Source organism: Watersipora subatra, chromosome 3 (assembly GCF_963576615.1).
Source record: "Watersipora subatra chromosome 3, tzWatSuba1.1, whole genome shotgun sequence".
Taxonomy (NCBI): Eukaryota; Metazoa; Bryozoa; class Gymnolaemata; order Cheilostomatida; family Watersiporidae; genus Watersipora; species Watersipora subatra.
The window spans coordinates 33,557,534-33,845,891 of record NC_088710.1 but is presented as its reverse complement, the minus strand read 5'-3'; the positions used below and the strand labels follow the sequence as shown (position 1 = coordinate 33,845,891).

General features: G+C 34.0%; 5 protein-coding genes and 2 long non-coding RNA genes across 8 annotated transcripts; 3 read left to right on the top strand and 4 right to left on the bottom strand.

Moving 5' to 3' along the window:
• The first annotated feature begins 139,070 nt into the window (after positions 1 to 139,070).
• On the top strand, positions 139,071 to 161,918 carry LOC137389964 (sodium- and chloride-dependent glycine transporter 1-like). The gene is made up of 14 exons (XM_068076165.1): positions 139,071 to 139,140; positions 139,246 to 139,361; positions 141,277 to 141,338; positions 143,405 to 143,536; positions 144,329 to 144,511; positions 145,120 to 145,192; positions 145,812 to 145,944; positions 147,331 to 147,465; positions 148,239 to 148,342; positions 154,432 to 154,556; positions 155,447 to 155,559; positions 157,096 to 157,437; positions 159,459 to 159,620; positions 161,356 to 161,918. The coding sequence occupies exons 1-14, from the start codon at positions 139,138 to 139,140 to the stop codon at positions 161,539 to 161,541; spliced, it is 1,869 nt and encodes a 622-aa protein (XP_067932266.1). The 5' UTR covers positions 139,071 to 139,137; the 3' UTR covers positions 161,542 to 161,918.
• Positions 161,919 to 162,000: 82 nt separating this feature from the next.
• Positions 162,001 to 212,048, bottom strand: LOC137389962 (laminin subunit beta-1-like). Its single transcript, XM_068076163.1, has 31 exons — positions 211,980 to 212,048; positions 210,421 to 210,551; positions 210,116 to 210,214; positions 208,836 to 209,398; positions 208,056 to 208,173; positions 203,344 to 203,492; positions 199,051 to 199,171; positions 197,307 to 197,495; positions 195,194 to 195,364; positions 191,866 to 191,975; positions 188,797 to 189,012; positions 187,299 to 187,457; positions 186,709 to 186,829; positions 184,238 to 184,365; positions 183,929 to 184,109; positions 183,495 to 183,638; positions 179,928 to 180,170; positions 178,852 to 179,004; positions 177,331 to 177,561; positions 176,476 to 176,775; positions 174,364 to 174,555; positions 172,851 to 173,031; positions 171,981 to 172,199; positions 170,975 to 171,179; positions 170,573 to 170,773; positions 167,874 to 168,050; positions 167,169 to 167,347; positions 166,913 to 167,054; positions 166,622 to 166,798; positions 165,347 to 165,503; positions 162,001 to 162,722 (listed from the first exon to the last, which is right to left on the bottom strand). The coding sequence occupies exons 3-31, from the start codon at positions 210,165 to 210,167 to the stop codon at positions 162,565 to 162,567; spliced, it is 5,337 nt and encodes a 1,778-aa protein (XP_067932264.1). The 5' UTR covers positions 210,168 to 210,214; positions 210,421 to 210,551; positions 211,980 to 212,048; the 3' UTR covers positions 162,001 to 162,564.
• Positions 212,049 to 217,084: 5,036 nt separating this feature from the next.
• LOC137389965 (ubiquitin carboxyl-terminal hydrolase 19-like) lies at positions 217,085 to 248,743 on the bottom strand. Its single transcript, XM_068076166.1, has 10 exons — positions 248,663 to 248,743; positions 247,539 to 247,618; positions 236,582 to 236,761; positions 235,086 to 235,261; positions 234,751 to 234,876; positions 233,715 to 233,803; positions 232,130 to 232,245; positions 231,750 to 231,902; positions 227,997 to 228,157; positions 217,085 to 218,175 (listed from the first exon to the last, which is right to left on the bottom strand). Exons 1-10 carry the CDS (start codon positions 248,741 to 248,743, stop codon positions 217,580 to 217,582), a joined length of 1,758 nt encoding a protein of 585 aa, XP_067932267.1. The 3' UTR covers positions 217,085 to 217,579.
• LOC137392159 (uncharacterized) lies at positions 243,831 to 246,114 on the top strand. The gene is made up of 2 exons (XM_068078789.1): positions 243,831 to 243,847; positions 244,059 to 246,114. The coding sequence occupies exons 1-2, from the start codon at positions 243,831 to 243,833 to the stop codon at positions 246,112 to 246,114; spliced, it is 2,073 nt and encodes a 690-aa protein (XP_067934890.1).
• A 2,826-nt stretch (positions 248,744 to 251,569) lies between the features above and the next one.
• Positions 251,570 to 256,304, bottom strand: LOC137390530 (ubiquitin carboxyl-terminal hydrolase 19-like). The gene is made up of 5 exons (XM_068076859.1): positions 256,275 to 256,304; positions 255,011 to 255,134; positions 254,316 to 254,449; positions 252,101 to 252,247; positions 251,570 to 251,806 (listed from the first exon to the last, which is right to left on the bottom strand). The coding sequence occupies exons 1-5, from the start codon at positions 256,275 to 256,277 to the stop codon at positions 251,570 to 251,572; spliced, it is 645 nt and encodes a 214-aa protein (XP_067932960.1). The 5' UTR covers positions 256,278 to 256,304.
• Positions 256,305 to 258,237: 1,933 nt separating this feature from the next.
• Positions 258,238 to 260,369, bottom strand: LOC137391726 (uncharacterized). Of its 2 annotated transcripts, XR_010978160.1 has the most exons (4): positions 260,156 to 260,369; positions 259,545 to 259,703; positions 258,661 to 258,755; positions 258,238 to 258,558 (listed from the first exon to the last, which is right to left on the bottom strand). It is a non-coding gene; the product is annotated as an uncharacterized lncRNA (long non-coding RNA). The 2 variants fall into 2 exon arrangements; XR_010978159.1 differs by lacking the exon at positions 258,661 to 258,755.
• Positions 260,370 to 262,290: 1,921 nt separating this feature from the next.
• LOC137391516 (uncharacterized) lies at positions 262,291 to 272,253 on the top strand. Its single transcript, XR_010978128.1, has 4 exons — positions 262,291 to 263,078; positions 263,165 to 264,388; positions 268,706 to 268,785; positions 271,890 to 272,253. It is a non-coding gene; the product is annotated as an uncharacterized lncRNA (long non-coding RNA).
• The last annotated feature ends 16,105 nt before the right edge of the window (positions 272,254 to 288,358 follow it).

The following is a 288,358-nucleotide window of genomic DNA, read 5'->3' as shown; positions in this document are numbered from 1 at the left end:
ATATCAATATCCCAATCCATTGAATTTGGGTCTTTGTATGTTATTGATATGAAGGTTATATAGAAAAACCATAATACATTTTCATTTCCACTATACACAACTTGCTAGATGTAATCAATTTGTTTGCCCATTTATGGTTATGCTTGATCAGCATTCATGTATTGCAATTGTGTTTTGGTTGTGCAAAAATCAACTGGATACTTTATTCTTGAGGAGTTTTCACAAAAATGTGTGTGCATGTACATTGCCTATAATAGAAGAGTTCTTACTGCATATAGAGTTGAGAAATGAGCAATAGCAACACCTCCACTGCATCTAGAGCAGCATAGTCTGTAGTAGGCAACACGACCACTGCACCAATACTGCTTACTGCTTATTGTACTGCATGTATACTGCACAGTAGTTAAAGTATGTAATGCAATTACACTTCTTAATGCATGGATGTTTTATGCGAACAACTGCTACAGCACTATGAATGCAGCTATAAAAACATTCAGACAAAGATTTACTGCAATGCACCTTATATCTAGGCATCAGTGAGTACTTATCAATCCTCAGTTTTGATTTTCCATTTTTGATTTATGTCATGCAATGATTTCTACAAACATTTTTATAATGTAGTATTATTTTTACTGGCCAAATAGGTTAAAATGAATTTGGTGTACATAAAAAGAGCTAACCCAGATTTCTCCGTTTGCAGAACTATACGCTTATCACTGCAAGAGAGACATGATGAAGCATGAAATCGCTCAGGTGTGACTTTAATAACAAAGCAGGTACACCTCAAGACTGAAACAACAAGTTGGCCTATAGAAGCGCTGCCAACACAGAGATTTCACTTTTAAAATACACTTAAAAATTATTTCAAAAAACATGCTATCAGGGTTTACTGCAGTAAAACAAAGCGATTTCTACAAGCATAGACAGTTTACAACAAGCAAAGCAAATTGCATTTCCAAAGCAGACTAATAGAGTAGGGAATGGTAGGATATCTCTTATTTCTGAGTTTGATAATTTAATATCTCATTATTGTGTGTTGCAGATAACAGGGTGTAAAAAACCCAATCTGCTGAACACAGTAAAAAAAGGACTGACATAACCCATTTTGCTCTACTGAAACTAACATAGTGCACTATACCCAATGCTACATGAAAAACAATCTGCCGGAGCCTATGGGCAGGTCACTAAACACTCTATTAGAATAATGCCTATATTCCAACCAATTAGTCTCTGTTATGATATACTAAAGCACTATAATTCCTTTGGCAATGGTTCAAGAAAGGCACAAGTTTTTAGTTAATAAAATAATTTATGTAAGCTTTTTGAGTCAAATTTCTTTGCTGAGAGTAAAGCAATAACTGAATCTGCATAACAATTTTGCCAGATTCCATCAAATAAACTTTTTATTCATAACACTCAATGAAATACTTTTGTAAAAAAAATTTATTGCAAGCATAAAAAAACTAATAAATAATCAAACAATTTTATCTTAAAAATTTGTTTGGCGCATGTACTCTAACTGGAGTGGTTAGTTATAAATATGAAAGTTAAGTTAATTACAAAGTTAAGAATGAACAATCACAAATAAATGCCACACCCATAAATTTTCTATTAGTTATTAACTATTAGATTATTTCAATATAACTATTAATGTTGTTTAAATATTTTGGTAAACATAATGCATCAATTGAGCGTTAGGAACACCATAAATCTGGGAGATAATTTATAAACTGTCAGACATGTGTTTATTATTAAAGGGTTATCCCACTAACATCACACTTAACGAGTACGTATAAAAGTGTGAGAACACAATATCTTAGTAATGAAGAAAAGTGGTTACAAATAAGAACTTTGTTTAGACGTGTTTATGTTTGTTGTTGTCTCTAACTTTATCTGCATGTGTTAAATACTTTTCCAGATCTCAAGTTTCTTAGTGTGTGAGGGCAAAAAAACTAAAGAAAATGATATGTTCTTATGTATTTTGTATAGGTGTTTGCTCTTTGAAGAGTATTATAACCCATGCTATCACGCGGGAATGGTGGCTCAATACCTTCAACCACACACCCAAGAAACAGTCAATGCTTTCCTTGCTTTCTCCTCTCTCACAAAGACTCAATGTCAGTACCTTTTCCCAGTTTTGTAATGCGGAACTGTTCTTTGATTTTGAAAAAAGTGCAATGCTTTACTTTGTAGCTTTTTAAGCTGTTTAACCGTTGTAAATGTTGTAGACCTAAATCAACAGATTTTTTCTTTCTAGGGACATTCTGAATATCAGAGTCTCAATAGGTATAATAGCTATTACAAATTCTTGCTGGGCCTGCTTGACATGAAGTTTTAAGTGATGTGGCCTTGCAAGACAGTTTTAGGACTGTATGTAACAGAGAGTGGTCACTAAGTATTGGTGGAGCTAGGGTCACATCATTTACATGTAGGCCTACTGTGAGTTTACTACTATAGGTTAGCTGCTAATATGTTACCCTGTATATGCATTGGGTAAATATAAGTTGAGCTAACCAAAGATCAGCAATAACAGACATAAATAACTCATATAATACTATTTTACTGTGATGTGGTTTTTCATCTCAATCAAAATGTGCTAAATTAAAATCAATACATATCAGTCAGTGATGGGGCGCAAATACTGGATGACTTTTTTACCATTTCTTTAAACAGTGTATGTAGTGAATAGTCCATCATTATCACTGGGTGACCAATACACACAAAGCAATACTAATGAAGTTTTTTCCGATTTCAGCTCAACACAGACCGCTTTCACACATAAAACAATACCTATAACTGAGACATCAAAACTCTCGTGATTATAAACGGCTATACTTGACCCCAAACTGATTACAGTCATTTTGAAAAATGCTAAAATGAGAGCTTTTACCTCCACATTCAGCACGGCAGTCTCTAACGTGGTTTCAGTTATGCAAATTACTTTAATATTAAGATTAAGAAGACAATCACGCAACTCAACTGCTATACAATGAGGAGAACAAACAAATGATAACTGCGAGCAATACATTTATGAATAGTAATAAACAACAGATAGACAATGTGTCACTTAATAACAAGGTAGGAATAGGCTAATAAGTTACAAGTAGTCGCAATCGATAGTCTAAAGAACACGTTCGCATGTAACGAGATCCAGGGTTCAAACAGCTTGTGGTTAGTGTGCACTAACACATAAAAGGTTGTTACCTTAGCTATACTTAACAACTGAGCGTAAAGTCGCAATTCAGAACAAGGTAAAACATCATCATCACATTAGACTAGTTACCTCGAAAGTAAAGGCTTTTCAAATGTTTTATGTATTTGTTTGGTCTATTAGCTAATAACTATCTTTTGTTTATACCATCTGACCAGAGCACTAAAGTAGATATGACCAGCCTCCAAAGTCTACCCATTCAGGTTAATAGAATAACGTAACTTATTTATTATTTATTTACTCTGTAACTTATTTATAATTAATATACTTTGACTATCTGATATATACAGATTTATCATTTGTGTGTCTGAATATTTATAGTTCAACATGATATCGGCAGGCAGCAAAAATACATATTTTGCTTTTCCACAATCAGTTGAAAACCGTTGACTGAGGTTTTGATTTTGCTGCCCTTCAAACAGGCCTTTTTGCCTCCCAATTTTACAAACATTCATGTTGCATAGATGAATAACAGTGAATGTGATGTAGTCATTTTCACCGTTTTTTTTATGACAGGATATATTTATAAAACTTGGCAAACAGAATGTTTCATTTGAACTCACAAAGAATGCAACCGAAGGTTAGTAATCTAGTGGTCTATCCATGAGCTCATGAAGGCTCTTACGATTCATAGCTCTTACTATATACTGTATACAACATTCTCTCAATTGCATGCGCTGGTTGAGGTATTAATTGAAACTCTATTTACTCTATAAAATGCGATGCTTTTTTATGTTTTCTTTTATATGAACTTCTATTTTTAGCACCTATGCTATTCTTCATAGCATAGGTGCACACAAATCGGGGGTAATATGTACAAGGGTATATGTTAGGCACAAGTATGTATATTACACAAAGTATGTACATGGTTATACAATATGGACAACAGTTTCAAAATGTAAAAGTATGCAGATGTAAATTAGATGAAAGCTTGAGCAAAATCAATCAACATGCTCAGTATGACATACTGAGCATGTTGATTGATTTTGTACCTATACTTGTACTTATAAGGTGTATATGAATACATTGTATTCATATACACCTTATAAGTACAAGCTTATGAGTTATCTATAGTAGGTATGATTGTGTAAATTTTGTATGCTTGTACAGTATATACAATGATGTATGTTATGTATGAGTATGTACATATTGGGTACATATGCACAACAATAACAAGTACATGCACCTTACATTAGTTTGTAGATCATGAATGTGTAGTTATCTTTATAGTACAGTTCCGTATAATAAACAGCAATGAGTAGATAGCCCCACCAACAGCCTTAACTGAGAGGAAGTCATTCCTCATCATTACAAATAGCTTAATGAGGTTCAGGCATCACAGATTATTACATTAGCAGCAGGTCAGCACACAATTTAGCTAAACCTTTAACTGCATATTTTGCATCATTTCATTTGCTCCAACAAAGTGTTTGGCGTTTTTCATAGATGTTCAAAACTCTAGCTTGCCAGTTTTGAAATTAGAGAGCTCAGCTAATATCTGAAGACAAAAATGTGCTTCTTCTTTACAAAAAATTATAACAGTTCTATTCAATTGTGATAACCACCATAATCGCTACTATTATAATATATTCTGTCATGCCTACTGGTCTAGAACGCCCCACCTACAAACAACAGGTTGGGGTTCAATTAGCGAAAATGCCACTGATGGTGAAAGGAATAGCATCCAACCTTCAAAAGTGCGCTTTGCAACTGGACATGTCTCCAGTTGTGAACGTTTCTTTGCCACTAGAATCAGACATGTCTAGACAACAGACAACAGATCCATTGTATGTACAACAATGCACTAAAACACCACAACCTCTGCTTGCAGTAAGCTAAGCAGACATCATAATCAGTCTTTGAGGGATTCCTCATACAATCACTAGTAAAGTTTGTCTTAACAAACTTCTTAATTGCTTTTTCATGTTTTATGGGCTGTAAAAAATAGTTACATTATTCAAGTAAATAGTGAATTGCTATTCCAATCTATTAGTTGGGGAATATGCACAAAAAACACTTTTAGAAAAATGTTGTAGACGCACCTTTGTAACTGCTTGTTGCATCTAATAGAAAATATCAAGCTAACATCAAACCATAGACATACAGAATTTTCCAATTGTCTTAATTATTTTACCGGTAAAGAGCTTATCTAACCGTAAGATCTTATTTCACGACATAAAAAACGACCCTAAAACTTTATGAATGTTATTTAATCAAGGCTTAAAATGCTTTTCAACATTTTTTTTGAGTTTTTGATTTACAATGTGAAAGTAAAACATCAAAACTAGGATTTTTCATTCACTGGAACTTGAAGAAAAAGTCAATTAAAAATATTTCCTACGATAAGAGCCGTGCTCATTCGATAACACAGTAAAAGTTTTAAAAAAGAGATCCAAGCACTGTAATCATTCTCAAATATTCAGAATAACCGGCAAGCCCACTACTGTATGCAAAATAATACGACATGAAAAAGATGAAAATGAAGTGGTAGCATTGTGTACATAGTTGTTACATATTACAATCTCTCATGTTGCACAGGAGTGTCAGCATACTAGTGAACATAAAAGCTAAACGTGTTTATACTGTGATTTAACGTAAATAAAATTCTAAAAATTTAATTTCGTTATGTAAATTCAACATGATGGTCTATAAAAAACGTTGAGCAAACAAAAAATTAGAGCAAAACCTCACAATGAACTAAAATAATTGATGAACGTAAAATGTCTAATCAGACCCAAGAAATATTTTTAAAACAACAATTCCAACAAAGATAATGAAACCAGTAATTATTGTATCATCTAAGTGACTGTATGAAAGTTATTATGTAAAGCAATAGGAACAAATTTGTATATGAATTTTACGTCTTTCTTAAGCAAAAATGGCAGGAGTATTTTAAATCTGAAGATATCTATAAACTGAGAATCAAAATTGAAGTAAGTGGAAATTCATTTTCTGCCATAATACCCTTTCAAAACTCTCCCAATTATGAAAAATTCAGACACTTCCCATCGCTTGGTTTTTTGTGAGCAGGAACTTATTACTTTTATTCTGAACTCAACATACAGCTTCTCAACTGATTTAAGCAGCTGTTTGTATTTTAATTAAAAATAGCAATGAATCAGACAATTTGTCCTTTATGAAATTAAAAACATTTACTTAAATTGCAACCACAGAATCTGCAAGTTGTACATATATAATAGTTAAGTTCCTTTTAAGAAGTTCCTTCATTATAACCGCTTCTAAAATATTTCAAGGAAAAGCGAAAGCTAATATGTTCAAATTCCTAACATTGCTCCTGTTAGCTGAAATTATTTTTGACATGCATAATTAGAATTAAACTAAAGCAAGCATTTCTTATTGTTCATAAAGCACTGCATATGTTAGGGTGCTAGCTTGTTAGAGGCATGCATGTGTTTGTATTTATTTACATTTAAGTACTGAAAATTCTAATTATATTGTTAGTACAAAATGTTAAAATATATTTCAAAATTTTTACCTATGCGCGATCATTGCCTTTACTGAAAGTGTTTTGGTGTTTGCAAGTTAAGCACTCACTAAAGCATATGTGTGATAGCACTTAACATATGCCGCATTCATCATTCATGCTTGAGACACTTGACACGCCAGGCAGGTGCTAGTTACCAGGGTCGATTGGCAACTAAAGCTTACAAAAGAAACAAAACACACATAGCTCCACTCAGATTTGCTTTTGATTAGATATATCAAGATCTCCCAAAAACTGATTGGTGCAACCAATATGTTAGCTCCTTCTTTTATCGACCATGTTGATTTATTCATGATAGTAACCAATTCATAATTATTCTGAATAGGTTTAAAATGACACTGTGCCCAAATGAACAAAGAAGCATTCAGGGCTCGAATTTGTGAGCGCTTAGCGTCTATACCTGCTTTCCTAAAGCCTACATGTTATGATTATCACATAAGAGTGTAGAGTAGAGCTTCGAGTAAATATTTCAGTCTGAGAACTTGGAATATGCACGCATAACCTCGAAGAAATTGTCAGGTGGTAGTTGGTTTTTTAAAACTAGGTCTGTTCTTTGTATAGGATTTTCAAGTCTGCTATCATTACAGGAAGATTTTTTTTCCTTGGTCATCAGAATATGTTCACTTATTGCGTAAAACAATTATCAATATTGTGAAGTTTTGAAACACTGAAATTGTGCGTAGCATTCTTAAAACAGTTCTGTTAACTGCTACCACCAGCTTTTTATGTAGAGTGAATGGATAATGAACTAACTTGATTGTTAATATGAAAACATTATTGTTGGTAAGAAAAGTTCAAACTTGGATAATTTAACAGAAAAGATTTGAGATCTCATGACTATGAAGTGAATGACTCCTCATGGCTTTTGCGTATTGTATTCATAGTTATTACTAATAATATCTACTTTAGTAACAATTAATCTAATAAGTCAAGCAACACACTTTGCAGATAATAACATTAGCTGATAATCCTAATAATAAATATTAACTTAGCATAATATGAATACTATTGCATCACCTTTTAGTATTGAGCTTTTATTAAAGATGTGGTTGCTTCAAAAAGGTTGATTTAATGAAATTAAGACCAATAAAAGGCAACACATCAGCTACAATTTGATGTTACTTTTGTCTTGGTAGACTAACCCTCTCCAGAGATATACGCGTTTGAATGAGGCTATCTTTTAAAAAGCTCAGATTCCAGCGGGTGCTTCATTCGTGACGTAACGAGTGATACACCTGAAAAGAGTCCACAAGAGATAAATTAAGATTGCTTCATGAGCCAATCATCAGCATGAAATTATTATATAGGTCATGATAACTGTTATCGCTCGTAAAACGCGTTGTCTGTGATCTCAGATTTAGGGATTTTACTCTATATTATTAGATTGCATCGACATCGATATTTACTAAATTAATTAACATCGTTACTTTAATGAGTTACTCGATCGACACGTTTTATTGGCAAACAACAAAATTGTAAAAATGCTTCCAGTTTTTGCAAAGGTGACTCTGAGTTTTCTGAGCATCAGGTGGTTAAAGTTTGGGACAGACAGCTTATAGTTAGAGCGGACAGGCATCAGCAGCGTTATGCTACAGAGGAAGATAGGAGAATGGAGGTAAATTTATTTTTTACTTTGAGTCTTCTATTATAGATATACTGTTGAGTTTACATTCAGATTATATTTCCCTGTTTGAGGCTATAATGTAATTTCCTGTGCGCGGGCGCGAGATATAGATACACAGTGAGTTATTGACGGCTTCTTTTTAATCTAAAGCATCTAGCAATACATTGGCTTAAATTGATGAATATACTAAAGGTAATAATTTTAGTACTCATGAATACATTTACTAATTAATAGAATTATAACTTTTTGCTATCACCAATCATCGTTTTATAATTTTTTATTGTTTCACCAAGCTATATTTGCTTCAAATTTTCTTTCGCAGTTTTTAGCTAATAAATTAGATTTATGATTAGACTTTAGATGTTCACTTCTCACTTGTAGAAAGTGCGGAAAATCAATCGATCAATGCGCATATTTAACTTCTAGAACCAAAGCTTCGAATTGTTGGCTTGGCGTAATTTTGCTTCTGTTAAAAATTTATTTATTTTTAAAATTACACTCGCAATCTATCTAACTCCCAATTTGAAAGCTTTCAGTAGACATGCGTTAGAATGACATATTTATGAATGACACATATTTATTGCACTTGTTTTATTTATTATAGGATGTTTATGTAATCCCACCAGCAAAGCGGCTTTGTCAGTATGGAAACTGCCATAAATAGGAAAGAGAGACTTGAATGTGGGCTGCATAAACCATGATGTTTTGTTTGAGTTTGCTGCAGTGGATGAATTTGTCTTATTGTATCAGCTGAAACTATGTGAGTGGCCGTGGCTTAGATGGATATTTTTAATAAAATCTTCATGCCGAGATAAAAAAAAATTTTGCTTGTAAAAATTATATAATAAAATAATATCATTGAAGATGATGCAAAACATGATTTGCAGAACATTGAATATATCATAGCCCCGTTGACACCTGTACTGAAATCTTGTCTGATAGATGGATTTATGAAGTGTAATCAGAGCTGTATCACAAATACTTTTGCATAGCTCGACCATTTGTTTAGTACTTGAATCAACTAATCAAATGTGACCAGTGAATTTTTTTCTACAAATTGATACTAATAATGACTCGATAACGTTGACTATACAATTTACATGACTTTTAGGGATGCAGTTGGTTTTGCCACATATTCTTTTCAAAGACACAGCTAGCTTACTTTTAGGGAGCCTTATAGTCCCCCGTGTTCCATGTTCTCAACTCGAGTTGTTGAACACGTTGAAGTTTTACAGTACATACATAGTTTAATTTCTATTAGCTAACACGTGCCTGTCAGTGTACCATTGTTAATATAACCAGATCTACGGTTATGCTACTGTAATACCAATATATGTCACTTTATCTTTACAAACTCAAGTTTGTAAATATAACTCCGTTCATCAACTCGGGTTGCAATTTTGGGGCACTCTAATCCGACATATATTTCACTTAGTAATTAGTTTACGGTGTGGTAGCGACGGAACTGCGCCGATACAAAGACCTTATTCTACTTAGTTTGATTGACATAATTACCGTAGACCGATAGAATTGGTAGTCGGTACTAAGATGTTTACACAGCATTTAGAGGAAACAAATATGACAAATTTTTAATTTCTTTTATTTGAGGCGTTTAAGACATTGATAATAATGTATCTGTAACTGAATTTAAAATTTTATTCTAGCCAACATGAGCAAATACAAGATAAAATATATGCCAATAGAGTAGGACTAGACTTTTATCGCAATAGCCAATGTGAATGCGAAAGATAGAGACAGGTTGTATCACACGTTACATCATTTTGGGCAAGCCTGGGCATGTTTTTTTGGCCTGAGCGTTTTACCGCAATCAATTTTTTCGATTTTAATCTTCAAATATTTTGACAATGAGGTTGCCTAACACAACAAACAACATACCGGTATCAACTCATAGACAAAAAACTTTCTTTTAAAATCAACTCAAATCTAATGCAACCACATCTTTAAGGAATATCTGTAATGGATTCAGAGACTAGTTATGTAAGTTAATATCAGTGTGTTGTTTTATTCAGAATAACTAACAATTGAAGTCATATAAATGCAGTAGCTCAGTGATGTCATCAATACTGGCAGTTGATAGATGCTAGTTTTCACAAACTACTCACTATGTGGCAAGATGGTCTGACCTTACTGGATGCCAAAGCATCCTTAGTAGCCAACTCGTTCAACAAAAACTTACGTTTCTAACTGGCATTGCTTGAGCAGATACATACGGATCAGAAAAATCAGTTCAAAAGCTAGTTAATAGCCAAAATCTGCCAGCTGAAGCAAATCGAACAAACACACACCAATTGTATTATGCCTATAAGCCAATGATATGGTAGAAACAGAAACTAGGAGACTCAGAGCATTGCTGCTAACAAGGGACAAAGATGAGTGCAACCTGCCTTACCCTCAGCATAAACGTAAAGGGCATATTGTGGGCAGTATGTACAAGGGTATGCATTATACACGAGCAAATATACTACACACAGTATGTACAATTACCGTAAGTCCTCATGCTCAAGCCGCACGGCTTTTGCTCGCAAACAGATGACTCACGAAGGAAAAATTAATCCTCCAACAAGCCGCCCATGGTATCTAGCCACCCTTACCAACAAGCCGCATATGCACACAGACAGCGGCTAATGACTGATGTTTTGTCATCCTTGACCTCTTTGGGAGCAAGAATGTTGAGACGGGTTTTGCTATATCACGCCCTCTTGAATAAGAAAACAGGCTACATCAGTAGATGTGAAAAAAAATTTTTATTTCCAAGTTCGAATTAAAATTCCTGAACCCTTGCATCAAAAACTTACCTGCCATGTCTCAGCTAGATTTTTATTGCGCTGTTAAAGGGCTTATAGGCTACACTGTAGGTTTTTCGTGAAGGTTTAGCAATAGTGGACATGGTTGTCAGGCTTGCCAACCCAAAAGTGGGGCAATGCTTGAGATTTGGTTTTGGGGCTATTGATCTATCAATGATAGTATATATAAAATTGTGGAAATTGGGGCAAAAATCTCACGCATTTCTCATGCATGTTCATTTTTTCTTTGGGGTGATTGCGTGAGTCTCATTTGCGTGAGAGTTGGCAGGTACGATGGTTATATCAAGTTAATGAGTTCAGTCTTGCTGCTGCTAACGCTGTGAAATAACTGAACGCCTGTGGCTTGCTGGAATTTGTTTGATGTGGTGAGTTTTGCACTCAATTTGGTCCATAGTTTCTGCTTCGATGTCAGCAGGGATTAACACACTCCCAACCACTTGTCTCTCACTCGTGTGTCACGAATTCATCTCGACTTAGAGCGATAAATTCTTTAGTCTAAAGTATTCCATAAACATGCCCTTGAAAAAAAAAATGAGTAGGTTGCCAAAACTCCCGTACATAAAAGTGTATCATGAATGCAATTCTATGGTTATAGCGTGGGAGCTGAGCAGAGAACGCATTTATCGAGAAGCCGCCTTGAGTCCCACGTAAGTTTTAAATGTTTGGCTTTTAGCCGCGGTCTAAAACCTTGAACCAGAAGCCGAGCCCAACGACCAGCCACGTGGCTTGAGCATGAGGACTTATGGTATGCAACACTATTGTACAGTATGTGCTAAATGTATAATTATACACAGTATGTTAAGTAGATGCAACCTTAAACAAAACAACTGGTTATTTACAATAATTATGTATTTATCTACCTCGCAGGTATCAGTTTTTTAAGTGTTCATAGTAGGTATGAGTGTGTACAGTTTCAAATAATACTCACTATATAGCATTGGTGTAATAGCGCTTAGCCTATGCCTCATTCATCAACCATACATGAGGCATTTGACATGCCAGGCAGGTGCTGGTTGCCAAAGTCGATTGGTGACTAACGCTTGCCAAAGAGACAAAACCAGCCTAGCTTCGCACAAACTGGCTTGTGATTACATAAAACATAATCACCCAGATACTGATTCGTACAATCGATATATTAGCTCCATTTTTTATGAGAGAACATAATCGATGTATTCATGATTGCAACCTTTTTCACAATCTGAATAGGTTTAAAATAACACTGCGCCCAAACTAACAAAGAAGCACTCAAGGCTCTGATTTGTGAGAACTTAGCGCCTTTACCTGTTTTTTTAAGCCTGCATGTTATTGTTAGCACAATTGAGTGTAGAGCTTCAAGTAAATATTTCTGTCTGAAAATTTGCAATATATAAACGAATAAACTCAATGAATTTTTTATGTGACAGTTTCACACACAAATTGGTCTGACCTTTGTATAGGATTCCTAAATCTAACATCATTACAAGCAGAATTTTTTATGCACATCCTGATATTTCTATTCATTACGTAATGGTGTGGTTGAGTTTTGTTACAGGATAATTATGTATAGCTCTTCTAAACTAGTTCTGTTAACAGCTCTTAAACAAATATTAGACTGTGAGCAACAGCTAGTAATGGTTGCTCATAATAGCGACTACAATTTATGATCACTTTATTTTTGCTGTAGGCCTGCTTTCAAAGTAAAATTAAACTAAGGGCTATTTCATTTCAATAAAAGAGGAAGTTAATTGTAGCTTATGCATCTTACCAAGTTTAGAGCGATCAAAAGAACTTTTTTATGTTTTACATACATATATGCTAGTGTCCTTGCTTGTTAGAGGCATGTGCATGTTTGCATTTATTTACATATATGTAGTGAACATTCTAGTTAATTTTAAATACTAACTATTAAAAAATATTTAGGAAGTTGTACATATGTTCGGCCATTGCATTTACCGCAAAAGATTTTGGTGTTTATGAATAATACTCACTATATAGCATTAGTGTGATAGCGCATAGCATTTGCTACAGTCATCATGCATGCATGAGACATGTGACACGCCAGGCAGGTGTTGGTTGCCAGAGTCAATTGGTGACCAATGCTTATAAAAGAAACAAAACCAGCCAAGCTCCCCTCAAACTGGCTTTTGATTACATAAAGCAAGAGCACGTAGATACTGATTAGTGCAACTGATATATTAGCTCAGTCTTTTGTGAAAGACAATATTGATGAATCCTTGATCACAATATCAAGGCACAGTATCATTTTAAACCTATTCACATTCTGAATAGGTTTAAAATGATACTGTGCCAAACAAACAAAGAAGCATCCAGGGCTTGAAATTGTGTGCGTTTAGCTTTTTTACCTGCTGTGGTAGAACCTACATATTATTGTTAGCATTATTGAGTGTAGAGCTACGAGTAAATATTTCTGTCTGAGAATTCGCAATATACACTCACAAGCTCAAAAATTTGTAATGTGACAGTTTAACACAAATTGATCTGATATTTGTAAAGGATTTTTAAATCTGCCAACAATACAAGCGGAATCTTTTTTTTGTCGTCCTGATATCTCTACTGATTGCATAAAAATTTAACAGTATCATTAATTTTTGATACGGCAAAATTGTGTTTAGCTCTCTTAATATACATAGTTTTGTTAGCTCCTACAAAGCTATCAACAGTCAGTGAACAACAATAAGTAATGGTTGCTCATGATAACAACTAAAATTATCATGTTATTATTACTGGGAAGCTACTTTTAAATTATAATTAATGCAAGGACCATTTCATTCAAAAATTAAGTTCAATATTGTAGTGAAATTACAGGGTCAGGCTATGCACTAGCGTGTCATTAATATAACACTGTTTGTCAAACGCAGGTCTTTGCCTTTTCTGAGAGTTATCTCTCCTGAAATTTTGCAAAGCTACTGATAGCCTGTGTTAATCTACTGATAGCCTGTGCCACTTGTTTGTCAACTGTAAGCAATGAAGTTACCGTTATTCTCTACGAATACCGGCTTATAAAAAGCTAAGGTTAAGGTAACTAGAAGTGTTAGCTTTTTCTCTCTCTTTGGAAAAAACCGAGGTGTACAGAGGAGAGGCAGAGTTTATGAGAAGCACTCGTCATTCAACTGTTCTACACGAAACATGATACTTGTTACCTTATTATCTTTGTGGTTGAGATTAAATTTTACATTAAGTTGAACAAGCAAGCGTTTTTCTTTTGTTTGACCACATAAGTTTATCCCAACATATTTTGTTGACAATACATCATTTTTGTACTGGTTCTTGTACTTTTTGCACACAGACTTCTGTTTGTGTACCGCTTGGGCTACTTTGGCACTCACAACTCACCACAGGTATTGCCGAGTCATTGACTAAAGCAGGTAGTACACTAATACAGCCATATCTATTTAATCACACTTGGTAAGATCAGCCAACTTGTACTAGATCCCACATAGTAGTGATTGCAAGTGTCATAAGTCGCCATATTAGCGAGAGGCAAGCACAAAACTTCACTACAACATATCTTATTCACTTACCAAGTTTAGAATGACCAAAAGCATTTTGAAGAAAGTACCACTCTTTTTCTCACTAGCATACAACATTGTCCATAGATAGATAATTATATAAAATTTTACTGGCTTGTAAGGTAGCCTGAATTCATGATAAACTAATTTAATTGTTGATATAAAAATATTATTGCTTATAGAAACTATTTAAGCATAGATAATTTAACAGTGAAGATTTGAGAACTCATGACTTTGAAGTGAATAGAGTTTCATATCTTTTGCGTATTTTAAAGTTATTCATAGTTCTTACTAGGGGTATTTAATTTAGTGACAAATAATCTAATAATTAAAACAACAAACTTAGTAGATAATGATATTAAATAATAATCCTAATAGTCCATATTACCTTAGCAAAATATAAAAACTATTGCATCACCTTTCAGTGTTGAGCTTTTAGTAAGTAGAGTCTGTAGTAAAATATTCCAGTGTTTACCCTTTAGTAAGGAGTGCCTGTAATAGATTCAGATTTTAATTATGTAAGTTTAGATCAGTGAGTTGTTTTATTAAGATTAACTAACAGTTGTGACATAAATGTGGCAGCTCAGTTATGTAACTGATACTGGCAGCTGATAGATGTTGTTTCTCACAAACCACTCACCATGTGGCAAGATGGTCTGCCCTTACTGGATGCCACAGTTTCCTTAGTAACCAAAGTGCTCAACTACATACATGTCATGTTATGCTGCCTGACTACATAAATGTTACGCTTCTTCCTGGCATTGCCTTAGCAGATACATACGAACCAAAAAGCTCTGCTCAAAAGCCAGTTAATGGCCAAAGCTTGCCGTTTGAGGGAAATCGAACCAAACACACACCAGACAGCATTATGCCTAAACTAATGATATGGTAGAAAGTAACTATCGCTAGCTTAGGGGCTCAGGGCATTACTCATAAAATGGGCAAAGACGAGTGCAATCAGCTTTTTTCTCAGCAAAAAAGTAAAGAGCATTTTTGGGCCTTAGTTCAGGCCTTTAATAATCCTTGAGAGCTCTTGTACTTTTTCAAATATTCTCACATATGCATCCTTCTTTACTTACTAGCTTTTATTTTTAGTATGGTTGTAGTTTATACGCAATTAAAAAAATTTGCGCTTTATTATTCAAAAGATTTGTTTAAATTCATTGCGTACATTTCTTACATAAGTTATAGCTGCATAAAATTTCAGGTTAATTTCACATAGTCTTAAGCATAAGATCTCTGTACATGTACTTTATTGACTTCCAATCTTGATCCATTGGTTGTCTTTGCAAGAACTTTACTACATCATCCTTCCTTGATATGTTTAGACCGAATAAAATATTAAAATAAAACATGTAGCCTCCAATGCTTTCTCTAACTCGTTTACATTTTTCCTATATCTATGAATAATAATGGTCAAATATCTGATTTAAAATATATTTTAAAAGTTAACTTGAATGTCTGATAATTTTGGTTCAAAACATTTAAAACAAACATTATTAAACCAATTTCAAGTGTCTCTGCATATTTCTAATCTGAGATCTGTATATTGTTAGAATTCAATCAAATCTTCTGTCTTTTCTTTCTCAGACCAATTGTCCATCATTGAACTTTTTTACAATTAGTATTCTTTCATAAGCTTCACTAAAAAAACTTTCGTTACTACTAAAAGATCAAAGTCAATGACAAAGATTGGCAAGGTAGTATATCTTTAGAGAATGAAATAGCTAGATGGAAAATTCTGCCATACATTTATTGCTCCTCATTGAAAATACTTATAGTTGTTTTAGAAAATATATATATTTCATCAAGTTTATATTGAGTATATTGACAATACCAATCTTTTTATCTAAAGCTTGATTGTAATTTAACTCCTATGTTCCTATGCTTGCTTTTCATGTATGGCTTGAAAACAATGGAATTATACAAGTTTCAAGTTCAATCAATTGCGGTTATCAATGTGTAAAACTAAGCAGCAGTGTCAACATTTAATGAATATATTTAATTCTTTTTGGCTTTTGGATTTTTGAAAAGTGCTTGTCATCACCTCACTTGTTCTTTTTACTTTTGTTAACTCATGCTGACGCAATGTAAATATGTTGATGACTGGCATTGCTAGCAGTATAAAATGAGATACGGCAACAAAATTAATTCAGTAATGTAATTAAATTTTTTGTCTGTTTATGTAAAAAATCCTTGCATTCAGCTGTCTTCTCGATTCTGCAAAGTGGAAGGACTTGAGAGTTAATAGAAAACTCTGTTGAAATCTTTGCCTTGATAAAAGCATTAATAATTGTAAAATAAAAACGTAGATAAGACATCAGTTTGGTACTCCTGCTGTTTACTACTTAAAAATTAAACTTGCAAAGATCAGCATTGATCCTGTGAAGCAATTGGTTCTATTGAATTTATATCCGAATAGAATGGCCTTACGCTGAGTTATCCTTTGTACATCATACATGTCTAGAATTAATAGTTCCTGGAAGTAAATTAAAAAAGTGTCATAATATGTATATTTATTACTCAACAAAGATTTCATAGACAACTATGGAACTTTTGAATTGAGTTTGAAGTAGAAATGAAGTCATGCATAACTTTTACTAGCATAATTATGAAAGTGTGCACATGAGATTGCACATGAAACTGTCCACCGAGCACATGAAATTGGCAAAAAATTAAGTATACAAAAAAACAAGGTGTTTTTGCAAACTTGCAAACAATAAAAAAAATTTTTGGGGTGTAAAATGGGTGTGAAATACTGAACGTAAATAATCGTTAACATGAATGATTTTTTTAAGATTTATTATTACTTGGTTCATGGGAATGCAATCGATATAAAAAATTTAATTTTATTGTAGTATTCATCATATATAATTTTAGCTGGATTTCAGTAGTGTATATATGTAGGAGCCTAATACGGTCCAATGAATGCATGAAACTTTGTTTGTTATACAATACAAAGCCAAATGCGCTTAGCTAACGTCTCAGCAAATAAGCAATGCATACTGAAAATCTATATGTATATAAATATCAGTGTCTTTTTGTCTTCTATTGTATGATCATTTATAACAAGAATGCATTGTTTTAACATAACAGCGCATAACTTACATGACTCTCGCATAAGCTTGATTGATATGCTAAGCAAGAATATTGCAATCAGTAGATAGCTGTAGTAGGAATGAAACAGCCACAGTATAAATTACACAAATATATAAACAGTACACAGAAATAAATGCAGTACGCAGAAATAAAAATAACACCTTCATTTAAAACCGTCATTTTTATTACCCGTGCAAAATCGGGCAATCTGCTTGTTTTATATACAGCAAGAGAGGCTGCTACCTATTTGTAAAAATTCACATCAATAAAAAATCTAAAGAACTTAGACCAATGTAAAAAAAAACATTTTTTATAATTAAAACACAAAATAAAACCAAAACTTTTGTTCATCACCAAAAAATACCAAATAGTAGATCCCTGGTCAAAGATTTTCAAAATCACACTGGCAAAACTGCTAGCAATTATTTCTTGTTAACTGTTTTTTTATTTATTCTTGACAAAGTTATTACTTGCGCTGTTTTAATTAAAAAAGTCCACAGGTAAACGTTTTTTTTTTGTTATTTTTAATTTTGTTCAAAAAACTTTGCAATTATTTTTTATAGATTGCATTGTAACAAACTTATTTTAGATATCAAAAACGATAGTGCAATAATTTAATTATGGTGCTATTGTTATTGTGATTCTTAATTTGAAGTAAACAGTTTTATGAGAATTATTCTATAGCTGGCCTTTGACTACTTCTGTTGGAAAGCTTACCTACAGTTTTAATGTTTGGAAAACCGACTCATTTTACTTTTTGTTGCTCATAGTTGCTTGTGTTTTTTAATAGTTACTTTAAAAAACTCTCACAGCATTGGTAAAATTTTCGTGCTATCTGAGATTTGTTTGAGCCAACATGTTATCGCTTCTCAACCTTTGCCTGTCATACATTTAGCCTGTAGTGTCTTGCATATGATTATGTAACATCGCAGAACCACAAGCTAAATATAGAGAACAAAGAAACTTATTCAGTACTGCTGGTCATCTGTAATAACAAGATTATAACATTGGATGCTTTATACACCAAATCAAAGACAAATAAGATGTTTACTTCCATAAAATTTGTGCTCAATAGCATATACAATTTACAAATATTCAATGAGTTTAGTATTTTCCATTTACTCCATTCTATAATATTCTATTGGCACAAGGCTTTATTGTTAACTAAAAACCAAGCAGATGCAGTGAGTGAGACATGTTTTTAATAAAATAGTAGCTTTTAAATTTCACAGACACTGCAAATAATTTGTCAATAATTTACCTAGGCGCGAGATTTTGAACTTCATTTGCAATATCACCCAGTTAGCCTCAAACAGAAAAAATTGTATTTGTTTTGTATTAATGATACTCATGCTCACGGTCATTTTAAATCACATTGTTTTTACTATGCCAATCTTTTTAAGAAAATGCGTACTTATTTGCCAATCTAAATAGCTTTCAAAATGCACCAAATTACTGCTCAGGCGCCAAAGAGTAATGTCATATGTTTTAAATGGAGAAAATAAAGTGAACCACCTGTAATATTCAAGCCGGATCATATTTTCAAAATATTACATCTGAATTGACGTTGCACACAAAGATCACTGTTATCATAAACTATACAGACGTAGATCAATGTTGTCAAATATTTCACATGGAAACATCCTATTTGACATTCGCAAGTATTTTTTATAGATTGCATTGTAGCAAACTAATTTTAGATATCAATAGCGATAGTGCAATAATTTACTTATTGTTATATTGTTATTGTGATTGCTAATTTGAACTAATCAGTTTTATGAGAATTAATTTATAACTGGCCATTGACAACTTCTGTTGTAAATTTTATCTACAGTTTCAATGTTTGGAAAACCCATCTAATTATACTTTGTGTTACTGATAGTTGCTCTTTTTTGTCAATAATTACTTTGAAAAGTCTCACGGCATTGGTGAAATTTTGATGCTGTTTGCGATTTATCTGAGCCAACATGTTATCGCTTCTCAATCTTTGCCTGTCATACCTTGAGCCTGTAGTGTCTTGCTTATGATTATGTAATATCGAAGAAGTAGGAGTTAAATCTGGAGAACAAAGAAACTTATTCAGTACTGCTGGTCATATACAATAACAAGATTATAACATTTGATGCTTTATACACCAAATCAAAGACAAATCAAATGTTTACTCTCATAAAGTTTGCCCTTGGTAGCATATACAATTTACAAATATTCAATAAATTTAGTATTTTCTGTCTACTTTGCTCTACAGTATTCTATTCTGCGCAAAGCTTTATGGTTAGCTAAAATGCAAGCAGACTCAGCAAGTGAGACATGTTGTAAATACTATGGTGGCTTCAAAATCCCCAGTCACTGCAAATAGTTTTTTTTAGAATCTACCCAGGTGCCAGGTTTTAAACTTTATTTGCAACATCACCTAGCTAGCCTCAAACAGGGAATATTACATTTGTTTTGGATTAATGATAGTCATGCTCACGTTCATTTCAGATCACATGATTTTCACTAAGCCCATTTTTTTAAGGAAATGCATACATATTTGCCTATCTAAACAGCTTTTGCAGTGCATCAAATCACTGCACAGTTTCCAAAGAGTTAACACATGCATCTTAAATAGAAAAAATAAAATGAACAAAAGCTAACGATCAAGGCAAATCATATATTTAAAATATTTCATCTAAATTGATGTTGTTCCCATAGATTACTATTATCATACGCTATACTGACATAGGGCAATATTGTCAAATAATTTATTTGATAACATTATGAAAAACAACACGTAATATGGAAAACAAATTAATTCTTTAATCAGACTATCGAATTTACATGGAGTTGAACAGTTATATTTTAAAACAAATATGAAGGGTCTTTCTTATGAAACCTTTTTCAATTTCTCAAGAGAAATTTAGTATTTTGACAATTTATATGCAATTTAACCATGAGCAACTTATACCAGAAGAAAATTATGATAGACAATAGAATTATATCACCCCCAACTATGGAAGGTTTGAAGTCATGTATTTACTGATTTGCTTTAGTTTTTAATTTAAATTGCAATTGGAAAAATCTTTTAAACCCAAAATGCATGATTCTCAAAGTTGATTGTTGGAATATCACACTCACAAAGTTTTTTTCTTTTGCATCACATTAGATAATTCGGTTGATGTACCGGCTTACACAGCAAGAACTCTAATAGTGAGAGATTATTGCAAAGTTGTTTTCTAGTGCCATTGTTTTTCTAATAATTTTTGTTTAATATCCGTCGTTTTGGTAAACTTTCAGTTTTGTTAGAGAATCTCCTGAACCAAGTAAATATTATTACTTTCCACTGATTTTCTGCTAAACATTAAACAGCAAGGGTCCAGGTAATCATGAAGCAACATCAAACAGCCACAAGATCTATTAATAGAACAAAGCAAATTATGCAATACGGTTACTTGCAGGCAATAATAAGATTATATGGTTTGCGACTTTTACACAGTCTCTCATCCAAAGAAGAAACTTTTTCTCTTAAGATATACTCTCCATAAAATACTACACTGAAAAATATTTAACGGTTTTAATTACAATGCTAATTTTATATGAAGCAAGAGAGGCTGATAATTGCTTATAAAATTCACAATAATAAAAAGTCTGCAAGAATGATACCAATTTGCAAAAATATTTCTGATAATTTAGACACAAAATTAAACAAAAACTTGTGTTGAGCACCAATAATTACCAACTGGTAGATGCCTTGTTGAAAATTCGCAAAAGCACACTTGCAAAATTGCCTGAAGATCCTTGTCAACTGTTTTATATTACTGCTGACAAAGTTATTACTTTTGGTCTTTTACTCAAGGAAGGTCACAAGCCAAAATTCCTGTTTTCTCAATTTGTAATTTTGTTTAAAAAACTACACAAGTCTTTTTAGAAATTGCATTGTAACAAAATAATTTTGGATATCAATAGCAATAGTGCAATAACCTACTTATTGTTCTATTGTGATCGCTAATTTAAACTAAACATTTTTTTTAGAATTATTCTATAGCTGGCCGTTGACTACTTTTGTTGGAAAGCTTACCTATAGTTTAAAAGATTGGAAAACTCATCTCACTTTACTTTGCGTAGCTCATACATGTATATAGCCACCCCTTTTTTATTAATAATTTCTTTGAAAAAGTCTCACAGCATTGATAAACTTTCTGTGCTGTTTGAGATTTTTCTGAGCCAACATGTTTATCACTGTTGAAACTTTGTCTGTCATACATTGAACGTGTCGTGTTCTGCCTATGATTATGTAATATTGAAGTAGCACCAATTAAACTTAGAGAACAAAGAAACTTATTCAATACTGCAATCAGTAAAATTCAGTACTGCTCATGCACAATAACAAGATTATAACATTTTATGCTTGTACACAAATAAGATCCTAAACTCTCATAAAGTTTGTGCTCAATAGCGTATACACTTTACAAATATTCAATAAATTTATTATTTTCTGTCTACTCCGTTCTATAATATCCTATTCTGTGCAAGGATTTATGGTTAGCTAAAAACAAAGCAGATTCAGTGAGTAAGACATGTTGTTAATAAAATGGTTGCTTGTAAATCTCACATACACTGCAAATAATTTGTCAAGATTCTATCTAGGCACAAGATTTTTTAACTTTATTTGCAACATCAGATAGTCATGCTCACTTTTATTTTATATCACATGGTTTCCACTATGCCTATTTTTTAAAGACATGCATACATATTTGCCAATCTAAACAGCTTTCACAATCCAACAACTTACTGCACAGTTGCCAAAGAGTTATGCCATGCGTCTTGAATCGAAAAAATAAAGTGAACAACAGTTAACGGTAAAGACGAATCACCTTTTCAAAATATTTCATATTATTGGATGTTGCTCACATAGGTGATTATTATCATCAACAATACTGACTTAGTAAAATATTGCCGAAGGTTTCACATTGAAATGTTTTACTTAAAATTTTATTAAATACTTAAAGAATTTGATAGTTCCTGTCTATTTCTATTTTTAAAAATTTCAATATGAATTAAAAGCCAAACAGGCATAGCAAGTGAAATGTGTTTGAAAGGTTGTATTCTGTTTCACAGATTCTGAAGATAATCTGGCAAATACCAACATTGCGGACAGCAAATCACCTTTAGTTGCAATATTGTCTTTTAGCTGTACACAAATTATATTATATTTGTATTGCATTAGTGTTGTCGTCTTGTGTATGTGTGCCAATTATAGGCTCAATAGTTTCTATCATGCTAATATTTGAAAGAAAATAAATATATTTTAATACACCTAATAATTTTCGTACAAGAATTGGTAAAAATCCCAAACTAATAGGTTAAATGTCATACACGCCCATGATAATAATTCCAAAACCGAAATGAAGATTTATTATCACAATGCTATTTCTATTATTTGGTTAAACTAATGTTTGCAAAATTAATCGTTGAAATAACAAACACATCTCCGATTTCTCAATGTTCAATGAATTTTTTATGGATGAAATTATACTTAATTAATTCATTAATATTCTAAAAGTAATGGTTGTATTTTAATGAACGGTTTTGATAATATTCGTAGTTATTGAAATAGCATTGAGAAATTTTATGACTGTATGTACAGTTATGATATTTGCTTTATGTTTTCAAACCAATGGCCATGCAAGCAAATGTTCATGCACTGATATTTTTACCATCAATTTAGGAACATCTTATTACAAGTGTTTTGAGATTGGTGGCGACTAATTGTGCTCTTATAATCATTGTGTAATGTTCCAAACTAATGGTTGTAATATAATAAGTATTTGTTGGGGTATTCGTCTTTCCAAATTAGAGATATTTTATTCTTTGTCATCAAATGTAACAACAAACTGAAGGAAACTTTTTTTAACATCCTTGATATGAACTAATACTATGTATGCACCAGTAAATTTTGACAATTATTTCAAACCAATGGTTAAAAGATCATGCAAACTCGTGGTTATATTTGAACCCTCAAATTAGCAACAACATTTCACAATGGCGTTGAGATGCTATATCACTCAAACTGCTTTTGTAATAATTGCTCAATATCCCCGAGCAAATGGTTAAAAAATCATACACGCTTTGTGGACATAATGGAGCTAGCATTAGGGACATTTTATTACAGATACTTTGAGCTGCTGTATGACTGTGAGTGTGCACTTACGATTATAGATCAATTTTTTCAAGCTAATGGTTCAAATATAACAAAAACTTGCTGTGATATTTGTGCCATTAAATTAGAGAGATTTTACCACAGCCCAGATGCTTTGAAATGATTAGTGACTGTAAGTGAACTTACAAAAATTTGTAAAGTCATATGCACATGTGATAATAGTTCTGTGATCAAATTGAGACATCTTGGCATGATGAATTTAACTGGCTTAAAACTGCACATTCTTTAATCATAATTGGTTAATGCGACCATACAAATGTTTAAAATAGCGTAAACATGTCTGAGATATTTGGCTGTCAAATAACGGCCATCTTACAGCAACGGTTTTTAGATTGTTCATGACTGTGAGTTCACACATAATAATTGTTCTATGTCCCCGAATTAATGATTAAAATATCATACACACCTGTGAGAATAATTTTACCATCAAATTGGGGACATATTGTTGCAATGGTGTTGACATTGTCTATGACTGACTGTGTTCTTTTGTTCTAATTGGTCAATGTGCTCAGAAAACTGCTTAAAAAGCATATTCATTGGAGTTGATATTTTGGCATTAAAATTGGAACATCGAGCAGCAATGGTATTAGGAATGATGATGACTGTGATTTCAAATAAAATAATCAGTCAATGCCCCCAAATCAATGGTTAAAATATCATACACACCTGTGAGAATAATTATACCATCAAATTGGGGACATATTGTTGCAATGGTGTTGGCATATTCTATGACTGACAGTTATTTTGTTATAATTGGTCAATGTGCTAAGGAAACTGTTTAAAAAACATATTTATTGGGGTTGATATGTTGGCATTAAAGTTGGAACATCGAGCAGCAATGGTATTAGGAATGATGATGACTGTGATTTAAAATAAAATAATCAGTCAATGTCCCCAAATCAATGGTTAAAATATCATACACACCTGTGAGAATAATTTTACCATCAAATTGGGGACATATTGTTGCAATGGTGTTGACATTGTCTATGACTGACTGTGTTCCTTTGTTATAATTGGTCAATGTGCTCAGGAAACTGCTTAAGAAGTATATTCATTAGGGATGGTATTTTGGCATTAAATTTGGAACATCTTGCAGCAATGGTATTAGGAATAATCATGACTGTGATCTCAAATAAGATAATCAGTCAATGTCCCCAAATCAATGGTTAAAACATCATACACACCTGTGAGAATAATTTTACCATCAAATTGGGGACATATCGTTGCAATGGTGCTGACATATTCTATGACTGACTGTGTTCTTTTGTTATAATTGGTCAATGTGCTCAGGAAACTGCTTAAGAAGTATATTCATTAGGGTTGGTATTTTGGCATTAAATTTGGAACATCTTGCAGCAATGGTATTAGGAATAATCATGACTGTGATCTCAAATAAGATAATCAGTCAATGTCCCCAAATCAATGGTTAAAACATCATACACACCTGTGAGAATAATTTTACCATCAAATTGGCGACATATTGTTGCAATGGTGTTGGCATTGTCTATGACTGACTGTGTTCTTTTGTTATAATTGGTCAATGTGCTCAGGAAACTCCTTAAGAAGCATATTCATTGAGGTTGATATTTTGTCATTAAATTTGGAACATCTTGCAGCAATGGTATTAGGAATGATCATGACTGTGATATAGAATAAGATAATCAGTCAATGTCCCCAAATCAATGGTTAAAATATCATACACACCTGTGAGAATAATTTTATCATCAAATTGGGGACATATTGTTGCAATGGGGTTGACATCTTCTATGACTGACTGAGTTATTTTGTTATAATTGTTCAATGTGCTCAGGAAACTGCTTAAGAAGCATATTTATCGAGGTTGATATTTTGGCATTAAATTTGGAACATCTTGCAGCAATGGTATTAGGAATAATCATGACTGTGATCTCAAATAAGATAATCAGTCAATGTCCCCAAATCAATGGTTAAAACATCATACACACCTGTGAGAATAATTTTACCATCAAATTGGCGACATATTGTTGCAATGGTGTTGGCATTGTCTATGACTGACTGTGTTCCATTGTTATAATTGGTCAATGTGCTCAGGAAACTCCTTAAGAAGCATATTCATTGAGGTTGATATTTTGTCATTAAATTTGGAACATCTTGCAGCAATGGTATTAGGAATGATCATGACTGTGATATAGAAGAAGATAATCAGTCAATGTCCCCAAATCAATGGTTAAAATATCATACACACCTGTGAGAATAATTATACCATCAAATTGGGGACATATTGTTGCAATGGTGTTGGCATATTCTATGACTGACTGAGTTATTTTGTTATAATTGGTCAATGTGCTAAGGAAACTGTTTAAAAAACATATTTATTGGGGTTGATATGTTGGCATTAAAGTTGGAACATCGAGCAGCAATGGTATTAGGAATGATGATGACTGTGATTTAAAATAAAATAATCAGTCAATGTCCCCAAATCAATGGTTAAAATATCATACACACCTGTGAGAATAATTTTACCATCAAATTGGGGACATATTGTTGCAATGGTGTTGACATTGTCTATGACTGACTGTGTTCCTTTGTTATAATTGGTCAATGTGCTCAGGAAACTGCTTAAGAAGTATATTCATTAGGGATGGTATTTTGGCATTAAATTTGGAACATCTTGCAGCAATGGTATTAGGAATAATCATGACTGTGATCTCAAATAAGATAATCAGTCAATGTCCCCAAATCAATGGTTAAAACATCATACACACCTGTGAGAATAATTTTACCATCAAATTGGGGACATATCGTTGCAATGGTGCTGACATATTCTATTACTGACTGTGTTCTTTTGTTATAATTGGTCAATGTGCTCAGGAAACTGCTTAAGAAGTATATTCATTAGGGTTGGTATTTTGGCATTAAATTTGGAACATCTTGCAGCAATGGTATTAGGAATAATCATGACTGTGATCTCAAATAAGATAATCAGTCAATGTCCCCAAATCAATGGTTAAAACATCATACACACCTGTGAGAATAATTTTACCATCAAATTGGGGACATATCGTTGCAATGGTGCTGACATATTCTATGACTGACTGTGTTCTTTTGTTATAATTGGTCAATGTGCTCAGGAAACTGCTTAAGAAGTATATTCATTAGGGTTGGTATTTTGGCATTAAATTTGGAACATCTTGCAGCAATGGTATTAGGAATAATCATGACTGTGATCTCAAATAAGATAATCAGTCAATGTCCCCAAATCAATGGTTAAAACATCATACACACCTGTGAGAATAATTTTACCATCAAATTGGCGACATATTGTTGCAATGGTGTTGGCATTGTCTATGACTGACTGTGTTCTTTTGTTATAATTGGTCAATGTGCTCAGGAAACTCCTTAAGAAGCATATTCATTGAGGTTGATATTTTGTCATTAAATTTGGAACATCTTGCAGCAATGGTATTAGGAATGATCATGACTGTGATATAGAATAAGATAATCAGTCAATGTCCCCAAATCAATGGTTAAAATATCATACACACCTGTGAGAATAATTTTATCATCAAATTGGGGACATATTGTTGCAATGGTGTTGACATCTTCTATGACTGACTGAGTTATTTTGTTATAATTGTTCAATGTGCTCAGGAAACTGCTTAAGAAGCATATTTATCGAGGTTGATATTTTGGCATTAAATTTGGAACATCTTGCAGCAATGGTATTAGGAATAATCATGACTGTGATCTCAAATAAGATAATCAGTCAATGTCCCCAAATCAATGGTTAAAACATCATACACACCTGTGAGAATAATTTTACCATCAAATTGGCGACATATTGTTGCAATGGTGTTGGCATTGTCTATGACTGACTGTGTTCCATTGTTATAATTGGTCAATGTGCTCAGGAAACTCCTTAAGAAGCATATTCATTGAGGTTGATATTTTGTCATTAAATTTGGAACATCTTGCAGCAATGGTATTAGGAATGATCATGACTGTGATATAGAAGAAGATAATCAGTCAATGTCCCCAAATCAATGGTTAAAATATCATACACACCTGTGAGAATAATTTTACCATCAAATTGGGGACATATTGTTGCAATGGTGTTGACATATTCTATGACTGACTGTGTTCTTTTGTTATAATTGATCAATGTGCTCTGTAATATGTAATGAAAAAATGAAAATATAAGGACAAATATGAAAATGTAATAGAAGGCCAATTTTTTGGTACGGTTAGCACATTTTATTAAACATAATGATATTTTTATAAGGTAAATGTTTTTCAGGCTTTCATCAGGCATATTGGAGATACAAATGTTTCATTTCCAACGCTTGGTTCTAATATGTCTGCGCCTATGCTTGGCTTTTCATGCATGACTTACAAACAAAGGAATTGCGCAAAAATTTAAATCAAAAGCTGTAATCATTGTGTGCAACCAAAATGAAAGGTACAACTAAAATTAACTAGATTCAAATTTATTTTGCTGCCTGATTTTAAAAAATCTACTCATAATTGCTGGGCTAGTTCATTTTACTTTTGTTTGCAAAAGTTAATTCATGATTACGCAATGTAAATCTTCTGATGGCTGCCCTTGGTAGTAATAAAAATGAGATATTGCAAAATACCTAATCGATTATAGTAATTAAATTTGTTGCCTATTCAGGATTTAAGAGTTCTAAGAAAACTATGTTAAAATTTTTACCTTGAAGATAATCGCGTTAGTGTAGAAAAGTTGTAAATTTAGATAAGACATCAGTCTACAACCCTGGCCTGGCTGTTTGCAATTCAAAACCTTAACTTTAACAGATTACCGTAAATTCTGTGAAGCTATTGGTTACACTGAAATTATTACCAAACACAAAAGTCTAATGTCGATTTAACCTTTACGCGTCATACATGTGTGGAATTAGTACTCTACAGAGATTTAATAAAATACTATTAAACTTCTAAGTTGATATTTTAGGAAAAATGAAGTCATGGATAACTTTTACAAGCAAATTTATGAAAGTGTGAGAAAAGTATCACATACCGACAACTCCAAAATAGTTGAAAAGAACGAAAATTAGCCTGAGTTATCTTCTCCATGCAAAAGTCCTCGTTTATTAGATAAAAAATTCATACATGTGTGTGAGGTGAAGTCCCCAAAGTTAGTATTAAATTCTCACGGGCTATAACTGAAAAACGGATAAAGTGACAGCTCCCAAAATCAGTGCATTCGTAAACCCAACAAAAAATATTGCAACATGTTCTTTTTTAAAGCTCTTAATGACAGATGAAAATTGTCCTCAAAGTGATGGTAAAAATATCGCGTCCCCAATTGCATGCGTTTACAAGACTGCGTGTGCATTTGCGCATGTGGTGTGGTGTGGTTTGGTGTGGTGTGGTGTGGTGTGGTGTGTGTGTGTGTCCGCCATATAGAGTACCGTACTTTTCGGATTATTAGCCGCTACTAGGTATCTAGGGCGCATTAACAGGAATCTCCAGTTAGTACACGCCTCTATACATACCTAACCTATTCATCGTTTTTACACAAAAATCACGTGATCTCTGGTTAGCGCCCCTCTTTACGGTGCCCAACGACACTGGTGCGTTTGAAACAGCAGTTGTAAACCATGCAACAGTTTATAACCAAATTTTAAATGGGCTCAGCCTTGCCAGATCTTCAGTGCTGTCTTTTATAGGCAGTAAGCTTTGCCTTTTTCTGCAGGCCTGCACCGAGCAAGCTCGTCCAGAGCTGGACCAAGTCAGATCGGCACTCTTTGGTATGAGTTTGTTTCTGCTCCTCACATATGGCTATCCCAAGCTATCTTAGCATGTCTGGTGGATACCTTATCACTGGCAGCGCATAAGTATATGTTGCAACAACTTGGTTCCTGGCCTGGAGGTCAGAAAATGTATCTGATTCATTAAAAATAACAAAAATATATTTAATATTAAATGGAAAACTCTAGAAAAAGCCTGGTCTTACTATAACATCAGTAAAAGGCCAACTTTGCACTAGTGAGAAGTAGTAAATTTTGTGTAAGCCAGCTGTATCTACCATAAACTGCCAGAATGCAGTTGCATGCATACTCAGAAAACCATAATATCTCAGATTAATGTTTTCCATTTGTAGTCCGACATCAGATACGAACCGCTAGGATTGTGAACATTCTTCAGTGGCTCATGTTTTTTCATTGTATCATTATATTTTGAACGACTATATTTGCCAACACCGCATAAAACAATTTGTTATAAAGTATGTTTAGTGGTCACTTTTTACATAGCTTTTATAGACTGCTTGCAATCACTGTTTTGTCTCTTTTTATATATACATTGAGGCCTTGCCATTCAATTTTAATGTGTTCCAAAGTTGGCATTGTATAGTAAAAGTCTTGTATAGAGGGGTATAAAAATCTATAGTAATTATATAATGCAAACATCTTCTGATAAAAATCACCAAAATTTTATATAAGTAATGTACATCATAAAAATTAGTAACAAAATGGTATGTCAACCTTAGTGACTGTGTATAGTTACCTACTGAACTATAGTGTACATAGTAAAAATAAGTACAATTTGCAATAAAATGTGACATTGCAATGTACTATTTGCCGTGCATACCATAAGGAGTTATTACTTTTAATCCTTTTGTAAGCGGAGCGACACTAACGTCGCCGGTAGTTTTGAGCATAACGACATTTATGTCGTTTGGGAAATCCCAATAACAGTTTTTTGTCTGACGCTCTGTTATTGCCTGTTTCCTGTTTACTTCATCAAATTATCTTTCTTACCTTTATTTTATTCAACATAATGTTATTGGGTTAGCTTTAATAGTCAGCTATACCTAACAAAATGACATAGTTTTAAGGATTACTACTACATAGATTAACTACCGCAAATCTGAGACTAACAAAATGTTTCGCAACAAAAAATGAATAGTCAAACGCAAAAACCTCGTCGAAGAATTGCTACTAGAACTAACTATGAGGAAGATATTGCTGAATATGTGGTTGAAAGTGAGGAATCTGGTTCTAGTGGAAGCAATATTGATGCCAATGATTTCCATCTAGAGTCAGAAACAGGCAGTGATAGTGATGAATCTGAACGCGACGATTGTCATGATCTAACTACTACTAGTGATACACCATGGATGAGGATAAATGATCTCGCTGCTGATGCAGTCACTCTGAGTAATTTTACTGGAACAAGTGGGCTTGTTTTTAATCCTGATGAAGACACTGAACCTGTACATTATTTTGACAAGTTTCTTGCCCTTTTACTAAAGCTGGCCAGTCTTTGTGGGAGCTCATAGTACGTAAAATACGTAAAACAAATCAATAATACCAATATTATTTGTCAGAAAACCGGGCAATCAAAGCAAATAGTGAAGTCAAATTATGGAAAGACATTAATGTAAAAATTATGCGGGCTTTTATTGGCATACTTTTGAACATGAGCCTTGTACTAAGCATAAGCATTCATTCTACTCGTACTGGGATACCACTTATTCTCATAGGACACTCCAGTGTTTCAAAAAACATTCAAACTGGAAACGTTCAAATTCATTCTACATTTCTTTTATGTCTCCGACCGTAACAAAAAATCAAAGCACAGTTATCCATAGTATGACCAAATATACAAATTTCGCCCAGTGTTTGGCCATCTGAATGCTACATGGTCACAGCAGTACAAAATGTCATGTACATATTGGTTGATGAATCTGTTGCTGGATTCAAGGGTCACCATAACCTTGTCAAGTACATTCAAAGAAGGAAACACCATCAATGGAGTCTAAAAGAATATAAACATTTGCAATGCAAAAACAGGCTACTGTTTCCGAACCCTCTATCACACGAGTGGAATGCCCACACCAGTTCACGGTCACCCTGATAAGGTGTGAAACGTTGATTTCCGGTCTCTTTAATAGAAATCATCATCTGGTTGTAAACAATTATTACACTAGTGTTGCTCTCTGTGAAGAAATGTTGAAAAAAAGGAGTGTATGTCGAGACTGGCACCGTTCAGGCCAGTTGTGAAGGACTTTCACTGGAAATGAAACACAAACTGAAACAAAAAGGAGTCATCATTGCATGCAAAAAAGTAAGCATGCTAGCAATACACTAGATGGATCGCAAATGGTATGATCAATAACAGCCCATGCACCTGCTAAACAAGTGGAAGTGGTGTGACGATGATTCGGTGACACCCGAAAAATTCCCAAATGGTGCAGGAATACAACGCAGGAGTTGAATGGGTGGCATTGATTTGAGTGATCAGATGACAGATGTCTATGTGGGAAAATTTTGAACAGTAAATACTGGAAAAATGTAGTGTTTCACTTGATTGACCAAACTCTCACAAATGCATACATATGTTCAAAGAAAGTTCAAATAGGACTGGCAAACCACTGAATTATCATCAATTTTTATTATCGGCAGTATAGAAAGCTTGATAGGCGACTACAAAAAGCCTCGTAGTCAAGTCGAAAGATCTAGTGTTGGCACACATGCTAGCAAAAAGACTGAAAAACATTTTCTGGAAATCATTCTAAACAAAAAGTGAAAGAAATGTGCGCTATGTGCTAGTAACCAAGGTGATGGCACTAGAAAGGCATTAGAATTACTACCTGGTGCAGGGACTGTAGGGTGGGGTTGTGCGAAAGTGACTGCTTTAAAACATATCACATGTAGAGACGTTTACGTGTGTAAACGTCAAGTTAAGTTAAGTAAGTAAACGTTAAGTTTTAGTACATGTGCATGTATGTATGTTTAACTATTTTACTGAACTTCAACTTTTTCATCACTAAAATTTTATCACCTGTTGCTTTTTAGCTTATTTTTACTATAACTTTTAGCAGACTTTATTAAAACCTTTTTCAACTTAATTCTACAACAAAGCTCGAGCGATGTTGACCTCATAATGAAAAGGATTTTTGTTAGCAGATTAAGGGAAGTCTTTCATCCCTGACCTTCCATTCGGAGGGGTTGCAATTTCAACTTTGTTACTGGCTTCTTTTACTGACAGGAAAATATTATGTACCACTTATCACACGAGGATTGCCAAACAGAGAACTTAGTCAGCATATCTCTTTCAAGCATTGTAGGAAGATTTTCGGCAAACAGCATATTCACATCTTTGTTGCTTTCGCGTAAAAAGCAAACTGACAGCCAACTTTGAACTTTGAGTAAATTTTTGTTGAATTCGTATGGCAAACTAGGATTTGTATGGCGAGGACAACAAACCATTATATCACAAAGACATCGTAATTCGAAGGCGCATTGTCTATTATTTGCTCCTAGAAAGAAAATTTTCTTTGTTTGTAGAGTAGTATTTTATAACATCTGCTTTGGCACTATTGCTGCTTTTTTATGTCCTGGCCTGCTTCTGAGTTGCATTATCTGTAAGCATTTCAGTACGTTAGCCTTGTGTAATAGTTGGGTGTGGGGTAGTTAAACAACCCCACATCTTTGAATCAATTAAGAGTAGAGCTCCCGATTTTCTAAACTTCATTGTACAATACTCTCCATGACTTGTTAACTTGCTTCCTAATCTTACACACTAATAACTCTAAAATGCAATCTTCTAAGCCCTTCATAAAACCTTTTAAATACCAGAAAAGTGTTGCTATGATTACAATTAGTTCAGTAGAAAAACAATAGTTTTTTCAGGATGCAAGGCACACAGACATTTAATGAATCAAAAGGATTTTAATGGGAAACCAAAATCAACAGTTCAAGATAACAGACTCGATTGTAACAATATGAAGAGGAAAATATTTTTGACTTCTTTCGATGGATTCATAAGTATTGCCTTACATTTTGATTATTGTCCTACTAGCAAGAATATCTTTATTGTATCAATTAGGGAGTGACAATCTAACCAAATAATTCCAATATATAAGTTGTGTAGTGACAGCCAACTAGATCTCAAAAATTATTCCAAGCTTTTATATAAACAGTATGATTGCCATAAGATTAAGAAAATAAATTGTTATGAGATTGTATTTGACCTCTTCCTTATTAACGTAAATCACGGGACTGCAAATATCTCTCGTAATGATTGAAATGACTTAATAAGGAAGTGAGGTGGCTGGCGCTGATGAAGTTGATCTTTGGAAATGTTGTATAAATTAATGCTTTGTCATGTTTGGGCAGTTGTGTATCGGTAGTTCATGCTTTTGTGTCTCACTTTGCGTAATGTCCAAACTAGGGTATTATTTTATATTTTCTACCATGTATAAGCTAGCTTCTGCAATTTGTAAAATAACATTTAGGTTTATAATTGAGAGGCTTATAATTTGAAATCAAAATAATTATGCTCTGTAAGCTGATACAGTAGGAAAGAAATGATCCACAAAATGAAAGAAAAAAAGATGAAAGAAAGCCAAAAAAGGGAAGAAAGCCGAAAGCCATTACTACTGACTTGGCCTCAAACTAATTACATAAAGTTGAAAAAACTGCAAAATTCAAACCCTACACTATTGCTTATTGCTGTCACATGCCTCTCCCCATAAAAGCAAAGTTTGTAAAACCATGAGACTAATACAAGATCAGTTTATTGCTGTCCAAGTAGTGATAGGTTGTCGAGATCAATCAATTAAGGTTGCATATGTGTTACAAAAAAGAAAAGACAATTTTTGTAGAACAGAACTGTTTAAGGAAAAATGATTAAAAAAAGATAACTTAAGTAGAATGATGTACAGGTGGAAGACTTCTTGATCAGTGCTTTCTCGTATTATACATGCAGAGGGAATTCTTGGCTTTGTGTGACACGGCATTTAGTCATTTGCCATAGGGACATTCCAAAATGTAATTTTTGATGAGCTACAAGAAAATTTACAGCGACGAGAATTGATTGTCTTTTCATCTGTAGACACATTACTAACTCACAGCCAACTATTATATGAGTTTAAACATATTTTTATCTCTTTTTGTAGTTATTGTAATAGCCCTCTGTTTTGGGGATTATCAACTTTAAGTGCTGGATTGGTGGTTCAAGTACTTGGTTTATGATTTGCGAATTTAGAGGACAGTATTTTAGGTGTAGATTTAATGCTGAGAATTAGACTGGTTTGTTTTAGCTGAAAACTTAAAAACAGATTATATTTATTAAAAATTCAAACTTTCAATAGCAAAAACATAAAATATATAAAGGCTAATCAAATCAATGGCTGATGCTAATTGCGAAAGTCTAAAAATATTAAGAGTGATACAAGAGCAGAGTAATACTTAAAGTGCGAGTAAGATATAGAATTCGACTTGTTTCTGATTTTCGCATGCTTATATATGTTTGCCTAATCAGTCAGCCAGTGATATCTGTAGATCACAGACGATTGGGCACTGCAAAACTTCCTAGGCAGTAAGCGAGTAAGTACAAAGAAGCAGATAACATTTATGCTATGCAGTAAAATAGCAGGTGCTAGGAAGTTGGAATAACAAATCGGCGTGTCAGGCTACCAAGAGTCCAGAAATCTGTTTCCTAATTATATCAAAATAGTTAAATAAAAGGGGATGAGTGATTCCGTAAGATGTGTATAATACTCTTACGACAGGATGCATAAATATTAATATAGAAGTGGAATAACATGGTGAGTTCTTTTGTCTTATAATGACAGGGTATTGATGGACTGTGTAACTAAAGATTACAAATGCTGGGGGCTTCACATTATGACAAAAATAACTGTTGAAATAGAATGATGATGTAGCAATATGTGTTCTGGGATACTCCAAAAGGGTTTTTTAGCAGAAGCACTTTATTGTTTAACCTATCTTATTACATCGATATTATTGACTATGGCCTGTATCTTAGCCTTTTGTTTGTGTTCACCTATAATTTTTAAGATTGATTGACATAACAAAAATTTAACTGCTGTTGTTGACTTTGATTTATTGAACATCTCTTTATAAAATTATAAAACAGTCAGTATCCATAATAGTTTTTTTCCGTCAACGTTACAAGTTTGCGCACTAACAGAACTCAAAGTATTCATAAAAACAAATGTCTAAATCGGTACGTAGTTGTGTTCCCCTTTACTCAAATAATTATCTAATAATATCAAAAAGGGCATACCAATTTTTTTAGACCATTTCCATAACACATAGGCTCTAACTTGACCAGCTAATAAAAAAGGAAACATTCTAAAAACAAGTTACTGTCATTAAAATAGTCAACTATATTCAAATCTTAACTTTCCTTCTTTAAACTGGTTTCTATGGCTACTCCAACCAAAATATGTTTTACGTAAGTACGCTATCAAGGATGTAACTACTACTTGTTTCAGAACACTACAATTACCAGAATCAACAACCAATCATCTCAGCACTCCACTTTACATCAACACATCTAGAAATTCAGCCTTGATTAACAACTCTAATGCTACAACAGCTGCTTTTCCAATTAACACAAAAAGTTTTTCTTACTGGACATTGCTTGCCATACCAATTTCTTTATTGTTTGTTTCACTATTCTTTTTGTTTTCTTACAAATTTTATTACAGTTTTATATAAAAGCCTTTGCCAGTACCTGATGGAGTTGGGCCGGCTCAGTGCTTGTGCTCAGATTAGCTCAGTAACACTACCGCTAAGTCAAAAAGGCCCATTTTCTTTAGGCGCTCCTGAGGCCATCAGTGTGGCGTTCTGGGGTACCTCCAAGGCTCAACCAGTCCGTGTACCGTGTGTCGGTTTCACCGCCTTTAAGGTGGCGTTCTGACGGCATACCAGACTGTCGTTTTTTTTCTTCTACCTCTGAGACAAGGCCTGGGCACTAACTCTCCCAGAGTGAGTTTCTGAAGTGCAGAATCAGTAGAGAAAGCAATGGGAAACACATCAGTCTGGCCTTATAGGCGAGTTTCCGATGTTTTACTGGCCGGTTTTCTCTTACTGGTTGTTGAGTGTGCTTTTGGCTGGGTAGCCTAGCGCAGCCCATTTTAGAAACGCCAACATGTTGAACCCGTCCTTAGGGCATCCGGGCTACAGATCCCCCAGGGCCTGATAGTAGTTCTGGCGAGCCAGAACAAGGATCTTTTCTACGGCCAACCTGGCAGAGCAGACCTCCTTTTCTTTAGTTCCTTGTCTTGGCGCCAGTGCTTTTGGGCTGGAGCTCTTCTTGGCCTAAACTTCTCAGCAATAGCCAGGTTATGATGAGCCTCTGACACCAAATTGGCTGCTTTTTTTTGCCAGGAGAATACAAGTTTGGGGCCTTAGCGCCACAAGACTGTAGCTCATACTCCTGTTGCAGCCCGCTGCCGTTTCTTCTGTGTACTGGCTTTTTGAAATAGTGCCGGCACACATGCCTGGTGCACATATAACTCAGCTGTAGCAATTGTTTCTTGCTTCTTTTATATCTTGGGTCCTTTTTAGGCTACGCCCATCTTTCTTTGTTCTGCATTCAGTTTTCTATTGCGGCCTACTCAATCATCCAGGTGCTGTCAATGGTGACCAAGCGGTCTCCTGTGACGGGAAGGCTCGACCTTGTGACTGGGATTGCCAGGAAGTCAATCTCGAAGGCTAAGGCTTTTCATATATTTTACGAACATGTATTTGTTTGGTTTATTAGCTAATAACTATCTCTTTTGTCATGCCATCTGGTCAAAGCACTAAAGTAGATATGACCAGCCTCTAAAGTTTTACTCACTCAAATTAGTAGAACAATTGTAAAGGAATTTGCCAGCCTTTACTTGGCTCGATCTAGACTATTTCATACAGAAATAAATTGCGCATGATTTCTTTCAATGTTTTATTAGAGAAGGAAATTCACTAGCCAAGGAGCGTACGGCCATTTGCTCTGCTTTACTAAGTGAGCGTTGCTCAATTACAAACAATAAAATTGCCCGTTCCGGCTAACGGGACTGAGTAAGAACACCGGCTAACAATGTAAATAATTAGGCCCGCTAGCGCGTTGATATGACAACATAAACGACGACAATTGATAGCATAACGAGTAACAAGGCTATAATAAAAAGAACAACACATAATAAAATATTTACAGACATATGAAATATATACAAACATATAATAAAATATTTGCAAGAAGTGTAAAGTCTTGGCCCGGCGTCTACCACACAATGTAACAAATTATGAACGGTTAGGCGACAGTCAATAGGGCGACAGACACTTAGGCGACACTTTCGGTTCGAAAGGCAGTAACTTCAGACGAAAGGGTGACACAGCAGACAAACAGGCAACAATTCTGGATTTTGAGGCGACAATTCTGAGGGCCGGATTAATTCAAAATATTATGTCCTGTTATGTTGTTGTGAATTAGTAGTGAACACTAACAAGACACCAACTTTATTGATGCCTAGATTAGAAATCTTGCATTAGTATATTTTTCAGGCATTGCTCCACCTTATTTCCTTGGCATCTATTACCTGCTTATATCCTCATTAACCTGATTACATTATTCTTTTACACACGGTAGAATTTCATATTGTGAATAATGAATGTACCAAATATTCATTTAATTGAGATGGTTATAATTAAAAAAACTGCTGAGACTAATCTGTCTTTAATCGCCAAACTACTCTTCTGTTCATCCTTTTCCACAAATTTAATTCTAGAGTCTGTCAACTCCACGCGCTCAGAAGTCATTTAGACAGTCACTATTTTCTTTTTCACTTCCTTCCCTGAATGCTTGGGAAAACTGGCAAGTTGCTTATCAGTGTGGCAAGACTCCAAGATTCCTTACTGCCTAATATATGACATCATAGAGGTACCAACTTTTTTAACCCCTTTGAAGCGATGCATTCTTGAGTCACTAGCATACCGCTGTTGATGAGTCATTAAACTATCTCTGGCTCATGTATCATGTATTAGGACCCTCAGTAGTAGCTCTCTAACTAATGTATATTCTTGTTCTAATTGAAGAATAAAAATAAATACATACATATGAGTTTAGCTTGATACATTTTAATTAATTTGCTTTTTGGTATGTTTATACAAATAGTATAGCTGATTTTTATCATATATAACTTTTAAAAGTACGTATATCAATAGTTTGTAGCATTAATTTTTATGCAATAACTTTATTCTGATCGAAATTATGTAGATAAACCCATCTAGCGATAGAACTTCTCTTTCCTATTTAGAATGACGCAATCAGGTTCACGGTTATAAATTGGCAACTGAATATTACTTTCTACTAACTCTAAAGCTTACATGAAATAATAATTTGAATTACAGGAGTATAATTATACACAGTGACTCGCAGAAACTCGAATGCACTGGCACTTCCAATCATACACAAAAATAATAGTAGGAAATTCCCTACAACACTATTTAATAAAGTTGTCATTAAAGTTCAAGCCGATGGCTGTCTATGTAATATCTTCCCATTTTTTCTGAAGTCTATCCTTTGTTAAAATAATCGTGTATAAAAAAGATTCATACTGTGTGTTGAAATGCAAAATATAGTATATGATGTGGCACCTGGCAGCATTAACCTGCAGCTGAGTATATATCACAAAGGTCTTTGAGGTGTTGATCACTCCTCATTGTCTCAAACTACAGGTTGTGTGTGCCATCGGGATCTGTGACAAGGGTGATTCAGTCAAATATCTCAAGTGACTCTAAGGGTAACATGGCATCAGGACCGGTTGATTTTTATGCTTTGGAATAGATCATTGCTCCATAAGCTTTCTGTGATGCTGTTTAGTCTTCTTGCAACAAGCTGCAGAAGTTGGTAAAATATGGATATATCTTAGACACCTATGTCAGAAAAAGCCTTCATTCTTCATACTCAAATAAAATCTCAACAAACATAGATCAGTGTGAACCGCAATTTAGCTTATTGAGTCTGCATTATAATGACATCGGATCATTATCACAATTGTAAAGAAACAAAGATAAGGAAATCATTCTTTCCACACGTAAATGAGAAATCACAATAATAGGGAGTTATCTTTTCATCTCACACAAAGAGCAAACTCTTCTCCCAGCTATGTATTGTGAATTTCGACGATCGAAACCATAAAACTATTTCTTTTCGAGGTAAGATAACTCCAAAGTTTCAACAATCAGAGACAAGATTGTTGACAATTCAGGCGAGAACGTGACTTTTCAAACTGTTTTGAACAAACATGCTGATACAAAAACAAGTTTTGTGTTTTAATTGAATAAGCTAGATGCATTTTAATAAAAATAGCCTTAATATTTTGTTAATTGTCTGGGCTAGCATAATCAGAGAAATCCACCAATGGCGTTTAAAAATACATGTTACTATTTCGATTTATAAAAAAGGCTGTAAAAAGAAAACAATAACACTGCCAAGGCTACGTTTCTAAAATATAGGTAAGCATTGCACACGACGACAGAATCTCATAGTTTGTCAGTACATTACCTTGCCTTCAACCAAACAGCAAACCAATTTGTTGTCTTTCAGTCTGGAATTGTTGCCGGTTTTTCTGCCGTGTCGCCTTTTCGTATGAAGTTGTCGCCTTTTGCACCGAAAGTGTCGCCTTAGTGTCTGTCGCCCTAGTGACTGTCACCCAAAAGTCCAGTTACCAATGTAACTTATTTATTATTTATTTACTCTGACTGGTACTTGCTAATTCACATACTTGATATTTACCAGTAAATTATATTTGTATTTTCTATAAGTCAAACTATTAAATACACAACCAACCATGCCCGTATTCCCTGGGGCGGCTGGCCGGCTGAGCCGCCCCAACCTTTTTGGAATTTTTGGCGGCTAAGTACAGTCAAACTCAGATAACTCGCCCTCGGATAACATGTAAAATTTTATCACAAAAACTTGGTTAACTCGAACAAATGTGTTTGGTCTGTTCCCACGCATTGATAAATTGCTTTAGATAACTTGACCTCAACATCATTAACTCGAACAGTTATTTGCCCAACGGCTATGGGAACGGTTTTTATCGCTGTAGAATATCACTTTATTCCAAGCCATATAGATAAACGTCAACTTTTAATAGTTCTTGGGCATCATTATTATTATCATGATCGGCAAAATATTCTTGTTAACAAATTTTATAAAGGTTTGCAAAAGGTCAAGTTTTAACAAACGTCTGCTTGGCAATGGCCCCCACGAAAGCGTAGAAACCTTCGGATGAACTTAAAATAAAATCGGCAAAATTGATCTTTGTTGAAACGCGCAAAAGAAAAAGATGTCTTTTTTCTGAGCCTTTCAACTGCGGTCAAGTTTAGCCTATTTTAATCTGAAAACGTTCTGGCAGTCACATCACCTAAAATAAACAAATCTCAAATAATAGAAAAAATGTTTATACTTTCCGATAAAAATTTTTAAAGGTTGACTTGCAATAAAATTCACATTACAGTTACTTGGTATCAAAAGATTCACCATGTCTTACTCTGTTGTGTTGTAGGTGCCAAATATGTAAAAAGGTGATTACAAGCCCTTAAAAGCTCAAAAACGAACAGTTAATCGCAGCCACACGAGACCGCCATAGTTTGGATTCTCTTTCCAAAACGGCTCAAATGTGACGTAGTTGTGAGAGATGGTTTCTGTTTACATTTTCATGCAACCTTATTCGTAGAAATATTTTCACAAATATACTTCACGCATTCAATAAAACCATGTCTATTGTTTTTACGCGTCTGTTTTATCGGCATCGTAATGCTGCCACTTTTAGCATTGATATCTTAAAACTTACCGTAAAAATTTGTTAAACTTTTTAACCTTAGCTCGAAGGAGTACATATCATTGTCTGATAATCATGACGACCCTGTTGGTCACCTGTGATAATCGAAAAGTGCTGCAAAATTATTTGCAAAGTATTGAGTCACATGATCAGATTACGACTTGACAATTAGATAATGCCGAAACAAAACTGTAAAGTAGCGAGCATCTATATTTGATACGGGGTCTTCGGTAAAACCTGAAGTGTTTGTCATAAACTAGTGCCACGATAAGTTTTATATTGAGCTTTCTATTGGCCTTTCAATTCACGTGAGAACATCACGTGACAAAACAATAACCAAATTTCATGGCTACATCATCGAAATAAAGAGATTCCAATCTACGGCAACTTTTCGTTTTTGAGCTTTTAAACGCTTGTAATCACATTTCCACATATTTGGCACCTACAACACAACAGAGTAAGACATGGTGAATCTTTTGATACCAAATAATTGTAATGTGAATTTTATTGCAAGTCAACCTTTAAAACTTTACATGAGATGCCCGGTTGAGGCCCTACATAAAAGAAACTGTTTGGGGGCTGACACCACCCCTCCCAACCCCCAGATGCTCCAGAGCCATTGAGTGTAGCCATTACACTCAATGGCTCTGAGATGCTCATAACTAGTCGCCTAACATTAGCCGCCCCAACTTGCAACCAGGGAATACAGGCCTGTGTAAGACTTGAAAATGTTATGCACATTTTCTAACTCCAAAACTTTGTGGTTTCCTTTAAAACTTTAAAAGCGATACCATCGAAATAATTAATAAGGGTATCACGGTAATAATTTATAATCAAAGTATCTCTTTTTTTAATTCCGTCTGAGATTTTGATTTACATAAAAAGCAGTTTGGCAAAAATTCTGAGACCTTCAGCATTAATACTGATCAGCCATAAAGAGAGTGCAAAATATAGACAACATAAGCATTATTTTGCCAGTAAAGGGGTTAGATTTATCTTTCAAAGTTTCTGACGGGTTCATCGAAAAGTACTGAACCACCCTCTATTTAAACGCCATTATAGATGAAAAGTTACAAAACAGTGTGTCATGGTGTTAAATAGAAGCTTTACGGTATGTATACATAAATTGAAAAATGGTTTCCTACCCTAGTTTTTTCCATGTGGGTGGTAATGGCTACTCAACCGTGCCGTGAGCGCTGAGGCACGAAGCAGACCTGTAATGACAGAGTTTTACCCTGAATTGTATTCACTTAAGGTGTGTGATTGAGTTTAACCTCTCATGATAGAAGAGATTGTTGAACAACTTGGCAAGTTCCTCTGTTACCAATAATATACTTCCTGCTAACAGTTTGACCAAACAACTGACTAGAAAAGCTTATGTTACCTAAAACTAGGCACGTGTGTAGTCACTCATGTTTATTTTCTGACCCTTTTTTATCCTTGAAACTTTTTAAATATAGTTTTAAACCACTGCCAACAATTTAACAACAATGAAAAACAGATGCACTGATCAACTCGATAGATGCACACAACTGATGTTGATTTAAAACTAGAGAGTGCCCAACATGGCAGAAGCAATAAAAAAATTGTTTGCACGGAAAATTTATTTTTTATCAACATATGCAGCATATACTCTAATTTTTAAATAAGGTGTTTGTTTATTTCTGTTAGTGTTATAAGTTTAATTTAATGCTATATAAACATCTGTTAGAATCTTTTGAGTTGGAGATGCTATATATACATTTACATCTTTGTAGCACCTTGGAAAAGCATTGGCTCATGTTTTTCATCTAGCAGGTCAAGATGAAGCATGCATATTCTAACCAATCATCATTGAATATTGGGAGAAGTAAGAAGTATGTGCACAATTATTTCATAGTATGACACATAGGCTGTATCGCATAGTTGTTAGCGGCCTTGTCTGCCGAACTGAGGTTCAGAGTTCAATACCAGTGCAAAACGGTTTTTTTCATTCCTAAAACTTTATGGCTATAACTGGACATTTGAATGACAAGCAACAACTGATATATATAGATATATAAAAGTAATAACAATACAAACACAAACAAGAAAGGTGAGTAATAACACATGTGGATGCATAGGGTCAGCTCACATGTAAGTTGATGCCAACATACAGTATTGGATTTGGAAGATAATCATGTAGTACAGGTTAGGGTACGGATTCATCAGAGAAGGTTATTTTATAATCTATTAATTACTAAAAGATGAACACAATAGGATAATCAGTGGTAATAATAATCCATAGAAAGTGTCTGTTCCAATATATCAATCAGCTCTTAGCAAATATTAAATACATGATAATCATTAATGGCAGAATATCTCACCAATCTCGTGAAGTTTAGTCTGCCTAAACTATCTTGGTAAGCAACTCAGCTTGACAGATCATATTAGACTCAAGTCAACAAAACAAATATTAATGTTTTAGGAATATCCAATAGAGGTGGCTTCGCAACACCTACAAAACCTTCCAAAGGTAGCGATTTGGAAAACCCGGAAACAGATACAGCTTCCTCCTACAAGTGAATGTGCATATTGCCGATGGAACATTTCCACCCTGTGTGTAGTTTGCCTGGCTAAGACTGAGTTTCCGTACCCTTTCCTGTATCTATAAACAGCATTAGGAACCTTTCAATTAGAGAACTTGTCATATAAAGATGATATGTTGTCGATGTTTCACAAATCTAGACATACTCTAACCATTTAAACACTATACATGCTGTTTAGCAATACAGATTCTTACGTAATCTTCACATTGTAATAATTCACTTCAACCGCAGTTAGAATAATTTATGTATCTTAGCAAAGGGAGGCTCGGTGTCTTGTAAAGCCTTCAATCATAGTCAGCAGTCATCTGCTGACTACCATTATAAAATAGTCAATGTAACCTCAGTAAGTGTCACCTCTACCTTGTATCATTTACTGATATACTAGTCACTACTTAATACAAAGGAGTAAGATATACTTACTATCCTGAATAGACTCTCTAAATCTCTGTGACACGGGTGTTTGTAAAAAGTGGCTACTAAAACTCTGCTGAACCAGGATCCATGATTCTTGGATCTAATTGATGTGTATGTTGTAATATAAATGTGAAATGAGCAATCTCAGCACCCTACACAGACATAATTTCAAGTGGAATACTAAATGTGCGTTCAGAAAAACAAATTAAAAAATTTATTGTATGATAGAGTGTTGTTGTTCTACCGGAAACAGCACTCTTTGAGCTAGTAATCTACAAAAATACTGAAATAGTTGAGAACTCCTTGTTAAAAACTGAATATAGATTAGAAGCCTACATAGAGTACTTGATCAGCTACTAGTTTTTGACCATGACAATAGTCCAGCAAGAAATGTAGTCTGATGAAGTAGATTGAAAGATCAAATTATTTATAAATTGAGTCCCACTAACGCATCTTTGATGAGCTGATGATCTCAGCTGTAGTCACTGTAGTATAATTGACAGGTGATGTACATGATGTCTGGGTACTAACCTTCACAGTTAGACTTCATGATAAAGAAGTCATCCACATTGAGTACAATAGGACGATCTGAAGGAGTTCCATGATCATCTGGCTTGGGGAAAAAAGGAAGTCTTGTAGATTCCTCAGCAGCAGGCACTGATGGAGTGGAGGAAGAGGCCACCTGCTGACTATGTAACTCTGCAGCATTTGAAATGAACTGATCTCTGAATTAGAAAGTAATTTCAAGTTACCACAGTCAGTCCGTCCTAAAATAAATATGAGAGGAACAGATGAATACAAGCATTCTAGCCAATATAACCTATTATGCTCAGTCTAACTTAGATATAACTTGGATTTTCTATAATGCATCTGTGGATATTATAAAAAATCAGAACAAACCGCAAATAAAACAGTTAAAAACAATTAAGTTTTTTTACTGGATGACTTTTATACAGTTGACTGAATCAACACTTAGACTGTTGTATGTACCAAATGACAGTTAGGATAGTAAGTACTCACCCTGCAAGGTTAGTAGGGAAGTGCTAGTAGTCAGATGAACAAGCAAATAGTTATAATAAACTAGTGAATCTTATGACTGTTAAGTGTAAATTGTATGTGAATAGAGGATAGACACTGCAAAAATGTGGTAAAGTGGTACAAGATGTCAGCAAGTGCCAACTCTGGGTGAAGTCTGTTGAAGTTTGTTGAATAACATTGAAAACAAATTATATTTGTAGAGTATATTTTAAGATGCTGTAGTTAACCAAAGTCTGAATGTATACTATCCCATGAGCTGTATTAAAATCAGTTAGAGTACATAGTAATATATGAAATGCTTTATTTAATAAGAAGAATATTTATCATGAGATGATAAATTAATATGCAAATTTATATCGAAGGAGGTCTGGAACTCTAGAGTTCCGAAAAAAGCAGTTCGCTTAGAATACCAGCAAAGTTTACATAAAATAATTTTTTTAAAGTTTCGCAGTTGTCTCAAGTTTCAAGGCGTTCTAATTAAATGATACTTCAATGGCAAAGGCCTCACCTAAAGTATTCTTGTTATTGATACACATTTACATTTATATTTTCACAATGACAGTAAAGGTGGTACAATGGAAACAAATGGTGTTTTAGAGAAACAGTCACATATATTGAGCATTATCTTCTTATTAGGATACCCTACAGGATGAATTTATTCGAGGAGTTAAATTTCACGAAAATTGCTATTTCATGCATATTCGCGGATTAATTTATTCGCAGCTGAAAACTGTCACTCTCTATGAAGAGAGTCACTCTCTGTCACTCTCTATTAATTCTATTACGTCTAGCAATAGAGTTAACCCTACGCATGCGCGCATTGCGTGTTTCGTTTTCTATTTAGCATACAACTACGTGTCGATCGTGCTAAGCTACAATTTTTTTGCTGCGTTCAGAGGTTTTCACGAATATTCATAGATTTGGAGGCCTTTGATGAACCAACAATTTGTGGTAAGTAATGAGTTTTTTCAAAACCATTTACTAAATTAGTTGAATGGTTCTTTCTTAGAAAGAACTTTGGTTCTTCGGTAAAACGCAATATTTATTTTTTCCATCCCAATGATATAACTCAAATGTTCAGTTCCTATTTAGCTAATAGTCATACCTCTTGTATTATGTGTAGAGCACGACCCAAAGATATCCTTTGTCCTTGCCGTGAATATAGTTTGACGAATCTATGTCTCTCTCTGTAGCGAGTGTCTGTGTGGCTTGGAGGACCACTACTGCATATAGTTAATGTCCTTTTCTATAATAGTAGTGATTTCATGTGGCCAAGTGTCTGTCTTTCTTGGAAGCTGCTTTCTCCTAGCTCACCACTAGCTATCTCATTCTCCACTCCTTAACACTTCCCTCTATATAACTAGGGTAAGTGCTAATATTAGATTAGTATACTATAGAAGGTTGTCGTTAACAGTAAGTAAAGGTATAATGTTATCTGAGGTGTAGTCTGTTGAGTATCTCGGTATAGACTGCCCAAGGAAAAGAAATGCACTTGCTATTATACTGTCTTGTCAAGTGGGAGTTGTCTGTCACTAGGCCAACAATATAATCATGAAGCGGCAACTCCGAGTCTCAATAATTATGTGACAAGCAACCCGGCACCGCTGGAAATAGTAATGGCCAAATGAATATGAATTATTCTACTCATATCACCTACCGCTTCATTATTTGTTTTACTGTGAGAGAGAGAGATTTTTCATCATACACGCAAGCACAATGACTGCAAGGGTGGTATATGTCATTCTTAGAAGATCACCAATCATTCAGGGAGGTCTGGAAATTGAGGTAGAAGTGACCGCAGCTACTTACGAGGAGAATATATCTGTTTTAAAAAAAGGAACAAAAACGCCTTTACAAGCACAAATCTTTGGCCAACCGGCAGAACATTGCAATAGGAAGCCACGAGGAGAGTTCTGATGATAACCTCTTTACTAGCCATGTAGTAGCGAGAGAATTGCCTTTAACATTTACCCAAGACAGTGACAGCGATATAAAGCTGCTATTACCAAAATAACTAGTCAGAGAGCACCATTACATGCTAGTATTCACTTATCAAGAGTATCAGTTTAATTTTATTGCTCTAGACAACCGCCATATAGACTAAACTGTTTATATTTACTCCATTCATCGTTTGTAAAATTTTATTTGTACACTCAAGTTTGTAATAAATTATAATATATCTATACATGAAATAAAATATATAATTTAATCATGTTTGCTGCAGCGATATCAAGGAGTTGTTGTTGATGAAGGGGTCTAGGTTGACTGGTTGCTTCTCTGCCAATATTTCTGCCTTGATGAATATTGCTACTTGTCTCTAATTTTCGTAATAGGAGTAGGTTGTTTCATTCTCAATCTGCAGTAAACACAAAAAAGAAAAAATATTAATAATTGTTAAGGAAGTACAAAAACAATAGCTGAAGTATTTAATGAAAGCGATCAGTTTTTAAACAAAAGAATTAACTAATGCAGTTAATTATGAAAAAACGTGTCTGCGCTGCAAATCAAATACATACCATAATGTCCAGATCAGAATCATGATTGTCCTTAACTTCGGTATTAGAGATTGATGGAGTTGATTTCAATGTAAAAAGACTAGGAGAGATTTTTTTGCGATGACGAAGTCATGCCGAATAACTTGTGAAAACCTTGAATAATTTTGTAAAGTTTGATGCAATGGCAATAAAATTCGAAGCCCGGCGATGATTTTAAGGAAGTTTTGGAACACGGCTATGTTTAGTACTTCTGCCTAGCGGCTATTTTTGCGATGACGCCATTCTGCATATCTTGTGACAACCTTAAATAATTTTGTAAAAAAATGTGATGCATTGGCAATGGTGTTAGCTCAAAGCCCAGGCAATGACTTTAAAAATGTTTTGGAACTCAACTACGTTTAGTATTTATATTAAAAACTAGCCTAGCGGCTAGTTTTTAATTTGATGCAGTAGTTATTCTCCCTTGTGATTAAAAATAGAACTAATTATTCACGGAATTTCATAATTCGCGGAATTTACTGTTCACGAAATCGCAAATTTTTATAACCAACGAATATTTTCATCCTGTAGGGTAAGTCAGTGACTGACTCATAATACTTGATAGAATAATCACTCATTTACAAACATAGCAAATATATCATTTTATGTAAATTTGAATAACTGTTTGTATAGATGCATAATCAACATGAATATTACAAACATGATAAAAAGTTTATAAACACATACTAGGAAAAACTGCCAGTTCTGTACGCATGGAAATGTGCAGACAGATCTACATGTTTATCAGCAAATTCTTTCTGAACTAAGGTATACATGTAAGTTGGTGTATGTACTTGATCAATTATATTAAAAGTATTTGATGAAGTACATACACCAACTTATAACTTTGGTTCAAAAAGAATGTTCGAGATTTGTGATTTTTAACCACTTTGCGGCGGCACAATAGTGAGCTGTGAGAGATCATTAGGTTTGCAGTGAGAAATTATTTAATGTCACTATTTTTAAATTTAAATTTTTATAAAACATTTATTTATCATTTTTTGTAAATATTATGTCATTGTCTAATGTCTGTGCTGTAAAGACTGAGAGGGTAATTTAATATTCGTAAGTGTGGCAACACGCAGCTGATTGCCTCGTTCCTCCAAGAGACCTAATGATGCACATGAAAGGTCGTGGTGACAGTCATGGAAAAGGTTTTAAAGAGGACAACGGCAAACTCCAAATAGGGCTCTGTACAATATTCTGACTCGAATTAAAGCCCTAGTATGAGTGGTGGGAGAAAGAAAGCAAAGACGGTGAGCTCAAAGCGAGATAGTGAAAGCTCTCTTTTGTATAGATTTACTTCCACTGGGGATGAGATGACACCTACTCCATTATGCCTGGTGTTTGGTGAAAAGCTATCCAACAGCGCTTCTGTGCCGAGCAAGCTTAAATGCCATCTCCAAACAAAACACCCGTCGCTTCAAAACAAGCTGTCAGACTACTTTGTTTGCCTGGGTGTGAATACAAAAAAACTGGCAACCTTTATTAGAAAAATTACAAAAGTAAATGAGAAAGCGCTAAAAGCTAGTTACTTAGTAGCCGAACTCGTTGCTACTGTAGATCAAAAAAGCCGCCCACTATGGCAGAGACATTAATACTGCTTGCCTGTAGAGCCATTGTCATTGAAATGCTCGGCCCCGACGCAGTTAAAGACATAGCTAAAGTTTCGCTCTCTGATAACATAATTGTCAGACGTATTGATCACATGTCTACAGACATCGAAAGCCATGTTTTCGAACAGATACGAGTCAGTATAAAATTAGCATTGCAAGTTGATGAGTCTATGGATATTTGTAAACATTCTCAGCTCATGGCTAATGTGCGTTTTGTCGATGTAGATGCCATTAGAGAAAACTTCCTATTTTGCTAAGCACTACCAGGAAAAAAACAACTAGAGAACAAATTCTTCGGGTCACATCGCAATATCTGGACCATGGATGAATTACGTGCGAAAACTGCACAAGTGTTTGGACAGATGGAGCTGCAGCCATGATCAGGCACTCCAAAGGCTTTGTGAGCAGAGTAAAGGAAAGAAACCCAGACCTGATTGTTTCGCACTGTTTTTTGCTTCGTGAGGCCCTCATTGCTAAAACTTTACCAGAGGAACTGGTTCCTGTGTTGGACGATGTAGTGCACATAGTGAACTTTGTAAAAACATGTCCTCTGAAAAGGGGCATATTCGCATCTGTGTGAGGAAATGGGAGCAGAGCATACGGCCTTATTGCTCCATACAGAGGTCCAATAGTTCTTACGAGGTAAGGTGCTGGCCGTGTATGAGCTGCGAGAGAAAATCAAAATGCTTCTGACAAATGAGAGGTCTTATTACTCAAATCTTTTTTCAAGTGAGGAGTGGTGCGCAAAGCTGGAGTATCTGGCTGATATATTTCATCATCTGAATGAACTGAACACAAAGATGCAGGGTCGAAATGAAAACCTGCTTACAAGCACTGATAAAGTAAATGGAACCCATTTAAATGTTTACCTCTGACAACAACATGTGCTACGTGCCAACCTGGAGATGTTCCAACTCACAGAGAAACGGCATAGACTCACTGCTGCACTGTTTGAGGTAATATGTAAACATTTAAAAAGTTTTAAGCAGAAGTTGTCATTTTATTTCTTTTCAGCCTCTACTGAATGCTTTGACTGGGTTAGGGACCCATACAGCTCAGCATCAGTTGTTGGAAAGGACATGACTTTACAAAAGCAAGTGGAACTAACTGAACTAAAACAGAATCGGGGTTTAAAACCCCGATTTGCTGATCTCCCTTTGGACAGTTTTTGGTTGGTTGCTGCCAAGGAGTTCCCCATTCTGGCCAATAAAGCTGTTCTGACATCGCTCCAATTTTTCACAACATATCTGTGTGAGCTGAGCTTTGCATGCCTAACTTCTATAAAAACTAAAAACAGAGAGAGACTGAGAGCTGTTGAAGAAGAGTTTCATGTGTGTCTTTCTTTTATTCTTGCCTGAATATCAGCTTTGTGTTCATCTAAACCGGCCCAGGTTTTACACTGACTGAGTATAAACAAATTGAGAAATATATTGTAATTAAATACACTGTTAGATTATCATTTTATAACATTTTTGGTTAGACATAACATTTTTTCAATGTAAAACATATGACCGGCTCCGAAAAACGTTGAAAAACACCGTTCTAGACAAACGAGGCAAGGTGTGCGTGTAAACACTGAATTATACTACCACTGGAATGGCATTGGCCTATCTAAACCAATGATCTTCCGTGCGACATTTTGAGCGCCATCTTGAACAATGCAACATGGCGTTCCGGCTTTAGTTAGTGAAATGGCGGATCATAGTTATCCCAAGAGAAAAACTCATTTATCTGCCGGAAATCATTCTTTTGCCATTAATTGCTACCACTACGACAACCCTGAAACACGGAGGGTTAATGATATATCATATCACAAGTAAGTTTAGCGTTTTATTCCTGCATTAGTAGCACTAGTACAGCAGTAGCTGTTTAGAAGAAGCTTGCTAGCAGTTGGTTGGAAGCTTGCTAACAGCTGGTTAGTAGAAGCTTTCTAGCAGCTGGTTAGTATTAGCTTGCTAGTAGTTGGATAGTGGTAGCTTGCTACGGCTGGTTAGCCAATTAGCTTAGCTAGTGTGCTTATCTGTATGCTTATAACTTTTACAGGTTGCTCTTGCTACCCAGGTGTTATCTGCATCAGTAGCTGATTCTCTAATTGCCCTGAAAAATTGAGTTAAATTTGCTACAGTTTCAAGACTGTGATGCCGAAGTTGAGTTCATTCAGGTTAGTGTGTGTGAGTCTATTTTCCCATGTGTAACTGCAATTTGATACTGCAAAGATTTTTTATTGGAAATCTTGATGTCCTGCATGGCAGTGTGATCACAGTTGGAATAATATAGGTTAACTTATATAAGTTGTAGATATTAAAATTCAGCCAATGTTAGTAAATTGCCTAACAATTTTTTTAAATCATTATTACTCAGTCCATATTTTAGCACCATCTCCATTTTATTTCCAATTGCAACAAAGGATAACTGTTATTATTTCAGGAGCCTGAAACCAATGATATACAGCCCCCATTTGGGCTGTATATCATTGCTGAAACAACAATCCATCAGTAGAGCAGTTCCAGCATATCTTTAGACGCTTGGTTGCAAAATGTGGTGTTTCATCAGGAGCTACTGGTAATGTCAGATCTATGGATGAAACTGCATTGTTACAAGCTTCTACTACCTATGTGCCACCAACTGCTGGTAGTGAAGATTATGTTGAAGATGTTATTGACAGACAAACTATGCTTCCCGAAGCAATGCTAAACATTACATCACATCCTGTTTTTGGTAAGATTGTTGTATATTTATCTGGTTGGCTTGTCAGAAAACTGCTTAAAAAGTTACGTTGTGAGCCAGGTAGACTCTCCCTAATTCAGTCTAAGGAAGTTAGCAAGTATGATGATATTCATGTTCTGTTAAGAGTTAAGAACAATGGTGGCTTGCTTTCTCCTTCTGATGGTGTTGTAACAACTGTTCTTTGCACCAAAAAGTAACTGAAGGCGGCTACATCAGCAAATCAATGGTTGAAATATCCCAAGATTCTGAAGTGTGTAAAAGCAGAGATTGCACGCTATGATATATTTGAACTAAAGAAACATTATACTGACACTTCTGTAAAAATTGATAATCATCACTTCTCACTACTAGCTTTAATGGTTGAAACATACTATGACTTAAACAGCACCACTTTGCTAACTTAAGAAACCTAGATTTACATAAAGTGAACATTAGATATAATGCTGCAAAAAACTTATTATTTAGAGGCCAGTAAACTGTTATGTCGCTGTGACATAAATTTTCTATAATTGGTTTAAGTTAGTATTTATTTTTGAGACTTCTCTTTACATATGCATACAAATTGTACAGTTCGTAGGCATTTAGTTGTTTAATTTATTATATACCTTTTTATTTATAATGCTATTAGACATTGTATTAGCATCCGAGCATCTGGCTCATTTTCTAGGCATAGATCATCTATTTTCTAAATCAAAAATAAATTTTGTGGTCAAGCATACTGTAGTTAAGATTAATAGTTAGCTTTTGGTCTATATCAACGAATAACACATAAATATAACACAAATCAAGATATATTGAGTGTTGGGACCTGCTGGTGCAATAGCTAAAACTAATCTAGGCTCGAGGCCAATCGCACCACTTTTCAAACAAAGCAATGTAGGTTGCAAGATTTTAGTCAAATGTATGCAACAGATTGGGCCAGTTTTCTGCTCTTGGTGATGTAAACAACTATTGTAATCTCTTATTAGATAGTCAATAAGTTTTAAAGCTAGAATTCATTGGGCTGGTAAGGCGAGCAATGCCATTGATAACTTTAAATCCAGTGGAAACATCTGTTGATAAGAAATGAAAATTATATAGAGCCCATATAGAGTTGTCTGCCTTTTGTTGAAACCATGCCAATAGCCATCTACAACAAAAACTTATAGCCTATGAATCTGTAGATCTTTAGCTAGCTTGACTTTGATATATAGGTTGAATGAATATGTAGATCTTTATCTTGGCTTTGATATATAGGTTGATTAAGATTGGGGATGGATAAAAGTACCCACAAGCTCATTGAGATTAAATACAGTGCAATGTTGCTAGGTTACTATAAAAGGGGGCGTGACCATGTAGCATGGTTCAAGATGACGCTCAAATTGTTACGCTGATAAATGACCTTGGCCATTCCAGGGTACTCCAGGGTATTCCACTACTAGCAAGCTTCTAACCTGCTGCTAGCAAGCTACTAACCAGCTACTAGCAAGCTACTAACCAGTTACTAGCAAGCTTCTAACCAGCTACTAGCAAGCTTCTTCTAAACAGCTACTGCTGTACTAGTGCTACTAATGCAGGAATAAAACGCTAAACTCACCTGCTAAATGATATATTTTTAACCATCCGTATTTCAGGGTTGTTTTAGTTGTAGCAAATAATGGCAAAACATTGATTTCCAGCAGACAATTGAGTTTTTTCTTGTGATAACTATGATCTGCCATTTCTCTAATTACAGCCGGAAGCCCATGTAGCATTGCTTAAGATGGCTCTCAAATCGTCACACGCAGGTTTGTTGGTTTCGATAGGCCAATGGCATTTCAGGGGTAGTATAATTCAGTGGCAGAAAACGTCTCATTGTTACAGCAGCGGAACAAAACTTTTCACATAGTAAAAATAGCACAAGCACAGACCATCACTCAACAGGGTAGGTGTTGTCTTTTCTCTGAAAAAGTGTCAACAACTCCAACCCTCTATAAGAAGCGCAGCACTTTGCCTATGCATTAGAGACTTTATTGTAAAGGCAGTTCAATTAGCGCATCGTAGACTACGCACCAGAAAAATAACAATTCAGATGAGTAGATTAGAAGCTAAAACTATCCCACTAAATCAGCCGTACCCTGAACTTAAACACTCTTACAGTGGTGATGACTAGGGTGGTCAATTTATCAAGATTTTCTGATTCCATTCTATTAACTTTTTGCTATCTTAGTTTATAAAATGATTGGGCCAAACGAAGAATTATGTTATCTGATGACACACACTTATGTAATTCCACTGACTATTTGATTGGCTAAAGCCTTTACATACTGTAATTTCTGGCTTGAAAGTTGACTTGCAACAAATTTCACATTACAGGTATTTGGTATCAAAAGGTTCACCATGCCTTACTCTGTTGTGTTGTAGGTGCAAGATATGCGAAAATGTGTTTAAAAGCTCTTAAAAGCTCAAAAACGAACAGTTAATCGCAGCCATCGTTTGAAAATTGAAAATCCATAGTTTGGAATCTCTTTATGTGGCTGACGTACTCCAACAGTTTGGTTACTGTTTTGACACGTGATGTTATCACATGAAATTAAAGGCCAATAAAAGGCTCAATATAAAACATCTCATAGCAATAGTTTATGACAAATACTTCGGGTTCAACCGGAAAGCCGTATCAAACATAAATGCTCGCTACTTCACGGTATCGTTTCAGCCTGGTCTAATGTGACCCATACTTCCTGCCAAATGCCGCGAACAGTTTCTGCAGCTTTTTTCGACTATCGCAAGTGACCAACAGGGTCCTCATGTTTATCAGAGGATGATATTGTGGTGGATGGCGTCCCTTTACATTCAGCTAAGCCAGAGCCGTGTCAAGTCAAGACCGAGCTGAGCCGACTCATGCCGGGTCCAGCCAAGTAGAACGGAGGCAGAGCTTACTAGCTATATAAGCTCGAACATATGTGTAGAAGAGCAGAGCTGTTTTGGGCCTGTTCATTGCTTGTTACTTGAGCATTCTTGTACAACTTATGAACTAAGCAGAAAATATATGTATAAACTCATGCACCGAGTCTTGTATTAGTGGAGGAAAGTGAAGGTCGCGCAAAACCTTTACAATATGCACTCCTTTGAGCTAAGTTTAAAAAATTTAACAAACTTTTACTGTAGGTTTTGAGATTTCAGTGCTCAAAGTGACAGCATTACAATGATGACAAATAGACGTGTAAGGACAATAGACATGGTTTTATTAAAGGCGTGAAATATATTTGTGAAAATATTTTGACGAATAAGGTTGCGTGAAAGTGTAAACAGAAGCCATCTTGTACAACTACGTTCCATTTAAGCCGTTTTGGAAATGAATTTCAATCTACGACGTTTTCGTGATGGCCGCGATTAACTGTTCATTTTTTAGCTTTTAAGAGCTTGTAATCACATTTCCACATATTTTACACATACAACACAACAGAGTAAGACATGATGAATCTGTTGATACCAAATAACTGTAATGTGAATTTTGTTGCAAGTCAACCTTTAAAGCAGAAGCAGGTTGTGTCTTTTGTATTTTGTATGTAGGTTTGTATTTTTATGAGCACAATGATGCCTATCACTCACAACACTATGTATATCTGATTAAGCTGTAATTGTGAGTAGAATCTTTCATATATGGAACTGTATTTTTGAAGTAACCTTCAATTTCCATATCACTTTTTTTGCTAACATACATTTCTCATATCTATTTTAACGTATAACCGTCTTTGCAAATACTGTTACATTCGCATCGACTGCCAGTTGCTACTCAAACTAACAAAACTGGATCAAAAACCAAAATTTTATAATTTAAACGCAAAGAAAATGCATGCTATATTGAATGCAAGTTTGTAGATATTTTTTGTGACGCATTTTAATAAGCCAAAGTAATTCATTATCAAACTATAAGCGTTCAGATTTTATAAATTTGTGCAATAATAATTGGGTATTTTGAGTCATTATAAATTTTTTTAACCCATTCTTCTGTTCATACTCAGATTATTTAACGCAAAAATGTATTCACGACAATAATAATAACTAGAAATTCCCCTGTCATACAGCCCATGACCAAAGTGATAATGGAAAAAAGAAAGGGTACTGATGGTTGAGAAATGCAATATTAGCAGTCAAATGGCGCAGCAGTGCAATAGGATAACTGCAATGGTAGCTGTAATGTACTGGGTGTGGGTGTTATTATATACAACAAACAGCAATAATGAATGGAAAAGATTATATGTTTATATCTCTCCCCTGCAATAGGAGAAATGCAATATTAGAAGTAAAATGCACTGATATTATTAAAATAACCAATATTAATAATATAGTAATACAGTAATAATAGAAAACCAATGCACAATTTTGTTTACATTTCAAAACGTCATAGCTAACAATATCAAGAAGTTGTAATATTTATATAGATTTTTAGAGAATCTATTTAACAATTCTATTTAGAAAAAATAATAACAGTAACATATTGCCCATCATCGATGTTGCTAGTGTGACTATAACACTTCAATAGTCATCCAAACTTATAATTAAATATTGTAATAATCTCATGAGAATCGTTAGAAAAAAATATCATCGTCATTTATGTTACTTTCACTGCTTTGGACATCAGTTAGGATACTAAGGTACTCTGTCAGTTACTTTGAACTCGGCAAAAGAGAAACGATTATATTTCCGTACTTCTACGTTAATTACAGAAACCTTCGGCAATTTGACAATGCTATAGACTGATAAAATGTGCACGTTTTTTTTGTGAAATGCGCACGACTTAATGGTTCTATTCTCTGTCGCTCAGCGTTTCGTTTGCCAGTCTTAATTTTGATAAAAGTAAGGCTTGGCAAGTTTTAACAACGATTTTCAGCCAAATTATTCTGTCTATTTGTGTATAATCCAATCAGATGGGTAAGTTTTAAGATACTGTCGACAAATTACAAAGACTTGGTAACATATTTAAATAGGCTTATATGTGTTTTGTATCGTTATTATAGTTAAACGACTCTACACAAAAATGGTTAAATTTGTTGATGAGATTTCGATACAAGGGTTTGTGACGTTGTTGATGAATAATTTTCAGGAGTTGTGTGCACATGCATTTATCATAAAACTCTCAAACATTCGCTCCGCTCATTTGTTCGTGGGATAATGATAGTAATAATAATAATAATAATGATAACAATAATAATAATAACAATAAGACCCAGACTCAATATGGACTACAACCAGTCACCTACCATCACACGACTGCGAAGAAAAACTTTTATAACAATAATTAATAATTAATAATAACAATAGCGCCAGTAGTGGATTGACCTTGGTAAAGATCCACTAATATCGGCTTGGTGCCCGACGCTTAACTGGACCCGCTACTGTGAGAAGGCTTTTATAGAAACTCATAGTAGTGCCTGCTGCCTTGTGGGTTAGGTTGATGCTTCAACCAAAGGCTAATGGAGTTAACCTTACACAAAACCTACTGCCTTGTAGCATTGGAAAATTATTAAGGCTATGGGAGAAAACCTTATACAAATCACCACTCATACCCATGATGAATACACAAACAGAAAGAAACCCCTACGATGCTGAGCGGACAGGAACAGCCTGTCAACTCTTGCCCGGCAGCTCACCTGTGCCACCCCAGGCAGAGAGCAGTCGTCAACCTGTTACTGGGACAACTAATCACAATGAGAAGAGGAGAGGATGGACATGAATAAACAACATCAATGCAATGGAATGCTACTACCAAAGTCAACCAGAGAAGAGAGGATACATGAAAAGGATGCATCAGATATGGAAAGATCGAGGGTTGTTTAGCACAACAGATCAAAGGATAGCAGATCAAGTCAGAGTCATCAAAAGAAACGGACTGATGTCCGACTTGGAGATAGAAGAGGTAAGACAGAGAGTAACAACGACACCAACAAATGCTCTGATTCAGAACAATGTAAATGAACATATTGATGCAGTTGAAGAAATAATGGAGAGCGAAATTACTGTGGAGATAATAGAGACGCCAATCGAGAGACCAACAGCAAGTGAGGAACAGAGAGAGATAATCAATCGCCTCAAAGACATCATTGAGGGACTGGAGCAAAAGCAAAATATGCCAAATTTAAAGGAGATACCGAAAGATAAGATCAGGAAGGAAACAGGAATGATCAAGCAGGAGATCGGGTTTATTGACACCACTGATATTGGAGGTACAAACGACTTGATATATGCAGGAGCATGGCTGGTAATGGAAAGATTACAAAAAGGACAGAAAACCGGTGGCAGGAGAACTCAAATACCGGCATGGAAAATGAGACTAGAAAGAAAACTTGAGGAAACACGAAGAGATCTAGCAAAGATGAATAACATCAAAGAAGGTAGGCAATTCATCACAAGAGAATTAGAGCAAGGTTATTGGCTGAAGAAAAAAGGAATAGATCGAGTGATTGAGGAACTTAAACAGAGAGTGACATCCACAGTAGCAAAGATTAAGAGATATTCTGACAGAGTGAATCAGTTTCATACAAACCATCTATTTGAAACAGACCAGAAACGATTTTACCAAAGCCTAGAAGGTAATCAACAGAAACATATACCACCGCCTGAGCCCAATGCTGCTCTGGAGTTCTGGAGTAACATATGGGCACAGCCGCACACTCATAAAGAAGATGATAAATGGATCAAAGAGGCTGAACATGACTACAAAGATTTAGAGAAACAAGCTGAGATGGAGATCAATGTTGTGGGATTAAAAAGAACCCTTGTAAGATGGTCACCATGGAGAGCCGCTGGACCGGATGGAGTACAGGGCTACTGGGTCAAAAACTTCACAGCTCTTCACACAAGAATTGTGAATCAGATGAATGAGATTATCAAGAGAGGCACTCTGACATCATGGATGACAACAGGAAGAACGGCGCTAATACCTAAGGATGCAAGCAAAGGCAACATACCATCAAACTATAGACCGATTACCTGCCTGCCAATAATGTACAAAGTACTGACTGCAATGATCTCAGACAGCATTCATGAACACCTGGAGAGAAATGAACTACTACCATGGGAACAAAAGGGCTGTGGTAAAAAAAGTCGAGGAACTAAAGATCAATTGATAATAGACAAGTGTGTTATGAAAGACAGTAAAGCAAGAAAAACCAACTTGGTGATGGGATGGATTGACTACAGAAAACCGTATGATATGGTTCCTCACTCATGGATAATCAAAGTAATGGATATGTTAGGGATCTCAGAAAACATCAAAAGGTTTATGACAGCAGGTGTGAAACAATGGAAAACAGAGCTGGAAAGTGGAGGAAAAGAACTAGAAAAAGTATCGATCAGCCGAGGTATCTTTCAGGGGAACAGTCTTTCTCCTTTGATGTTTGTGATGTCAATGATACCCCTCACAACTGTACTGCGCAAAGTTAAACCAGCGTACCATCTCAAAAACAAATGTGCAGTTAACCATCTACTGTATATGGACGACCTGAAACTGTATGGGAAGAACAAAAATGAGATTGAGACATTGATACACACAGTGAGAATTCTCAGTGATGACGTCGGTACGAAGTTTGGATTAGATAAGTGCGCTACCATCACCATGATAAGAGGGAAATTAACTGGCAGAGGAAATATCATGCTACTAAATGAAACAGAAACCCATGAACTAGAACATAATGAAAGCTACAAATATTTAGGAGTTATGGAGGCAGATGACATAAAACAATCTGAAATGAAAGCTAAGATCAAGAAGGAATACATTCACAGGCTTATGAAAGTGCTGAAATCAAAGCTGACTGCTGGAAATCTCATTACCGCTATCAATACATGGGCTGTGTCCTTGTACAGATACGGAGCAGGAATTATTCAGTAGACGAAGGCTGAGTGACAGCAACTGGACAGAAGGACGCGGAAACTGATGACAATGTATAAAGGTCTTCATCCAAGATCTGATGTAGATAGAGTATATGTTGAAAGAGACCAAGGAGGAAGAGGATTAATGAGTGTTGAGGAAACTGTGAATTATGAAAGTCACAGTCTGAAAAAGTACACGGAGGGCAGCCCAGTTGAATTTATAAGAACAGCGGGTAAGATCATAAATACCAACAGTGAAGATGGAAGACAAGAGTATAGAAACTATCAGAAAACTGAACGAAAGCAAAACTGGCATGATAAGCCAATGAACGGACAACATCTAAGACAGACAGAGGATCAAGCAGCAAAGGAGACATGGCAATGGATGAAGAGGGGATGTCTCAAACAAGAGACTGAAAGCCTGATCATTGCTGCCCAGGATCAAGCATTAAGAACCAACTATAGGAAGGCTAAGATAGAAAAGTCAACAAACGATCCGAAATGCAGATTGTGCAAGCAGAAAGATGAAACAGTGTCCTACATAGTTAGCGAATGCAGTAAGATCGCACAGACAGAATATATATACAGACAGAACAGACAGGGCGGCATGACAAAGTGGCAAGTGCAGTTCACTGGAGCATATGCAAGAAACATGAGTTGCCCCACACAGAAAAATGGTACGACCACCGTGCAGAAGCTGTATTGGAGAATGAGAAAGTGAAGCTGCTATGGGACTTCAATGTGCAGACAGACAAAGTTATTGAAGCTAGAAGACCAGACCTGATACTAATGAATAAAGAAACCAAACAGTGTCAGGTCATAGACATAGCAATACCTGGAGACACAAGGGTAGTACAGAAGGAAGATGAGAAGATTGGTAAATACAAAGAGCTTGGGTTCGAGATAAACAGACTGTAGAAGGTGAAGACCGAAGTGATACCAATAGTAATTGGTGCACTCAGAACAATATCAATGAAGCATATAGCATACTTGGCGGAGGTGGGAGTGAACATGTCTTTTGAGACTATACAGAAGACGGCCATCTTAGGAACAGCTCACATTTTGAGGAAGGTCCTCTCTTAGTGGAATTAAGGAAGATGTTGGATCCTTTGGCCTTTTGCTAAGACCCGGACTCAACATGGACTACAACCAGTCACCTACCACCACACCGCTGTGAAGAAGAACTTTTATAACAATAATAGTAATAATAACAATAATAGGAGCAGCAATATAAAGTCGCGGCTACTAAGTATATTGCTACTGCTTAGAAAAAGCTTAAAGACAATATAGGTACATGTTGCGTACTACAACATATCATATGCATCACAAACACATCTAAGATACACAAATACAAAACATACTGCAAAATGTCAGTTATACAACTACGGTGGGACATCATCACACACAAATCTGATACATGACTAAGTTGTGTCAAACATATAAGACAACATCTAAAATATATAGATACAACGTACAAAATACTTAACTAAAATATGTAAAAACATAACTTCAATTTTAAATATAGGTTGCCACATTGCATAAGATGCTGAACCAAAACGAGTTAGACACAGACCTACAGTATGCAAGACCATTGGGACAGTGCAAGATAAAAGAAGATACTTGACTCGCTACATTCTTTGAGTTTTTTTGCCGTTACTCTTTAGATCTAAAGTCAGTCAAAGCAATAAATATCTTACTGGCTGTTTATTAGGTACTCAGGCTATGTACAAGTAAAAAACTTTTGTTAGGGACATAGTCCACTCATAAGCATGACATTTAATTGGTACACAGTCCAGGCAGATGTGTAGTGCATTAAAGAAAATAATACCTCCAGTCATAGGCATTTGTTTTTATTAGCAGAAAACTAACTACAAGATGTTTATTTTAGTATTCAGTATGGCCATATGATCACATCAAGATGTGACTTTAGGGATATGTGATCGTATCAAAGTGTGACTAAAGAACCATGTGATCATAATAAGGTGTTAATAGAGAGCCATGTGATTATATCAAGGTGTCACTGTAGGGTGGGACTATCATATCATATCCGGGTGAGACTAGAACCAAGTGATCATATTAAGGTGTGATTGTTGAACCATATGGTCATATCAAGGCTTGAGTGTATGGCTATATGATCATATTAAGTTGTGGCTGTAGGACCAAAAAGTAGGTCAGATCTAGGTGTGACTGTAGAACCATGGGATCATATCAAGGTGTGAGTGTATGGCTTTATGATAATATCAAGGTGTGACTGTATGTGTAGATGAATTTAGTAGCAACGACTAGAGCTGCCAGAGCTAAAAGAATTGTAGAACACAAAAATGTTTGACTCATCAAGTAGCCTCACTACGCAATCTATTTCACAGTTACCTAGGTGTGCCCTGACCAATTTGTGACCATATTTGTCAGCAATAAGCAACAGGACACTATAATTTGTCAACAGTATCAGAAAAGAACAATTAGTAACAATATACATGAAGTAATCGGGAAATATAGATGAGAGAGAGCACAGGTCAGTTCTATATTATATACTTTTGAGATATTGTTGTTTAATTATTATCTTTTACTTGAACAATTCCTCTTTGTTTACAGTATGCTATTTACATTGTATGTTTGAAGTTTCGAACACTCATAAGGGTTTCTACCTCATATATAGTATTATACCAGCAAGTAATGTTTGTATCACTGTGAATGCAATTTCTTTTTCAAGTTAGATTTTAAAATTATTTAGCCTATTTCTAGGCTTTACGGTGTGAATATTGCAATAAAGAAAGGAATAAACCAGGCAAGAAAGCACATCAGTAAAGTTATCCTCCCTCTTTATCTATTTTCTCAATAACAGAAGTTGTAGAGTTTTTTATAAAACTCTACAGTATGACCATAGGGTCATATCAAAGTGTGACTGTAGAACCCTGTGATCAGATCAACGTGTGAATGTAGGACCATATGAACATTTGAAAGAGTGACTATAAGACCATCCAATTATATCAAGGTGTGACAGCAAAACCAAGTGATCATGTCAAGGTGTAATGATAGAACCAAATGGTCATATCATGGTGTGAATGTATGGCGATATGATCATATTAAGTTGTGGCTGTAGGACCATGCAATCTCATCAAGGCGTGACTGTAGGATCATGTAATCATACAAAGGTGTGACTGTGTTCCATATGATCATACCACTGTGTGACTGTATGACCAGACATTCATAACAATGTTTGACTGTATGATCACATGACCATATCAAGGTGTGACTGTAAGACCATGTGGTCATTTCAAGCTGTGATGACTGAACCAAATGGTCATATCATGGTATGATTGTGGAACAAAGTGGTCATATCAAGGTTTGACCATGTGACCATGTGACTATGTGTCTATGTAGCCTAAGATAAAAGCAAGTTAAAAAATATTGCAAAAATATATGTACCAAAGAAAAGTGTGTTGCTAATGCACAGCCTGATACCAGCATGTTATTACAGCTCTGATATACATCATGTTATTACAGCTCTTATATACATCATGTTATTACAGCTCTGATATACATCATGTTATTACAGCTCTTTTATACATCATGTTATTACAGCTCTTATATACATCATGTTATTACAGCTCTTATATACATCATGTTATTACAGCTCTTATATACATCATTTTATTACAGCTCTTATATACAACATGTTATTACAGTTCTTATATACATCATGTTATTACAGCTCTTATATACATAATGTTATTACAGCTTTTATATACAGCATGTTATTACAGCTCCCATATACATCGTGTTATTACAGCTCTTATATACATCATGTTATTACAGCTCCCATATACATCGTGTTATTACAGCTCTTATATACATCATATTATTACAGCTCTTTTATACATCGTGTTATTACAGCTCTTATATACATCATGTTATTACAGCTCTTATATACATCATGTTATTACAGCTCTTATATACATCATGTTATTACAGCTCTTATATACATCATGTTATTACAGCTTTTATATACATCATGTTATTACAGCTCCCATATACATCGTGTTATTACAGCTTTTATATACATCATGTTATTACAGCTCCCATATACATCGTGTTATTACAGCTCTTATATACATCATATTATTACAGCTCTTTTATACATCGTGTTATTACAGCTCTTATATACATCATATTATTACAGCTCTTTTATACATCGTGTTATTACAGCTCTTATATACATCATGTTATTACAGCTCTTATATACATCATGTTATTACAGCTCTTATATACATCATGTTATTACAGCTCATATATACATAATGTTATTACAGCTTTTATATACATCATGTTATTACAGCTCCCATATACATCGTGTTATTACAGCTCTTATATACATCATGTTATTACAGCTCCCATATACATCGTGTTATTACAGCTCTTATATACATCATATTATTACAGCTCTTTTATACATCGTGTTATTACAGCTCTTATATACATCATGTTATTACAGCTCTTATATACATCATGTTATTACAGCTCTTATATACATCATGTTATTACAGCTCTTATATACATAATGTTATTACAGCTTTTATATACATCATGTTATTACAGCTCCCATATACATCGTGTTATTACAGCTTTTATATACATCATGTTATTACAGCTCCCATATACATCGTGTTATTACAGCTCTTATATACATCATATTATTACAGCTCTTTTATACATCGTGTTATTACAGCTCTTATATACATCATATTATTACAGCTCTTTTATACATCGTGTTATTACAGCTCTTATATACATCATGTTATTACAGCTCTTATATACATCATGTTATTACAGCTCTTATATACATCATGTTATTACAGCTCTTATATACATAATGTTATTACAGCTTTTATATACATCATGTTATTACAGCTCTTATATACATCATGTTATTACAGCTCTTATATACATCATGTTATTACAGCTCTTATATACATCATGTTATTACAGCTCTTACATACATCATGTTATTACAGCTCTTATATACATCATGTTATTACAGCTCCTATATGCATCATGTTATTACAGCTCTTATATACATCATGTAATTACAGCTCTTATATACATCATGTTATTACAGCTCCTAAATACATCATATTATTACAGCTCTTATATACATCATGTTATTACAGTTCCTATATGCATCATGTTATTACAGCTCTTATATACATCATGTAATTACAGCTCTTATATACATCATGTTATTACAGCTCCTATATACATCATATTATTACAGCTCTTATATACATCATATTATTGCAGCTCTTATATACATCATATTATTACAGCTCTTATATACATCATGTTATTACAGCTCTTATAAACATCATATTATTACAGCTCTTATATACATCATGTTATTACAGCTCTTATATACATCATGTTATTACAGCTATTATATACATCATGTTATTACAGCTCCTATATACATCATATTATTACAGCTCTTATATACATCATGTTATTACAGCTCTTATATACATCATGTTATTACAGCTCTTATATACATCATGTTATTACAGCTCTTATAGACATCATATTATTACAGCTCTTTTATACGTCATGTTATTACAGCTCTTATATACATCATGTTATTACAGCTCTTATATACATCATGTTATTACAGCTCTTATAGACATCATATTATTACAGCTCTTTTATACAACATGTTATTACAGCTCTTATATACATCATGTTATTACAGCTCTTATATACATCATATGATTACAGCTCTTATATACATCATGTTATTACAGCTCTTATATACATCTTGTTATTACAGCTCTTTTATACATCATGTTATTACAGCTCTTACATACATCATGTTATTACAGATCTTATATACATCATATTATTACAGCTCTTATATACATCATGTTATTACAGCTCTTATATGCATCATGTTGTTACAGCTCTTATATACATCACATTATTACAGCTCTTATATACATCATGTTATTACAGCTCTTATAGACATCATGTTATTACAGCTCTTATATACATCATGTTATTACAGCTCTTATATACATCATGTTATTACAGCTCTTATATACATCATGTTATTACAGCTCTTACATACATCATATTATTACAGCTCTTATATACATCATGTTATTACAGCTCTTATATACATCATATTATTACAGCTCTTACATACATCATGTTATTACAGTTCTTATATACATCATGTTATTACAGCTCTTATATACATCATGTTATTACAGCTCTTATATACATCATGTTATTACAGCTCTTATATACATCATGTTATTACAGATTTTATATACATCATGTTATTACAGCTCCTATTTACATCATGTTATTACAGCTCTTATATACATCATATTATTACAGCTCTTATATACATCATGTTATTACAGCTCCCATATACATCATTTTATAACAGCTCTTACATACATCATGTTATTACAGCTCTTATATATATCATATTATTACAGCTCCTATATACATCATATTATTACAGCTCTTTTATACATCATGTTATTACAGCTCTTATAGACATCATATTATTACAGCTCTTTTATACATCATGTTATTACAGTTCGTATATACATCGTGTTATTACAGCTCTTATATACATCATGTTATTACAGCTCTTATATACATCGTGTTATTACAGCTCTTATATACATCATGTTATTACAGCTCTTATATACATCATGTTATTACAGCTCGTATATACATCATGTTATTACAGCTCTTATATGCATCATGTTATTACAGCTCTTTTATACATCATGTTATTACAGCTCTTATATACATCATGTTATTACAGGTTTTATATACATCATGTTATTACAGCTCTTATAGACATCATGTTATTACAGCTCTTATATACATCATATTATTACAGCTTTTATATATATCGTGTTATTACAGCTCTTATATACATCATGTTATTACAGCTCTTATATACATCATGTTATTACAGCTCTTATATACATCATGTTATTACAGCTCTTATATACATGATGTTATTACAGCTCTTACATACATCATGTTATTACAGCTCTTATATACATCATGTTAATACAGCTCTGATATACATCATGTTATTACAGCTCTTATATACATCATGTTATTACAGCTCTTATATACATCATGTTATTACAGCTCTTATATACATCATGTTATTACAGCTCTTACATACATCATGTTATTACAGCTCTTATATACATCATGTTAATACAGCTCTGATATACATCATATTATTACAGCTCTGATATACATCATGTTATTACAGCTCCTATATACATCATATTATTACAGCTCTTATATACATCAAGTTATTACAGTTCTTACATACATCACGTTATTACAGCTCTTATATACATCATATTATTACAGTTCTTATATACATCATATTATTACAGCTCTTACATACATCATGTTATTACAGTTCTTATATACATCATGTTATTACAGCTCTTATATACATCATGTTATTACAGCTCTTATATACATCATGTTATTACAGCTCTTATATACATCATGTTATTACAGCTCTTATATACATCATATTATTACAGCTCTTATATACATCATGTTATTACAGCTCCCATATACATCATGTTATAACAGCTCTTACATACATCATGTTATTACAGCTCTTATATACATCATATTACTACAGCTCCTATATACATCATATTATTACAGCTCTTTTATACATCATGTTATTACAGCTCTTATAGACATCATATTATTACAGCTCTTTTATACATCATGTTATTACAGTTCGTATATACATCGTGTTATTACAGCTCTTATATACATCATGTTATTACAGCTCTTATATACATCGTGTTATTACAGCTCTTATATACATCATGTTATTACAGCTCTTATATACATCATGTTATTACAGCTCGTATATACATCATGTTATTACAGCTCTTATATGCATCATGTTATTACAGCTCTTTTATACATCATGTTATTACAGCTCTTATATACATCATGTTATTACAGGTTTTAGATACATCATGTTATTACAGCTCTTATAGACATCATGTTATTACAGCTTTTATATACATCATATTATTACAGCTTTTATATATATCGTGTTATTACAGCTCTTATATACATCATGTTATTACAGCTCTTATATACATCATGTTATTACAGCTCTTATATACATCATGTTATTACAGCTCTTATATACATGATGTTATTACAGCTCTTACATACATCATGTTATTACAGCTCTTATATACATCATGTTATTACAGCTCTGATATACATCATGTTATTACAGCTCTTATATACATCATGTTATTACAGCTCTTATATACATCATGTTATTACAGTTCTTATATACATCACGTTATTACAGCTCTTATATACATCATGTTATTACAGCTCTTATATACATCATGTTATTACAGCTCTGATATACATCATGTTATTACAGCTCTTATATACATCATGTTATTACAGCTCTTATATACATCATGTTATTACAGCTCTTATATACATCGTATTATTACAGCTCTTATATACATCATGTTATTACAGCTCTTATATACATCATGTTATTACAGCTCTTATATACATCATGTTATTACAGCTCTTATATACATCATGTTATTACAGCTCTTATATACATCATGTTATTACAGATCCTATATACATCATGTTATTACAGCTCTTATATACATCATATTATTACAGCTCTTACATACATCATGTTATTACAGCTTTTATATACATCATGTTATTACAGCTCTTATATACATCATGTTATTACAGCTCTTATGAACATCATATTATTACAGCTCTTATATACATCATGTTATTACAGTTCCTATATGCATCATGTTATTACAGCTCTTATATACATCATGTAATTACAGCTCTTATATACATCATGTTATTACAGCTCCTATATACATCATATTATTACAGCTCTTATATACATCATATTATTACAGCTCTTATATACATCATGTTATTACAGCTCTTATATACATCATGTTATTACAGCTCTTATAGACATCATGTTATTACAGCTCTTATATACATCATATTATTGCAGCTTTTATATATATCGTGTTATTACAGCTCTTATACACATCATGTTATTACAGCTCTTATATACATCATGTTATTACAGCTCTTATATACATCATGTTATTACAGCTCTTTTATACATCATGTTATTACAGCTCTTATAGACATCATATTATTACAGCTATTTTATACGTCATGTTATTACAGCTCTTATATACATCATGTTATTACAGCTCTTATATACATCATGTTATTACAGCTCTTATAGACATCATATTATTACAGCTCTTTTATACATCATGTTATTACAGCTCTTATTTACATCATGTTATTACAGCTCTTATATACATCATGTTATTACAGCTCTTATATACATCATGTTATTACAGCTCTTATATACATCATGTTATTACAGCTCTTATATACATCATGTTATTACAGCTCTTATATACATCATGTTATTACAGCTCTTATATACATCATGTTATTACAGCTCTTATATACATCATGTTATTACAGCTCTTATGTACATCATGTTATTACAGCTCTTTTATACATCATGTTATTACAGCTCTTTTATACATCATGTTATTACAGCTCTTATAGACATCATATTATTACAGCTATTTTATACGTCATGTTATTACAGCTCTTATATACATCATGTTATTACAGCTCTTATATACATCATGTTATTACAGCTCTTATATACATCATGTTATTACAGCTCTTATATACATCATGTTATTACAGCTCTTATATACATCATGTTATTACAGCTCTTATAGACATCATATTATTACAGCTCTTTTATACATCATATTATTACAGCTCTTATATGCATCATATTATTACAGCTCTTACATACATCATGTTATTACAGCTCTTACATACATCATGTTATTACAGCTCTTATATACATCATGTTATTACAGCTCTTATATACATCATGTTATTACAGCTCTTATATACATCATGTTATTACAGCTCTTATATACATCATATTATTACAGCTCTTATATACATCATGTTATTACAGCTCTTATATACATCATATTATTACAGCTCTTACATACATCATGTTATTACAGCTCTTATATACATCATGTTATTACAGCTCTTATATACATCATGTTATTACAGCTCTTATATACATCATGTTATTACAGCTCTTATATACATCATGTTATTACAGATCTTATATACATCATGTTATTACAGCTCCTATTTACATCATGTTATTACAGCTCTTATATCCATCATGTTATTACAGCTCTTATATACATCATGTTATTACAGCTCTTATATACATCATGTTATTACAGCTCTTATATACATCATGTTATTACAGCTCATATATACATCATGTTATTACAGCTCTTGTATACACCATGTTATTACAGCTCTTATATACATCATGTTATTACAGCTGTTATATACATCATGTTATTACAGCTCTTATATACATCATGTTATTACAGCTCTTATATACATCATGTTATTACAGCTCTTATATGCATCATGTTATTACAGCTCTTATATACATCATGTTATTACAGCTCTTATATACATCATGTTATTACAGCTCTTATATACATCATTTTATTACAGCTCTTATATACACCATGTTATTACAGCTCTTATATACATCATGTTATTACAACTCTTACATACATCATGTTATTACAGCTCTTATATACATCATATTATTACAGTTCTTATATACATCATGTTATTACAGTTCTTATATACATCACGTTATTACAGCTCTTACATACATCATGTTATTACAGCTCTTATATACATCATGTTATTACAGCTCTGATATACATCATGTTATTACAGCTCTTATATACATCATGTTATTACAGCTCTTATATACATCATGTTATTACAGCTCTTATATACATCATGTTATTACAGCTCTTATATACATCATGTTATTACAGCTCTTATATACATCATATTATTACAGCTCTTATATACATCATGTTATTACAGCTCCCATATACATCATGTTATAACAGCTCTTACATACATCATGTTATTACAGCTCTTATATACATCATATTACTACAGCTCCTATATACATCATATTATTACAGCTCTTTTATACATCATGTTATTACAGCTCTTATAGACATCATATTATTACAGCTCTTTTATACATCATGTTATTACAGTTCGTATATACATCGTGTTATTACAGCTCTTATATACATCATGTTATTACAGCTCTTATATACATCGTGTTATTACAGCTCTTATATACATCATGTTATTACAGCTCTTATATACATCATGTTATTACAGCTCGTATATACATCATGTTATTACAGCTCTTATATGCATCATGTTATTACAGCTCTTTTATACATCATGTTATTACAGCTCTTATATACATCATGTTATTACAGGTTTTAGATACATCATGTTATTACAGCTCTTATAGACATCATGTTATTACAGCTTTTATATACATCATATTATTACAGCTTTTATATATATCGTGTTATTACAGCTCTTATATACATCATGTTATTACAGCTCTTATATACATCATGTTATTACAGCTCTTAGATACATCATGTTATTACAGCTCTTATATACATGATGTTATTACAGCTCTTACATACATCATGTTATTACAGCTCTTATATACATCATGTTATTACAGCTCTGATATACATCATGTTATTACAGCTCTTATATACATCATGTTATTACAGCTCTTATATACATCATGTTATTACAGTTCTTATATACATCACGTTATTACAGCTCTTATATACATCATGTTATTACAGCTCTTATATACATCATGTTATTACAGCTCTGATATACATCATGTTATTACAGCTCTTATATACATCATGTTATTACAGCTCTTATATACATCATGTTATTACAGCTCTTATATACATCGTATTATTACAGCTCTTATATACATCATGTTATTACAGCTCTTATATACATCATGTTATTACAGCTCTTATATACATCATGTTATTACAGCTCTTATATACATCATGTTATTACAGCTCTTATATACATCATGTTATTACAGTTCCTATATACATCATGTTATTACAGCTCTTATATACATCATATTATTACAGCTCTTACATACATCATGTTATTACAGCTTTTATATACATCATGTTATTACAGCTCTTATATACATCATGTTATTACAGCTCTTATGAACATCATATTATTACAGCTCTTATATACATCATGTTATTACAGTTCCTATATGCATCATGTTATTACAGCTCTTATATACATCATGTAATTACAGCTCTTATATACATCATGTTATTACAGCTCCTATATACATCATATTATTACAGCTCTTATATACATCATATTATTACAGCTCTTATATACATCATGTTATTACAGCTCTTATATACATCATGTTATTACAGCTCTTATAGACATCATGTTATTACAGCTCTTATATACATCATATTATTGCAGCTTTTATATATATCGTGTTATTACAGCTCTTATACACATCATGTTATTACAGCTCTTATATACATCATGTTATTACAGCTCTTATATACATCATGTTATTACAGCTCTTTTATACATCATGTTATTACAGCTCGTATAGACATCATATTATTACAGCTATTTTATACGTCATGTTATTACAGCTCTTATATACATCATGTTATTACAGCTCTTATATACATCATGTTATTACAGCTCTTATAGACATCATATTATTACAGCTCTTTTATACATCATGTTATTACAGCTCTTATTTACATCATGTTATTACAGCTCTTATATACATCATGTTATTACAGCTCTTATATACATCATGTTATTACAGCTCTTATATACATCATGTTATTACAGCTCTTATATACATCATGTTATTACAGCTCTTATATACATCATGTTATTACAGCTCTTATATACATCATGTTATTACAGCTCTTATATACATCATGTTATTACAGCTCTTATGTACATCATGTTATTACAGCTCTTTTATACATCATGTTATTACAGCTCTTTTATACATCATGTTATTACAGCTCTTATAGACATCATATTATTACAGCTATTTTATACGTCATGTTATTACAGCTCTTATATACATCATGTTATTACAGCTCTTATATACATCATGTTATTACAGCTCTTATATACATCATGTTATTACAGCTCTTATATACATCATGTTATTACAGCTCTTATATTCATCATGTTATTACAGCTCTTATAGACATCATGTTATTACAGCTCCTATATACATCATATTATTACAGCTCTTATATGCATCATATTATTACAGCTCTTACATACATCATGTTATTACAGCTCTTACATACATCATGTTATTACAGCTCTTATATACATCATGTTATTACAGCTCTTATATACATCATGTTATTACAGCTCTTATATACATCATGTTATTACAGCTCTTATATACATCATATTATTACAGCTCTTATATACATCATGTTATTACAGCTCTTATATACATCATATTATTACAGCTCTTACATACATCATGTTATTACAGCTCTTATATACATCATGTTATTACAGCTCTTATATACATCATGTTATTACAGCTCTTATATACATCATGTTATTACAGCTCTTATATACATCATGTTATTACAGATCTTATATACATCATGTTATTACAGCTCCTATTTACATCATGTTATTACAGCTCTTATATCCATCATGTTATTACAGCTCTTATATACATCATGTTATTACAGCTCTTTTATACATCATGTTATTACAGCTCTTATATACATCATGTTATAATAGCTCTTATATACATCATGTTATTACAGCTCTTATATACATCATATTATTACAGCTCTTATATACATCATGTTATTACAGCTCTTATATACATCATGTTATTACAGCTCATATATACATCATGTTATTACAGCTCTTGTATACACCATGTTATTACAGCTCTTATATACATCATGTTATTACAGCTCTTATATACATCATGTTATTACAGCTCTTATATACATCATGTTATTACAGCTCTTATATACATCATGTTATTACAGCTCTTATATGCATCATGTTATTACAGCTCTTATATACATCATGTTATTACAGCTCTTATATACATCATGTTATTACAGCTCTTATATACATCATTTTATTACAGCTCTTATATACACCATGTTATTACAGCTCTTATATACATCATGTTATTACAACTCTTATATACATCATGTTATTACAGCTCTTATATACATCATATTATTACAGTTCTTATATACATCATGTTATTACAGTTCTTATATACATCACGTTATTACAGCTCTTACATACATCATGTTATTACAGCTCTTATATACATCATGTTATTACAGCTCTGATATACATCATGTTATTACAGCTCTTATATACATCATGTTATTACAGCTCTTATATACATCATGTTATTACAGCTCTTATATACATCATGTTATTACAGCTCTTATATACATCATGTTATTACAGCTCTTATATACATCATGTTATTACAGCTCTTATATACATCATGTTATTACAGCACTTATATACATCATGTTATTACAGCTCTTATATACATCATGTTATTACAGCTTTTATATACATCATGTTATTACAGTTCTTATATACATCATGTTATTACAGTTCTGATATACATCACGTTATTACAGCTCTTATATACATCATGTTATTACAGCTCTTATATACATCATGTTATTACAGCTCTGATATACATCATGTTATTACAGCTCTTATATACATCATGTTATTACAGCTCTTATATACATCATGTTATTACAGCTCTTATATACATCGTATTATTACAGCTCTTATATACATCATGTTATTACAGCTCTTATATACATCATGTTATTACAGCTCTTATATACATCATGTTATTACAGCTCTTATATACATCATTTTATTACAGCTCTTATATGCATCATATTATTACAGCTCCTATATACATCATATTATTACAGCTCTTTTATACATCATGTTATTACGGCTCTTATAGACATCATATTATTACAGCTCTTTTATACATCATGTTATTACAGTTCGTATATACATCGTGTTATTACAGCTCTTATATACATCATGTTATTACAGCTCTTATATACATCATGTTATTACAGCTCTTATATACATCATGTTATTACAGCTCTTACATACATCATTTTATTACAGCTCTTATATGCATCATATTATTACAGCTCCTATATACATCATATTATTACAGCTCTTTTATACATCATGTTATTACGGCTCTTATAGACATCATATTATTACAGCTCTTTTATACATCATGTTATTACAGTTCGTATATACATCGTGTTATTACAGCTCTTATATACATCATGTTATTACAGCTCTTATATACATCATGTTATTACAGCTCTTATATACATCATGTTATTACAGTTCCTATATACATCATGTTATTACAGCTCTTATATACATCATATTATTACAGCTCTTACATACATCATGTTATTACAGCTTTTATATACATCATGTTATTACAGCTCTTATATACATCATGTTATTACAGCTCTTATGAACATCATATTATTACAGCTCTTATATACATCATGTTATTACAGTTCCTATATGCATCATGTTATTACAGCTCTTATATACATCATGTAATTACAGCTCTTATATACATCATGTTATTACAGCTCCTATATACATCATATTATTACAGCTCTTATATACATCATATTATTACAGCTCTTATATACATCATATTATTACAGCTCTTATATACATCATGTTATTACAGTTCCTATATACATCATGTTATTACAGCTCTTATATACATCATGTTATTACAGCTCTTACATACATCATGTTATTACAGCTCTTATATACATCATGTTATTACAGCTCCTATATGCATCATGTTATTACAGCTCTTATATACATCATGTAATTACAGCTCTTATATACATCATGTTATTACAGCTCCTATATACATCATATTATTACAGCTCTTATATACATCATGTTATTACAGTTCCTATATGCATCATGTTATTACAGCTCTTATATACATCATATTATTACAGCTCTTACATACATCATGTTATTACAGTTCTTATATACATCATGTTATTACAGCTCTTATATACATCATGTTATTACAGCTCTTATATACATCATGTTATTACAGCTCTTATATACATCATGTTATTACAGCTCTTATATACATCATATTATTACAGCTCTTATATACATCATGTTATTACAGCTCCCATATACATCATGTTATAACAGCTCTTACATACATCATGTTATTACAGCTCTTATATACATCATATTACTACAGCTCCTATATACATCATATTATTACAGCTCTTTTATACATCATGTTATTACAGCTCTTATAGACATCATATTATTACAGCTCTTTTATACATCATGTTATTACAGTTCGTATATACATCGTGTTATTACAGCTCTTATATACATCATGTTATTACAGCTCTTATATACATCGTGTTATTACAGCTCTTATATACATCATGTTATTACAGCTCTTATATACATCATGTTATTACAGCTCGTATATACATCATGTTATTACAGCTCTTATATGCATCATGTTATTACAGCTCTTTTATACATCATGTTATTACAGCTCTTATATACATCATGTTATTACAGGTTTTAGATACATCATGTTATTACAGCTCTTATAGACATCATGTTATTACAGCTTTTATATACATCATATTATTACAGCTTTTATATATATCGTGTTATTACAGCTCTTATATACATCATGTTATTACAGCTCTTATATACATCATGTTATTACAGCTCTTATATACATCATGTTATTACAGCTCTTATATACATGATGTTATTACAGCTCTTACATACATCATGTTATTACAGCTCTTATATACATCATGTTATTACAGCTCTGATATACATCATGTTATTACAGCTCTTATATACATCATGTTATCACAGCTCTTATATACATCATGTTATTACAGTTCTTATATACATCACGTTATTACAGCTCTTATATACATCATGTTATTACAGCTCTTATATACATCATGTTATTACAGCTCTGATATACATCATGTTATTACAGCTCTTATATACATCATGTTATTACAGCTCTTATATACATCATGTTATTACAGCTCTTATATACATCGTATTATTACAGCTCTTATATACATCATGTTATTACAGCTCTTATATACATCATGTTATTACAGCTCTTATATACATCATGTTATTACAGCTCTTATATACATCATGTTATTACAGCTCTTATATACATCATGTTATTACAGTTCCTATATACATCATGTTATTACAGCTCTTATATACATCATATTATTACAGCTCTTACATACATCATGTTATTACAGCTTTTATATACATCATGTTATTACAGCTCTTATATACATCATGTTATTACAGCTCTTATGAACATCATATTATTACAGCTCTTATATACATCATGTTATTACAGTTCCTATATGCATCATGTTATTACAGCTCTTATATACATCATGTAATTACAGCTCTTATATACATCATGTTATTACAGCTCTTATATACATCATATTATTACAGCTCTTATATACATCATATTATTACAGCTCTTATATACATCATATTATTACAGCTCTTATATACATCATGTTATTACAGTTCCTATATACATCATGTTATTACAGCTCTTATATACATCATGTTATTACAGCTCTTACATACATCATGTTATTACAGATCTTATATACATCATATTATTACAGCTCTTATATACATCATATTATTACAGCTCTTATATACATCATATTATTACAGCTCTTATATACATCATGTTATTACAGCTCCTATATGCATCATGTTATTACAGCTCTTATATACATCATGTAATTACAGCTCTTATATACATCATGTTATTACAGCTCCTATATACATCATATTATTACAGCTCTTATATACATCATGTTATTACAGTTCCTATATGCATCATGTTATTACAGCTCTTATATACATCATGTAATTACAGCTCTTATATACATCATGTTATTACAGCTCCTATATACATCATATTATTACAGCTCTTATATACATCATATTATTACAGCTCTTATATACATCATATTATTACAGCTCTTATATACATCATGTTATTACAGCTCTTATGAACATCATATTATTACAGCTCTTATATACATCATGTTATTACAGCTCTTATATACATCATATTATTACAGCTCTTACATACATCATGTTATTACAGTTCTTATATACATCATGTTATTACAGCTCTTATATACATCATGTTATTACAGCTCTTATATACATCATGTTATTACAGCTCTTATATACATCATGTTATTACAGCTCTTATATACATCATATTATTACAGCTCTTATATACATCATGTTATTACAGCTCCCATATACATCATGTTATAACAGCTCTTACATACATCATGTTATTACAGCTCTTATATACATCATATTACTACAGCTCCTATATACATCATATTATTACAGCTCTTTTATACATCATGTTATTACAGCTCTTATAGACATCATATTATTACAGCTCTTTTATACATCATGTTATTACAGTTCGTATATACATCGTGTTATTACAGCTCTTATATACATCATGTTATTACAGCTCTTATATACATCGTGTTATTACAGCTCTTATATACATCATGTTATTACAGCTCTTATATACATCATGTTATTACAGCTCGTATATACATCATGTTATTACAGCTCTTATATGCATCATGTTATTACAGCTCTTTTATACATCATGTTATTACAGCTCTTATATACATCATGTTATTACAGGTTTTAGATACATCATGTTATTACAGCTCTTATAGACATCATGTTATTACAGCTTTTATATACATCATATTATTACAGCTTTTATATATATCGTGTTATTACAGCTCTTATATACATCATGTTATTACAGCTCTTATATACATCATGTTATTACAGCTCTTATATACATCATGTTATTACAGCTCTTATATACATGATGTTATTACAGCTCTTACATACATCATGTTATTACAGCTCTTATATACATCATGTTATTACAGCTCTGATATACATCATGTTATTACAGCTCTTATATACATCATGTTATCACAGCTCTTATATACATCATGTTATTACAGTTCTTATATACATCACGTTATTACAGCTCTTATATACATCATGTTATTACAGCTCTTATATACATCATGTTATTACAGCTCTGATATACATCATGTTATTACAGCTCTTATACACATCATGTTATTACAGCTCTTATATACATCATGTTATTACAGCTCTTATATACATCGTATTATTACAGCTCTTATATACATCATGTTATTACAGCTCTTATATACATCATGTTATTACAGCTCTTATATACATCATGTTATTACAGCTCTTATATACATCATGTTATTACAGCTCTTATATACATCATGTTATTACAGTTCCTATATACATCATGTTATTACAGCTCTTATATACATCATATTATTACAGCTCTTACATACATCATGTTATTACAGCTTTTATATACATCATGTTATTACAGCTCTTATATACATCATGTTATTACAGCTCTTATGAACATCATATTATTACAGCTCTTATATACATCATGTTATTACAGTTCCTATATGCATCATGTTATTACAGCTCTTATATACATCATGTAATTACAGCTCTTATATACATCATGTTATTACAGCTCTTATATACATCATATTATTACAGCTCTTATATACATCATATTATTACAGCTCTTATATACATCATATTATTACAGCTCTTATATACATCATGTTATTACAGTTCCTATATACATCATGTTATTACAGCTCTTATATACATCATGTTATTACAGCTCTTACATACATCATGTTATTACAGATCTTATATACATCATATTATTACAGCTCTTATATACATCATATTATTACAGCTCTTATATACATCATATTATTACAGCTCTTATATACATCATGTTATTACAGCTCCTATATGCATCATGTTATTACAGCTCTTATATACATCATGTAATTACAGCTCTTATATACATCATGTTATTACAGCTCCTATATACATCATATTATTACAGCTCTTATATACATCATGTTATTACAGTTCCTATATGCATCATGTTATTACAGCTCTTATATACATCATGTAATTACAGCTCTTATATACATCATGTTATTACAGCTCCTATATACATCATATTATTACAGCTCTTATATACATCATATTATTACAGCTCTTATATACATCATATTATTACAGCTCTTATATACATCATGTTATTACAGCTCTTATGAACATCATATTATTACAGCTCTTATATACATCATGTTATTACAGCTCTTATATACATCATATTATTACAGCTCTTACATACATCATGTTATTACAGTTCTTATATACATCATGTTATTACAGCTCTTATATACATCATGTTATTACAGCTCTTATATACATCATGTTATTACAGCTCTTATATACATCATGTTATTACAGCTCTTATATACATCATATTATTACAGCTCTTATATACATCATGTTATTACAGCTCCCATATACATCATGTTATAACAGCTCTTACATACATCATGTTATTACAGCTCTTATATACATCATATTACTACAGCTCCTATATACATCATATTATTACAGCTCTTTTATACATCATGTTATTACAGCTCTTATAGACATCATATTATTACAGCTCTTTTATACATCATGTTATTACAGTTCGTATATACATCGTGTTATTACAGCTCTTATATACATCATGTTATTACAGCTCTTATATACATCGTGTTATTACAGCTCTTATATACATCATGTTATTACAGCTCTTATATACATCATGTTATTACAGCTCGTATATACATCATGTTATTACAGCTCTTATATGCATCATGTTATTACAGCTCTTTTATACATCATGTTATTACAGCTCTTATATACATCATGTTATTACAGGTTTTAGATACATCATGTTATTACAGCTCTTATAGACATCATGTTATTACAGCTTTTATATACATCATATTATTACAGCTTTTATATATATCGTGTTATTACAGCTCTTATATACATCATGTTATTACAGCTCTTATATACATCATGTTATTACAGCTCTTATATACATCATGTTATTACAGCTCTTATATACATGATGTTATTACAGCTCTTACATACATCATGTTATTACAGCTCTTATATACATCATGTTATTACAGCTCTGATATACATCATGTTATTACAGCTCTTATATACATCATGTTATCACAGCTCTTATATACATCATGTTATTACAGTTCTTATATACATCACGTTATTACAGCTCTTATATACATCATGTTATTACAGCTCTTATATACATCATGTTATTACAGCTCTGATATACATCATGTTATTACAGCTCTTATATACATCATGTTATTACAGCTCTTATATACATCATGTTATTACAGCTCTTATATACATCGTATTATTACAGCTCTTATATACATCATGTTATTACAGCTCTTATATACATCATGTTATTACAGCTCTTATATACATCATGTTATTACAGCTCTTATATACATCATGTTATTACAGCTCTTATATACATCATGTTATTACAGTTCCTATATACATCATGTTATTACAGCTCTTATATACATCATATTATTACAGCTCTTACATACATCATGTTATTACAGCTTTTATATACATCATGTTATTACAGCTCTTATATACATCATGTTATTACAGCTCTTATGAACATCATATTATTACAGCTCTTATATACATCATGTTATTACAGTTCCTATATGCATCATGTTATTACAGCTCTTATATACATCATGTAATTACAGCTCTTATATACATCATGTTATTACAGCTCTTATATACATCATATTATTACAGCTCTTATATACATCATATTATTACAGCTCTTATATACATCATATTATTACAGCTCTTATATACATCATGTTATTACAGTTCCTATATACATCATGTTATTACAGCTCTTATATACATCATGTTATTACAGCTCTTACATACATCATGTTATTACAGATCTTATATACATCATATTATTACAGCTCTTATATACATCATATTATTACAGCTCTTATATACATCATATTATTACAGCTCTTATATACATCATGTTATTACAGCTCCTATATGCATCATGTTATTACAGCTCTTATATACATCATGTAATTACAGCTCTTATATACATCATGTTATTACAGCTCCTATATACATCATATTATTACAGCTCTTATATACATCATGTTATTACAGTTCCTATATGCATCATGTTATTACAGCTCTTATATACATCATGTAATTACAGCTCTTATATACATCATGTTATTACAGCTCCTATATACATCATATTATTACAGCTCTTATATACATCATATTATTACAGCTCTTATATACATCATATTATTACAGCTCTTATATACATCATGTTATTACAGCTCTTATGAACATCATATTATTACAGCTCTTATATACATCATGTTATTACAGCTCTTATATACATCATGTTATTACAGCTATTATATACATCATGTTACTACAGCTCCTATATACATCATATTATTACAGCTCTTATATACATCATATTATTACAGCTCTTATATAAATCATGTTATTACAGCTCTTATATACATCTTGTTATTACAGCTCTTTTATACATCATGTTATTACAGCTCTTACATACATCATGTTATTACAGATCTTATATACATCATATTATTACAGCTCTTATATACATCATGTTATTACAGCTCTTATATGCATCATGTTGTTACAGCTCTTATATACATCACATTATTACAGCTCTTATATACATCATGTTATTACAGCTCTTATAGACATCATGTTATTACAGCTCTTATATACATCATGTTAATACAGCTCTTATATACATCATGTTATTACAGCTCTTATATACATCATGTTATTACAGCTCTTACATACATCATATTATTACAGCTCTTATATACATCATGTTATTACAGCTCTTATATACATCATATTATTACAGCTCTTACATACATCATGTTATTACAGTTCTTATATACATCATGTTATTACAGCTCTTATATACATCATGTTATTCCAGCTCTTATATACATCATGTTATTACGGCTCTTATATACATCATGTTATTACAGATCTTATTGACATCATGTTATTACAGCTCCTATTTACATCATGTTATTACAGCTCTTATATACATCATATTATTACAGCTCTTATATACATCATGTTATTACAGCTCCCATATACATCATGTTATAACAGCTCTTAGATACATCATTTTATTACAGCTCTTACATACATCATATTATTACAGCTCCTATATACATCATATTATTACAGCTCTTTTATACATCATGTTATTACAGCTCTTATAGACATCATATTATTACAGCTCTTTTATACATCATGTTATTACAGTTCGTATATACATCGTGTTAGTACAGCTCTTATATACATCATGTTATTACAGCTCTTATATACATCGTGTTATTACAGCTCTTATATACATCATGATATTACAGCTCTTATATACATCATGTTATTACAGCTCGTATATACATCATGTTATTACAGCTCTTATATGCATCATGTTATTACAGCTCTTTTATACATCATGTTATTACAGCTCTTATATACATCATGTTATTACAGCTCGTATATACAGTGCACCCCCGAGATACGATGTTAATTCGTTCCAGGGTTGGCATCGTATGGTGAAAAATTCGTATATCGGGGTATATAGACCATTGTAATTAAACAATGCAAACACTCCCTGGTGAAAATCGTCAAATTTTTTTCATAAAAATGTGTACATATTGACAATTAGCAACAAAATAGTATGTTAACTTTAGTAATTATAGTTACCTACAGTAACTGTATTGTATTTAGTGTATTTTAATGGTTATGATCTGCAATAAAACGCAAAATTATAATGTGTGTACCAAATGCATAACGTACGGTAAGGAGTTCTTGCCTTCAAAAGGTACGCATAACATAAACTTTGAATCCACTTCAAGTAAGTTTAGCTTGCTAAACCTACACTTGAAACTAAGTTTTAGTATGTATCAACTTTTTATCACGAAATTTTATCCTTCAGCAATTCATATCTTCACTTTCACTATAAACTTTAGCCTATCTGTTTGAAACCTTTTTCAACCTAAATCAATAAGGCCGAGCGATGCAGTTATAGAAAGCGGCCCCTCGCACACTTGACCATTTAATGGCTACCGAAAAGAAAAATAAAATTTTATTTTCTATACAGGACGTACATACCTTTGGAGTAACGTGGCTTTAGCTGGTACATGTAGCGAGTAAAGCAGAGATGAGGCAAAAGCGTATCAATGCTAATTATGGTGCTGTGCACTTGAAAATAAATTTAAAACGTAATGAATTGGAATTTTTTAGTAGGCTAAAAGAAGTTGTCCATTCCTGTCCAATTCTACCTTTTCTACGAAAAAAATTGATGGTGCAATGCAGAAAATTTCTAGCTAGCGCTTGTAAAAGGATCCAGAGAATGTGGTACAGTAGTTTGTCTTGTATGAAATGTGCAAAAGAATCAATGTAACTATACATACAAAGTTTGTACGTATTTATACCCTAGGGGGGACAGGGCTTTAGCAAGTTTCAGAAAGTAATGTGGATGCTTCAACTATCCTGAGTAGCTAGTTATATGAGTTACATACATACATACGATGAATTGTATTCACGTAGAAGATAACAAGCCCATATGCAAAGACATGGTTAAACAAGAGAATAAAACATAAAACCAAAAGGAAACAAATAAAATGACTAAAATATGAAAAACATGCCACACAAGAGATAAATAATATATATTATACATGCATTGTTTTAATGTACCAGTCCACATCAGTAAATTAAACACTTAAAATATTTCTGCGAATGTGGGGTTTTCCGTATCTTCTACATCCTTGCCTTTACTAAATGGTTGCTCCTTTTGAATGCTGATCGCGTGCATGACCTAGCTCATTCAAATCTTCTGTCGGAAGCTCTTTCTTGTGCTTGCTTTAATGGAGTTCTTGTTTTAATAATAATTGCATAATAATTGCAAATGCTGATTGGTTGCGATCATATTCCTTGACAATGTTAATAATACGGGTCCCTTCTTATTTACGACATCCAACTTCGTTGACATAGAAATCAATTTTTCTTCGTTTTGTAACGTTTGGATCGGTCTCAGATTCCATAGATAACGAATTAAATGTAGATACTTGTAGTTATATACGTATGCTGACTTGAAAGTTTATAGCAAAAGCTATAATAACGCTACAAATGAATATTTGCTCTCGCTTGTGCATTTTACACGAAATTTTCCACGCGGATATGAGAGAAGTCGATCATCGTGTCTCTTCTAAACGTTCTAAGAATGTTTTCGGCAAACTATATTTCGGTGTCTTTTTTATTTCGACGTGTGTTATGAGCACACCGACGGCCAAATTTTAACTCGGGCGAAACTTTTCTCAAATTCGTATGGTGAAATAAAATTCGTATAGCGAGGTGAAGATATCACGATGTTTGACTTCGTAAGGTGAAAAAATCGTATATCAGGGTAATCGTATCTCGAGGGTGCACTGTACATCATGTTATTACAGCTCTTATATGCATCATGTTATTACAACTCTTTTATACATCATGTTATTACAGCTCTTATATACATCATGTTATTACAGGTTTTATATACATCATGTTATTACAGCTCTTATAGACATCATGTTATTACAGCTCTTATATACATCATATTATTACAGCTTTTATATATATCGTGTTATTACAGCTCTTATATACATCATGTTATTACAGCTCTTATATACATCATGTTATTACAGCTCTTATATACATCATGTTATTACAGCTCTTATAGACATCATATTATTACAGCTATTTTATACGTCATGTTATTACAGCTCTTATATACATCATGTTATTACAGCTCTTATAGACATCATGTTATTACAGCTCTTATATACATCATATTATTACAGCTTTTATATATATCGTGTTATTACAGCTCTTATACACATCATGTTATTACAGCTCTTATATACATCATGTTATTACAGCTCTTATATACATCATGTTATTACAGCTCTTTTATACATCATGTTATTACAGCTCTTATAGACATCATATTATTACAGCTATTTTATACGTCATGTTATTACAGCTCTTATATACATCATGTTATTACAGCTCTTATATACATCATGTTATTACAGCTCTAATAGACATCATATTATTACAGCTCTTTTATACATCATGTTATTACAGCTCTTATTTACATCATGTTATTACAGCTCTTATATACATCATGTTATTACTGCTCTTATATACATCATGTTATTACAGCTCTTATATACATCATGTTATTACAGCTCTTATGTACATCATGTTATTACAGCTCTTTTATACATCATGTTATTACAGCTCTTTTATACATCATGTTATTACAGCTCTTATAGACATCATATTATTACAGCTATTTTATACGTCATGTTATTACAGCTCTTATATACATCATGTTATTACAGCTCTTATATACATCATGTTATTACAGCTCTAATAGACATCATATTATTACAGCTCTTTTATACATCATGTTATTACAGCTCTTATTTACATCATGTTATTACAGCTCTTATATACATCATGTTATTACAGCTCTTATATACATCATGTTATTACAGCTCTTTTATACATCATGTTATTACAGCTCTTATAGACATCATATTATTACAGCTATTTTATACGTCATGTTATTACAGCTCTTATATACATCATGTTATTACAGCTCTTATATACATCATGTTATTACAGCTCTAATAGACATCATATTATTACAGCTCTTTTATACATCATGTTATTACAGCTCTTATTTACATCATGTTATTACAGCTCTTATATACATCATGTTATTACTGCTCTTATATACATCATGTTATTACAGCTCTTATATACATCATGTTATTACAGCTCTTATGTACATCATGTTATTACAGCTCTTTTATACATCATGTTATTACAGCTCTTTTATACATCATGTTATTACAGCTCTTATAGACATCATATTATTACAGCTATTTTATATGTCATGTTATTACAGCTCTTATATACATCATGTTATTACAGCTCTTATATACATCACGTTATTACAGCTCTTATATACATCATGTTATTACAGCTCTTATATACATCATGTTATTACAGCTCTTATATACATCATGTTATTACAGCTCTTATAGACATCATATTATTACAGCTCTTTTATACATCATATTATTACAGCTCTTATATGCATCATATTATTGCAGCTCTTACATACATCATGTTATTACAGCTCTTACATACATTATGTTATTACAGCTCTTATATACATCATGTTATTACAGCTCTTATATACATCATGTTATTACAGCTCTTATATACATCATGTTATTACAGCTCTTATATACATCATATTATTACAGCTCTTATATACATCATGTTATTACAGCTCTTATATACATCATATTATTACAGCTCTTACATACATCATGTTATTACAGCTCTTATATACATCATGTTATTACAGCTCTTATATACATCATGTTATTACAGCTCTTATATACATCATGTTATTACAGCTCTTATATACATCATGTTATTACAGATCTTATATACATCATGTTATTACAGCTCCTATTTACATCATGTTATTACAGCTCTTATATCCATCATGTTATTACAGCTCTTATATACATCATGTTATTACAGCTCTTTTATACATCATGTTATTACAGCTCTTATATACATCATGTTATAATAGCTCTTATATACATCATGTTATTACAGCTCTTATATACATCATATTATTACAGCTCTTATATACATCATGTTATTACAGCTCTTATATACATCATGTTATTACAGCTCATATATACATCATGTTATTACAGCTCTTGTATACACCATGTTATTACAGCTCTTATATACATCATGTTATTACAGCTCTTATATACATCATGTTATTACAGCTCTTATATACATCATGTTATTACAGCTCTTATATACATCATGTTATTACAGCTCTTATATGCATCATGTTATTACAGCTCTTATATACATCATGTTATTACAGCTCTTATATACATCATGTTATTACAGCTCTTATATACATCATTTTATTACAGCTCTTATATACACCATGTTATTACAGCTCTTATATACATCATGTTATTACAGCTCTTATATACATCATGTTATTACAGCTCTTATATACATCATATTATTACAGTTCTTATATACATCATGTTATTACAGTTCTTATATACATCACGTTATTACAGCTCTTACATACATCATGTTATTACAGCTCTTATATACATCATGTTATTACAGCTCTGATATACATCATGTTATTACAGCTCTTATATACATCATGTTATTACAGCTCTTATATACATCATGTTATTACAGCTCTTATATACATCATGTTATTACAGCTCTTATATACATCATGTTATTACAGCTCTTATATACATCATGTTATTACAGCTCTTATATACATCATGTTATTACAGCACTTATATACATCATGTTATTACAGCTCTTATATACATCATGTTATTACAGCTTTTATATACATCATGTTATTACAGTTCTTATATACATCATGTTATTACAGTTCTGATATACATCACGTTATTACAGCTCTTATATACATCATGTTATAACAGCTCTTATATACATCATGTTATTACAGCTCTGATATACATCATGTTATTACAGCTCTTATATACATCATGTTATTACAGCTCTTATATACATCATGTTATTACAGCTCTTATATACATCGTATTATTACAGCTCTTATATACATCATGTTATTACAGCTCTTATATACATCATGTTATTACAGCTCTTATATACATCATGTTATTACAGCTCTTATATACATCATGTTATTACAGCTCTTATATACATCATGTTATTACAGTTCTTATATACATCATGTTATTACAGCTCTTATATACATCATATTATTACAGCTCTTACATACATCATGTTATTACAGCTTTTATATACATCATGTTATTACAGCTCTTATATACATCATGTTATTACAGCTCTTATGAACATCATATTATTACAGCTCTTATATACATCATGTTATTACAGTTCCTATATGCATCATGTTATTACAGCTCTTATATACATCATGTAATTACAGCTCTTATATACATCATGTTATTACAGCTCCTATATACATCATATTATTACAGCTCTTATATACATCATATTATTACAGCTCTTATATACATCATATTATTACAGCTCTTATATACATCATGTTATTACAGTTCCTATATACATCATGTTATTACAGCTCTTATATACATCATTTTATTACAGCTCTTACATACATCATGTTATTACAGCTCTTATATACATCATGTTATTACAGCTCCTATATGCATCATGTTATTACAGCTCTTATATACATCATGTAATTACAGCTCTTATATACATCATGTTATTACAGCTCCTATATACATCATATTATTACAGCTCTTATATACCTCATGTTATTACAGTTCCTATATGCATCATGTTATTACAGCTCTTATATACATCATGTAATTACAGCTCTTATATACATCATGTTATTACAGCTCCTATATACATCATATTATTACAGCTCTTATATACATCATATTATTACAGCTCTTATATACATCATATTATTACAGCTCTTATATACATCATGTTATTACAGCTCTTATAAACATCATATTATTACAGCTCTTATATACATCATGTTATTACAGCTCTTATATACATCATGTTATTACAGCTATTATATACATCATATTATTACAGCTCCTATATACATCATATTATTACAGCTTTTATATACATCATGTTATTACAGCTCTTATATACATCATGTTATTACAGCTCTTATATACATCATGTTATTACAGCTCTTATAGACATCATATTATTACAGCTCTTTTATACGTCATGTTATTACAGCTCTTATATACATCATGTTATTACAGCTCTTATATACATCATGTTATTACAGCTCTTATAGACATCATATTATTACAGCTCTTTTATACAACATGTTATTACAGCTCTTATATACATCATGTTATTACAGCTCTTATATACATCCTATGATTACAGCTCTTATATACATCATGTTATTACAGCTCTTATATACATCTTGTTATTACAGCTCTTTTATACATCATGTTATTACAGCTCTTACATACATCATGTTATTACAGATCTTATATACATCATATTATTACAGCTCTTATATACATCATGTTATTACAGCTCTTATATGCATCATGTTGTTACAGCTCTTATATACATCACATTATTACAGCTCTTATATACATCATGTTATTACAGCTCTTATAGACATCATGTTATTACAGCTCTTATATACATCATGTTATTACAGCTCTTATATACATCATGTTATTACAGCTCTTATATACATCATGTTATTACAGCTCTTATATACATCATGTTATTACAGCTCTTTTATACATCATGTTATTACAGCTCTTATATACATCATGTTATAATAGCTCTTATATACATCATGTTATTACAGCTCTTATATACATCATATTATTACAGCTCTTATATACATCATGTTATTACAGCTCTTATATACATCATGTTATTACAGCTCATATATACATCATGTTATTACAGCTCTTGTATACACCATGTTATTACAGCTCTTATATACATCATGTTATTACAGCTCTTATATACATCATGTTATTACAGCTCTTATATACATCATGTTATTACAGCTCTTATATACATCATGTTATTACAGCTCTTATATGCATCATGTTATTACAGCTCTTATATACATCATGTTATTACAGCTCTTATATACATCATGTTATTACAGCTCTTATATACATCATTTTATTACAGCTCTTATATACACCATGTTATTACAGCTCTTATATACATCATGTTATTACAGCTCTTATATACATCATGTTATTACAGCTCTTATATACATCATATTATTACAGTTCTTATATACATCATGTTATTACAGTTCTTATATACATCACGTTATTACAGCTCTTACATACATCATGTTATTACAGCTCTTATATACATCATGTTATTACAGCTCTGATATACATCATGTTATTACAGCTCTTATATACATCATGTTATTACAGCTCTTATATACATCATGTTATTACAGCTCTTATATACATCATGTTATTACAGCTCTTATATACATCATGTTATTACAGCTCTTATATACATCATGTTGTTACAGCTCTTATATACATCATGTTATTACAGCACTTATATACATCATGTTATTACAGCTCTTATATACATCATGTTATTACAGCTTTTATATACATCGTGTTATTACAGTTCTTATATACATCATGTTATTACAGTTCTGATATACATCACGTTATTACAGCTCTTATATACATCATGTTATTACAGCTCTTATATACATCATGTTATTACAGCTCTGATATACATCATGTTATTACAGCTCTTATATACATCATGTTATTACAGCTCTTATATACATCATGTTATTACAGCTCTTATATACATCGTATTATTACAGCTCTTATATACATCATGTTATTACAGCTCTTATATACATCATGTTATTACAGCTCTTATATACATCATGTTATTACAGCTCTTATATACATCATGTTATTACAGCTCTTATATACATCATGTTATTACAGTTCTTATATACATCATGTTATTACAGCTCTTATATACATCATATTATTACAGCTCTTACATACATCATGTTATTACAGCTTTCGTATACATCATGTTATTACAGCTCTTATATACATCATGTTATTACAGCTCTTATGAACATCATATTATTACAGCTCTTATATACATCATGTTATTACAGTTCCTATATGCATCATGTTATTACAGCTCTTATATACATCATGTAATTACAGCTCTTATATACATCATGTTATTACAGCTCCTATATACATCATATTATTACAGCTCTTATATACATCATATTATTACAGCTCTTATATACATCATATTATTACAGCTCTTATATACATCATGTTATTACAGTTCCTATATACATCATGTTATTACAGCTCTTATATACATCATGTTATTACAGCTCTTACATACATCATGTTATTACAGCTCTTATATACATCATGTTATTACAGCTCCTATATGCATCATGTTATTACAGCTCTTATATACATCATGTAATTACAGCTCTTATATACATCATGTTATTACAGCTCCTATATACATCATATTATTACAGCTCTTATATACATCATGTTATTACAGTTCCTATATGCATCATGTTATTACAGCTCTTATATACATCATGTAATTACAGCTCTTATATACATCATGTTATTACAGCTCCTATATACATCATATTATTGCAGCTCTTATATACATCATATTATTACAGCTCTTATATACATCATATTATTACAGCTCTTATATACATCATGTTATTACAGCTCTTATAAACATCATATTATTACAGCTCTTATATACATCATGTTATTACAGCTCTTATATACATCATGTTATTACAGCTATTATATACATCATGTTATTACAGCTCCTATATACATCATATTATTACAGCTTTTATATACATCATGTTATTACAGCTCTTATATACATCATGTTATTACAGCTCTTATATACATCATGTTATTACAGCTCTTATAGACATCATATTATTACAGCTCTTTTATACGTCATGTTATTACAGCTCTTATATACATCATGTTATTACAGCTCTTATATACATCATGTTATTACAGCTCTTATATACATCATGTTATTACAGCTCTTATATACATCATGTTATTACAGCTCTTATATACATCATGTTATTACAGTTCCTATATACATCATGTTATTACAGCTCTTATATACATCATATTATTACAGCTCTTACATACATCATGTTATTACAGCTTTTATATACATCATGTTATTACAGCTCTTATATACATCATGTTATTACAGCTCTTATGAACATCATATTATTACAGCTCTTATATACATCATGTTGTTACAGTTCCTATATGCATCATGTTATTACAGCTCTTATATACATCATGTAATTACAGCTCTTATATACATCATGTTATTACAGCTCTTATGAACATCATATTATTACAGCTCTTATATACATCATGTTATTACAGTTCCTATATGCATCATGTTATTACAGCTCTTATATACATCATGTAATTACAGCTCTTATATACATCATGTTATTACAGCTCTTATATACATCATGTTATTACAGCTCTTACATACATCATGTTATTACAGATCTTATATACATCATATTATTACAGCTCTTATATACATCATGTTATTACAGCTCTTATATGCATCATGTTGTTACAGCTCTTATATACATCGTATTATTACACCTCTTATATACATCATGTTATTACAGCTCTTATAGACATCATGTTATTACAGCTCTTATATACATCATGTTAATACAGCTCTTATATACATCATGTTATTACAGCTCTTATATACATCATGTTATTACAGCTCTTACATACATCATATTATTACAGCTCTTATATACATCATGTTATTACAGCTCTTATATACATCATGTTATTACAGCTCTTATATACATCATGTTATTACAGCTCTTTTATACATCATGTTATTACAGCTCTTATATACATCATGTTATTACAGATCTTATATACATCATATTATTACAGCTCTTATATACATCATGTTATTACAGCTCTTATATGCATCATGATGTTACAGCTCTTATATACATCACATTATTACAGCTCTTATATACATCATGTTATTACAGCTCTTATAGACATCATGTTATTACAGCTCTTATATACATCATGTTATTACAGATCTTATATACATCATATTATTACAGCTCTTATATACATCATGTTATTACAGCTCTTATATGCATCATGTTGTTACAGCTTTTATATACATCACATTATTACAGCTCTTATATACATCATGTTATTACAGCTCTTATAGACATCATGTTATTACAGCTCTTATATACATCATGTTAATACAGCTCTTATATACATCATGTTATTACAGTTCTTATATACATCATGTTATTACAGCTCTTATATACATCATATTATTACAGCTCTTATATACATCATGTTATTACAGCTCTTATATACATCATGTTATTACAGCTCTTATATACATCATGTTATTACAGCTCTTTTATACATCATGTTATTACAGCTCTTATATACATCATGTTATAATAGCTCTTATATACATCATGTTATTACAGCTCTTGTATACATCATGTGTTTACAGCTCTTATATACATCATGTTATTACAGCTCTTATATACATCATGTTATTGCAACTCTTATATACATCATGTTATTACAGCTCTTATAGACATCATATTATTACAGCTCTTATATACATCATGTTATTACAGCTCTTATATACATCATATTATTACAGTACTTATATACATCATGTTATTACAGCTCTTTTATACATCATGTTATTACAGCTTTTATATACACCATGTTATTACAGCTCTTATATACATCATGTTATTACAGCTCTTATATACATCATGTTATTACAGCTCTTATAGACATCATATTATTATAGCTCTTATATACATCATGTTATTACAGCTGTTATATACATCATATTATTACAGTACTTATATACATCTTGTTATTACAGCTCTTATATACATCATGTTATTACAGCTCTTATATACATCATGTTATTACAGCTCCCATATACATCATGTTATTACAGCTCTTATATACATCATGTTATTACAACTCTTATATACATCATGTTATTACAGCTCTTATAGACATCATATTATTACAGCTCTTATATACATCATGTTATTACAGCTCTTATATGCATCATGTTATAACAGCTCTTATATACATCATGTTATTACAGCTCGTATATACATCATGTTCTTACAGCTCTTATATACATCATATTATTACAGCTCTTACATACATCATGTTATAATAGCTCTTATATACATCATGTTATTACAGCTCTTATATACATCATGTTATTACAGCTCTTATATACATCATGTTATTACAGCTCTTATATACATCATGTTATTAAAGATCTTATATACATCATGTTATTACAGCTCCTATTTACATCATGTTATTACAGCTCTTATATACATCATATTATTACAGCTCTTATATACATCATGTTATTACAGCTCCCATATACATCATGTTATAACAGCTCTTACATACATCATGTTATTACAGCTCTTATATGCATCATGTTATCACAGCTCTTATATACATCACATTATTACAGCTCTTATATACATCATGTTATTACAGCTCTTATATACATCATATTATTACAGCTCTTACATACATCATGTTATTACAGCTCTTATGTACATCATGTTATTACAGCTCTTATATACATCATGTTATTACAGCTCTTATATACATCATGTTATTACAGATCTTATATACATCATGTTATTACAGCTCCTATTTACATCATGTTATTACAGCTCTTATATACATCATATTATTACAGCTCTTATATACATCATGTTATTACAGCTCCCATATACATCATGTTATAACAGCTCTTACATACATCATGTTATTACAGCTCTTATATGCATCATGTTATCACAGCTCTTATATACATCACATTATTACAGCTCTTATATACATCATGTTATTACAGCTCTTATATACATCATATTATTACAGCTCTTACATACATCATGTTATTACAGCTCTTATGTACATCATGTTATTACAGCTCTTATATACATCATGTTATTACAGCTCTTATATACATCATGTTATTACAGCTCTTATATACATCATGTTATTACAGATCTTATATACATCATGTTATTACAGCTCCTATTTACATCATGTTATTACAGCTCTTATATACATCATATTATTACAGCTCTTATATACATCATGTTATTACAGCTCCCATATACATCATGTTATAACAGCTCTTACATACATCATGTTATTACAGCTCTTATATGCATCATGTTATTACAGCTCTTATATACATCATGTTATTACAGCTCCCATATACATCATGTTATAACAGCTCTTACATACATCATGTTATTACAGCTCTTATAGACATCATATTATTCCAGCTCTTTTATACATCATGTTATTACAGCTCTTATTTACATCATGTTATTACAGCTCTTATATACATCATGTTATTACAGCTCTTATATACATCATGTTATTACAGCTCTTATATACATCATGTTATTACAGCTCTTATATACATCATGTTATTACAGCTCTTATATACATCATGTTATTACAGCTTTTATATACATCATGTTATTACAGCTCTTATATACATCATGTTATTACAGCTCTTATGTACATCATGTTATTACAGCTCTTTTATACATCATGTTATTACAGCTCTTTTATACATCATGTTATTACAGCTCTTATAGACATCATATTATTATAGCTCTTATATACATCATGTTATTACAGCTGTTATATACATCATATTATTACAGTACTTATATACATCTTGTTATTACAGCTCTTATATACATCATGTTATTACAGCTCTTATATACATCATGTTATTACAGCTCCCATATACATCATGTTATTACAGCTCTTATATACATCATGTTATTACAGATCTTATATACATCATGTTATTACAGCTCCTATTTACATCATGTTATTACAGCTCTTATATATATCATATTATTACAGCTCCTATATACATCATATTATTACAGCTCTTTTATACATCATGTTATTACAGCTCTTATAGACATCATATTATTACAGCTCTTTTATACATCATGTTATTACAGTTCGTATATACATCGTGTTATTACAGCTCTTATATACATCATGTTATTACAGCTCTTATATACATCGTGTTATTACAGCTCTTATATACATCATGTTATTACAGCTCTTATATACATCATGTTATTACAGCTCGTATATACATCATGTTATTACAGCTCTTATATGCATCATGTTATTACAGCTCTTTTATACATCATGTTATTACAGCTCTTATATACATCATGTTATTACAGGTTTTATATACATCATGTTATTACAGCTCTTATAGACATCATGTTATTACAGCTCTTATATACATCATATTATTACAGCTTTTATATATATCGTGTTATTACAGCTCTTCTATACATCATGTTATTACAGCTCTTATATACATCATGTTATTACAGCTCTTATATACATCATGTTATTACAGCTCTTATATACATGATGTTATTACAGCTCTTACATACATCATGTTATTACAGCTCTTATATACATCATGTTAATACAGCTCTGATATACATCATGTTATTACAGCTCTTATATACATCATGTTATTACAGCTCTTATTTACATCATGTTATTACAGCTCTTATATACATCATGTTATTACAGCTCTTACATACATCATGTTATTACAGCTCTTATATACATCATGTTAATACAGCTCTGATATACATCATATTATTACAGCTCTGATATACATCATGTTATTACAGCTCCTATATACATCATATTATTACAGCTCTTATATACATCAAGTTATTACAGTTCTTATATACATCACGTTATTACAGCTCTTATATACATCATATTATTACAGTTCTTATATACATCATATTATTACAGCTCTTACATACATCATGTTATTACAGTTCTTATATACATCATGTTATTACAGCTCTTATATACATCATGTTATTACAGCTCTTATATACATCATGTTATTACAGCTCTTATATACATCATGTTATTACAGCTCTTATATACATCATATTATTACAGCTCTTATATACATCATGTTATTACAGCTCCCATATACATCATGTTATAACAGCTCTTACATACATCATGTTATTACAGCTCTTATATACATCATATTACTACAGCTCCTATATACATCATATTATTACAGCTCTTTTATACATCATGTTATTACAGCTCTTATAGACATCATATTATTACAGCTCTTTTATACATCATGTTATTACAGTTCGTATATACATCGTGTTATTACAGCTCTTATATACATCATGTTATTACAGCTCTTATATACATCGTGTTATTACAGCTCTTATATACATCATGTTATTACAGCTCTTATATACATCATGTTATTACAGCTCGTATATACATCATGTTATTACAGCTCTTATATGCATCATGTTATTACAGCTCTTTTATACATCATGTTATTACAGCTCTTATATACATCATGTTATTACAGGTTTTAGATACATCATGTTATTACAGCTCTTATAGACATCATGTTATTACAGCTTTTATATACATCATATTATTACAGCTTTTATATATATCGTGTTATTACAGCTCTTATATACATCATGTTATTACAGCTCTTATATACATCATGTTATTACAGCTCTTATATACATCATGTTATTACAGCTCTTATATACATGATGTTATTACAGCTCTTACATACATCATGTTATTACAGCTCTTATATACATCATGTTATTACAGCTCTGATATACATCATGTTATTACAGCTCTTATATACATCATGTTATTACAGCTCTTATATACATCATGTTATTACAGTTTTTATATACATCACGTTATTACAGCTCTTATATACATCATGTTATTACAGCTCTTATATACATCATGTTATTACAGCTCTGATATACATCATGTTATTACAGCTCTTATATACATCATGTTATTACAGCTCTTATATACATCATGTTATTACAGCTCTTATATACATCGTATTATTACAGCTCTTATATACATCATGTTATTACAGCTCTTATATACATCATGTTATTACAGCTCTTATATACATCATGTTATTACAGCTCTTATATACATCATGTTATTACAGCTCTTATATACATCATGTTATTACAGATCCTATATACATCATGTTATTACAGCTCTTATATACATCATATTATTACAGCTCTTACATACATCATGTTATTACAGCTTTTATATACATCATGTTATTACAGCTCTTATATACATCATGTTATTACAGCTCTTATGAACATCATATTATTACAGCTCTTATATACATCATGTTATTACAGTTCCTATATGCATCATGTTATTACAGCTCTTATATACATCATGTAATTACAGCTCTTATATACATCATGTTATTACAGCTCCTATATACATCATATCATTACAGCTCTTATATACATCATATTATTACAGCTCTTATATACATCATGTTATTACAGCTCTTATATACATCATGTTATTACAGCTCTTATAGACATCATGTTATTACAGCTCTTATATACATCATATTATTGCAGCTTTTATATATATCGTGTTATTACAGCTCTTATACACATCATGTTATTACAGCTCTTATATACATCATGTTATTACAGCTCTTATATACATCATGTTATTACAGCTCTTTTATACATCATGTTATTACAGCTCTTATAGACATCATATTATTACAGCTATTTTATACGTCATGTTATTACAGCTCTTATATACATCATGTTATTACAGCTCTTATATACATCATGTTATTACAGCTCTTATAGACATCATATTATTACAGCTCTTTTATACATCATGTTATTACAGCTCTTATTTACATCATGTTATTACAGCTCTTATATACATCATGTTATTACAGCTCTTATATACATCATGTTATTACAGCTCTTATATACATCATGTTATTACAGCTCTTATATACATCATGTTATTACAGCTCTTATATACATCATGTTATTACAGCTCTTATATACATCATGTTATTACAGCTCTTATATACATCATGTTATTACAGCTCTTATGTACATCATGTTATTACAGCTCTTTTATACATCATGTTATTACAGCTCTTTTATACATCATGTTATTACAGCTCTTATAGACATCATATTATTACAGCTATTTTATACGTCATGTTATTACAGCTCTTATATACATCATGTTATTACAGCTCTTATATACATCATGTTATTACAGCTCTTATATACATCATGTTATTACAGCTCTTATATACATCATGTTATTACAGCTCTTATATACATCATGTTATTACAGCTCTTATAGACATCATATTATTACAGCTCTTTTATACATCATATTATTACAGCTCTTATATGCATCATATTATTACAGCTCTTACATACATCATGTTATTACAGCTCTTACATACATCATGTTATTACAGCTCTTATATACATCATGTTATTACAGCTCTTATATACATCATGTAATTACAGCTCTTATATACATCATGTTATTACAGCTCTTATGAACATCATATTATTACAGCTCTTATATACATCATGTTATTACAGCTCTTATATACATCATATTATTACAGCTCTTACATACATCATGTTATTACAGCTCTTATATACATCATGTTATTACAGCTCTTATATACATCATGTTATTACAGCTCTTATATACATCATGTTATTACAGCTCTTATATACATCATGTTATTACAGATCTTATATACATCATGTTATTACAGCTCCTATTTACATCATGTTATTACAGCTCTTATATCCATCATGTTATTACAGCTCTTATATACATCATGTTATTACAGCTCTTTTATACATCATGTTATTACAGCTCTTATATACATCATGTTATAATAGCTCTTATATACATCATGTTATTACAGCTCTTATATACATCATATTATTACAGCTCTTATATACATCATGTTATTACAGCTCTTATATACATCATGTTATTACAGCTCATATATACATCATGTTATTACAGCTCTTGTATACACCATGTTATTACAGCTCTTATATACATCATGTTATTACAGCTCTTATATACATCATGTTATTACAGCTCTTATATACATCATGTTATTACAGCTCTTATATACATCATGTTATTACAGCTCTTATATGCATCATGTTATTACAGCTCTTATATACATCATGTTATTACAGCTCTTATATACATCATGTTATTACAGCTCTTATATACATCATTTTATTACAGCTCTTATATACACCATGTTATTACAGCTCTTATATACATCATGTTATTACAACTCTTACATACATCATGTTATTACAGCTCTTATATACATCATATTATTACAGTTCTTATATACATCATGTTATTACAGTTCTTATATACATCACGTTATTACAGCTCTTACATACATCATGTTATTACAGCTCTTATATACATCATGTTATTACAGCTCTGATATACATCATGTTATTACAGCTCTTATATACATCATGTTATTACAGCTCTTATATACATCATGTTATTACAGCTCTTATATACATCATGTTATTACAGCTCTTATATACATCATGTTATTACAGCTCTTATATACATCATATTATTACAGCTCTTATATACATCATGTTATTACAGCTCCCATATACATCATGTTATAACAGCTCTTACATACATCATGTTATTACAGCTCTTATATACATCATATTACTACAGCTCCTATATACATCATATTATTACAGCTCTTTTATACATCATGTTATTACAGCTCTTATAGACATCATATTATTACAGCTCTTTTATACATCATGTTATTACAGTTCGTATATACATCGTGTTATTACAGCTCTTATATACATCATGTTATTACAGCTCTTATATACATCGTGTTATTACAGCTCTTATATACATCATGTTATTACAGCTCTTATATACATCATGTTATTACAGCTCGTATATACATCATGTTATTACAGCTCTTATATGCATCATGTTATTACAGCTCTTTTATACATCATGTTATTACAGCTCTTATATACATCATGTTATTACAGGTTTTAGATACATCATGTTATTACAGCTCTTATAGACATCATGTTATTACAGCTTTTATATACATCATATTATTACAGCTTTTATATATATCGTGTTATTACAGCTCTTATATACATCATGTTATTACAGCTCTTATATACATCATGTTATTACAGCTCTTAGATACATCATGTTATTACAGCTCTTATATACATGATGTTATTACAGCTCTTACATACATCATGTTATTACAGCTCTTATATACATCATGTTATTACAGCTCTGATATACATCATGTTATTACAGCTCTTATATACATCATGTTATTACAGCTCTTATATACATCATGTTATTACAGTTCTTATATACATCACGTTATTACAGCTCTTATATACATCATGTTATTACAGCTCTTATATACATCATGTTATTACAGCTCTGATATACATCATGTTATTACAGCTCTTATATACATCATGTTATTACAGCTCTTATATACATCATGTTATTACAGCTCTTATATACATCGTATTATTACAGCTCTTATATACATCATGTTATTACAGCTCTTATATACATCATGTTATTACAGCTCTTATATACATCATGTTATTACAGCTCTTATATACATCATGTTATTACAGCTCTTATATACATCATGTTATTACAGTTCCTATATACATCATGTTATTACAGCTCTTATATACATCATATTATTACAGCTCTTACATACATCATGTTATTACAGCTTTTATATACATCATGTTATTACAGCTCTTATATACATCATGTTATTACAGCTCTTATGAACATCATATTATTACAGCTCTTATATACATCATGTTATTACAGTTCCTATATGCATCATGTTATTACAGCTCTTATATACATCATGTAATTACAGCTCTTATATACATCATGTTATTACAGCTCCTATATACATCATATTATTACAGCTCTTATATACATCATATTATTACAGCTCTTATATACATCATGTTATTACAGCTCTTATATACATCATGTTATTACAGCTCTTATAGACATCATGTTATTACAGCTCTTATATACATCATATTATTGCAGCTTTTATATATATCGTGTTATTACAGCTCTTATACACATCATGTTATTACAGCTCTTATATACATCATGTTATTACAGCTCTTATATACATCATGTTATTACAGCTCTTTTATACATCATGTTATTACAGCTCTTATAGACATCATATTATTACAGCTATTTTATACGTCATGTTATTACAGCTCTTATATACATCATGTTATTACAGCTCTTATATACATCATGTTATTACAGCTCTTATAGACATCATATTATTACAGCTCTTTTATACATCATGTTATTACAGCTCTTATTTGCATCATGTTATTACAGCTCTTATATACATCATGTTATTACAGCTCTTATATACATCATGTTATTACAGCTCTTATATACATCATGTTATTACAGCTCTTATATACATCATGTTATTACAGCTCTTATATACATCATGTTATTACAGCTCTTATATACATCATGTTATTACAGCTCTTATATACATCATGTTATTACAGCTCTTATGTACATCATGTTATTACAGCTCTTTTATACATCATGTTATTACAGCTCTTTTATACATCATGGTATTACAGCTCTTATAGACATCATATTATTACAGCTATTTTATACGTCATGTTATTACAGCTCTTATATACATCATGTTATTACAGCTCTTATATACATCATGTTATTACAGCTCTTATATACATCATGTTATTACAGCTCTTATATACATCATGTTATTACAGCTCTTATATTCATCATGTTATTACAGCTCTTATAGACATCATATTATTACAGCTCTTTTATACATCATATTATTACAGCTCTTATATGCATCATATTATTACAGCTCTTACATACATCATGTTATTACAGCTCTTACATACATCATGTTATTACAGCTCTTATATACATCATGTTATTACAGCTCTTATATACATCATGTTATTACAGCTCTTATATACATCATGTTATTACAGCTCTTATATACATCATATTATTACAGCTCTTATATACATCATGTTATTACAGCTCTTATATACATCATATTATTACAGCTCTTACATACATCATGTTATTACAGCTCTTATATACATCATGTTATTACAGCTCTTATATACATCATGTTATTACAGCTCTTATATACATCATGTTATTACAGCTCTTATATACATCATGTTATTACAGATCTTATATACATCATGTTATTACAGCTCCTATTTACATCATGTTATTACAGCTCTTATATCCATCATGTTATTACAGCTCTTATATACATCATGTTATTACAGCTCTTTTATACATCATGTTATTACAGCTCTTATATACATCATGTTATAATAGCTCTTATATACATCATGTTATTACAGCTCTTATATACATCATGTAATTACAGCTCTTATATACATCATGTTATTACAGCTCTTATATACATCATATTATTACAGCTCTTATATACATCATATTATTACAGCTCTTATATACATCATATTATTACAGCTCTTATATACATCATGTTATTACAGTTCCTATATACATCATGTTATTACAGCTCTTATATACATCATGTTATTACAGCTCTTACATACATCATGTTATTACAGATCTTATATACATCATATTATTACAGCTCTTATATACATCATATTATTACAGCTCTTATATACATCATATTATTACAGCTCTTATATACATCATGTTATTACAGCTCCTATATGCATCATGTTATTACAGCTCTTATATACATCATGTAATTACAGCTCTTATATACATCATGTTATTACAGCTCCTATATACATCATATTATTACAGCTCTTATATACATCATGTTATTACAGTTCCTATATGCATCATGTTATTACAGCTCTTATATACATCATGTAATTACAGCTCTTATATACATCATGTTATTACAGCTCCTATATACATCATATTATTACAGCTCTTATATACATCATATTATTACAGCTCTTATATACATCATATTATTACAGCTCTTATATACATCATGTTATTACAGCTCTTATGAACATCATATTATTACAGCTCTTATATACATCATGTTATTACAGCTCTTATATACATCATGTTATTACAGCTATTATATACATCATGTTACTACAGCTCCTATATACATCATATTATTACAGCTCTTATATACATCATATTATTACAGCTCTTATATAAATCATGTTATTACAGCTCTTATATACATCTTGTTATTACAGCTCTTTTATACATCATGTTATTACAGCTCTTACATACATCATGTTATTACAGATCTTATATACATCATATTATTACAGCTCTTATATACATCATGTTATTACAGCTCTTATATGCATCATGTTGTTACAGCTCTTATATACATCACATTATTACAGCTCTTATATACATCATGTTATTACAGCTCTTATAGACATCATGTTATTACAGCTCTTATATACATCATGTTAATACAGCTCTTATATACATCATGTTATTACAGCTCTTATATACATCATGTTATTACAGCTCCTATATACATCATATTATTACAGCTCTTATATACATCATATTATTACAGCTCTTATATACATCATATTATTACAGCTCTTATATACATCATGTTATTACAGCTCTTATGAACATCATATTATTACAGCTCTTATATACATCATGTTATTACAGCTCTTATATACATCATGTTATTACAGCTATTATATACATCATGTTACTACAGCTCCTATATACATCATATTATTACAGCTCTTATATACATCATATTATTACAGCTCTTATATAAATCATGTTATTACAGCTCTTATATACATCTTGTTATTACAGCTCTTTTATACATCATGTTATTACAGCTCTTACATACATCATGTTATTACAGATCTTATATACATCATATTATTACAGCTCTTATATACATCATGTTATTACAGCTCTTATATGCATCATGTTGTTACAGCTCTTATATACATCACATTATTACAGCTCTTATATACATCATGTTATTACAGCTCTTATAGACATCATGTTATTACAGCTCTTATATACATCATGTTAATACAGCTCTTATATACATCATGTTATTACAGCTCTTATATACATCATGTTATTACAGCTCTTACATACATCATATTATTACAGCTCTTATATACATCATGTTATTACAGCTCTTATATACATCATATTATTACAGCTCTTACATACATCATGTTATTACAGTTCTTATATACATCATGTTATTACAGCTCTTATATACATCATGTTATTCCAGCTCTTATATACATCATGTTATTACGGCTCTTATATACATCATGTTATTACAGATCTTATTGACATCATGTTATTACAGCTCCTATTTACATCATGTTATTACAGCTCTTATATACATCATATTATTACAGCTCTTATATACATCATGTTATTACAGCTCCCATATACATCATGTTATAACAGCTCTTAGATACATCATTTTATTACAGCTCTTACATACATCATATTATTACAGCTCCTATATACATCATATTATTACAGCTCTTTTATACATCATGTTATTACAGCTCTTATAGACATCATATTATTACAGCTCTTTTATACATCATGTTATTACAGTTCGTATATACATCGTGTTAGTACAGCTCTTATATACATCATGTTATTACAGCTCTTATATACATCGTGTTATTACAGCTCTTATATACATCATGATATTACAGCTCTTATATACATCATGTTATTACAGCTCGTATATACATCATGTTATTACAGCTCTTATATGCATCATGTTATTACAGCTCTTTTATACATCATGTTATTACAGCTCTTATATACATCATGTTATTACAGCTCGTATATACAGTGCACCCCCGAGATACGATGTTAATTCGTTCCAGGGTTGGCATCGTATGGTGAAAAATTCGTATATCGGGGTATATAGACCATTGTAATTAAACAATGCAAACACTCCCTGGTGAAAATCGTCAAATTTTTTTCATAAAAATGTGTACATATTGACAATTAGCAACAAAATAGTATGTTAACTTTAGTAATTATAGTTACCTACAGTAACTGTATTGTATTTAGTGTATTTTAATGGTTATGATCTGCAATAAAACGCAAAATTATAATGTGTGTACCAAATGCATAACGTACGGTAAGGAGTTCTTGCCTTCAAAAGGTACGCATAACATAAACTTTGAATCCACTTCAAGTAAGTTTAGCTTGCTAAACCTACACTTGAAACTAAGTTTTAGTATGTATCAACTTTTTATCACGAAATTTTATCCTTCAGCAATTCATATCTTCACTTTCACTATAAACTTTAGCCTATCTGTTTGAAACCTTTTTCAACCTAAATCAATAAGGCCGAGCGATGCAGTTATAGAAAGCGGCCCCTCGCACACTTGACCATTTAATGGCTACCGAAAAGAAAAATAAAATTTTATTTTCTATACAGGACGTACATACCTTTGGAGTAACGTGGCTTTAGCTGGTACATGTAGCGAGTAAAGCAGAGATGAGGCAAAAGCGTATCAATGCTAATTATGGTGCTGTGCACTTGAAAATAAATTTAAAACGTAATGAATTGGAATTTTTTAGTAGGCTAAAAGAAGTTGTCCATTCCTGTCCAATTCTACCTTTTCTACGAAAAAAATTGATGGTGCAATGCAGAAAATTTCTAGCTAGCGCTTGTAAAAGGATCCAGAGAATGTGGTACAGTAGTTTGTCTTGTATGAAATGTGCAAAAGAATCAATGTAACTATACATACAAAGTTTGTACGTATTTATACCCTAGGGGGGACAGGGCTTTAGCAAGTTTCAGAAAGTAATGTGGATGCTTCAACTATCCTGAGTAGCTAGTTATATGAGTTACATACATACATACGATGAATTGTATTCACGTAGAAGATAACAAGCCCATATGCAAAGACATGGTTAAACAAGAGAATAAAACATAAAACCAAAAGGAAACAAATAAAATGACTAAAATATGAAAAACATGCCACACAAGAGATAAATAATATATATTATACATGCATTGTTTTAATGTACCAGTCCACATCAGTAAATTAAACACTTAAAATATTTCTGCGAATGTGGGGTTTTCCGTATCTTCTACATCCTTGCCTTTACTAAATGGTTGCTCCTTTTGAATGCTGATCGCGTGCATGACCTAGCTCATTCAAATCTTCTGTCGGAAGCTCTTTCTTGTGCTTGCTTTAATGGAGTTCTTGTTTTAATAATAATTGCATAATAATTGCAAATGCTGATTGGTTGCGATCATATTCCTTGACAATGTTAATAATACGGGTCCCTTCTTATTTACGACATCCAACTTCGTTGACATAGAAATCAATTTTTCTTCGTTTTGTAACGTTTGGATCGGTCTCAGATTCCATAGATAACGAATTAAATGTAGATACTTGTAGTTATATACGTATGCTGACTTGAAAGTTTATAGCAAAAGCTATAATAACGCTACAAATGAATATTTGCTCTCGCTTGTGCATTTTACACGAAATTTTCCACGCGGATATGAGAGAAGTCGATCATCGTGTCTCTTCTAAACGTTCTAAGAATGTTTTCGGCAAACTATATTTCGGTGTCTTTTTTATTTCGACGTGTGTTATGAGCACACCGACGGCCAAATTTTAACTCGGGCGAAACTTTTCTCAAATTCGTATGGTGAAATAAAATTCGTATAGCGAGGTGAAGATATCACGATGTTTGACTTCGTAAGGTGAAAAAATCGTATATCAGGGTAATCGTATCTCGAGGGTGCACTGTACATCATGTTATTACAGCTCTTATATGCATCATGTTATTACAACTCTTTTATACATCATGTTATTACAGCTCTTATATACATCATGTTATTACAGGTTTTATATACATCATGTTATTACAGCTCTTATAGACATCATGTTATTACAGCTCTTATATACATCATATTATTACAGCTTTTATATATATCGTGTTATTACAGCTCTTATATACATCATGTTATTACAGCTCTTATATACATCATGTTATTACAGCTCTTATATACATCATGTTATTACAGCTCTTATAGACATCATATTATTACAGCTATTTTATACGTCATGTTATTACAGCTCTTATATACATCATGTTATTACAGCTCTTATAGACATCATGTTATTACAGCTCTTATATACATCATATTATTACAGCTTTTATATATATCGTGTTATTACAGCTCTTATACACATCATGTTATTACAGCTCTTATATACATCATGTTATTACAGCTCTTATATACATCATGTTATTACAGCTCTTATAGACATCATATTATTACAGCTATTTTATACGTCATGTTATTACAGCTCTTATATACATCATGTTATTACAGCTCTTATATACATCATGTTATTACAGCTCTAATAGACATCATATTATTACAGCTCTTTTATACATCATGTTATTACAGCTCTTATTTACATCATGTTATTACAGCTCTTATATACATCATGTTATTACTGCTCTTATATACATCATGTTATTACAGCTCTTATATACATCATGTTATTACAGCTCTTATGTACATCATGTTATTACAGCTCTTTTATACATCATGTTATTACAGCTCTTTTATACATCATGTTATTACAGCTCTTATAGACATCATATTATTACAGCTATTTTATACATCATGTTATTACAGCTCTTATTTACATCATGTTATTACAGCTCTTATATACATCATGTTATTACAGCTCTTATATACATCATGTTATTACAGCTCTTTTATACATCATGTTATTACAGCTCTTATAGACATCATATTATTACAGCTATTTTATACGTCATGTTATTACAGCTCTTATATACATCATGTTATTACAGCTCTTATATACATCATGTTATTACAGCTCTAATAGACATCATATTATTACAGCTCTTTTATACATCATGTTATTACAGCTCTTATTTACATCATGTTATTACAGCTCTTATATACATCATGTTATTACTGCTCTTATATACATCATGTTATTACAGCTCTTATATACATCATGTTATTACAGCTCTTATGTACATCATGTTATTACAGCTCTTTTATACATCATGTTATTACAGCTCTTTTATACATCATGTTATTACAGCTCTTATAGACATCATATTATTACAGCTATTTTATATGTCATGTTATTACAGCTCTTATATACATCATGTTATTACAGCTCTTATATACATCACGTTATTACAGCTCTTATATACATCATGTTATTACAGCTCTTATATACATCATGTTATTACAGCTCTTATATACATCATGTTATTACAGCTCTTATAGACATCATATTATTACAGCTCTTTTATACATCATATTATTACAGCTCTTATATGCATCATATTATTACAGCTCTTACATACATCATGTTATTACAGCTCTTACATACATCATGTTATTACAGCTCTTATATACATCATGTTATTACAGCTCTTATATACATCATGTTATTACAGCTCTTATATACATCATGTTATTACAGCTCTTATATACATCATATTATTACAGCTCTTATATACATCATGTTATTACAGCTCTTATATACATCATATTATTACAGCTCTTACATACATCATGTTATTACAGCTCTTATATACATCATGTAATTACAGCTCTTATATACATCATGTTATTACAGCTCCTATATACATCATATTATTACAGCTCTTATATACCTCATGTTATTACAGTTCCTATATGCATCATGTTATTACAGCTCTTATATACATCATGTAATTACAGCTCTTATATACATCATGTTATTACAGCTCCTATATACATCATATTATTACAGCTCTTATATACATCATATTATTACAGCTCTTATATACATCATATTATTACAGCTCTTATATACATCATGTTATTACAGCTCTTATAAACATCATATTATTACAGCTCTTATATACATCATGTTATTACAGCTCTTATATACATCATGTTATTACAGCTATTATATACATCATATTATTACAGCTCCTATAAACATCATATTATTACAGCTTTTATATACATCATGTTATTACAGCTCTTATATACATCATGTTATTACAGCTCTTATATACATCATGTTATTACAGCTCTTATAGACATCATATTATTACAGCTCTTTTATACGTCATGTTATTACAGCTCTTATATACATCATGTTATTACAGCTCTTATATACATCATGTTATTACAGCTCTTATAGACATCATATTATTACAGCTCTTTTATACAACATGTTATTACAGCTCTTATATACATCATGTTATTACAGCTCTTATATACATCATATGATTACAGCTCTTATATACATCATGTTATTACAGCTCTTATATACATCTTGTTATTACAGCTCTTTTATACATCATGTTATTACAGCTCTTACATACATCATGTTATTACAGATCTTATATACATCATATTATTACAGCTCTTATATACATCATGTTATTACAGCTCTTATATGCATCATGTTGTTACAGCTCTTATATACATCACATTATTACAGCTCTTATATACATCATGTTATTACAGCTCTTATAGACATCATGTTATTACAGCTCTTATATACATCATGTTATTACAGCTCTTATATACATCATGTTATTACAGCTCTTATATACATCATGTTATTACAGCTCTTATATACATCATGTTATTACAGCTCTTTTATACATCATGTTATTACAGCTCTTATATACATCATGTTATAATAGCTCTTATATACATCATGTTATTACAGCTCTTATATACATCATATTATTACAGCTCTTATATACATCATGTTATTACAGCTCTTATATACATCATGTTATTACAGCTCATATATACATCATGTTATTACAGCTCTTGTATACACCATGTTATTACAGCTCTTATATACATCATGTTATTACAGCTCTTATATACATCATGTTATTACAGCTCTTATATACATCATGTTATTACAGCTCTTATATACATCATGTTATTACAGCTCTTATATGCATCATGTTATTACAGCTCTTATATACATCATGTTATTACAGCTCTTATATACATCATGTTATTACAGCTCTTATATACATCATTTTATTACAGCTCTTATATACACCATGTTATTACAGCTCTTATATACATCATGTTATTACAGCTCTTATATACATCATGTTATTACAGCTCTTATATACATCATATTATTACAGTTCTTATATACATCATGTTATTACAGTTCTTATATACATCACGTTATTACAGCTCTTACATACATCATGTTATTACAGCTCTTATATACATCATGTTATTACAGCTCTGATATACATCATGTTATTACAGCTCTTATATACATCATGTTATTACAGCTCTTATATACATCATGTTATTACAGCTCTTATATACATCATGTTATTACAGCTCTTATATACATCATGTTATTACAGCTCTTATATACATCATGTTGTTACAGCTCTTATATACATCATGTTATTACAGCACTTATATACATCATGTTATTACAGCTCTTATATACATCATGTTATTACAGCTTTTATATACATCATGTTATTACAGTTCTTATATACATCATGTTATTACAGTTCTGATATACATCACGTTATTACAGCTCTTATATACATCATGTTATTACAGCTCTTATATACATCATGTTATTACAGCTCTGATATACATCATGTTATTACAGCTCTTATATACATCATGTTATTACAGCTCTTATATACATCATGTTATTACAGCTCTTATATACATCGTATTATTACAGCTCTTATATACATCATGTTATTACAGCTCTTATATACATCATGTTATTACAGCTCTTATATACATCATGTTATTACAGCTCTTATATACATCATGTTATTACAGCTCTTATATACATCATGTTATTACAGTTCTTATATACATCATGTTATTACAGCTCTTATATACATCATATTATTACAGCTCTTACATACATCATGTTATTACAGCTTTTATATACATCATGTTATTACAGCTCTTATATACATCATGTTATTACAGCTCTTATGAACATCATATTATTACAGCTCTTATATACATCATGTTATTACAGTTCCTATATGCATCATGTTATTACAGCTCTTATATACATCATGTAATTACAGCTCTTATATACATCATGTTATTACAGCTCCTATATACATCATATTATTACAGCTCTTATATACATCATATTATTACAGCTCTTATATACATCATATTATTACAGCTCTTATATACATCATGTTATTACAGTTCCTATATACATCATGTTATTACAGCTCTTATATACATCATGTTATTACAGCTCTTACATACATCATGTTATTACAGCTCTTATATACATCATGTTATTACAGCTCCTATATGCATCATGTTATTACAGCTCTTATATACATCATGTAATTACAGCTCTTATATACATCATGTTATTACAGCTCCTATATACATCATATTATTACAGCTCTTATATACATCATGTTATTACAGTTCCTATATGCATCATGTTATTACAGCTCTTATATACATCATGTAATTACAGCTCTTATATACATCATGTTATTACAGCTCCTATATACATCATATTATTGCAGCTCTTATATACATCATATTATTACAGCTCTTATATACATCATATTATTACAGCTCTTATATACATCATGTTATTACAGCTCTTATAAACATCATATTATTACAGCTCTTATATACATCATGTTATTACAGCTCTTATATACATCATGTTATTACAGCTATTATATACATCATGTTATTACAGCTCCTATATACATCATATTATTACAGCTTTTATATACATCATGTTATTACAGCTCTTATATACATCATGTTATTACAGCTCTTATATACATCATGTTATTACAGCTCTTATAGACATCATATTATTACAGCTCTTTTATACGTCATGTTATTACAGCTCTTATATACATCATGTTATTACAGCTCTTATATACATCATGTTATTACAGCTCTTATATACATCATGTTATTACAGCTCTTATATACATCATGTTATTACAGCTCTTATATACATCATGTTATTACAGTTCCTATATACATCATGTTATTACAGCTCTTATATACATCATATTATTACAGCTCTTACATACATCATGTTATTACAGCTTTTATATACATCATGTTATTACAGCTCTTATATACATCATGTTATTACAGCTCTTATGAACATCATATTATTACAGCTCTTATATACATCATGTTATTACAGTTCCTATATGCATCATGTTATTACAGCTCTTATATACATCATGTAATTACAGCTCTTATATACATCATGTTATTACAGCTCTTATGAACATCATATTATTACAGCTCTTATATACATCATGTTATTACAGTTCCTATATGCATCATGTTATTACAGCTCTTATATACATCATGTAATTACAGCTCTTATATACATCATGTTATTACAGCTCTTATATACATCATGTTATTACAGCTCTTACATACATCATGTTATTACAGATCTTATATACATCATATTATTACAGCTCTTATATACATCATGTTATTACAGCTCTTATATGCATCATGTTGTTACAGCTCTTATATACATCACATTATTACACCTCTTATATACATCATGTTATTACAGCTCTTATAGACATCATGTTATTACAGCTCTTATATACATCATGTTAATACAGCTCTTATATACATCATGTTATTACAGCTCTTATATACATCATGTTATTACAGCTCTTACATACATCATATTATTACAGCTCTTATATACATCATGTTATTACAGCTCTTATATACATCATGTTATTACAGCTCTTATATACATCATGTTATTACAGCTCTTTTATACATCATGTTATTACAGCTCTTATATACATCATGTTATTACAGATCTTATATACATCATATTATTACAGCTCTTATATACATCATGTTATTACAGCTCTTATATGCATCATGTTGTTACAGCTCTTATATACATCACATTATTACAGCTCTTATATACATCATGTTATTACAGCTCTTATAGACATCATGTTATTACAGCTCTTATATACATCATGTTATTACAGATCTTATATACATCATATTATTACAGCTCTTATATACATCATGTTATTACAGCTCTTATATGCATCATGTTGTTACAGCTCTTATATACATCACATTATTACAGCTCTTATATACATCATGTTATTACAGCTCTTATAGACATCATGTTATTACAGCTCTTATATACATCATGTTAATACAGCTCTTATATACATCATGTTATTACAGTTCTTATATACATCATGTTATTACAGCTCTTATATACATCATATTATTACAGCTCTTATATACATCATGTTATTACAGCTCTTATATACATCATGTTATTACAGCTCTTATATACATCATGTTATTACAGCTCTTTTATACATCATGTTATTACAGCTCTTATATACATCATGTTATAATAGCTCTTATATACATCATGTTATTACAGCTCTTATATACATCATGTGTTTACAGCTCTTATATACATCATGTTATTACAGCTCTTATATACATCATGTTATTGCAACTCTTATATACATCATGTTATTACAGCTCTTATAGACATCATATTATTACAGCTCTTATATACATCATGTTATTACAGCTCTTATATACATCATATTATTACAGTACTTATATACATCATGTTATTACAGCTCTTTTATACATCATGTTATTACAGCTTTTATATACACCATGTTATTACAGCTCTTATATACATCATGTTATTACAGCTCTTATATACATCATGTTATTACAGCTCTTATAGACATCATATTATTATAGCTCTTATATACATCATGTTATTACAGCTGTTATATACATCATATTATTACAGTACTTATATACATCTTGTTATTACAGCTCTTATATACATCATGTTATTACAGCTCTTATATACATCATGTTATTACAGCTCCCATATACATCATGTTATTACAGCTCTTATATACATCATGTTATTACAACTCTTATATACATCATGTTATTACAGCTCTTATAGACATCATATTATTACAGCTCTTATATACATCATGTTATTACAGCTCTTATATGCATCATGTTATAACAGCTCTTATATACATCATGTTATTACAGCTCGTATATACATCATGTTCTTACAGCTCTTATATACATCATATTATTACAGCTCTTACATACATCATGTTATAATAGCTCTTATATACATCATGTTATTACAGCTCTTATATACATCATGTTATTACAGCTCTTATATACATCATGTTATTACAGCTCTTATATACATCATGTTATTACAGATCTTATATACATCATGTTATTACAGCTCCTATTTACATCATGTTATTACAGCTCTTATATACATCATATTATTACAGCTCTTATATACATCATGTTATTACAGCTCCCATATACATCATGTTATAACAGCTCTTACATACATCATGTTATTACAGCTCTTATATGCATCATGTTATCACAGCTCTTATATACATCACATTATTACAGCTCTTATATACATCATGTTATTACAGCTCTTATATACATCATATTATTACAGCTCTTACATACATCATGTTATTACAGCTCTTATGTACATCATGTTATTACAGCTCTTATATACATCATGTTATTACAGCTCTTATATACATCATGTTATTACAGATCTTATATACATCATGTTATTACAGCTCCTATTTACATCATGTTATTACAGCTCTTATATACATCATATTATTACAGCTCTTATATACATCATGTTATTACAGCTCCCATATACATCATGTTATAACAGCTCTTACATACATCATGTTATTACAGCTCTTATATGCATCATGTTATCACAGCTCTTATATACATCACATTATTACAGCTCTTATATACATCATGTTATTACAGCTCTTATATACATCATATTATTACAGCTCTTACATACATCATGTTATTACAGCTCTTATGTACATCATGTTATTACAGCTCTTATATACATCATGTTATTACAGCTCTTATATACATCATGTTATTACAGCTCTTATATACATCATGTTATTACAGATCTTATATACATCATGTTATTACAGCTCCTATTTACATCATGTTATTACAGCTCTTATATACATCATATTATTACAGCTCTTATATACATCATGTTATTACAGCTCCCATATACATCATGTTATAACAGCTCTTACATACATCATGTTATTACAGCTCTTATATGCATCATGTTATTACAGCTCTTATATACATCATGTTATTACAGCTCTTATAGACATCATGTTATTACAGCTCTTATATACATCATGTTATTACAGCTCTTATATACATCATGTTATTACAGCTCTTATATACATCATGTTATTACAGCTCTTATATACATCATATTATTACAGCTCTTATATACATCATGTTATTACAGCTCTTATATACATCATATTATTACAGCTCTTATATACATCATGTTATTACAGCTCTTATATACATCATGTTATTACAGCTCTTATACACATCATGTTATTACAGCTCTTATATACATCATGTTATTACAGCTCTTATATACATCATGTTATTACAGATCTTATATCATCATGTTATTACAGCTCCTATTTACATCATGTTATTACAGCTCTTATATACATCATATTATTACAGCCCTTATATACATCATGTTATTACAGCTCTTATATACATCATGTTATAACAGCTCTTACATACATCATGTTATTACAGCTCTTATATACATCATGTTATTAAAGCTCTTATATACATCATGTTATTACAGCTCTTTTATACATCATGTTATTACAGCTCTTATATACATCATGTTATAATAGCTCTTATATACATCATGTTATTACAGCTCTTATATACATCATGTTATTACAGCTCTTATATATATCATGTTATTACAGCTCTTATATACATCATGTTATTACAGCTCTTATATATATCATGTTATTACAGCTCTTATATACATCATGTTATTACAGCTCTTATATACATCATGTTATTACAGCTCTTATAGACATCATATTATTCCAGCTCTTTTATACATCATGTTATTACAGCTCTTATTTACATCATGTTATTACAGCTCTTATATACATCATGTTATTACAGCTCTTATATACATCATGTTATTACAGCTCTTATATACATCATGTTATTACAGCTCTTATATACATCATGTTATTACAGCTCTTATATACATCATGTTATTACAGCTCTTATATACATCATGTTATTACAGCTCTTATATACATCATGTTATTACAGCACTTATATACATCATGTTATTACAGCTCTTATATACATCATGTTATTACAGCTCTTTTATACATCATGTTATTACAGCTCTTATATACATCATGTTATAATAGCTCTTATATACATCATGTTATTACAGCTCTTATATACATCATGTTATTACAGCTCTTATATATATCATGTTATTACAGCTCTTATATACATCATGTTATTACAGCTCTTATATATATCATGTTATTACAGCTCTTATATACATCATGTTATTACAGCTCTTATATACATCATGTTATTACAGCTCTTATATACATCATATTATTACAGTTCTTATATACATCATGTTATTACAGTTCTTATATACATCACGTTATTACAGCTCTTACATACATCGTGTTATTACAGCTCTTATATACATCATGTTATTACAGCTCTGATATACATCATGTTATTACAGCTCTTATATACATCATGTTATTACAGCTCTTATATACATCATGTTATTACAACTCTTATATACATCATGTTATTACAGCTCTTATAGACATCATATTATTACAGCTCTTATATACATCATGTTATTACAGCTCTTATATACATCATATTATTGCAGTACTTATATACATCATGTTATTACAGCTCTTTCATACATCATGTTATTACAGCTTTTATATACACCATGTTATTACAGCTCTTATATACATCATGTTATTACAGCTCTTATATACATCATGTTATTACAGCTCTTATAGACATCATATTATTATAGCTCTTATATACATCATGTTATTACAGCTGTTATATACATCATATTATTACAGTACTTATATACATCTTGTTATTACAGCTCTTATATACATCATGTTATTACAGCTCTTATATACATCATGTTATTACAGCTCCCATATACATCATGTTATTACAGCTCTTATATACATCATGTTAATACAGCTCTTATATACATCATGTTATTACAGCTCTTATATACATCATGTTATTACAGCTCTTACATACATCATATTATTACAGCTCTTATATACATCATGTTATTACAGCTCTTATATACATCATGTTATTACAGCTCTTATATACATCATGTTATTACAGCTCTTACATACATCATATTATTACAGCTCTTATATACATCATGTTATTACAGCTCTTATATACATCATGTTATTACAGCTCTTATATACATCATGTTATTACAGCTCTTTTATACATCATGTTATTACAGCTCTTATATACATCATGTTATTACAGATCTTATATACATCATATTATTACAGCTCTTATATACATCATGTTATTACAGCTCTTATATGCATCATGTTGTTACAGCTCTTATATACATCACATTATTACAGCTCTTATATACATCATGTTATTACAGCTCTTATAGACATCATGTTATTACAGCTCTTATATACATCATGTTATTACAGATCTTATATACATCATATTATTACAGCTCTTATATACATCATGTTATTACAGCTCTTATATGCATCATGTTGTTACAGCTCTTATATACATCACATTATTACAGCTCTTATATACATCATGTTATTACAGCTCTTATAGACATCATGTTATTACAGCTCTTATATACATCATGTTAATACAGCTCTTATATACATCATGTTATTACAGTTCTTATATACATCATGTTATTACAGCTCTTATATACATCATATTATTACAGCTCTTATATACATCATGTTATTCCAGCTCTTATATACATCATGTTATTACAGCTCTTATATACATCATGTTATTACAGCTCTTTTATACATCATGTTATTACAGCTCTTATATACATCATGTTATAATAGCTCTTATATACATCATGTTATTACAGCTCTTATATACATCATGTGTTTACAGCTCTTATATACATCATGTTATTACAGCTCTTATATACATCATGTTATTACAACTCTTATATACATCATGTTATTACAGCTCTTATAGACATCATATTATTACAGCTCTTATATACATCATGTTATTACAGCTCTTATATACATCATATTATTACAGTACTTATATACATCATGTTATTACAGCTCTTTTATACATCATGTTATTACAGCTTTTATATACACCATGTTATTACAGCTCTTATATACATCATGTTATTACAGCTCTTATATACATCATGTTATTACAGCTCTTATAGACATCATATTATTATAGCTCTTATATACATCATGTTATTACAGCTGTTATATACATCATATTGTTACAGTACTTATATACATCTTGTTATTACAGCTCTTATATACATCATGTTATTACAGCTCTTATATACATCATGTTATTACAGCTCCCATATACATCATGTTATTACAGCTTTTATATACATCATGTTATTACAACTCTTATATACATCATGTTATTACAGCTCTTATAGACATCATATTATTACAGCTCTTATATACATCATGTTATTACAGCTCTTATATGCATCATGTTATAACAGCTCTTATATACATCATGTTATTACAGCTCGTATATACATCATGTTCTTACAGCTCTTATATACATCATATTATTACAGCTCTTACATACATCATGTTATAATAGCTCTTATATACATCATGTTATTACAGCTCTTATATACATCATGTTATTACAGCTCTTATATACATCATGTTATTACAGCTCTTATATACATCATGTTATTACAGATCTTATATACATCATGTTATTACAGCTCCTATTTACATCATGTTATTACAGCTCTTATATACATCATATTATTACAGCTCTTATATACATCATGTTATTACAGCTTCCATATACATCATGTTATAACAGCTCTTACATACATCATGTTATTACAGCTCTTATATGCATCATGTTATCACAGCTCTTATATACATCACATTATTACAGCTCTTATATACATCATGTTATTACAGCTCTTATATACATCATATTATTACAGCTCTTACATACATCATGTTATTACAGCTCTTATGTACATCATGTTATTACAGCTCTTATATACATCATGTTATTACAGCTCTTATATACATCATGTTATTACAGATCTTATATACATCATGTTATTACAGCTCCTATTTACATCATGTTATTACAGCTCTTATATACATCATATTATTACAGCTCTTATATACATCATGTTATTACAGCTCCCATATACATCATGTTATAACAGCTCTTACATACATCATGTTATTACAGCTCTTATATGCATCATGTTATCACAGCTCTTATATACATCACATTATTACAGCTCTTATATACATCATGTTATTACAGCTCTTATATACATCATATTATTACAGCTCTTACATACATCATGTTATTACAGCTCTTATGTACATCATGTTATTACAGCTCTTATATACATCATGTTATTACAGCTCTTATATACATCATGTTATTACAGCTCTTATATACATCATGTTATTACAGATCTTATATACATCATGTTATTACAGCTCCTATTTACATCATGTTATTGCAGCTCTTATATACATCATATTATTACAGCTCTTATATACATCATGTTATTACAGCTCCCATATACATCATGTTATAACAGCTCTTACATACATCATGTTATTACAGCTCTTATATGCATCATGTTATTACAGCTCTTATATACATCATGTTATTACAGCTCTTATAGACATCATGTTATTACAGCTCTTATATACATCATGTTATTACAGCTCTTATATACATCATGTTATTACAGCTCTTATATACATCATGTTATTACAGCTCTTATATACATCATATTATTACAGCTCTTATATACATCATGTTATTACAGCTCTTATATACATCATATTATTACAGCTCTTATATACATCATGTTATTACAGCTCTTATATACATCATGTTATTACAGCTCTTATACACATCATGTTATTACAGCTCTTATATACATCATGTTATTACAGCTCTTATATACATCATGTTATTACAGATCTTATATACATCATGTTATTACAGCTCCTATTTACATCATGTTATTACAGCTCTTATATACATCATATTATTACAGCTCTTATATACATCATGTTATTACAGCTCTTATATACATCATGTTATAACAGCTCTTACATACATCATGTTATTACAGCTCTTATATACATCATGTTATTACAGCTCTTATATACATCATGTTATTACAGCTCTTTTATACATCATGTTATTACAGCTCTTATATACATCATGTTATAATAGCTCTTATATACATCATGTTATTACAGCTCTTATATACATCATGTTATTACAGCTCTTATATATATCATGTTATTACAGCTCTTATATACATCATGTTATTACAGCTCTTATATATATCATGTTATTACAGCTCTTATATACATGATGTTATTACAGCTCTTATATACATCATGTTATTACAGCTCTTATATACACCATGTTATTACAGCTCTTATATACATCATGTTATTACAGCTCTTATATACATCATGTTATTACAGCTCTTATAGACATCATATTATTACAGCTTTTATATACATCATGTTATTACAGCTCTTATATACATCATATTATTACAGCTCTTATATACATCATGTTATTACAGCTCTTATATACATCATGTTATTACAGCTCTTATATACATCATGTTATTACAGCTCCCATATACATCATGTTATTACAGCTCTTATATACATCATGTTATTACAGCTCTTATATACATCATGTTATTGCAGCTCTTATAGACATCATCTTATTCCAGCTCTTATATACATCATGTTATTACAGCTCTTATATACATCATGTTATTACAGCTCTTATATACATCATATTATTACAGCTCTTGTATACATCATGTTATTACAGCTCTTATATACATCATGTTATAACAGCTCTTATATACATCATGTTATTACAGCTCTTATATACATCATGTTATTACAGCTCTTATAGACATCATATTATTACAGCTCTTATATACATCATGTTATTACAGCTCTTTTATACCTCATGTTATTACAGCTCTTATATACATCATGTTATTACAGCTCTTATATACATCATGTTATTACAGCTCTTATATACACCATGTGATTACAGCTCTTATATACATCATGTTATTACAGCTCTTATATACATCATGTTATTACAGCTCTTATATACATCGTATTATTACAGCTCTTATATACATCATGTTATCACAGCTCTTATATACATCGTATTATTACAGCTCTTATATACATCATGTTATAACAGCTCTTATATACATCATGTTATTACAGCTCTTATATACATCATGTTATTACAGCTCTTATAGACATCATATTATTACAGCTCTTATATACATCATGTTATTACAGCTCTTTTATACCTCATGTTATTACAGCTCTTATATACATCATGTTATTACAGCTCTTATATACATCATGTTATTACAGCTCTTATATACACCATGTGATTACAGCTCTTATATACATCATGTTATTACAGCTCTTATATACACCATGTTATTACAGCTCTTATACACATCATGTTATTACAGCTCTTATATACATCATGTTATTACAGCTCTTATATACATCATGTTATTACAGATCTTATATACATCATGTTATTACAGCTCCTATTTACATCATGTTATTACAGCTCTTATATACATCATATTATTACAGCTCTTATATACATCATGTTATTACAGCTCTTATATACATCATGTTATAACAGCTCTTACATACATCATGTTATTACAGCTCTTATATACATCATGTTATTACAGCTCTTATATACATCATGTTATTACAGCTCTTTTATACATCATGTTATTACAGCTCTTATATACATCATGTTATAATAGCTCTTATATACATCATGTTATTACAGCTCTTATATACATCATGTTATTACAGCTCTTATATATATCATGTTATTACAGCTCTTATATACATCATGTTATTACAGCTCTTATATATATCATGTTATTACAGCTCTTATATACATGATGTTATTACAGCTCTTATATACATCATGTTATTACAGCTCTTATATACATCATGTTATTACAGCTCTTATAGACATCATATTATTCCAGCTCTTTTATACATCATGTTATTACAGCTCTTATTTACATCATGTTATTACAGCTCTTATATACATCATGTTATTACAGCTCTTATATACATCATGTTATTACAGCTCTTATATACATCATGTTATTACAGCTCTTATATACATCATGTTATTACAGCTCTTATATACATCATGTTATTACAGCTCTTATATACATCATGTTATTACAGCTCTTATATACATCATGTTATTACAGCACTTATATACATCATGTTATTACAGCTCTTATATACATCATGTTATTACAGCTCTTTTATACATCATGTTATTACAGCTCTTATATACATCATGTTATAATAGCTCTTATATACATCATGTTATTACAGCTCTTATATACATCATGTTATTACAGCTCTTATATATATCATGTTATTACAGCTCTTATATACATCATGTTATTACAGCTCTTATATATATCATGTTATTACAGCTCTTATATACATCATGTTATTACAGCTCTTATATACATCATGTTATTACAGCTCTTATATACATCATATTATTACAGTTCTTATATACATCATGTTATTACAGTTCTTATATACATCACGTTATTACAGCTCTTACATACATCGTGTTATTACAGCTCTTATATACATCATGTTATTACAGCTCTGATATACATCATGTTATTACAGCTCTTATATACATCATGTTATTACAGCTCTTATATACATCATGTTATTACAACTCTTATATACATCATGTTATTACAGCTCTTATAGACATCATATTATTACAGCTCTTATATACATCATGTTATTACAGCTCTTATATACATCATATTATTGCAGTACTTATATACATCATGTTATTACAGCTCTTTTATACATCATGTTATTACAGCTTTTATATACACCATGTTATTACAGCTCTTATATACATCATGTTATTACAGCTCTTATATACATCATGTTATTACAGCTCTTATAGACATCATATTATTATAGCTCTTATATACATCATGTTATTACAGCTGTTATATACATCATATTATTACAGTACTTATATACATCTTGTTATTACAGCTCTTATATACATCATGTTATTACAGCTCTTATATACATCATGTTATTACAGCTCCCATATACATCATGTTATTACAGCTCTTATATACATCATGTTAATACAGCTCTTATATACATCATGTTATTACAGCTCTTATATACATCATGTTATTACAGCTCTTACATACATCATATTATTACAGCTCTTATATACATCATGTTATTACAGCTCTTATATACATCATGTTATTACAGCTCTTATATACATCATGTTATTACAGCTCTTATATACATCATGTTATTACAGCTCTTATATACATCATGTTATTACAGCTCTTATATACATCATATTATTACAGTACTTATATACATCTTGTTATTACAGCTCTTATATACATCATGTTATTACAGCTCTTATATACATCATGTTATTACAGCTCCCATATACATCATGTTAAAACAGCTCTTATATACATCATGTTAATACAGCTCTTATATACATCATATTATTATAGCTCTTATATACATCATGTTATTACAGCTGTTATATACATCATATTATTACAGTACTTATATACATCATGTTATTACAGCTCTTATATATATCATGTTATTACAGCTCTTATATACATCATGTTATTACAGCTCTTATATACATCATGTTATTACAGCTCTTATAGACATCATATTATTCCAGCTCTTTTATACATCATGTTATTACAGCTCTTATTTACATCATGTTATTACAGCTCTTATATACATCATGTTATTACAGCTCTTATATACATCATGTTATTACAGCTCTTATATACATCATGTTATTACAGCTCTTATATACATCATGTTATTACAGCTCTTATATACATCATGTTATTACAGCTCTTATATACATCATGTTATTACAGCTCTTATATACATCATGTTATTACAGCACTTATATACATCATGTTATTACAGCTCTTATATACATCATGTTATTACAGCTCTTTTATACATCATGTTATTACAGCTCTTATATACATCATGTTATAATAGCTCTTATATACATCATGTTATTACAGCTCTTATATACATCATGTTATTACAGCTCTTATATATATCATGTTATTACAGCTCTTATATACATCATGTTATTACAGCTCTTATATATATCATGTTATTACAGCTCTTATATACATCATGTTATTACAGCTCTTATATACATCATGTTATTACAGCTCTTATATACATCATATTATTACAGTTCTTATATACATCATGTTATTACAGTTCTTATATACATCACGTTATTACAGCTCTTACATACATCGTGTTATTACAGCTCTTATATACATCATGTTATTACAGCTCTGATATACATCATGTTATTACAGCTCTTATATACATCATGTTATTACAGCTCTTATATACATCATGTTATTACAACTCTTATATACATCATGTTATTACAGCTCTTATAGACATCATATTATTACAGCTCTTATATACATCATGTTATTACAGCTCTTATATACATCATATTATTGCAGTACTTATATACATCATGTTATTACAGCTCTTTTATACATCATGTTATTACAGCTTTTATATACACCATGTTATTACAGCTCTTATATACATCATGTTATTACAGCTCTTATATACATCATGTTATTACAGCTCTTATAGACATCATATTATTATAGCTCTTATATACATCATGTTATTACAGCTGTTATATACATCATATTATTACAGTACTTATATACATCTTGTTATTACAGCTCTTATATACATCATGTTATTACAGCTCTTATATACATCATGTTATTACAGCTCCCATATACATCATGTTATTACAGCTCTTATATACATCATGTTAATACAGCTCTTATATACATCATGTTATTACAGCTCTTATATACATCATGTTATTACAGCTCTTACATACATCATATTATTACAGCTCTTATATACATCATGTTATTACAGCTCTTATATACATCATGTTATTACAGCTCTTATATACATCATGTTATTACAGCTCTTACATACATCATATTATTACAGCTCTTATATACATCATGTTATTACAGCTCTTATATACATCATGTTATTACAGCTCTTATATACATCATGTTATTACAGCTCTTTTATACATCATGTTATTACAGCTCTTATATACATCATGTTATTACAGATCTTATATACATCATATTATTACAGCTCTTATATACATCATGTTATTACAGCTCTTATATGCATCATGTTGTTACAGCTCTTATATACATCACATTATTACAGCTCTTATATACATCATGTTATTACAGCTCTTATAGACATCATGTTATTACAGCTCTTATATACATCATGTTATTACAGATCTTATATACATCATATTATTACAGCTCTTATATACATCATGTTATTACAGCTCTTATATGCATCATGTTGTTACAGCTCTTATATACATCACATTATTACAGCTCTTATATACATCATGTTATTACAGCTCTTATAGACATCATGTTATTACAGCTCTTATATACATCATGTTAATACAGCTCTTATATACATCATGTTATTACAGTTCTTATATACATCATGTTATTACAGCTCTTATATACATCATATTATTACAGCTCTTATATACATCATGTTATTACAGCTCTTATATACATCATGTTATTACAGCTCTTATATACATCATGTTATTACAGCTCTTTTATACATCATGTTATTACAGCTCTTATATACATCATGTTATAATAGCTCTTATATACATCATGTTCTTACAGCTCTTATATACATCATGTGTTTACAGCTCTTATATACATCATGTTATTACAGCTCTTATATACATCATGTTATTACAACTCTTATATACATCATGTTATTACAGCTCTTATAGACATCATATTATTACAGCTCTTATATACATCATGTTATTACAGCTCTTATATACATCATATTATTACAGTACTTATATACATCATGTTATTACAGCTCTTTTATACATCATGTTATTACAGCTTTTATATACACCATGTTATTACAGCTCTTATATACATCATGTTATTACAGCTCTTATATACATCATGTTATTACAGCTCTTATAGACATCATATTATTATAGCTCTTATATACATCATGTTATTACAGCTGTTATATACATCATATTGTTACAGTACTTATATACATCTTGTTATTACAGCTCTTATATACATCATGTTATTACAGCTCTTATATACATCATGTTATTACAGCTCCCATATACATCATGTTATTACAGCTTTTATATACATCATGTTATTACAACTCTTATATACATCATGTTATTACAGCTCTTATAGACATCATATTATTACAGCTCTTATATACATCATGTTATTACAGCTCTTATATGCATCATGTTATAACAGCTCTTATATACATCATGTTATTACAGCTCGTATATACATCATGTTCTTACAGCTCTTATATACATCATATTATTACAGCTCTTACATACATCATGTTATAATAGCTCTTATATACATCATGTTATTACAGCTCTTATATACATCATGTTATTACAGCTCTTATATACATCATGTTATTACAGCTCTTATATACATCATGTTATTACAGATCTTATATACATCATGTTATTACAGCTCCTATTTACATCATGTTATTACAGCTCTTATATACATCATATTATTACAGCTCTTATATACATCATGTTATTACAGCTTCCATATACATCATGTTATAACAGCTCTTACATACATCATGTTATTACAGCTCTTATATGCATCATGTTATCACAGCTCTTATATACATCACATTATTACAGCTCTTATATACATCATGTTATTACAGCTCTTATATACATCATATTATTACAGCTCTTACATACATCATGTTATTACAGCTCTTATGTACATCATGTTATTACAGCTCTTATATACATCATGTTATTACAGCTCTTATATACATCATGTTATTACAGATCTTATATACATCATGTTATTACAGCTCCTATTTACATCATGTTATTACAGCTCTTATATACATCATATTATTACAGCTCTTATATACATCATGTTATTACAGCTCCCATATACATCATGTTATAACAGCTCTTACATACATCATGTTATTACAGCTCTTATATGCATCATGTTATCACAGCTCTTATATACATCACATTATTACAGCTCTTATATACATCATGTTATTACAGCTCTTATATACATCATATTATTACAGCTCTTACATACATCATGTTATTACAGCTCTTATGTACATCATGTTATTACAGCTCTTATATACATCATGTTATTACAGCTCTTATATACATCATGTTATTACAGCTCTTATATACATCATGTTATTACAGATCTTATATACATCATGTTATTACAGCTCCTATTTACATCATGTTATTGCAGCTCTTATATACATCATATTATTACAGCTCTTATATACATCATGTTATTACAGCTCCCATATACATCATGTTATAACAGCTCTTACATACATCATGTTATTACAGCTCTTATATGCATCATGTTATTACAGCTCTTATATACATCATGTTATTACAGCTCTTATAGACATCATGTTATTACAGCTCTTATATACATCATGTTATTACAGCTCTTATATACATCATGTTATTACAGCTCTTATATACATCATGTTATTACAGCTCTTATATACATCATATTATTACAGCTCTTATATACATCATGTTATTACAGCTCTTATATACATCATATTATTACAGCTCTTATATACATCATGTTATTACAGCTCTTATATACATCATGTTATTACAGCTCTTATACACATCATGTTATTACAGCTCTTATATACATCATGTTATTACAGCTCTTATATACATCATGTTATTACAGATCTTATATACATCATGTTATTACAGCTCCTATTTACATCATGTTATTACAGCTCTTATATACATCATATTATTACAGCTCTTATATACATCATGTTATTACAGCTCTTATATACATCATGTTATAACAGCTCTTACATACATCATGTTATTACAGCTCTTATATACATCATGTTATTACAGCTCTTATATACATCATGTTATTACAGCTCTTTTATACATCATGTTATTACAGCTCTTATATACATCATGTTATAATAGCTCTTATATACATCATGTTATTACAGCTCTTATATACATCATGTTATTACAGCTCTTATATATATCATGTTATTACAGCTCTTATATACATCATGTTATTACAGCTCTTATATATATCATGTTATTACAGCTCTTATATACATCATGTTATTACAGCTCTTATATACATCATGTTATTACAGCTCTTATATACACCATGTTATTACAGCTCTTATATACATCATGTTATTACAGCTCTTATATACATCATGTTATTACAGCTCTTATAGACATCATATTATTACAGCTTTTATATACATCATGTTATTACAGCTCTTATATACATCATATTATTACAGCTCTTATATACATCATGTTATTACAGCTCTTATATACATCATGTTATTACAGCTCTTATATACATCATGTTATTACAGCTCCCATATACATCATGTTATTACAGCTCTTATATACATCATGTTATTACAGCTCTTATATACATCATGTTATTGCAGCTCTTATAGACATCATCTTATTCCAGCTCTTATATACATCATGTTATTACAGCTCTTATATACATCATGTTATTACAGCTCTTATATACATCATATTATTACAGCTCTTGTATACATCATGTTATTACAGCTCTTATATACATCATGTTATAACAGCTCTTATATACATCATGTTATTACAGCTCTTATATACATCATGTTATTACAGCTCTTATAGACATCATATTATTACAGCTCTTATATACATCATGTTATTACAGCTCTTTTATACCTCATGTTATTACAGCTCTTATATACATCATGTTATTACAGCTCTTATATACATCATGTTATTACAGCTCTTATATACACCATGTGATTACAGCTCTTATATACATCATGTTATTACAGCTCTTATATACATCATGTTATTACAGCTCTTATATACATCGTATTATTACAGCTCTTATATACATCATGTTATCACAGCTCTTATATACATCGTATTATTACAGCTCTTATATACATCATGTTATAACAGCTCTTATATACATCATGTTATTACAGCTCTTATATACATCATGTTATTACAGCTCTTATAGACATCATATTATTACAGCTCTTATATACATCATGTTATTACAGCTCTTTTATACCTCATGTTATTACAGCTCTTATATACATCATGTTATTACAGCTCTTATATACATCATGTTATTACAGCTCTTATATACACCATGTGATTACAGCTCTTATATACATCATGTTATTACAGCTCTTATATACACCATGTTATTACAGCTCTTATATACATCATGTTATTACAGCTCTTATATACACCATGTTATTACAGCTCTTATATACATCATGTTATTCCAGCTTTTATATACATCATGTTATTACAGCTCAGATAATCGTTATGTCACACAAGTCTCTGAATGTTATTTAATAAACACTAAAGTTCAGTTGTAAATCGTTGAGTGTAAATAAATATTATTCTTTGCGCTATCAGTTGTACTTCAAATGTTATCCACTCTTATCAACGTTAATAAATGTCTCTTTCAATCTGACATTACTATTACTGAAAAGGTTTATTGACACCAAATATTACTTTTCTCATGTTTCCGCGTGAGTTGTAACGTTATTCGTTATCGATGTTTAGGTGTAAGTAAACAGCAAAGATTCAACCACCCTTAGCAAATCCTTTGTCAACATTTCAAGCACCTATTATAACTAAATAGAACTTTTCATTTCGCTCTGCTATCTTTACAGCTGCTGAAAATTGAAAATATATTCGATACCATTGATCTTATTGTTAAGGAATGCAAAGCAGAGGTACTGTTTTTTTAGACCATTCGTTAGTATCAAAAAACAGCCTAGACCATTACAAGGAAAACAAATTATCTTTTGTACAATACAAGCGGAATGTGTGGCGTGTTACGGATATTAAAAAACAGCTTATAAGTGGTGGCAGGTAATGTAGTTGACTGCCATCCTCCATTAGTTTGGCACATTGCCAATCGCAAATTTGAGTAAGCTAGTATTTCTACGCTTACTAATAAGAGCCATGAGTGCAAGCATAAAGTGAGATTGCGTCGTAAGGCGGAGTGGTATGTGTTCATTTCACTTACATAGCGACATTTATCACCCACTGAATCCATCAATATTGCATAGTTCAATGGTTTAGCATATAGTCTGAAGAACAGGAAACAAGAGCTTTCGAGATCAAATCTTTCGTGATAAGGGTTCTTCATTCCACGATTTTAATAGCTACAGCTGGACAGGCAGACATCCGAACAGATGACAAACTTTCAGGTTTATATAAATAGATTTGTTTGAAGTTAAATACAAATAGCAAAAGTAAATTGGTGTCTTTTACACAGATATCAAGAATATTCACTTAGGGCATAAGGATAAATGTTGAAGTTCAAAAAGTAATAATTTGGATGAAGGAGACAGATAATGGTATATCATTTCATGATTAATAAAATATCATATTAAATGAAAATTACAAACTTAAAGCCAGTCGATATTCCAAAAAATTGAAAGACGCACCAGAGATCACTTTAACAGAAGTTCAAAACTAGTACTTAAATTAAAACTCAATGACAAAAGTGTTCTAAAAGCGCTCATCACCAAATTATTATACATTAGTAGAAAGACACTTTTTACCATCGCCAGAACCATGTGCCCAGAACCATGTTCCCAGAACCATGTGCCCAGAACCATGTGCCCAGAACCATGTGTCCAGAACCATGTGCCCAGAACCATGTGCCCAGAACCATGTGCCCAGAACCATGTGCCCAGAACCATGTGCCCAGAACCATGTGACCAGAACCATGTGCCCAAAACCATGTGCCCAGAACCATGTGCCCAGAACCATGTGCCCAGAACCATGTGCCCAGAACCATGTGACCACAACCATGTGACCAGAACCATGTGGCCAAAACCATGTGACCAGAACCATGTGACCAAAACTATGTTACCAGAACCATGTGACCAGGAACAAATGTGGCAAAATTGTAGTTATTCAGGAATAAGAAAAAATGGGCTATCAACAGAAGAATCAAAAGGAACTGGAGATCATGTATTGTCAGGCTCTGCACAATGGGAAGAAGAAAAATCCAACCTAATATTGAAAATATACAAATTATAGGAAAATTATTATGAAGATGGTAAGATACTGATGAGAGAAAATATGGGCAGTATACAAAATTGCATAGAAAACAAATGAAAACCTAAAAATGGATGCAACGGCACATAAAAGATTTTTACAACGGCTCATCACTGCAAGACTAAATCAGGTACTTTTTGCACAATAAAAAACATTTGGAGGCAAACAGCAAGCCACTTATTAATAATTTGTAATAAACTATATGAAACAGTTTTCTGCAACTTATTTGAATGCTAGATGCTTGTTCAATCTATGTATTGGGAATGACTTGTACTGCGGCCCAGCCAACTGGAACCTGTGCATGAACTTCACCTTGGAACATGCGAAGGGTTTATGCAAGCTAAATAATAAGGCAAAATCGTATACAGACAGATCATGTCATGGAAGCCCACACACCAATATAGTTATGAGAGACGTGGAGAATATGCCATGTTTTGATTGTGAGCATAGCAGCAACTAGAACTGCCTGAGTAGAAGGTAAAAAGAATAAAAATATCACTAGTATCAAGATCTAGCAATAGAATTCTAAAGATCAAGGTCAAGGGTCTCAAGGTCAACTCCAGCTAATGCTATGCACGTTGTTAAGGGTGGTAAAAAAACTGTGGCAAAATTTCAAAAATACATGAGAATCTTGAGTACAGTAACGATAGAAGTAGACAGAATACCAATCTTTGCTCTACTAGGGTCGATGAGTTTCCTGAAAAATGTATTAAATGTCTTTAGAGAATCAACAAGAGACCTACTAACATTCATAATTGAGCAGAGTGAGATTCCAAGTGATCTGTACATGCGAAAGCAATGAATTAAAGGTTGAGGAGGAAGTCTGCTTAGTTTAATGCAAACAGAGGCTGTGCGTCGTTTCTAAGAACTATTGCTGTATAAGCAATAGTTGTGTGATCTTGGCTGGACATGTCTGAGTCCAGTGGCGAGGGACATGTCTGAGTCCAGTGGCGAGGGACATGTCTGAGTCCAGTGGCGAGGGACTTTTTACAACTTGAGACATGCCCAATTGCAGAAAGCATTTGAAGTGTTGTGTCATTTTTGTCATTACCAGTGGCCTTTTTTGCAAATTGAACCCATATTTGAATTGTTTGCAGGTTGTTTGTTTGAGAACACTAGGCCTTGGCTGTTCCTTGGACAAGAACTTTAATAAAAGATAAAATAAAATCACGATCAGAAGGAATTCGGTCCCATGGTCAATGTGCAAGAGCAGATGGGTGACAAAACCCTGGAAGGAGAATAATGGCATGTACATGTACATGTACATGTACATGTACATGTACATGTACATTGAAAGTGACTATGCTGTGGACAGTTTTCAGAAGATGTGAGGCATCTTACGTAGCTGTTGGGTGTCAAGGACTTACAAAAAATAATTGCCTGGGCAGATTCAACAGCCTGTATTACAGAGAAATGAGAGCAAAGCATGGTTTTGAAAAATGATATGGTTAGGATGTGTTTAGCTTCGAATATTACATGAGAACAGAACGGCGTCTGCAGCTAAGAAACAGATGTCATAATGGAATCGGCCAATCATGGTCCAACTTCCAAATAATGTTCCTTTATAGTCATTCAACTGTAGTTATACAGTTATTTAACAGTAGCTGTACAGCCATTCAACAGTGGCTGCACAGTCATTAAGCAGTAGTTGTGCAGTCATTCAACAGTGGCTGCACAGTCATTAGGCAGTAGTTGCAGTCGTTCATCAGTAGCTCTACAGTCATTCATCAATAGCTGCACATTCACTAAGCAGTAGTTCTACAGTCGTTCAATAGTAGCTGCAGAGTCATTTAGTCATTGCAGTCATGCAGTCTGTAGAGCTACTGCAGTCGTTCAACAGTAGCTCTACAGTCATTTAGCAGTAGCTGCAGTCGTTCAGAAGTAACTCTACAGTCATTCAGCAGTAGCTATCCAGCCATTCAACGTCAGCTATGCAGATGTACAAAAGCCATTATATTTTTCATATATTTTTTTATATATAATTCTTCATATTCGAATTTTGTAATTAAGATTCTTCCAAAGCAATCGTTGAGTGAAATGGGTCAACAAGCTATTATTACTTTAAAAACACTCTGCCGTCAGTCACCTCTACTCATATTTTTAGTAAAGCTGATCACATTGGCCAACACCAGATGATGACACTATTTGTAAACTTTCGAAAGTTATTTTATACCAAAACTACAGGTAGTTGTCTGCACAATGTTTTTAGCTCACAAAACGCAGGGCGAATTAGTTGACAGTTTGTCTGACCTAGTTCAAAACTACATGACCAACATGTAATTTAATGTTTATTTGCCAAAAAAATTCATCCAACTACTGAGCACATTTGTGGCTGAACTGTACTCCATATCCTGTAGAATATTCTCTCCTGACTATCATTTGTATTTCCTTTTTTAATAAAATAAATCATTTTTCAGTATAATTCCTTAACAGTTCTGACTTCTAAGCAGGCAATTCTTTAGCTCGATATTTCCATGCTTGTATATGCTTGTATTGCCAGCCTTTCGAGTTTTTATAAAATCATTGGCTATTTCCTGACTGCTTTTCTAAAGATGGCCTGACACATTCATGGAATTTCCTATTCATAAAAAGAACTTAGTCTGTGTTTGTAGCTTGTGTTTAAAAACAACCTTTAGCTGGAACTTAATTCAATTAATACTGGAGATGAGCCTATTGAATAAAACAACACTTTGTAACGCAGCCAGAAAGCTGATACGTAAAACCGCTAGAAATGTGCAATTTTGCACCCAAGCTGACCACATGTGGATAACCTAATACTTGATAAACCACTCCGCTCTGCATGTTTCTGAATGCTGTCATTCGGGTTTGTCTCCGAGGAAGACCAAACTGCAGACAAAACAAATCAACTAGTCGGGCGGTGTCAATAAATGAAAACATAGCAGCCCTGTTTGTGAATTTGTATTAGAAAGCTGGCTTTCAGCAAACATGCTGCTTTCAAATAAAACATAAGCTATTTGATTTAGGGTCTATGCAGTACACAATATATATTGTATCTCTTTGGCATCGGTTCTTTATGTGCGATGCTTAGCTTTCTAAAAGTTGACTTTGAAATTGCTAAAATCATTACGTAGCAAATAGATATTCTGACCTGAAAGTATGGCAAGCATGAAGGGTCTATAAGTTATAAAGAAATAGTGATAACAGTGATGATAATGTTAATGATAATAGTGATAACAGTATGAACTAGTTTTGTTTCTGAGAGTCGGCGCTAACAAGCGGGGTTAACATAAAGCCATTCTCTCATAACCCTTTTCTAATTTCTATCATACTAAGAAAAACCATAGAGTCATCATTTCCTAATACCTTATAGTATATTTTTATTCCCAACTCAGCCTTAGATATATACTCACTTACTACGTTCTTCTTTGGACATATGTGTGCGTTCTGGATAACTATAGAGTTATAATTCCCTTCTATAGTTCCCCTTCTCCATAACTTTTGTATTGAGCATGGCTATAAAGTTTTCATCATCCAAGGTGAGTTTTTTACATACTGGAATGCTGGGTAACTCGATGAGTCTTCTTTGGCTGCAGAAAAGCTCTGTGATGTCTATTAATAACTTTAATCATAGAGTCAAAAATGCAAGATGAAAGTCTAGGTTTTAACCAGAGTAAGAATGAGACGCTGATAAAAGTAATGAAATAAACATTTCCAATGCTGATGATCAGCTTTGACAAACAACAGATCTTGCATGATCGGGACAGTTCGTGGCAGTTTATGTGAATATTAATATAGAAATAGTTTATTCATGACGTGGATGTCTCTTCATTGAGGTTTGGTTTCAGTTTAATGATGCGTCTGGAGCCAATGTGTGGCTGTAAAGCAATGAAGGTCACACTTCACAGCTTACAGCCACACAGCCGGGTATGGTTTCTTACCACCCACCTATCTGTAATTAAGATGGCATGTTTCATGAATGAATAAAACGGTTTAATTAGTTGTACCAGCATAAAATATTTCACCATCTAACAGATAGACTTCAATGAGCTACAGGCATTAATCAAATTATTGCTACAAGATGAGAGATTTCTGCCATGAACCATCGGTGAATGAAACTTGATTGAATATTCTTCTAACACTTTTTATCAATCTGTCGCTTAGTTTGGTGAGCAGTTAGTGAATCCGTAACATTCACTAGTTACGAATTTCGCAATATAGACTTGTCTTTCCTTTTGTTCTAAACTTCCCTGTAAAGACGGTGGACATCTCACTATGTTCAGACCAATATTGTAATAATAGCTTAGTTCAAGTTTTTATCTAAGAGGTTGCGAGTTTGAAAATCTCAGAATCTTTTCAAATAAATTATATATTAACAGTAATTAACAGTACAGCAGTTGTTAACATCTGCTGTACTGTTAACAGTTGTTAACAACTGCTGTACTGTTAACAGTTGTTAACAACTGGTTCAACCACTTCGTTTCATAAAGGCTGCGCATGTTTGTAGGATAATTTGCTGGAATGAGATTAATTTGACAGAGAAGTATGCAATACAAACCTTTACTGGGACATTTGTTACGCACCAAGATCTACCTACTGCTGCCTATTATAATCTGTTTACGCATATGGAGCCGTTTTTTATGCCTCTATTTTGCTTTATCAAATTTATGACACCAATGTTTGAAGCCATCACAAATAGCACTGTTACTTAGAATATCAAAGTAATCTTGCGTTAGATACATAATAACTGAGAAAACACAGATGCAAACAGCAATCACAGCGCTGACGTTAACTGCTCGGTATTTCACCTACAATGACAGATAAGGGAGGTTACTGCTCTCGGGATCAGCTCGCACGCTGCTTGTTTATCGCTCTTTATCTTTAACAGGTTTGAGTGGCTCTGTTATTGCCCGTAACATTATATCACTTGAATGACGACCGTCTAGCGATACAGCAGCACATCAACTCACTGTGTAGTGGTCGTCTGTTATCATGGTAAATGAATGCTTGTGCATCTGTCACTTATTTCTGTACCGCTTTTGACTTGTTTAACTATATTTATATTTATTTATTATATTTAATTATTTTGTTTTATTTTAGTCAGAAAAGAAGGTACCTGAAGGTGATTCCGGAGAACTGTCAACAGACAGCACCGAAGAAGGGCAAGACCGGGCAGCCTGGGGAGGTCAAATAGAATTTATTCTCACATGTGTCGGGTGAGCCTCTGTCTATTCTATCAGAATATCTAGTAGATAACCGAGTTTGACTCATTGAATACTAATACTAATGCTTGCGGCAAATGAAAATACATATTATATAGTAATCTCAAAATTAATTCCCATTAACAGACACTGAATTGTTGTTCGACTATTTCTCTCATTATTAAAGTTATAAATATATATAAGATTCTGAAAACTTGTGTTTTGCAAAATACATTTTGACACACATAATGTATTTTAGATTAATTAAATATATTCAAACGCCATACGTCTTATGCTAAGCCCATTCACAGTTTTGCCAATTTTGACTTATATATTAAATCCAAAGTTTTATCAGGTTCTGTCATAACCATCTTGAAATGTTTTTCTCAGGCCAAATATGATTTCCGAATGCTAAAAAATGAATAGAGTGCAGTAATTATAGTATAATATATTATAGTAAAATTAGTAATTATAAGATTACTTTCATCTGCCTAATTTTTGTAGTTTTTGCTGTTAAGTCAAGATGCATGTGGTATCAGAGTAAATAATGGCGCGATAATGGAGCCAACAGTCAAGTAGATAAGAAGAAGGTGTTTGCCTATAGCATAAACTCTTATCTGAGTGTATGGTAGAGCAGAGGGGGACAGTCTAACCCTCCTACATTACAATGGTTCATACAGCTATCACGACTGTTCTCTTCTCCTTCTTATCATGAGTCAAATAACTCCGCGCTGGTTTACGAAGCTCCGAATCTATTTTTATCATAAGATATGAAACCAAATTTTGGCTTACGTACGTACGTACTTAGTTGTGACAAACAAATGCAAGTGCCTTGTAAACTCAGTCAAGTTTGCTGGATGAGTTACTCTCACATATTTACATATACACTGATGTAGATATACATATTTATATATATATATATCCATTATTAATAGATATTGTACATATGCCGTATATATACATTTATATATATACGTAATTTTATGTGTGCTCTCATGCCTTTTACTAGTAAGCTTACTCAGATTGGCCATTGGCAATGTGCCAGACTAATGGCAAGTGGTAGGCAACTACATTACCTATCATTGTTTATAAGCTGAATTTTAATACCTGTGCAACATCGTATATTTCGCTATTTTATATATACAAATATGTATACTAGCTTTGCCTCCCGGCATTGCCCAGGTATTAAAAATCAACTTATAAACAATGAGAAGTGATGAGATGCTTACTACTTGCTATTAGCCTAGCACATTGCTAATGGAAAATGGTATTAAAAATCAACATATAAACAATGAGGAGTAATGAGAGTTGCCTGCCACCTGCTGGCTTGCCACTTGCTGGCTTGCTGGCCTGCCACTTGCTGGCATCACCTGCCACTTGCTCCAGCAAGTGGCAGGCCATTGCCAAGTGGCCTGGCACATTGCCAATGGAAAATTTTTTAATAGGAATTCTTTATCTAGCAGTCAGCAGTCTGTAGCAATGGTATGAGAGCTCAACGTATTTAACTTATTACTCACCTTTGTAGTAGGAATCCTCATCGGCTTACCGAAAAAGACATCAACTCCTACTATATATATGTTATAGACTACTATAGACAACTCTTTGATATACACTGTCTATAAAATATATTTATATGTTTTAGACAGTGTATGATATACTTGTATGACTACATGACTACTCTATAGACTACATGACTACACTATAGTTATATATTTATACCATATTATAATTATAGGGTTTCCCAGGATGTGACAATATATTTATACCTTTGTACAACTATGTATTCATGTCACTACGTCATTATACTTTTATACCATTATATTGTTATATATTTAGTCCAAGGTATACTTATAGATTTATGCGGATATACAATTATATATTTATATCATTGTATAATGATTGCCTATATACCTTGTGCTTATAATTGCAGATATGCTGTCGGGTTAGGCAATGTTTGGAGGTTTCCCTACCTCTGCTACAAGAATGGTGGAGGTGAGTTTTAAATATTCTAAAAGGTTCTAGAATCAGTCTTTTGTAGATAGCAATTTATAGAATACAAGTGTTATGCAATACTCTCTTAGTGTGGCGGTCAGCAAAGTGATGTTGTGATTTTAGTGGTTTATTCTTGATAACGTTGATAACCGTAAAACTACAATTCAAACAATTTGATGCAGCAGCATTTCCAATGACATTTAATTATATCCAAAATTATTTGCCAACAGCAACCCATACAAAACACTAGTTTCAAATTTTAAACAATAGTACAAAAATGTTGTTGCACATACCGGTTTTCAGGCCTTCGCTGAATGCGCAGGTAGAATGTTTAAGTAGTATGTTGTCTAATCTTATATCAAAAGGTTGATCTGTTAGCCACTATTTCCGACCACTATTTCAGACCGTGCTCTATAATATACCCGTAGCCCCGTCTACTAATGACTGACCTCTATCCAATTTGTTGTAACTTATATACTATTTCAAAATAATAAGTAAAAGGATTAGCTGTTTGCTTGTTGAAAAATACGCTGCCTGATCATAGCTTTCTAATTATAAATGAAAAGCAAAGGGATTACTTTAAAAAATTTAATCTCTTTAAAAAGAGTTTAAAGGGATTAAAACTTTAAACTCCCGCTGCTGAACTTAAGATTTGCTAACAATGAAACTTAAAAAAGTGACAGAGTGTAGAAGCAAACGTATTATTTTATAGTTATATAATATGATATTTTATTACCTATATTCAATTTTTTACGTATCCATATGTTACAAAGAAGTTTGTCAGAAATCTCAAAGGTTCACGCAAAGGTATTTGAAGAGGTGTCAACCAATAAGATGACTGAGTCAGCCTAAACACAGCTCTGACACTTCGGTGGTGCATCAATATTCTTCAGTATCTTCTTTAGAAAAATTTTAATAAAATTTTTAGCAGCACTTTTGTTGATTCACCTTTATCCGACTGTAGCTAGTGTTAGTTACTGTTACATTCTCTGGAGTTTGAAAGTCTAGACATAAGATATTGAGAATTGAACTGAAAGGTTTTATATGCTATCATGATTGATGATGAGCTTACGCAGAACTTTTGGAGAATTTATCAGAAAGTGTCAGTATTTTTATTCTCTGCGCTTGTTTCTGATGTGTGAGCTGCTCTGACTTTTAAAATGTTTTAAGGTACAAGTCAACTAAAATTGATCTGCGGTTAAAATACTCGGAAGAAAAATATGTGTAAAATGACTTCACTAGTTGTTATTGCTAGTGCGTACAAGTTGCAACGTTACAGATCTATTCTGTTGATCTCTTTACAGCTATAAACGTCATAATCCACATTCGCTTCATCTGAGCATTTTAGCCGCGATCAAGTTTTATCAATTTCAATCTTGTAGCATTTTAAAAACAATCGCATGTGATACAAATTTCTGATAGTTTCCAATACTTTCTGATAAAATCTACTACAATTTTCTGTGAGTCCATCTTTAATTCAAGACATCCAGCGCATTTATTAATCTCATAAAACTAATATGACTAATTTATTCTGTGTGACTCGCATCCCCAGACCTTTGACCTTTGACCTTTGACATATTTTACTCAGTATGTACATGGTAAATGAGCTCGATTGCGCAATTTTATTTTTCCTCCATTTAATTCAAATAAGAATATTACTAGCTGCTTTTACGCATGAACACCTCTAATAGCAAGTGTCTAAAGGCAAAAATGTTTTTAGATCAGATATGATTTCAGTTGAAATCCTATCAGCACTTTCTATAAATACATGTGCAGCATGGTGACCATAACGTACTCCACGTCCTACTATAACTCTTTGGGCGATTAGCGATCGCTTGTAGTGTAACCCTATTCAACGATGTACTGTATATATTTAATGTACTGTATATATTTGATGTACTGTATATATTTGATGTACTGTATATATTTGATGTACTGTATATATTTGATGTACTGTATATATTTGAGAGGTTTACTTAGAAGTTCCGAAAGTGCCTTTAATCAGTTGACAAGCTTTGGCAGAAGACATAGCCATGTTGTATACATATAGCTGTTACAATTTACAGGGGCGTTCCTCATACCCTACGTATGCATGCTCGCATTAGTTGGTCTGCCACTCTTCTACATGGAGTTGAGTCTGGGCCAGTTCGCTAGTCTCGGACCTGTGGCTGTCTGGAAGTTCTCTCCTATATGGAAAGGTACGCCTACAGAGGCATTGCTTGCAGAGCAATTGAGATTAGATTTTTTATCTCCGCCGAGTATACTTGAAGTTCCCTTATCAGAATTATCACCATTACTCTGGCTCTAATAAGCAATAAAATAGATAAAAGCTTGAATTTCAACTTTACCTACAGCTTAAATAGTTGGGGGAAGTGTCAACAATAGTATCTCATTGCCTTCTGATTGGGTCACACACCATTAACCCGTCTGAACTGTCAACCGTGTGTCAGGGAAGACACCATTAACCTGCCTGAACTGTCAACCATGTGTCAGGGCAGACACCATTAACCTGCCTGAACTGTCAACCATGTGTCAGGGGAGACAACATCGACCTGCTCAAACGGTCAGCTATGCGTCAGAGAAATTGTGGTTTCATAAGATTTATTGCACAAAAGGGGTTGGTATCAAGTGGCTCTCACTACGTAAATAAACAGGTCATGTGATTCCAGACAGTTCGAAGGAGTCAAAAACTAGCATCACTTCTCCATCAAGATTTGCTTTGTTCCACTGTTTTTATTGTAATACCTGTTTGCTGCTGACCTACATTTTAGGGCGGGAAAACTGGTGACCTACATTTTAGGGTCAACAAGTTGGTGCCTTACATGCTATGGAAAAATAGCTGGTGACCTACAAGCATGCTAGGACTTACTAACAGTGACCTACATTTTTATGCTAAGCTTATGACCAACAATCTACATATAGGATGTATTTGCTCATAATTTTGCCTGAATATGAGTTGTATACCTACTCAAACATAACGACTTTTGTAGGCCTGGGATTTGCATCTGTCATGGTATCTCTGCTGATCAGCATATACTACAACGTCATCATCGCAATCTGCTTATTCTTCTTTTTTAAATCTATGACTAGCAAACTTCCGTGGACCGACTGTAACAATGCATGGAACAATATCACCACCTGCAGGACTCTTCAAGATCTACAAGATGCAAAGAGTAGGTCTTTCAACTTAAATGTTGGCATCTTTCTGCGAGTAACAAGATCTGGCTCTACGCGGTGTTGACCAAAATGTTTGAACAATAAAACATTCAGCAAATAAACACTGGTGTGGCTACTAAAGGAAAAAAAACTTTTGCGATCAAAAATTTCTGACACCAAGAGACGAGTTTAGTTTTGACTTTTTTAGCGAGGTACTTTTAGGGTGGTTAAACAGCTAGTTTGCCATTTTCAGGTTCAAGGTCAGCGGTCGAAACTTCATCATCCGCAGATGGTTAGCCATTCTGCGCAAGTTGATGATGTTGCTTGTCTTTCGTTTATCTTTGTTGTTTGATTTGATCTAAACTATCTTTCATTCTTTTGACATAAGGATGTTCTAGATATAGGGCAGGCAAGACCTTCATGTTTGGTGTGTTCAGTGGATTTGTTTGTGGGTTGTAGCTATGAAGTGGATGTTTCTTAGAATAGTATGTTAGAGCGCTTTAGACAGCATAGATTCAGAAATACCAGAAGCTCTCTGAGCCCATATGTTATGATTGTATTATTTAAATTGCTTTATGTTTGGCATAACTGTATATGTTTGTTATTTATGATTATTCTTTTTAAGATCTATCCCTGATAAACCCCAATGAGACAATCTACGAAGGCACCATAACAACTCCCTCTGAGGATTTCTTTTAGTAAGCCTATTTTACTGACCCTATTAGATATTTATCTTATTAGAGGTGTTAGCAGAATCCAGAAAGGTTTTAAGTTTTATGTTATACAGTAATATTAACTCTTCAATTTCTAAAATTTGTTACATATAAATTTAATGTAGTACTTGGCAAGTAGAGACTTTGGTGACAGTGGTCAATCGTTAGATAGCTAACATACGTGTACCAAAGCTTCTGGCATTCTGAAGTTATCTCATCTTTACATAATCCTTTGTAAGCATTCACAACCTAAATCTAGTGAACTGGTGCTTTAGCAAAGTGCAAATCTAATACATTAAATACATAATATACAAAAATGTATTGCTTTAAATTTAGTATATTGAAAACAAAAATGATAAGTATCATTATTTATTAATATATATTGTAAGAAGTACTATTTATCAGTTAAATTTCAACATTAAATAAAGTATTTGTATCATTTTATTTTCAAACTATTAAATGATGAAGTACGCTTCAAACAGCCAAATATGTAATAATCAATATAATTTTAACTGATTTTAAATCAAAGACGAATCTTAATGCCTGTTGAAGAGAATATCATGAAAACCAGAGGAGATACTTATAAGTCTTGGTTTATGTTCAGTAATGAGGTACTGAAGCTAACCTCTGGAATGGATGTGCCGGGTGGCATGCGCTGGGAGCTTGTCGGGTGTCTCGCACTAGCCTGGGTCATCGTCGCGGTAGTTCTTATCAAGGGCATTTCCTCACTTGGCAAGGTAAGTAGTAGTTCTTATCAAGGGCATTTCCTCACTTGGCAAGGTAAGTAAGTCACTTGGCAAGGTAAGTAAGTCACTTGGCAAGGTAAGTTACACTTACACATATTTTTAGTAGATTTTATCAAAAAGTATATTTTTATCATTTGCGACTGTTTTCGGTGTTTGAGTAAATCTGACTATTAACATCGTATTAAACGTATTAACATCGACAAAACTTGATCGTAGTTCAAACTCTCAGATTCAAGAAAGTGCCTATAGTAATGCAGGGACCAACGGAATAGAAATGTGTAACGCTTCCACTTCAACACTTGATTGCAATCGCCAATATCAATAATCAGAGAGACAGGCAGCTGATCAGTAGTGATGGCATTTCAGCATGTATTTTCTTCTGAGCATTTTAACCGTGATCCATTTGCGTCATTTTTAATCTAGAAAGGTTTTGGCAGTCAGATCACCTCTATATGCTGTATATATAAATATAGTTATATCTATATATAGAATGATATATATAATTATTTACATATAAATATATATATATGTATATATATCGTTTCCTCACCCTGGTTTACCCATATGAGTGGCAATTTCTGCTTATAATTATAAATATATTTATATATTATATATATATAACTATATATATAATTATATAAAGCGAGCATTTATATATAAATATTTATATATTCATATATATATAAATATACATACACATCTATATTTATATTTTTTATATATACAATATATATACATGTATCTACATCGATCAATATATCGATCGATCTATATCGGTATATATAATGATATACACAGCGATATATACGTGTATATCGTTATATATATTATTATATATATACTTCAGAATTCTCTAGGAGAAGACGAAGTTTTCTTTTGACCCTGTGAGGCTGATGCTGTGTTGGATAAAGTTAGTTTATATTAGTGCTGGGCATGAGTACCTCTTAGCCAATGGATTTTTTGGGTATCGTGTTTGTTGATACGGGTTTCATGTCTAAAATATCCAAACATCGGATATATCTTAAAATTTACAATGCAATTATAATTATATTCAATTTATTTTTTTTAATTATTTTCTATTGACCCATATTCCTGCTCCCAGCGTAAACAAGTGGGTTGTTAAACAGGGTTCATAGCGCAGGAAGCAATAGACCAACTTTTTGTCAATTCTACTCGACGTCTCGGATGGACCAAAATCTGAACTCGCAAGTCAAAACCCAAACTCGCAAGATCGAAATACTGTACTCAGAATTTCTATTACCCTAGATTCGAGAGAAGATAAACCCGCGAGTTCAACGAGTTTTATTATCCGTGCCCAGCACTAGTTTATACGTATTTAGTAAAGATATGAATTGTGCCTTTCACCTGCTGTTTTAGGTTGTGTATTTTACCGCTCTCTTTCCATATGTACTCTTAACCATACTGTTGGTGCGTGGCGCTTTGTTACCAGGCAGCCTCGGCGGCATTATCTACTACCTCAGACCTCAATGGCACTTGCTCGCTGATGCCAAGGTAGGAAATCATTACTCATAGTCACAAGCGCTACACCGCTTGAAATCGTTGAGCTAAAAGTTCCCACCAATCTTTAAGCACAAACTCAAATTTTCATATCAGTGTAAGCCCACTTATATCTTCTTCTCATACCTGATGTATTTATTAATCACTCACCTCTCTAGGAAAATATGTCGGTAGTCTTATCAGTTGTACCCTCATGTACTTGATTACTACTTCTGTTGAATAGTCAGAGCTTTTGTTGATTCTCTGTTTTACTTGAACTTTGAACTTCAAATGTATTTATCTTTGCTATTACTCAGTAAAAATAAGTGGTATGCTAACACTGGACCACAAGTCGACACACTTTATCCATGCTGTAACGTGGTAATGTTTTAGCCATTGAAACAACTCTATCAACAAGATCTCGCAATAGATCTATAATGCTATTAGGCTTTGCAAAGTGTCACAATTTGGTGACATGCTTGCTATTAATTGTGGACCATTTTAAACAAAGTTGTCTTCTGTAATTACACCGTACAACAATAAAAAAGAAATCTGACATATTTCTTACATCGTTTGAACTTACTGTGTTGAGTGTGAAACCGCGGAGATATTACTTACCTCTCTTGTACTTGCCATGCTAAGTGTTAGAGCAGAGGAACATATCTACTTCTCCTGTACTTACCATGTTTGATGTTAAACCAATGGCACCATTTAATAGTTACCTTTGTTGCACTTGCCATATTGTTTGTTAAAACACTGGGCATATTGGGAGTTTCTTATTTGTTTAGGTTTGGTCTGACGCTGCGGTTCAGATCTTCTACTCCCTGGGGGTAGCCTCCGGAGGCCTCATTGCTATGGCAAGCTATAACAAGTTTAACAATAACGTGCTCCGGTGTGTATTTGTTTACTATAAATATTACTACTGAATGGTGTTGCATGGGTAATAAAATAATTATGCAATCAATTTGAGTAACTTAAGCTAGTAACTTATGCTAGCTAAATATTTACTATAATAAGAGCTGTGTCCATCCTTCTGAAGCTAGCTAATGCTTATAAGTGTAATTATACCTGTGTAATTATAATTATAGGTGTAATTATTACCTGTCATGATCTTTCACGCAAGCATGATTTTCAAGCATGATAGTAGTAACCAATAGTACGTTTGTATGCGCCTTAAGAGGTGTAATATTTTAACCAGTTATTTTAACCAATGTAATAAGTATGTGCATTTTACTAATCATTCATTAGTATGGCCAGTTGGAAGCAAAGTTTAATGGCTAGTAGGCCTGTGTGCAAAACTTGAAGTTGCAAGCACAAATCCAGTTTGAAGCAGATTTTTTGTTCCTAAAACTTAATCGCTATAACAGGACATACTAACGAAAAATGACAAACACTGACAATTATATACACATGTATATATCGATATAATATACTGACATACAAGGTTTGTTACTCTAGTTTACTATAGATACTATATACTGTCATACAAGGTATACTACTCTAGTTTACTATAGATACTATATACTGTCATACAAGGTATACCACTCTAGTTTACTATAGATACTATATACTGCCATACAAGGTATACTACTCTAGTTTACTATAGATACTATATACTGCCATACAAGGTATACTACTCTAGTTTACTATAGATACTATATACTGCCATACAAGGTATACTACTCTAGTTTACTACAGATACTATATACTGCCATACAAGGTATACCACTCTAGTTTACTATAGATACTATATACTGTCATACAAGGTATACTACTCTAGTTTACTATAGATACTATATACTGTCATACAACGTATACTACTCTAGTTTACTATAGATACTATATACTGTCATACAAGGTATACTACTCTAGTTTACTATAGATACTATATACTGTCATACAAGGTATACCACTCTAGTTTACTATAGATACTATATACTGCCATACAAGGTATACTACTCTAGTTTACTATAGATACTATATACTGCCATACAAGGTATACTACTCTAGTTTACTACAGATACTATATACTGTCATACAACGTATACTACTCTAGTCTGCTATAGATACTATATACTGCCATACAAGGTATACTACTCTAGTTTACTATAGATACTATATACTGTCATACAAGGTATACTACTCTAGTTTACTATAGATACTATATACTGTCATACAAGGTATACTACTCGAGTTTACTATAGATACTATATACTGCCATACAAGGTATACTACTCTAGTTTACTACAGATACTATATACTGTCATACAAGGTATACTACTCTAGTCTGCTATAGATACTATATACTGTCATATAAGGTATACTACTCTAGTTTACTATAGATACTATATACTGCCATACAAGGTATACTACTCTAGTTTACTACAGATACTATATACTGTCATACAAGGTATACTACTCTAGTTTACTATAGATACTATATACTGTCATACAAGGTATACTACTCTAGTCTGCTATAGATACTATATACTGTCATATAAGGTATACTACTCTAGTTTACTATAGATACTATATACTGCCATACAAGGTATACTACTCTAGTTTACTACAGATACTATATACTGACATACAAGGTATACTACTCTAGTTTACTATAGATACTATATACTGTCATACAAGGTATACTACTCTAGTCTGCTATAGATACTATATACTGCCATACAAGGTATACTACTCTAGTTTACTATAGATACTATATACTGCCATACAAGGTATACTACTCTAGTTTACTATAGATACTATATACTGCCATACAAGGTATACCACTCTAGTTTACTATAGATACTATATACTGCCATACAAGGTATACTACTCTAGTTTACTATAGATACTATATACTGCCATACAAGGTATACTACTCTAGTTTACTATAGATACTATATACTGCCATACAAGGTATACTACTCTAGTTTACTATAGATACTATATACTGCCATACAAGGTATACTACTCTAGTTTACTATAGATACTATATACTGCCATACAAGGTATACTACTCTAGTTTACTATAGATACTATATACTGTCATATAAGGTATACTACTCTAGTTTACTATAGATACTATATACTGCCATACAAGGTATACTACTCTAGTTTACTACAGATACTATATACTGACATACAAGGTATACTACTCTAGTTTACTATAGATACTATATACTGTCATACAAGGTATACTACTCTAGTCTGCTATAGATACTATATACTGCCATACAAGGTATACTACTCTAGTTTACTATAGATACTATATACTGTCATACAAGGTATACTACTCTAGTTTACTATAGATACTATATACTGTCATACAAGGTATACTACTCGAGTTTACTATAGATACTATATACTGCCATACAAGGTATACTACTCTAGTTTACTACAGATACTATATACTGTCATACAAGGTATACTACTCTAGTCTGCTATAGATACTATATACTGTCATATAAGGTATACTACTCTAGTTTACTATAGATACTATATACTGCCATACAAGGTATACTACTCTAGTTTACTACAGATACTATATACTGTCATACAAGGTATACTACTCTAGTCTGCTATAGATACTATATACTGTCATATAAGGTATACTACTCTAGTTTACTACAGATACTATATACTGTCATACAAGGTATACTACTCTAGTTTACTATAGATACCTTATACTGCCATACAAGGTATACTACTCTAGTTTACTACAGATACTATATACTGTCATACAAGGTATACTACTCTAGTCTGCTATAGATACTATATACTGTCATATAAGGTATACTACTCTAGTTTACTACAGATACTATATACTGTCATACAAGGTATACTACTCTAGTTTACTATAGATACCTTATACTGCCATACAAGGTATACTACTCTAGTTTACTATAGATACTATATACTGTCATACAAGGTATACTACTCTAGTTTACTACAGATACTATATACTGCCATACAAGGTATACTACTCTAGTTTACTATAGATACTATATACTGTCATACAAGGTGTACTACTCTAGTTTACTATAGATACTATACACTGTCATACAGGGTATACTACTCTAGTTTACTACAGATACTATATACTGTCATACAAGGTATACTACTCTAGTTTACTATAGATACTATACACTGTCATACAAGGTATACTACTCTAGTTTACTACAGATACTATATACTGTCATACAAGGTATACGACTCTAGTTTACTATAGATACTATATACTGCCATACAAGGTATACTACTCTAGTTTACTATAGATACTATATACTGTCATACAAGGTATACTACTCTAGTTTACTACAGATACTATATACTGTCATACAACGTATACTACTCTAGTTTACTATAGATACTATATACTGTCATACAAGGTATACTACTCTAGTTTACTACAGATACTATATACTGTCATACAAGGTATACCACTCTAGTTTACTATAGATACTATATACTGTCATATAAGGTATACTACTCTAGTTTACTATAGATACTATATACTGCCATACAAGGTATACTACTCTAGTCTGCTATAGATACTATATACTGTCATACAACGTATACTACTCTAGTTTACTATAGATACTATATACTGTCATACAAGGTATACTACTCTAGTTTACTACTGATACTATATACTGTCATATAAGGTATACTACTCTAGTTTACTATAGATACTATATACTGCCATACAAGGTATACTACTCTAGTTTACTACAGATACTATATACTGCCATACAAGGTATACTACTCTAGTTTACTATAGATACTATATACTGTCATACAACGTATACTACTCTAGTTTACTATAGATACTATATACTGTCATACAAGGTATACTACTCTAGTTTACTACAGATACTATATACTGTCATACAAGGTATACTACTCTAGTTTACTACAGATACTATATACTGCCATACAAGGTATACTACTCTAGTTTACTATAGATACTATATACTGTCATACAACGTATACTACTCTAGTTTACTACAGATACTATATACTGCCATACAAGGTATACTACTCTAGTTTACTATAGATACTATATACTGTCATACAAGGTATACTACTCTAGTTTACTATAGATACTATATACTGTCATACAACGTATACTACTCTAGTTTACTATAGATACTATATACTGCCATACAAGGTATACTACTCTAGTTTACTACAGATACTATATACTGTCATACAACGTATACTACTCTAGTTTACTATAGATACTATATACTGTCATACAAGGTATACTACTCTAGTTTACTACAGATACTATATACTGTCATATAAGGTATACTACTCTAGTTTACTATAGATACTATATACTGCCATACAAGGTATACTACTCTAGTTTACTACAGATACTATATACTGCCATACAAGGTATACTACTCTAGTTTACTATAGATACTATATACTGTCATACAAGGTATACTACTCTAGTTTACTATAGATACTATATACTGTCATACAAGGTATACTACTCTAGTTTACTATAGATACTATATACTGCCATACAAGGTATACTACTCTAGTTTACTACAGATACTATATACTGTCATACAAGGTATACTACTCTAGTTTACTATAGATACTATATACTGTCATACAAGGTATACTACTCTAGTTTACTATAGATACTATATACTGCCATACAAGGTATACTACTCTAGTTTACTATAGATACTATATACTGTCATACAAGGTATACTACTCTAGTTTACTATAGATACTATATACTGCCATACAAGGTATACTACTCTAGTTTACTACAGATACTATATACTGTCATACAAGGTATACTACTCTAGTTTACTATAGATACTATATACTGTCATACAAGGTATACTACTCTAGTTTACTATAGATACTATATACTGCCATACAAGGTATACTACTCTAGTTTACTATAGATACTATATACTGCCATACAAGGTATACCACTCTAGTTTACTATAGATACTATATACTGTCATACAAGGTATACTACTCTAGTTTACTACAGATACTATATACTGTCATACAAGGTATACTACTCTAGTTTACTACAGATACTACATACTGTCATACAAGGGGTACTACTCTAGTTTACTATAGATACTACATACTGACATACAAGGTATACTATAGTTTACTATAGATACTATATACTGTCATACAAGGTATACTACTCTAGTTTACTACAGATACTATATACTGTCATACAAGGTATACCACTCTAGTTTACTATAGATACTATATACTGCCATACAAGGGGTACTACTAGCCATAGCATCGATCTGCTAGTAGAAATAATAGCTCTAATCGTAAGAGCTAGTCACAAGTTAGCCCTCTGGTACATTCATGTCTAATGAACTTTAAGTTTATTTTGCTCGTATGGGGAGTTTTGGCCTATATTCAAAACTGATATCAAAGTGCTGATCAAAATAATTGAAAGTCGCGACCTATTTCTTGAAATTCAAATTCTCCTAAGTCGATCAGTGCAAGCTACAGGGTTGGTCTGTTCTAATATCATTTAAGTACATGTATACCTCTTCAACTATATTTAATTCAAAATGTTTTTCTTCTCCTCTACCTGGTTTCACCGTATTTCCTTTACTTATGTACATATTTTTCCTTTTCATGAGTTTAATAACAAGAAATGTCAGCTTATATTTCTCTCTAGCTTTTTCTATCTTCTTTTCTCTTTTTATTGTGCTATGAAACACCAATACATAAGGCACTACTAACCTTATCAACGCCAGCCAAGTACATGTATGTGAGTCATTGATCATGACACTAGCGGTTAGTCCCATGACCTATGTCAAAGTCATTTGTTTTTTCAACATACCCAATAAAGGAAGGTAGTTCTTTGTCAAAATAATATGAAGTTTTTTCTGTAGTTCTATATCCATTACATGTGAGAAGAACATATTATGGAAGTTGTATAGATTTCAACAATTAGCAACATTTGTCGTTTTGCAGGGATTCACTTATAGTTCCAGTGATCAACTGCGCGACGAGTATTTACGCTGGTTTTGTCATATTCTCTATACTCGGCTATATGGCGGAGATAAAGGATGTTGGAGTAGACAAGGTCGCTACTCAAGGTGCGTCTATTTAGTCCCGTGTGATAATAGCTTATGTATCCTGCGCTCCCAGCCAAATCATACATACATCTACCTTCTCTTACTATGGTGCTGCTGTTTGACAGCTTTCACAGTGGTTGAATAATTTTATGTTTCATGAATTAACAAGATTTTACAATGTGAAAGTTTAAAAAATAGACTAGCTAAATACTAACAAAAAGTTCTCGATAAGCCCTTATTTTATAAATTAATAAACCCTATCAAATCATTTTTTACTTTTACAGTTGTAAACTCATGTACACTGCCGGCCAAATAACCTGCAAAACCTACATTTGCTTTTAACTTCTTCACAATTAAATTGATGGATACTAATATATACATCAATAGCTTAGCCTCAGTTCCTAGCAATTGCTAGGTAATCATATTACTATGTTTAATAATTGTGCCTATATGTCTTGAAGTAGCTAGAGATCACTCTAGCCGCGGTTTTCTGTAGTCATAGCTCACTATAATCTTGGTTTGCTAAAATGAGGCTTGCTAATATGTATGATTCTGCCCAATGAAATGATCTTGAAAATTGGTAAAAAACAACGGGTAACTTTGTATTGCCAATAGGCATGCAATCGCCCTCCGTTTGTAATAACTGCACATTTGAAATAGCTGTGCATTTGCAGTGGCCTTGTCTGTACAATAATTATGCATTATGTAATGATTTTGGGAGTTCGTCTCAAACAATACATAACCTCGTGTCTGCATCGCCCAAGAATTTGCAGTAGACCTATGTTTGGATTGCTATGCATTTGCAATAGCCATGTGTTTGCAAAAGCTGTGCAGTGGCAGTAGCCATTTTACATATCACTTGACAAAGTCGTGTTGTAAGAGTCTTACAGGCTATGCTCTTCAATTTATAGGCCCTGGACTCACATTTGTGGTGTACCCTGAGGCTCTGTCTACCATGCCCCTTCCCCCACTATGGTCATGTTTATTCTTCTTCATGATGGTAATATTAGGCTTCAGCTCAGAGGTGAGATATTTCATCCCGTACTGGTTCATTCATCATTACCCAGGGAACCATGCGTTTGTAACTCTCATATAACTTCCTTTATACCATTCATCATTACCCAGGGAACCATGCGTTTGTAACTCTCATATAACTTCCTTTATACCATTCATCATTACCCAGGGAACCATGCGTTGGTAACTCTCATATAACTTCCTTTATACCATTCATCATTACCCAGGGAACCATGCGTTTGTAACTCTCATGTAACTTCCTTTATACCATTCATCATTACCCAGGGAACCATGCGTTTGTAACTCTCATATAACTTCCTTTATACCATTCATCATTACCCAGGGAACCATGCGTTTGTAACTCTCATATAACTTCCTTTATACCATTCATCATTACCCAGGGAACCATGCGTTTGTAACTCTCATGTAACTTCCTTTATACCATTCATCATTACCCAGGGAACCATGCGTTTGTAACTCTCATATAACTTCCTTTATACCATTCATCATTACCCAGGGAACCATGCGTTTGTAACTCTCATATAACTTCCTTTATACCATTCATCATTACCCAGGGAACCATGCGTTTGTAACTCTCATATAACTTCCTTTATACCATTCGTCATTACCCAGGGAACCATGCGTTTGTAACTCTCATATAACTTCCTTTATACCATTCATCATTACCCAGGGAACCATGCGTTTGTAACTTTCATATAACTTCCTTTATACCATTCATCATTACCCAGGGAACCATGCGTTTGTAACTCTCATATAACTTCCTTTATACCATTCATCATTACCCAGGGAACCATGCGTTTGTAACTCTCATATAACTTCCTTTTTACCATTCATCATTACCCAGGGAGCCATGCGTTTGTAACTCTCATATAACTTCCTTTATACCATTCATCGTCATTCAACTTAAATAAAGCTTTTTATAGCTAGCATCTGAAGCGGGTAGCGACTAGAGTGAAGACAATTTTACTTCCAATTCATTGTCATTTTATTTATGGGATTCATATATACCTCAGCCCAAATTCACTAATAGGTACAGACGACTGCTTTACAACTCGTGTGTAATTTGTAAATGATACCACCTTGTTTTGTTCAATCTACATATTTGTATAGTGCAGTGGATGTTCTCCCACTGTCAGATATGTTGACTTATTTTACTAACATTGATGGTATGAAAACACTGAGTGGTTTAACTCCTTCGTACATCACTTATATGTTTCGATTCTCAAGGATCAGATATTCATGGCTTGAGGACTTTATTTTATACTTACCAAAATATGGACTCAATAATTGTATTGCTAATTCTTTTAACCTTTGGTCAATAGAGATAAGATATATACCTAAAAGTGGTGTTTGCAAGTCTTCCCCGTATAAATTTTTGTTTTCGCGTTTATGACAATACATGCCAATACTTTTATATTTATTGATTTTTCAACTTTTTGCTTGCACTATATGTAAAACATTTTTTTCATAAAAATGATTATGGACTGCTCAATAAAGGTGGATGTGTATATATATGTTTTGTTAGTTCTCGATGATGGAATGCGTACTGACTGCCTTCCTTGATGAATATCCCCAGTACTTAAAGACTAGCAGGTTGAGAGAAATCCTATTCCGGACTGGCTCTTGCTTTTTCTGCTTCCTGTGCGGTTTGCCCATGGTCACAGAGGGTGGCTTCTATCTCCTCAATCTTCTTGACAACTACTTGGGAGGCTTCCCTCTCATTATAGTTGGCATCGGAGAGTTCGCTGCTGTCAACTGGGTCTACGGCTTCAGGAGGTTTAACGAAGACATTCAACTGATGACAGGCAGACAAGCTCCATATTTCTTCTGGGTTATGTGGATTGTTGTATCTCCATTGCTCATGTTGGTAAGTTGTCTTTCCTTTCCTTTGGTTGTATCTGTGGTTTTCGATCTGCAGTTTCCAAAGAACTATATGCTCTAAATGCAAAGGGGCAACTTGACAATGACACAAAGCGTTTGAGTTAAAACATAATTTTTCATTCATTGAGTAATAATAAATTTTAAAATAATAAAAAAAATCTTATTAAAGTTGGGTTGGTAAGGTATAAAAGTACCAAGACAGATATATGATGACAAAAACTACAATATGTATAAGGGCTATGTCTAACCATAGGCATAAGAACCAAAGCTAACTATGGGCATAGGCACTATGGCTAAGCAAGCATACAAGGCTAAATGATGCTAAGGCTAAATGAGAGCTACTGCTCACTCAGAAGCACACTAATAGAAAATTGTTCCTTCCACCCTTTCTCTGTTGACATGCCTAAATATATGAATACGTTTTAAAGCATTATATAAAATATAATAATATAATGTAAATATAGTATAATCCTTTTTTTATCAATTTTTTCCATTTTAAAGCAATTTATTATGCTTAGCTGAAACCTTCCTAAGAGCAATTTAAAACCAAATGCAATAAATGCTATGAAAATGTGCCATCATTCTGTATACCTCTCTTAAAATTAACAAAACATTCTTTCCTGGCCATCCAACTATGACACTTCGCATTTTATTGTATACCAACTAGATGAATACCTGGCGTTGCACGGGTAAGAGAATATTTACCTAATGAATTTGAGTAACTTACATAGAAAGCTAGATCTTTACTCAAATCTTTACTAAAACAATACCGTGCTTTGGGCCAGCTTAACAACCGTTGCTTGCATCAGTCAACAGTGCTAGTTATTAACCCTAAGCAAGTGCTTTGAGTGCGAGTATCTTAACTTATGTAATGACCATTTGCTTAAAGGTTGACTTGCAACAAAATTCACATTACAGTTATTTGATATCAAACGATTCACCATGTCTTACTCTGTTGTGTTGTAGGTGCAAAATATGTGGGAATGTGATTACAAGCTCTTAAAAGCTCAAAAACGAACAGTTAATCGTAGACACACGAGACCGCCGTAGTTTGGATTCTCTTTCCAAAACGGCTCAAATATGACGTATTTGTGGTAGATGGTTTTTGTTTACACTTTCATGCAACCTTCTTCGTCGAAATATTTTTACAAATATACTTCATGCATTCAATAAAACCCTGTCTATTGTTCTTACGTGTCTGTTTTATCGTCATCGTAATACTGTCACTTTTAGCAGTGATATCTTATAACTTACCGTAAAAATTTATTTAATTTTTTAACCTTACCTCGAAGGAGTACATATCATTGTCTGATAATCATGAAGAGCCTGTTGGTCACCTGTGATAATCGAAAAGTGCTGGAAAATTATTTTCGAAGTATTGGGTCACATGATCAGATTACGACTTGACAATTAGTTTAAGCCGAAACAGAACTGTAAACTAGCGAGCATTTACATTTGATACGGGGTCTTCGGTAAAACCCGAAGTGTTATTCATAAACTAGTGCTACAATACGTTTATATTGAGCTTTTTATTAGCCTTTCAATTCACGTGAGAACATACGTGACAAGACAATAACCAAACTATAATGACTACGTCAGATAAATAAACAGATTCCAATCTACGTCGGCTTTTTGTTTTTGAGCTTTTAAGAACTTGTAATCACATTTCCACATATTTGGCACCCACAACACAACAGAGTAAGACATGGTGAATCTTTTGATACCAAATAACTGTAATGTGAACTTTGATGCAAGTCAACCTTTAATGAATCCATTGTATTCTATGTTGATTACTCGTTAAGCTTGTCCCCTCTAGATCTGGAGGTACCAAGAACACATCCAGTACCATGGGGTTTTTCACTGCTAGATTTGAACTGCTATAACTGGACATACCTAATTATACAAGAACACACAGACAAACCTTGAGATTCATGTATATAGATTTCAAAATGCCTACCCTTCCTGTTGTGTGATGCATTCTGTAAAGATACTTTTTTCATTCTCAAGGGTTGCCTCGGCTTCACAGCAGCGCAGTACAAGCCACTGGAGTTTGCAGGCTGGTCTTACACCCCACCATTTAGCGCTCTCGGATGGATGAATGTGGTCTTCTGTGTGATGTTTATTCCTCTGCTCGCCATTATCAAAAGTGTGACTTTAGGAGGAGTAGTGGTATGTACACATCAAAACCGATTTTTGGTTCTAATTAGGAGTTGTGTTGTCAATTAAGGGTCAATTAAGCCACAGGACAATGAGCAAATATAGGCAACTGATTAGTTAGGCAACTAATATAGGGCAACTGCAACTCTGAGAGAGGAGATGCAGCTTTGTTGTCTCATTTTTTGAGATGGAAAAGAATTTAATCAGTCTTTGAAGGGGTGAAGGCTAGTTTTCCAAATCTAATGAATTTAAAGTTCAGAATCTAAAGGAGTCTAACTCGTTAAATTTTTCTGCTAGTTTTGGAGCAGCTATATTGAAACAAAATTATTAACCACTTCTTACTGGAATTGATTTATGCCTTCCCTAAAGGTGAGAGGTCAGTGCGCTAAGATATTTTCAACCTGTTCACTGCATGGTTTATGTGGATGATTTTTGAATTGTAGCTTATGCAAATGTTGAATAAGTTCTGAAAAGAGTCTCATTTTTCTTGCTTGTAAAAAAGGGTAGATGATTCTTGATTTTGTGTTGTTTTTATTTATAAAGTACTACTGCTTGTAATGAATGTGTGACTCCACTCACGCAACTGATATCAAAAATTGCTAAACCGTGTGCGGTCGGCGTCAAAAACTACTCTAATGTTGTAATACACTAGCTGAATGCCAGGCGTTGCGCATAATATAATATCAATTTATCAACAGAGGATGTTCGGAAATTAACTATGTGATAACAACGGTGGTTCGATAATTAGCAATGTTTAAACTTAAACCACTATATTCAACTCATGTGTACAAAAACCTTACTCTGATATAATAATAATAACAACAGTTGAACTTTATAAATGTAATAATTATTTAACAAACATAAAAGAGTGAGGAATAACTGATCATTATAACCTTGCAAGAATAGTACAGTAACAATGTTTGTTCTAAAATGTGATTAAATCAATAATTTGTGGAATTCGAAAAAAAATCTATAAGTTAATACACAAAACATTTTAACAGACACGTAATAAGCTTTCAAGATGACCTCGGTATTCGTCTGTTGAGGAAAGGAAATTACGCATGGTTAATGTACTAATAATCCAGACAAATTTAAAAATTGGCAATATTCGTGCAAACGACAATGCTTTAAATAAATTGTTTGAAGATAGCTAGCTGTAAAGAAAGTTAGTTTTAATCTAAGAAAAAAGAAATAAAATGAAAACTGTAAATAAGGAAGAGGTGAAGTTTTGCTCGTATTTAATGATGAATTTGGTACGCAAGCTGCTGAAGCTAGGAAAAAGCACAAATAAAAACGATTGCACTTCACAGAAATCGAACTCATGCATCCGTATGCATGGATGCGAAGCCAAGCTAATTTAGAGTGGTAGGAGTAATAAGTATGCGCAGTATTCCTTAGAATGGTGGATAGCTTGTTAGTCCACAGAACTAGTTGCTCTGAGTTCAAGTCTAGTGTGTAGCAGTTTTTTCATTGCATAATTTAAACTGCTATAACTGGGCACAAAAAGAACATACAAACACTGGTTTACAGGTTATTATTACATATAAGGGTAACTATTGTTTCATGCTAGTTAACCTGCAAGTTAAATTTGTCCTACTGCTTTTTTTGTTAGTGGCTTAACTCAGCAAATAAACAAATTAAATGTCTGTCTGCTTTCATTAAAATTTTACAAAAATCTTGGAATACCTGATCTCAAAAGCTTTAAAAAGATTACATCTTTTGTAACCTTGGCCTTAACACATTGTAGGCTGCTTCTAAACCTGAGGCTGACTGGCAACCTGCCAAACCTGAGGACCGCATTGGATCTAGGTATGATGACTCTATGGAATTGAGTAATGAGAAACGAGGAGCTCCGTTTGCAAGCACGAATCAAGGATATCGTTCAGATGAGGGAGGGGTAGCTCTCAATTATTATAAAACTGATGACATATAAATACAAACTCATCACTTTTATGCTTTTATCTTTAATGGTTATCAAAAATTTTGTACTTTGCATTTTATTACCCTTTTTATGCTTTCACAAATGGTGACATTTGCTAATCATCTTATACAAATCCTAGACAATCAAAGGCTAATGAGGTATCTCACAAATAAATCTATGCAGGCCATAGCATGGGTAATTGTTGTAATAACAACGCAATTGGTTTGAAAAGGATAAAAATAATAAATCCATTTTGCTAGGATTGTTACAAGCAAAAGCACTTTCGATTTACTTATCATTACATTATTATATATTATTATGAGAAATGCGTTTTTCAACTAGACAACAGTGAATTATTTGACTGTCACGAAACTAAAATAGAATTTTATTAGTCGTTGTTCTTCTATATAAATATTGACCATTTTTGAAGCAACAATTTACCTGCTATTGACTTCACGAAAGCAGTTCTTATGAAGACTTTAGCATATAGGTATTATTGATATTTTAAGAAACTGTATTATCGAAATATTGCCAAGAATAAGTATAGTACATACAACAATAATGATAATATTATAAATGTGGCAGTTGAAATGAGCAATCGAATACTCGCATTGCATAAAATCTCTACTTGAAGTCGGCTAAGAAGCTATAACCCTTGAAGTACAAAATTACAAAACTAAATACAAAATGGATAATAGTTCTGGCAGGTTGGTACCTGGCTGGCATACATATCTAGTCTAGTGTCTGAAGGTGCTTTGACCGAAGATCAAAACGCACTTGATGGTTAAGCCGGGTTTATTCGGTAGAAAGAAAAAACGCTCGCCCCTGAGGACTGAAAACAGATAAAGTTGACTGTCAACGCGTTAGATTCTGTCAAATACTGGTGAACAGTGTGTTCAATTTAGTGACATCCGTGACTTTGAATATAAACTAAGTAATAAAAAATTAAATTTTTTTCATCTCCTACATGCAGCCCTGCATGCCAACGCTTAAGGTAATATAAATACAGCAACCGACGACGTGTTAGATTCCAGACTACAGCCTCGTTGATTCAGTAAATTCACATTTGCCGTGATAGTTAGTCAAGTATTCTAGCTGCTTTAGTTGCTTGTTGACCTGCGCTGAGAGCATGGCAATCTGCTTGTCAAGGTTGATGATAAGCTGACTGTCGTTGGACAGCTGAGTGTTCATTTCTAAAAAGAGACACACAGCATCTGTAAGTTACTGAATATAAAAAAGGAAACGCGCTTCACAAAAGGCTATTCGTGAACACTCCTCCATGGGAATTTCAAGTTTCGAGGCTCAACTTCGGGGCACTTCAAGGTTCAATACAAAGTGAAGAGCTATATCTAGTCCTGGCGCTGTGAGAGATTGTCATATGTAATTAGTCCATGATTGTCCACAATTATTCCATGATTGTCGAATTGCTCCACAAAATCAATGGCCCATCATTCTAAATAAACCTGACAACAAAAACTTATATCATTTATGATTTGACATTTTTGCCAATGACAAATTATGGTGGAGAAAAATATTGAAAATCATGAACATATATATTTCCTAAATGAATGGATATTTGATTGTAACTATAATTGAGAGCCAGCTAATAAAATCAGTTGTGAATAACCTTCATAAAGCTTTATCTGTGATTATTGAATAAAAACTGCCTATAGTGATCATGGGCTATCCAGCTAAATTACATTTGCTTTGCCAAATATTCCAAGGATGTCATCTCTGTACACTGAAAACTGTATGATTACAGCTGCACCACTTTTTATATTCTGCAAACTGTATGATTACAGCTCCACCACTTCTTGCACACTGCAAACCGTATGATTACAGCTGCACCACTTTTTGCACACTGTATGATTACAGCTGGACCACTTCTTGTACACTGCAAACCGTATGATTACAGCTGCACCACTTCTTGCACACTGTATGATTACAGCTGCATCACTTCTTGTACACCACAAACTGTAGGATTAGAGATGCTACACCCAACTTGTACCATTTTTAAATGTTTTAAAAGTCGGAAAGAAACGCTTGGAACCAATCTGTTTTATCACTTTTAATGAAAAAGTTTACAAAGAGTAAAACTTACTCTCTAAAATATGATAGCAATTTATAGTCTTTCACTTTATAGTATTTACTTGTATCAGCCACCAAACTGGCTGATACAAGTAAACAATTTAGGATGACAGCCATTAGAATCCATATGGCCTCAAGCCTAAGTTCATCAAAAAACTGACAAGCTCAAAAGTTTTGCTCTCTCGCAACCTAGTATATTGAGCAATGACATCTGTTATGGTTATGCATACTCTTATATACTACCTGCAATAGGTTTTGAATAAAAGCTGTATCTCACAGAAAACTCTCCTGTTTATTGCATGAATAAAAGGAACATTTTAATGGAGGTACACTGCAACATGACTCAATAGTTTCAGTAGTAGTAGTAGGTTTGCAAGGGTATAATATACAGTCAAACATGGATAACTCGAACTTCACGGGACCGAGCGAAAGTGTTCGAATTATCAGAGCGTTCAAGTTATCAGAGCACTGTCACAAATCCATGTATTTACTTATTTATTAGTAGATACATGTACATATACAAACTATAATATATATCAAAAGCCCAAATGGCTTGTTTCAAACTAAATGCTTCTAATGTAAAGTTTAAAACGTTTTTTATCAAAAAATATAGAGATTTTTCTATCACTTGAGATTAGTTTGTTGTTTGAGGTGATGTTATGCCAGGACGTTTTTTACATTGACATTGGCAAAACTTGATCGCTGTTGAAATGCTCAAAAGAAAAGACATCTTTTTCTTCTGAGCGCTTTACCCACGATCAATTTTGCCAATTTTTCTTGAAGTTTATGCAAAGATTACCTCACTTTTAACTATGAGGTCAATGGAACACTATTTTCTCATGAAAACCTCAATAAATAATATTCACAAACAAACAAACCTTACCTTGCTTCCGAAGGGCGATCGCTAAGCGGATGTTTGGTATAAATCAAATTTCACCAAACCTTTAGAAAAGTCGTTGACAAAAATATTTTGCCGATGTTGGTAATAACGACGCTTATGAATTACGAAAAGTTGAGGTTTACCTCTATGGCTTGGAATAAAGTGATTTTCTAAGGCGATAACAACCGTTTCGGTAGCCGTTGGGCAAAAAACAGTTCGAGTTAACAGTGTTGAGTTCGAGTTATCTATAGCAATTTATCATTACGTGGGAACGGACCAAAGAAACCGTTCGAATTAACCATGTTTTCAAGCTATCTGTGGGCGAGTTATCCATGTTTGACTGTACTTAGACAAATGCTGCTACATTAAGCTGTCTAGAGCTGTAGCAGAATTGAAATAAACATAAACTCTTCGTTTCACTGCGAAACTAATAGTCAATATTGTCAAGAGTGGACAACTCTTCAAATGACAGGTTCATTTGCCAACTTTAGTTCTATGTCAGCAAAAGGAGTAAAAATCCAACTTTATAATTATTTTAACAGCAGTCTTGTATCATAACAATTTTACTTCATATGCAAAATAAAAAGTCACTGGTTAGGATAATGAGCTAGCCAATAAAAAGTCACTGGTTAGGATAATGAGCTAGCCAATCACACACATTATTGGAACATTGAGCGTGCAGTAGACAGGATGCAGTTTAAAATTAATTTCTTAGTTTCAATTAAATATTCAATAAGTTTTATTTTAATATTTACATGTGAATTAAATAACAAAAATTATGATGATATAAATATTAACAAATATTAATTAGTTTATTGGCAGGGTTTGTAATTCTACTGATGAGATTACCTTGCAGTGACTGGTAGTTTGTGCTGAGTGTGGTAGCAAGCTTCCCCGCTCTAGTTAGTAGTCTCTCCGCTCTTTCGTTCGCGGTTACAGCCGCTAGATTTTTGTCTTTGATCTGGTCTGAGACATTTTCATACTTTAGGGTTATAGCTTCAGCCACCTGATCAAATATCACGAAGATACAGCGTGCGGGGCAAGATGACAGTATTTTAACTCAATGGCTACCTCGAAAGCTCCAAAAAAAAGATGACTGTAGATATGGAATAAAAATGTTTTAATTTTGAAAACAAAAAACCCACTTGCTCATTTGGAAACACTATGTTTATCATGCTATGTTCATAATGCTACGTTTATCTCACTAAAATGAGCTGTTTACAAATAATCTTCGCTAGGAAATTGAACATGTGAAGACATTCTAAAAATGTAAAATGCTAGTGAAATCCTGACATATCAGAGCATGGTAGTGAAACTGTGATATGATAATAATAGCGAGAATAATACTAACTGTACTGTGATATAATAATAATAATAATAATACTAACTGTACTGTGATATAATAATAATACTAACTGTACTGTGATATAATAATAATACTAACTGTACTGTGATATAATAATAATACTAACTGTACTGTGATATAATAATAATACTAACTGTACTGTGATATAATAATAATACTAACTGTACTGTGATATAATAATACTACTAACTGTACTGTGATATAATAATAATACTACTACCTGTATTGTGATATAATAATAATACTAACTGTACTGTGATATAATAATAATACTAACTGTACTGTGATATAGTAATAATAATACTACTAACTGTACTGTGATATAATAATACTACTACTAACTGTACTGTGATATAATAATACTACTAACTGTACTGTGATATAATAATACTACTACTAACTGTACTGTGATATAACAATACTACTACTAACTGTACTGTGATATAACAATACTACTACTAACTGTACTGTGATATAATAATACTAACTGTACTGTGATATAATAATACTACTAACTGTACTGTGTTATAATAATAATACTAACTGTGCTGTGATATAATAATAATACTAACTGTACTGTGATATAATAATACTACTAACTGTACTGTGATATCATAATACTACTAACTGTACTGTGATATAATAATAATACTACTAACTGTACTGTGATATAATAATAATACTAACTGTACTGTGATATAGTAATAATAATACCACTAACTGTATTGTGATATAATGATAATAGTAATACTACTAACTGTAGCAGTCTCATTGGCACTCTCCTCTGCTTGCCTGGCAAGCTTCTCAGCCATCTCTAGCATCTGATCGATTCCTGTTATCGTGTCTCCCAGGTCCTTAGCTCGTCTGTATAAGTCCTCGGCGTACTCCCGTAGTCGATTGGCTTTTTGAACAGCGCTCGTCATCACAATTCCAATCTACATTGAAGGTTTATGCAGATTTGCATAGCCTGAGTTTTACAGCTATCAATAGAGTTGTTACCCATTCAAACAGAGATCTGAATAGTGTTGAAGACGCGAAAACTACCTTACCTTATCCAGACTTGTTTTTGTAGTCTCAAGGTCATCCTCCGCTTTCTCAATAGCGATTCTTGATTCATTTTGTGAATTTCTGGCCATTGACAATAATGTGTTCAGATCCATAACCTGTTGCAGAATTTCATCAGCGGCTTTGCTAAAACATATGTCAATAAATTGACAATAGACAGTCTACGAGGTCAACAGGGTAAGACCATACCTAAACAGCATACAAATTATAAATCAGTGAATGGCATAGTTGAGTAAGCACCTGGCATTGTCCGCACGCTGCTTCAGTTTCTCCGATTTGGCAAGATCGGCAGCGGTCTCATTGAGAATTTGATCGACATTGGTCAGATTCTGTATAGTTTCATTTATTTGCCTAGCCAGATCTTCGATAGCTTTCATATCTTCTTCTGATATCATAAGGGAGAGAACCTCTTCAGCTACCTGTTGACAAGTGTTAATATTAGTTCACACAGTTTGCTTATGAGGATGTTACACTGACTTACACTGACTTGAGACTATGTAGGGATTTTACTGTTCATGTAACAAGTTAGATACGGCTTCTTCGGGCAAATTAGATAGTTTGTTGAATGAGTTAGAGTGAGCTGGTCAAGTAGGTTAGATGAAATACATGAAATGATTTTCTGCAATTGAGGCGGAGATACACAATACAGAAATCCATGTTTTTGCGTAACAAATGCATTAACAACATAACAGAAGCGCAATGGCATCTCAGTGAAACGAACGTGTTGGCATACTTCAATAAAGAGAAAACGAACGATTTAGTTTATTTATAATAAAGAACGACGATGAAAGGAGGGCCTCACATAAAACTATTTCTACATGGACAAAGATATTCTTATAAATATATGGATGAACAGCTGAATCATTCCACATGAATAAAGTGTCAGTTATTCATGACCGATGGATTTTCAGCGCTACCTTAATGGGTCGAGTCTACCTTACTCACCAATATAACACCTTCTGGTGTGGCTTTCTCTTCGCCAAGAAACTTGCCGATGCGATTAAAAGTATCAGTCATATCGCTCCTGGCGCTGTTTAGCTCTTCTGACATCACTTTGGCTGCTGTGTTAGACTCGTTAGCTGCTGCCAGCGAAGCAATAGCTTTCTCATTTGCAGATTTCAACTAGAACAGACAAGATGCCAAAGGAGACTGTAAAAGGAGAGTGTGAGAGGAGAGGTCTTTCTTATCATGGTTAATTGATGGCAATCACGACAACCTGAGTTTCGCAAACTTCAAATGGTAATTCAAGATCACGTGATTAACACTTTGGGCACATAAAAATATCTGTCGAGTTGTGAAGTTTATGTGCAATTTTTATCTTCATGAAATGGCTAGAATGAAAGTTGTTATGTACTAAAACGAAAGCAAACTACAAACAATAAAACTCAACAAGCTGTTGTATCTAGGCAACAAGCTGTTGTATCTAAGCAACAAGCTGTTGTATCTAGGCAACAAGCTGTTGTATCTAGGCAACAAGCTGTTGTATCTAGGCAACAAGCTGTTGTATCTAGGCAACAAGCTGTTGTATCTAGGCAACAAACTGTTATATCTAGGCAACAAGCTGTTATATCTAGGCAACAAGCTGTTGTATCTAGGCAGGAGTTACATTCTACCAAGTCTACCTAATGTTCTGATGTGGCCATTAGATAAATTACAAATGCGTACATAAACTATATATATCACAGATTCAATATCAAAACATACAACAGTCTTGGAGTAGCAATGAATCAAAAAGACCTTTGATGAAGTCATATAAAAATAGTTTTTTTGTTTTTGCCGAAAGGTTAAAAAAAATGAGAAACGTTAGTATTCATTTTTCATAACGCCACCATTTAGGTCCTGCAATACATAAGAACCCAAAAACCACCATTTAGGTCCTGCAATACATGGGAACCTAAGAACCACCATTCTGGTCCTGCAATACATGGGAACACAAGAACCACCATTTAGGTCCTGCAATACATGGGAACCCAAGAACCACCATTCAGGTCCTGCAATACATGGGAACCCAAGAACCACCATTCAGGTCCTGCAATACATGGGAACACAAGAACCACCATTTAGGTCCTGCAATACATGATAGCCCAAGAAAAGACTTCTTAGGCTCGAGTTTAAATTTTTTATTTTGTAATCGGTGATGGCTGTTGACTAATGCACTGATGGTTGTTGACTAATGCATTGATGGCTGTTGACTAATGCATTGATGGCTGTTGACTAATGCATTGATGGTTGTTGACTAATGCACTGATGGTTGTTGACTAATGCATTGATGGCTGTTGACTAATGCATTGATGGCTGTTGACTAATGCATTGATGGTTGTTGACTAATGCACTGATGGTTGTTGACTAATGCATTGATGGCTGTTGACTAATGCATTGATGGCTGTTGACTAATGCATTGATGGTTGTTGACTAATGCACTGATGGTTGTTGACTAATGCATTGATGGCTGTTGACTAATGCATTGATGGCTGTTGACTAATACATTGATGGTTGTTGGCTAATGCATTGATGGTTGTTGACTAATGCACTGATGGTTGTTGTCTAATGCATTGATGGCTGTTGACTAATGCATTGATGGTTGTTGGCTAATGCATTGATGGTTGTTGGCTAATGCAGATACTGCCATCTTGTTTTGTGTTCTAAATAAATGGGCATTGTTTTCATAGCTTTAATGGAAGAGTTGAGTCATGTGTGCCTCTCAGACTATTGGTGAATATTTTGACTAAGTAATACAAGGGTTTTGCACACTATGACGGTTTTTAAATGTAAAAAGATTATTCTTTTAATGTATTGTTGCGTACTCAGACCTTTAGGAGAAAGCAACTCCACTTAGTATAACGTGTTAACATTCTGTTACAGCTAAATATTCTGTTACATACCAAAGACTGGCAGCCAGAACCATTTAACCCATTAATAGACTCGCCCCGAGATAGCGGCAAACTCAAAATATTGAACTACACACGAGATATCTTGTAATTGTTGCTACGCAATGATTAAGCTATGCCGATGTATCTCGGCTACCCATGCTAAATGAAACTAACTCGAGATAAGACTAACTCGAGATAACTCAACCAAAAATACCCAACTCCCCATTACAATAAAAAAATACCTAGCTCCCCATTACAAACAAAGAAAGTTACCTTTTGCTCTCGGAATACCGAGCTAGTTGTCTATTACATCGTATCCTGTGTAAAATTTGTGTAGGACACCGACATCTTCTATTCTTTTATTCACTTCTGTTGATGATTAGCTTTCAATACTACTTTTATTGTTGGTGCTTTAGTTTCCTTGTTGACTGATTTTACTTTTGTACCTAATATGAGCATCCATTGTTTTATTAACTTTTATAGACGATCGGTTTGTGATGTTAGTCTTTTATCAACATTTTTACGAATTGTTTTCTTTTGCTTTGTTCACTTTTATTGGCGATTAGTTGTGTGTTTCTGTTACATATGCTATAGTTGCTTTACTCTTATTTTACAACTAAATAAAAAATTGCTAGTTTTAGTTTAGGTTAGCATTATTTTGTCTAAACATGTAATAATTAAAACCAATTAGAAAAAAAGAATTGGTTTGTTTTTTAAACTTTTCACCAAAATAATAGGTCATTTAAAGGGTCAATGTAGATGTTCGTAACCTACCTCTTCACTAGCCTTCTCGGCATCCAATGTCTTGTTGCCTGCGACATATTCAGCTTGTTCTATAGTTGTCTTGGCAGATAAAACTTTACCCTGTGCCCCAGCAGTGCAGCTCGTGCCCTCGCCACATGTCTCACACCCACCCCCTCCACACACAGCGTCACAGAAGATACCTTCAGCGAACGGTGCCTTCAAATCGCACACCTAAAATCGGAAATCTTATACGTTCAGTTGTGTGATTCTAGCACTGATTTACTGTATAATGTATTCCACTATGTACACCCTATCTGATCAGTCTCATAATGCATCAGAAATGGCCTGCTCAATTTTTACAATCACAAATGCTGCCAGCTGATATTGAAATGAGATATAACAATGAAAATTGTTATAAAAAGAGACCAGCACCTGCTTGTTTATATCTTGAAGAGTATAAGCTCTGATGCCCTCTATCAACCCGTCAGCGGTGTCCAATGCATTTGTGTTGTTTTGATTTTGCATCTCGAACTCATCTTCACTCTTTTCCAAGAGTTCAAGAGTGTCATTTTGTAGCCTCAGGGACTCATCTATAAGATCCTGGGCTTGCCCTGTCGCCTCGAGTAGCCGTTTCGAGCTACAAATAAATTAAAGCAACTGAGGGCCTCACGTGGATCAAACAATTATCAGTCGATCAATTTTAGTGTAAACTTTGTTCATGAAGATCTAGGGCTGAGTTGGAAGATCTATGACAAAGGGCTATGATTTCAATGAACAGGAAGATGTAGGGTTATGATTTTTAGCAGTTTAAAAATTCATGGCTATACTTTACAAAAGTTAAATTGCAAGATCTTGGACTACAAGTCTAATGATGTGGAAGATCTCAAATTATGGTTTAAATTAAGTGGAGGATCTAGGGCTGTGGTTATAAGGAGTTGGAAGATCTCAGTCTATAGTTTGTATGTGTTGTAAGACCTAAGGCTATGGTTTGAATGAGTTGGAAGATCAAAGGTGAGACACATATTTATTCGCCTAATCACCTTCACAACACTTAAACACATTCGCACTGCCTTCCTGTCCAACTGCTACTACCGATTTCTTTTCGCTGTTCACTATTCGATACCTGCTACCATAGACCTATTAATTATACATTATAATTATATAGTATAGTTAAAAAGTCTATGCCTACTACTCACTGATGGGTCGAGATACCTGCACCACTGACAAGACTGAACAGATTAAAATATTACATGTGAGGAGATAGAAATGAGATAACATGCTGCAACAACTAGTTTTTTTAGCCAAGTTCTTTCCATCATCCCGATATACCGCTTACTGTATTGCCACTCTATATGACATAAAACCTTGTCTGAAGGTGGACCCACCACAAAGGACACACATAATTACAAATGTAGGTTAGTGTGCAGGTGTGACTTACTCTTCCTCATTTTCCTTGATGCTGTTGTAAGCGCCGACAATATCCTCCTGTATAAGTTTATCCACAAGTTGTTTTTTCTCCCGAGCTTCTTCAAGGACTTGTCTGATCTGTTGCTCAACTACGGAGAGGTCGTGTTCTGCGTTACTCAGGTCCTTGTACGTCCCCTTAAGGTTTTGCGAGAGATTGCTCATTATTTCTCTTGCCTCCATTATTTCCTCCCTTTAAACGAGTTGGCATACGCTTATAACAGGCCATAAAGGGAATGCGCTAGATGTAGTCGGCATGTACCACGATAAAGAACATTTTTAAAAGCCTCAGTGCAAAAGGTAGATCTAAAATTAGTTATGATTGCAAGACTTACTGCTACTCCATGTCACAAGAATGTAGTGCGGTCTATGCCAATCAACGATTAAAAACAGATGGTGCGTGACAAAGATAACAAGTTATAGGAAACGCAACCATATCACGAAAATGAGAGAAAAACAGTAAAAACTGTGAGAACAGTAAAATACGGTAAGAGTGACATCAAAATAAAGTATTTTATCAAAAAACGGTAAAACAATGTAGTACAGTGACGACACGGAAGCTGAATTGGCCAATCAGCAACCATGATAGTCATGTGATTACACAGTTTCTTGGCCACAACTCTTTTTAGTTACCGCATCACCAGGATCTTCTACAGGTCATATACTTGGATATTATCAGTTATTTCATCGTATTTCTAAGATTGAGAGGAAATAAAAAATCATTTAATCTAATTAGAAATTGATTAAATAAACATGGCAAAATATCTTGAGCTCATGAGAGTGTAATACATGCTAATCTGTGACAATCGCTGAACTCCTTAACCTTTCTACTTCTGGCACCTACTCGATGTTGCTGAGACTTGTGTACACAGAGTCCATATCAGCTTCGCTCTGATTCAGGTTGTCTATTATATCCTGCACAGTGGTTAGTTTTTCTTCCATTGCACTAAACTGCCCGTCATAGACACCAACTGCTCCTTCCGACTTCGTCACATTTACTTTAGCCAGTGTTTCCTCAGTTAATTCTGTAGGAATATCATGCAAGTAAGATAGTATTAATGGCTTTATTGTTCACTGTTGTTGCAAAACCTTCAATTAAATTACTTCACTCGCAGTTTCTCTAAAACTTGTTTTGGGCAGTTTGAAGATGTGACCAGTAACATCGCAAGAGGAAGAGCACATAGCAGGGTTTACTTGTCAGCTGATAGAGGAACTCCAGCAAGAAATTTCAGCAATTAACACTAACTATAAGCCTAGTTAAACTCATCTGATACAGCCACCTAGTATTATTACATACAAGTTATTACCGCTATAATTATATTATCATAATACATAATTATTATATTATATAATAATATAATATTATTATATAATATAATAATACTATATTATTATATAATAGGCTATTATTATATAATAATATAATATTATATATTATTAATATTATATATTATTATAGTATTATTATTGTATAATAATATTATATATAATATTATTATACATAATATAATTATTAATGTATAATATAATAATATGTAATAATATAATATCATTATATTATACAATAATAATTATTATATAATTATATTACACATGTACAATAATTATTATTATTACTACCGCCATACTTCACTCAAAATATGTAAATAAATCTATAAGCAAGGTTGAAGAAAGGACTAAATCATGTGAATGAAAAATTACACCAGTCACTGAAAACTGTTAAAACAGATGGTCACAGCATTGCTCTATGATTATAAGAGATTTTGTCAATAATTATCTGCTGCCTAAATTCATTGTTTCTTTGTTTGTTATTTATGTACAATATTATCCTCTGAAAACAAGAACTAAGATAGCGAGACCACGATGACTCATTGCTTAATAGCATGGAGAATCAAGGTGCGAGCTCGTATAGGGAGTTGGAAACTCAAGGCGGCATGGACACTATGTCAGTGAGTCCGGCAGGTACCTTTGAGAGATACTCTAAAGCTAATCACATCCCTGATCTCTCTTATGTTAACTGGTAGAGAGTTCCGCATCCGTATCGTAATTAGCAGAGCCAATCATTGAATAATTAGAGAATTGGGTAATTAATTAGCGTGCAGTGCTTGTAAATACCCCTGACATCTGAGAGAATCTTGTAGCAGTTTTGATAATCAAGTTTTCTAATTTGTCATGACGTAAAATATGCCTATGCCGCTGCATGGCTGGAATTTAGAAGCTGTTTGTGTTGCCAGATTTAGCAAACTATTCAGTGAGCCAGCATATGGAAGGAGCATATATAAAATGAATTATAAATGAGAAGAATGTTCGGGTCAGCCAAAGAATTTGTACGCTCTTCTTTGCAGTAAATAACTCACCAGCCAGGTCCTTGATGATAGCATCCCAATCATCGAAGCATTCTCCACAAGGCAAACAGTTGGGTAAAGCACCTATGGTTCCTCTGTCACACTTGTCACACATAAATCCTGTGATGCCCTCAAGGCATGGGCACTGGCCGGTGTACGGGTCACACTGCTGCGTCTTCGAACCATCAATATTGCAGTTACAGGCTACAAATATTCATATCGCTGCGATGTAAAAATGTTGTCTTGGCCAGCAAGTACTTGACAACAAACCAGCACGTGCTCAGTATGAGCGGATGGAATATACTGATTAGAGCGGACTGGGGAGTATGATAAGTACATTGTACCCGCTAATCACTTGACATTTTCAAGCAAGTGACCTTTAGGTTAATCGACTACACATCAACTTTCTTTGTCTTTGAATTTTACTGTTCATGTAACAAGTTAGATACAGCTTCTTCGGGCAAATCAGATAAATAGTTGAATGAGTTAGAGTGAGCTGGTCAAGTAGGTTAGATGAAATACATGAAATGATTTTCTGCAATTGAGGCATAGATATGCAATACATAAATGCATGTTCTTGCGTAACAAATGCATTAACAACATAACAGAAGCGCAATGGCATCTTAGTGAAATGAACGTGTTGGGATACTTCAATGAAGATAAAACTGACGATTTAGTTCATTTATAATTAAGAACGATGATGAAACGAGGGCTTCACATAAAACTATTTCTACATGGACAAAGATATTGTTATAAATATATGAAACCACTAGTACAATGGTCTATAAAACATTTGAAATGTCTATAAAATATTTCCAATTATTCATTTAGAAACAAAATTTGTTAAAACTGGTTTTATAGCTTATTTCATAAGCCTAACATATTTTTGTACATGCGTGTTCTAATCTTCATCATATGGCAATTGTTTCCTGCAGCAAAAATATAGCAATGCATTAAAGCTATTACTTGATTGTTGATTACAAATTGAATGATACAAATTGACAAAAGTCATCGATGATCTATGATCTATATTACATAACAACTATGCTGAAGATACTCCAATAATACAACTGGAAAATCTATCAAGGACATTACGGCCTTCACAATATAGTGGTAAATTCTCATCAAACAACATCATATATTTTATTAACACACCGCCCCGTTTAGTAGGTAGCGTTGACGTGTGCGTCATCAATGTGTGTGTCGGGTAGTCATACCTTAAGATGGAATGACTTAGAGGAAGGAATTCACTGAAGACGTTTCAAGACATAATAAATGGGTTACAACTTACAACTAATTCATAGTGCAAATAGAGAGAATTGATAGTTAATTAACTCTATGATATGGGACACTAGGCAATAAAACGGCACCATAATGTCATTTACAAAAGGCAATGATATCATATAGACAGCAAAACATGCCCATTGCAATTTATCTCCATCTACTGAATCTCAATTAAATGAGCCTCTCTCTAGCTTGTCTTTTGGAGCTTTACATTCTTCATATAACAACATATTACTTTTTCTTTTCTTTGCTAGCGGTATCTTCCTATGAGATGTAAAAATGAAGTGTAAAGAAATTCCTCCGATCATCTAGTTACAGGTGATCAAGCCTGTGTTTCAATTGGCTGATTGTAACTACTTCTCTCGAGACAAACCAACCAGCAAACTTTAATCTTGTCCATAAAGTTCACCGTCCATACCGTCTTGCTTTTGACTTGGAACTATGACTGTAAGATTATTAATTATATTATTATAAAAATGTGTATCATTTAATATAATAATAATATAATACTATACATAGTTGTGTATTGTTTATGCTTTTGCTTTCTCTCGCTTCACTTGTTTATAATGTAGGTGATTTGTGCTTTTCCTATTATATCCTTTGGTAGAAAGCTTATACCCGATTGTCAGAGTGTGACTTGCTCTCCTCATGAGCGAGAGTGAAAAAGTTGTATAGTTTAGATGTGTCCAACGGTTACATATAAGTACAAGTTACAGATTATAGTAGAGGCGCTGCCGAAAGTTTTCGCCAATATTTAAGACTGTGCAACATACTGAAGGAGCGTCCTTAAAATGGGAATGAGAGAATGAGCAGTGAGAGCTAATAGGGATAAACACTTACGGAAGCACTCGACGTTGGGGTCACCGTAGTAGAGGGACTCGCACTGGTTACATTGTCGTCCCCCAAACCCTTTTATGCATTCACACTGCCCGTCAAATTCATTGCACGCCTCAGAGATGCTACCCTCATCATCACACCCGCATTTCTCGCAGCCCTCGCCGCTAGCGAGTTTCCAGTGTTCAGGAGCGCACTGATCACAGGCCTGACCGATAACATTTGGCAAGCAAGGACACTGCCCAGTCACTCTGTCACATGGCTCCGTGGCATTGCGGTCAGCTCCAAGCCAATTGCAAGTACAAGCTACAATGAACCGACAAACAGATTACGTACTATGTAATATTTACAGTTGCTACATGGAATATTCAGGTTGCGTCAGTTTGGCACTCACCATCGAGTGTGCCAGATGAAAAGAACTATTCTATAGCTTAGAATCGGCAAACAAACCAGCCGTCTAGAATGTGCAGATTAACGAGCAGCTCACTCGACTTGAAAAACAGTGGTACATGATTTTACTATATGGGTTAGACAGTGTTGTATTGCTTATTTGTAAGCACAATTGAAGACCATCGAGCAAAAGACCAGCTAATATGTATCGTACACCCCCAGCTAACAGCTTCATGTCCTTCACATGGCTTGATTCAAATTTAAGTGTTCTAAAATTTACGAGTGGCTCTCGGTGCCATAAAATTGTTGCTAATTAGTTGCTTAATTAGTAGATATGTTAATCAGCCTTCCAAAATGTTAATGTTAGTATGTACCACTGTTTTATTTACAGCAACAGCCATCTACGTACAGCATAATTCTAAGTTCTTCCTTGATCTTCCTTAGGACTAACTAAAAGGGTTATGTACTTACCGACACAGGAGTGTAAAATAGCATCACCATGAAAGCCATTTGCACAAAGTTCGCACTCATCTCCCTCTGTGTTGTACTGACACTTGGTACACCGGCCAGTCACAGCATCACAACTGTCTGGTACATCCATGTCTATGTTATAGTTGCAGCCGGATAAGCATGATGTGCATGTGCCATTAGCAACAAGAGGGTTTCCATAGTGATTGATAGCGCACTCTTCGCATTGGTCACCTGCGAAGATGAATAAATGGCTAACATAAGATATCTCTGGAAGTCACGCAGTACAGGAAACACTGACCAACTTAGGATTAAATTTATAGCTGCGTTTACTGCAAGCGAATTACAGTCCAACTGTGTAATTACGGACAGAGTGACATACAGTTTGAGTGGGAAAAGGTGGGCAGAGTGACTTACAGGCAGCCAATCATAATTGGATATAAGTAACTTAGTTGAAGCTGAATACGGTACCTAAGGTTTCATGGTGTTACGTAGAAATAGTTGGAACACTAACGTATTGATATTGTCAAAGAGATGCATGAACACAACAAAACGTCTCATTTTGATAAAGTTGTTTCAGGCTTTATTTAATAGGATGTATCTACCAAAACACTAAATAATGTTTCACTATAAGTAATACCCTGACAGACCAGTGGGTAGTGAGAGATCGTCAGGTGTACTACTATACATATCATTATTCTGGAGTTCTACTGGGCGGTTGATTAGCACAGTTGTTAGCTCCTTAATATACCATGCTGAAATTTGTAAGTTCAAAACCCATACAACGGAACCTTTTACTCGACATATCAACTCGTATTAACTCATTTAAGCCTACTAACCTACATATGGAACACTTATTATAGTGAATATTATAGACAGAGGAAATAATCTAAATATAATTATGAAATAAACTTGAATAGAAATTTTTTTTCAAATGTATTTTCTAAAATTCACTGGATCAACTTCATATCAACATAGAAACAGCCCTCAGCCATTCTAGCGTAATATGATCAATGTTTGTCGCAATATAAATTTGTAGATGAGACAAAGTTATGTCTAAATCTAAACTATAATTCCTGTTTCAACTTAATGGCAGAGATGCCAAAGAAACTTGTCTGATGCCTGTCTAATTTGGCAAATACAAGTCCGCGATTATAAAATCCTTGCACTTCCTAGTGCTTTCTTCTAAGAATAGCCTTTAATAATAGCTGACCTGAGGTATTACCGTAATAGCCCGCTGCTCACATTTGCACTCTAAACACTTCACTATAATTGCTGTTTTAGTTGAATGACAGAGATCAGCCAAAAACACTCTTAACAAGAGTGATACTGTATCACATATTCAACACATTACTCACTTATGATGGAAGCTTTATTGAATGCTGCTTAAGACAATTCACGCTGAATACAAATGCTTGTAACTTTCTAGTGTACTCATACAGTTGGTCACGATGAGCTGCTATTATGTATAGAAACAGATAAGTTTCAGTGAAACACCGGAGCGAGTAAAATTGATGTTCTTACCGGAGAATTCGGCTGGACAGTCACATATCATATCCTTAGTGAGTACATCAAGAGAACAGGTTTCGGCGTGCTGGAATCCGCTCCCCTCACCACCCGGACACATGCATTTCTCACACGGGATACTTGAACCAAGGCTAGTATCACCGTAATAACCTAGAACAAGCAGGTAAAAGAATGAGAGGGAGACAGCGTTCATGCTGACTCACGTATAGAGCTTGTCATTATGATGCCAGCCCTGCCTCGACAAATGATGACAGTTTTTGAGACAATAAAATATTTATAGCTAGAATATCAAGTTGCGAGCAGGAAGGGGCATATAGTATGCCACCCTCAAAGTGATTAACTAATGAGCTATCTCTTTGAAGATAGGCAGCCAATTGGGGGTAATATAGAGACAATCAGCTAGCTGTGTTAATGACCTATTAAAGAAGGTGAATGTACAATCATGATGCACCTGTGATGTCTGTGACTCAGTAGTAGCTGCACGGATGTAGCAGGATGTCTGCTTAGAGCACCTGCATCACCTGTCGTTCTAAGCGAGTCTATATAACAAGCCTACTAAATGAGGTTTAACGGTGTAATGACTGTCATGAGTCAAGCAACAACAACGATGTAGCCAACACATAATATGATATATGCTTATGTTTGCTAAGAACTCCACAGGTGTTTTACAAGGCTTCAACCAGAGTAGCATATGCCGTACTGTATAATATTACATGGCTATAAAGGGCTAGCATCTATGAAATCTCGCAAAATCCTGTTTCAAATGTTATTTATAAACTTCTAGTTATCTTGTTCCTGCTCTTATCTCTGCAGACAAAATCCATTACAGTAATGAAAGTAGCTATGCTACCTGTTTCTGCCTGTCTATGCTATCTCTAAACCAGAGATTACAGAAGCAAGCACTTCACCACGCAAGGAAATAATGAGCATAAAATGTTTGCGATATGCGTGGAACTGCACCATGAAAAACACATCGCCTCATCGCTATGGAGAGAACTAAGACTATGTAAGATCCAAGGACAAATATTAAAAACCATAGTTTCTATGAACAGGATGCAGAGAGAAACACTAACCATTGATACACCTCTCACAGCTGTCACCGGTTGAGTTATCCCTGCAGTTGATACAAATGCCTGTCTTATCCTCGCACTCATCAGCGTGGCCATTGCACTGGCAAAATTCACACCTTGGAAAGTTGTACATGCCTCTCTCACACTGATTGCACTGGCGCCCCCTAATGTTGCTGTTGCAGATGCAATAGCCAGTGAGCATATCACAGATGTTATCCAGGGATCCTTGGGCATCGCAGTTGCATGCTGTAAAAATTCTTATTGTTGTAGTAATTCTAGCATGATTTAATAATGAATGAGTACATATAGCAAAGTTTGACATAGCAAAAAGAAAGGGTAGCAAAGTTGATTGTAGCAAGAATTATACATAAGCTTGGTGGTAGACCCTAAAAGGAAATGTATTTGTTATATACATATATAAATACATGATATATATATACATATATAAATACATGATATATGTACATATATAAATACATGATATATATAGCGTTGTACATATAAATACATGATATATATATATATAAACACATAATATATACATAATGTATAAACACATGATATATATATTTATATCTTAATGTAATTATATATATTATATAACTATTATAAAAATATATATTATACAATACAATTACAATAATTATATTATATTATACATAGTTGTGTACTGTTTATGCTTTTGCTTTCTTGCGCTTCACTTGTTTTTTATGTAAGTGATTTGTGCTTTTCCTATTATATCCTTTGGTAGAAAGCTTATACCCGGTTGTCAGAGTGTGACTTGCTCTCCTCATGAGTGAGAGTGAATAGGTTGTACAGGGTAGATGTGTCTAGCAGTTATATATAAGGACAAGTTTCAGATTACTAGAAGAGGCCGCTGCCAAAATTTTTTGCCAATATTTAAGACTGTACAACATACTGAAGGAAAGTCTTTAAAATGTGGAATGGATTGATTACTTTGTAAAAGTTGAATCATCCAGAATGGTCATAGAACTTGACTTCCTTGTTTCGAGTACCTAGCCGATTCAGTTAGCACATCACAAAAACCACTGTAATTCTTTTAGATGTGTCGGGGTGTCATATGCCTACCCCATATACAAGCTTCTCAGCCTTAGGAAATCTCAAAATCTGTGGATGTATATATAAATATATAAATATTTATATATACATCCACAAACATACACTCATACACAGGCCTACATATACATACACAGATATACATACATATACATACACAGATATAGATACACATACATACACAGGTATACATACATATACATACACAGATATAGATACACATACGTACACAGGTATACATACATTTACATACACAGATATAGATGCACATACGTACACAGGTATACATACATTTACATACACAGATATAGATGCACATACGTACACAGGTATACATACATATACATACACAGACATACACAAACAGACATACTGTGCTTTTCAGACTATTAGCCGCTACTTTTCCGATGTTTTGAACCATGCGGCTTATATAAGGCTCGGGGATTCTATGGTGTTTTCTTTCACCGCTAGGGCGCATCTATCGGAATCTCCGGTTAGTGCGCTTCTTGGGGTGAAAGAAAAAACGAAACAATGCCTAACGGTACTGTTCCGTTGGGAACTGGGTTAAAAAGCGTTGATTAATATGAAACAGTGCCGAACAGCACTGTTCCATTTTAATCAGCAAAGTTGCTGCCATGTTAAAAAGCGCCGTCATGAGTTCTCCGGTTTATACAAAACGTGCGGTCTATGTATTGTTTTATCGGTTTTTTGAAACTAAAGCAGATGCGGCTTATATAGGGGTGCGGTTAATAGTCCGAAAAGTACGGCACATATACGTACTATCAGACGTAAAGTACGGCACGTATACGAACTATCAGACGTAAAGTATGGCACGTATACGTACTAACAGACGTAAAGTACGGCACGTATACACACAATCAGACGTAAAGTACGGCACGTATACGCACTATCAGACGTAAAGTACGGCACGTATTCGCACTATCAGACGTAAAGCACGGCACGTATACGAACTATCAGGCGTAAAGTACGGCACGTATACGCACTATCAGACGTAAAGTATAGCACGTATACGTACTAACAGACGTAAAGTACGGCACGTATACACACTATCAGACGTAAAGTACGGCACGCATACGCACTATCAGGCGTAAAGTACGGCACGTATACACACTATCAGACGTAAAGTACGGTACGTATACGCACTATCAGACGTAAAGTACGGCACGTATACGCACTATCAGACGTAAAGTACGGCGCGTATACGCACTATCAGACGCTGTTGAGAAATTTCATAATCATAAAAGATCAATCAATAGAAACCAAATGCATTTTTGTGTTGAATAGACAAAAATTATATTTTTACAATAGAAAAACTGTAAACTAAAATTTAACATTTAATTAAATTAATTAAATGGTTGAATACGACTAAAAAGTATCACGTATTAGTAGGAACAACAAGTATTTTAGTAGGTAGTATTACAGAACTATATAGTGATGTATCGAGTGTTTACTTAGAACTGCCTCATAGAATAGCACTACTGATGTTGTGATATCTGATAAGTATTAGGGTATTAGCTTGTGACACTGTTGTGACAGTGATACTGAACAGTTTACTCAGAAGTTCAGTGATCTTAATTATAATCATTAGATAAGATGCACTGAACATGAGACATGCTCGTGATAAAACAGCACATGATGCAAGACATTCTTACGGGTCAACTTTTACTGAAGTGGTGCAAATTATTTTCTTTACATCACTTTGCATTCTTTGCATAATTCAACTCATTATTTTCATTTGCATCACTGCAGTGATGCAAATGAAAATAATACCAATATAAAGCTAAGACATCAAGCTTCAACCTGATGTAATTTTTACCTTTGCAGACCTGAGCTAACCAATCTAAAGATATAATAGTTTGACCCTTTCTTGCAACGGTCAGATTTGAGCAAAAGCGCAACTATGACGTCTATAGTTGCGCTTCAGCAAAAAATAGAGACGCGTAACGCCGCAACTTGAACGGAACAGCTGATAACAATAACAAGAGAGACAGGCAAGTAGTCGCGCGACTAGTGATGTCATTTCCACATATATTTTTCTTCTGAGCGTTTCAAACGCGATCAAGTTGAGTTGATTTAAATCTTGAAATATCCTGGCAGTGAGATCACCCAAAACATCAAAAACAATCGCAAATCGTAGAAAACTACTAATATTGTCTGGTAATACCTGCTGAAGTTTTGTGTAAGTTAATCTTTAAGTAATTCTTAATACTGATTATATAAGATGATGCTGACTGTAACCCACCACATGAGACGAGACATACTCACTGTAACCCACCACATGAGATGAGACATACTCACAGTAAGCAACCACATGAGACGTGATCGTGACAAGCAATGACATGGGACATTTGGCATGATAAGTGATTACACATGGCGTGATCGCAATGAGGAGTCATGTACTTAGATTACAAAAACAACTTTAATGGCAAAGAAAATATGTAAATATTACAAGAAGTTAACATAATGACTCACCTGAGCATCCCTGCGGCCCAAATCCATAGGTACCAGGAGAACATTGGTTGCAGGTCCTGCCGATCACATTTGGCTTACATGTACACTGCCCACCGTTCGACTCACATATAGAACTCTCAGACCCAGTAGGATCACAGCCACAATCTGTAGTGACAGCGTCCAGTTAAACCATATATAAGCGAGGTTACAAAGCTTTACATAGCAACAAAGGATGCATATGACGAGATTTGAGCTTTTTAATTATGATGTAGTTGAAGAAAAGTGAAGATTTTTTGCAAAATAATCATTTAAACCCATTAAATAACAATATACTATAGGACAGCACTTAAAGTCGCATGTAGTTAGGATCATCCCATTTTACAAAAAAGAGAAGACAACCCCAAATCATAATACTATATGCAATGTATATATGTAATAGTCTTAAGCAGACTAACCTAGCGCCTTGTCTTGTATGGCTGCTCCTGCACTGAAGACATACTTCCTGCACACCTCTGGAACATTGTCAACATCGACTACATCGTATTCGAGGTTGTTACAGAAGACGATTTGGCCAGGGTTCAAGGGAGTATTATCAAACCTCCAGGGTATGTCCTCGTAGAATGGCATCAGGGCAATCTATGAAACAGAGCAGCAGAGTTCATTGTTACCAGGTTCACCTTAATATCCGAGTTTTACATCATGTAACAGACAAAACAGAAAGAACAGGAATTGCGAAACATGTAGACACTTTTTGTGATGCTAACCGAGTCGATGAGGATGTTGGCTCCTGGTGTATCATCAGGCACCTGGTAGTGGGGGAAGATCAAGGTTATCGTATAGGCCTTTCCTTTCTCCAGACAGATCTGTGGCCTCACAATGTGATGTCGACTAGCTGCAAACAGGCCATCATGTTCTCAGAATTACACGATTCATAACACCCACCGCACGTGTGGAAAACTGCCACGTTCCTTTGATTGCATTAATAGACACCTTACACGGGTTGTCCTAGCCGTATTTGGGGTTTGTTCTCACACAATTTTGAGAGTAACTCGATCAAGTTTTCCCATAATGTTTAAACAATTCAAAAATAACAAACATTTCTAATTTGTAAACAGTGTTAGTTCAAGGGTTCACCTTCACAAGACTGTGGATAGGTTTGCTATTATGACATGAAATGAAGCACATGTGATATGCTTATGTTCTACATTCACTACAGCATACACTGACCATTCAAAGACATGTTCACAACATAAACAAATAATTTTGCCAGAAGCGACTAAAACAGCTCTTTAATCTCAATAATGTACCTCAGCGTAAAAAAACTTTTTTGAAAGCCAGAAATACAAAAAAGTTGGCTGACATTAAGTTAACTTTAGATCCGAGTGACCTATATTTGCACACTTCTCAAAAGGAAATGAGCAAAGTGCAAATATACCCCTGGGAGAAAGATTTTAATTTTCAGAAAAAGGCCAAAAATTGAATCTAAAGCATTTCCATCTTAGGCATGTAAGTTTCTGTACAATTTATCACTGCATGTTTTTTGTTTGGACGATGAACATGAATATCATTTTAATCTTTTCAGAAAAAAAAGGTTGATACAAGTTGTCTTAAAGAGTCATTTATAAAAAATGTACATGTCGATCCTACATATAGACTTGTGAAAATAAACCTTATAAAAAATGTACATGTCGATCCTACATATAGACTTGTGAAAATAAACCTTATCGCTCCCCATGTATATTTTAATGTTACCAAACTTTTCCATAATTGTACAACTTTGTCAAAATGCTAAAACCTGTCTCTAGAAGGAGTTATGCAATACATCGTTTGCCCTTTTCTTTTTGTCTCAGTCAGCGCCAATCTTAATATTCCCAAACTTCCTTTCTCGCTTAAAACAAGAATTTTCAGAATAAATTTCAGAGTTTGGATTGAAAACTGTGACAGTTGATTGCCTTGTCCCTTCTGTGCATTAATCTTCTAACACCTACTAAATCAGTTATAAATTGTTTGTCTAGTGTGAAAAATTAGGACACGGACAGGATTTATGCCCATAAGCAAGCTCTTTTGGTGCTGGAAACAACAGAAAAGTCATCCAGTTTAAGTTTGTTTTTGGAGCTTTCATGGACGCGTTAAGTGAGAGCTGTCCACAGATGAGCTAGTCAAAAGTTAATAGTTTTTTAGTTAAGCATTGCTTACCGTAATTGTACCGGGTTAAGCATCGCTTACCGTAATTGTACCGGGTTAAGCATTGCTTACCGTAATTGTACCAGGTTAAGCATTGCTTACCATAATTGTACCAGGTTAAGCATTGCTTACCATAATTGTACCAGGTTAGGCATTGCTTACCGTAATTGTACCAGGTTAGGCATTGCTTACCGTAATTGTACCAGGTTAAGCATTGCTTACCGTAATTGTACCAGGTTAAGCATTGCTTACCGTAATTGTACCAAGTTAAGCATTGCTTACCGTAATTGTACCAGGTTAAGCATTGCTTACCGTAATTGTACCAGGTTAAGCATTGCTTACCGTAATTGTACCAGGTTAAGCATTGCTTACCGTAATTGTACCAGGTTAAGCATTGCTTACCGTAATTGTACCAGGTTAGGCATTGCTTACCGTAATTGTACCAGGTTAAGCATTGCTTACCGTAATTGTACCAGGTTAAGCATTGCTTATCGTAATTGTACCAGGTTAAGCATTGCTTACCGTAATTGTACCAGGTTAAGCATTGCTTACCGTAGTTGTACCAGGTTAGGCATTGCTTACCGTAATTGTACCAGGTTAAGCATTGCTTACCGTAATTGTACCAGGTTGCTAATACAGGTTGTTAAAGGATAGAAAATCGTGAAAATGAATGAAAGGAGCAGCCAAACTCATTGGGTAGTTTGAGTTCTAAGACTTACCCAGATGAACACAACCGATGAGCACAACCGATGAGCACACCCGATGGAACACACCCGATGGAACACACCCGATGGAACACACCCGATGGAACACACCCGATGGAACACACCCGATGGAACACACCCGATGGAACACACCCGATGGAACACACCCGATGGAACACACCCGATGGAACACACCCGATGGAACACACCCGATGGAACACACCCGATGAACACACCCGATGAACACACCCGATGAACACACCCGATGAACACACCCGATGAACACACCCGATGAACACACCCGATGAACACACCTTAGTTTAGCACAGACTATAATCTGAACATACCAGAGGTAAGAGTAGCTCCAGGGTTATCATCCTCTAATATTGTGTTGCCACAGGGACCATCGGGATCAGGGGATTCAGGCCTACCTATTGATATTCGAACGCTGTCCCAACCATAAGGCATCTAAACAAATAGAACAAATGTTGATACCTACTTTTGTTGTGCTATTCACTGTGAATCTTGTCACAAGAACCGTACCATAAACCTATGGCGACTTAAACAGAAAAACTTCTAACGTGTACGACGTGCAATAGCTGCTCTAATGTTCCTTCACTGAGACTCCTAATACTTTAAGATAGAATCTATCACTGTTCAGCATTAACAAGAACTTAAAGGGCAAGAGAGGAGACAAAAAGAAGCTCCAAAAGGACAAGAAATAGAGAAAGGAGATAGGAGTGATGAGAAAAGGCTTTAAGAAAAGAGACAGCAGAAAAAACAACAGTAGGGAGACGGGAAAAATAGAGAGAAAAGTGAGAAAGAGGAAAAGAGAGAGATGAAGAAGGAAGTAAATTGATGAGATGAAGAGTGATGAAAAGAAAGGGAGATAGAAGAAAGAGAGACGAAAACAATGGAGAGAAGAGAAAGAGCCTACCTGGGTCTCATATCTGATGATTATATCGTAGTGCATAGAGTAAGGAATATCATCAATGTCAAACTGGAGCTCATCATTTTCATAGACTCTCATGAATCCAGGACCGGTCCAGCTCTTCGGCATTCCAGGCACATCCTCTCGTATCACCACCTTTGCCTTCTAAATGGTTACAATGATAGAGGTTAGGCTGATGAACACAGGCATATCCAGTGATCTTTCTCACTACTCTGCAGTTTCATCATGGCTAGGTCATGACTGCATAGAGCTTGGAGGTGCTCATTTGTTATTGGCCTTCTTTTTTAACACAAAGCTTTGGTTAACTTCTACAACTGTGACTAACTATTAGCTCTGGTTAACTTCTACACATGTGACTTACTATTAACTCTGGTTAACTTGTACACTGGTGGTTACTTTGTAAAAGTTGAATTGTCCAGAATGGTCATAGAACTTGACTTCCTTGATGTGAGTACCTAGCCGATTCAGTTAGCACATCGCAAAAACCAATGTAATTCTGTTAGAATTGTTGGGGTGTCATATGCCTACCCTATATACAAGCCTCATACGCTTAGGAAATCTCAAAATACCCTAAACACTGGTCTTTTTTCTTCTTTATTTTTATTAGACAGTTCTCTTTCTCATTTGGAACACTATGATCGACAGGTATGGATGGCCTGTGGTGGATGAGCTAGAATGACAATGTGTCCCTAGTAGTAGCTGATGCAAAATCCCTTTCCTAGACAAAATCAAGGCGTACAAACTCATTAAGGTCAGTATCTGATTTCAGCACATACAAATACTTCAAACAAAAATGCTATAATTTAAATTACTTGCACAGATTGACTATGAAAACACCTGATAGGTACGCTAGTCTAGTGTGTAATCAGGAAAAGTTTACCCTGAGATCGGCCTAACAGCAGTAAAAATATGTAGCATACACTTACAGTGATGCTGTATTGACTGATCTAATATGAGTGGGAATAATACGCTTATGATCTTTTTATTGAACGCGTTGCACTTACAACATGAGCGATTACATTTCATGATAAACAAATTTATGAGTTGTCTCCTCTGCCATTTCAACCAATATTTAAAAAAGAGTAGACAACTTTTAATATCGCATTTAAATTGCACATTTACAAAAAAAATTTGAACTAATTCTTTAAATTTTGCTTAAATGCTCTAAAAATAAATATTAATTTCTTTTAAATATCTAAATTCATTATCAAAAATAACCCTGTTTTAGAAAAGTTTAAATAATGTGATCAAGGCCTGCATTGGGTCATAATTGATAGCAGATACATTCTAGGATGCGAAGAGTGCGGAGTCCCAAGATATACTGATGGTTGCTAGTTGTACCAGCTAGTCGCACCAACATAACCCAGAGTGAAACCACCAGATGACTGAAGCTGACACAGACAAGATCAGCCTGCGAGCTAATCGTGTAACTTGAAGCAACAATTGAATAAATAGTAAGCACTTTTCTTTTTTAGCTACGTACCCCAGTACCGCGGGCATACTCTGCCTCGTATCGTAGGTAGTCCAAGTCAGTGATAAAGAAGCCAGGAATGGTCTGGTCACAAGCTCGTCCTGTTATACCAGGTTTACAGTCACACTGTCCGGTGAGAGCGTCACACAGCCCATTGTAGCTTCCTCCAGGATCACAACCGCATTCTCGACAGCCCTCAATGGCCTCACTCAGTCCCCAGTACTTGGGCTACATAAAAATGACAATTTATATGCGGGCAGCTCTCAAACATAGCGTGTGAACTTATATTTAAAGAAGATGGTTATCGAAGTTACCAACAGTGTTTGCAGTAACATTTTTCATTAAAATATTTGATAAATTAGATATATTTGGATGAGGGAAGTGCAAACTATGAATACATAAACAAGCATGATGAGAGGCTGGGTAAAAAGAAGGGAAGGAAATGTAAGATGCAAGTGGCACAAATCGCAAGACACGATCAGTGGATATGATTTTCAGAAGCAAGTAGGTACAAGCGGTGCAAGCATTTATTTTAAGCCAACAAATGCAGCAACAGCAAAGGCAGCAGTTACGACTATTGATAATAAAACAAGACTGGTTGCAAATGATCAAACTAATGGCAGCTCTGCAAAGCGGCTAAAGGAAGTTTTTCTATTTTGACGCATGAATGATTTATTTTAAGGTACATTTTCAATTGTATATTTTTCAAATAAGCTCCTTTCTTGAAGCTTTTGCTTGATGTAGTATTTTCGGGCTACTCAGAGGTTATCGGGGATAAATTACTTTATTTTAGTGTTTTTCAAATTTCATTTTAAAACAAACTCACGATCCAATCATGGAAAAGTGGCAAGCATAAATATCACATAGTTCAAACTAATACATATGAATTCCTTGTTATTTAAGGCAGTGTCGTCAAATTTGCATCTCTTCAATGTAGTTCCATTTTTAAAATGAAATGGGAATTAGAATAGTCTGTCTAACGATTTGGTTTTTATATCAACAAAGAACTAAGGAGAGGATAAGAGGCGGGTTAACCTCACTTGACTCAGAAATAGTCTGAGTTAAGGAAAACCACACACACTAGGCAACGGTATGAGCTTTGCTAAAATGGAGATGGAATAATGACAGGCAGCAACGAAATGCAAGTGCAGAGCTTAATAAAACTGGCAGATTCAATACACTGACAATAGCTGCAGATAAGGGCTGGCTGCAGGCGTAGAATAACTTAACAATTAAATCTGATAACTGCAAAACTGGCAGTCTAAAGCCTTGAAATAGTTCTACCAGGCAGTTTTAAGTGCTACCAACAGACACTGCGGCCTGTCCAAGCATTATCGACTGCTATCTAATAGATAAACTGACATGCGTTAAGAAGGAATGTTCCATCTCTTCTTTAATATCTCCAAGAATATTTTGAGCCTGGCTCTAGACAATCTTAAAACAATATCTCTTGTGGTATCGATGAGATGGAAAAGTGGTATAGTTTACCAGTCTGTTCTATGAAAATGATTTCAGGATAAAAATGTGAGGTTACCATTCCGATGAAGCTCTTTGGCTCCCGATGTGAGTGCACCAGTAGTTGCGAAGGTCAATGACAAATGTGGGGTGGATAGCAGTGTGAGTTTATTACTAGGTAGCCATATTGGCTGAAACACTTCACACGAGTGATGAAGTATTCTTTATTACTTGTCATTCTTTATATCAAAAAGCTTTTCTAAAACAGTTCACTCACTAAATAAAAAACAGCTAACATAGTTGTGGGCGCTTTTTTATTAAACCTTATTTACACTGCTAAGACTTTGAGTATAACTGTTGCCATGCTATACTGCTATCTAACTGTTGCCATGCTATACTGCTATCTAACTGTTGCCATGCTATACTGCTATCTAACTGTTGCCATGCCATACTGCTATCTAACTGTTGCCATGCCATACTGCTATCTAACTGTTGCCATGCTATACTGCTATCTAACTGTTGCCATGCTATACTGCTATCTAACTGTTGCCATGCTATACTGCTATCTAACTGTTGCCATGCCATACTGCTATCTAACTGTTGCCATGCTATATTGCTATCTAACTGTTACCATGCCATACTGCTATCTAACTGTTGCCATGCCATACTGCTATCTAACTGTTGCCATGCCATACTGCTATCTAACTGTTGCCATGCCATACTGCTATCTAACTGTTGCCATGCTATACTGCTATCTAACTGTTGCCATGCTATACTGCTATCTAACTGTTGCCATGCTATACTGCTATCTAACTGTTGCCATGCCATACTGCTATCTAACTGTTGCCATGCTATACTGCTATCTAACTGTTGCCATGCTATACTGCTATCTAACTGTTGCCATGCTATACTGCTATCTAACTGTTGCCATGCCATACTGCTATCTAACTGTTGCCATGCTATACTGCTATCTAACTGTTGCCATGCTATACTACTGTCGGAATATTCCCAATGTCTGGGATGTTTATGGTTACTTGTATGTTTTCAAATAAAACTTAAACACTATGAAAAGAATGATTCATAGAAATTCCAATTTTAGTTGCACTAGAAATGTGACTGCTACCCAATGTTTCTACCTTGTACTTGTATGAACTATCTTATGAGAGAATGTGTATTCAGCTGTACTGCACACAGTATTGCCCAAAAAGCAAGTGTAGGGAAGCGAATTTAGACCGTTGTCAGATATAAATCAGTAAACAAAGTTCTGCTTCTGGAAGCTTTTGAAATTCTCTCAACTCACGTCCTTCAAATGATGCAGCAAAGGATGATGATGTGGGATGATGCTGCACCGCAGGGGCAAGGAACATAAAGACAAGCAAAAAATAAAAAAGTGAAATGAAGCAGATGGGCCTGTGAAACGTGAGCCTAGAACAGAAGTGCTGGCAGCTAATGGCAGTGTCAGCAAGTTGAAGAGGTCACATCACATTTAGAACAATCGACGGATTTGGCATATAATGAAGGAATACCTAAGAGTGTTATTAGATTGCTAGACAATCCTTACAAGTATCTCTCTTATTTAAGGCCGAGTAGGGAAGGCCGAGAGGTGAAGGAACGAATAGAACATACCATACACTGGTCACAGTTTTGTCCTTCTACGAATCTTTTGCAATTGCATTTTCCAGTGTTTTGGTTGCATCTGAAATCGCCAAAGGTGCCCAGCATGTTGCACTCACACTCTGCAAAGAAGAAGGTACATGACATAGTTAGATAAGAACAAGAATTCCAACACTGGACGGTATTCATGGTTCCATGATACGCATGATGCAGTCATGGAAGCGCAGTGATTACCAACTCTAGCCAACATGCACAGCCTTAGCATCAGTCTGAGAAAATTCAATCGATTAATTTAACAGTTAGTCGCTAGTGAAGGGGTAAAAATACAGTTGGATAAAAGCAATCTTATAGAGAATGAACTACTTCACAAACTTTTTATTATTCAACAGTAGGACAGTCATAATCCATCTTAACACGTTATCAGTTGCAATAGGAGTGCAATCCGTCATCATGAAACAGAATGATAAATAAACAGTATGCCAAAATGATGGCAGTTGTAGTAAGTGAAGACTATATAAACGTTTCGTACAAAAACACAGCGATTGATGTATGACAGTAAATCATAGAGATGCAGCTAAGTAAAAAGCACACTGAAGATAAAACTTGGTGACCACTACTTGTTTGTAGTTGTCCACTCATTGTCTATCACATTTTGATAATCAGATGCTAAACGGACATTTGGAAGATAAAATTGTTTGGTTAGGTCAAGGCTACTTACCCAGGCTGGCAATAATTGTTAATCTACTATACGCATCACAAATAAGCAAAAGTTTATAACCATGGAAAGGCAGTGCACTAACTTTCACTCCAGCTATTACTTGTGAATAAGATAAATGTCATATAGGACATAGACATAACTTACAACACTTACTTTACAAATACAGCTCGCTATCTACATCTCTGTAAAAAGAGTGACTTGTAAAAAGACTAAATATAAGTCAGATTGAAGAATACTGAGGGAGGTACAACGAACATTCGCATAAATGTTTGTGGGGAGATGACTCCTCAAAGTAGCATACATTCAGATGAAGGATAAAATGGCTCTTGAACATGATATCAAGGTTGATGAGTCGAACGCTTATAGACACGTAAATGTTAACAATCACTTAAAGCCAACAAAAGTCCTGTATGAAAACTCATAATGATGCTTAGAGACAATTACATCCATTATATTGAATGGAAATGTGTGTGAAATATGGATGGAAGTGATTGAACATCAAGCTCATATTTTTCAAGACATCACAAACTTATTTCTGTAATTTTTAAGTGTGTACATCATGAAGGTTAGCCTTTCAAGATAAATACATGAGCTATATATACATATATGTATATATCAATTCACTCGTGTCAGCCTTCGAGGTCAATATGTCAGGTTACACTACTGCGAACATGCACACGGCATAGTAAAACAGACCTCTCGCGAAAGTACCAAATATGGCGAATAAAAATTCAGTTATAGCTTAATCAAAGAATGAGAGCGCTGAGATTTGTTGAAAATTATGGAGCTCTCTTTTATCACAGTCTTCTTTTAAGAAAAGCATGCAAATTGTGGTAACAGCACTTGATATGATCCCTAATAGAAATTGAGAGTCATCAGCCCACGCATGGCTTCAAACCTATACAGGAGCGTATGCATCAGTGTATCGCTGGCTATACTTGTAGAATGATACGACAGCAAATGCCAACCTACAGTATATTACTTCCATCTACAGATGGACCGAAGAGAAGCGATAAAGCTTTGACTACAACCATGAAAGAAAGAGCAGAGGTATTTCCTAGTGTGTGACCAGAATGAACAGTCATATAACCTCCCCACTCATTTCCTCCAGCTTCCCCACGCAAGTACCTGCACACATGTCTGTTTAGTGTAACTTGTGGTCCGATAATAATAACACGTTGTAAACTGTTTATGACACTAATCACCCCGACCCTTCCTTTAACAGCTCCCTCCTATTCACCAAAGACTAGCATCTCAGCTATGTACTCCAGTTTATCTCTTCTCCCATGCAAGAGTAAACAAGTGGCTGAAAGACTGAGTGCAACACCATTTCAACCCATTAGAGCGCAGCCGTTGAGACATTCCAGGGTTATAGTATCCAGTATTATGGGCATTAGTAAAATACCAGTCATTCAAAAATCATGCATTCCGGTGAGCATGAGTTAATTAAATCAAACAATCCATTTTCTCAGCTGAAGAGCTGATTACTTGCGTAGCTTTGCTCCAAGTTATCCCTTAAATGTCCTCCAAAATCTTTATTGATAACTAGCCTAAAAGTTGCATAGACACAAACGGAGACTTGGGCCAGCCAGCAACAAGGTACATAGGCTATATACAAGAGGGAGACTCGGGTTATTGCTGCGTTATGATAGATTCAATGTTTTGTTATTCTACCACTGATCAGCCAGTTTTAGCGAGGCTATCAAAAATTTTCCAAATTCATCTTAAAATTGCTCTAAGCTATTTATAGCAACGCATGCATTACAGCTGACCTAAAGCTTCGAGATTATGGCAAGAGAATATCTGACATAAATTAACAACTCCCACTAACTGATCCTAAATCTATTTTTAAAGTATAGATTATTCTTCTTGTCTTGATCAAACACTCATGGAATAGAATTTGAGCTATCTATGATTTTTTAGGTGAGCTTCGAATGTACATTTAGTTTTTAATGTTCATAACAAATACGCACGTTCCTTATTTTAAACACTTATGTATACAAGTGTATTTGCATGCCTATCTCTGACCAAGGCATGGATCTTGTGTATTTACATGATCCATCCCCAAGCCAGCTAGAGATGCTTGTCATCACTCTAAGGAAATAGACATTATATACAGTGATTATCCCCTCATTACACATAGTCAATGAATTAGAAGAAACAAACTGTTGTTCGAAAAGATATATCAAAAGGCAGAAAGGAGGGTGTCATATGATGTTCCTTATCAACAGTGAAAGGAATGTGGTGTACACCTTCGCTCTGTATATATAATGCAATAATATTGACAACCACATGCCAGTTAAACTTCGTAATCATGTTTGAAAGACTAAATTTCCAGTAGCCAAAAGGACTTGTGCAATAAATGAAAATTGCTATTTTGCGGGTGATTGAGATAGAAATCTAGCTCAGGGTGTATCTATCCACGATGCAGAAACAGTATGAATTGCTGTCCTTCACACAACGCATACAATTTAATAGTGGTCCACACAGTAAGATTTTCCTAACTAGTAGCTTAGCCAGACATGAGCTAATTGGACCTCTAAGCATTCCAAGTAACAGTAAAACACTAGATGAGTCAAGTATTTTAAAACATCCTAAAGTAGAGGAGACATTGAGTCATACCTCTGCAGCCATATTCCGTGTAGTCCCAATATCCGACCTCGCATCGCTCACATCTGCTGCCACCGACATTGGTTTTACACTTGCACTTCCCAGCTACTAGTCCATTAATTGGGTCATTCCTCATGTCGCACTCGCCATTGTTCTGCGTTCCCATCGGGTCACAGTCGCAGGCTGCAATTTAAAAAGGTTATTGCACTGGGTGCTGACAACCTGAAATTTTAAGTGTATCGAGTGTAAGTGTATCGAGTGTAAGTGTATCGAGTGTAAGTGTATCGAGTGTAAGTGTATCGAGTGTAAGTGTATCGAGTGTAAGTGTATCGAGTGTAAGTGTATCGAGTGTAAGTGTATCGAGTGTAAGTGTATCGAGTGTAAGTGTATCGAGTGTAAGTGTATCGAGTGTAAGTGTATCGAGTGTAAGTGTATCGAGTGTAAGTGTATCGAGTGTAAGTGTATCGAGTGTAAGTGTATCGAGTGTAAGTGTATCGAGTGTAAGTGTATCGAGTGTAAGTGTATCGAGTGTAAGTGTATCGAGTGTAAGTGTATCGAGTGTAAGTGTATCGAGTGTAAGTGTATCGAGTGTAAGTGTATCGAGTGTAAGTGTATCGAGTGTAAGTGTATCGAGTGTAAGTGTATCGAGTGTAAGTGTATCGAGTGTAAGTGTATCGAGTGTAAGTGTATCGAGTGTAAGTGTATCGAGTGTAAGTGTATCGAGTGTAAGTGTATCGAGTGTAAGTGTATCGAGTGTAAGTGTATCGAGTGTAAGTGTATCGAGTGTAAGTGTATCGAGTGTAAGTGTATCGAGTGTAAGTGTATCGAGTGTAAGTGTATCGAGTGTAAGTGTATCGAGTGTAAGTGTATCGAGTGTAAGTGTATCGAGTGTAAGTGTATCGAGTGTAAGTGTATCGAGTGTAAGTGTATCGAGTGTAAGTGTATCGAGTGTAAGTGTATCGAGTGTAAGTGTATCGAGTGTAGGTGTATCGAGTGTAAGTGTATCGAGTGTAAGTGTATCGAGTGTAAGTGTATCGAGTGTAAGTGTATCGAGTGTAAGTGTATCGAGTGTAAGTGTATCGAGTGTAAGTGTATTATGGGATCTATACTAATCTAGCAAGCATTGCTTCTTTTAGGACTGAAGAAGCTCGACTTTAAATTGGCTAACACCATAAAATGACATCACCAAGTCTTTGTTATTTACAACAACAGCACGGCATCTGATTAGCATCAAGCAGTTGAGAATGAATTTGGTTCATTAGTTGGTGGCATATTAATAACAGCAACTGCTGACTGCTAGGAATAAGCCTGCCAACAACAGCAACTGAGCTGGCCAGTTTTGCTAACCAAAGGATAGTCCCTCCTGATGTCAGGGAGGAAGATTAGGGTATTGTGAGTGTGGGCTGCCACAATCAATAAGTCAAGAGAGTCTATGAGTGAGCTAAAATGAACAACTGGCCAATTAGAACAGCAGAAACAAAAAACAGTCAGCTATGAGAAAGTTCTTTTAAACAGTTTTCCTTTCGAACTAAACTACTAGTTTGGCTTTTCTTTAATATATGGTAGTGCCTAGGCAGTCAACCATCAGTCACATAGTAGTGCCTCGGCAGTCAACCACCGATCATATAGTAGTGCCTCGGCAGTCAACCACCAGTCATATAGTTGTGCCTCGACAGTCAACCACCAGTCATATAGTAGTGCCTCAGCAGTCAACCACCAGTCATATAGTCAAATAAATATAACTACCCAAAAACATTAGTTTTAAATTCTTCTAAGGTCAACCAAGAAGTCAATTCGATCTTATGAAAACGAAATGATGAAATCTAATTTCACACCCCACTCTTCTCGGTTCCTCTCACCATACTAATATGTTGCATCCTTTGTGGCCAAATCAAAAAGCATCCTTTCTAGCTTACCTATTAACCATGCAAGACACAGCCATACACTCTATGTGCTTTTAGTGAAGTCGTCAGTCATTAACTAAATCGCGAGTCGACTAAATTGTGACTAGAGTCACAAATAAATTGTGGTCGACCACAGACGTACGACTGTGTGCTCTTAGACCCTTTATGTCCTAACCAATAGAGGTACATGTAATGAGAACACAAGAGTTCTATTGACTCACGCTTGCATATATCCACATCCCTTAGGTCTTTAGTAGGATCCTGGTAAAAGTGAGTTTTGCAGATCTCGCAGTTGGTTCCATCCGTGTTATGCATGCAATTGTCACATACTCCGCCGCTTGCATTTCCCCGCGAATGGTAAAGGGCAGCGTCAAAATGACATTTTGTCGCGTGATTGTGGCACTCGCACTCTGTCAAAATAAGAATAAAACTGTTTCAATTTATTTCGTGAAAATGCAGCTCAATTTGAAGTATTTTTAAAACACTAAAAAGCCTACAAAACATTTCATCTAAAATACTATCAGCAAAATCAAAATGTAAAAACTGGAGCAACTGGCTGAGTCTGAGGGGGGTAAATACCAGGAATATTTAGTTTTAAAGTGCATGTAAATAGGGTTAGACTGTAAACAAGAATCTTCAAGGTGGTATCGAAAGTGTCAACATCTTTGCATGTTTCATAACTCACTATGGAACTGGCGACACTACTTTTATCTGGAGAAATCCGCTCACAAAACAATATAAAACCATTCTTGATGTTTATGCATGAGCAGCAACAGATATCAAGGAAAAACATTAATTTTATTGCTGTTATAGTTATGTAAGCATCGATCAGCTTGGTTCACTGCAATATCTTATGGTTGTACACAACTCATTACTACCACATTGTTAATGATTGTGTTGAACTTTCCACAAGATACGCACAACAAAAAGAATTCTACTATGAAAATAGTTATGGGACATTGTCATTGCTATCGCATTTTTTGATAAAAATGTTCTAAAGAATTGAGTATATTGTATTCGAGTGTCCATCAATATCAGTACGAGCAATATTACATTACTATTTCCACAGAAATGTTGTAATTTTTTGTTTGATTTTTCTAAACTTGTTTAAGCATTTAAGAAACCTACACATAACATATAAATGACGCATCGCATCGTGATGATGAGCATAGAGGTGCTAAAGATCAACTGCCTACATGCCAAAACTCCTATCTGATGCTGCCAGATGTCAGCAGCAATAACTCAGCCTATAAGATTACAACATGGACAGGTTTTATTCGACTGCTGTATATTTTGGTACATAAAACTTAAGATAAAACTGTTCATGAGTTTCGTTCTAAATTTCATTTTCAACTCTTAAAGATTTATAACTCATATTCTGTTATTATGCTTATGAAGTTGGTAGAGTGCTCAAGGCAAACTGGTTTTAAAAATTTGTTTGTGGCCAGCCTTTGAGCAACAAAAGTGCTGACCCTGAGTCATTTTCATAGTTCAAAACACAGAGAGCCTGTGACAGCTGTAGTCTGAGAACTTGCTGGTGGACAGAGCATTATTACGCTACATTTTATCTCAAATATTCAACGCATAACGAAAAGTTTTGGTGTTCTTTATTCCTAACTGCAATAGAACAACAACTTATCACTATGCCAGACAATGTTACCTAAGTTCGACTGGAAATCTCTGACATTCGTGATCACCAATACCTGCAATCGAAACAGCGCCAACAAAGCATTGCTTTAGCAGACACATATGAACTGCCTAGAGTTGTCACCTAGGCACTGACACTGTTGTCACCTGCATGCAGTTGCCACATTGTATCTCAGCCCAACACTATTAATGAAAGGAATGCGCAGCCCGCCAGTGATAGCAATTTGATGTGAAAATTATCTGTTAAGAAAACTTGACAATGTTATTATAGGAGAAGCTAATACATGGTTTGTTTGAGTTGGAGAAGGCGTGACCTACTTCGGCATTCACCAGTCTCTTTGCCCCTAGCAGGTGTCCATGGTATGTCATTGTAGAAATCAGCGCACTGATCACAATTCTTCCCTTTGGTGTTGTGGGTACATTCGCATTTGCTGTGAACCTAAAAGATTTTCGCAATTGATACATAGTGAGTTGTTAGCTATACGGTTCCTCAGCAACATCAAGCTATAATATTAGTGACACCTCTAATAGAATATGCATGTAAGACATATGAAGGTAGCAATTAAAACGGCTGAATACAATTATATTTATTTGTTCAAGACGAAGGGGCATTCTTGCACTACCATATGTGGGCAGATGATCAGATCAGTGAATTTCATCGCATTTTACATAACAGCTGTTTATTGACTTCATCGCCATTGAAACACTCAAACTCACAGCAATATATGAAAGATTATCAAAGCGGAGTGATTACTCTATTCTGACTCATAGCTGAGTGATTACTCTATTCTGACTCAGAGCCGAGTGATTACTCTATTCTGACTCAGAGCCGAGTGATTACTCTATTCTGACTCATAGCTGAGTGATTACTCTATTATGACTCAGAGCTGAGTGATTACTCTATTCTGACTCAGAGCTGAGTGATTACTCTATTCTGACTCAGAGCTGAGTGATTACTCTATTCTGACTCAGAGCTGAGTGATTACTCTATTCTGACTCATAGCTGAGTGATTACTCTATTCTGACTCAGAGCTGAGTGATTACTCTATTCTGACTCAGAGCTGAGTGATTACTCTATTCTGACTCAGAGCTGAGTGATTACTCTATTCTGGCTCAGAGCTGAGTGATTACTCTATTCTGACTCAGAGCTGAGTGATTACTCTATTCTGGCTCAGAGCTGAGTGATTACTCTATTCTGACTCAGAGCTGAGTGATTACTCTATCTGGCTCAGAGCTGAGTGATTACTCTATTCTGACTCAGAGCTGAGTGATTACTCTATTCTGACTCAGAGCCGAGTGATTACTCTATTCTGACTCAGAGCCGAGTGATTACTCTATTCTGACTCAGAGCTGCCGAAAGCCGAACCATTTAAAGATGAAGCTATACAAAATTTTAGTAGACTTTATCAGAAAGCATCGTTATTTTTCTATCATTTGCAATTGCTCTTGTTGTTTTACGGAATCTGATGGCCAGGATGTTTCAAGATCAATTTTAAAATCGATAAAGCTAGATAACGGTTCAAACACTCAGAAAAAAAATGTGCGAAATGATGTCACTAGTTGTTATCCTTGCTACAGTTGATATCAGCTATTGCGTTCAAGTTGCAGTGTTACGCGCCTCTATTGTGTTGGTCTTTTTGGAACTATAGACATCATAATATCACTTTCACTTGATCGTTGTAACCGAGATCAAGTTTTATTGATTTTAATCTTGAAACATCTTGGCCATCAGATCACCTCAAACAAAAGCAATCGCAAATGATATAAAAATACCGATACAGTCATACCTTGACATATGAGCTTAATGTGTTGTGGGACTGAGTTCGTATGTCAATTTACTCGTGTCTCAAGGCACTATTTCCTTATGTAAAATAACTAAATACAAATTAACACGTTACTATACTATGGAAAAAGCACTTAAAACAGAATATTACAGCGGAAAATGTGTTTTTAATTGTTGTAATTTAATACATGAGCTAACAAAGTAACAAATACATATTTAGTTGTTAAAATCTGCAATAAAATGTAACATTACTGTGTACACTACTGTAAGATTTTACCTTCAAGACAAACGGTGTGGCTAACGGCGGTCTGAGGGAGACTTGCCAGCAACGCGCTCAGTACACTAAACTTTTGTAACGCTACGTAACAGAAATTTTTAATTTAACTCAGATGAATTTAGCTTACTAAACACACAAACTTGAAGCTAAGTTTTAATCTTTTACTAAATTTACTTTAATTTTGTCATCTTAATTTTTCTATTAGGCGTACCTGTTTCCGATTTTGCGCTTTCTGCCTCACGTTCAATGTAACTTTTAGCCAACCTTTTAAAAAAAAATTTCTAACTGATTCGAGGAGAAAGACTGAGCGATGCCGTTCTTAAGAGTGGTCTCTCGCATACTCGTATCTCAAAGAAGAAACTTGCTCAAAAGGCTGCTCGTACTTCGAATTTCCCCTATGTTGGTGCACTCGTATGTCAAGGTATGTTGGTGCACTCGTATGTCAAGTTATGTTGGTGCACTCGTATATCAAGGTATGTTGGTGCACTCGTATGTCAAGGTATGTTGGTGCACTCGTATGTCAAGGTATGTTGGTGCACTCGTATGTCAAGGTATGTTGGTGCACTCGTATGTCAAGGTATGTTGGTGCACTCGTATGTCAAGGTATGTTGGTGCACTCCGTATATCAAGGTATGTTGGTGCACTCCGTATATCAAGGTATGTTGGTGCACTCGTATGTCAAGGTATGTTGGTGCACTCGTATGTCAAGGTATGTTGGTGCACTCCGTATATCGAGGTATGACTGTACTTTCTGATAAATTTTTCTAAAAACAGTGTATCTTTAAATCTGATAGCTATATCATAAAGCAATACATTTAACTATGGCTTTAAAAACAAGCGTTGTCGAGATAGTCATTAAAAGTTGGATAACATTGGACCTGAAACCATGTTGAATATATCATATCCGATATGTTATAAACCATGTTGAATATATATCATATCCAACATGTCATACACCATGTTGGATTCATCATATCCAATATGTCATAAACCATGTTGAATTCAGCATATGCAACATGTCATAAACAACGTTGAATTCAGCATATCCAATATGTCATAAACCACGTTGAATGCAGCATATCCAATGTCATAAACCATGTTGAATTCAGCATATTCGACATGTCATAAACGTAGCCGTGTGTATGGCAGATAAGCTTTATATGGCAAACTTGGAGTTAACTGACTTTTCTTATATATAAACAAGGCGCGCGCGCGGTGGTTTGCTGGTGGGCTTTTAACATGGTTTGCCAAAGCTTATTGAACGATTGCATTACTAGTGCAGCTACCACCACCCAAACACAAAGAACATGTTTTCCATCGCTGCCACCAGATTATGCTCATTTAGCTACTAGCCCCCATATTGTTAATGCCGCACTTATTCATTTATAAACCTAACCAATGCAAATAAATTTAAAGATAATAAAAAGTATTACAAAAGAAATAATTTTAGGTTCAAAAATTAGATAAACCAAAAATCTACAAAGCTAAACAAAAAATGATGTTGGATGTGTTTGCTGACAAATTACATATTTTGATAAACTTGAAAAATAGTAGAATAACAATCCGGTATAAGGAAGTAAAAATAGTGATGATATTGAATTAAAATCTTCAAGAGGCTTGAACACTATTGGTCTAGTTCACTTATAGTGGCTCACAGTAAATTTATTTTTAAGTGTATAGTAAGATAAGTTCATTTAAGTTAAATTCAAAGTTCATACTATGTTACGGAGTGCCACAAAGAGTGAAGCGTACAGATCGTGTCTGATGACAAGTTTCTCTCTTACATCGCCATTAGCCACTAAGTTTGTCTCGAAGGTAAGAACTCCATACAGTACTGTACATATTAATATTACATTTTATTGCAGATGATAACCACTAAATAGGTATTTGTTACTTGGTGAGCGTAGGTGGTGAATTACAACAATTAAAACACATTTTTCCAATTGTAATATCCTGTTTTTGTGTGGTTTTTCAGAAGCTAGGAACAGATTAATTTGTATTTAGTTATTCTACATAAGAAAAATTGATTTGAGATGCAGAGTAAATTGACATCGAGCTCAGACCTGGCGTGCATTAAGCTGGTATGTCAAAGTATGATTGTAAGAGGTTTTAGTTTCCCAACCAATATCCAAAATGATATAGAGCTGCTCTTGTTATTTATGTTAAATGATGCGGTTCAGTACTACCAAGTCTGTTTTCTGTCCTAGCCATAAAATACCATTATTTTTACTGTTTTTTAAAACTACCAAAAAATCAGCTTTCCGATTATGAGTGTGACCAAAATAGCGGGCAGTTCTCAAAAAACTGTCATCTAAACTATTTTCTTTCCCACTTATAGCGGCGCACTGGTGCTGCGCTAATGTGAGCATAGCCTGCTAAAAGCTCAATCAACCACCCTTATACCAATGATAACAGCTTTTAGCCTGTCTGAACCTCCCTTTAACCTTAAAATGCAGTCATTAACAACCCTACTACTTCAGATGGTAGAATATTTGTAAATTCAAACATACTGCGCATACCATAGTAGACATTCTGATATACAACTGCCTACCATGTCTTCAACATCCCAGTCACTTTCATCAGAAGGCACACATCGGGAGGCATGGCCATAGCATGAACAGCTGCCTCTCACAACCATATCATAAATAGCGTAATAGTACTTCTCATTGATTTCTTCTCTTTGAGCGAGCAAATCATCACCTGATAAAGTGAAAGAAAAGGTAAACAACAAAAGCTAGGAAAAGCACATACATGGGGAGACAATTAAGGTGCCCTATTATAAAGAGCTTTGCTGGTGATAGCTTTAAATCACTATGTTTCCATGATGCGCAGTGCTTCGGAGTTGCGCTATCTCCGAATCATGGAAACGGCGTCTTCGCACTGAAATCACTGCGCACTGATCAGTGCGAAGCCAGTGCAAATTCGCAGCAAGGAAACAGCGACTGCGCAGTGGCTGCGCATAGCTCTCATGCCGTGGAGACAGATTTTACGATGGCCATAAACTAGTACAAAGGTTGTCCTGCTAATCTTGTTTTTTTCACTATTCTTCCGATCTTCTTTCACATAAATTTAATTATAGTCTGCATTCACGAGGATGATGAGGTGATTACTTTCCTGGACTTTGTTATCGATGCCAACACTTCGAAAAATAGGTGGCAAGTCCAAAATTAACGTTTAAATAATATATTACTTAAAAATACTTATTAAAAATATATCACTAAGTAAAAAGTGTGTTAAGGTTTGTAAAACCTTGTAAATGTGTATTGTAAATAAAAGTATAATGACGACAGAATAATAAAAAAAGACTGTTTATGACGTTCGGTATCCGTGATCGATTCTATTTCTCCATCAGGCGATTCGATTTATACAATTTCTCTTCTCTGGCTAATTTGCGGTATTTGCTGAAAACCACTGCGCAGCATGGAAACGTACAATCCCCTCGACTTCGGAGGGGGCTGCTTCGCAGTACTGCGCACCATGGAAACATAGTGAATGAGTGTCTCTGTTATTTCACAAATAACAAATGCTGATCTAATTGCGAAAAATTTTCAACCGTTTGTCAAAATAAGCGAAATGACGAGGTTGGACAGGCAAAAATACTTTTTCATATGTGTTGTAGCATTCTAGTTTTATATTTCATAAAAAATATGTAGATATAGTTTTGTGATTAAAATAATTCATCCCATGTAATTTCATCCTACATGAGTTCGAATCCACTACGATGCAATCTTTTTCTCAGCTATCAATCAGGACTTCTGACAAACGGATGAGCACGACTCATATTATAGTGAAGACTAACACTCTGTGCAGTCCTGTCTGCTATGAAAGATGGTCAGGTGCGCCGATAAAGCACAACTAGTCATATTGCGAGAAGGCAGTCAATTGAAGCAGGTGTTAGAGTTTCGGTTTACCAAGCTGGATGGCATGAGTTCAAATCTCGTACGGTGCAATATATTTTCCCAACTTCCAATCGTGGCCTCAGATCGACAGACGGATTATAGTGAAGATCGAGACTGCTAAATGAAAGAACTAACTTTACAGATGCATTCTCTTCCTGACGCAATTTAACAGTTGGTCTCAAATTGTGTCAGTAGATTATTCTTTAAAAAACAGGGAAATCTGTGAACTGTTCACCGAATGCTGAAGCCACCCAGTAGAGTATGTATTCGGTAAGATGCTCATGTAGGTTCATTCAGCCCTGTATTTATGAGTCGACTTTTACTCATCAATAAATAAAAACGAAAAATGAAAGAATAATATCATGAATGTTGAAAGCCTATCAACAATCTCAAAAATGCTGGTGAGGATGATGTGAAAAATACTAGACTCTAGACATGCAGTGGTCTAGCACTGCCTGGTATTGCAACTGCTCGCTCCTCAGTAAATTGGCTGAAAGGGCAGCTACTCGTGTGTCAGCGTTTATTACTAATTAGAAGGTAGTAGCAGTTACTAGGTGAAGATAGTTCCGGTGGGACAGTACAAGACTATCTCTACGGCCATGCGAGAGGATGACAGATACCAGTAACCAATAATAAGCTTGGTTGAACTCATCATATGTTTGGGTCCGAAAAAGGTAGAAATTAAAGAGACATTCTTTTAGTTCTGAGACATCACTTTTAGTTCTGCACTCAAATCAGGCACTTGCATCAGGAATCAGGTGTCGTTATGTAATGATCTAAGACTAAACTGAGTGTGTTAAACTGTTCAATGTTATGCAATTGTTTATGGAGCCACCACAGTGAATCAGACAGATACATATGATACGCGCAGCAAACAGGCCACTTCCTGTCCATGTTTGTTTCCAACAAGTCAGCTAGTAGACATCACTAGTTTAGAGTATATGAACTGTTGTCTTTAGGAACAAGAATGCATTAATTTCTGGGCACAGTCTATACAGAACCGCCAATAACAAAAAAGAAATCGCTGTCATATACAGTGCACCCTCGAGATACGATTACCCTGATATACGATTTTTTCACCTTACGAAGTCAAACATCGTGATATCTTCACCTCGCTATACGAATTTTATTTCACCATACGAATTTGAGAAAAGTTTCGCCCGAGTTAAAATTTGGCCGTCGGTGTGCTCATAACACACGTCGAAATAAAAAAGACACCGAAATATAGTTTGCCGAAAACATTCTTAGAACGTTTAGAAGAGACACGATGATCGACTTCTCTCATATCCGCGTGGAAAATTTCGTGTAAAATGCACAAGCGAGAGCAAATATTCATTTGTAGCGTTATTATAGCTTTTGCTATAAACTTTCAAGTCAGCATACGTATATAACTACAAGTATCTACATTTAATTCGTTATCTATGGAATCTGAGACCGATCCAAACGTTACAAAACGAAGGAAAATTGATTTCTATGTCAACGAAGTTGGATGTCGTAAATAAGAAGGGACCCGTATTATTGACATTGTCAAGGAATATGATCGCAACCAATCAGCATTTGCAATTATTATGCAATTATTATTAAAACAAGAACTCCATTAAAGCAAGCACAAGAAAGAGCTTCCGACAGAAGATTTGAATGAGCTAGGTCATGCACGCGATCAGCATTCAAAAGGAGCAACCATTTAGTAAAGGCAAGGATGTAGAAGATACGGAAAACCCCACATTCGCAGAAATATTTTGAGTGTTTAATTTACTGATGTGGACTGGTACATTAAAACAATGCATGTATAATATATATTATTTATCTCTTGTGTGGCATGTTTTTCATATTTTAGTCATTTTATTTGTTTCCTTTTGGTTTTATGTTTTATTCTCTTGTTTAACCATGTCTTTGCATATGGGCTTGTTATCTTCTACGTGAATACAATTCATCGTATGTATGTATGTAACTCATATAACTAGCTACTCAGGATAGTTGAAGCATCCACATTACTTTCTGAAACTTGCTAAAGCCCTGTCCCCCCTAGGGTATAAATACGTACAAACTTTGTATGTATAGTTACATTGATTCTTTTGCACATTTCATACAAGACAAACTACTGTACCACATTCTCTGGATCCTTTTACAAGCGCTAGCTAGAAATTTTCTGCATTGCACCATCAATTTTTTTCGTAGAAAAGGTAGAAGAATTGGACAGGAATGGACAACTTCTTTTAGCCTACTAAAAAATTCCAATTCATTACGTTTTAAATTTATTTTCAAGTGCACAGCACCATAATTAGCATTGATACGCTTTTGCCTCATCTCTGCTTTACTCGCTACATGTACCAGCTAAAGCCACGTTACTCCAAAGGTATGTACGTCCTGTATAGAAAATAAAATTTTATTTTTCTTTTCGGTAGCCATTAAATGGTCAAGTGTGCGAGGGGCCGCTTTCTATAACTGCATCGCTCGGCCTTATTGATTTAGGTTGAAAAAGGTTTCAAACAGATAGGCTAAAGTTTATAGTGAAAGTGAAGATATGAACTGCTGAAGGATAAAATTTCGTGATAAAAAGTTGATACATACTAAAACTTAGTTTCAAGTGTAGGTTTAGCAAGCTAAACTTACTTGAAGTGAATTCAAAGTTTATGTTATGCGTACCTTTTGAAGGCAAGAACTCCTTACCGTACGTTATGCATTTGGTACACACATTATAATTTTGCGTTTTATTGCAGATCATAACCATTAAAATACACTAAATACAATACAGTTTCTGTAGGTAACTATAATTACTAAAGTTAACATACTATTTTGTTGCTAATTGTCAATATGTACACATTTTTATGAAAAAAATTTGACGATTTTCACCAGGGAGTGTTTGCATTGTTTAATTACAATGGTCTATATACCCCGATATACGAATTTTTCACCATACGATGCCAACCCTGGAACGAATTAACATCGTATCTCGGGGGTGCACTGTAATTGACAACCTTCGGAGTAAAATGACAGGTTGAAAATGGACACCTGAAAACGCAAGTCCTGGCTACAAAGGTCGATAGTTTAGGGTGTTGATGTTCGATATCGAGCACTGCAACGGTGCCTAGGTGACTACAAAGGTAGAGCGTATATGCTTCCATCTCAATCTCATGTATTTATGGCTTATTCCTGATAATACCTGCATATACATCCTTCTTGGCCAACGAAACTTGCCTCAGGCTATTTTGATGGATCCTTTCTTATTAGTTTTGATGACATGGAAGGCATGCACATCGGGCTAACAGTCGGCCAACGAAGCTACGATTTCGAAGATCGCAAACTCAGTGGATATGGCGAACAAGGCACAAGATGTCCATCCAATAGTAAACCTAGCACTTACCTAGGGTATGAAGCTTTTGAAAGACCACTCTGAGGTTGGTAAGCTTAAGAAGGTCTTGCACTTGAGGAATATATGGGTCATTAATGTCCATTTGAGTAGAGAGCACCTTGAATACGACCTGTGGCAGAAGAACAGACAATTCCGTCATAAATTGACAAGATTATTCAAAATATTTACTAACTAAAGGTGCAGGCGTCTAACAGTTTGAACACATATGCACCTACAGCTGTGCAGGCCTATAATCAGAAGCATATTTCAATGTAGATTGAGGTCATGATACGTAAAATGACACACACAATAGCAATTGCTTGAGAAGTGGTTATATAACATATAAGATATGTATAGCTCTTTGTTGATAATGTGATTTACAGAAACAATTAATCTGTAATGTTCTAACTAGTGCCGCTGTCTATTAGGCTGTCCTTGCATCTCTTCTTAAGTATAACATTACAGTGTTGAATGAGTTCTCTCGACTCTCCTACCAAGTAGAGACAGCATGAGACTTGCTGCCATACTGGTGGATTTCTATTTATTATTTATGACAAAATCAGGTCAGCGTAAGCAGCATATGTACTAGATTTTATCTAATTTGTCCTGAACAAAGAAGAATAGAAGAGGGAATCTCGAGTCTGAACAACAATCTGCTCATCGTCTAATTAATCAGCTAAAGTGTATGCACTTTGTTTAACCAGAGAAATTATTAAATTTATAAATTAATTACTGTTGGTGGTTGACAAGAAAACTATTGGGCAATTGGTCTTCAAGCAAGCACTCTCTTACCTCTCCCCTTGATGCTGGCAGCACATTAGAATATTTCTCTTCGCATATCACTGGATTATCCAGCGAGATCGGTCCTCGAGATATTTGAGGATAAGTCAGATTGCAGTCTTCCGCGAAGTACCGGTAGTCTTTCCAGGTGGTTCCAAAATCGAACGATCGTTCAATATACATAGCCTTTGGTCTGAATGTCTTGAAGGTGATAATGAGATGAGTGAAGTGAAATTCAGCATCGAGGTCAAGTTGCAAGGAAACGCTTTCCTCTCCGTTTCGACCTTGCCACCATCTTCGCAATCGGTCCCGAGAAAAGGTTGTAACGATATTTGTCACATTGTGACTATTTGGGTTGGATTCAGACCAAGGTTGTCGGGAGTCGCATGTGAAACAACTCTTATTAGAGTCACTCACATCTCCGACGACACAGTATTGCTCCTCCCGCCTCAGCCCACACGTTGAGTTGACTTTCAAATTGTCCTCTCTGCCAACTAACAAGTTGCCGGTGGCTGGGTAACAGCTACGCCCCAAACATGATGGCTGGGAGCCACTCAGCTGGCAATGCACAGATGCTAAAAAATACCAGCGAGTATTAATAGGAGACTCAAATTTCCTTATATTCATGCATTTGGAATATTTTGGGATACAGACGATATTGATCTGGTATCTACGTACATACAGCACAAAAAGGAAATATCTATGAAAGCGTCTTTTGTTTAATTACTGACTCGGGAGATTATTATAGGATGGAGTGGCTGTTTATGATTAGAGAGAGGAGACCGCAAGGGTGGCAAAGTTACAAGAGGGGGACTGTGAGGCTGTGAGTGCAACCAGACAGTGCTTCCAGTCATTCATAGAACAGGGACCCTTTCATTACACGCACTCCAAACCTCACTTCACGTCTTCTCCTTCTCTCCTACTCCCCAGATGTCTCAAACAACCTTACATTATCTCCTACTTACTATTTTCATTCTAGGTTGTGCAGTAATTTCACTTCACATTACTTCACTTACATTACTCCTCCTAATCCGAATACGTGTCAAAAAAATTTCATTTCTACTATTTTAGCTACTCCCCTGTTTTTACTGCACAAATAAGCTTTATTTCACAACCTTCCACCACTCCCAACACAATTTTCATCTCACAACTTATAATTAACTTTTTCTTGCTCTCTTCCAACCAATCGCAGACAGGTGTGACAAACAAAACTAGCTTCACACCCTCCCATTCTTGTCACTCTCTCTCTCTTTCTCTCCTGTCTGTTCATGAACGTGTCTATCAGTGCTTACTTTGTAGAGTAGCCAGTAATAATATAACAACCACACTGCTCCGGAGTCTCATTTTGTCCTCAGCAGCTCCGCACCTTCTGTACAGTCTTCGCTCTAGTACTACAAACATTAGTGACTAGCTATCAACAAGGCCAGATACATAGCATTACGTATAAATTACTATCATTATTGTTAATCAAAGCACAAGTTAAACCAGAGGCTTGTTCAGATCGTTCAGCCAAAATCCCTTCAGGTTGCAATAGAATTTGTCCTCTCAGTTCCCTAATACTTGACTACATAATCTGTTCATTAATTATTGCCCCTACCTCAGGTTTATTAGTGCACTGCTATTGTTAGCGCTTTGCCTTTCTTCCTACTAGTTAAGTCGTGTGAGTTAGCTTCTTGTCTTGGTCTGTATGCAGTGCACTGCTAATCCACATTCACTCGCCAGCTCTTTCTAAAATTCTACAGAAATTGAAAAATTCTGAACAGATTTAAAAGGCAATATGCATTATGTCTTGCTTATGAAAAACGCTTTGTAAAATTTTGTTTCATGATTTGCAAAAACGGATAAAACACAGCATTATCTCAAGCAAATCAACAACCACAGAGTAAACCTGTCCTTAACAAATAAAGCAATTTAAAATATTCAATGACTTTACCAGAGAGAGAGAGAGAGAGAGTAGCTAGCTACACAATGTAAAATTATGTGTATCTTAAATTAGAGTAAGCCATGAATATTCATGATAGCCACGACAAATTAGTCGCAGGCTATCAGTGTCTTTGCCTCCAAAATTTTAACACATCAGCTCACTCGAGTGCAATTAAAAATGATCCTATCAGTGATAGAAGATGCAGTGCTATATGGCATCCAGTATCAGCTGTATAACATTAAAGAAAACTGTATTATGCACTAACTGATTTTAGAAACTGAGAAAAGAGAAGTCATGGAGAATAGCCAGCAAGTTCCATATCCATGCAAGAACACAATCAACTTTACTGAGGGAACACTATCAAGGCAGCCACATTAGAGCCTGATGTATTAGCTGTAATTCTATGCTATGATAGTAAGTCGAACAATGACTGCACTGAAAAAATGTTGCTCAGTTTCACTCTCATCACTGGTGAAGATAGAATTACAGAAATGATCCGGTCATTCCTGTCAGTGACAAGCAAGCTGTCTGCAAAGCTTGTCATTATACTATATCTATCGCTTGGGCTAAAAATAGCTCTGTAAAACCTTGCATAGCTAGAAGATCGATTTTAACCAAACATCGCCCTCTCGCTGACTTACAGCGCTGGTAGATGGCAGTTAATATACAGAACAAACTTATGGCGCATACGTACTGTGGCTACCTGCTGCATTTCCAACACACAATAAACTAAATGAGTGACATGTGATATACTAGCCTATATTCTTAAAATATATTTAAGCGTTCTTTAGTAACTTTTTATATGATACAAACAAGGTTTCCAATTATTTATGCAGCATTATAAGTTGAAAAAAAGTAAAAACCAATTTGTACAACAACCAGATTTCCTTTGATGCTGATTTAAAATGTTCTGTCTAGAATGGCAGAACCACACAGCAATAACAAATATTTCCTATAAGGGAATTCATGCTACCTTAAAGCAATGTGAGCAAAATGTAATCATAACAAAAGAACATCATTAAATGTTTCAACTTAAATCCTATGCTTTTCTCTGCGTAGTAAAAGGTTCAATAATAGCATAAAAAGTCCCAACAGAAATGGAACTATCAGTGTGCAATTAATATATATCTGAAGTCGTCATGCTTTAAAAACAGTTGAACATAGCGATAAAAAGTTAATTACCAACTGAACAACGGATATGCTTAGCCGTTTGCATAAAAGTACAACTATACCTGATTTTGCACTAGCAGTTAGCAGTATCCAGGGATAGATCCCGTAAACGGCTCTTTCAACCCTTGAGTTTATCCTGTAAACTGACTGCAAATTTGCAGACATGCTTTGTTTCGATGAACAGACGGCTTTAAGCCTGTGAACCCTATTAATGGCTGTGCTTTGGCAGTTAAAAATGTAAGCAGCCGTTACATTGTAGAGCTTTGCTAAATAATTATGAATAGGCGAAGAAGAATAGGCGGGGCAAAGGATGAATTGGGCGGAATAGGGAGCATAAACAAAGCACTGTGACGACGGCTAGTAGCCACGCTGTAGGAGAGCGAGTTTTGTCCCGTCCCACTTCAGTACATTTATGATTTGTGTGACGTCGTGCGATTACGAATATGGGTGTAGTTCGAGCGTACAATTTCATCCTGTGCAGAACGACCTATGCATTTGTATGAAGTTACTATGAGAGTATTCTCTTCCATCAGCTCTTTTAGGTCCATCCTTGCATGCCACTCTCACAATTTAAGGCAATTTAACAGCCTACTAACAAGGCCACAGATACATACACTCTAAAAAAGTTGGTCATTTTTATTAATAGTGGCATCAAATAAAACACATACTGAAAATGTGAAACTAGTAATAAGTGCAAGTCAGAAATAAAAAATCAGAAAATAAAGGAATTTCCATTTCATTAAGGTGTTGAGGAGAGGATCAAGAATACTACTTGAGCTTCTCGACCAAAAGAAGTTGTTTAAAGTTTTTACTATAAATAAACATTTTACACGGTTAAAAATATCAGCATTTATCTAGCCTTCTTATGATTAAAAAAGCATTACGTTGAACAAGATTGTCTTATTGTTTTGGATGCATACACTGGCTATGGTAGAGTGACTCAACTTGACCAAGCGCGGGTCTCCTTGACTAATTGTATTAATTTCCATGCTCCGAACATCCGTAGGTGAGACTTGAATGTCATAAAAAAATTGTACATCTCTCATTACATAATAACAAGGCATTGTTATCATAGAACCATGGTAGGGAACCTGGAAGCTTGGTAGAACCTAGAAGAGGTAGGCAAGCCTAAACAAGCCTGCAACACGTGGACCGAGACGTGCCTATAACTTGCTGACATCCGGTGAGACCTTGACAGAGCTATGACTCATTTACTCAGTGAAGACGCTGACATGGAATGTTTGCAACTAATTAGGTAGCTGAGAGGGAAGACTTTGATGGAGATTATGTTACCATTGTTTGTTAAGCATCCTACCCGCTTTCCTTCTTTCCTTATGTAAATCAATATGTACAACTTTGTTAATAACAATAACATTTTATTTAACAGTTTTTCACCAGTTGCCGAAGAATTGCTTTATAAATTAGATATGTATGGTTAGGGTATGTATGGAGTTAGGTGGGTAGCCCCTGTGTAATTTCGCCTCAAGATTATGGAAAATTATAGATCCTATTGGAAAAGTGCTGTTTCCTGTTACAATAAAACTTAGTCGACTCGCTGAAAACATAGAAACCCAAACTGATGTTGTTTGCGTGTTTGCACTGAAGTTCCATCCATCTACATGTAGTACCGTCTAATAGTCTCCTACTATATTCAATTCCACCATCCAACTAAGCCTTTCCAGTATCCATGAATGTACATACTCCTTACCATAGGGCTCGCTAGCTATATAGTTAGGCTATAGTTGCAGTGTAGTATACTTTTAATTTTTTTAGAGAGATAGAATAATATATGTTGTTGCTTTTTCACTCATCATTCCCACTTTCTTTCTCTTAAACTCAACCCTTAGCTTCGGAGTTCCTGGTTGGGTGGAGGGAAGGTGCATTAGTTTATAATCATTGTCAACACAACACGTAGTATCTTTGTAACAATGACAGCACAAGAAATCAGCGAGTCAAGCCGGAAACTCATTCAATCGGAAACATCGCTTTTCCAATAGGATCTATAATTTTCCCAAGATTATGACTTACTCTTTATGCATTGAATGGGAGTTCGCTAAGAGTGTAAGAAGGCGTGTTAGGCAGTTGGAATAGCATGTCAGTACTTGTAGTGATTCATGTGTAAACAATGGAGAGTAACTGCAGAGAAGTTAGGTTTATAGCACTTAGTTTTAAAACTAACATGACACACATGACCCGCAAACTACAGGTTGGCGGTTCAATTTCCCGAAAAGGTTACCGGTGTTGACAGGAATGATACCCAACCATAAATTGCTGGAAACCAGTGCGGCATATTTCCAGTTGTCAAGGTCCCATTCCACTGGACTCAGACATTGTTTTTGCAACAGTACTCTTAGAAACATGCACATCCTCTGCTTGGTGTAAGCTAAGCAGACGGATTACTCGTGAAAATTTCAAATTCGAGCGATTACTAGCCGAATTGGAAATATGTGTGTAGTTATTCAAAAGATCGTATCTATTGACAATTAGACAAATTACCCATTTTTCATAAACATGTCACTCATGGCATTTGGAAGAAAAGGGTCATATTCAATACCAACTAACAAAAAATAAAACTTTCTATTCGGGTTCTGTGCTGTCATTTTTTTCATATAAAACAAATGGTCACACATGTGCAATGCTTGAGATGTTTGAGGTAAAAAATCTAAAAGATTTGCTAGTTTTGAAGCTTAAATATAAAGATTGTTTCATAACTTGTATTTCTTTTGTATCTCTGACCATATTCTTTTGTTGGCACAAAGTTATGACTTTTTCTTTGACAGCTTAATTGAATGCTGAAACAGCACAGCAGAAAATCGTAACTTTTACCGCGTAAAAGACATTCTTCATTCGCCTGTGAAACTGACCTTTGCCTGCATGTACACATATGTTTTTGCTTTCATCATTATCCCCATCCCCAAATGGCGCTTCTGTATTGGGGAGTAAAAATCACAGAGAATTTTAAGCTAAATCTCTGTACCTTTTAACGTATCATGCCATCATAACATTTTTCCAACACCCACTTTGAAGGTTTCACGGGTTGCAATTGTTACCCAGATAAATTGCTACAACCTAACCAGGTTATTTCGTTCGCTTTGCTTTAATGGTAGCACATCAGCATAAACCAGTTTGTACTACACCAAGGTTTTACTTTATTATATTCCTGTAGATGTTGACAGTACGTCGGGTTTTCTTAATCGATAAACACAAAACTCTCAATACTATGACTGTGTCCTTCTCTTGCGCATCTTGTTGCAAGAAAAGAGGCAATCTTTTTCTGATAATTCGAGGGATTCTAAATTTTTTGCGCTTCAACTTGCAAAACACCTCTTTAAAAAATATATCAAAAAAGGCTGGCAGTTTCCTGATAACCCCACATAGCAATATCTCTCATTTTTAATGTTTCACTGGTGATTAACTTAGTATTCAACACTGGATCTAAGGCTAATCCCTCAATATGTATCAAAAGTTAATTTAGAGTGATACATATTGATGGATTAGCCTAAGATCCAATGAGCATTTGAGGTATTTGAGGCTACAATTTTGAAGCTATTTTGATTACACACATTTTGATTTTCTTTACTTGCACCAGAAGTGTAAACTGCATTATGGAAGTTTTGCTTAGCTAAAAAAAATTGTTTGGATACTAATATTGACTAGCTCAACTGTGCAGAAGAAGAGTTGAGGTCAGAAGACACTGTAGAAGATATTGAACAGCCAAAAATTTATGAAATGCTTTCAAACGAAGGCAACATTCAGAATGCAACTGGCCGAACAAATGGTGCTAATATTTTTGTTTTAAAAATGTTAATTTTAGTTTTTGAGTGTATTATTCTTATTATAAACATGGTTTGCTTATGTAACTTATTCTTGAAAAGGTATTTGTAGCATTTGATAGATTATTATAAAAATGATAGTCTTGCAGGTTTATGCGCTTTTATGCAACCTTGTTAAATATAATTATAAAATGAAAGTATGCCTCCAAATTTATAATGAAACAAAAAACTTGAAAGCTCCAAGAAACTGCAACACTGACTATAAGATCATTGTAGGTTAATTGAAAGCAAGCGATATCAACTGGTAGAAACAGGTATCAGCTTCCCGGGCTTATGTATTTAGAAATCTACGACAAGTTGGAGGTAAATTAGCAAATTTCTTACATCCATTACAGTCAATGTCGCTCTGCCCGAAGGAGAGTACAAAATATAGGCGACATTCAATTGGCATGTGAAAGGGTTAAATTTATTTTAAATAAATTTAAAAATACAACAGCCACCCTTTATTTGAACGTCACCTCTAGCAAAGCGTCACTAATGGAGAAAGGTTAAAAGGTAGAGCGCGTTGGCCTTCACATATGTTCAAATAAGAGGTTTTACGGCAATTGCTAATGTACACAACCACGATGGGGAGTTGTCACTGCTTTACATTTTATTTACTTTTTGCACATCCTTGGCTGTTTGTTTCTTTGGTTCTTTAAGGCTAGACTGAAACAATGAAGCTGTCAGCCTGCAATGTCTTCTTTTCAAGCTCCAAAATCAACATGCTAATCTAAAAATCTTTGACATTTTACAAATTTTCACCAATTTAACATATACAGCCATTGAAATTACTACACTAACACGGATAAAAATAGCTACTAATCCGCAAGGCCGATATATAGATAACATCATAATCACGTAATCTAGATACTTGCGATACATATCATTTATTTAACAATCATAAACCAAGAATATAAACTAAACATACTTAGAAGCGCTGCTTGCAGCAACAGCATCGTACAACACAAGTGATTGATTGAAAGAAAAATAGGACAAGTCTACAGCATATGATTGGTTCATGTGAATATGGTAGGTAAAGAATAGTACATGTATCGCCCAAATAAACGACCTTTAGTCAACCGTCTTAATGACTATTCCAGCCACTTACGTTAGAGATTGTGCTAGTACACCTTGGTATCACCCCTAACTATAGTCATTGCCAGCTCTGCTATTCCCATTTACTTCACCAAAAAGCATAGGAAAAAGATAATACGAAGCAAGAACTCAAGGGTACCTAAGGACATGAGTAAGAGATGATAAGAAATAAGAACTCCAGGGTAAGAAGGTACTACATGAGCGAAAATGTAATACAAAATAAGAATTAAATGCTATTTAAACGATGGAATGCTCAAGTAATGTAAAGAATGATAACTTAATTCATTTGAAAATATTCTACTTTTGGCAATAATGGCATAGAAACATCTCAGTTATTCTATATATTAAAATTGTTTATACAAGTGGCTTTGAACTGTCACAACATAAGTACAAAGTACATATGTACAAAGTAATATTATACACAATAGTATATGAAGGAGACAATGGCAGAAACAATCATGCCATCAGGGTGCAAAAACTATAACTTACAAACTAACGATCTAAAATAGTCATTAGGCTTACTTTTGCAAAAACCACTCAAAAAAGAAAATTCTACAACTTGTCTTTGGCTGAAAATAAAATTTCAACAAAACCTGTAAAGTCTTCAAGTAACCAATAAAACAGTTTCAAGAGGACAATCCAAAAATTTGTTAGCAAAGATACAGCAGAATAGTGTTGGATAAATTGATCAATTTCCAGTTCTAGAACTTCTAAAGATAATCAGAAAATTTTCTCTCATAGCAGTAAGAGTTTCAAGGGTCTATCTCATCCATTTCAGGGCCTACCCCATTTTTGAGAATATCATCAATACCAAGACTCTCAGCATTGTCGTCTTCCATTAAAGTCTTCTCATTGTCAATATAACGAACACGTTTAGACATTTCAACACCATACGTTATATTGTCATTGCCTTTTGGAGTTACCTTATCACTACCTGGAATGCCTGTGTCGGGAATGTGATTTGAAGAATGGGAAGAGCCGTAGCCTTGATCTGAATGGGTGCGTTGAGAGTTCTGGGATCCCATACTGTAATATGGCTCTGTGTGAGACATGCCCAAAGACAGACTCTCATCAGCAGTAGCGAGACTAACAGCAGAAGTCCAAGAGGTTAAAGAGAGCAGGTTTTCAGACGCCGACGTATGACTAAGGTCGTCACCTTCACTACTAAATTCTTTCGATGACTCGGCATGTGTCTCTGGTGGTAACGAAGTAGTACTGTTCGACATGATGTCAATAATCTTTATAGTTGGTCTTCTACGTTGGTAAAAAAGAATATATGCGGCACTAGAAACAACTTCGCTGGAATCTTTAATAGTAGTCACTGAGCGGTCATTCATAAGTCTCCAACCTAATGGAAAAAGTAATATGAATATCGCTATGATTATACGAAGATATCTACAGATAATTGATGAATATAGGTGATTGCTGATAACAACCAATACACAGATATGTCTAAATAAAATACTAAAAGAAGTTAGTATGATGATAATTATGCAATAGAAAATCTACTCAAAAAATTCATTAGTTTTAGAAGCCGTTTCATAAGCAGAACATTTCCTAAATAGGAATGCATTTTACCCCATAAATGTCCAACCCCTAAATCTTTTATAGACCCTGTTATAATAAATTATTTATAAAATCTCTTATAAATAAACAGACTTATTTATAAAATCTGCTATAAATAAACAGATTTATTCAAAACATCTGTTATAAATAAATCTGTTCCAACCCCTCACCAAACTCAGACATGATCACTATGTTTCTATGACACGGCTGAAGCGGATTTGGAGTTGTGCACACATTGAGTTACCGTGCGAGGAGTTTCAATGGACCTTCCCATGTTATGGATTAAAGCGGGCTCTTTGTTAAAGAAGATAAGGATTTCTATACCAGAGGTCATAGCGGTGCACTCGGGACTGCTCAAATCGAAATAAAAACGACTAAAGTGTGTAAAATGTTTAAAATAGAATAGCTTGCACGACATTTTTTTTGCATCATCCGCAGGAAACATTTAGTAAAAACTCACGAGTAACAAAACTTGTTTGACTTGCGAGTTTTTACCATTTCTATTCATTTCTAATCCAAAAAGCTGCAGATTAACTGCATCTTAGAAACATTATTCATATGAATTATAAATATTTCAACCCTGTAACAAATATATGTGAGATTACAGTCATACCTCTACATACGAGCTTAATACGTTCTTGAGCTGAGCTCGTATGTCAATTTTTTCATACCTCAAAGCCATATTTCCTATATAAAATAACTAAAAACTAATCAATCCAATCTTCTGAAAAACTACCTAAAAACAGGATGCTACGATGAAGAATGTTGTTTAATTGTTCTAATTCCCTCCCTACAAAGAGTAACCTATCAGGTGGTTACGATCTACAATAGCATGTAACATTAGGATGTATAGCACTGCATGGAGTTCTTACCTTCTAGACAGACATAGCGGCTAACGACCTTGTGAGATAGACTTGACGGCAACGCATTCGGTACGCTACACTTTTATGACGCTAGGTAACAGCATAAACTTTAACTTTAACGTAAATGAATTACCGTACTTTTCGGACTATTAGCCGCAAGTTTCTCCTGAGAATTTGAACCATGCCTCTTATATAAGGGTGCGGCTATTCTGTAGCTTTTTCTTTCACCGCTTAGGCGCATGGCCAGAATCTCCGGTTAGTGCGCCTCTAGCAGTAAAAGAAAATACGAAACAGTGCCTAACGGTACTGTTCCGTTACGCACAAGGTTAAAAAGGGTCGGTTAATATGAAATAGAGCCGTTTGGCACTGTTCCGTTTTAAAGAGCCAAGTTGGTGCCGCGTTAAAAAGCACCGTCCCGAGCTCTGCGGCTTATACAAAGGTGCGGCGTATGTATTGTTTTATTATCACTTTTTGGAAAATAAAGCGGATGCGGCTTATATAGGGGTGCGGTTTATAGTCCGAAAAGTACGGTAGCTTACTAAAAGTAAACTGTAATCTTACACTAATCTTAATTTTGTCTTCAGTTCCATTTTTATTACTTTCTTACGGCTCAGCGATTTTCGCTTTGCTTTCACTCTCCGTCGTTTTTAGCCGACCTTTTTAAAGTTTTTTCAAACTGGTCTGACGAAAAAGACCGATCGATGCTGTTCTCAAAAGCGACCTCTCGCATACTTGGCCACCTAACGGCTGCATAGAGAACCATCTCATATCTCAAGGCATAATAATTCTCAAAACTTCACTCGTATTTAAAGTCTTTCATTTGTTGGGCACTCATATATCACTCATATATCACTCATATATTAGTCATATATCACTCATATATTAGTCATACATCACTCATATATCACTCATATATCACTCATATATCACTCATATATCACTCATATATTAGTCATATATCACTCATATATTAGTCATATATCACTCATATATCACTCATATATCACTCATATATCACTCATATATTAGTCATATATCACTCATATATTAGTCATATATTAGTCATATATCACTCATATATCACTCATATATCACTCATATATCAAGGTATGACTATACTGAACAATGTATAGAAAAAGTACACGTTAAACGAAGAAAGAACAGAGAAAGTACACAAAAATAATGAATAAAAACTATGAATGATGTCTGTGTACCTTTGAAGTTGGTCGCCTAAGCTAGGCTTCGCATTCCTCAAACTTCATTAGCAGCTGAAACTGAGCGGAAGGCATTGTACATACCCGCAGTGAAACAAATGGGCCAATGGGATGGCAAGAAGTTGCTGGACATCCAACATTGACAGAGCAGCTCAGACCAGCAGAGCTCCATTTAAATGGCCAGCAGAGCATTTCGGGTTTAGAAGCTTTTTTCGCTATTCAGAGCAAAAATTCTATGAAAAGACATTTTGCAACTTGGAAATTTCCTATGCAGAGTCTTTCATAAGCAGGGTTTGTAGCCTTCAATCCGTCTAGTTAAACTTTGGCTAAGCATTCATTTTGAAATTTATCTCAGCATTCCAAGCTTAGGCTTTACACTTTGAAATATTTATCATGTTATGCACTAGGTACATACTGTATGTACATGATACATACAGTATGTACATACATGTACTATTTTTGGTTCATAACTATGCTGTGATGGGACAAGACAGTTTTTAAAGCATATAGCAGCAACAATTTAAGTGTTATAAACAATAATCAAACTACACCTACTAGCCATGTTTGTCAACATAGCATTGCCAAGAAACTGCCATAGCTGACAATTGCCAAGATAGCTGAGACTGAGACTCATGAGTAAAAACATGTAAAAAGTTAGCAGACTCAGCGAAAGATCCAACCACAGTTTGGAGTGCTCAAAGAAAGCTCTAGAATTTGCCAAACAGCAACAACTAGCACTCATGGCACAACTGAAGCAGTATACCATGGAGCGGATAACAAGAGAGTGAACTAACTGTTCATCCATAATCGACCAAGAGTGTATTCCCAGTTCAAAAGTGAACTTCACACGCTAATGACAAATGCTCCCAGATCCAGCGTCTCAAAGTTACGGAAAGACACGAGAAAGAAGTTATGCATAAGACCCCTGCAGATTGGTCCATCATCGCAACGGACATAAAGTGCAGCGTATGAGGAACTGGGCAGTACTTTGACCAGACATGATCCATGTCATCTGGTTGAAAAAACTAGCATCTCTGCACCCTAGAATGGCTTAGCAGAAAGAATGTCAGGTAGAAGGGATCATCCAGAATGGCGGAGAAAACAGCAAACTGTTCTTCTGATGAACAAGCCAAAGCAATGGTCATTCCCTACAACTACCGGCCAATAACATGGCAGACCAGATATTTCCATGGTGCATACCACCAGCAAGTATCTGAGTTTGGCGATCTCCACCAGACCTGTATGTGGCTAAACAAAGGTGGCCTAACAGCCAGTGCAGAGACACTAATCATGGCAGTGCAGGGGCAAGGCTTCCAACTAAGCAACTCCAAACACGGATCTATCATACTAGAAAATATCCTCAACGCAGACTGTGCGAGGATGCATCAGAGACCCTGATATACAAGCGTATTTCTGGCAAACCGATCAGATATCATAGGGCAGAGTACAAAGAGTACAAGATTGTAACCATTATAATCTTTACTATAGTAAGAGCTGAGTTTGTGTGTCCATTTGCCCAAAGCCATGAATGTTTGTTAGAAAAAAATAGTTCATTGTACGAGATTCAAACTCACAACATTCGGCTTACTTGCCCAGTTGCCACATGAGCCAATCATTTACCTTCATGGATTTTACAAATAGTTATGTATATACTTATTCTCTGTACTTTATTGGCATGTCTGATGATCTCTCATGGTACACTAGACTGTCAGAGTGTGTGCACGCATATGGTGTGCGGTGTGTGTCAGGAAAAAGTGGATAAATATCTGACCCATAGAGGAGATTGAAAAGTGCTGGCATAAAAAGAACGATGGTAATTCCAGTAGTCATTGGAGCGGTGGGTACATTAACCCACTGCACCTCAAATGATCATTGGGTGTAATGACACCTGCACATCAACTGTGGCTTACCGAAATACCAGCAACAGTCTTGATGCGTGCTCAAACTCCGAGTTCTCTGGTAGGAGACCTGAGCTTGGGTAGACAATACTTCTCGTTTGGATTAACATGGGTGAGGAAATGACTTTTATACATAAATATATACATCTATGTACATCTATAGGGGGCCTGAATGTATATATAAACATATATACACATATATACACATATATATACATTATAACATATAACATTTACATATATACACATTTTTATACACATATCTATACACATATCTATGCACATATATATACACACTAGCTGTACTACAAGGCATTGCCCGGGTAACAAAAAAGTCTTTGCACAGAAAATTGATTTGTATTTAACATATAACAACATTTGCCGTTCTAACTTTCAAACTACATATCATGAGAAAAGTGTTTTGTGTAGTTGAAACAAATTAAGAAAGAAAATAAAAACAACTTTAAAGGTTTTCAAACTTTGTTAAACAACTGTAACTTTTAAACTTCATATCATGAGGAAAATGTTTTTTGAATGTCAAGTAAATTTAAAAAAAATAAAAACAACTATAAAAGGGTTTAAATGTAAATGTGAAGTAAATATCAAGTGATAGCTAATTTAAGTCTGTTTTGCTACAATTACAATGAAAGATGATTTGGTAATGATACGATTAATACGAACTGAGAAAAAAATTCTTGCATAGAAGTGTGTGTGTGTGCGTGCGTATGCGTGTGTGTGGGTGGGTGTGTGTGTGTGGGTATGTGTGGGTGTGTTTTAAGGTGATGTGACTGTCAGGACGTTTTCAGATAAAAATAGACAAAACTTGATCGCAGTTGAAACGCTCAGAAAAACAAATCTTTTTCTTTTGAGCATTTTATTAAAGATCGATTTTGTCGATTTTATTTAAAGTTCATCCGAAGGTTTCCACGCTTTCCCTTGCTTTCAATGGGCCACTGCCAAACGGATGTTTGGTAAAACTTGACTTTTTGCAAACCTTTAGAAAAGTCACTAATAAAAAATATTTTGCCGATGGTGATAATAATGACGCCTAAGAACTACTAAAAGTTGATGTTTATCTCTATGGCTTAGAATAAAGTGATATTCTACAGCGATAAAGACCGTCTCCGTAGCTGTTGGGCAAAAAACTGTTTGAGTTAATGATGCTGTGGTCGAGTTATCTAAAGCAGTTTATCGTTGCGTGGGAACGGACCAAACAAATCCGTCGAGTTAACCATGTGTTCTAGCTACCCGAGGGCGAGTTATCCGAGTTTGACTGTATATATAAACTAGCTGTGCTACCCAGCGTTGCTCGGTATTAAAAATCGGCTTATAAATCATGAGAGGTAATGACAGTTGCCTGCCCCTTGCTGTTAGCCTGGCACATTGCCAATGGATAATTTGAGTGAGCTCACTAATAAGAGCTACCCCTCTCCATGACGTTACGCCTTAACAGAAAGCGGCAGCGTATTTGCTCCCATATAGTGACATATATCACCTGGCAAATCTATCAAGCTCGTGTGGCTGAATTGGTAAGGTGTCGGACGGGCGGATGGGAGGTTCCAAGATCAAACATTCTTTATTCGAAGAGTTTCATGGCTATAGGTGGACATATACAACAACAGACATATACACACATATAAAACCTCTAATTGAATGCTATGGCGCTCTACTTTTCAGCCCTTCCTTTCTAGTGGCAGTCAATTGGAGGTAGCATTCAAATAGAGGCTGGCGTTACATTTTTCTAATGGCTTGGCAGAATTTTGGGAAGATAAATTTAGCCCTTTTCGGGCGAAGCGTATGTCGCCTATATTTTGCCCTCTTTTGCCGGTGAAGCGATGTTAAACCTTTTGGACGGAATAAATCTGCTAACTTACCTCCAACTTGTCAAATATCTCAAAATAAAATATGCATTGGGAAGCCAAGAGATATCTCTACCAGTTATTCTCTATTGCTTTTGCAATAGAGAATTGCTGTTGCAATTAATCTTTGATAAAATTATAGCCTGTGCCTTCCTTTGCAATTTGTTAGAGCTTTAAATTTTTAATTTTGATCTAAATTTGAAAGCATATGTTTATTTATATCTATATTTAACATTGTTGAATAAAAGCTCATTGCACTCATTGATATCTTTGTTACAGTTTGAAGCCAAAACTAGCTTTCTATGTGCAATAGAAAAGGAGTTATGAGCATCGATCCATTGTAAGCCGTGTAAAGGTAACCACAATGGTGCTATCAAATAATATGCTATAAATCTACAAAATTATAAGCTATATAATGATAATCAATTAAATGCTACAAATATATAATTATGCATGAAATGAAATAAACAGACCATAATGATATTACAAGCATAAACAAAAATTAACATTTTTAAAACAAAAATATTTGCATCGTTTGCTTGGATAGCTGCATTCTGATTGTTGCTTTCGATGGAACGAACATCTTTTGGTTTTTCAGTATCTAATCACAATGTCTTCTGACCTCAACTCTTCTCCTGCACAACTGAACTAAACGATATTAGTGTACACACAACTTTTTGGCAAAGAAAAACTTTTAAGCATTGCATTCAGCACAAATTCAAGGCATCAATTTATCTTCCCAAAATTTCTCACGAGCCATTTGAAAAATACAACGCCAGCCTCTATTTGAACGCTGAAAAACCTCCAAAAACTATTAAAACAAAAGCAAACACAAAAAGTAATATTATGTACATCTAGTAATACTATGTACATCTAGTAATACTATGTACATCTAGTAATACTATGTACATCTAGTAATACTATGTACATCTAGTAATACTATGTACATCTAGTAATACTATGTACATCTAGTAATACTATGTACAACTAGTAATACTATGTACATCTAGTAATACTATGTACATCTAGTAATACTATGTACATCTAGCTTGTACCCCGCAATCGTGATAAGGATAGATAAGATAATTAAAAATGATAGGAACGGCCTAACTTAGTGATTAGGAGTGTTTGTAGGCTTTTGATTTGAATGTCATGAGTGGCATTCTAGTGCAATGCGCATTTTTCATTGCTGGATTTTAATCACTATAACTGGACACTCGGATGACAGATAAACAAAAAGACAAAATCAGAGATTTATAACTCTTCATAAGAACCTGCGCAACCAGGTTCCTATGAAGAGCTTCATAGGAGCCTGGTTGCGCAAAAACAGATTTATAGAGATTATTAGACAAGTATATTTTCCTCCGACCTATATTGTTCTTATTTTACTCAACAGGTATTTAATTTTCACTGTGGAGTTCTCTTTTAGTTAGCGTTTTAGTAAAACTAACTATATAAATAAATATACACATTTATACATATATACATGTATATTGCAATTTATTATTCACTCCAGAGCTGAAAAACGCAGGTAAATACTTCAAGTAGTTACACTTAGCATCAATACAAATAAATAATATAAAACTACATACGTGTACAAAACTACACGTAAAAAATTTCTAAATTATGTGTAAATACTGTATATATATATATATATATGTACGAAGAGTACGAACGGAGAGTACGAACGGAGAGTACGGACGGAGAGTACGAACGGAGAGTACGGACGGAGAGTACGGACGGAGAGTACGGACGGAGAGTACGGACGGAGAGTACGGACGAAGAGTACGAACGGAGAGTACGGACGGAGAGTGCGGACGGAGAGTACGGACGGAGAGTGCGGACGGAGAGTACGGACGGAGAGTACGAACAGAGAGTACGAACGGAGAGTACGGACGGAGAGTACGGACGGAGAGTACGGACGGAGAGTACGGACGGAGAGTACGGACGGAGAGTGCGGACGGAGAGTACGGACGGAGAGTACGAACGGAGAGTACGAACGGAGAGTACGGACGGAGAGTACGGACGGAGAGTACGGACGGAGAGTACGGACGGAGAGTACGAACGCAGAGTACGGACGGAGAGTACGGACGGAGAGTACGGCCAGAGAGTACGGACGAAGAGTACGAACGAAAAGTACTTGTGCTAGTGTACTTTACAAGTAAATGCCATCACTATACTTGTGGTACATATTATGTTCGCAAACATTTTGAGTTTGAACATTTTTTCAAGAACTTGTTTCTTTTTAAAAATACAATAATTTTAAGTGAGCACACTTTGTTGTTTTCATTTGTTCTAAGTGATGCTGCGCATACTAACCAAGGAGGCTTACAATATAACTCGGAGAAGGTAGAGAAGTCAGCCAACACTTCTTCTTTACATAGAGCTTATGTCTAATGCTCATTGCTTGAAGTAAACACAAGTAGACAAATAATATATGTTTGATGTGACCTTGCTATTGGAAACTCAAAGTACCATCACTGAAGTGATCAGAGCTAACCAAACAAGCTATAGGACTGCCACAAGTGTTAACAATGATCTTTCCACTGAAAATAATAGAGCCCTTTATAGGAGTCGTTTTTCCTTGAAAGATATTCTTTGTGGAAGACGTTAATCCTTGAAAAATATTCTTTATGGGAGTCATTATTCCTTGAAAGATATCCTACGTAGGAGTCATTATTTCTTGAAAGATATCCTTTATAGGATTTGTTATTCCTTGAAAGATATTTTTCATAGGAGTCGTTATTCTTTGAAAGATATTCTTCAAAGGAGTCGTTATGCTTTGAAAAATACCGTAAATCTTTTATTTGAAAGCCATACTTACTAGAACGTCACTTTTATTTAACCACTACTATAGAAGGGTTAATAAGTAGAGTTCCCACTCTCCAATTGAACGCCACCTCTATTTGGCCACCACTTTGACATTCTTTGATCTTGACAAACCCATAATAGCAAATGATCAGTAGAAAAGTGTCCACAAAATCGTACTAATAATGACTCGATTACATCAATAGAGGAACTGTGTTCAAAGCAGTTAATTTTTTGTTGTTTTTGGTCATATCGAAGTCCCTTTTCTAGCTCCAAAGCTTTACGGTGTTTTTGTTTAAACTCTCAATGTAACACAATTGAAATAATTAATAACCATATCAGCCTAATAGTAGTTCCTTGTTTAATGTGGTCTTGATATTTCGACCTAGATAAAAAACGATTAGCGATTACAATGGAACTGTACTACTATTTGGGCTTGGCACTCATGCGGCTAAAAGTTTCTCATTATTTCTGCAAAAAGCAATATGTGAAAGTTTTGCTAAAAATGGGTTAGACACTAATATCAACTAGTTCAGCAGTGCGGAAGAAGAGTTGAGGTCAGAAGACATCGTGGAAGGTATTGAATAGCCAGAAGCAGATGGAATGATTCCAAACAAAAGCATCAATTATTCATGGCAGTGGAGATCCTCAAATAAGAGTGTTTCCATTCATTGAAGTATCCTTTTTGGGAACCATTCTTTGATGCATAAACATTGTAGAAACAGTCTCTTTCAAACTATCAACGCTTCATAGTTCCCAGGGATCAACGGACACGATGAGAAACTAATATACTGAACATGAATACGGTATGAATCTGTTTGTCTTCACTTGAAAAATAGCAATCTTGCACGTTCCCTCATCATAGTATGAAAAATAATTTTGCGCTATCCACTATAATTATGCAAAAAGACTATCATAAACTTCTGAAACGCATTATTAGTGCCAAAAGTTGGTGTGTTACCTGCATAGTGTTTAGTGGTATCTTCCTTGTCAGGGCATCTTGCATACGCTGTGTAGTGCCCTCCTTCCAGTTCACCACCGTGGTTGACAACTCCATACAAGTCATACAATGGCTCATTCTCTGTCATTGATCCTGTATAAAATCTCCTCATGTTCAGACCACTGTAACAAACAAGCATAAGTTAGCAAGCAGGCCTAGACTCATGAGGCAGGTATAGACAAGTAAGGCAGGTCTAGACCAATAAGGCAAGTTTAGACTAGTAAGGCAAGTCAATAAGTTCTCGACTGAGCAACTGTAACTGTTATAGACAGTATGTGGCATGTGGTAGCCGCGCGTGAACATGCCTCAACTAATAGGTACAATTGATTGGTTGTGAACAATGGCTTGTCACAATTTTCATGTACACAAAACACTTCTAAAAGGGTACAGGCGAAAAACAAGCGAATGCCGCACCTGGTATTTACACAAGTATTGAACATTTGCAAGTACCTTTTTAACTGAGGTACACAAAGGCGTGACCATGCCTGAAATGCTATGTACAAAAGACACGAGCGTGCATCAATTGGCAAATACAATAGTTTTGACAAGAGCTTATGCAGTAAATCAAAGCACTACATTTACATAGTTGGTTTATATGTTACCTCTACAGCTAAACTGATAAATACTACAGTCAAACCTCTACATAATACAGTCAAACCTCTACATAATACAGTTAAAACTACATAATACAGTCAAACCTGTACATACTACAGTCAAACCTCTACATAATACAGTTAAACCTTCACATACTACAGTTAAAACTCTACATAATACAGTTAAACTTTCACATACTACAGTCAAACCTCTACATGCTAGTCTAACCTCTCCATGATACAGTCAATCCTCTACGTACTACAGTCAAACTTCTACATGCAGTGGTAAAACTTCTGAATACTACAGTCAAACCCCTCCGTAATACAGTCAAACCTCTGCTTACTGGTCAAACCTCTACATACTACAGTCAAATCTCTACATACTACAGTCGAACCTCTACATACTACAGTAAAACCTTTACATATTACATTTAAAACTACATACTACAACAAAACCTTTTCATATGAAGTTGAAAGTTAACTGAGAGGATTTTAAAATTATATTTTTTATAGCAGTATAATCAGGATATTTAACCTTTTAGCAAAGATTTTGACAGCAAAAAAACAATAAACCAGATTTAAAGACAAGAACTTTCACAATGCAAGCTCAAAGCGGCGATGTAAGTCACTTTTTCAGCAAAACATATCAAATTTGTATGGTCGGTTAAGCTTTAACGCATTTGAGATTTGACTGGAATGTTAAAATCATTCTTATGTTGTAGCAAATAATCGTAGAAGAACACAAAGTAATTGAATTCAAACTATGTACAAATCCGAGTGTAAAAATCAAATTATGCATAAATAGCTAAATTAATATATAAATAATCCAAAAATACAGTATTAGTATTATTATTTATACTTACCCTAAAGATTCGCAAATGAAAGTTCAGGCTTGGTAATTCATAGGCTTGATGGTAGAGGTGGGAATAGAAACATGCAGCATCACTTACTCTAATTTAAAATCGGTAAAAGTTTTATTTAGATTCTAGATTTTCATATTGCTTTTTTTGTTTTCCCTAGCCCCTCGGCTATCACTTGTCACTAGCCCCTCGACTGTAACTTGTCACTAGCCCCTCGGCTGTCACTTGTCACTAGCCCCTCGGCTGTTACTTGTCACTAGCCCCTCGACTGTCACTTATCACTAGCCCCTCGGCTGTCACTTGTCACTAGCCCCTCGGCTGTCACTTGTCACTAGTCCCTTGGCTGTCACTAATCACTGTCACTTATGGAACTACAGTGCTTTGAGAAACTTCTAATGTCATATGATGGAGCAAATATGTGGAAAATCTGGAGATTAAGGCAATCGTAAATAGAGGTTTGACTGCACCCTGATAAAAACCTTTGTAAGAGTGTTCACAGCTTTTTAAGGAGGATATCTGCAGCTATATAATACACATAGAACCTTATAGGATAAAAGGATATCTGCAGCTATCTAATACGCATGGTACCTTATAAGGTAGAAGGATATCTGCAGCTACATGTATCTAATACACATAGTACCTTATAGAGTAGAAGTATATCTGCAGCAATCTAATACAGATAGTACCTTATAGAGTAGAAGGATATCTGAAGGCATCTAATACACATAGTACCATATTGAGTAGAAGGATATCTGCAGCTATCTAATACACATAGTACCTTATAGGGTAGAAAGGTATCTGCAGCTATCTAATACACATAGTACCTTATTGGGTAGAAGGGTATCTGCAGCTATCTAATACACATAGCACCTTATAAAGTAGAAGGATATTTGCAGCTATCTAATACACATATATGTAGTACGCTATAGGGTGGAAGGAAATCTGCAGCAATCTAATACACATAGCACCTTATAGGGTAGAAGGATATCTGCAGCAATCTAATACACATAGTACCTTATAGAGTAGAAGGATATTTGAAGGCATCTAATACACATAGTACCATATTGAGTAGAAGGATATCTGCAGCTATCTAATACACATAGTACCTTATAGAGTAGAAGGATATCTGAAGGCATCTAATACACATAGTACCATATTGAGTAGAAGGATATCTGCAGCTATCTAATACACATAGTACCTTATAGGGTAGAAAGGTATCTGCAGCTATCTAATACACATAGTACCTTATAGGGTAGAAGGGTATCTGCAGCTATCTAATACACATAGTACCTTATTGAGTAGAAGGGTATCTGCAGTTATCTAATACACATAGCACTTTACAAGGTAGAAGGATATCTGCAGCTATCTAATACACATAGTACCTTATAAGGTAGAAGGATACCTGCAGCTATCTAATACACATAGTACGTTATAGGGTAGAAGGATATCTGCAGCAATCTAATACACATAGTACCTTATAGAGTAGAAGGATATCTGAAGGCATCTAATACACATAGTACCATATTGAGTAGAAGGATATCTGCAGCTATCTAATACACATAGTACCTTATAGAGTAGAAGGATATCTGAAGGCATCTAATACACATAGTACCATATTGAGTAGAAGGATATCTGCAGCTATCTAATACACATAGTACCTTATTGGGTAGAAGGGTATCTGCAGCTATCTAATACACATAGCACCTTATAAAGTAGAAGAATATCTGCAGCTATCTAATACACATACATGTAGTACGCTATAGGGTGGAAGGAAATCTGCAGCAATCTAATACATATAGTACCTTATAGGGTAGAAGGATATCTGCAGCTATCTAATACACATAGTACCTTATAGGGTAGAAGGGTATCTGCAGCTATCTAATACACATAGTACCTTATTGAGTAGAAGGGTATCTGCAGTTATTTAATACACATAGCACTTTATAAGGTAGAAGGATATCTGCAGCTATCTAATACACATAGCACCTTATAAGGTAGAAGGATACCTGCAGCTATCTAATACACATAGTACGTTATAGGGTAGAAGGATATCTGCAGCAATCTAATACACATAGTACCTTATAGGGTAAAAGGATATCTGCAGCTATCTAATACACATAGTACCTTATAGGGTATAATATATCTGCAGGTATCTAATGCGCATAGTACCTTTTAGGGTAGAAGGATATCTGCAGTTATCTAATGCACATAGCACCTTATAGGGTAGAAGGATATCTGTAGCAATCTAATACAGATAGTACCTTATAGGGTAGCTGACAAAGTCTTTAATCTTGTCTCTACAATAATTGTTGCGGATGGAGAAACGTTTGAGGTGAATAATGAGGGTTTCTGGTAGAAATGAAAGAGTCACTTGCTTACTAGCCACTCTTTCTTTTTTGCACTCTGGACAAAACCTGAAATAAACATTAATTCAAGCATCACACCTAACTAACTGACACATAAATACAGGTTGTACATTATTAGCTGACACGTGAATACAAGTGGTACCTAACTAGTTGACACATGAATACAGGTGGTACGTACCTAAGTTGACGCATGAATGCATGTGTGATAAGGAAACACAACTAGCTAACATGTTGACACAAGTTGGACATAGCTAACAGATGCTAGCGAAACTTACCACATATTATCAGAGGAAAGGGTTTCCTTTTGAGTAAACAATGTGAGACAACTCTCAAGATCTCTTACTGCAGCGGCTTCTTGCTTTTCCTTAGTTGTCTTGTCCTCCTCACACATCTGCCAGATAGCAACATATATACAGTGTACTTTCGCCGTACAATTTTAGTTTGTTCCAGTGTTGGCGTCGTAAGGCAAAACTTTCGTATAAAGGGGTACAGAATCCTTTAGTAAATATCTAATGCAAACACCCTATGGTAAAAATCATCAAAATTTTATACGAGTACTGTACCTATTAAAATTTAGTAACGAAATTCTTAGTTAACCTTAGTAACTATAGTTACCTACAATAACTTTAGTGTGTTTAGCAACTTTAGCAACACATATACAAATATATATATATATATACATAATCTATATTATGTATAATAAATCTAAACCGCTATCCAGGTCAAACTTCCTAAATGTTGGTGGGAGAGTTGCTGACCGAATAACTACAACAGTCATAAAAGGGTTCGGCAAGTTGTAAGCTTTTGTGCAATCACTTTTTATGAACATTCGATTTCTTATGAACTAAGGGAATTATTTTTGCAAAAAGAAAACAATATAAATGCAAAGTAAATAGTTTCTATAGTTACACTTTCAACTCTAATTTTTGTAGCCCAGTTATCTTAGATGAAAAATTATACCAGTTCACCAGCTAAAAATGCTACAACTTGTTTGGTTCTATTGTGCAACTTCTATTATATAATATGATTAACAGACTCTCACAATTAGATGCACATACGATACAGCTGCTATAGATGGTAGAGAATTGAGTCTTTAACTTTTAAGAAGAAAACATATAGGTTTTTGTTGTTGCCATTCACCAAACTCAACATAGTTTGTAATACTGGAAGCCATCGGGTTATGACAGGAAGTAAGTCCTGAGATTACAACCTCGACATATGCTATTTCACTGTTACTGATGAAAATGACAGAGCTACCTAATTAAAACACCTAAAACAATATTTAACGTAGTTCCATTTTAGTGCCGACAGCCGACAGCAGTATAAATAATTTTCAACTAGTCTCCAGTGTGCGGAAGATGAATACACTTTGTGGTCCTTGACATGGAGGAAGACAGTCTAAGTGTGTCAGACTTACACTAAAGATGAATACACTTTGTGGTCCTTGACATGGAGGAAGACAGTCTAAGTGTGTCAGACTTACACTAAAAGTTGAGTTACACTGAGTCTTAAGAACAAGTTGATGTAGAAACTGAGGAGTCTCTGTATAATAAAAAGAGCTGACAAGTCACCATGGAGCATTTCCACTCAGGCAGAAAAGTCAGAAAATCAATTGGTTCTCGAAGTTTATTTAGGTTTTCAGTAAACAAGCATCGAAAAATCTTTTAACCAACTGTTAATACTGTAAGTCTAAGAGGAGTAGAGACTCGTTTGGAATAAAAACTTACGTACATACTGACAAAACCTAATTAAATGAAAACCTCAACAAAGATGTTATATTTAAATATGAAGTTAACTAAAACTGCACATACTTAAAAGTATGTAACATGATATTCGATTATAGAGCATACCAAACCTTACCAGTTTCTCTCTTGTTCTCACTTCATACTCCCGGGTATTTTTCCAGTCCACTGACAAATACTTGCATGTGACCTTCAATGGTGCATCACCTACCATAAGGAGTAACACAAATTTACTCACTCTGAACTCAATGTGAGTTAGTCAGCAATTATGTGAGTGTATTCAGCAAAGCTGGGTACTCAATGACAGTTAGTCAACAGTTATGTGAGTATATTCAGCAAAGCTGGGTACTCAATGACAGTTAGTCAGCAGTTATGTGAGTGTATTCAGCAAAGCTGGGTACTCAATGACAGTTAGTTAGCAGTTACATATGTGAGTATATCCAGGAAAGCTGGGTACTCGATGTCAGTTAGTCAACAGTTATGTGAGTATATTCAGCAAAGCTGGGTACTCAATGTCAGTTAGTCAACAGTTATGTAAGTATACTCAGCAAAGCTGGGTACTCAATGAGAGTTAGTCAGCAGTTATGTGAGCATATTCAGCAAAGCTGGGTACTCGATGACAGTTAGTCAACAGTTATGTAAGTATATTCAGCAAAGCTGGGTACTCAATGACAGTTAGTCAGCAGTTATGTGAGTAAATTCAGCAAACCTGGGTACTCAATGACAGTTAGTCAACAGTTATGTGAGTATATTCAGAAAAGCCGGGTACTCGATGTCAGTTAGTCAGCAGTTATGTGAGTATATTCAGCAAAGCTGGGTATTCAATGACAGTTAGTCAGCAGTTATGTGAGTATATTCAGCAAAGCTGGGTACTCAATGTCAGTTAGTCAACAGTTATGTGAGTATATTCAGCAAAGCTGGGTATTCAATGACAGTTAGTCAGCAGTTATGTGAGTATATTCAGCAAAGCTGGGTACTCAATGTCAGTTAGTCAGCAGTTATGTGAGTATATTCAGCAAAGCTGGGTAGATTCAGGCAATTCTGGACAACCAAACAATTACAGCACTGCCATTTTAGACATCTTGTTTTGGCATGATAACCTGGGTGTAGGTTAAACATGGGCTTGTCTAACAACTTGCGGTACATCCACTCACCAGTATCCTTAAGCCTAGTGCCTTTCACTCCTGGTATCAGACCACCACTTCTGTCCAATGGCTTAATATGGAACAAACGATTATTTTGGGAATTAATATCAGCATCACCAGCTTCTTCTCTGGATTCTACAGAAGCACATATCTAATACTTTCAGATGTGAAATTTAGCAACAAACTCAGGCCATCACCTGAATGAAAACAACAGATACAATCACTCATATTATGTTTCCGTGGGAAGACATCATCAGTGATGTCATGTTTCCGCGGAAACCATCTTGAGTCAAGCTAGTTATCTTGAGGCTGCTTGACTCATATCTTGCTGCTACAGGAAGTACCTGGAGGCGGTCTGATGTCTGTTGACAAAGAAGCATAAGACTCCAGGGTAGAATAGAGAGTTTCATATGTAATCTCAGAAGTGCGTAAGCTGACTACGAATGGCTGTCCAATCGCTTCCGGGGCCGGTTTTCTACAAGTTCTCCTATGTTCTGGCCAGTCAGCAGATTGGCATTCCCTAAAAGTTTTAAAAAAAAAGAAAGAAATAAGAGATGGGAAATAGCAAATAGGAGATATCAATAGCATTATTTACAAATTATGATTTTCACGAAAATTAATGAATACTCGCCATAATTCATAAGAACATGTCATATATTCACCGTTATTCATAAGAACATGTCATATATTCACCATAATTCATAAGAACATGTCATATATTCACCGTTATTCATAAGAACATGTCATATATTCACCATAATTCATAAGAACATGTCATATATTCACCATAATTCATAAGAACATGTCATATATTCACCATAATTCATAAGAACATGTCATATATTTACCATTATTCATAAGAACATGTCATATATTTACCATTATTCATAAGAACATGTCATATATTCACCATAATTCATAAGAACATGTCATATATTCACCATAATTCATAAGAACACATGTCTATGATACATGTTCTTATATATGTTCTACATATACAAGACTGCAAGACCAGTTACAAAACTAAGTATGCAAAAGGGTATGAGACAAGGTACAAGACTAAGTACGAGACTAAGTACGAGACTAGGTACGAGACTAGGTACGAGACTAGGTACGAGACTAGGTACGAGACTAGGTACGAGACTAGGTACGAGACTAGGTACGAGACTAGGTACGAGACTAGGTACGAGACTAGGTACGAGACTAGGTACGAGACTAGGTACGAGACTAGGTACGAGACTAGGTATGACACTAGGTATGAGACTAGGTATGAGACTAGGTACGAGACTAGGTACGAGACTAGGTACGACACTAGGTACGAGACTAGGTATGAGACTAGGTATGAGACTAGGTATGAGACTAAATATGAGACTAGGTACGAGACTAGGTACGAGACTAGGTACGAGACTAGGTACGAGACTAGGTACGAGATTAGGTACGAGATTAGGTACGAGACTAGGTACGAGACTAGGTACGAGACTAGGTACGAGACTAGGTACGAGACTAGGTATGAGACTAGGTACGAGACTAGATATGAGACTAGGTATGAGACTAGGTATAAGACTAGGTACGAGACTAGGTACGAGACTAGGTACGAGACTAGGTACGAGACTAGGTACGAGACTAGGTACGAGACTAGGTATGAGACTAGGCAAGAGACTAGGTACGAGACTAGGTACGAGACTAGGTACGAGACTAGGTATGAGACTAGGTATGAGACTAGGTATGAGACTAACTATGAGACTAGGTATGAGACTAGGTATGAGTTTAGGTATGAGACTAGGTATGAGATTCGGCATGATACTAGGTATGAGACTAGGTATGAAACAAAAAAACTTACCTACTGCAGTACCCTTTAGACTGGCAAAGACTACACTTCATAATGCTAGTCACCTCCCATTTAGGTTTTTGACAGTGGGCACATTTCTGAGCGCATTCAGCCATAGAAGGAAGGATTCTTTGTTTACAAAAGATTCGAGTCACCGAATATCCTGCTGAAGAAGTTGTCTCCACTTCAAACCTGACAAAGATTAATCATACAAATGAGAGGGCAGGGAAATGGCATAAGCAGGACATTGTGTAGTTCAATGTACAGTCATTTAACAAGTACGTGTGTCTGAGTGTAACCCTATATCAAGTTACTTGCTCCTGGTTACTAGAGATGCCCCGATTCTAAATTCACCAGCCGATTCAGATACCGATTCAGATCTTTTGTGTTGCATAGATAGTAGCTCATTTTTTTATGCAAAAACAAACATAATGCAAAGAAAACATGAATATTATTGTATTTATTTGTTTGCATTTATGGAAAAAAATATATACATATTCACATACTGATATACCGTGCATGTAGTAACAAAACAGTCCATGTTTCTTGTAATTTGTAAATAAAGGTAATTACTGTTAGTGGTACAGTTCTATCTGTAATAACGAAGTCCCTCTTCTATTGTTGGATGAACTGCTGTGTCTGTACAAGTTTAAAGCAAATCAATGTTTCTTTTAAAAACCGTTAGTGATTCAATTATCTCAGTAAGACGTCTCTTTTCTTCCATCATTATCATTGTAGCCGAGCGTACTGAAGGGGTATTCCCTTGCAACAGATGTTGGAGGACAGGCTACATACCGATACGCCACTGGGGTTACCGTTTTTTGTACAATACAAACGATCCATTGTATCGTCAGGATCAAGAGAGTGATGGATAACTTTATGCGTCGACTGTTTAAATTACTTTCGTAATGCTAGCAAATAGAAATATTACACTGCGTTCTTGTTTCCCACTTTTGTTATCTTGTTCGTGATTGCTTGCAATAAAACCTATCGCTGTAATTGGGAAATACCACACTTTTTGTTTACGTTCTGGCTAAAAAGTTTCCTTCGCTGTGTTGATCAGGCTATAGACATGAAATAAATTGTGTGGCAGGCCTGAAATTCATTAAGTAAAAGTAAGAAGCTTACAGCTGACGATTTTTTATTAGTATAGCAGGCTAAAATACAGTTTTCTGCTAAATGGTTGATCTGTAAAAAGTATCGGAAGGTTCAGATTTTTTAAGAAAAGATCGGCCGATACCGATTCAGATACTTGACACTCATATCGGCACCGATACCGATTCCGATACCAAAATCGGGGCAACTCTACTGGTTACTTGTTGAATTTAATCTCCTTGTCCTACTATATTTGGGAACTTAAAGGTTGACTTGCAATAAAATTCACATTACAGTTATTTGGTATCAAAAGATTCACCATGTTTTACTCTGTTGTGTTGTAGGCGCCAAATATGTGGAAATATGATTACAAGCTCTTAAAAGCTCAAAAACGAAAAGCCGCCGTAGATTGGAATCTGTTTATTTCTTTGACGTAGTCATTACAGTTTGGTTATCGTCTTGTCACGTGATGTTCTCACGTGAATTGAAAGACCAATAAAAAGCTCAATATAAAATTTATCGTAGCACTAGTTTATGACAAACACTTCGGGTTGTACCGAAGACCCCATATCAAATATAGACGCTCGCTACTTTACAGTTTTGTTTCGGCATTATCTAATCGTCAAGTCGTAATCTGATCATGTGACCCAATACTTCGAAAATAATTTTTGCAGCACTCTTCGATTATCACAGGTGACCAACAGGCTTGTCATGATTATCAGACAATGATATGTACTCCTTCGAGGTAAGGTTAAAAAAGTAAATGAATTTTTACGGTAAGTTATAAGATATCACTGCTAAAAGTGACAGCATCACAATGACGATAAAAAAGACGCGTAAGAACAATAGACATGGTTTTATTGAATGCATGACGTATATTTGTAAAAATATTTCGACGAATGAGGTTGCATGAAAGTGTAAACAGAAACCATCCCGTAACAACTACGTCCCATTTGAGCTGTTTTGGAAAGTGAATCCAAACTACGGCGGTCTCGTGTGGCTGCGGATTAACTGTTCGTTTTTGAGCTTTTAAGAGCTTGTAATCACATTCCCATATATTTTGCACCTACAACACAACAAAGTAAGACATGGTGAATCTTTTGATACCAAATAATTGTAATGTGAATTTTGTTGCAAGTCAACCTTTAACAAGGTCATATTCAGGGATCATAAATCGAGTTAGTACATCATTCAGTTTTCTATTATGGTAGATGTATTATATGCTACAATTTGTACCAGTTCACAGTGATAATATAATATCAATTCAAACAGAAAAGATATCTAAATTATGCCATACAGGAATCATAAAAAGGGAAACAGTCGTTCAAATCAACTAAAAAGTTTGACAGACATCATTTAGAATACCTTTCACAGTCAAAAGAATGGGTATGAAGTGTAGAATTGTTAAAGGAGCTACCTATCACATTTTCAAAATAATTGTCTGAGATTGTATGGAGCTTTTTTAATTCGCATAAGCTGAGATGAGTTTGAAACCTGTAATTCGCATTTGAAAACCGAGGGAACATACCGTGGAAGATGTTGAAGCCTTCAATCATCTTAAAATAAACATTTAACATATACAGAGTCCAAAGATGCAAATATTTGAAAAGATCATCTGTTGGAATAAGATATGCTGAAACATCATATAGATTTGCAGTTAGTCAGAGACACCTTTGGGCAGCAAAAGTAAATTATTTTAAATTATTATTTATAAATATTATAAATTATTAATGATGTATGTTGGAGCTAGATTATAATAAATGCATAAGCCATAAGCAATATGGTAAAAGGTGAGCTGATAACTAACAGCTTGAAGGTCTGGAGTCTCATAAAGATTTAAATGATAATTTTGTAATCTTCATATTATTGAAGCGCACCAATTGTTGATCATTTGCATGATGAGATTGCAATTTACCTCAAGGTGCAAACCATTGTGATGACTCACTAACACAGTATCATTTGTACATCATCCAGAAATGATTCTGGAGCAATGAGAGATCCCTCTGGAACACCGACATCTTACCAGCGACAGCTTTTCGTGAAAATATGATTGAATAACTTGCAAGGAGTTATTTCTAAACCCAGCAAAATCCAGTTTATCAAACAGTATTTCGTGATTGACACAATCAAAAGATCTTCTGAAATCCAAAACAACACATTGAGCAGTCTTTCATCTTTTATTTCAAGATTGAAACATTCTAAAATCAGTTTTTGAGCAGCATTAGTCCAGTGCACCTCAGAGTTACAATGTCCCAGCTATACATTGTTTTCGCCGTACGACATCAACAAAAAAATTTCTCTGAATTAAAATTTGTCAGTCAGTGGGCTGAATATATCGGAATAACAAAGTAACCAATATGCTATTGCCGAAATTCCTCTCACAACGCCTGAAAGAAATACGATGATCGCTATCTCAGTTTAGTGTTAGTCATTATAAGTTCTAGCGAAAATGAAACCAAAAACAGATAGATGATAAAACTTTTAGCTCATGACAAAATTAGAGTTTTGTTTAGTATAATACATACTAAAACTTAGCTTCAAGTACGTGTTTAGTAAACTAAATTCATTTAGGTAAGTTAAATTCAACGTTTATGTTATACATCTGCCTCCAAAGTAAGAACTCCATACGATACGTACTGCACAAAAGTGCATTGTAATGTTACATTTTATTGCGGATAACAACCACTAAATATACTAAAGTTACTGTAGGTAACTACCGTGACTAAGATTAACATAATATTTTGTAACTAATTTTTATTATGTACAATATGTATATAAAATTTGGATGTTTTTTACCAGCAGATGTTTGCATTAGATAATCACTATGGGTTTCCATACAATAAATATGACATTTTCGCCAATGCAATGCCAACACCGGAATAAATTAATGTCGTATCGTGGGGGCCCACTGTACAACAGTGACTTTTTTAAAACCACAGTGATAAGGGTTTAAAATAGCATTTTTGGGCAAATGAGGGTAGAGAGTAAATGTGGATATTTAAGCGCTTTTTAAAAATAGGGAGTACTGAGTACTGAAATAGGGTAGAAATTCAATGGGCATTTACCGGTATCACCTCTCCAAACAAAAGGTAACCCGTGCATGCTTCCAGGCTGATGGAAATCATAAATCAATCAATATTTTCTTAAACATACCAATGATGACAGGGAAAATAAAAAATGAAAAGGTTGCTTCTAAATTCTTCCCAGAGATACCGTCGAAGTCTGTTGTTTTTGAATCAGGAATACAACTTATATATTTTACGATAACATGAGTTACAATAACATGAATAAATTTAGCGACTCGTTCAATTTGGCCTTGTTTGGCTTTGGGACCTTAACTCACTATTTAGATGGTGAAAAGAACTCAAAAGTTTACTTGTAAAGTAAACAAAATGTAAGTTCAATTCTGAAGCTGCCAAACGAGTGCTGCAAGTATGCCAAAGTTTTTGTGTATCAGCTGGCGGTTTAACAAGTTGATCAACCCATTGTTTTTTTATCTTTTAAGGTTCGCCGCAATATTACACCGCTTTTTGTACCCAGTTCAATCTCTGCCAATTTTTAGTTGTTCTCCCAACTTGATAATTTGCTATACTTCTTTGTCAAGCCAGATGGGTAAAGATTCTCACTCGACTTCTAGTTTTAAGAAGTAGCAATTAATTGACAGCCAAATCAAACTTTTGACTGAATAGATTAATCATATCATATGTTTCTCTCAACTAGAATATAATACCATCTGGTGGAAAACCTGGCTGAAATAGTGTCTGGTGTGAATCTGGAGTAACCACTATAAGTGAGTTTCTGTGGGAATGAGTCAGATGTGACATCAATTATTTTATAACAAATATCAACTCATCATCACTCATAGGTAACTTTATGTACTCCTGAAAAATTGGCACGATGAGAAAAAGATTTGTACACATTATCAATCAATGTCTAAGGGTTTGTAGTCACTCTGGTTGATTCCCATATCAACTGTTTTAAAGACAAAGAATTATATATTTTGCTTTCTAATTTGATTCCTCTTTTTTGTCAACAAGTTGACAATTACTGGTTTTCCATGATTCAAATGGATTTAAAGTTCCTTCCACTCCGAATAATAAAAACGGTAAAACCTGAACAAACTCAATGCCATTTTGGTTCTCAAAGATTGTGCGCAGGCATTTGCAGTGATAGTCTACTATTCGATGTCACAGAAATGCTCACTGATTGATTGGATTCAATAGACTCAATATCGGATGGATCCAAATCAATGATACCTAGCTAAGCTTTCCCCAGTGAAGGTAAATTAATTCAGCTCATTTTATCACACTATCAGGAGGGTATATTCTAACTACTAGAAATTCCCCTATCATACAGCCCATGACCAAAGTGATAATGGAAAAAGAAAGGGTACTACTGGTTGAGAAATGCAATATTAGCAGTCAAATGGCACTGCAGTGCAATAGGATAACTGCAATAGTAGCTGCAATGGTAGCTGTAATGTACTGGGTGTTATTATGTACAACTAACAGCAATAATGAAAGGAAAAGATTATAGCCTATGTTTATATCTCTCCCCTGCAATAGGAGAAATGCAATATTAGAAGTAAAATGGCAAGCTGCTGTGTAATATACACCGGCCGGTATATCATTGATCATAGCAACCAATATCAACAAGTTGTGATATTTATCTAGATCTCTGTATTTATATCTAAAAAAAATTATGCTGAATTTAAAAATCTAAACAGATTTTAGCTGGTATTTAGATTTTAACATATTGTACACCATCGGTCACTATATACTTCAATCTTGTAAATTCGAATGGTTATTCTTATAACTAAATCTTATAATAATCTTATAAAATCGAATAATTATTCTTACAATTAAATATTGTAATAATCTTATAAGAATCGTTAGCAAAATAACATCATCATTTCCTTTACTTTCACTGCTTTGGACAACAGTTGGAATACCAAAGTATTCATTATAAGTGCCCAAAATGCCAGAGTCCGGTAGAATCGGCAAAAAAGAAACGATTACTTTTCAGTACTTCTACGTTAATTACAGAAACCTTCGGCAATTGAACAATGCCATAGACTGGTGAAATGTGCACGTTTTTTTTCGTGAAATGCGCACAACTTAATGGTTCTACACTCTGTCGCATGGCCTTATCGGCGTTTCGTTGGCCGGTCTTAATTTTGATTAAAAAAGGTTTGTCAAGTTTTAATAGCGATTTTAGGCCAAATTAATCTGTCTATTTATGTATAATCCAATCAGATGGGTTAGTTTTAGGATATTGCGCCAACTTTTCAAAGACTTGGTAACATATTTAAATAAGTTTATATGTGTTTTGTATCATTATTATACTTAAACGACTCTAAACAAAAATGGTTAAATTTTTTGATGGGATTTCGGTACAAGGGTTTGGTAACGGCCGTTGACGGATAATTTTTCGGGAGTTGGGTGCGCATATGCATTTATCATAAAGCTCCTAAACAATCGCTTCGCTTGTGTTTGGTCGTGGGATTATTGCCAACGATGGGTTGCTCATGCAACGATGATGAGATAATTACATTTTTATTTATTTTATCACCGTATTCATTAGGTAACTGAATCTACCAATTGTACAAATTCCTACTGCACCGGTGCCAACTTCTTCCTAGGCCTTGCCTATTTTACCAAAAGTGATTGTCATACATTGTAGATCATGCGAATCATGCATGTGCATGAAAATAAAAGTGCTGATGATATAAACTGATATAACCATTTTGCATCTGATGAAGAATAGCTTTTCATGAGGAACATTTGAGAAGCTGTGATTTTTATCTTCATTGTATACAGTTTGATGATGCCATGTCAAATATATTACAAATATCCCTAACAAGTGCATGCAGGTAGCTGTTTTTTATTTGTCAATGTAAAACATTGGACAACTTGCAATGGTTCTTCGGAATATTTCCTTATCGAAGTTGGGTGTACCAAACTATAATTATAGTTGAATAAAATACATTGGAACCTCTACTTAGGAAAGACTCTACATACAAAACTTTGAAGTTAGAAAAAGTTTTGATGAAAATTTTGCTTCGACTTGCAAAAGATGTTTCTAGATATTAAAGGCCGAAAGGACTCTCCTATTTTGACCCGTTCGCTTGTTTGACATCTTGGTCTATTTTCTTCCTATGGGTATAATGTACAATGCGTCGAAGTAAGTTTCATTTGCTAGAAAAAATCAGTAAATGAAGTGTTTATCCTTAGTTCTATGTCATATATCACAAACAGAGTAGGACAGCTTTTGTTTCTAGCAATTCAAGTTCTGTGTTTTTTCTATGATGACAGATTTTCAGTTCGTGCCGATGTAAATAAATCTTTCTAATTACGTTCTTGAAAACACTTTTTCTGACCGAAACAAAACCAAGACATGCATACAACACTATCTTTTTGTCAACGATCTCTTATTCGACTATCTTTTCTTCGACTATCTTTTCTTCGACTATCTCTTCTTCGACTATCTCTTCTTCGACTATCCTTTCTTCGACTATCTCTTCTTCGACTATCTCTTCTTCGACTATCTCTCCTTCGACTATCTCTCCTTCGACTATCTCTTCTTCGACTATCTCTTCTTCGACTATCTCTTCTTCGACTATCTCTTCTTCGACTATCTCTTCTTCGACTATCCCTTCTTCGACTATCTCTTCTTCGACTATCTCTTCTTCGACTATCTCTTCTTCGACTATCCCTTCTTCGACTATCCCTTCTTCGACTATCCCTTCTTCGACTATCCCTTCTTCGACTATCCCTTCTTCGACTATCCCTTCTTCTACTATCCCTTCTTCGACTATCCCTTCTTCGACTATCTCTTCTTCGACTATCTCTTCTTCGACTATCTCTCCTTCGACTATCTCTCCTTCGACTATCTCTTCTTCGACTATCTCTTCTTCGACTATCCCTTCTTCGACTATCCCTTCTTCGACTATCCCTTCTTCGACTATCCCTTCTTCGACTATCCCTTCTTCGACTATCTCTTCTTCGACTATCCCTTCTTCGACTATCTCTTCTTCGACTATCCCTTCTTCGACTATCCCTTCTTCGACTACCTTTTCTTCGACTATCTCTTCTTCGACTATCTCTTTTTCGACTATCCCTTCTTCGACTATCCCTTCTTCGACTATCCCTTCTTCGACTATCTCTTCTTCGACTATCTCTTCTTCGACTATCCCTTCTTCGACTATCCCTTCTTCGACTATCCCTTCTTCGACTATCTCTTCTTCGACTATCCCTTCTTCGACTATCCCTTCTTCGACTATCCCTTCTTCTACTATCCCTTCTTCGACTATCCCTTCTTCGACTATCTCTTCTTCGACTATCTCTTCTTCGACTATCTCTCCTTCGACTATCTCTCCTTCGACTATCTCTTCTTCGACTATCTCTTCTTCGACTATCCCTTCTTCGACTATCCCTTCTTCGACTATCCCTTCTTCGACTATCCCTTCTTCGACTATCCCTTTTTCGACTATCTCTTCTTCGACTATCCCTTCTTCTACTATCCCTTCTTCGACTATCCCTTCTTCGACTATCTCTTCTTCGACTATCTCTTCTTCGACTATCTCTCCTTCGACTATCTCTCCTTCGACTATCTCTTCTTCGACTATCTCTTCTTCGATTATCCCTTCTTCGACTATCCCTTCTTCGACTATCCCTTCTTCGACTATCCCTTCTTCGACTATCCCTTCTTCGACTATCCCTTCTTCGACTATCTCTTCTTCGACTATCCCTTCTTCGACTATCCCTTCTTCGACTATCCCTTCTTCGACTATCCCTTCTTCGACTATCCCTTCTTCGACTATCTCTTCTTCGACTATCTCTTCTTCGACTATCCCTTCTTCGACTATCTTTTCTTCGACTATCTCTTCTTCGACTATCTCTTCTTCGACTATCTCTTCTTCAACTATCCCTTCTTCGACTATCCCTTCTTCGACTATCTTTTCTTCGACTATCTCTTCTTCGACTATCTCTTCTTCGACTATCCCTTCTTCAACTATCTTTTCTTCGACTATCTCTTCTTCGACTATCTCTTCTTCGACTATCCCTTCTTCGACTATCTCTTCTTCGACTATCCCTTCTTCGACTATCCCTTCTTCGACTATCTTTTCTTCGACTATCTCTTCTTCGACTATCTCTTCTTCGACTATCTCTTCTTCGACTATCCCTTCTTCGACTATCCCTTCTTCGACTATCCCTTCTTCGACTATCCCTTCTTCGACTATCCCTTCTTCGACTATCCCTTCTTCGACTATCCCTTCTTCGACTATCCCTTCTTCGACTATCTCTTCTTCGACCATCTCTTCTTCGACTATCTCTTCTTGGACTATCTCTTCTTCGACTATCTCGACAAACATAGCGTTCATAGTTTTTATCAGTCATTTCGCTGTTCTTTCTTCTTTTCATGTACTTTTCCTATTTATTATCTCATAATATAATTCTAATGCTTACTTTTACAGGCTTTAACCATTGCATGTATTTATAATTCATTCAAATTCCGAAATGAACTAATTTCGTAGGCAGAGGTTCCATTGTGTCTTAGTAATGCTATATAGCATAGCTTAGTGAAAGGAATAAATTTTCAGCGGAACAATGATTGTTGTATATGCAGGCCTCTGGCGTGCACTTGACTATGTTGTGGGAACTTGGATTAAAATGCCAGATTACCTTGGGAAGGCCATGCCTCAAAAATATACCTATAGTATGTTGAAGCCTTATCAGACTTGGGAATGCCGTAACTATATATAGCAGGGCTTATGAAAAAGCTTTCTTTTCCATGTATGAAACAGGTGGGTGCTTATATAACACCAATAGCAAATGTATAGCAACTAGATAGCAAATGTATAGCAACTAGATAGCAACTGTATAGCAACTGTATTGCCGAATGTTGATCAGTGCTACTAGAAGTCTTAGAAAGTTGAGCAACAGGAAGATGTTCAGTGGTGCGAACGTCGCAGAGTGTTTCAAAACCATGTGCTTAGTTGTTTGGAATCTTGTGTGTTTAGGCATGAGAGAAAAAAGCAGCCATGTTAAAGACATTTGAAGCAATTGATCAGCATTTGAGGTACTGAGGCATTTTGAGTATTTGAGGCAGCAAGCAATTGCTGACAAAGATGCTTGGCGAGTTTCAGATTGACATTTTGTCTACTAATTGTAAAGTGGTTGGACATATCATCTCCCACTGATAGGCAATATTGTCAACCAAAGTACACAAAAACCCAGTAGGGTAACTATACCATTAAAAATTGTGAGACTGAGCTGTCCAAAAGCAAAATGGTTAATTTAATGTCATAAAATCCTCAGCCTGCCACCCAAGGCAGTTGTGTTCAAAAACAATTCTAAGAATTAACGATCAAATGATTTTATACATTCTAATATACTAGAAATCAGTCAATTTAAAACTCTAGGATGGAGAATGAGTGCATTGTGAAATGCCACTACAAATTAGTGTAATTGTATTTGAATCTATGACAATATCATTACAGAGGAAAAAATCAAAATAATGCAAATGTTGCAAAACGCAAATAAACTAATGAACTCACATCGGACACGCACACAAACTTCACGCGAGAAAAACTTTGCATGCAATACCTGAAACGCTAAACGTTACCTGTTGGTAGGTATTTAGATTTCAGAAAAGTTAATAGATCTTGTACGACATTGAGACAGAACTATTCAGTCTAAGCACGCTTTGATACACTGAACATGACAGAGTGGAGATTGAATGACATTTGAACATAGTGCTGACAGAGAACTGACAGGACTCAAAGGTGAATCAAGGTATAATAGAAATACACCTTTCATATTTAAGAAAAGGAAAATAAAATGAATATATACATGAAATAGAGCATACATACGCATAGAGGTCTTTAGTATTCTTGTGTGCATAAGAGTCGACGTGGTCAAATTCGCCATCGTGTACAGTAATAAATTCCAGCTAAAAATAAAGCCGATATCGAATACTCATCATTTTACTAGGTTAAACCTTTTGTTGTAACGTAAGAAATAAGAAATTGAAGGAGAGAAAAATTAGACTCAACTAGTAAAATACTTTACAGCCAACTGTTACTCCCATCAAAATAGTCTCACTAGTACAAGTTTGGAAGTCATGGTTATCAGCTCAGGTAACAAGCAAGTTTGAAAAGAGTAGGTAAGTGTTAAATACAATGAAATGCCTTAGTTTACTCGCATCAACTATCTCAAGTTAAGTATGATGAGATGACAGTTTACTCACATCAACTATCTCAAGTCAAGTAAGATGAGATGACAGTTTACTCACATCAACTATCTCAAGTTAAGTAAGATGAGATATCTTAGTTTACTCACATTAACTATCTCAAGTTAAGTAAGATGAGATATCTTAGTTTACTCACATTAACTATCTCAAGTCAAGTATGATGAGATATCGTAGTTTACTCACATTAACTATCTCAAGTTAAGTAAGATGAGATATCTTAGTTTACTCACATTAACTATCTCAAGTCAAGTATGATGAGATATCTTAGTTTACTCACATTAACTATCTCAAGTTAAGTAAGATGAGATTATCTTAGTTTACTCACATTAACTATCTCAAGTCAAGTATGATAAGATATCTTAGTTTACTCACACCAACCATCTCGAGTTAAGTAAGATGAAATATCTTAGTTTACTCACATTAACCATCTCAAGTTAAGTAAGATGAGATATCTTAGTTTACTCACATTAACCATCTCAAGTTAAGTAAGATGAGATATCTTAGTTTACTCACATTAACTATCTCAAGTTAAGTAAGATGAGATATCTTAGTTTACTCACATCAACTATCTCAAGTTAAGTAAGATGAGATATCTTAGTTTACTCACATCAACTATCTCAAGTTAAGTAAGATGAGATGACAGTTTACTCACATTAACCATCTCAAGTTAAGTAAGATGAGATATTTCAGTTTACTCACATCAACTATCTCAAGTTAAGTAAGATGAGATGACAGTTTACTCACATCAACAGCTTTAATGCCAGTTCTTAAGGAAAGCTCTTCCTTTATATGCACAAGTTCATAGTCTTTAGGAACTTCTAGCATCATCTTCAACAGACACTTCAAATTACCTCCAAATATCGACGCATATAAGCCAATTCTAAGACACAAAAAGTTACCAAACTACGCCGTCAGCCTTATACGACCAAATTTAGCTTATACTGCCAAATGACATGCTAACTTAATGTCAACAACTACAACTCAAATCATGCTAAGCATGTGGTTGGTAGCTTTTTACTTACAGTTTGTTTTATACAGTAGCATTGGCTTGATTTGAAGAAAAGTGGCATATAAAATTTCATTAAAAATGCAACGAAACCAGTGTGATTAGCCTTATATCTTAGTACACTGTATGCCAATGGTCTAACGGTCTAACAGTCTAACGGTCCAACAGTCTAATGGTCCAACGGTCTAATGGTCTTATGGTCCAACGGTTCAATGGTCTAATGGTCCAACGGTCCACTGGTCTAACGGTCCACTGGTCTAATGGTCCAACGCTCTAATGGTCCAACGCTCTAATGGTCCAACGGTCTAATGGTCTAACAGTCTAATGGTCTTATGGTCTAATGGTCTAACAGTCTTATGGTCTAATGGTCTAACAGTCTAATGATCTTATGGACCACTGGTCTAATGGTCAAACGCTCTAATGGTCTAATGCTCCAATGGTCTAACAGTCTAGTGGTCTAACAGTCTAATGGTCTTATGGTCTAATGGTCTAACAGTCTAATGGTCTTATGGTCCAATGGTCTAATGGTCTAATGGTCCAATGTTTTTTGTCCGTTGTTCCTACAGTAAGAGCAGGCACACCCATGCAAAGCAAGAAGTTCTGTTACTCAATGACCGCAACAACAGTCTGTGGTTGAATGGACATACACATCACAGCTTGCCTTTCATGAACATCATATGCAATTGCATTAATAGTATGGCTAGTACATTTAAAATATTTCAACAAAGAAATGTTTGATTTTACCCATAAAAGGAAACAAATTTCTTACATCGTTCCTTTTAAACTAACAGCAGCAAAACACCAATAATGGTTACCACCATCATTAACTCTTTCTCTACCAAATAAATCTTTTGCCTGAGACAATTAAATATTTGCTTAAACCAAATATGTGACATTGGCATATATAAGTTGTCATAATATTTGATCAAACTAATTAGCATAAAATTTTACACCAGCTGATGCCATAAAAAGGTCACATAATACCATGGTTGACAAGTTAAGCATGTTCTGAGTCAGATGAGTTATTACTATTGCTATAGATTATGGAATTATGATTATTGTTAAAAATAAATACTCACTGTCTTTACTATTATTGCCCATCAGATAATCATTAGAAGTCCATTGATCTACGTTTACATAATGCATCAGATCATTGCAAAGAAAAAAAATTGTTTTTGCAAAGCAAAACTAAGGACAGTGCGAGATGCAAACACATTTTTCATTGGCTCAACTCAAACTGGTGATTGTTTCCTCTCAATTAAGCGGAGAAACGATAGGTTAATTATACAACTACAGTACTCATTGATCAAAAACGTTTTGTATAAAACCTACAAAACCTGCCCCGTTTGCGTAACATTTCGCTTTGATAGGTATGTACGGTGCGTTACAATCTGTAGGGTCAGAAATCTTATAAATTCCCTGATTTCAGGGCTGTTTTTTAGGGTTGGCTTACATGCGAGATAGGCTTATATGCAAGGACATAATACGGTAATAGGCTAGACTTGAGATAAGTGTTGAGAAAGGTATTGCTAACTTGGTAAAACAGAAAAGATAAGGGCAGAACCTGGTTGAGTAGATGATGATAGCCTATTGCAGACAAGTGTAAAAATTGCAAAACCCATCATAATAATTGTACTACCTCTACAGCTGAAAGATGAGTAATCACATTTAAATGCGTTTTTACATGTAATCAAATGATAAGATTAAAAAGAACCTCAAAAGTATTCAATACTTTCACATGACCAATTGGATTATATAAAGAAAAAGTTAAATAATTCTGTTACTGACCGACTAACAGACATGTGTCGGACATGACTGGTGTTTTCTAGGACACAGTAGCTACACACCACGACGGACATGTGTCTAACATGTCTAGTGTTCTCTAGGATACGGTAACTATATACCACTACAGACATGTGTCTAACATGTCCGGTGTTCCCTAGGATACAGCAGCTATATACCACTACAGACATGTGTCTGACATGTCTGGCGTTCTCTAGGATACAGTAGCTACACACCACGACGGACATGTGTCTAACATGTCTAGTGTTCTCTAGGATACGGTAACTATATACCACTACAGACATGTGTCTAACATGTCTGGTGTTCCCTAGGATACAGCAGCTATATACCACTACAGACATGTGTCTGACATGACTGGTGTTCTCTAGGATACAGCAGCTATATACCACTACAGACATGTGTCTGACATGACTGGTGTTCTCTAGGATGCAGCAGCTATGCACCACGACAGACATGTGTCTAACATGTCTGGTGTTCTCTAGAATACAGTAACTATATACCACTACAGACATGTGTCTAACATGTCTGGTGTTCCCTAGGATACAGCAGCTATATACCACAACAGACATGTGTCTGACATGTCTGGCGTTCTCTAGGATACAGTAGCTTTATACCATTACAGATATGTGTCTGACATGACTGATGTTCCCAAAGATACAGCAGCTATATTATTACTACTACAGACATGTGTCTGACATGACTGTTGTTCTCTGGAATGGCACCAACTATACACCATAGCACACACATGGGATTTGTTCCCTAGACAGCATTAATTGTAATCCAGACTGTAGCAGACATGCGGTACGTGAAAAACGGCACCATATCTTATTGCTAAGAATAACCTATGGCCGACAAACCTGTACAGGAAGTCTCCGAGAAACTTCTGACCTTTTGGGGAAGAAGGTAAGAGAGATATAAGATTTAGGCTGTGGAATGGGAACTGAAATGAACTTGGTAGGATCGTCAAAGGTCACGCTGACTTCTTTACATGTGAGGCAAACCAATTCAGAACGAATCTTTATTTGAAATTGATCAGCAATCAAAGATGTGGACCTGTGTAAACTGGCCTCCGCTGCCTTCTGCAAGGTCAAGGTGAAACATGATCAATCTTAATAATGATAGCAATTGTGAATTTCTAAAAATTACTACGGTTGACAGATCGTCAATTATTTTCCTTGAATAATAGTAGCAAGCAAGGAAATTACATAAAATTGCTTGAAATATTGGTGATATAGAGACCTGTCTTTGTTGTAAAAATCTGAGAAGACAAACAAACAATTGTTAGCTATATAAAAGACATGGCCAGTATCTCACTCGACATCCAATTATATTTGACAGATACAATGGGCAGGTTATGAAAGGAGTTGACACACCTTATCTGTCAAATAACCATTTGGTGTGTGGTAGGATGGCTTTGTCTGTAGATCTTCATGGAGCATGTTTAGCAAGTAGCTAAGAAACTCCTGGGCATCGTGCTGGCGATTGCTAATGAATTGGGTTGCTTTTTCAGAGACGATGTCCTGTAAGATATGTAGACAAAAAATGCATGTGAAGACTAGTTTCATACTGTAACCAGGTAATAAAGATTACACATGGCTAGTACTACAATATCACTCAGTATCATATGAAGTATAATATTCATATATTCACTGTTGCTAGCCGTTCCTCCTGTGGTAGGAGAATAAACCAGAACATGGTGCATTGACAAATCTTGTCTACAAACGTTTTTGGTTTCCTAAAATTTTCTTGATAAGGATAAGTGACTATACCTTTAACTAATACTGTTACTTCAACTGACACCGTTCCTTCATGAATATACCTTTATCTGATACTGTTACTTCCTAATATATCTTTAACTAATACTGTTACTTCATGAATATACACGTACCTTTAACTGATACTGTTACTTCATGAATATATCTTTAACTGATACTGTTACTTCATGAATATATCTTTAACGAATACTGTTACTTCATGAATATATCTTTAACTAATACTGTTACTTCATAAATATACCTTTAACTAATACTGTTACTTCATGAATATACCTTTCACTAATACTGTTACTTCATGAAAATACCTTTAACTAATACTGTTACTTCATGAAAATACCTTTAACTAATACAGTAACTTCATGAATATACCTTTCACTAATACTGTTACTTCATGAATATACCTTTCACTAATACTGTTACTTCATGAATATACCTTCAACTGATACTGTTACTTCATGAATATATCTTTAACTAATACTGTAACTTCATGAATATACCTTTCACTAATACTGTTACTTCATGAATATACCTTTCACTAATACTGTTACTTCATGAATATACCTTCAACTGATAACTGTTACTTCATGAATATATCTTTAACTGAGACTGTTACTTCGTGAATATACCTTTAACTGATATTGTTACTTCATGAATATATCTTTAACTAATACTGGTACTTCATGGATATACCTTCAACGAGTACTGTCACTTCATGAATATATTTTTAACTGACACCGTTCCTTCATGAATATACTAGAGTTGCCCAGATTTCAATATCGGTATCGGTGCCGATATGGGTGTTAAGTATCTGAATCGGCATCGGCCGATCTTTTTTTTTAAATCGCAAACTTCAGATACTTTTTGCAGATTAACTATTTAGCAGAAAACCGTATTTTAGCCTGTTACACTAATAAAAAATCATCAGCTGCAAGTTCCTGACTTTTACCTAATGAATTCCAGGCCTGTCACACAATCTATTTCATGTCTATAGCCTGATAAACATCAACACAGCTGAGGAATCTTTTGGCTTTAGTCAGAACGTAATCACCAAGTGCGGTATTTCCCAATTACAGTGATATGATTTATTGCAGCCAATCACAAACAAGAGACCAATGATGGGAAACAAGAATGCGGTGTAATATTTCTGTGTACTAGCATTACGAAAGTAATTTGAGCAGTCAATGCATAAAGTTCTCTATTTCTTTTGATCTTGATGATATGATGTATCGTTTGCATTGCATAAAATAACCTCAGTGGCTTATAGGTATTTAGCCTGTCCTCTATCATCTGTGGCAAGTGAATCCCTTCTTCAGTACGACTGGCTACATCGCTAATGATGGAAGATAAGGACGTCTCACTGAGATAATTGAATCACTAACGGTGCATCAGTTCGTTCAGCAGTAGAAGACAGAGTTAATTATCACAGAGAAAGCTGTACCACTAACAGTAATTACCATTATTAATAGCAGATTACAAGAAACATGGACTGTTTTGTTACTAGATGCACGGTATGTCAGTATGTGAATATATAAACATGTATATCTTTTTTTCATAAATACAAACAAATAAATACCTCAATATTTATATTTTCTTTGTATTATATTTGTATAATAAAATTAACAATTATCTTTGCAACACAAAAGATCTGAATCGGTATCTGAATCGGATTATTTTTCAATAAGAATCGGTATATCGGATCGGTATCTGAATCGGCTGGTGAAGTTAGAATCGGGGCATCTCTAGAATATACCTTTAGCTGATACTGTTACTTCATGTGTGTACTTTTAATGGCCATCTGATTTCATGCATTTACCTTCAATCGATATGGCTGAAAAGGCTCACACTCATCACTCCACAAGCCCATAACCGTTCTCGCAAACTCCATGGTGATTTCGCCACCATTTTTATTGGTGTTTTCTTCGTTATCACTTTTTTCCAAGTCTGAACCTTCGAAAGAACACAGAGTTTAAAACTGGTCTATTAAACTCATATATGTGCACATCAGCATTTTATCCAAAAAACAAATACATGCAAGATGCTTAGACGGGCTTGTGGTAGATGCATGATTCCATCATATATCACGTATGTGTAAGTATCAACATACATTGATTTACAGTTACAAGATTCAACTACATCAAACTATGTGATTCCTAGGCATGCTACTAATTATAACAATTTAAATGAGCCACTATTAAAATTTAAGCAAGCAACATGAATTACAAAATTATTCTTTTTTTAATTCTTTTCTAATTCTTTTCAATAAAGGTGAAGCATTGTAGATAGTAATACCTTGGCTTGTTTTCTATTGCAAAAACGCTGTCATTATTCTACAATTTCTATAACGATCATTATTATATCATTAACATATAGTTAATGTTTTGCCACTAATGGTTTGCCCACTTTGGCATTTGTCAGATGGGCAAAGCTCTTCAAGAGCCTCAGATACATACTTGATGCTTGGCACACAAACCTGGCTTTGCACTCAATAGTATATATTAACATCCCTACCCAAAAAGAAGTCTTTAAGAGTGGGTGTATTTGCTAGAATCTGAATGATGACATTCATGAAGCATGTGTTTCCATTGTTGACCAGCCCAACAAACCCTCGAACCTTCTTTCTCATGGGTTCCTCCTACAGAAAAAGATAAATCAGTAAACGGCCAAACATTTATTTTGATCACCATTGTATCCTAATCTCTAGCCTTAGCTACCTCCTAGTACTTAGCCCTATATTACCTACTTCCTAGTACTTAGCCTTATATTACCTACCTTCTAGTACTTAGCCTTATATTACCTACTTCCTAGTACTTAGCCTTATATTACCTACTTCCTAGTACTTAGCCTTATATTACCTACTTCCTAGTACTTAGCCTTATATTACCCACCTCCTAGTACTTAGCCTTATATTACCTACCTCCTAGTACTTAGCCTTATATTACCTACTTCCTAGTAATTAGCCTTATATTACCTACCTCCTAGTTTTTAGCCTTATATTACCTACCTCCTAGTACTTTGCCTTATATTACCTACCTCCTAGTTTTTAGCCTTATATTACCTACTTCCTAGTACTTAGCCATATATTACCTACCTCCTAGTACTTAGCTTTACATTAACTACCAGGTAATATAAGGCTTTTTTTACAAGGCCAGAAGTCTTTGCTCAAGCAGGTCTACATATTTTAGCATTCATACGACATCTTAATTACTCATACTAAAAAAACTTTTAAACGCATCTGTCTGCTTATCTCTATATGAGCAATCTTTATTGTGATAATCGATAGTCATATTTTACAATATGTTTTCCATAAGGTACCACAGCAAGTAAACTAACTAAAAAGCAGTGTACAAACAACAAAAAACGCAAAGAAACTATAGCCTAAACTAGATAACTAGTGAATAGTCTAGCTAATATAATAATGTTGGAACTGAGTGCATAAAATATGTAAATATGTTATGCTTCAAGCAAATCCCCGTATTCGTTTTCAAAAAGGATTATTTATACTGTTAACACTTATGAAGTTGCAAATATCCACTATCATCTGTAATTATATCATTTGTATATTGCGTATTTATGTTGTACATCTATCTATTTTTTATAGACTAAATGCTGACAATCATGACTATGAACATTGATCATTTGCAGCAACCAAATTTAAACAAACATCCAAATAAGAAAAGCTAGCAAATGTCTTAATACGTAATCTATGTATTCGATAATTGCATAAAAATTTCCGTTGTAGCATTAGGTTTAAATATGAGCAATTTATACCAACCATTTTTTCTCGCTTCTCCTTGGAAACCTCTCTTCGTTTGGGGAATTTTACCCGTGACTACTGACAGGAACTGCGACAGTTCTGCACAAATGAAAACAGAAGGCTCGCTTCGGCTTATTTAGTCCTGTCCCTGTGATGATAAATTGTAAAAACAGTTAGCAAAAAATTTTTTGATCATTTTAAAATAGTTTATGTAACATATATTAATTAAGATAAAAATTTTAAAACTGAAAATTTGCTCTTTTTAGTAAAAATATTAAAAAATATAGTTGTACTAGTTCTCAACGCGCAGTCATGATTTCATGATCCTGTTCGTCATTATTAAAGAAAGTAGCGCGTACAGGCGCGTATTTTTTGGAGCGGTGGGGCGGCTGAGTCGTCTCAACTCTTTAGTAATTTTTAACGGCGAAGTACTAAGAATTGCAGTCTAAGATCATTCACTTGGAATTTCCAACTACATGTACATGAAAATTACGGAACGAGTATAACTGGAGTAGCTCAGAACCTGGTCACTTGACGGGGGATTTTCTGTTTTTGTCACGTCTTGAACATGCTCAGTTGCATTTAATCATGTAACATGATTAATATTAGACACTGGCCACAATGCTATTTTCTATCACAGAAATATTGCAATAACTCACTACTAATAACCCAATTCTGTTAAGAAATATAAGATATTATGCAAAAATGTGCATAAATAGTTGCAGAATCTTGCATAATATTATTGTACACAGAGAGGTATTTGGAAAATGTATAGAAAAATAGAGAAATGTATAAAAACATATAAATTTCGAAAAAAAATTGGTAAGATTTGGCATGAGATATTAAATACAATGTATTAGACAAAAACAGAAACATCTCCCGTCACGTGACCAGGTTCTGAGCCACTCCAGTTATACTCGTCCCTAATTACGAGCGCTCGCTAGCGAGCCTGTCTTGACAAACTGTTGTTTTTGCGGAGTTGTCCCCTAGTCGAACGGGCGAGCAACACACCAGCTTGTCACAAGACGTACTGCACATTGAACTTAAAACCCCTGGAATGGCAATCACGTGACGTTTATGTTGATAATAATACGTAAACGTATGCGCCATATTGGAGAGCTAATCGAATGCTAGTACCGTTTGTAAACAAACGGTGAAAAATGACAGAAATGTACATGTTGAATAGTTATTTTCCAGCTGGGTGTTAATGAAAGCTACTCCTACACAACGTTTAGAGTGCCCTGATAGAAGAAAACCTATTTATAACATATGGAGTAGGATGTATCAAATGATAAGTAGATGTATAATAGATTTTCGTGGACCATGTTACTCATACAAACTGTTGTATTACAAATGCATAAACCCAGCAAATGATATATTCAGGCAAATAACAACTGTTCCATTATATTAAAATTTATATTACATATGCATAAATGCATATGGAAAAACTTAGCACATGAAGTATTTCGATAAAAACAACACATAGGTATGCTGTCAAAACAGAAACTGTTTTCAAGATTTAAGTGATAATAGCTTATGAATGTATGATATGTATAATACAGTATCTGTAAAAGATGGAATGAACTACTGCAACAACTAAACGGAAATTAAAAACCGTTGTAATAGAGAATAATCAAAATAATGCAAACAAGGAAATGCAGGAATTAGTGTAATCAGATGATTAAACTTATACATACACGTTACAGAAACTGTGTAAAAGGAGATTTGTATAGAAGTGGATATTGAGCCAAGGTGCATCAGTTTCTTAGAACTAAATTAGATTAGGAATAACAGCACAACAACAGGTGCAGATGAATATTACAGTGATTATATTGTTACTGGCCTTTAAAAACTACTACTTTAGTATTGTATGCCACAAAGATGCACCTTGCAGTTTGAGTGCAGGATTTTAGCATAATGATGCTGTCGGAGATCATAAAACGACTGAATAAAGTTTTTCATCAATGACGCAGTGGTTGGATATGCCATCTGCCGTATCTGTAAGGTGTTTCCCAAAGCATAACAAATCACTAGACCTTACACTACTGATAAAATACACCACACAATGGAGTGGATCTGGCTTTGTATGAATACGAAAGTATTGATCTGCAACTAGCAGGATCCTGATGACATCGTCTGATGGACGCACCAATCCTCCATTGTTTTGTAGCTTGAGTAGAGTATAGAGATGTCGGTACTGGATATTTGACTTAGTGGTAACCAGCAACTGACGGCCAATGTCACGACAGCACTTTAGTTAGCTTTTGCACAATGTAGCCAGCTATATAGACTATACTGTTACCTATAACAGAAATTTGACATCTGAAATCATTGAGTTCCACAAACTGATCAACTTCTGGAGTAGCCAGTATGATGAGAATCTCGTTTTGAGCAGTAACATTACCTGTCTTACTAGCATCTGATTCTGCACCACATTTGATGATAAGTTTGCGAAGGTAGCCTTAAACTGAGTAACAGTAGGATTATTATTCCAACCCCCTAAACAAAAGCATCAATTATAACAATTACATAAAATCAACAAAATGAATGTCTTATTCACATAAACATAGTACCCTTAATAAACAACCATACAAGTAATAAAATAAATGAAAATAAAACCGCTCAAAATGCTACCATATCGCTATGTAAAATGAAAATGTAGCAATTTTCACTGGAAGTCATTCACACCCATCTTAGGCATAAAGCTTAATGGTTGACTTGCAACAAAATTCACATTACCGTTATTCGATATGAAAAGATTCACCATGTTTTACCCTGTTGTGTTGTAGGCAGGGTTGTTGAAAATCGATGATTTTTTTTTAAATCAAAAAAATCGATTTCTATTGTTTTATTTCATTTTTTTTTATTTAAATCAATTTTTTTGTTCCAAAAAGATGTTTTGTGTTCTAAATTGCAAGTTATTGCTATCAATTTGGAATTTATGATTTGCAGGAGTATTATGTAGTTTTATTACAACAACTAGGAAATGAAAAAAACATTTACACAGTTAACATTTGATAAAAAGGACAGCATAATTTATGCGTTGGACATTAAATCCCAGAAACAAAGATGAAGAATCACAGAGAACAGATCACACAACTGCTAAGCTGCAGACATATTCATAGGCACTTGCTGTGGCAGCTGTCACTGTTTTGGGTGCTGTTTGAGGCTTCTAAATTTTTTTTAGATATAGCTAATTTAAGTTGAGCAACCTTGCAGCACTGTGCTTGACAATATGGTTTTAAATTTAATCATTGAAAAGTATCATTCAACATTGAAAAATATTACCTTTAAATGGCTTCAGTCGAACGTTTTAACCTGCTGTTAAAACATGGATCATTGAAATGTTCGTTGCAGATAAGTGCTCAAGGATCAGGCTTATTCACTCTTCTGCGGTTGCGATACCATTGTAAATAACGAGAGTTCTCAGTTGCTTTGTTTGGAAATCTAAAAATTAAAATGAAACTGTAGTAGTTAGTTAGCAACAGTAGTAATAACAATAGTATTATTACTCTTATCTCCTTACTGCTAGCTAGATCCAGATACAACAATAAATAATATTATAAGCACGACAAACACTTCCTTCAAATATAAATATTTAGAAATAACCTAATGGGTTGTAGTTCCAAAATATTAATATAAAAAAAATTCAAAATTTAAATAATAAAAAACCTTCGTTCTGAAGGAAGAACATTTCACTCACTAGCTTATAAATTTATCTAATCACCGACAAAATACAGTCAAACTCGTACACTCAGTAGTGACACTGATCGACTCTCACTCACCCAGTGACTAGTGTAGTAGAACTAACTAGTGGCAGTACTAACTAGTAGTAGCACAACTATTAGTAGTCGTAGACTTGAGCAATAGTAACAGAACTAGTAGTAGAAGTGACTCACTTGTGAAATGTCATGCCTTTTCCTTTAAAAGTCCATTCTTGCGGTTTTTGCAGTTCATGGAATAGCAATAGCACTGTGCACCTACACCCTTATCTCTCGTACATAAATTATTAGTAGCAATCTCAGTAGTCTGTTCCTTTGATTGAGCGGTGTATTCGTGACCTTCCATAGCTGTTAAATCTGAAATTAGATTTCTTTCTCACATTGAACACAATGAAATTGACTTGAACATTAACTGATAATGGCGTCGACCGGATTTCCGTACTCGCGAATGACCTCTTGCCATTCCAGGGGTTTTAAGTTCAATGGTACTGCACCTGATGTAGCCTGGGCATGGCTCTCGTGGGGGATTGGGAGAGAGAGCCTGGGACACATAGCGAAAAAAAGGTAAGATAACTCATGCAAAACGAGCGACATACATTATGTTACATATGACGCTCAGACTGATACTAATGGAAGCGTGTCGTTAGATTTAGATCTCACCATGTTGTTGTTGATGTGAATATTGTTTATTGAGGTTTTCATGAGAAAATATTGTTCTGTTGACCTCATAGTTGAAAATTAAAGCTAATATAATGTGGTATAATATGATAATTGAGAATACAATTGATAATGGCTACAGTAATATGATTTCTATAAGAAGGTAATAAGGTCGTTGATTGAGCTGAATATATATAATATATATAATAATATATATATTATAATATATATAATAATTAATAATCTATTAATATATATATATATATATATATATATATATATATATATATATATATATATATATATATGCAAGCTGAGCTGATTGAGTATTTAGATTTCACGTTAGTGATTAGTATAGTCATTTTTTAAGTTTTTTTAACGCGGGTGACACAATAATCTACTATTCTTATGTCAGTTATGGTTGTAAAGTGACAACCGATGGTTTTTAATAATTTTAATTCAATGTTGTTAGTATACCAGTGTTAGTAAATAAAATATAGAATGGTCAGTAGTCACAGTATGGCCAGTTAATCAATATCAAATGACAGCTCATTCACAGGATCTAATATTTCTTCTTTCATAATCTTGATAGCGTTATATTTAAAAGATTGTCTGCCATAGTTCTTATTAATAGATGGTGTTATTAATGAGCATTGTGATCTTAGGCTTATTTGGTGTCTCTCACTATCCTGTTGAACATATTCGTATAGAGCACTGGCCACTGTAGCTAAGTCCACTTTGCCTATCAACTGCCTGTAAAAGAAAGAACGTCGACTGGCGAGAGTATGTAGGCCTAATAATCGACGACCATCAGTTACTGAGAAAGATTTAGGTGCTTTGCATATTATTCGCACCGCTTTACTTTGGCAAGCCTCAATTTGATTTGAATGACATTTGCCTAAAAACATAAACAAAGTCGCACAATATTCAAGACGACTTCGGACTATTGAAGTATATATTAATTTAGCATCTTCAACAGACAAAAGATGTCGAATCTTACGAAGAGCATATAAGCATTGTGTTGCCTTGGTCACTGTTAGTTATATATGCGTATTGAAACCAAAATTTGCATCAATTGTGACCCCAAGTAATTTTATATTGTGTTCAATTTGGATTTCAGTGTTGCATAGCTTCAAAGTTCTATTATAATCAACTGCTCGATTCGAGAAAATAATAAATCGTGTTTTTTCAACACATAGAGATAACCCATTAGATAGGCACCAGTTTTGCACTTTATTAAATTGTTCTATTGATAGCATCTGAGAATCTATCTGAGTACTTGCTGCAGAAATAATTACTGTATCATCTGCATAGGAGTAAGCATTTGGATTTTTATCTAACATGTCGTTAACCATCATGTTAAAAAGTAAAGGCCCTAAAATAGATTCTTGAGAGACACCTTTACGAATAGCTAAAGATTCTGACAGAGTATTACCAATTTTCATTGCCTGGCTGCGGTTGGTCAAATAAGACTAAATTAATTTAGTAGCTGATGAACTAAATGAAAAGAAATAACTAAGTTTGTCAACTGGAAGGGAGTGGTACCATGTCAAATGCTTTCTTTATGTCAAGAGACACCAAAGCTACATATTGTGAAACCTTTTTATCAAGGTTACAAGCAATAATGTCAAATATATAATGAAGAATTTGTGCTGTTGAGGTCCACTTTTGAAAACCGAATTGTCTACTTGAAAGTTTTTGGTTTGCATCTAAAAATGTATTAGATGTGGCGCGTTTAAAAGCCTATTGTCACAGTCACGTGACTTGATCTAGTAAAAAGCTCTATATTTTTTATAGGCTGGGTGGTTACGTAACACCCCGTTTGATAATAAAACGATAAAAACCATAGGTTACTATTCTATTGCGTTTTTACGTTAGCAGTTTCATTTCCTATACTGATAAAAAATGGAGCGATTCAAAAATTACTATCAAAGCTAGGCATAGTCACACTGAGACCAGAACAGTTTTAAGTTTTACAACATATTATCGCAGGTTTTGACCAATTTATAGTTTTTCCTATTGGCTTCGGAAAGAGTATTTGCTTTCAGATGGCACCGTTTTGCAGTGGTAGGTCCGAGTTGTTCATAATAACTGTCGCGAGTAGTGAGTTGAGGCAGCTGAAATTATTAGTTGTTTTAAATGCATTGTGTACGAAAGGTTTCAAGCCAGTTACACAGTTGCCTCCTAGAACTGTTACTGCTGGTGCATGTTGGCATCTTTCAGATGATAGCAAGTTGCAAAACTTGACAAATATGTCTGATAGAAAAGATGAAGGTCCCGGAGACGGGAAGGACAGGAAGCAAGGTCAACCAAGAAAAGTATCAATGAGCAAATTATCAATGGTATTAGCTCAGAAAAAGCTGTTCCACAAACAAAGGTGCATGGTCGTAGCACCAGCTACGCAGAGACAGCTCAGAGTAAGCTGCAACTTTTCCTGAATCAGGTGAGCAGCTTCCTTTATAAGATTCAGTCTGGTTTCATGTCACGTGAGGTTATCCTATAGCATAAACATGCTCTTGCTGAACGCAGGTTCAGGATAGAGGAGGATTACATAACGGCTAGTGCGGCCGTAGAGGTTGTCGAGTGCCAGCTCCACCGGAAATCGAGAATGAGCAGGAATTCAAGGCTGCCTTGACAAACCTGGCAACCCTGAAAGACAAGGTTCTGAAGGACGCTAGACTGCCTGCTCCCTCGGCTAAGGTAAAGTCACCTACAGACAACCAGCTGTCTGTGGGAGGGGAAGCCCACTTGGCTCCCCACACTTCCCATCAGGGAGGTGCAGAAGGGACTGCTTTGCCAGTAACCAGGTCTAGCCAAAAGGCTAATAAGACTCAGTCAAAACCACCTACAGACAACCAACTGTCTGGCGGCGGGGAGGCCCACTTGGCTTCCTACACCTCGAAACAGGGAGGTGTAGAGGTTCCTGTCTCGACAGTAACCTGTACTAGTCAAGAGGCTAACCATGCCAAAACAGGCGGCATGGCAACTCAGGGAAAGTCTTCTAGGGTTAAAGCGGTTGATGAGGCAGAGGCCCTGATGGAGGGTATGTCAGACACTGAGGAGGAGTTTGGGATATACCCTGTATGTGATTCAGATGACTCGATGACGTCAGTTAAAGAAGGTGGCCCCGATACCTAGTCACAACATGGGAGCAGTTGAAAACAGGAACAGGTATGTGCTCAGGACTTGCAGGTTAGAGTTGAAGGTGATAGGTTAGACTGGCGAGAGCTACTATGGCTCGGGGAGTGAGTATGAGAGAGGATGACTTCACCCATACAGGTAAGGCCACCTTTGATTTAGTATTGGTTAACATCTGGTTCACAGGTTACCCTCATGCTCATGTACAATTGCCAAGCTCTCGTTTAACACATTGGCAAGCTCATGATGATACAGGCTTTATTAGAGTACCAGAGGATAGTATACATGCATGTCAGACATGAAGCTTGTTGCCTCCCAACATGATTTGTGGTTAAACCTATGTTTGAACCCCAAAAGTTACAGGTGCTATGTTCAGGCTTCAAAGAAAAAAAAGGGCATGTTGTATATGCAAATTTCTCTTGTGTGTCTGACTATGTTACAGGAACTTGGGCTAAGAAAGCCAGATAGGCTTTGGGAGGCAAAGCCTCTCACACAGGCTTGCAGGATTATGTAGCTTTCTCAGCTTATTGATAAAGCTAAGGAATAGCTGACTAGATATGGAGAAGGGTGTACAAGAGGGCATTCTTCCTTCTGCTACACGAGAGTGAACTTGTGGTGAGTGAATACACAACAACAATACTCCTATCAATTCTCAAGCTTACTTTTTACATATTTTATGCTTTCAGTTCCAACATTGCTATATTAGTTAGTCTATTCATTAGTTGTTTTTAGTTAGAGTATAGTTTTTTTGGTGTTGTTCTTTCTTGTTTTTTTCTGTACACCACTTTTTAGTTAGTTTACTTGCTGTGCTACCTTGGAGAAAAAGTGTTGTAAAATATGACTATTGATTACCACAATAAAGATTGCTCATATATATTGTGAGTGTTTAGACAATGACGGCATAGCTAGTTAGCCGTGGCTGCAGAAGTGCTACGCCTCCAATTGATAACTTATTACTGAGACCTGAGTAGAACATAGAGTTTAAACCAGTGGTTCCCAACCTGGGGGGAATTCCCTCCCTCCAGGGGGAAATTTGGCATTTAAAAGGGGAATTTTAGTTTTTATAATTTCGCATTTTGCGAACGCGCTTTTTAAGCCTAAACAAAATCCTAAATGTGTTTTCTGTTCTCATTCCTTTTCTATTACACGTATATTCTGGCTGGGGTAGTAGACCAAATACTTTGTACTGTACATTCATTGTAATACAGTCTGCATGTAGGTACTGTAAATGTAATAGGTAATCTTTGCCAACAATGTGGAAAAATTCCAATAAGCCAGCTTGACCTTAATTAATGACCTTAGTAACTAAGGTCAAACCATAGATATATATACCTAGATTGGCCAATAGGGACAAAGCCTGTCAGACTTAAATAGCATGACGTAACGTCATTGTATTGTACCTCACGCTTGACTGCACTGCTGGTAACAATGAAGCTTATGAGGAGAATTTGACAAAATCACATTTATTTTCACATAAAAACCTTCTTGGATACATAATCCAGTAAACTAAAGCAATTCTGTGATAATATCTGATAACCACCTTAGATTAAAACTATAAAAGTTATGAATTGTTGCGAACAAGTCATGAGCCATCAAGGCTTTATTTGCCACCCTCTCCTATCCCCATTCTCTCTTTTCACCTTCTCCAAAGAAGAAGTGAGAAGGGGAAAAGAGAGAATGGAGAAAAGAGATGGGGGCAAATAGCCCACCCACTCAAAGATCCAGACCCTGGCTAGGTGAATAGACTAATATATCATGTTGAACTAAACATGACAAAATATGATGAGCCTGTGAAGCTTTGATCTGATCAGGGAAATGGAACCAACGGCTTTCTTAGCTAGAGCTGGAACGAGACCAAGGAAGGCAGGGTCGGACCAGACTCGGGGTCAGCAATGAGGGCCAAGATCGGGTCGGACCGGGTCAGCACAATTTTTTATGCATTCAAGGTTAAGAGATAGTTCTATTACAGCCTAATGTTGTTACATCAATAAACTGAGATAGAAGAAACCATTATCACACCAATCATTATATTTTGTGGCTTGGTTTATAGATGCAATCTACAATTTATGGCTAGACATTGGTGGATCAATGCTATTCAATGGGTGATAGATTAATGGCATGATTTGGCTAGTGTTTTTATTACAAATTTTATTTTCAACTGCTATTATAATCAACAAGAGATTAGTTAAGAAATACTTTACAAATATAGAAATAGATAACCCAGCATAGTGGAAAGCAAAAATCCATCACTTCCCTAAAACTTCTGGTATTAGTGAAAAAAACTAAAAATAAAATAAATTTGCTGGATTGAAGGTTCTTACACGCGCTTTTAAATTCCTCAGGATGCCCTCGTTGTAAATGCCTCAATAGTATTGAGGTGGATCATTCTTTGTAGCCTAAAGGTTGACTTGCAACAAAATTCACATTTCAGTTATTTAGTATCAAAATATTCACCATGTTTTACTCTGTTGTGTTGTAGGTGCCAAATACGTAGAAAGATGATTACAAGCATTTAAAAGCTCAAAAATGAAAAGCCGCCGTAGATTGGAATCTCTTTATTTCGATGACGTAGACATTACAGTTTGGTTATCGTCTTGTCACGTGATGTTCTCACATGAATTGAAAAGCCAATAAAAAGCTAAATATAAAACTTATCGTAGCACTAGTTTATGACAAACACTTCGGGTTTTACCAAATACCCCGAATCAAATATAGATGCTCGCTACTTTACAGTTTTGCTTCGGCATTATTCAATCGTCAATTCGTCATCTGATCGTGTGACCCAATATTTCGAAAATAATTTTTGCAGCATTTTTTGATTATCACAGGTGACCAACAGGCTCGTCATGATTATCACACAATGATATGTACTCCTTCGAGCTAAGGTTACAAAGTTTAACGATTTTTTACGGTAAGTTATAAGATATCAGTGCTAAAAGTGACAGCATTACAATGACGATAAAACAGACGCGTATGAACAATAGACATGGTTTTATTGAATGCGTGAAGTATATTTATAAAAATATTTTGACGATTGAGGTTGCATGAAAGTGTAAACAGAAACCATCCTGTAAAAACTACGTCCTATTTGAGCCGTTTGGGAAAGCGAATCCAAACTACAGCGGTCTCTTGTGGCTGCGATTAACTGTTCGCTTTTTAACTTTTAAGAGCTTGTCAAGGCAAAGTCAAGCCACCACGATTCTTGACTGTGATTAGGGATTTTGTTGCTTGGTTTACATCATAGTTGGTAACATCTACGATGCTAGTGATACAATCATTACATTTCAGCTTTGGTGACCTAGCCAGCTACATAGCCAGCTGTAAAATAATCATTCTGTCTCATTTTTGACTTAAGACATACTTGCATACTCATCATATTTAGTCATGTTTAGTTCAGCATGATATTAGTCTATTTACCTAGCCAGGGTCTGGCTCTTTGAGTGGGTGGGCTATTTGCCCCCCTCCCCATTTCCTTGCTCCCTTCTCTCTTTTCCCCTTCTCACTTCTTCTTTGGAGAAGGGGAAAGGAGAGAATAGGGATAGGAGAGGGTGGCAAATAAAGCCCTGATGACTCATGATTTGTGTGCAACAATTCATAACTTTTATAGTTTTAATCTAAGGTGGTTATCAGATATTATCACATAATTGCTTTAGTTTACTGTATTATGTATCCAAGAAGATTTTTATGTGAAAATAAATATGATTTTGTCAAATTCTCCTCATAAGCTTCATTGTTACCAGCAGTGCAGTCAATCGTGAGGTACAATACAATGACGTTACGTCATGCTATTTAAGTCTGACAAGGCAACCGATAGGAATAGCTATTATTGGCCAATCTAGGTTTATATATCTATGTGTGGCATACACGAACCTGCACTGGGAACACGGTATCCTTTTCCACACTCACTGAATTATTGGAACACAAAACCTGCTCTTGCTAGTCTAGTGGCAACCATTACTGAACACCTATCTGATATCATAACAGAATTTGGATGCTACTTTTCTGAGCTACCTTCAAAAAAAAAAGAAGATGCTCAACATCACACGAAATCCATTTCAATGCACTGTTGAAGAAATTTCAGAGAAGCTACAATAGGAGTTTGTTGAGTTGGTTAACTTTTCTGCACTGAAAGATGATCTCAGATCAATGTCTATTGACCAGTTTTGGCTCTCAGCAAAAAAAATTTCTCTACTCATTGCTAAAAAAGCAATCATGATTCTGATGCCATTTAGCTGTACCTACGCGTAGTAGGATTTTCATGAATGCTGCACCTTAAAAATGAGAAAAGAAATCGAATTGACGTTGAGAGCGACTTGAGATATGCATTATAAAAAACAAAGCCTGATTTGTGTAAACTTGCACAGAGGCATCAGCAGGAGCGGTCTCATTAAAATTCATAATCTCACCCCACACCCGTTGAGTGTCCCGGAATAACGATAATGTTGATGTGATTTATTACTATATATGCTACTCTCAGTTATTGAACCAATAAATACATGTCCACTATATATGCTGCTGAATTACATATATGTACCTGTGTAGCCCTTTCAGTGAATATAATATAGTATAGATTCACACTTCACTTTTTCTAGGGGGAATTTGTATTTGAAAATTTTTCAAGGGGGTAAAAGCAAAAAAAGGTTGGGGACCACTGGTTTAGACAATTGTGTAAACATTGGTTTATATAAATCCTCACTTTCGGAGGTGGCGTGCGTTCAAAAAATTTACATTGAGCATTTACAAACTTACATACTTGCATCGAGCATTCCATTTGACCTAAATTTCTTTTTACATTTTTGAAGCTGAGAACCAGTGCTAAAAAGAAAAATATTGATTAGAGGACGTTTATATCAGTCTAAACTAGCAAAGAAGTCTTAATTCTATTAAGCTGCAGGTAACATGACTGAAATAGATTAACTTGTATTGTTTAAGCGTACAGCCTGTCTGTACGCGCTGGAGTTTACATGAGGGAAAGAAGTTGATGAGAATTTATGTTGGTCCTGATCGAAAAAGTAGGTTTGCAGCTTCAATATAAGCAATACAGTTTTATGATACATCACTACTTTGTCCTTTTCAACAGAGTTTCACTTTTTTATAGATAAGTTACCAAGATTCACATCATATTGATTTTGAGCTAGATGAATATGATTAGTCATTGTTGTACACAAATTGAACAGTGGTAGCAGGCCTGTATTCCCTGGTTGCAAGTTGGGCTGCAAATGTTAGGTGACTAGTTATGAACACTTGGGGTTTGGAGACGGTGGAAGCCCCCCAACGGAATTCGAAGCAGCACCCCGGAACTTTGGACCTTTTAAGCATCAACAACCCTCAAAGTATGCATAAATGCAATCAATTGTAAGCATCAAAATCTGCATAAATATATTGCTTATGGTTCATGGTAGGTAAAACTAATGATTGATATAAAACTCATGACACTACAGATTTCTGTAAGGGACAATGAAAGAACAAGAGCTATTACTTCTTTATTGCAATAGCTGTTGTTCTGCCAATGTGTCCATGGCAGAAATCTTTCACAAATGATTTTGTATCTATTTCAACATCTTTATATATGTGTAATATTAGAAGAATATTTAAACGAGCCTGCCCCATAGTGCTCCTCATCCATGTTTTGATTTGCTTCAATGCAACAAAAGATCTCTCGCTCACTGCATTAGTGGCAGGCAAAACCAATACTAGATTAGAAAGCGCAACTAGTAGTTTTAAATTCCAAGTGAATGAGCTTAGACTGCAATTCTTAGTACTTCGCCGCCAAAAATTACTAAAAGGTTGAGGTGGGTGAGCTGCCCCAGAGAATACGGGCCTGAGTGGTAGTAACCTTGTAAATCATTTCAATTATGAGTTCTATAATACTACTCTTGCAATGATTCAGATGAGGGCCCAGGGTTGGTTATTGATCTGAGTTTGCTGTTAATGTAGATGATGACACATTACCTTTGAAAATTCAATTTTCATGGGCAGTGAAAAAAGGAAGGGGTGTTTAATAATACATTATACACGCATTACTAGCCAAGAAATTTTTCTTCCAAAGGCTGGTTGTGCATCAGCGAGTTTCTAATTATTATTTTGGAGTTATCTTTTTAAGCATTTAGGAAAGGAAAACTCCCAATATATAGAAATCACCAACAAAGTAAAGAATGGTGAAGTGGAATTGTTGTGGTTGCGTAACCCTAGCTACTCTTTAAAGTGGGTTTTTGGAGGGTAAAAGTTAGTGTCTCAGTAATATGTTATCAATTGGAGGCGTGGCATTTTCGCCGCCACAGCTAACTAGCTATGATGTCATTGTTTAAACTCTCGTAGTCGTAAACTCAGACTGAGACATGAGCGTTCACGCTTCGGAGACCCACTTCTAAAAGTAGCTAGGGTTACAATTCCACTCCTCTATTCTTTACTTCAACTCCCATATATTGGGAGTTTTACTTTCCTAGATTTTTAAAAAGATAGCTCCGAAGTTGTATGGCAAATACTGTACATCTAATTGGTAAAATCCGTTTTTTGAATAAATACCGGTAAATTGCAAACATTTTGAGAATTACTTTGACCTTATAAGTTGTAGATGTCTGCAACTTCTTGCTTTGGCTACACTGAGATTTGCAGCAGAAATAGCAACCAATACATTCATTTTAATAATTGATAAACTAAAATGTTCATTTCACAATTTTAACAATATGATAGAAAAAAACCAAAACATGTTCTATTTTTTACTATGGGAATTTTAGTGCAGGTGGTACATCTACCACATTTATGACCCAGTATACATGTTACAAAAAATATCCAATGTACCATATCCAATTTACAATATTTTGCATATTTAGTAGTAAAACCAAAAACTCAGTTTTCAGATACAGACACACATCCAAAAATACAAACAAAATATGCATAAAGTTACAAACCGTAAAAAATTTAACATTCTAATTACTAAGGCAAATATAGCGAATCTACAATATTTAAACATAGACATAAACAAAGCAAATGTACAATACTGAAATGACGAAATTACAGAACTCGTTTCACCAGATCAGGCATAGCCATGGATTTTGAATCCATGTGTGTGTGAGATTTTCTCATAGCTAACTTGGTCTTTTCTTTATAATAAATTTGAAGCCCAAGTCGTAGGAATTTCTTAATGAAAAGTTATAGCGTGCTGTGCTTATAGGCTGCTCCTGTCTCAAAGCTTGTGTGTGTCAACTTGTTCCACAAAAAGTCAATCAGTGAAACTTGGGTTTCATCATGTGCTGGAGCCCACTGTCTGAAAACTTTCTCTTGTGATGCATGTATAGCTACAAGCAATGACCCTAAGGTATTTAATACGCATCCCTAATTACCCACATCACCATCCTATCAACGCATACATGTAGACTATGCTGTACCTGTTGAAGATCATATGCTACTAGTGGTTGTCGATTCATATACAAAATGGCCAGAGGTCTGTATTACAAAATCTACTACCTCTCAAAGTACAATAAATATGCTCAGATCAATTTTTGCTAGGTGGGGTGTGCCAATAAAACTAGTTAGTGATAATGGTCCGCAATTTTGTAGTGGAGAGTTTAAGAATTTTGTTGCTCAATTAGGAATTAGGCATAAATGTGGTGCTCCCAGCGACAAACGGGCTAGCTGAGCGTTTTGTACAAACAGTAAAGGGTGCGCTTAGGGCCTCTAATTCTGAAGGTTTAGATGTACGGTATAGGCCAGACAGGTTTCTCTTAGCTTATCGTAACACCGCTCACTCGACTACAGGTGAGAGTCCTGCTGACTTAATGCTTGGTCGACCACTTAGGACTAGACTTGATCGCTTAAAACCAGATATTTTGTCAAAAAAGAATGTAGGGCCAGTTTTGAAACCTTTGAATTTAATTCAGGCTCCCATGTGTGGGCAAGGTGATACCGTTCAGCTGATAAATGGGGTAATTTTAGATAAGATTGGACCACTATGTTATTATGTAGAAGTTGAAGGGAGAAAATGGAAGCGCCATGTGGACCAACTCAAGGCTTGTGAAGGAGAAAGTGACATTTCGTCAAATTGTTTTAATAATGAGATTCCCTTAGATATCAGGGTGCAACCATTAGGCCATTTGCCATGTGATGTAATTTCTAGGAACACAGCCGAGACTGCTTCACATTCACCTGAGCCGATCTCTTCACCACAAACGGATGCTATACCCAGGCAGGTGGAACCTCCAAGTAGTCATCTAATCTCTCAAATGGTAAGTCACTGTTTGAGAGATTAGAGGACTCTAATCTCTACTCTTGTCACCACATCACCGGGAATTGGGCGCTCAAGCAGAGTACGAAAGCCACCAGAACATCTGAACTTATGAGTATAATCCTAATTGTATAGTTACTTATATTTTGTTATGGGATTGTATAAGTCTGTTTTCATTATATTACCACTCATGTTTTGTTGTGGAATCGTTTTTAATGTTTTATACTTGCCACTCAAGTTTTGTAGTGGGAGAGTTGTAGTATATTAACTCCCCCCCCCCTTTTTATAAACTGTAATGCGCATGTGCAGCATGCGCCATCTTTAACATATAAATAAACGTTGTATAAAGTTATAACAATGTTGAACTTCGATAAGGCCATTCTAGCATGTCTACTTGTCATCAAATCAAACCATTCCTTAAACATGGCCACAAATGCAGAGGTAGCCTTTGCTGTAGGAATGAGCTCTGAAGGCATAGTATTCTACTTAAATATTGTGGTTAACCCACAAGCCACGCTGTTGGAAATGACATGGTTAGCGCTAGAGACCTTCATCTTATCGAAGTGAGACGTGACCAACAATTCCCTACGAAGCTTTGGAGCAAGCTTTAGAGCACTTTTCTCATACGGTTCGGCTATTTTAATGATGGGTTTAGAACTAACAACTTGCCTTTCAAAAATAATGTCATTTCTAAGCAGAGCTGACTTCATGTTCTTGATAATGTGTGGAACACTAGCTAGGAAGTAAAGTGACTCACTACATGATGGGTGCATGAAGCGACTGTTTCGGTTTGTGTGGTAACCACTTCGAAAGTCCTCCACATCGTCCTATCAGCACTACCCATGTCCGAAGTGACTGAGATTGCATGTAGGCCAATTTCATTTGCTCTGTTTATAATTGATATTATAATATCATGGAAGGCCTGTCCATTCAGGCTATCACCTGTAACATAGCAAATTGATTTTATCAGCTTATCTGGCAAAAGATAGAAAAGGCAACACATTCTTTAATGAACGAAACAGTATATTTAGATTTTAATATGATGAATTCATTTTGTCATAGTACAGTATGAAGGTTGTTTTGCAAAAGCTTGTTTTTTTCTTACATAAAACCTCCAAAGTTGTAATCAGAAACCTATTGACAACCATTTAGTGTATATGGTCTAGATGGAACAATCAACAGTTATCTGTAAGGGCTCGAGTTCGAATCCTCACCAATGAAGATTCCTCTGTTAGCTGTACAAAAAAGTCTTATAAATAGAGTAGCATTCGTGCCCTGAACAAACAAACTGCTACTGCGGCAAACTGCTTAAGACGAAGTTTAAAGCAGAGAGGAAAGCGAGCAGTAAACATTTTGAACAAAGAGCTGTAAAAGCAAACATTATAAAGCTGGAACAATACAAAATAAAACTGGTTTTATTACAAAAAGCAGCTTCAGCAAATTATAACCTGTATAATAGTAAGTAACCGTTTGCTTCCATCGTTCAAGTAAATCAGAGTGCATGAAATTGAATGCCTTAGTAGCTGGAATATGAGGATGGTCAGGCAAATTGACATAACCAACAATTGATTCTGATGCCTTCTCATATTCCAGAACAGTTTTAATGCTTATCTCATCTAGCGTGAGACAGAGTTTTGCTGCCATTATCCATTGCATCTACCTGTAAAACATTTGCTTCGTAATGTACTATCAAGCTACGCACTCATCAAAATAATGTCATTCTGAGCTCCTGCTAAACAGTTTGATAACAATCGATATTTTGCCAAATTATCTCTGAGACGCATTCCAGAATGTTCTACATAAAACAAACAATAAGCTAACCTTCATCTTCATCATGCTGAAAACATCTGACAGTATGCCTGGAGTAAACTGTATTGTAGATAGTCTTTTACTGAGTGTACTTTCAATGGGGAAAGGGAGACCTTGGTCCAGTAGAGCCCCGTAGTCTGATCCACACCTAAACTCTAAGTGCATTGCCTTCTGTACAGTTTTATCTGACCAGGGCATGCCTTTTGTAGACTTCCTATAAATAAATTCACTTTCAAGCATGAGAAATTGTACAAGCAGAATAATGTTTCTACAACTTTGCAATCAATAGTAAGTTTTTATTTTCTAAGTAATAAAGATTAATTACTAAACTAATAAGCTATAAAGCATTGATCGTATTTTTTGACACAAAATATATTACATCACATCCATCCAAACGACAATTAACTAGCCTAATCATTTCTTTTAGAGCCGCTATAGAGAATCACAAAAAGCAGCCGTAATGCCCGGTGCAACCTTACAACTAACAAAAAATCACTATATTGTTGACCATGTAATTAAAGTAGAAAAGAATAATGCAAAGTGTCTAGGCAATCGAATAGACTTCAACAACCTATGTCTATACTTTACATTACCTTTCTAGAGCCTTTAACTGGTCAGCATTAAAGATTTTCATTATTTTACTTTGTAGCTGGCCATTCCCCTGCTGTTGTCTTTTGTACGCTCTCAGAAGCTGCGTGTCACAGAAAAGAAATATAATTTGAAAGTTTCAAGTCGAATGCAATAAACAAAGTTTTGTTCATACAATATTCCGCTGTATATTACTCAAATTTAAAACTCTACAAATATTACTCGACAAGCGTTGGGTGTGAACTATTTAATAAAATTCCACTGCTTGAATCAAATACAAGTTACAACCAAACATTTTCTGTTATTCCTTATTATCAATGCAATGTTATATTTTACTCTTATCTCTTCTCTTCATCAATGACGATGAATTCTAGCATTGTTGGAGTTTGTAAATTTCAAATCCCTTAAAACATCATTTAAATCTCAAGCTATTTAATTATATGATTAGCAAACTTACTGAATCATAGTCATGAGAACTATGGCTAGTAGTTGTGTCATGAGAACTATGGCTAGTAGTTGTGTCATGAGAACTATGGCTAGTAGTTGTGTCATGAGAACTATGGCTAGTAGTTGTGTCATGAGAACTATGGCTAGTAGTTGTGTCATGAGAACTATGGCTAGTAGTTGTGTCATGAGAACTATGGCTAGTAGTTGTGTCATGAGAACTATGGCTAGTAGTTGTGTCATGAGAACTATGGCTAGTAGTTGTGTCATGAGAACTATGGCTAGTAGTTGTGTCATGAGAACTATGGCTCGTAGTTGTGTCATGAGAACTATGGCTAGTAGTTGTGTCATGAGAACTATGGCTAGTAGTTGTGTCATGAGAACTATGGCTAGTAGTTGTGTCATGAGAACTATGGCTAGTAGTTGTGTCATGAGAACTATGGCTAGTAGTTGTGTCATGAGAACTATGGCTAGTAGTTGTGTCATGAGAACTGCTGCAAAGAATTGACTCTTGTAGGTGGCTGTCACTGTTACTACTGGAGGAGACATCTGCAAAGCAACTTATAACATAGGCTACAAATATCTTATTGTTAGAGCGCTCCATAGCATTACATTAGACTACGAACCATGCACATAGGCTATACAATGCCATCAAAATTTAGTGAATTTAATAAATAATTAACTACTGGAAAATACTTACTCATAGATATGTAACTATGGTCGGTATGCAGGGCTACAGATGTACTCCCACTCTCATCGCCCGCTGCAGGCACTTGGTCTGTAATGACAACATAAAAGTAAGGTCACTTTAAATGTATACCTATAAATTCTACTGGTAAAGATGGTAAAATCGCCACTCGGATATTTTCATATTGCGAAAGGGCCTAACATGTTTTCGTCTTGTCATTCAACAGCTTCATCATGTTACACCAAATTAAACTAAGCAAGAACAATGTTATTATAATTACCAGATGAATTTGCTAAATCAAAGCCGCTCTTCTCTTTGGCTGGGATTTAGCAGGTGCAAAATTAAACACTGTAGGAACTGCATCTTTCTTCAAGATCTTTACAACTCTCACTTCTGAATAGCAGTTATCAGTAAAGTGCGCCTGGAATAAAAATCAAATCAGAGATATACATATTAACTAATATTAACAGAAGAAATACTTAAATCTTTTCATAACAATAGACCTACCTAGAAAAGTTCCCACAATGTGCTGAAAATATAGCACTACACAAGGAGGATAAACCTAACCAACCCACAAGCAAACAAACCAGTTGAATTGGCACTATGGATGATGACAGGAGTTGCTCACAAAGACTAAGATTTTCTTCAAACATGAATTCCTAGTCCTGTAAAAGATTCCTTTACACTAAGTATCAGCTTCTACTTTTACTAGTAGCGTTATTATTAAGGCTCATTAAATAGGTGGTATTTTGTACTTAGTACTTTGTAATAAACTTAGTCTCTTTATAAAATGTTCCAACTTACTGATCATAAACATGATGAGCTGGTGGGCTGCCACAGTTTCTCTCCTTTACCAGAGTTGAAAGAGGAGAGACATTTCATATTCACCAGCCATTGGTTCCGTAGTAAGTCAGTCTTTGGAAACTGATGGAAAGTAAACCTCAAGCCTCGATTAGTGCAAAGAGGTTCTGTACAACTGCTTGGCACTAAAACTAATTTAAAAGGTCAGCATGATGTAAATTAGGTGTAGAACTTCTAGGGGTACATCAAACTAAATCTTTGCAAGCCTGTAGTAGTAGATTGTTATTTGTTTGGTGAGATTGGAGGTGAGGAGAGCAGCATTTCATGACTTTAAAAAACTGGCCCAACGTTTTAAGTAAGTCTATATTAACATTAATAATAATTTGAAACTCGCTGATGCACAACTAGCCTTTGGAAGAGAAATTTCTTGACTGAGGATTCATGGTGTATTATTAAACTCCCCTTCTTTTTTTCACTGCCCATGAAAATTTAATTTTTCAAAGGTAATGTGTGGTCATCTACATTAACAGCAAACTCAAATTCATAACCAACCCTGTGGCTCTATCTGAATCATTGCAACAGTAGTGTTATAAAACTCATGATTGAAGTGATTTACAAGGTTACTATTACTGTACAATTGTGTACAACAACGACTAATCATATACATCTAGCTCAAAATCAATACTCTGTGAATCATGGTAATTAATCTATAAAAAAGTTAAACTATGTTGAAAAGGACAAAGTAGCGATGTATCATAAAACTGTATTGCTTATATTGAGGCTGCAAACCTACTTTTGTGATCAGGACCAACATAAATTCTCATCAACTTCTTTCCATCATGTGAAACTCCAGCCCGTACAGACAGGCTGTACGCTTAAACCATACAAGTTAATTTATTTCAGTCATTTTATCTGCAGCTTGATAGAATTTAGACTTATTTGCTAGTTTAGACTGATATAAAAGTCCTTTAGTCAATATTTATTTTTAGCACTGGTTTTAAGCTTCAAAAAGTAAAAAAGAAATTCAGCTCAATGCAAGTTTATGTAAATTTTCTGAATGCATGCCGCCACCGGAAGTGAGGATTTATGTGAAAAGATGTTTACACGAATGTCTAAACTCTTTTATGTTCCACTCAGGTCTGATCCAGTGCCGCGTAGGAGAGTTACGTAAGTAACCGGAAACAGATGTGCCAATTTCCAAACAAAGCAAATGCTCTAATGAAATACTCATACCTAATCCTCAATACGTACCTCACTAATTTTTGGGAAAAAGAGATTATTAATTGGGAACTGAATGATACCCTTTAAATAAGCAAAAAATATGCTTGCTAACGAATGTAATACGTATATTTTTTAACTATTTTAATGTAATTATTAAAACTTGTTTAAACAAAAACAGATGCCAAAATAATTTCCAGCACTTGCGTCGTGCTCTAGTAAGGTAGGCTGATATTACCTGAGTGTGCAATATTCATTACCTTAAAAGTAGTACTACGAGCGTTAAACTCGTCATCACTAGCTTCTTGAGCATCAAGTTTAGCTGTTCTCACTGATCGAGCCCTAAACCTGCAAATCCTTTGAAAGTGATTAAACTGGTCGCACTTTCTGCAACATTTCCCAAAAGGAAGACAACAACCAGTGACATGGTTTGAGCCACAGTAAAGAAAGTCTACCACCTGAAAAGTCTCTGTTCTAGACTTGGCACAAATTACAGTGGTATCAATGCATGAAAATCGAGGTCGAGACACAAAAACTACAGTGGCTTGGCTACTCGCAATTTCACAATCGATCTCTGCCTTATGATTACGAAGTATGATTTCCTTAGCACACATCTTGGCCTTGATTTGGTCTTATGTTACATTTTCATCTAGTTGAAACTCACAAGATTGGTCCATATTTTTCATACCTGTCAGTATTAGTGCCGAAGCACAAAGGTCTGTTGATCAGCTTCCCACCCACATCGTCCCACTAATTCATAGAGAGACCTAATAAGCTCTTTATTACTCTCATCAGCTGACTGTGTATGGCTGGAAAATAATGTGCTCAAACGCAATGGGATGTTTCGAGGCTGAAAAGAGTTTGTAAATTTGTCAAGGATTTTAATAAAATGTGTTTCAGCTGTGGCTTCGCTATTAGTAGCAGTCCCAGGTGTTACCTGAGCCCCATTTTCCTCAGCGTCAGGATCCATGGCGTAAATCAAAATGTCTATCCCCTCTGTTGGTCTTTATCAATTAAGCCACTGGCAGATCTATAGCTCAAGCTATAGTAGAGCTATAACTTGAGCTCTACTATAGCTTAAGCTATAGTAGAGCTATAGCTATGCATCTCAACAATCTGAAGCGTTTGCAAAATCTAGTTGGTCAGGATTTTTAATATCAGGCATTTTAAAACTAAGCAGTGGAACTGCTTAGTTGTGGAACTTATTGTGAAACTCAACCTCAAAGTAATCAGTTCAGATTCTAAATACACTATAGGAATTTGAGTGTATAGTGAAGCGAAAAAAAACAAACTCTAATCTATACAGATATACATAAATCTCGAAGTCTGTGTGTTGTGTGTATGTTCAGCTATAACTATTAAAAGCCAGCACCGATAATCCACTTCGCACAGGATTTGCTCTCGGGACTTTCATCCTCAAAGTCTACAGACAGGTGCGCCTAACCACTGCGTTAAGTTAAGCCATCCTTGCTATTCTATCTTATATATATTATAGATGCAACTCTTACTCCTCTTACTTAGTACATACTACAGCTTGTGGCATCAACTAGGCTAAGCAGTCACACTGCTATACAATGGAATAATTGTAGTCATACCCATTACATCAGGTAAAATACTCACACTTGAAATGCTTGCAAAAAAACTATTGGTTGCTACTAGAATGCTTAAAAATCATGATTAATTGCGTAATAGATCATCACAAATAACGTAATTATAAGTACGGTTCTTATAATAGTAAGTTAATTTACTAGCTTATAAGTTAATTATAGCTAGTTTAGGTTGCTAGCTTAAGTTACTCAAATTCATTAAGTAAAGAAAGTTAGCCAATGCCCACTACAATACCAGCCATGGTTTATAAGCTGTTTATATTACCCCGCAATGCTGGGCATTCAACTAGCAAGGGTATATATATTGTATTGTTTATGCCAGATCACATCACTGGCATCACTTAGGCATACAATCACACCGTAGGTCTGCTTATTGACCTAATTAAAACTCTGGCAGTTGATTTGATGACTATAATTATTAAATTTTTTATTTGTGTCTGTACCTGTATGATAAATATTTAACAGCAACATTTTGAAGAGCAACGGTGTACTCTCAGACCGGAAAGTGGCAACTGAAAACTGGTGCTATCCCTATTGTATTTGCCCATACATTAGCAATAGCACCATCAGACAGAGACAGAAAGCCAAAAGACACCAGGCGTAAAAGATTAACAGCATACATGCATGAGCAGACATACGACTTATGCGCTGGCTTCACTCTCAACTAGTTTTTTTATTTCCTCGAGCCTAGCAGTGTTGGGGAGTTTTGGTGCATTTTTAATCATATTTCATGTGTTATTTTGACCTGTGGCAAATATTTCCCCATATCCTACATTACTATCGTCATGGTTTGTATGTTTTATACATGCAGCTAATTCAACAAGTGCTTAGCCAACACAAAAGAAAGACTTGGAGTGAAAGCTGAGGAATTTAATATTTTAGGTTGTTATTATGAATCTTATATGTCTATTCTTTAATTTTCATCTTCCTTTTTAGGTCTAGCCCATATGCCCAAGGATTCAGAGCTTGACTAACTCAAATGCAAGGTGATTGACCTTTAGAAAAGACTAAATTAAGTAATTATGTATAGTATACTATAACTAGTTGAATCTCTGGCATTGCACAAGTAATAAAATAATTACCCAATTATTTAAGTAACTTAAGCTAGTAAATTAGGCAAGTCTAAATCTTTATTATAATAAGAGCCATACAGCCAGCTTGATGTTACGCGTCATGGTGTTATGTCAAGCTGACCAATAGTATTTTCGCAGGCGCTGCATAAGTATGTGTAAAAAAATTTCCATAGTATGGCAAAGGCAACATAGGGTAGGGGTTTAGTATGCTTTGTCTGCAGACCTAGAAGTTCCGAGCTCAAATCCAGGGAGAAGCGGATGCATTTTTAGATTTTAATCGCTATAACTGGACAAACAGATGACAGACAAACACTGAGATTTATATAAATAGATTAACATTATACATGTACATACTGTCATTTTTCTTTGATTGATAACATTCTTGCCCATTTTGGCTCAGTTGTTACAGTCGGCGGTATTTTTCTCATTAAATCTTGAATGTACCTCTGTGATGTATATCTTGAAGTACTTCTGTTTGGGTTGCGGTTATAGCTTTTTGTTTCAGGTGTAGAAAGAAAAAAGGGTGGCTGAAACCAAGCTTAGACAGCACGAGCTAAAGATGTGCATGCTATTTAATAAGTATCAGCTATCGGCATTATCTCAATGCTCTACTGGCCATCTCACGTGGGAGCTGGAAACTGGTGAAAAATGTTGAGGCTTTTTGTGTGAAACAATAGGTTCCACAAATGTGTTAGCCATGGGCTTCCCGTTCTTTCTATATGAACAACATAAGCTTTTCTCCTAGCATGCTGCGCTAGTGTTTGAATATTTGAGCTCAAAGGTGTCTATGTACATGTATAATGTTTCCAAGATATAGAAGTCTTTGCCCAGCAAAACTTCCTATCTTAAATATGGAAACCGAAGTGTGTTTTATGATTGACTCATCTCTAGGCATACAAATAATTCTTGTTTATTGTCTAATAAGTTGCAATGCTTTTATACTGTTGCAATTGCTGCTGTGCTTTTGCTTGAGCTGATAAGTACAGTACCTTGCGCACTTGTGAGACAGGCAGTTTAAGGAATATTCATTTGAATACTGTCATCCACATACAGTATTCAAATGGATATTGCTGTTAGACACTATGTTATTATATCTGTTGACTGTTTAGCAGCAGCACTTGGGGTTTATACACAGACACCAGAACATTTGTTCCCTTTTGAATCACAAACCGGAAACTAGTTGCAGATACAAACTATCAGAATGTGAGCTATCTGCCAATTAGCTAAGACTTGTGCTTTGACTTGAGCCTTAAAAGGATTGTCTCCGCTTATACTATAAAATTCATAATGGCATCATCTTGTAGGAATTTCATCCTCTTTCAAATAGTGTATAATACTGCAATCAACTTTAGATTTACTGTGAATGGAGATTATATTTGTCGATAATATATTTATATTTGTCTGTCACTGTTGTGTAGTAGTGGTTAATGTTGTTAACTTTGTGGCCATTAAAGATGATACAGAATAAGAATGTGGCCCGTTTGTTTGGAAACTAGGTAGCTCCATGCTTCCACCATTTGAATGCCCAGCATCACACTAGTAATAAAACTATTTTTGCATAGAAGATTTATGTTTATTTGGCTAAGTTTTCTTACCCAATGAATTTGAGTGACTTCAACTAGGTAATCTTACTATAATAAGAGCGATTATTAGGGTTCTCGGGTCGCTGCATAATCTTTCACTCAATCATCATCTTTAAGCATACTACTGAAGCAATTCTAACTGGTTATTTTAACCAATCGGCATTAAAGACATTTGTAGATGTAATAAATAAGATGCACGCATTTATGCTCACAGATCGCGTGGTCTAGTGGTATAGCATCCATGTTTGCAGACATAAAAGTCCAGAGATCAAATCCTGTGCGAATCGCATTTTTCATTCTTAAAACTTTATTGCTATACTATAGACGTGATTACGCACACACAGCTCTGCCAGCCTCTACCAGGCACGATCAAAAAAGAAGAATTGTAACCGCCACTGCCAACCAGTAAATTTCCATGACCTACTCATGACAAGTGGGCTCCGATACTGAGCCCCTACAACATGAAGAACAATGCCTGAGCACCTAACCATCTCGTCACCAGCTAACAGAGACGTCTACAAAAGAGAACAGCCTCAATTACTCATTGCTCTGTCTCTTTAGGCTGTCATGGCTTTTTTGACTGCTTAGAGTTGTAGACACTGAGAGACATTTGTAGACACATGTGAGACAATTGTAGACACGTGAGAAACAATTGTAGACACGTGAGAGACAATTGTAGACATGAGCCTAGAAGCATGAACAACTGTTCACACAAGGGTGTAACTTCTATTGGCTATTTGTAACTTTTTTTCACAAGTTTATTACTTTAAAATTTTGTTAGTTGTGTATTCAAAGTGTTCGAGTTGTAAAAATACAAAGGTTTCTGGTAAATATTGGTATTACAGTATTACTTATAGCTTATCACTTTCCATATTGTCTGAGCCAATACTGATCAACTAGTTTAAACAAACTATGACAAAGCACACAAACAGAACATAGTCAAAAATAAAACAAGAAGGCTAAGCAAATTAAACACTGATGTATTTGTGGATGCAGAAAAATTGCGTGCAACTTGATTATTCCAAAAGCTCACATCAGAGGAATCAAGTAGAATCATTAAAACTGACAAGTCTTCTTCCAAAAGAGTCGTCTGTCAATGTAATTGATGAAAATAGCTAAATAACAGTTTTTGCAAACAGTAATCACAATATGCTTCTGAGTGGGCATGTGTACATAGGGTCAGCGAGACTTGCAGTGACAGCCAAATCAGCATACCCACTCGTGCGCTATACTGTTTTCCAACTGTGGGTCAAGTTTCATTCAAGAATTTACAAGGCTCTCAAGCGTACCTGTGGTGGTTTTCTGTAATTTTCATTTCTCAGTCCTTCGACGCAGCCTTGATCATTTGGTTTGGATTATCAGTTGGTCTCTCAATTGTTCATTGCTAACTGCACCAAGAGCTTTTTTAACAGTTCATGCGAGATACTTGCGTTATACCTATTTGGACCACCGCAAGACAAATGTGTTCTGAAGTTTTTTTTCTATTCAAGGCTGGCATCTCATGGATATCGCTTTCCTTCGACCCATTGTACAAAGATTCTTAATTTTTAGAGAAGCCCAAAGAATTTACAGAGACGTAGATTAAAGCTATCAGCCGTTATGCTGAGAAGTAGTTTGTTATCATCATAATAAATTTCTGCTTTTTCTTTAGAAATTAGTTGATCATTTGGTAGATTTAAAAATGAGACTTTTCATTAGTTTTTAGCCCAGAAAGTATTTTTGTGGTATAACTACCTGTGTTACCCGACATTGCTCGGGAAATAAAAAAGTCTTTGGGCAGAAAATTGATTTGAATTTAACATATAACAACGTTTACCATTCTAAGTTTCAAATTACATATCATGAGAAGTGTTAGTTGAAATAAATTTACAGAGAAAATAAAAACAACTGTAAAGGTTTTCAAACTTTCCCAAACAACTGTAACTTTTAAACTTCATATCATGAGGAAAATGTTTTGTGCAGGTCTAATGAATTACAAAAAATGAAACAACTATAAAAGGGTTTAGATGTAAATGTGAAATAACTAGCAAGTAACAGCTAAATTAAGTATGTTTTGCTACGATTACAATAAAACATGATTCGGTAATGTTACAATTATTACAAACTGAGAAAACGAAATAAAAATCCTAAATATGCTGAATTAATAATAAAAATTCTTGCATAGAAGTGTGTGTTTAAAAGAGGTTGCTGTTCCATCAGAAGATATCCATCAAAACTTTGAATACTATTACCTCTCGATACTGGTACAAATGTAAAAATGAGATATCGTACTTTGTCTGACCGATAGGAGAGAGAATGTCGTGACTCTTTTCATGATTACAGTATACCTGTCCGTGTGAGAAGAATTGGCCTTGATCCCAGATATAGTAATTGAGCCTTACAAAAAATATTTCTTAACAGGGGCATCGTAACGCATAGCTGCATTGGGAAAATAATCAGTGTGCGCTATAGCTATAGCCGGAGAGAGACACATACGGACGGGCTCACCAACTTTGAGAACTAGAAATCCCACTGTCATACAACCCACGACCAAAGTGATATTGGAAAAAAGAAAGGGTACTGATGGTTGAGAAATGCAATATTGGCAGTCAAATGGCGCTGATTTGCAATGGGATAACTGCAATGGTAGCTGTAATGTACTGGGTGTGGGTGTTATTGTATACAACAAACAGCAATAATGAAACGAAAAGATTATATGTTTATATCTCTCCCCCTGCAATAAGAGAAATGCAATATTGGCCAATATTAGAAGTAAAATGCACTGATATTATTAGAATAACCAATGTTATTAATATAGTAATAATATAAAACCAATGCACTATTTTGTTTACATTTCAAAACGTCATAGCTAACAATATCAAGAAGTTGTGACATTTATATAGATTTTTAGAAAATCTATTTAAAAAAGTGTTTGGTCATGACAAACAGCAATAATGAAATGAAAAGATTATATGCTTATATCTCTCTCCCTGCAATAGGAGAAATGCAATATTAGAAGTAAAATGGACTGATATTATTAGAATAACCAATATTATTAATACAGTAATAATAGAAAACCAATGCACAATTTTGTTTACATTGCAAAACGTCATAGCTAACAATATCAAAAAGTATCAAGAAGAATATCCAAACTTATAATTAAATACTGTAATAATCTCATTAGAATCGTTAGAAAAAAATATCATCGTCATTTCCTTTACTTTCACTGCTTTGGACATCAGTTAGAATACCAAAGTACTCAAAAGTTTCCAAAATGTCAGCTACTTTGAAATCAGCAAAAAAGAAACGATTTCTGTACTTCTACGTTAATTACAGAAACTGTCGCTAATTCGACAATGCTGTAGACTGGTGAAATGTGCACGTTATTTTTTCATGAAATGCGCACGACTTAATTGTTCTCTTTTCTGTCGCTCGGCGTTTCGTTTGCCGGTCTTAATGTTGATAAAAGTAAGGCTTGGCCAGTTTTAATAACGATTTTCGGCCAAATTAATCTGTCTATTTATGTATAATCCGATCAGATGGGTTAGTTTTAAGATTTTGTGGTAACCTTTCAAAGACTTGGTAACATGTTTAAATAGGTTTGTATGTGTTTTGTATTGTTATTATACTTTAACGAATCTACAAAAAATGGTTAAATTTGTTGATGAGGTTTTGATGCAAGGGTTTCGACGTTGTTGATGAATATTTTTGTAAGTTGTGTGCACATGCATTCATCATAAAAACTCTCAAACATTCGCTCCGCTCATTTGTTCGTGGGAATATATAGATTCATCGTTCATCTAGCCCCTTGCTGACATTTTGGTCCTAACTGGCCCAATTTAATAAAGGCTTATAGAACTTTCTGCTTTCAATATTGTCCTTATTTCTGGTCTGATTTTCTAGCAGGAGAAAGAGTATTAACCATTCATAACCAAAGGTTTCTTATACAGAATAAAATATTGATTATATGTAGTGTCATTGGCTGTTGCAATAGCTGTCAGGGAATGCCAATTATAGGATTGATGAAAACTGAATTTTTTTATTTTTATTTTCGAAGTCTTTCCTGAATTGGCTGCAGGAGACTACCACGAGTGGAGTATAACTGTGGAAAACTTGACTTTTGAGTGGATTACTTTGTCTACTGCTTGAATCTGTTGCAGGTCAAACAGCTAGCATCATCCTTCTGGTCCCAAGTCGTGTTTGTCATCCTCCACAAGTTTCCTCTAGGCAGTCAGTTTAGTTGCACAAATCTTTCAACAGAACTGTAACTTCTTCCGTACTACTTAGCATAACTTGAGTCTAATAGTAGCGTGCGTTCCTAGCCACTAGATCGGTACACCTTAGTAGACTGAAATCTCAATGCCTCGCAATTCTAATTGCAGCAAAAGAGAGCAAAAATTGCAGTTATCAAACTCATAATCTCATCAACATATCAAACTCATAATTGCACAATCTATGTGATTTTTGGTATTAAATAAAAACATGATAGTATACAAAGCATAAGCATATTTATTGACTCAGAGTACCCCTCGTACAGCCCTAAAAATCTATTCCTTCAACTGGGGAGCGCTAATCACCCAAAATACTGCCCAGCCATCCTTTAAGTCAGTGTGACAATTTACACACACAGCCAGCACAATGCTCAATGTCCTATAGCCAAAGCCCGTATATATACATGTATATAAATATACATGTATATACATATATATATATATATATATATCTATCTATATATACTCATGCTACATATATATATATATATATATTTCTCAAAGTTTGTGTAGTCGTTCGTCGTTGTATATGTCCATCTATAAATACTAAAACCTTGGAATAAAGAATTTGTAAAACAGAAGATTTGATCTTGGAACCTTCCATTCACCAGTCTGACACCTTACTTTCTAAACCACACAAGCTTGATAGATTCACTAGGCAATATATGTCGCTATATGGAAGCAAATAGGCTACCGCTTTCGGTCACGACGCAAAGTGATGGCGTAATGTCATGAGAACCTGTAGCTCTTATTAGTAAGCTTACTCAAATTATCCATTGGCAATGTTCCAGGCTAATAGTAAGTGGTAGGCAACTCTCATTGCTTATAACCTGATTTTTAATACCCGGGCAATGCTGGGTAGTACAGCTAGTATATATATATATAAATAAAACAATATATAACAAAATTATACACGTTTCATAAAGCTCCTTTGATTTAAGGAAGCACCCATACGGTGTCCCTCCCACAACCTCAAAAGCCAGACCCTCAGAGTAATAGAAGCTCCAAATTTTCATCAATAGTATGTTGTGTTTAAAAGTCAATCTCCAGTGTTTCCATACTGATAGCTATTGCTATTTGCTATGGGTCATGTCTAAGTTTAAAAAAGATTAAAAACAATAAGAGACGAGATAATATAAGAGCCCTGAACTAATCTAGCAGACATACCCCCCAAATATATCATCCATATTAACACAGGAGATGTTCCGATGAGATGCATTCTTTTCCAAATAGTATATAGCTAGAAATAATTATATACAATATTTGAAAACCTATTTGAACTGATTATCTTGCCAAAACTTCACGAATTCTTCAGCAATCTTGAAGCCATGAACTACATTAAAATAGGTCAAGGACAAGTGTTGTGGAGATGTGTAAACCAGAATTTAACTTCCAAGTTATTTCCTTTAAAGAACTTATGCATAATAGTGTCAAGGCGGGTAAATACACTAAACCATAGATGTCTTATAATTCTATGTCCCTCTAATCACAGAAAACTATCTTCTCATTGTTTATCTTGTCATATTACCATGTAATTAACTCTTTTCTGTGTTCCATCAACAAGTAGATAGGAGTAAACTGATCAGACAGGTAGTGTGCTGCAGATGGAAGCTGATCAGACAGAAAATCTGCTGCAGATAGAAGCTGAACAGACAGGTAGTCTGCTGCAGATGGAGGTGAGCTGAACAGACAGTCTGCTGCAGATGGAAGTGAGCTGAACAGACAGGTAGTCTGCTGCAGATAGATGTGAGCTGAACAGACAGGTAGTCTGCTGCAGTTGGAGGTGAGCTGAACAGACAGGTAGTCTTCTGCAGATGGAAGTGAGCTGACCAGACAGTCTGCTGCAAATGGAGGTGAGCTGAACAGACAGTCTGCTGCAGTTGGAGGTGAGCTGAACAGACAGGTAGTCTTCTGCAGATGGAGGTGAGCTGAACAGACAGGTAGTCTGTTGCAGATGGAGGTGAGCTGAACAGATAGTCTGCTGCAGATGTAAGTGAGCTGAACAGACAGGTAGTCTGCTGCAGATGGATGTGAGCTGAACAGACAGGTAGTCTTCTGCAGATGGAGGTGAGCTAAACAGACAGTCTGCTGCAAATGGAGGTGAGCTGAACAGGCAGTCTGCCGCAGATGGAAGTGAGCTGAACAGACAGGTAGTCTGCTGCAGATAGATGTGAGCTGAACAGACAGGTAGTCTGCTGCAGTTGGAGGTGAGCTGAACAGACAGGTAGTCTTCTGCAGATGGAAGTGAGCTGACCAGACAGTCTGCTGCAAATGGAGGTGAGCTGAACAGACAGTCTGCT

Bases quoted from the DNA above. Each gene is read 5' to 3' on its own strand.
- LOC137389964 (XM_068076165.1), top strand. The intron at 154,557-155,446 runs GTGCGTCTATTT...TTCAATTTATAG, and splicing joins AGACAAGGTCGCTACTCAAG to GCCCTGGACTCACATTTGTG. The intron at 155,560-157,095 runs GTGAGATATTTC...ATGTTTTGTTAG, and splicing joins TATTAGGCTTCAGCTCAGAG to TTCTCGATGATGGAATGCGT.
- LOC137389962 (XM_068076163.1), bottom strand. From the start codon at position 210,167: ATGAGACTCCGGAGCAGTGTGGTTGTTATATTATTACTGGCTACTCTA. The intron at 176,776-177,330 runs GTAAGTACATAA...GGTTCATTGTAG, and splicing joins TATTTTACACTCCTGTGTCG to CTTGTACTTGCAATTGGCTT. The intron at 170,774-170,974 runs GTGCTGGTCTCT...TTCCGATTTTAG, and splicing joins TTCAAGATATAAACAAGCAG to GTGTGCGATTTGAAGGCACC.
- LOC137390530 (XM_068076859.1), bottom strand. The intron at 252,248-254,315 runs GTAAATGCATGA...CATATCTTACAG, and splicing joins TTCAGCCATATCGATTGAAG to GACATCGTCTCTGAAAAAGC. The intron at 251,807-252,100 runs GTGTGTCAACTC...TTGACCTTGCAG, and splicing joins ATGGTTATTTGACAGATAAG to AAGGCAGCGGAGGCCAGTTT.
- LOC137389965 (XM_068076166.1), bottom strand. From the start codon at position 248,743: ATGCTAGAAGTTCCTAAAGACTATGAACTTGTGCATATAAAGGAAGAG. The intron at 247,619-248,662 runs GTGAGTAAACTG...CTTTATTTTTAG, and splicing joins CTGGCATTAAAGCTGTTGAT to CTGGAATTTATTACTGTACA. The intron at 231,903-232,129 runs GTAAGTTTCGCT...TGTTTATTTCAG, and splicing joins CTTTCCTCTGATAATATGTG to GTTTTGTCCAGAGTGCAAAA.